The sequence below is a fragment of the Bos javanicus genome, chromosome 6 (assembly GCF_032452875.1).
Source record: "Bos javanicus breed banteng chromosome 6, ARS-OSU_banteng_1.0, whole genome shotgun sequence".
NCBI lineage: Eukaryota > Metazoa > Chordata > Mammalia > Artiodactyla > Bovidae > Bos > Bos javanicus.
The window spans coordinates 104,814,424-105,100,073 of record NC_083873.1 but is presented as its reverse complement, the minus strand read 5'-3'; the positions used below and the strand labels follow the sequence as shown (position 1 = coordinate 105,100,073).

The following is a 285,650-nucleotide window of genomic DNA, read 5'->3' as shown; positions in this document are numbered from 1 at the left end:
AATGGGGGTGTGGAAAGGACCTGTGAGTCGTACCCGAGTTGCCTGGGACGATGGCAGGCGCTTTGCAGTGAGCTGCTTCTGCAGAACACAAAAGAGGGAAAGTTTCTGGGTGTTCTCTGTTTTCTGGGAGCAGGTACAATTCAACATCAATTTGCATGGGATGGAACTGGTCAGCGCTGGGTAGGACCTGCTTTTCTGGCATAGAGCAAACCCTCAGTAGACACTAAAGTGAACGAATGAGTGAGTGAGTGAATGAATGAGTTGGTAGAAGGGAGCAAGTACCGTGGGCTGCTGGGGTCTGAGGAGGCTCCCCAGAGAAGGGGAGATCTGAAGCGAGTGTGATAGATGCACAGGGAATTGGTCACCTTGAAAGTGCTAGTTGCTCAGGCATGTCTGACTCTTTGTGACCCCGTGGACTATAGCCCACCAGGCTCCTCTGTCCATGGGATTCTCCAGGCAAGGATACTGGAGTGGGTTGCCATGCCCTCCTCCAGCAGATCTGCCCAACTCACGGATCGAACCCGGGTCCCCTGCACTGCAGGCGGATTCTTTACCCTCTGAGCCACAAGGGCAGCCCTGGTCACCTTGAGAGTCACAGCAACAAAGCAGTTTCAAGGGACAGGAAGGCAAGACCATGGTTCATTATATATTATACGTGAGGCCCTAGGCAGTTCGGTCAGGAAAACAGAAACCTCCCTGGTTATTTCAAGCAGAACAGACAAGGAATTGACCGCTTACAGAGCCAGAGGACCAAGCTTCTAGGTCAGAAACCAAGAGCCCTTCCAGAAACAGACACATTTGCCCGAGGTCCAGCTGTCTGCCCAGCGCGTTTATTGCCATTGGTACAGGTAGACCCTCCTTGAGTACAAGACTCATATGATACAGATTAAGAGGACCAGTCCCCTCGCTGCTGTTGTTCACTAGACCGGATTTCCTGGGCTCAGCTTGCTTATAATAGAAGCCCAGGCCGGAAAGGAAGATTCCTCTGGATTCCTCATTCTGGTAAGGGGGTGCTGACCTACAGAGCCCTTCCAGGAGAGAGGAAGACAGTGAAACCAGTTTATTGAACAAGAGGCCCCATGAAGGGCAACGGAAGTGAGAATTTGCTTTCTCGTGTCTGCCTCTTTCAGCCTGGTCCCCGGAAGTGATCCAGGCAGATCCCACGCTCCCCCCTCCCCCACCCCATCACTCTCTGAGGATGCTCTGTGTACCATTACCCGGCTGTTAAAGAGCCAGTCCCACCGGCTCTCAAGGCTACAATCTGACATCTAATTTATAAATTCCATTGCCCCAGTTCTCAGGTGTGGAGCCGTGCCCCCAACTTGCCCACTGTTCCTCTCCCCTGTTGCAGGTCTCTGCACCCCAGAAGGTATGTGTGGCTCCCCCAGAACGTGTGTTGGGCGTGCTGGAGAGAAGACAGGACAGTGTCCCTTAGCTGGTGGAGCTGGAGTTCACTCTCAGCTGTGAAAAGCCCTGGGCTGTGGCAGATACCAGGCCTGCAGTGGTTCTGTGCCCACGTGTGCGGCTTCTTAAAAACATGCCTATTCCCGCTGCCTGTAACTGGAACCCATAGCTGCTGGCAACACCTGATGCCTTCTGTGTGCGAGGCCCGGGGGTCAGCTCAGCCATGCCCTGGAGGCCTCCAGGTTCTCACCCCTGGACCCTGGAAATGCCACCTTACACAGCAGAAGGGACTTTGCAGGTGTGATTAAGGAACTTGAGATGGGAGCTTAGCCTAGATTTTCTGGATGGGCCCTAAATGTCATCAGGAGGGTCTTTATAAGAAGGAGACAGGGAGGTTTGACACAAAAGAAGGAGGCGATGTGATGACAGAAACAGAGATTTGAAGCTGCCAGACACCCCAGACCCAGCGTGGTGACCGGGACTCAGGTCTCCGGGAGATTACCTTTTAGTGGGAGGAGACAAGCAGGCAAACAATTGTCGAGATATTTTTCAGAGAAGGGTCAGTGCTTCGAGGGTCATAGACCAGGGTGACACGTTACCCACGCTGGAGGGGCCGATGTGGGGAGGCAGCCACTTGAATGAGATGTCAACGTTCCCAGGTCCTGAGCCCCTGCAGGTGGTAGGTCCTCAAGTTCACCTTAGCTACATTCAAATGTGAAACTCAGGCAGGGGACAAAGTGCAGGCTCGCCCCAGGGGCCTGGAGCACTCGTGCAAGGATCCTGAGTGGCTTCCCGCCTTTCCCAATGTGCTGCCGTTCCCTGTCCATCCATTCTTCACTCAGTCACTCAGTAAACAATGTGCTTCCCTTGTGGCTCAGCTGGGAAAGAATCTGCCTGCAGTGCGGGAGACTTGGGTTCGATCCCTGGGTTGGTAAGATCCCCTGGGGAAGGGAAAGGCTACCCACTCCAGTATTCTGGCCTGGAGAATTCCATGGACTGTATAGTCCATGGGGTCCCAAAGAGTCAGACATGACTGAGCAACTTTCACTCACTAAACAGTTATCTCTTGAACACTCCTCACCCGCTCTGACTGTATCCTAGGCATTTGGTCCTCTGTCCCCTCATTCCAGCTCTGTAGCCTCACCCTAGGCCACCTCTCCCACCAGCCACGGGACTGACAGTGTCAGCAAAATGCCCAGCTGTACACCTCCCCCCCCACACACACCCACCCCCCACAGGAGAGCCCCACACTCTCAGGGAAGCTTAGTCCCCAGGTGCTTTCCAGGTCCCGCCCCCCGGCCTGTCTCCCCAGGTCCCGCCCCCGGCCTCTGTCTCTCCAGGTCCAGGTTGAGAATCTAGGAACCTGCAGTCATAACCCACTGCACGCGCGTGTACTCAGTCGCTTCAGTCACGTCCAACTCTCTGTGACCCTATGGACTGTAGCCCGCCAGGCTCCTCTGTCCATGGGATCCTCCAGGCAAGAATACTAGAGTGGGTTGCCATGCTCTCCTCCAGGGGATCAAACCCCAAACCTGCATCTATTACATCTGCCTTGGCAGGTGGTTCTTTACCACCAGCGCCACCTGGGAAGCCTGTTGCCAGAGTGCAAATAGGGGAAACGCCGTGTTTCAATCGAGCCTCTCACAATTTGCCTTGCAGCGGGGCTGGGAGGTGGTGGTTAAATGAGATTCTGGTTCAGCAGCAGCTGGGGGAGGGTGGGAGCCTGCCTTTCTAACTGGCCCCCCGCTGATGCCCACATGGCTGGATCTCAGACCAGTGTTGAGGAGCTAAGGGTTACCAGACTATAACACTTCACCCTAGAGCCCTTCCAACGTGTGAATAACAGCTGCTTTTCTATAGACCCTTCCTGGGAATCTGGGAATGTGCAAAGGGCTTTGCATCAACCCTTCCTTTGATCTAGTAAAAGCCCCCTTTTACAAACATAGGAAACAGGCATAGGAGGTTAGAGACTTGCCAAGTCATGAAGCTGAGTAACGCAAAGCTGGAGCCTGAACCCAGGAGATCTGATGCCAATACTGAGGTGGCCAAGGAGAGATAACATTTCTGGGCAACTGTGTGCATCAGGCCTATGCTGTTTGCTTTATCCCCACCTCTAATCCTTACAGAGTCATGTGTAGTAGACTTGCGAATGTCTTCAACTTACCAAAGAGGAAACCGAGGCCCGGGGCAGCTCGTAACCAGCCCAGCGTCAGTCAGTGCCAAGTGGCAGGGCTGGGACTGAGCCCAGCCCCTGATGTCCATGCTGGGACCACTCAGGCCACCCACCCCGGGTAACCTCTGAGCCGAGCACAGAGCTGGTGCTGCTCAGTGACCTGGCCCACGGCCTGCCTGTCACCCCGCCAGCTGTCCCTGCCCAGCCATAAACCCTTTGCTCCTTTCCTGTGGCTGCTGGGACAAATTCCCACCACTGGCTGGCTTGAAACAACAGCGCTGTATTCTCTTACGGTCCTGGAGGCCAGAAGTCTGAGGTCAAGGTGTCCCAGGGGCCCTTCCAGCCTCTGGTGGCTCCTTGGCTGAGGTGCCATCACTCTAGTCCCTGCCTCTATCGTCACATGACTTCTGTGCCCGAGTCTACGTCCCTTCTCCTCTTAGAAGGGATTGGGTCAGGGCCCACCCCACTCAGCATCATCTCCTCCTAACTAATGACGTTGTGCAGATCCTATTACCAAATAATAGGTTCTGAGGATCCGGGTGACACCGACCAGGGTTCCTGGCCTTCCCCAATCAATAAAAATTGACTAGAGGTCAGACAAGAAGTTCAGGCAAGGCTTTCCTGGGGCCCCTGCTGCCGTAGAGAGCAGCGAGCACAAGTAACACATTCCCTGGCTTGCTGGTTCCAACGCGCGGTGGGTGGAGCTGGTTCCTTATTTGGCGTGAAGGTAGGGGTGGGTCCAGGGGTTGGGCCGAAGGGGTGGCTTAGGTGGTTTGCCTTTGTGGTGCTGTGTGCAGAGAAGGGGATGCACAATACTGTAACCCTGAGTTGGGGGTGGGGGGAGCCTAATCCAATACCTTGCTCACTACTTAGCTTTTTCTCCTGACCCCTTGCTTTTGCTCCTGGCTCTTCAGAAGTGACAGTGGGGTTTTTTTGGCTTTTTGGTATCTTTCGTCCAGAATCTGCCCAACTTCTCACGCACACAGATATTTTTAGTCCCATACAGTTTCTTTGTATTTTGTTGCTCGAGGAGAGGTGTGGCCAGGTGCAGCATTGCAGCGCTGCGGCAAAGGTCCCCACCTGTCTCACGGGTAGATGGGAATCCAGGGGAATGTTACTCAACCCAGCACAAGCCCACCATCTGCCCTCAGCCCCAGGCTGCAGCACAGAACACGGAGACCAGAGAGGCTGGGGGAGCCACTGGCGGTCCCTGCAGCGCCCAGAGCGCCGTCACGTGCGGGGCCAGCTGTGCCTTTCCCATCCTGACAAAACAGGGGCTTTTGCTCTGGTTTGGTTTGTTGTCCTTTCTAGAATGTTGCCTCCAGGTCTTTTTCCCCTGCCTGTGGTTGGGAGCTGCCAGGCTGTTGCTGTGTAAGAGGTCAGAAGCAAAGGATGTGGACAAGCGACTCGGGGCGGGGGTTGGTGGGGGGCATGGGAGGTGGGGGCAGGGCAGGAATGTCACCCACAGGAGGAAGTGTCACTAGTTAACAAGCCTGGAAACGCATTCGTCCCCTCTGGTGGTCAAACAAATGCAAACAGACACGGGATACCATTTCTTGTCCTTGAAGTTGGGGAAAGTTTCTTGGGTTTGTTTTTCAATGATAATTGTCAGTGCTGGCAATGATGTGTTCGAAGCGGTCACTTTCAAGCAAGGCTTTTAGCCCCTTTTGGAAAGTCACGTGATCATGCTCCCCAAGAACTGCCAAAAGAGTCATGCCATTCTGTGCAGTGATTCCACCTCTAATCATCTCTCCTAAGGAAATAATCAGAGATGTGGTCAAGTTTTTTGTACCAAGATGTTATTACACTGTTTTTAAAAAATCATGGTTGAAAAAAATAAATTGGAAATAGCTTAAATGTCTAACCGTAGGGGACTGGCTGAGTAAACAACAGCGTATCAGCTTGATAGAACAGTGTTTACAGAGTTTGTACTAACTTGGAAGAATGAGATGCTAAGTGAAACAGGATACACAATTGTATATCCACAGGACCACAAATGTGTACAAAATTGTGCAGAAAGAAAGGGTTTGATGTGCTTATGATAATGAACGTCTTCAGGGAGTATACGAAGAGTGGGGGAAGAAAAGCGAGTTGGCAAGGGGACTGTCTCTGGTACAGAGATGGGCCCTGGGGGAGGGGAGGGAGGTCACAGCCCAGAAATTATCCCCCACGACAAGCAGCATATGAATGGACATGAGATTTTGAAGCATTCTGGGCAGGTGCCAGCCTACCCCGGCCCCACCTCCCCACTAGTCTCCTGCTCGCCCCACATCCCTCCATCCTGCACCCCAAAGGCAGAGTGAGTTTCCAAAACACAAATCCAGTCAGCTCATTCCCATGCCATAAACCCTTCAACAGCTCCCCACTGACCAAAGAATAAATCCAGGCCCAAGTTGGAAGGCCAGGTGCTTACCAGTCAGCTCACCTGTCTTCCCAGCCTCACCTTTCTCCCCACCAGCCATAAGCCATGCTCTTTCATCCCTCTGTGAGTTTGCTCATAGTCTTCCCTCTGCTCCCAATCCACTTTTCTTTCATTTCCTCCTAGTAAACTCCTACACATCCTTCAAAACCCTAATCAGTTGCCACCTCCTCTCTGACCCTTTCTCTGGCTGTCCCCAAGTGAGCTGGAATTTCCCTCCTCTGCTCCCACAATCTCTGAAGCTCCCACCCCCATCCCAGTTCTCACTTGCTTTTACACTCTAAAGATTCATTTGGCATCCAGTCTCCTCCTCCAGGCTGTGAATTCCTTAAGGGAAAGGGCGACACTTCTTCATCTAGAATCTCCAGAGCCCAACCATGGAGCCAGACCACAATAAAGACCCATTGATCGTTTGTTGAGAAGTGATTACATGTCATGGCTGACCAAGAAAAAAAAGTTCCAGATGAATTTACTCACTGGAACGACTGTCAGAAATAGGAATTAGGATCCTCATTTAATACCCAGGGAAACTAAGACTTACAGTGCTTAGGGAATTTAGCCAAGACAGCAAGAGGCAGAGCTATCTGAATCCAAGTATCTTGTGTTCTTTCTACGACACCTGTATCAGTTTTCCTGAGGCTGCTGTAACAAAGTACCACAAACCAGCTGACTGAAAACAATGGAAATTTGTTCTCCCATAGTTTCAGAGATCGGAGGTCCAAAGTCAAAGTGTCAGCACGGCCAGGCTCCCTCTGAAGGCTTGGCTGTTCCTGGGTTTGTGGCTACATCACTCTAGTCTCTGCCTCCATCAGCATGGCCTTGTCTCTGTCTCTCCTCTGGGTGTCTCTTAAAATGACACCATCATTGGATTTAGGGCCAACCCAGGTAATTCCATCTGCAAAGGCCCTTTTCCCAAAGAAGGCCACATTCCCAGGTTCTAAGGATTAGTGGGGACATGGAAATCTTGGGGAAGAGTCAGCTTTCACTAATTCAATTCAGTCCAATTCAGTTGCTCAGTCGTGTCCGACTCTTTGCGACCCCATGAACTGCAGTGCGCCAGGCCTCCCTGTCCATTACCAACTCCCGGAGTCCACCCAAACCCATGTCTATTGAGTTGGTGATGCCATCCAGCCATCTCATCCTCTGTCGTCCCCTTCTCCTCCGGCCCTCAATCTTTCCCAGCATCAGGGTCTTTTCCAATGAGTCAGCTTTTCGTATCAGGTGGCCAAAGTATTGGAGTTTCAGCTTCAACGTCAGTCTTTCCAATAAACACCCAAGACTGATATCCTTTAGGATGGACTGGTTGGATTTCCTTTCAGTCCAAGGGACTCTCGAGAATCATCTGCAACTCCACAGTACAAAAGCATCCATTCTTCGACGTTCAGCTTTCTTCACAGTCCAACTTCCACATCCATACGTGACCACTGGAAAAACCATAGCCTTGACTAGACGGACCTTTGTTGACAAAGTGATATCTCTGCTTTTTAATGTGCTGTTTAGGTTGATCATAACTTTCCTTCCAAGGAGTAAGTGTCTTTTAATTTCATTGCTGTGATCACCATCTGTAGTGATTTTGGAGCCTAGAAAAATAAAGTCAGCCACTGTTTCCACTGTTTCCCCATCTATTTCCCATGAAGTGATGGGACCAGATGTCATGATATTAGTTTTCTGAATGTTGAACTTTAAGCCACTTTTTCACTCTCCTCTTTCACTTTCATCAAGAGGCTCTTTAGTTCTTGTTCACTTTCTGCCATAAGGGTGGTGTCATCTGCATACCTGAGGTTATTGATATTTCTCCCGGCAATCTTGATTCCAGCTTGTGCTACCCCCAGCGTTTCTCATGATGTATTCTGCATATAAGTTAAATAAGCAGGGTGACAATATACAGCCTTGACGTACTCCTTTTCCTGTTTGGAACCAGTCTGTTGTTCCATGTCCAGTTCTAACCGTTACTTCCTGACCTGCATACAGGTTTCTCAAGAGGCAGGTCAGGTGGTCTGGTATTCCCATCTCTTTCAGAATTTTCCACAGTTTATTGTGATTACATACACCTATAATGAGTATATTTATGACTGGTTTTAATTAGTTTCATTTCTACACAGAGGGTTTCATCGTAATCCAGTCGGTGCTGGCTGGCAGCTACCATGGACCAGGGTTGGTGAAATTCCACAGATGAAGGATGTGGCCCTCATAAAGGGTCCCCACTTAACAAGGGAGCTGTAATGGGGGAGGGTACAGCTAACTCTCTCTGTAGGCCTGGGGTTGGAGTGGGGGTGCCAGAAAAAGAAACTCTTAGGCCCAGTTGAGTGATTATTTAGAAACAGCCAAGGGACCAGCTTGTCAAGAGCAAAGCATCGTAAGGGACCTGGGATGATCAGCCACGGGGTGGGAGTTGGGGTTGGGGTGTCCGGTGAGCCTGCAGTGGAGGAGGCTGGGAGAGGTGCCAAGCAACCCGGCTGGAGATCTGGGCCAGCCTTGGTCATGGAGGGCCCCGGGGGCTGGAGGAGCTGGACTCTGTGAACTGGATGCAGCCTCCCCAAGGCCTCAGAGGTCGTGGTCAGCTCCTTCCATCCCTGCCCTCCAAGGGCTGCCTGGGCCCGGTTCTCTGTGGGGCTCAGCTTTTTCTCTTGACCTAACTGATGCCCTCAGCTGTGCTGTCTGGTGATATCCTTGGGGCCTCCCCAGAAAAATGACACTGAGTGCCCCGGGCTCACTCTTTACAATGAAGAGAAATGAGTGCTCAGCCCTCAGCATCTTATTACCAGGATTAAAGGAGGGGATGTCGCTAAAGCCTGCCCTCAGTGGCCTTGGTTCACACTTGAGCTATTGTGAAGGTCTTCTCTGTTCTTCCCCCTCCAGCCCTCCCTCCCCAGCTTTGTGAATCAGAAAAAACAGTCTGTAGAGACCAAGGGCAAACACATAAATATCCCTCCTTCCCTGCCTTTGGGCGAATCCCAAAATGTTCCCTGCGTCTAAATTGAGTCCTTTCCACAAGAGCCACGTTTGGTCAGGGTCTCCCTCCCACCCCACCCCCCCAGAACTCCTGGGGTCTGTTTGTTGCTGGAAGCCCAGCTCCCACACTCTATACCTTTGGACCTTGTCCCTCCCCCCATCCCCTCCCATCCCAGACCTGCAGGGATCTTTCTAACCTGGACAGGTGTGCTCTGCAGGGCCTCGAGCTCTGACCCTGCCCCTTCCCTTCTGTGGGGCCCCTTGCTCATCTGTGAAATAGGGATAAGAGTCACTTTTACTCCACTGTTTTTTTTTTCATTGAGGTAGGGCTTCCCAGGTGGCTCAGTGATAAAGAACCTTCCGGCCAATGCAGGAGATGGGAGTTCGATCCCTGGATGGGGAAGATCCCTTTACTTCACTGTTTTTTTTTAAACTAAGGTGGGGCTTCCCTGGTGGCTCAGTGGTAAAGAACCTGCCTGCCAATGTGGGTTCGCTCCCTGAAGAGGGAAGATCCCCTGGAGAAGGAAATGGTCAACCCACTCCAGTATTCTTGCCAGGAAAATCCTACGGACAGAGGAGCCTGGCAGACTACAGTCCATGGGATCACAAAAGAGTTGGACATGACTCAGCACCTGAGCAGTAACAACAACAAAGTATATTTAATGTGGAATTGACCATTTTAACCACTTTAAAGGTGTGAGGGACATTCACACTGTTGTATAACCATCACCACCATCCATCCCTAGAACTTTGTCATCTTCCTAAACTGAAAGTCCCCATTAAACACTTAATCCTCCCGCCCCTCCCCGAGCCTCTGGGCCGACCTCTCTGCTTTTTGTCCCTATGAACCTGTCTCTGCTGGATGCCTCATATAAGTGGAATCAGGCAGGATTTGTCCCTTGTGATGGGCTTGTTTTATTTCACATACATCTTTGAGGGTCATCCGTGTTGTAGCCTGTGTCCAATTTTCTTTTTTAAGGCTGAACACCAATCCATTGGTTTGTTTGTCCATTCATTTGTCAATGTGAGCACGAATGTTTGAGTCAGTATCTGTTGAGACTCATATCTGTTTGAGTCTTCACTTTCAATTCTTTGGAATGTACATTGAGAAGTAGAGTTGAAAATATATCCAGAGGTGGGATCGCTGGGTTATGTGCTGACTCCACGTAAATTGTCGCGGGACCACCAGAGTCTGTTCCCAGCCATTTTTATCTTCACTGCACAGGGCTTTGTGTGCAAATTGAAAGGGAGAGCAACCCTTAGCAAGAACCAGAGGTTGAGAAACATTGACTGTGATCCCTACAACCTGCCCTGCCTGTTACCTTCCAGATGGTAACAGACAGGGTGGAGCCTTTGGCTCAGGGTGGAGCTGAACTCCTTTACCTGCATCTAAGACCCCCCATGGACTGGCCTTCAGCTTCCCCAGCACCACTTTCTCTCAGTTCAGTTCAGTTCAGTCGCTCAGTCGTGTACGACTCTTTGCGACCCCATGAATCGCAGCACGCCAGGCCTCCTGTCCATCACCAACTCCCGGAGTTCACTCAGACTCACGTCCATCGAGTCACTGATGCCATCCAGCCATCTCATCCTCTGTCATCCCCTTCTCCTCCTGCCCCCAATCCCTCCCAGCGTCAGAGTCTTTTCCAATGAGTCAACTCTTCGCATGAGGTGGCCAAAGTACTGGAGTTTCAGCTTTAGCATCAATCCTTCCAAAGAACACCCAAGACTGATCTCACCACTTTCTCTGGCCCTTCCCAAAGCCTGGCTCTAGCAAGTGGGACTGGCTGACCAGTTGGGGTGACCCTGACTGGGGCTCCTTCAAGGAGCCCTGGGTCTTAGTTTGTATCAGTTCCTCTGCTTGACCCTCCTGCTTTGCCAGTAGCCAATATTCAATTTGTCAATATTCAAGTATGAATGTTCATGTTCAATATGAATTTGAATGAAATTCATTTGAAATTGAAAATGAATTTGAAATTCATTGAAAATGATTTTGAAATGGCATATTCAAGTCAATTCATAATCAATATTCAACTATGGATATTCAATAATATATCAATTATTCAATTGAAATATTCAATTTGATTTGTCAATACTCGATTATGTGCCACTTCCTACAGGGAGACTTCCTGGTTGTTCAGACACTGTTATGTTCTCCCTGTGGTCTTCTGGTGAATTCCTGAAGGTCCAAGAGAGGCAGGAAGGATGAAGAAGGTCTCAGCCCCTGGCACTGGAGACCCTGGGTATCGTGCTCATCTCTTGACGCTGCCAAAAGCTGTGTGGGCACAGGGCTGCATCTGGTCCTTCTGTCTTGAAGCCCTTGGTGGGGCTGATTCATGGTGAGTCCAGTGAATGAATGAACGGATGAATGACTGAATGAACATGTGCAGCCGGGCACTCGCTCCAGGCAGAGGTCCCATTCCCATGTATGGAAGTTGGTCAGGAAGGCAGCCTGTTGGGGAGGCTTGGCGTGAGGAGTCAGCATTCTGACCTCAGGAAGGTGACCCACCCTCTCTGAAGCACACACACCTACCGAGATCTTGTGGGTATCAGAGGTCATGCATGTGATCTCCTGCCCGGGTGGTGCCCTGAGGATAGGCCTGGGATCTTGTGCCCTGGAGATCTCATAGGGGCAGCCCATCCTAGGGGCCACTGCCGGTCTCCTTCCAGCACAGACACCTCCACACAGAGCATGCCTCCCTTACCTAGAGAACATCACCCACAGGGGACAAACTACAAACCCAGAGATCACAAAAAAAGGAATAAAAAATGATGTGGATCTGAGCCCCCAAACGAATGCCACAGTCTGTGGGCACTGCTGGGGGAATACAGCTCCCTAGTTCCTCATAAGAACCTTTATTCTGTAGGCCCGGGTATCATGATCTGGTCCAGCCTTCAACAGATGGGGAGTAGTGAGAGCTACCATTTTCTGGAATTTTCATTTTCCCCAAAGCAGGATTCCAAGTTCTTTCACATTCATTGCCCATTTAAGCCTTCTCACAACCTCAGGAAGTACACAATTTTATTAGCATCTCTATTTGACACACAGAGAGGTCGATGAACTTGCTCAAGGTCACAGAGCTGAGAAGAGCAGAGCTAGGATTTGAACCCAGGCAGGCTGGCTCTAGAACTTACACTTTGACAACCGTGTTCTGGTGAAATAGATGCTAAGGAAGCAGATTTGAGAGCAGCAGGATGTGACAGCTGCGGCTGGGGGACAGAAAAGGTATAAAAAGAAAATGCAAGAACTCAGAAGGTTGGCAGTATGGGGGTCTTTGGTGGAAGAGCCTAGAAACATGAAATCAGGCAGGGCTACAGCTTCTTCCTCCCCCATCCCCACCCCCGTCCCCCTCTCCTTGCTGCTCAGAAGGCTCCCCTCGCGCTGACAAGGTGGCCTCCAGTCCTGCTCCCCCAGGCCCTTTCCAGCAGCCCCAGACACTGTCTCTTGCTGTCCCCGAAGCCTGAGATGGATGCTGCCCAGGGAGCCAGGCTCCCTGCAGCTGTAGGTCAAGGGGTGGGTGCGAGTGGGAGGCAGCTACTGGCATCTTGGTATCATCATCAAGCGGGGCTCAGTGGGCCTCAGTGACCTGTGTTAGAGAGGCCAGGGGAGCTGCAGCTAGTAAGACGGTGGGTCTGGGTGCTTGTTTCTGGGTCCATTCCGGCTACCTGGACTCCTCGGCATGAATATCTCAATAAGGAAGATTGCCACCTGCCCCAGGGATGCAGCCTGGAGGCTTTGCCAAGCAGAGTCCGTCCTGCTGGGATGCTCTGACACGGACCAAGGGTTCTTCGGCCACATTGGGTCACTGTGAAATCTGTCTTCTAAGCACGTGCCAAGAGACTTACCAGCCTTACCAGGGCAACAAGGGTAGTAAACCAGGTTCTTCCTGTGTGTCCCGCAGCCGCCCTGAAGTAGACACATGCAGGGAAACTGGGGTTCAGTCTGTGTGTGCCTGTGGGGTTTGGTCGCTCCCTGGGCATTGGGCCCAGAGATTCTATGGGACACCCTGTTCCCCTGTACTCCTCGGGGTCTGGCAGAAGCCTCCCCATCCCACAGGGGGGTTCCCAGCTCCAGACCGTAGATGTGGAAGCTCCCTGGGACCTGCCCTGTGCCCCTTCTGGTCTCAGTGCCCCCAAGACCCTAAGGTGCTGGGGTCAGCACCACCCCACTGGGAGGGGGCACCAGGAAAGGCCGTCATTCCACCTCCCTTGGCTCCTGCCATGCTGTGCCCCGCCCCAGAAGCCCTCCGGCCCCCCACTCAGGGGCCTGGTTAACCCGTGCATCTGCAGGACCCACAGTGCACATCCTCCTCTCTGAAGCATCCCCTGACTCAGCAGTTCACGTGCCCTCAGATAACACACCAGTGAAACAGACACTTGGGTCCTAGAACACAGGGGGCATCTCTGCACCCCACCAGCCAGAAACACTGCCTGGAATACACAGGCACTCAGTGAGTGCCAGACGAGTGGGGGGTGAAGACACGGGGTGGGCAAATAGTGGGCTTAGGATCCCCCCTTATCTAGAGTTTGAACCCCAGCTCCGCCACTTGCCAGCCAAGTGGATGTAGATTCGTGGCTTTACCTCTGTGAGCCTCTGTTTTCCCATCTGGAAAATGGGTGCAGTGACCCTTCCTTTAGGGTTGGTGGAAGAGGGAATAGAGTAACAGGCATAAAGCGTGCAGCACAGAGCAGAGCTGAGTAAGCGCTGGCCCCCGTTCCGTGCAAAGAATTGGGGCATTTTGTAATGTCACCTTTCTATACCTCTAAGAAAAAAAGTGTCACAAAATGAGGAGGCTGCTTAGCGAAAGTTCAGAGCAGGGACTCTGACGCCAGGCTGCCTGGGTCCCTGGGTGGCCACTTATAATCTTAGGCAGATAACTTCCGTGTGCCTACCTCAGTTTGTTTGCAGTAAAAATGGGTGGATAATGGTCCCTCCTCACAGGAGGGTCAGAGGGTCAAATGAACTCATCTTAAATTAGGGGTGGCATGAGCTAAGTTTTGTAGAGCACACGGGACAGCAGATGGTTGAAGGAAGTGCCTCGGAGTGTCAGAGAACCAAGCTTCCTTCCTGGGCATTTGTTGTCTGGGGTTTGGACCTCACTCTGTGTTTCCCTCTGCAAAGGGAGAAAGACCTCAGTTACTCCTAACGGAGGACCTTTGTTTCACAGATAAGAGTTTGGACGCTGATTTTCCGTGAAGGCGTCCTTTATGGTCTGTGAGGCCGTCACACCACGGGTACCACACAACGGGGAAGACGGATCTGCAGCACTTGAAGCTAGGTCAGCCAGGCCTGCCCATCACGCAGGATTCATGCGATCCTTCTCCAGGAGTGTGGATGTTGAGCAGCTTCGACATAAACTCCTAAACACGGGCTGTAGCCCAGCCCACATGCCCTGAGCAATCTGAATCTTCTAGCTCTGTAGAGCTCTCACCTTCTCCATGACTGTTTTCTCAGACTTCTGTCCACTTACCTTCCATCCCCCCAACAGAGAAAAGAATCCAAAAGATATGGGTTCGAAAACCACTTTCCCTGCTCACTGCTGTGTGACCTTGACCAAGTTACTTACCCTCTCTGAGCAACTCTCATCTTCCTTAAAGTGGGGATAATGCATCATGCTTTCCATGGAGGAGAACCGAGGGGATTCAGTGAGGTCAGGAAGGAAATGGAACTCAGGTCCTTTCTCTGCTTCATCACCAGGAACCGCTGTTTTCTGAGCTGGCCGCCTCTGCCTCAGATTGTGGTTAATTTCATGGGAGCTGAGCACCTCCACTCACAAGTGAGGTCCCCGAGCCAGGATTCAGTGGCCTCCTCCTTGCATCCCCCACACCCAGCCATGCCCAGGAAATACTTGCCTTAAGGATGTGCCACCAAGTGACCCATAAACACCTATCAACATGGATCCTCCCACGAGTGGTTTTTAGACATCTTTGTTAAGAAGCAGTGACTGTTTCTCTCTCAGCTTGTTTTATACTGAAAATATGAGAGGAGTCAGAAAACCCTCCTGGGACCCCGTGGCGGAGCTGGGGGAGAAACACGGAGAAGAGCAGGGCCAAGCTAACGGTGATGTGGCTCTGGGTCTAGGACCACAGCTGTGCAGTATGTGGGGCTGGATGGGTGTTCCATGAGCACAGTTGGAGCCCGGCAGGGAGGTGGTGACAAAGCGGGTTCTAAGCCAGCACCAGTGCGATGGCTGGGAGCATGGACACGGCATTCCACACCCGAGGACACTGCTTGTGAGCAGGTTGTGGGCTGAATGTTGCTGCTGCTGCTACTGCTGCTGCTAAGTCGCTTCAGTCGTGTCGAACTCTGTGCGACCCCATAGACGGCAGCCCACCAGGCTCCCCGGTCCCTGGGATTCTCCAGGCAAGAACACTGGAGTGGGTTGCCATTTCCTTCTCCAATGCATGAAAATGAAAAGTGAAAGTGAAGTCGCTCAGTCGTATCCGACCCTCAGCGACCCCATGGACTGCAGCCTACCAGGCTCCTCCGTCCATGGGATTTTCCAAGCAAGAGTACTGGAGTGGGGTGCCATTGGGCTGAATGTTAGTCTCCATCAAATGTGTCCACATCCAAGTCCCTGGACCCTCTGTTGTTGTTGCTGTTTATTTGCTCAGTCGTGTCTGACTCTTTGCAGCCCCATAGACTGTAGCCTACCAGGCTCTTCTGTCCCTGGGGTTTTCCTGGCCAGAATACTGGAGTAGGTTGCCATGCCCTCCTCCAGGGGATCTTCCCGACCCAGGGATCGAACCCCTGTCTCCTGCACTGGCAGGTGGATTCTGTACCTCTGAGCCACCTGGGAAGCCCTCCAAATGCTCCCTTATCTGGCAAAGGTCTTTACAGATGTGATTAATCAAGGACCTCCAGAGGGGATAATCCCATATTAATGAGGTGGGCCCTGAATCTGACAAGTGTCCTTATAGGAGGGAGATTTGAGACAGGAGAAAAAGCGGTGTGAAGGTGAGCCAGAGACTGGAGCAATGGGGCCACGAGCCAAAGAAGCAAGGGCTGCCTTTGCCCCCAGAAACTGGGAGAGAGAGAACATGCCACACCCCCTACCCTGAATTCAGACTTCTGGCCTCTGGAACTGTGAAAGAATAATAAATTCTGCTGAGTACAACTGCTGTATGTGTTCCCGCAGCTTCCAGAAACTAACACGTGAGCTTTGTGACTTTGCGGGAATTCCTTAATCTTTTAAATTTCAGCATCTTCGCTTGTAGATAGCACCTAAGTTATACAATTTGTAAAGGATGAACTGAAGTATTGGGCTTCCCTGGTGGCTCAGATGATAAAGAATCTGCTTGCCCTGTGGGAAACCCAGGTTCCATCTCTGGGTTGGGAGGATCCCCTGGAGAAGGAAATTGCAACCCATTCCAGTATTCGTGCCTAGAGAATTCCATGGACAGAGGAGCCTAGTGGGTTAGGGGGCTACAGTCCATGGGGTCGCAAAGAGTTAGACATGACATTCGGTCCCATCACTTCATGGGAAATAGATAGGGAAACAGTAGAAACAGTGTCAGACTTTATTTTTTTGGGCTCCAAAATCACTGCAGATGGTGACTGCAGCCATGAAATTAAAAGACGCTTACTTCTTGGAAGGAAAGTTATGCCCAACCTAGGTAGCATATTGAAAAGCAGAGACATTACTTTGCCAACAAAGGTCCATCTAGTCGAGGCTATGGTTTTTCCTGTGGTCATGTATGGATGTGAGAGTTGGACTGTGAAGAAGGCTGAGTGCTGAAGAATTGATGCTTTTGAACTGTGGTGTTGGAGAAGACTCTTGAGAGTCCCTTGGACTGCAAGGAGATCCAACTAGTCCATTCTGAAGGAGATCAGCCCTGGGATTTCTTTGGAGGGAATGATGCTAAAGCTGAAACTCCAGTACTTTGGCCACCTCATGTGAAGAGTTGACTCATTGGAAAAGACTATGATGCTGGGAGGGACTGGGGGCAGGAGGAGAAGGGGACGACAGAGGATGAGATGGCTGGATGGCATCACTGACTTGATGGACGTGAGTCTGAGTGAACTCCTGGAGTTGGTGATGGACAGGGAGGCCTGGCGTGCTGCGATTCATGGGATTGCAAAGAGTCAGACACGACTGAGCGACTGAACTGAACTGAACTGAGCCACTAACAGTGATACTGACTGAACTGAAGTATTCAGGTTGAACCACGTTAAATTGCCATTTTTGCAAGTCAGAAATAATTGGATGTTGGCAGTTTTATTTGAGTCAACCCAGTAATCTATGCAAAGCACTTAGAATAGCATGTGGCCCACAGAGAGTGTGCACAACTACGGAAACACACTCCCAGGGCCAGGAGAGATGACTCCTCAACTGGGGCTGATAGCTTTCGGTGAAGGGGCATTCACACTGGGCTCTGAGGGATGCATAGGAGCTCATGTGGCAGAAAATGGGGATGCTGAGGGTGGGGGAACACTTCAAAAGGTGGCCCAAGAGGGAAAGGGGGCTTTGGTAGGTACTGGTAGGAGACAGAGGAGCTCCCCTAGGGGGAGGGGTACAGGGATGATGTAAGCACCTACTGAATACAGAACCCTCTGTGCCTGCCCAGCCACCAAAGTGGACTCTCCTCCATCCTATCACAGCATAACTTTCTTAAAATACCTGAGTGAGCCACACCCCTGCTCACAGTCTTCACTGAGGTATGTGATCCTGGGGAAGAAAACTTAAATCTCTTTGGCCTGCATAGGAGTTTCCTGTGGTTGCTGTAATAGATAACCCCAGACTGGGAGGCTTAAAATAACAGATATTAATTTTCCTACAGTTCTGGCGCTCAGAAGTCCAAAATCACTTTCATCAGGCCGAAATCAAGGTCAATAGGGCCATATCCCATCTAGAAGTTTCCTCGTCTTTTCCAGCTTCCGTGGCTGGTTTTCATCGAATGTCTTGGCTGGCAGCCCCTTCCTCCATCTTCAAGGCCAGCAGCTTAACATCTTACTTCTTTGTCACATGGCCTTCTTTCATGTCAAACCTCCTTCAGTGGCTCAGTCAGTAAAGAATCTGCCTGCAACGCGGAAGACCTGGATTTGATCCCTGGGTGTGGAAGATCCCCTGGAGAAGGGAATGGCAACCCACTCCAGTATTCCATGGACAGAGGAGCCTGGTGAGCTATACAGTCCTTGGGGTCCCGAAGAGTCCGATATTAGAGTTGTTCGGTTAGTCTGAACTCCGAACGCTAACATTCCCTCTTCAAGGACACTTGTGATTCCATGTAGAGTCTGCCTGTATAACTGAGGATAATCTCCCCATCCCAAGATCGTTGATGTGATCAAATTTGCAAAGTTCCTTTGCCACACAAAGTTACAAGCAGAGGTTCTTGGAACTAAGACCCACATGCCCATGGGGACTGTTATTCAGCCAGCCTGACTGGCATTAAAAGTCCCTCCTTTTGTTTGGTCTCTGCTCCTCGTCTTATCGCCTGCTCCACCAAGCCCTGCTCAGACACACCAGGACCTGCTTCCGCTGGAGCACTCTGCCTGCCCCTCCACAGGGTTCCTCCATCTGGAGTTCTCCATAGTAACACCCTGTGGTGCTTCCCTCACTGCCCACCTCCTGGTGCCCCCGGAGGAGTGCCTCTGCATCCCTCTCTGGCAGCATCTGTATCCCAGGCCAGTTCTGGACCAACTCAATGGACATGAGTTGGAACAAACTCTGGGGGATAGTGAAGGATGGGGAAGCCATCACTTCACAGACCTGGCGTGCGGCAGTTCATGGGGCTGCAAAGAGTCAGACCTGACTGAGCAACAGCATGCGAGGGAACAGCAAAACAAGCACATGTCCTGGGAGGACCTGCATGTGATCTCACAGAAAGGAAGGGACAGGTCAGGTGAGAACAGTTGAGGGGGCTGAGAATGCCCGGAACACAGACACGTCAGGGGTTCTTTGCGAGCCTGTGAACTGTAGCCTCGAGGCTCCTCTGTCCTTGGAATTCTCCAGGCGAGGATACTGGAGTGGGTTGCCATTTCCTTCTCCAGGGGACCTTCCCTACCCAGGGAATCGAACCCAGGTCTCCTACATTGTGGGCAGATTCTTTACTGTCTGAGCCACAAGGGAAGCCCTGATTGGGCTTTTACTATTAATACAGCTCAGCCATGCAACAGCCCTCACAGCGTCTCCACGAAGGAGAAACTCTCATCAGATCTATTCCGTAGATGAGGAAGGTGAGGCACAGAGAGCTTCAGTAACTTCCACAAGGTCACACAGCTGGATCCTTGATCTTGGACTCCAGCTCCCAGAACTGTGAGAAAACACATTTCTGTTGTTTCAGCCTCCCAGTCTGCAGTGTTCTGGCTATGGCAGCCCAAGCTGACAAAGACGCTCTGTGATTCCATTCATATGACCTTCTGGAAAAAGCAAAGCTGTAAGGACAGAGAACAAACTGGAAGTCACCAGGGGCAGAGGTGGGAGGATTTCACTACAAAGGGATCAACACAGGGAATTTTGGGGGGTGGGGATGATGGAACTATTCTCTGTGCTGTGAGAGTGATGATGATCACATAGCTCTTAGAACTCTACTCCCTTATGAAACAAACTTTTCTGTGTATAAATTTTAATTTTTAAAAAATTTATGGCATGCTGGATCTTAATTCCCTGACCAGGGGTTGAACCCGTGCTCCCTGCAGCAGATACATGGAGTCTTAACCAACGGACCACAAGTGAAATTCTTGTGTATAAGTTTTAAAAGAAACAAAAGGTTTGCTTTGCTTCACAGACAGAAGGCTGAGCACCGAAGAACTGATGCTTTTGAACTGTGGTGCTGGAGAAGACTCTTGAGAGTCCCTTGGACTGCAAGGAGACCAAACCAGTCAATCTGAACGGAAATCAACCCTGGATATTCACTGGAAGGACTGATGCTGAAGCTGAAGCTCTAATACTTTGTCTACCTGATTCGAAGAGCTGACTCATTGGAAAAGACCCTGATGCTGGGAAAGATTGAGGGCATGGAGGAGAAGGGAGTGACAGAGGATGAGACAGTTGGATGGCATCATCGACTCAACAGACATGAATTTGAGCAAACTCCAGGACATAGTGAAGGACAGGGAAGCCTGGTGTGCTGTAGACCTTGGGGTCTCGAAGAGTCGGACATGGCTACTGAACAACAACAACAATACCACAGAAAAAAAGAACCCTTTGGCTGCTGTTTGGAGAATGGACTAGAGGGGCACGAATTGGAGGAGGTTGGACATCAGACAGAAGTAGTGATGGTGAGGCTGGGGGGTAGCCAGGGAGGAGGGGAGATGCGGTCAGACTGGGGCTGTGTTTGGAGGTAGAAGTGACAAGAACTGCTGATGGACTGGATGGGGACTGGTCAGGAATGGAGCAGAATCAGTGATGATTTCTAGGTATTGGCTGTGAGTCTGCCTTGGTGGAGAAGATTGGGGATCGGGCTCCAATGGCAGCCCCAGGGTCATTAGATTGGGTTGGTTCTGGTAGACGCTTCTTTAGTAGCAAACTCTGGATTCCAGCTGGAAGCTATGGCCTATGGCTCAGAGTTAGCCATGAGTGAAATGATGCTTCATAAGCAATAAATATCCCTGAGCATGTTAAGCATTTCCAAGAGGCTGGCAGGTGTCTCCCTCTGAATCGATCTGGATAGGCCTCATGGCATCCCTTGCTTTCCCTACCTCCCAATGAGTTATTGTGCCTGTCTTCTTGATCATTTGGAAACACACAGATTGGTCGTTCATGCTTCCCCACTGACTCAGGGTGCATCTGGGTAAGTCCTCTTTTTTAAACCTCATAGCTTGAAAGGAGACTAGACTCCAAACCCTCCTTCCCAGCCCCAAAGTTGTGGTTGAAGTTCAGGGTTTGTCCCCTCACTGGTCCGGCCGGCCCCCCAACCCTGGATCCAGCCATCATCAACCAGGAACCCCTTGGTTTGAAAAAATTGTTCCTACAGTCACTGGGGGCTGGCAGAGGCCTGCAGAGCACCCCTGAGGGCCTCGGTATCCTCTTCTGCAAAGTGGAGACACTCACAGTCATCCCCACATGTGTGTGTTAGTTGCTCAGTCGTGTCCAACTCTTGCGGCCCCATGGACTATAGCCTGCCAGGCTCCTCTGTCCATGAGATTCTCCAGGCAAGAACACGGGTGTGGGTTGCTAGTCCCTTCTCCAGAGGATCTTCCTGATCCAGGGATCGAACCTGGGTCTCCTGCACTGCAGGCAGATTCTTTACTGTCTGAGCCACCAGGGAAGCCCTTCATCACCTCATGGGAGGTAGTAAAAATCAGGAGAATCCAAATGAGACACCAAGGACAGGGCCTGACCCATGATCTGGGTTCAAAATAGGCTAAGACATTCTACTGCTGTGCTCAGACGCTCAGTTGTGTCCGATTCTTTGCGACCCCGTGGACTGTAGCCCACCAGGCTCCTCTGTCCCTGGGATTTCCCAGGCAAGAATACAGGAGTGGGTTGCCATTTTCTCCTCCAGGGGATCTTCCCAACCTAGGGGATTGAAGCCGCATCATTTGCATTCGCAGGTGGATTGGAGAATCCCGTGGACAGAGGAGCCTGGTGGGCTATGGTCCATAGGGTCGCAAAGGGTCAGACACAACTGAAGCGACTTAGCACGCATGAACAAGCACCACCTGGGAAGCCCAAGACATGCAATTACCGTCCAGAAAAAATCATGCTCCTTCCAGTGGACACTGCTTTTGAGTTTGCAAAGAGCTGAGTAGATAGCATTTCATTCCCTCTGGGTGGTAAGCCTGTGAAGGCAGATCAGATTGCAGTGAGGCCTCTGATTCGGGGAGCAGGGAGTAGAGCTCTCAGCCCCATGGTGGGGTGCAGGCGGATGACCAGGGCTCCCACTTGAAGGCCTGAGATCTTTCCACACTTCTCTGTGGGAGAGACTGGCCAGCCCCTTGGAGACGGAAAACGGGTCTCTGTGACAGCACTCGGAAAGCAGCGCCTGCACGGACTCACCTCTTTGTTCTGTTTTTTTTTTTTTTCATTTTATTTGTATTATTTATTTATCTTTGGCTGCGCTGGGTCTTCTTGGCTGCTTGAACTTTTCTCTAGTTGCAGCGAGCGGGGGCTGCTCTCTAGCTGTGGTGTGCGGGCTTCTCATTGCGGTCACTTCTCCTGTTGTGGAGTGCAGGCTCTAGGGCGTGTGGGCTTCAGTAGCTGTGCACATGGGCTCAGCACTTGTGGTTTCTGGGCTCCAAAGCACAAGCGCAGTCACTGTGGCGCATGGGCTCAGTTGCTCCGTGGCATGTGGAAGCTTCCCAGATCAGGGATTGAACCTGTGTCCTGCATTGGCAGATGGAGTCTTTACTACTGAGCCATGCGGGAAGCGCTCATCTCTGTGTTCTGATACCACGTGCTGCGCCGGGCTCCTAAGCGGTGAGGTTGTTGTTGTTCTTAATTTTTTTTTATTCTTTTAAAAAAATTAATTTATTTTAATTGGAGGCTAATTACAATATTGTAGTTGTTTTTGCCATACATTGACATGAATCCGCCACGGGTGTACATGTGTTCCCCATCCTGAACCCCCTTCCCGTCTCCCTCCCCATCCCATCCCTCAGGGTCATCCCAATGCACCAGCCCTGAGCACCCTGTCTCATGCATCGAACCTGGACTGGCGATCTATTTCACGTATGATAATATGCATGATTCAATGTTAGTATCTGTTCTTAATTTTTATTGAAATAAAGTTGATTTACCATGTTGTGTTAGTTTCAGGGCACAACAAAGTGATTCACTTACACACACACACACACGTATATTCTTTTCCATTATAGGTTATTACAAGATACTGAGTATATTGCTCCCTGTGCTCTACAGTAGATTCTTGTCATCTATTTTATATATAGTATTTGTCTATGTTAATCCCAAACTCTTCATTTACCTCTTCCTGCCTCTTTCCCTTTTGGTAACCATAAGTTTGTTTTCAATGTCTGTGAGTCTGTTCTGGTTTAGAAATAATGTCATTTATATCTTTTTTTTACATTCCACATATAAGTAATATCATATGATATTTGCCTTTGTCTGACTTAACTTATTATGATAATCTCTAGGTTCACCCATGCTGCTGCCAATGGCATTATTTCATTCTTTATATGGCTGAGTAATATTCCATTGTGTGTATACACACACACACACACACACCCATGTGTGTATGTATATATATGGGCTTTCCTGGTAGCTCAAACAGTAAAGAATCCACCTGTAATGCAGGAGACCTGGGTTTGATCCCTGGGTTGGGAAGATCCCCTGGAGAAGGGCATGGCAACCCACTCCAGTATTCTTGCCTGGAGAATCTCATGGACAGAGGAGCCTGGCGGGCTACAGTCCATGGGGTCACAAAGAGTCAGACACGGCTGAGTGACTAAGCACACACATGTATATACACACCACATCTCTTTCTCCCTTCATCTGTCAATGGAGATTTAAATTGCTTCCATGTCTTGGCTACTATAAATACTGCTGCTACGAACACTGGGGTGCAGGTATCTTTTTGAATTAGAGTTTTCTCTGGATATATGCCCAGGAGTGGAATCACCATGGCGGATTTGTTAAGTGAATGAACAAATGAACGAGGGCTCTGTATGGCGATTGAGGCAGGGGTGTGGACCATGAATACTGAGGGGCCAGCTTCATAACACTTGCTCTAAGCCTGGTGAATGCTGAGCCAGCCTTCACAGCAATTCATCACCATTAGTCTCATCTTACAGATGAGAAAGCTAACACTCAGAGACCTTAAGCAACCTGCCAACCATCACTAGGCCAGTGAGTGGTCCAGCCAGAATTGAATTTAGGCCTGACCGATGCCTGTTACCCTTCCCAAACACCTTCACCCAGGAGTAGGTGATGGGAGAGCATAGACTTTCAAATCAAGGTCCTATTTTTTATGTGAATGCAGTTATCCAACTCTTAGAAACTAAAAGCTTATACTATTTCTACCAAAATTGCAACCACCTCTACTTTTGCAAAGCCTAGGATACTGGTTTCCCAGGGCTGCCCTCAGGAAGGACCATGGACAGAAGAGTGTCTTCTCGTGGACTAGAGGGGCTCCAGGTCTGCATTATAGGACTGGCTTTGCCGATGAAATGTGACTAGAGTGATGTGTGTCCCTCCCAAGGAGGCACTTTAAGGGTCGCCATGTGGTCTGGGCAGCTCTCTTTTCCCTCTGCTCCAAGATCAGCAAGTCCCTGAGAGGGGTTGCTGCTGTTTTGTGGTCTGGGATAAAGAAGATGAAGGACAGGACCACAGAGGCCCACAGTGGACATGGACAGGAGCGTCCCTGCTGATGCTGCTGGGATCTCAGGGTCCCTTGTTACAGCAGCATGACTTGACCTCAGCTGACTCCATACACTACAGACATCATTTTATGAATTTTAGGGTGTTCAGTGTAGTTCTTCACAGAGATGGAGGGAACCCCTTGGTCCTCAGATCCCTGAGATTAAATTCTACTCACTGCAGTGTCCGGGTTTCCCTGGTGGCTCTACCTGTCAATGCAGGAGACCCAGCTTCGATCCCTGGGTAGGGAAGATCCCCTGGAGAAGGGCATGGCAACCCACTCCAGTATTCTTTCCTGGAGAATCACTTGGACAGAGAACCCTGGTGGGGTATAGCTCGTAGGGTTGCAAACAATTGGACACGACTAAGCAACTAACACTTTCACTTTTCACTTCACTGCAGTGTTCATCTATTTGTCTTCGACAATATAGCATGGCAACTGAATCTCTGAAACACCAAGTGGTGCCCAGGCCTCAGCATTCATCAGGATGCCACTTGCCCCGTGGCCCGACGGCAATCAGAGGCTGGCCACTGCAGGCTGCGCTTTGGAAAGAGACCCAAATTCCCACCTTTGTCCTTCCTACCAACCTGATGACCATGAGGCAGTTGCCAAATGGATTGGTGGGTGAATGTGTTAGTTTGCTTGGGCTGCTATCATAAAATTTCATAAACTGGGTGGCTTAAATAATAAAAGTTTATTTCTCACAGTTCTGGAGGCCAGATGTTCCAGATCAAGGTCCAGCAAGATCAGTTTCTGGTGAGGGCTCTTGTCCTGCCTTGCAGGTGGCCACCTCCTCACTCTGTCCTCATGCGGTAGAGAGAAAGAGAGCTCTCTAGGGTCCTTTACTCTTCTGACAAGGTTACCAGCCCTATAGGATAAGCCCTACCCTTATGACCTCAGTTAAGATTTATCACCTCCTCAAAGGGTCACATTGGGGGTCAGAGCTTCAACATTTGGGAGAGAGAGACATAGCATTCAGTCCATAATAGTGTGGTAGGCTGAGTAAAATCCTCCCATGACCTAGTTTCTGGAATCTGTGAATGTCACCTTAAATGGAAAAAAAGATTTTGCAGGTGTGATAAAGTTAAGAGTCTTGAGGTGGGCAGTAGCCCTGAATTATCAAGACGGTCTCATGTAATCATGCTGGTCCAAGCTGGAGGAGATGGGAAGAAGAGAGGACAAAGTGATGATGGAAGCAGAAACTTCAAGAGATGCTCTGAAGGAGGAGGGAGGGGCCATGAACACAGGAGGCCATGAGAAGGTGAAAGAGGCAAGGAAACACATTCTCCTCCAGAGCCTCCCGAAAGAACCAACTCCGCCAACCCAGTGAGGCTGATTTCAGACTTCCGATTTCCAAAACCCCAAGAGAGGAAGTTTGTATTGTTTTAAGCCAATAAGTCCTTCATTGGAAGGACTGATGTTGAAGCTGAAACTCCAATACTTTGGCCACCTGATGCAAAGAGCTGACTCATTTGAAATGACCCTGATGCTGGGAAAGACTGAGGGCAGGAGGAGAAGGGGACAACAGAGGATGAGATGGCTGGATGGCATCACCGACTCAATGGACATGGGTTTGGGTGGACTCTGGGAGTTGGTGATGGACAGGGAGGCCTGGCATGTTGCAGTCCATGGAGTCGCAAAGAGTCGGATACAACTGAGCGACTGAACTGAACTGAAGCCAATGAGTGTATGATACCTTGTTACAGCAACCACAGAAAACGAATACAGCTGCTTTGGGTTTGACTGTGACAGAAAATGCCTCCTAAGAGTGGCTCAAAGAGGAGAGCTGGGTACAAAGCCTGGGGACAAGTAGGTCAGGGCTGGTGGCAGGGCTCCGCCGTGAGGCCCTTCGAGCCAGTCCCAGCTCCTTCTAGCTTCCTGCTACACCAACCTGGCCAGGGCCCTTATCTTCATGGTCCATGGCGACATCCACAAAGCAGGCAGCGGGAGGGAGGAAGGGGCAAAGGCGACAGAGGCAAGGAGTGCGCACCAGCTGCCCCGAGGGAAGGTTACTAGGAGCTTCCACACAGCGCTTCCTCCCGTTTTCCTTCCTGCCAGGACTTACCTACGGCCACACCTCACCACAAGGGAGGTGAGACAATTGTTTTTGCTCTGAGCAGGCACGTGCCTGGAGGGAACTTCCGTTGCAACAGAAGAAGGGGAGAATGGGTGTGGGAAAGGTCCGCATCTGGCACGCTGAACCTGCCTGTGAGTCAGGAAGGCGTTCACCTGAAGGAACAGAAGTCCTGCCCTAATAAGGCTTCAGCAAATTAAGCTTTCCCTTTCCTGAATAACAAGGAGCATTTGGTTGCTCATGCAGTGTAACCACTGCAAAGATGACCACGCTGTGAGGGTTGGTTTCCATCCTGAGACTTGGAGCCTCATGGACAGAAAATGGCTGCTGTGGCCCCAAACATCATTTTCATGTTTAAGGCAGGAAGAAGGATGAAGAGTACTGCAGTCTGTGTTCCTCTTCAGCAGGAAAACAAAAGCTTTCTTATAGACACTCCCAGAAGACTTTGTATAACAATCATTGGGCAGCACTGGGTTTCATGGCCTCTCTAGCTCCAAAGGGGTGTGGAAAACCAGGCAGTTAGCTTTCCAGCATATTAGACAATAGATCTGGCATGCTGAACTTGCATACCAGTTGTTATTCCATGCAATTGTTATACCAATTGTTATTATCATTATTGTGCACAGACCTGTATATGCCCAGAGATGTTCACTACAGTGTCACTTATCACTGAAAAATCGTAAACATCTCACATGCTCAACTGTATTGTTTGGGTCCCAATCGATGAGCTGATCATTCAGTGTCTGGCCCCAGCACCTGTGTTACTTCATCTGGAAAACAGAAGAAAATATAACTTACCTGTTAGGATTATGGAGAAGACCAAGGATAGGCACGGAGCTTGTCTGGCGCTTAGCTGGTGCTCTGTTGGTCAGTTGCTAAGTCACGTCCGACTCTTTCCTACCCCATGACCTGCTGTATGCTAGGCTTCCCTGTCCTCCACTATCTCCTTGAGTTTGCTCAAACTCATGTCCATTGACTCAGTGATGCTATCTAATCATCTCATCTTCTGCTACCTTCTTCTCCTCCTCCTCTCAATCTTTCCTAGCATCAGGGTCTTTTCCAAAGAGCTGTTGCTTAGTCAATGGTAGTGTATCCTAACCTCCAGCCCTTCCACCATCTGCCCCAATGGTGAGTGCAGCCATGAAATTAAAGATGCTTGCTCCTTGGAGGAAAAGCTATGACAAACCTAGACAGCTTATTAAAAACCAGAGATATCACTTTGCTGACAAAGGTCCATCTAGTCAAAGCTATAGTTTTTCCAGGAGTCATGTACGGATGTGAGAGTTGGACCATAAATAAGACTGAGCGCTGAAGAATTAATGCTTCTGAATTGTGCTGCTGGAGATGACTCTTAGGAGTCCTTTGGACCGCAAGGAGAACAAACCAGTCAATTCTAAAGGAAACTAACCCTGAGTATACATTAGACAGTCTGATGCTGAAGCTAAAGCCCAGTACTTTGGCCACCTGATGCAAAGAGCCGACTCATTGGAAAAGACCCTGATGCTGGGAAAGACTGAGGGCAGAAGGAGAAGGGGACGACAGAGGATGAGATGGGTTGGATGGCATCACTGACTCAATGGACATGAGTTTGAGCAAACTCCCGGAGGTAGTGAAGGACAGGAAAGCCTGGCATGCTGCAGTCCACGGGGTCACAAAGAATCGGACACGGCTGAGTGACTGAACAAAAACAACTCCCCAGATGGAGAAATAATCAGTTACAGTGTTTTAAGGCATCTTGTTAGAAACGTTTCTGGTGGGTTTAGCTTGTTGATCTCAGGAGAGTGAAACACCGCCCTCCGACTCTCTGAACTCGGGAGGGAGAGGTGCCTGTGTGGCATGGGGCTGCGGGGGTGGATGGCACCCGCTTGGGAGTAAGCTGTGCCTTCCTGTGAGGATGACTTTCACTCTCCTCTCTATCAAGAGGAATAGGGCTGACCTCCCAGGCTGTTGTGAGGTTTCACAGGACAAACTACCCCTGGCTTCAGTGTCTACAATCTAGCAAACCCCAAACAAGTGCTAGTCCCCTGCTCCTGACGTGAAGCATTGGAGGAAGCCTGTCATCCCCAGGCCCCGGGGCGTCCTGACATTAGCAGTGGGAATGCTGCACACGCTAGGGGCTTCTAATCAAGTTTAAGTCTCCCTGGCCTGGCCCATCCAGGGCTCCTGGCTAAAAGGCGACCTAATTATTAACGAAAGCCCCAGAGATGAAAGCTCAGACATAATCCACCCCTGAATGGATTCAGAAGGAGCAGATAATGTGACAATAAAATTAATCTAGTAGAAAAACACAATTAGCTGTATCGTTTATAAATCTCCTCTCCTTCCTCACGGGGTGAAGTGGGGAACAGCGTAGCCTGAGTGTCCCAGTGTCCCGTTTCACTTGGATGGAGGCATCTTTGGCTGGGAAAATATTTTCAATTCACATTCACAGCGCCTTGTTAGAGGTTTGAAAACAGTCTTCAGAAGCCAGGATGACCCAGAGGACAAAGTCAACATGATGGTCTGTCATCACCCGCATCCCTTCTCTTGCCTGTTTCAAGTCATTTCAACACAACTGAAGCTCCGTTTATGGAGAATATACCCACAAGGGGCCCATGCCAGGCATGAGGGTGTTAAATGGATGAGCCCCAGCTTCTGTCTCCTCAGGGTTCACGGGAGACACAGACCCACCCCCAGCTCCCCACCCCCACCACCCAGTGAGTGACCTTGGGCAGGTACTTCATGTTAGCAAGACTCCGTTTCCGTACAGGTAACATGCAGCAAATGAGGGTGCCTCCTTCCTCCCACGGCCTGCCGAGGATCAGGTGGACATCTGCAGAGCCCTTGCCCAGGACTGGCCCATGGCAGCCTCAGCGACCGGAAGCTGGGATGACTCCCACGGCGGGGAGTGTCATTTATTGAGCACGTGCTGTGTGCCAGGCACTGGTAGCTGCAGAGACCTAAGGACATGGTCCTGGACATTCACGAGGCCCCCTCATGGTTCAGAGGAGGGAACTGGGGCTCGGAAAGGGAAAATGACCTTAGATCTACAAAGTGAGCAAATCCAGGTTTGAGTCTGGCCCATCAGGCTTGGAAGCCTAAGCTATTTTCTGAAACATTGCTCTTTGTGGGGGCAGGTTGTGAGCTGAAGTCTGTCCCCCACATTTCATATGTTGGAGCCCAAACCCCCAGCGCCTCAAAATGTGGCTGGACTGGGAGACAATGCCTTGAAGGAGGTGATTAAGGTAGAATGAGGTCACTAAGGTGGGCCCTGATCCAATGTGACTGGTGTCCTTTTAAGAAGGGGAGATTTCTTTTTTTGTCTCCCCTCCTGATTTTTCCAGATCTGTGGGGTAGAGGTAGAGGTAATGAGGTAAGTTAATGTTGGTCCAGTTAAAGGCTTTAGGATGCTCAAGTGCTTATGTCATAGCCTTATGCGCTAACCCCTGCCGGCCTCCTTTTAATTAGTCACTAAGTTAGTCACCAGTGGGGCTTAATCAATGTCCTAAGTTTCTGAGATGGGAAACCAACAAGTGAAGGTCAAGTTCAAGGTAGTCCTCATTCATTAAATCAATGTTGAGTCACTGTTGACAGGACTTCACTTCAATAAGTAGTTTACTTTAATAAGATGTTTGTATTTATAGAAAATATCTGGGATGATAAAAAGCATATGACACAATACGCTTTTAAAAAGAAAGGTGGGGAGATTAGGACACAGACACACACAGAGGGAAGACCATGTGAGGACGGAGGGAGGACCACTGAGGGCGGAGGGAGGACTACTGAGGATGGAGGGAAGACCATGTGAGGACGGAGGGAGGACCACTGAGAGTGGAGGGAGGATCACTGAGGGCGGAGGGAGGACCACTGAGGGCGGAGGGAGGATCACTGAGGACGGAGGGAGAACCACTGAGGGCGGAGGGAGGATCACTGAGGGCGGAGGGAGAACTACTGAGGGCAGAGGGAGGACCACTGAGGGTGGAGGGAGGGTCACTGAGGGCGGAGGGAGGACCACTGAGGGCGGAGGGAGGACCACTGAGGATGGAGGGAAGACCATGTGAGGACGGAGGGAGGATCACTGAGGGCGGAGGGAGAATCACTGAGGATGGAGGGAAGACCATGTGAAGACAGAGGGAGGACCACTGAGAGTGGAGGGAGGATCACTGAGGGTGGAGGGAGGACCACTGAGGGTGGAGGGAGGATCACTGAGGACGGAGGGAGAACCACTGAGGGCGGAGGGAGGATCACTGAGGGCGGAGGGAGAACTACTGAGGGCAGAGGGAGGACCACTGAGGGTGGAGGGAGGGTCACTGAGGGCGGAGGGAGGACCACTGAGGGCGGAGGGAGGATCACTGAGGATGGAGGGAAGACCATGTAAGGACAGAGGGAAGACCACTGAGGACAGAGGGAGGATCGCGGAGGGAGGACTACTGAGGGTGGAGGATCACTGAGGATGGAGGGAGGATCATTGAGGGCGGAGGGAGGACCCTGTGAGGACACGGGGAGAAGGTGGGCACCCATAGCCAAGGAGAGTGGCCTCAGGAGAGACCATCCATGCCCACAACTCATCCCTGGCTGCAACCTCCAGGACCGAGAACACAGCGTCTGTAGTTTAAGCCCCAGGCTGTGGTGCGTTGTCAGGTGGCTGAGACGAAGGAGGGAGTGAGCTTCAACCTGGGGAGTGGGGTCAGGGGGTAGCGGAGCTGCCCTGGCTGGGCGGCCTCGGAGCTCACCAGGAGGAGCCGGCAAAGGCAGTGCTGCGTCTGGGCCCCAGGCCCAGCCTCTGGCAGTCCGTCTGTCTGGCCCTAGGCACAGGCTGACTTCCTCAGGAGATTTTCTTCTCTCAAACCAGTTCCATCTCGCCCTGGGAAAGGACCCAACCAGGAGACAGAAGGGCTCCCTCACAGGCCCTCAAGTTCCTTTCATGGGTGTGCGAGATACACAAAACACACTCACACACACACACAAGCATGCACGTGTGTGCATACCCAGGTATACGTACAAACACACATATGCATACGCACACATGAACACATGCACGCACATACATACGCATAGATGGACTCGTGCGCAAATAATACACACCTGCTCACACAGCCACAGTGTCACAAGCCAGCTGACAGCGTGGTAGAGTGGGTGACTCCTTGGGTTTGAGTCCTGGCCCTGCCTCAGTCTGACATCTGCAAAGGGGCTCTAACCACAGTAGCTGCAGTACTTCACTGCAAGTGCTGTACTTAACGAAGTCGGTGTACAGGTCAAGGTAATTAAGTCTTAATACAGTGCCTGTTGTGTAAAAGCTTTAAAAGTGTTAGCAATTAATAGCATTGTATTCGGAATCATTCTTTTCCCAACCCAACTGCTGATTCACCAACCATTTTGTGACCTGAGCATTCCCTCCGTATTTTGAAATGTAATTCACACACCATAAAGTTTGCCATTTTTCTCCTTTTCTTTTCTTCCTTTTTTTTTTTTTTTTTGCTGCATGTTATGCAGGATCCTAGTTCCGCAGCCAGGGATCAAACCTGCATCCCCTGCAGTAGAAGCATGGAATTCCAGCCACTGGACTGCCAGGGAAGTCCCAAGTTAGGCAGTTAAAGTGTACAAGTCACAGGTTTTCAGAATGTCCACAAAGTAGTGCAGCTACTCAGCTGGTAAAGAATCCGCCTGCAGTGAAGGAGACCCCGGTTCAATTCCTGGGTCAGGAAGATCCCCCAGAGAAGGGATAGGCTACTCACTCCAGTATTCTTGGGCTTCCCTGGTGGCTCAGTCTGTAAAGAATCCGCCCGCAGTGCGGGAGACCTGGGTTCGATCCCTGGGTTGGGAAGATCCCCTGGAGGAAGGCATGGCAACCCACTCCAGTATTCTTACCTGGAGAATCCCCAGGGACAGAGAGCCTGGTGGGCTGCATCCATGGGGTCACAAAGAGTTGGACATGGCTGAGCGACTAAGCACGGTACACAGCACAGAACAGTGCAGCTCTCACCACTGTCTAATTTCAGAATATTCTCATCACTGTAGAAAGAAATTCCATTCTGTTAATGGTCACCTTCTATGCTCTCTCCCCATTCCCCATCCCCAGGCAACCACTAAGCTTTCTATGTGAACACTGTCTACCAATGGGATGATACTAATGGGATGATACCAACTGGTAAGATACCAATGGGATCATACAATATGTGGGGTTTTGTGGCCAATTTCCTTCATTCCACATCATAAGATTTTCATCCATGCTGTAGCCTGCATCAGTACATCATTCCTTTTTGAGGTTGAGTAATATTCCAATCTATGCAGAGACTACATTTTGTTCGTCAGTTGATGGACGTCTGGGTGGCTTCCACTTTTGAGCTTTATGATTTGTGTTAGAATGAACTTGGGTGTACTCATTTTTGTGTGAGCATGTGTTGGGAGCATTCCTAGGCATGGAATTGCCGGACCGTCTGTTCATTCTACGTTTAAATTCTGTATCGTGCTGTTTCCATGGTGGCTGCACCATTCTACATTCCCATTGGCAGTGTAGGAGGGTTTCAATTTCTTCTCAACCTCGTCAACACTTGTTACTGTCTTTTGTAGTAGTAGTAGCTGTTATAGCCAGCCCCCCCACCATCTCTGCGTCTCTCTCCATGACCTCGCCCCTATCTCACCTTCACCTTCCCCGAGTGGCCCAATGTGCTACCGAGGGCTTCTAATAGTAGGGCTGACTGCCAGGACTGTAGTTTTTCGCAGGTGCCCCTGATGAACCTCTGTGTTTGCCTAAGTACCTGCAAAGTCTTCCAAGCTGCCCAGGTCACCTAGCAAATATGTTGGAAAGTGCTCTTTCCCTTGTCTGTTCTTCAGTGTCCCCACGTGTAAAATGAGGTCTTAGCATCTCAAACTCTAGCACCTCCAAGAGCCAAGTAGGCAATGTAGCAGAGGTGTAAGGAGGATGGGGGCATGGTATGGGGGATGGGCGTTATTCGTACCCAGCTGATTTCTGTCACGTAGGAATGCCTCTGTTCTTAGATCCCTCAATTTTCCAAAAGAAAGCAGGAAATCTGGATGTTTTGCAAAATTTCCTGGTTTTCCAATATTTCCAATGAAAGCATTTTTTAAAAGGGCACACAAGCAAAACACATCTGTGTATCTAGCCTAGCCCAGCCTGCAGAATTCCAGTTTACAAAGCTGGAAGCAATGATTCTGGAACCTGTGTGTACCTGGGAGTCACCTGGAGGGCTTGTTAAGCCAGAGTTTCTGAGCCAGCACGTCTGGGAGGTGGGGGAACCCGAATATTTGCATGTGTAACCAGTTCCCAGGTGAGACCCATGCTGTTGGGCCCAGGACCCCACCTTGAGAATCACAGCTCTGGACTAACGCTAAGTTCCATCCCAGGTCTGAAAGGCAGGTTCAGGATTCTACACCCCACAGTGCAGGGTCTCCCCTCGAGGGGAGGAAGTGCCACGTCGTGGATCGGACTATGGACAGGAGTTAGCAAGCTCCTGCGATGACCACCCAGCAAAGACAGCAGCACAGAGCAGGCACCTCCATTCTGTCAAGCTTTTGTTGTTCAGTCGATCAGTCGTGTCCGACTCTTTGTGACCCCGTGAACTGCAGCACGCCAGGCTTCCCTGTCCACCACCAACTCCCACTGTGGAAATTCGTCCCCATGAAATGCTTTCAAAACTCTAAATCAGGGGTCCCCAACTTCCAGGCCAAGGACCAGTACCTCCTGTCAGATCAGCAGTGGTGTTATATTAGAAATGAAATGTATAATAAATAGAAAACTCTTGAATCATCTCAAAACCATCCCCCTGCCCTGGTCCATGGAAAAAGTGTCTTCCACAAAACCAATTCCTGGTGCCAAAAAGGTCGGGGACTATTGTTCTAAAGGGCTTTTTAAAAAATGCATATGGTACTAGTGGTAAAGAAAGTGAAAAGTGAAAGTGAAGTTGCTCAGTCATGTCCAACTCTTTGCGACCCCACGGACTGTAGCCCTCCAGGCTCCTCCGTCTATGGGATTCTCCAGGCAAGAATACTGGAGTGGGTTGCCATTTCCTTCTCCGGGGGATTTTCCTGACCCAGGGATCGAACCCAGTCTCCTGCATTGCAGGCAGACGCTTTAACCTCTGAGCCACCAACCTGCTCGCAAATGCAGGAGATGTAAGAGACTAGGGTTCGATCCCTAGATCGGGAAGATTCCCTGGAGAAGGAAATGGCAACCCATTCTGGTATTCTTGCCTGGAGAATCCCATGAACAGAGGAGCCTGGCAAGATATAGTCTATAGAATCCACAGAGTCGGACACCACTGAGCACACACTCCCACAGTCCTGTTTCTCTCTTTTTAAAAATTTATTCTAATAAATTTGGCATTTTAGATATTTTGCTCACAGCAAGTTGGATAGAGGTAATGGGGTGAGTGGTAAGGAGGGTTACCAGCAGCCCTCCGACGGGACAGAGGCCACAGAGATGTCAATAATTAGCCCTACACAAGCCCAGGAACTTGGAGACACCCAGTGTGGGAAGGTTCCTGACTCTGTACTCCCGGTCCAGTTCGTGCAGAAAGCTGACCCCATTCTTCTAGAAGCAGTACGCTTCTTTTCAGCATCTCTGTTTTGGAAGACGGGGTAACATACTTTGCACATTAGAGTCACGGTGGTCCAAAACGAGCAAATTTTTAATCTTTGGGAAAACCCGCCCCCATTCCCCAGCTGGACCAGAGAAACAGGGGAGCCTGTCCGACATAGAAAGGGTTATAAATTATGGATGTAAAAAAATAAAATCATACCACAGCCAGAAGTCCTAGGTCAGCTCAGAGCCTGTGGATCGGCTCTGTGCTAATTTCACTGGGCTGCAACTACTCAAAGCACAGCCCAGCCTCAGGAAGGGACAGATTCTGGACAGAACAGCTCCGTCAGGTCATAGCTGAGCTGCCTGCAATGCAGCTGAGCCTGGCACTGCGTAATCTCCAGCACACTCCGAGGATGCTGTGAATTTTAGACACTCTCCCAGGGACCCTGGCTCCACGGAGCGTGGAATGTGTTGCACTCAGCCATCTGTGGGCTTTTTAAAAGTTCAATAATTAATTCCAGCATACGGTGGTCTTACTGCTATTAGGATTTGGTCTTTTTGTGGTTCTTTGGTAAAGGGCTTTTCTAATCATTTACCAGCTAAATAATTTAATATGAGTTATTGCTACAGGCTGCAAACCTGGCACTTAGCTAGTGCTGGGTGATATGAAAATGCCTCTGAACGGAGCAGGGGAAGAGCTGAATGGAATTACGTGGCCCTGGTAATTTATTCCCCAGGTCGAGTGCAGTACCTTGCTTGACCTCACCATGCCCTCAGTAATTTTGCTTCTGATTTATCCCCGGGGCATTCTTGTCATGGGGAGAGTGAACTCAGTTGGGGCAGCAGTGTCTCTGAAGCAGGAGGGGAATTACGTTCTAGTCCATTTTATGGAAGGGGAAACTGAGGCCCAGGCAGGTTGGTGGTTTGCCGAAGGCCATGTTGCTAGGATGACTGCTGGCCGATGAGGAAAGGGAGTGATGGCGCGTAACCTCTGGGCCACAGTTCAGGGTTTCAGATTTAGGGGATTTGTCCTCCCCCATTTCAGGTCCTAAGTGGAAACTGAAGGCAGTTAGGGGAGAGCAGAGACAAGAACATCTGGGCAGGGGCTGGGCTTGGAGCAGAGGGCGGGCTGCAGTTCTGTGGTGCTCGGTCGCTCCAGTCCTGTACCATTCTTTGTGACCCCAGGGACTGTAGCCCACCAGGCTCCTGTGTCCATGGGGTTCTCCAGGCAAGAATACTGGAGTGGGTTGCCATTTCCTTCCTCCTGGAGGAGGAAATGGTAGTTTTGGTGGAGAGTCTACATCTTCACTAGGTTCTTCTGAGCTTTGTCTTTTTTTTTTTTTTTTAAGCTTAGCTTTTCCTTATTTTATTATTATTATTTTTAAACATTTTACAGCTATACCGCCAGGTATGTGGGACTTTAGTTCCCAGACCAGGAGTGGAACCCACACCCCCTGCAGTGCAAGGGCAGAGCTTTAACCACTGGGCCACCAGGGAAGTTCCCTGAGCTTGTCTTAATGACCATATCTCGTCTCAGACCCAGTGGTTTTGTCTGAGAGGTGGAATAATAGAACTGCACACAGTGGTTTGCAGGGATTGATAGCATTCACTGCCCTGTTGGCTCTGGTTGATACAGTCTTTCTGCCTATTGTTACAGTTCCTTTATCTGTAAAACGGGTATACTTCGAGACTCAATAACAATGACTGCCCCCACCACTTTGGTATTGATGCTTTCAAATGGTAGTGCTGGAGAAGACTCTTGTGAGTCTCTTAGACAGCAAGGAGATCTAACCAGTCAATTCAAAAGGAAGTCAACCCTGAATACTCAATGGAAGGACTGATGCTAACGCTGAAGCTCCAATACTTTGGTCTCATGATGCAAAGAGCTGACTTATTGGAAAAGACCCTGATGACTGGGAAAGACTGAAGGCAGGAGGAGAAGGGCGACAGAGGATGAGATGGTTGGATGGCATCACTGACTCAATGGACATGAGTTTGAGCAAACTTCTGGAGATGGTGAAGGACAGGGGAGCTTGGAGTGCTGCAGTCCATGGGGTCGCAAAGAATCAGACATGATTGGGCGATTGAACACACAACAACTTTGGAATTTTTGAGTAGTGAGAAAGAAAAGGATAATGGCATACAGTTCTTCACCCAAGAGGAGGTCAGGGCAGGACATGGGGGTCTTTCTGGAGGCTCCAGGAAGGGTCTAGGCAGGAGCAAACACTTTCTCCATTGCCAATTATATCATGAGTCAAGACAACCAGAGGTAGCAGGTGGCCTGCTAAATGGGATTGTTTGAAGAGGGCTTGTCTGCAAAGGTGTGACCGAGGTCTGGGGCCCAGAAGGTGTGGTCCAGCAGCCTGACCCGAGGTTGGGGAGCAGGAAGGCAGGGCAGGGGGTGGGGCTCCTCCTGAGTGGCCTTCTTTTAGGGACAGGGACACAGGATCCCATTGGTCAGAGGGCATGAGGATGTCTGCAGGATTAGAGAGAGGATGGGACAGTGGGAACGGGTCTGGAGGAAAAAGGGCAGGGGGAGGGGTGCCCAGCACATCCCTGGGGGTGCCCCCCGCGCAGTGGGGGTGCCTGGAAGGTGAAGGAAAGGGATGGGGGAGGGAGTCCGCCTGGTCTGTGAGTTCACTGCCAGGGCTCCCAGGGAGGATGAGCTGCCGAAAGCCCCAGGGACAGGTTCTACTTCTCTGAGAGGCTGGTGACAGTGCATGCGACTCCCCCTGGGCCTCAGCTTCCCTGGATGAAAAATGTAAACCCAGGGTGTGGAGCTAGAGGACAATTCAACCTCTGAGAAGCCCTTGATCCTAAGTTACATCGTCACTTGATCTGCAGTTCCTCCCCAGTCAGGACTGTGTTCTGAACTTGCTCCCCTCAAAAAACCACATTGGATGTTCTTAGAATGCGCTGCTCCCCACCCCTAGCCCCTTATGTGTGGGGGGTAAGCATGGGTGGGGTGGTGGGGACGGGGGTTGCAGAGGGGGGAGGATGGAGCATAGGGTGATGTGGAGGTGCTGCTGCTCCTCCTTCCCCCTCCCTCCCTGCAAAAAAAGAAAACCTTGGGGTGGGGGATGGAGGGCTCAGTGCATATTGTTTTAAGTCCCCTCTGCTAGATAGTGACAGGCCTTGTCCTCAGTATCTTTCTACTCTACTGTCCTTGATTTCAGGGTTGGACAGGTTTGAACATTTGAAAGCAGCCTGGGTTGTGCAAACCATAGGAATTTGGAGCTACAAGCATTTCTTGGAGACAATTCAGTGAGTGAAAGTTGCTCAGTCGTGTATGACTCTTTGCGACCCCGTAGACTATACAGTCCATGGAATTGTCCAGGCCAGAATACTGGAGTGGGTAGCCTTTCCTGTCTCCAGGGGATCTTGATCTCAGGGATCAAACCCAGGTCTCCCACATTGCAGGTGGATTCTTTACCAGCCTAGCCACCAGGGAAGCTCAACTGGAGGCTCAACCAGGGAAGGCTACTGGAGTGGGTAGCCTATCCCTTCTCCAGAGGATTTTCCCAACCCAAGAATCAAACTGGGGTCTCCTGCATTGTAAGCGGATTCTTTACCAACTGAGCTATCAGGGAAGCCCCCCCCCCAAAAAAAAAATCAACTTCTGCTGACTTTATGCCCATCAGTCACCCAAAATTGCAATTCTCTGATGGAAAATGCAAACATTTGCAGGACTCAAGTAGGAAGCATTTTAAAAATCGTATTTTCGGGACTTCCTTGGTGGTCCAGTGGTTAACACTCCATGCTCCCACTGCAGGGGGCATGGGTTCCACCCTTGGTTGGGGAATTAAGTTCCCTCATGCCACAAGATGTGGCCAAAAAATTAAAAAAAAATTTTTAATTAAAAAAATGCAGAATTAAAACAAAAACCAGAAAACTTCTTTTCTTATATCCCAAATCAGGATGAAAAAAAGAAACCTCTGTGATCACTCCCATCTTGTTAGATGAGGACACTGAGGATGGAGAGAATCACTCCCCGGAGCGCTGTGTCTTTCTTGCTCACAGCCCCCCATCCCTGCAGCCCTGCCAAGGTCAAGGACCTCAGAGCCAAAGTGAAGTGGATCTAAGAAACATTTGGGGAAGATCAGGAATTGTTGAATGATTCACTAAGGCTATACAGGCAACAACAACCAAACAACCCCCCAACTTTCCCTGGAGACCTCTAAAACCCCAAATACCATCAGTTCAGTTCAGTTCAGTTGCTCAGTTGTGTCTGACTCTTTTCGACCCCATGAATCGCAGCACGCCAGACCTCCCTGTACCATCACCAACTCCCGGAGTTCATTCAAACTCATGTCCATCGAGTCGGTGATGCCATCCAGCCATCTCAACTTCTGTTGTCCCCTTCTCCTCCTGCCCCCAATCCCTGCCAGCATCAGAGTCTTTTCCAATGAGTCAACTCTTCGCATGAGGAATACCATAGTTCTGTTTAAAATGTAAAAGGTAACCTAATGACTTGGAGCCCCTTTAATCCTGTTTATTTAGTTCCTCCAAGTACAGAGAAAGGAACAAAAGTATCGCTCATTCATTTTTTAACCATTCATAGAGTCCCTAGTGTGTGCCAAGGGCTGGGGACTACAAAGGTGAGTGAAACAGTAAAATCATAAAAATGACCGTATTTATGATTTTGTCTATACGTCATATATTTTAAAACAAGGTCTGGCATTTTCCAGAAATGAGCATTGGCAGCAGGGTTAACCCTAGGAAGCGGAATGTCTCAGTGATGCTACAGGCCAGCTTGCTTTCAGCTTGAATTAGACCGTGAATTTTCTCAAGACACACTTGAGCTTGGCTTTACAAACCTGACATTAGGATGTCTGGATCTACTGTGAATGTAAGATGAGTGGGTGCCTATTTCATTTAACATCTGACTCCTGTGCAGTTGCTGTGCGCCAGGCCTTGTTCTAGGCACGGGGGATGGAGAAATGAGAAATTGAGTCCTTTTGCAGGATTTGCTCCTATGCTGGGGACCATGCTGGTATGGGAAGCCAGCCCAGTGAGCCCAGGGCTTGCCCCACATTTGCCCAGAGCTCTGTGGCCTGGGACTAGGCATTTATTTCCCTGAGCCGCAAAGAGGCTCATCAGGACCCTGAAAGAGTCTTCTTAGTTATTCTGAGCCCTCATCCTACACCCATGACAAGCCTCGACCACCTCTGCCTGGCTCCAGCACACGCTACCGACAACAGAGACCACCTAATGAGAGGTCAACGCTGTAATAAGAGTCGAAGCAGGCACTGTGGGCTTTACAAATAATGGCTCATTTGACCCTCACGAGACAGTGATGGAGGGACTATTATTATCCTCCCCATGTATACAGGGGAAACTGAAGCACAGAGAAGTTAAGCACCTTGTTCAAAGTCACACAGCTAGAAATGGAAGAGACAGGACTGGAAATCAGGTTGGGTCAGCCTGCCTCCTGCTGTGGCAGTCTGGGCTCCAACAAAGTGGGACAAAAGAAGTTGCTGAGAGGCTAGAACCTGGGAACAGGGTCTCGAGTGTTGGGGAGCAGCAGCTGGCTGCCCTGCCCCGTGGAAGGTGGGTGGGGTGGCAGTTACTTCAGCCACCTGCAGTGATGGGTCTGTCCCCAGAAGGGAACATAAACCTAGAAACGTCCCTGAAAGAGTCATCTGCAAAAACCAAATCTTTGTCAAATATCCTGTGAGGCACCAGGAATTACAGACTGCTGGTGTGAGGATGAAACTGGGGTCCCAGGGAAGAACACGGTGTATTCCACACAGATTTCATTCTGTGTGGACTGTAAAAATACCTTAAATCCGTTTGCCCTAAAACCACCAACACAGCGTCACTGATCCCCAGTTCTGTGACTGTGGCCTCTTCAACTGACTCTCTAGTCCAGACCCTGCCCCTCCCAGAAAGCATCTGCGACCCTGAGTTCCCCAGTTCCCTGCACCCCTAAAGGCTTGAAGCTTATGGTGGGCTCCAGGGTGCTCTCCCCAAACACGTTCAAATCTAACTCTCGGAACCTGTGGATGTTACCGTATAGGGCAAATGATGTGATTGAGGATTTTGCAAGAACATTAATCTGGATCATCCCAGTGGCCCCGAAATCCAATGACAAGTGCCCTAGCAGGAGACACACACAGGAGAGGAAGGGGCGCGGCGACCATGGAGGCAGAGACTGGAGGGATGTGGCCACAGATCAAGAAACGGGGCCACCAGGAGCTGGCAGGGGCAGAAGAGATTCCCCCCACAACTTCTGCAGGGAAAGTGGCTGGCTGACACCTTGATGTCCGACCCTGGCATCCAGAGCTGTGAGACCAAACATTTCTGCTGTTTTGAGCCCCCCAGTTTGGGGTAATTTGTTACAGCAGCCCTGGGAACGGATGCCTGCACCTCCACCCCTACTTGTGAGGCCTTCCGCCTGCTCTGCCTCCCCTCCCACCCCCCTCCAGGATTTCAAATGTTGCCCAGAGTCTCTTGCACCCTCCCCCTGGCATAGGACATGGTCGCTTACTCCCGTGGGCGCTCTGCTTTGTCCGAAGGCTGTTCATTTCACTTCCCTCAGCTGCTGATGGGCGGGCTTTGTCTTGTGTGCTACCCTGCCCATGTGTGTGCCCTGCAGGGGTCTGGTATGGCCTGCTAGTGCTAAGTCGCTTCAGTTGTGTCCGACTCTTTGCAACCCCATGGACTGTAGCCTGCCAGGTTTCTCCATCCATGGAATTTTTTCAGGCAAGCACACTGGAGTGGGTTGCCATGCCCTCCTCCAGGGGGTCCTCCTCACCCAGGGATGGAACCTGCGTCTATTACGTCTGCAGCGTTGGCAGGTTCTTTACGACTAGGACCACCTGGGAAGCCCTGGGCACCCAACAAAAAACCCACAGAACCAAACTGCAGAGACCCAATGACCCGCACGGGGCCAAAATCCTTGACAAAACGAGAAAGCAAGCAAACGCACGGCAACTGTTCCCTGCTGTCTCTGGGACAACCATGAGTTCTTGTCTCTGTCCTTCACAGGTGACAGAGCCTTGAAGGGGCTTTTGTCACACGGGGTGCAGGAGGCCCACCCTGAAGCTCCCTGTGTGGGATTCTGACTGGTGTGTGTGTGTGTATGTGTGTGTGTTGGGGTCTGTAAAATGCTGGTACCTAAGATGGGGCAAAGCTTCCCTTGCTTAAGCCCACAAAGTTTCTCATGATCTGTAAGCTTAATCTGCACCTACACCAGGACCTGAGCAGATTCTGGCCACTCTTGCTCACCTGTTGCAGGAGGTAACAAAGTGTCAGGAAGGAGGCTGCCCCGGTTCCATGGAAGAACCTGGACCACACACAGACGCCTTATCGAAGTACCAGGCCTGCGTTCAAAGGCTCTTTGCCCAAAGGATGCTAAGGTCAGGCCCCCAAGGCCAGTGGCAGGGGCCAGCACCTGGGACCTGCCCCCTCCCCCGCCCCGCCCCAGGGTCTGCCCAGGGGTAGTGTGCGCCAGGAGCCTGGACCCTTTCAGGCTACACTGTGGTCAAAGGCCCACTTGGACCCTGGTGACGACTTGGAGCCATGTAAGAGGTACCTCACCTGCTGGTACCCTCCTGGTGATTCTGGAACCAAGGTGCCCATGGCCAGGTTCCTAGATTGAGCCGGTGGCTCAAGGCTTGGCAGGCAGTGGCTGCTCCTATTCTAGAGGTAGACTGGGGGCCAGGAGGTCTTGCGGGGCTGGTTTGCAGGCAGCTGATGGAAAACGCTGGGCTTCAGGGCACCAGTCAAGCAAAGCAGAAGCAGGCAAAGTGTGTTAAAGTAAGACTTTAGGGAACACCTACTCTGGGTCCTAGCAGGGCCCCAGCAGGACACAGGGGCCTGGGAAGAGCCCTTTTTTCCTTGAGCCCCCTTCCTTGGCTCCGGGTCCTGCTCCCACACCCCGGCAATTTCTCTCTGGGGAAGTCCTAAAGCCAGAGTTGGTTGGACGTCTGTAAAATGGGGGCCCTAATCTGGGCAGCTGCGACAGTGGCCCGCTGCGGAGGGGGTGGGCCAACGGATCGTGTTAGAAACCCCCTCTTTCTTTCCAGGACGATCCCTTTCTGCGCCCTGGAGGCCTGAGGCTGAGCTGCCTGAAGCGTCCCGAGCTTTCTCTTCGGATCGGGACCAGAGAAACCCTCCGACGCGGCACGCAGCGCGCTCTCTTTGCCCTGAATTTCCTTTCCTCCAGCTAACCTGGGCGTCCCCCCAAATCCGGGCCCCCCTCCCCGGCTCTGGAGAACGCCCCCCAAGCCTGCACCCCAAAAAAACTGCCCCCGCCCCGCACTCCAGCCTCGATTCCCATCCGTGCCTCCTTCCACCAGGGACACGCCCTCTCCCGCACCCAGCCACGCACGCTAACTGGACGCTCCCGTCTCTGCCGCCCTCTACCGCCTCCTGGAACCCTCCCTGTCGGACCCTTCCCCATTCTTCAGGACTCCCAGATCGACTGCAAGGTGGGGGTGGTGGGGGGAGCACCTTTTCCCCTACTTTTGGGGACTGCTCCATCCTTAGCATCGCCCCCCGCCCCTCTCTGGCTTTCAATTGCCTCGAGCCCGGGCCGCCGCCCCGGGATTGCGCAACCCGCACCTCTCTTGGCCGCCCGCCCCGCTCCCCATTCCCTGCTTCAGCCCTGTGGGCGCCCTCCCGCCGCTCGGAGCCTCCCATCCGGGGCGCGATCCCACCCCTCCCCTGTTCCCCCGCCCCCAGGTCCTGGCGATCGCGGGGTCCCCCGGGGAGCGCTCCCCGCTGCGCCCGGCCCGCGCTCCTTTGTGCGGCCGGTGCGCGCGCTGCGTCAAGGCTGCCGCCGCCACACGCACGCACTCACCGCGCTCAATTAACCCCCGGGAGCGGCAGGAAGGGAGGCGGCGAGCGGGAGGAGGGAGCCCAATCGCGCGGTGCCCCCGCCCCGGCCCCGCGCGGCGCCGCCTCCGCCATTGCTGCGAGCAGGAGCGGGCGACGCGGAGGCTCGGAGCGCGGCCGGAGCCCAGACCTGCCGGAGCCGGGCGTGGGGTGAGTGCCGGCCGGAGGGACCGCGGGGCGCCCGGGCTGGACACTCCCGCCCGGGAGCCGGGTCCAGGGCCGCGCATCACCCCTCGGTGGGAGGGCCGGGACTGGGGGTCCCCGGGCAGGTCTCCGGCGCAGCCGCGCCAGGACCGGGGACGCGTCTAGACCTCACGGGCAGGGGCGGCGCCCCCTCTCCGGCGGCTGTGCGCCCCTGTACTCGGCGCTTTTGTCCAGCGGGTGGGAGTCCGTAAATACACCGCGCCCGCCCCTCAGCCCTAGAGCCGCGACCTCTGCATCCTCACGACCCCTCCCCGGAGACCAGGCGGGGGGCCGGAGAGCTCGCCGACGCCCGGGACAGCGGGTGGGTCCGGCTCGCGGTGACTCCCGCCCGGCCCTCGCTCCGCAGGCTGGCAGCCTCGGGTCTCCCGGAACCATGGTGAAGTTGGGGAACAATTTCGCGGAGAAGGGCACCAAGCAGCCGCTGCTGGAGGATGGCTTCGACACCATCCCCCTGATGACGCCCCTCGATGTCAATCAGCTGCAGTTCCCGCCCCCGGATAAGGTGAGAGGCCCCCCCCACCCCGGCACCCCGCACGGCCGGGTGCGCACCCCCAAATCTCGGGTGGCGGCCGAAACAAAAGGATCGCGCCGCGTGTGTGCTGGGGACGGGCTTGGGCGGGGTGGAGGACGCGCCTCGAGGGACCACGTACCCGCGAGGGATTCTGGAGCGGGCGGTCTGCGCCCCCCATCACCCCACCCTCCGCGCCCCGCCTTGGATGACAGCTTCGTGCTGACCCAGGAACTGCGCGGTCCGGGAAAGATCCTTTCTTAATTTTCGTGGGACTCTGATCCGAGAAAGGTCCCTGACCCCTCCTCCGCCAGCCCCGCTCTGCGCCTGCCTGCCACGGGGTACCCGGGGCTCTGCTTTGGGGGTGAGCCCAGGAGCGGCTCGGCTGCCCCTCGCGCCTTCCGGGGTGGTGCAGTTTCCGATTTGCCCCTTTGCGGTGGGGAGACCCCTCTCCCTGGCCAGATGGACCCTCCCTTGGGGGCCTCCTCCTCTCCCCCCGCACAAACACACCGGTGGTAGCTGCGGCAGAATGCGCGCTCCTTCGCCGCCACCTTCCTCTCTTTGTTCCTTTTGTGAAAATCTCCAAATAAGCTGAACACTCGCGCTCCTCAGTGTTCGTGTAACTGGGGAGAGCCGTTCACCATCCTCTCCTGGAAGTGGGATTTTTGCGTGTGTGCTGAATTTAAAGAATCCCCTCTTTTCTTAAATACAGCTTGCAATCGAGTGCTTTCTGTCCCTTAAGATTAGTCTTTTCAAGAGTTAACGCTTAGAAAACGTTTAAAAGCCTAGACAACTGTATCGTGAAACGGAGACCTAAAATTGGGCACTCGCATCCTTTCTGCCCGCCTTGCTGCTCTTTAGAAGTCACCCCAGCCACCAGGAAGCGCTCTCTCTTCCCCGAAGTGTGCAGGCACTTCTTGTTTCATTGAACGCCTGGCAGGGCGGTTCTGACTCAGGACTTGGCCTTTTTTCCAGCCTGTTGGCGATGACGGGTGACGGGGCAGGGGTGGGGATGCGGGGAATATCCCTGCCATGGATCCATCCTCTCTGGAGGATTCCTTTATTCACATGGTGGGCCCTTTGATAGGCTTACTCAGCTCCTCCAGGTGATTCTCATCCTCCCAACTCTGTGTTTGGGTAGGTAGGCAGGGGGGCAGAGGCTGGAGGGAGGCTGAAACAAGTGTTTCATTTCAAGGAAAAGGATCAGCTGATCTCGCCTGTGCGCCTAGGGCATGTGGGACCACTCTGGGGCATTGATGGTCCAAAAGAGGCTTTGAGGGAGGGGCAGGGCTGTCTGAGGCCTTGGCTCCCACCTCCCTTTTGCCGTGTATGTTTCAGGCTTGCCGGGTTAGCACAGCCTGGCACCACCATCCCCACCTTCCCCTCCTGCCTCAGCCCAGGAGCCATGGCAGCCTGTGCCAGGAACGCTGCATGCCCAGGCAGCACTGCTGTCAGGTCCTTCCCTCCACTCAGCCTCCTCTTGCGTCCTAAGTCTGTTCCATTTTGGAAACGTCTGGCACACGGTTGGCTTATAGCAGGGAGGAGGTTTCAGGGAGGTATGAAGTCTTGACCAACCAATTGGGCCGTCCAGGAGCAGCCTTGTTGTTGAGTCACTCAGTTGTGTCCGACTCTTTGTGACCCCTTGGACCGCAGCATGCCAGGCTTCCCTGTCCTTCACTATCTCCCGGAGTTTGCTCAAACTCATGTCCATCAAGTCAGGGATGGCATCCAACCATCTCATCCTCTGCCACCCCTTTCTCCTCGTGCCCTCAATCTTTCCTAACGTCAGGGTCTTTTCCAGTGAGTCGGCTCTTTGCATCAGGTGGCCAAAGTATTGGAGTAACCTAGGCTGCTCTGAAAGGTGATGAATCTCCCATCCCTGTGATGCTCCCAGCTGGGGATTCTAGCAGGAAGTGATGGTTGGGCCAGAAGATTTCTAAGGTCACAGATGAAGAAACCGAGTCTCCGGGAGTTTACAGGACATGCCCAAGGTCACTCAACTGATGGCCACCACCCTCCAGGATGTGAAGCTCCATCAAGACCTCTTGCTCTGCCCTCTTGGAGCCAGACTGTGCTCACATAGGATGTCTCTTAACCCAAGCAGTGGTACCGTGTTGCTCCCAGCCCAGGTTCAGGGAGGTGATGTCACCTGTCCCAGAGGACACGTGTCTGGGGGCAGATAGTGCAGATAGGGTTGTCAATGGGCTGTGTGCTGCGTTCCGAGGTTCTGGAGGTGCGACAGTGCGGGTAGTCACAGAGCTGGCAGCCGCTCTGTGACTACCCGCTACACAGTCTCCGCTGACGTGTGTTGAATGCTTATTACGCGCCAAGCCCTTGTCTGCGTGGTTTACAGCTTTCACTTCCTTTCGTGTTGCTGACGTTAGACAGTAACCACCACTGTTGCCCCATTTTACAGATGTGGAAATGGAGGCACAGAGAGTAAGGAACTTGCCTGAGGTCAGCCTTGTAGTGGCAGAGGCAGACTGAATCTGGGCTGATGGGCTACTGAGCGGGTTCCCACCGGGCTGAGGGTCCCAGGGATTCCCTGCTCCTCGCAGTAACCCAACCAGCTGGGCCTTGTTCCCATTTCACAGGCCAGGACACTGAGGTTCCAAGTGGCCAAGGGTGTGCTTAGAGTCACGCAGCTAGTCAGGTACAGTTGGGGTTCGAGGATGGCAGGGTTAAGCCCTAGTGCTGCCCTAGAGACGGTGCCCCTGGACTGGGCACACAGGCTGTCAGGCTGGGCAGAGGAGAGCTGCATGCAACCGGAGGGAGGGAGGAGGGGGCCAAGGGTGTGCTTACAAGTGATACGGCCCTTGGATCAGTTTTTCAGTGTCACGAGGTATGAGCCAATTTCTCCCTGAGGCTGGGTGCACTGTCACAGCTCAGTGTGGGATCCCTGCAATCTCCTGAGTCCTTGTTCTGCCCTGGGTCCCAGCATCATGCAAGGCGGTATGTCCCACCCAGTGAAGGGCGCTGCCACCTGGGTGAGGAAGCAGGTTGGCAGCGGGGGGCTGGTCCTCTCCAGTCCAACAGCCACTTCCTGGCTCCTGCTTTGGGGTGGGGGTGGGCGTTTGGGGATTAGAGACATGTAGCCCCTGGGTACCTCGCCGCCTCGTCAAGTCGGGACAGAGAAGGAAACAATCTCAGAAACAGGGTATGAGGAGGGCAGTAAATGATGCAGAGAGGTTGAGGGTGGAGGCTGCAAGATTGGGTTAGGGTTCATCTGAAGCTGGTGGTGATGATGGGAACAGATTTACCCTGGAACAAAGGCAGAATAGGTTTCCTGGTTGGAAAAACATCTCCTGCTTCACAGTAGAGAGTGGAAGGGTAACAAGCAAGGAGACCATTTAAGTGGTAAAGAACCTGCTGGCCAATACAGGAGGGGTAAGAGACATGGGTTCGATCCCTGGATTGGGAAGATCCCCTGGAGTAGGAAGTGGTCAACCCACTCCAGTATTCTTGCCTGGAGAATCCCATGGACAGAGGAGCCTGGCGGGCTACAGTCCATGGGGTCACAAAGAGTCAAACACAGCTGAAGCGACTGAGCACGCAGAGACAGGGAAGAGAGGAGGATGGTGGGGGTGAGACAGACTCCCCAAAAGTGATTTGCTTGAAGGCTGGTTTCCTGTTCCTTCCTAATCCTGGAGGGAAATAGTGCACTTGAATCTTCTTATTTTACCCCTGGCAGCATATAAAAAATAAATGTATCCTTCCTTCCCACTACCCAGACCATGAAGCTCTGGGCAGTGATCAATTCAGTCTCTCAGTCGTGTCTGACTCTGCGACCCCGTGGACTGCAGCACGCCAGGCTTCCCTGTCCATCACTAACTCCCGGAGCTTGCTCAACCCATGCCCATCGAGTCGGTGATACCATCCAACCATCTCATCTTCTGTCGTCCCCTTCCTCTCCTGCCTTCAGTTTTTCCCAGCACCAGGGTCTTTCTCAATGAGTCAGTTCTTCTCATCAGGTCGCCAAAGTATTGGAGTTTCAGCTTCAGCATCAGTCCTTCCAATGAATATTCAGGACTGATTTCCTTTAGGATGGACTGGTTGGATCTCCTTGCAGTCCAAGAGATTCTCAAGAGTCTTCTCCAACACCACAGTGAAGGGAGTTCACTGTGAAGGGAGCACCAGATAAGGCGGCGGGAGCCCCAGGTGCTGGGGGAGCACTGCATCAGGAGTCTGGGGCCCTGCTGACCCCTAATAGGCCTGCTGCCTATTAGCTTCGTGGCCTTGGCTTCGGAGCTTAACTTCTCTGCCTCTCTGTTGTCATACTTCCCTCCTGGTGCTGCTTTCAGGATTACCAATGGGTAATTTCTCTGCTAGTCTTGGCACAGAGGAGAGTTGTAATAAGTGGTGACTGTACTCATTCTTTTTGTGAAATACTTCCTGGCAAAATGGTGACTTTGAACACTAGAGTCCCCCCTACAACCTGTCCTCTTTGGACAGGTGTGTTGGAATGCATGTGGCCATACTCCTAACTGTTTTCTTCTGTTTCCTGAACAAGGTGGTTGTGAAAACTAAGACTGAATATGAACCTGACCGCAAGAAAGGCAAAGTGCGTCCTCCCAAGATAGCGGAGTTCACAGTCAGCATCACTGAGGGCGTCACCGAGAGGTTCAAGGTGAGTGGCCCTGGAGACAGGTGAGATGCTGCTTTTGCCCCAGGACAGGTCCACTGGGCTCCAGAGATGACCTGTGGAATGATGGGAACAGAATGAGACGCTAATATGGGCTGACCCCAGATATGCAAAATTGACCTTGTGGTTTTTAAAATTTCTTCTTTCTTTTTTTATTTTCAGAAAATGATCAGTATTACCAAGTTTTAATAATAGGGACAACCCACTCCTCTACTTTCTTTTAGACAGAGGTATATATGGCTTCCTGGGTAGCTCAAACAGTAAAGAATCTGCCTGCTATGCGAGAGGCCTGGTTTTGACCTGTGAGTCTGTAAGATCCCCTGGAGAAGGGAGTGGCAACCCACTCCAGTATTCTTGCCTGGAGAATTCCATGGAAAGAGAAGCCTGGCGGTCTACAGTCCATGGGGTCACAAAGAATTGGACATGACTGAGCAGCTAACACTTTATAAACAGTAAAATCTTTACCTTAAGTGCAGAAGAGGGGCAAACAATAACAAAAAGGCAACCATTGCCCTTAGTTGGTGCAAGACCCAGTCTGAGCCATATGAGCATCCCTCTCCAGGGGGTCAGTACTCTCCATGTAACCTGTTTTGCAGATGGGGAAGTTGAGGCACAGGGCGGTCACAGCTGTCCCTTGCAGGGCCAGGAGTCAGAGGTGGTCCACTCTGGAGCCCTTGTGTTCACACTTCACCTATCACCACCCTTGACGGGATGCGGAGGTGTGGGGCCTGGCCGGCTCTGTACACAGGTTGCCGGACGTGCTCACTTTGGGGAAAGAAGCTGCTCCAGACCATTCTTTAGGGAGAGACAGCTACTGAAAGGGTCAGGGTTCCAGCCAAGCCTGGGGACAAAGCCTTCTCCACTGAGTCTGTGTGGCCTCTGAGGGTGGAAGCAGCTGTGATAGTTGAGGAACAAGTTAGGATGTTGATACTCTGGAAACTTTGTTTCTTTGGCAAACATGAAAGATAGTAAAATGGAGGCCCTCACCTAGATTCAAAGGAATGATTTAGGAGACATAAGTCACCCAGGCCCTGAAGGGTGGCCTTGACTGGACACCCTGGTTGTCACCCACATGGATGCTGGGTGCATAGACACCTGCCCACCCCATGCGCTGCAGTTTCCAAAGCCCCTTTGCATATTGCATCCTGTTCTCTCTCTGTGTCCACCCTGCAAACTGGTTAAGAGATGAAAGTCAGCCCCAAAGGAGTGAGTGGCTTTGTGGGGTGATTGGGTATGCCAGGACATAATCTGGCTTTAAGTCCTTCTTCCCCTCCCTTGGTGCTGCCTTCCTGGGCTGGAGGAAGACCATCCAGGGGCTTGCCTGAAAACCAAACAGCAGGTGCCATCAGAGTCGCTGTGTCTTTTGTGTCTGTAGGGGTGTTTACTGGTGTCAGCTCATCTAATCCTCCTATCAACCTTCCTGGAGAAGCAAGTGCTATTGTGCAACTCATTTTACAGATGGAGAAGTTGAGGCACAGACAGGCCTGCATCTGTGGTTTCTGCTGGTGTCCAGGAGGGTGTACAGGTGGAGATGCTCTTCTGGCAGTTCCTGGCTTGGTGGCTCATCTGTGTTGCGAGGTTCATGGGGGACCAGGTCAGACTGACCTAAGGTCACCATCTGTCTCCTGCTCTGGCCAGCTGCTTGGCATGTGCCTCTTCTGGGCCCACTTGCTCATCCCGTCCTGTCCACACCTGGGGCTCAGCCCCTGGCTGAGGCAGAGGTGACCTCATTTTCAAGGTCATGATAACCATCACCATCTGGATCTCTGAGCATGGCTGGGTTTGTTATCCCTGCTTTGAACCCTGCCTCTCTGGCCCTGGCATTTTGTGTCCCTACAAGGCAGTACACTTTGTGGCCCTTGAATGGCTATCCCTTCATCTGTGAGTTGCCTGTAGGCTCTGACCCCACCTCTGGGGTCCTTTGCTTGTGCTTTTTGCTCACCTGATGCAGGTCCCCAGGTCCCTTATTTAAGACGTGGATGACGCACCAGAGCCTCCAGGGCTCTCAGCCACAGCTGGGCCTTTGTGTGGTTACCAGGCTCCGGTTGTCAAGAACCTGGGCCCAGAAGATCAGTGCTATCCCAGGGGGTGGGCTGTGGCGGCAGAGGTCCTGCCTTCTCTGCTCCCACCTCCCAGGGATGTCTAAGAGGTGTTGTCCACAGTTGGCACTCAGCGGATTTTTTTGCACTGCAGTGGCCTGTTTCCCAGGTCTATGTGTAAACCAGGCATGTCTGTACACTTTTTTTGTGTGGCCTCCCTGTGATTTGTGGCCTCCCTGTGATTCAGGGCCATCCTGAAGGGAGTATCATAGCCCCTTTTGCAGCTGAGGCCGTTGAGTCCCAGAAGGTCACCGGGGGGGCTGGGGTCCTCCCCACGACTCTCTGCCTCTGAGTCCAATGCCCTTCCATCACCCCTCCTGCCACGCGCAGCGCTCCGTGGGCCCTGCTTCCAATTTCTAGGCCCGGTTCCCCTTCTGTCACCTTCCAGTACTAGCTCAGATATCACCTCTGCCGAGAAGCCTCCCAGGATTAACCTTACCCTCCTGGTGGTTCCACTGCCCTTTTTAACAAGGCAATGACGGCCTCTCACAGTAATGGAGTGCTCCCAGGAGCCAGACTCTGGGTCAGGCTCGTTATGTTTATGATCTCATTTTATACTCAGAAACCTCAGGGGACAGGCACTGTTATTATCTGCGTTTTGCAGTTGAGGGGGAATTGAGGTGGAAATCTTGACCCTGAGCAGCCTGCCCTTGGCAATAACACCTGAGGTCCAGGCGGCTTCTCCTGCAGGACACATTGCACAGGATGCTCTGAGCCCAGGGGACCCATTGCTGCTGGACTGACTTGCTTCTAAGAAGCCTTTTCCTTTGTTGATTCAAAACCCTTCCCAGTGCCTGCCGCCCTGTGGCCTCTGTCTGAACACCAGTCACCCTCCTTTCCAGCAGCCTTCGGATATGGGGGTGCCCATGTACCTTGAGTCCTCCCCATGTGAGCCTCGAATTTCAGCTTTTTATGTTGCGGTGCCCTTCCCTGGCCCATGCTTCTCTTCGGGTGTGAGGCCTATGATCTCATGCCCCAGTGAGTGGGGTGAGTCTGTCTAGTGGGATGACCCTGCTAATAAGCAAAGGCCCCTTGACCTGAGTTGGTGACCTGGGGAAGGCAGCCGGAGTTTAGTGCCCCCGAGCCACCGTCAGGCAGAGTGAAGGTGCGGGGCTCTGGGTGCAGACAGAACTTCCCAGCCCCTCTGTGTCAGGCAGGAGAGGAGCTCCCCGATGCCTTCCGTCTGGTGCTGGACACACAGGGTGACAGCTCCGTAAGTTGGGGTGACAGACCAGGCTGCCAGCCCCGAGTGATGGAGACTTGGCGAAATTTCCAGGGACCCTGGCTTGTTGGGTACGTTTGATGGTAGCTCCCGAGGAAGCTCCTCTCTGGGCCAGGTGGGGGTGTGAGTCTTTATAGGTGGTCGGGTGGGGGTGTGAGTCCTTATAGGTGGTCATGCAGTCAGCAGGTGACACGCCCAGGGTCCCACAGTCAGTGTGAAGCCACCTGGCCAGCTTGACCCGGAGGCCTGTGGTCCCAACTCGCTCAGCTGAATGACCTGTATCCTGCACACTTCCTGCTTTTGTTCCCAAACAGGTTCCCTGCCTGCCTGCCCTGGGGCTCTGGGTGTGGAGTGTAGCCTCCAGGTGTGGCCTGGGGCCACCTCTGTTGGAATCACCTGAGGTTTGATTGTAGCAGTGGGACCTCGGACCCTAGGGTATTGTAACAACCTCTCCAGATGATTCTTTTGGGTTTGTGACCTTTTGTGGGTGGGGCTGCGTTCTAGCACGTGGGCAGGGCAGGCTCAGAAAAGCCTGTGCCTTTTGAAGACGCTGAGGGTTTTAGCCCTTCTAGAATGTTCTCTTGGCTTTTTCCTGCCCACTTATGTTTCTTGCATCTCTGAATGCACGCAGACAGTGAGGCGTGCTTCTCTGGTGGGTGGTGTCAGCTGGCTGAGGGCGGGGGGCTCTCTTTTGGAAAACTGGGGTGCATGTGGGCAGCAGAGAGGAGGACCTGCACGCACCCCCCCCAACCTTGAGGGTCAGTCACAGCTCTCCTGGGACAGAACATCTTCCTCATCCTGCCGGTGACCGGGCAGCTTCCATGTGGCTCCCCAGCCCAGCCGTCTCTTCATTCTTTCCGGCCCCGTGTGTGAAGGGCCAGAATGAAACCATGCCTTTCAGCTGTTGGAGCAACAAGTAAATAACATGGCCCCCTTTTGTCTGTAACTTGTGTAGTTCAGGAGCGGGAGGCCGCTGCTCTGAGCCTCATCTTTATATACCTTTGGATGGCATCCTCGAGACGAGATGTCTTTTTGGATGTTGCTTTATGATTATCACCCGGGGATTAATCTCTTGGCTACGAGGTTGCTAGGCTGGTTGCTAGGTAACCGCTGGCTGGGGAGAGGGTTTTCTGAGGCTCCTTCATATGGGATTGCTGGATGAGCCACCCAGCGGTGGCCCAAAGTCTAGGCTTCCAAAGAGGTTGGTGTCAACAAGGAAAGCGGTCGCTTAGTTAATTGGAGGTGTGTTTGTGCCGAGAATAAACATGGGCCTAAGATGTTTCTCAAATGAACTAAACCTAAACACTGTTTTAATTGCGTGGTCCTGCTCACCCATGCAGAGCAGCATGTCATGGTGTTGTGTGGGATTCTGGAGAGCGGAGGGGCCATAAGGAGGCAGATTAAAGGAAGATTTCTGCTTGCGACTGCTGTGATGGAGGGCTGTTGACACCTCTGACATCCACGCGTGTTCTCCTCGTGAGTTCAGGGTTCGGGTGAACAGGCTGCAGTCCCAGCCCCTGCTGCCACGTTGCCTTTGGGCCTTTAAGAGATTCCAAGGTCAGCCTCGCCCAGATGGCGCAGGGCTGGGAGAACGTCCTGGGAGGAGAGACTGGATTTGTTTGCATGGGCCCTGTGTGCTGCACTGGGGGGTCCCTTTGCCTTCTGTCCACAAATGAATCTGTTGGTAGGGACTTCCCTCGTGGTCCAGCAGTTAAGACTGTGCACTCCCAAATGCAGGGGGCAATGGGGGGGTGTTGTGTGTGAGCAGTTAGATCCCTGGTTTGGGAAATAAGATCCTGCATGCCACACAGTGTGGCCAAAACAAGAGAACCAACCAAATGAATCTGTAGGTGGTTTGTATCTTTTCTCACATCCTTAATGACCTTGAGCTTCCTGTGCCGTCAGTCAGTCTGTTTTTCCACCCTCTCCAATAATCCCCTGGTGTGTTTCAGGATGCATTTGTTAAATATTTATGAACGGTGACACCGTTTCCTTGGCACTCACCGGTGGGGGCGGTCTTCACGAGTTGGCACTAGGGATCCTAGAAATACTTGAACAGCTTCAGCGCCCTGTCACCTTCAGCAGAGCATCAGATGGGGTTCCCCTGCCCTGTTTTGCGGTTTCCTGGCCCAGCTGTACAGTGGGGGCTTCACCCAGAATCGAATAATTAAGTGGATTGAATCATCTGGGGGGGTGTGTCTGTGTGTTCACTTCATGTGGGTTACCTAAAATATTTAAGTGCTGTAAATGCTTGGAGATGTCAGGATTCATCTTATGTTTCCAAGATCTTTTTTTTTTTTTTTTTAAACTGCATTACTCAGCAGAAAAGCACATTTCTCTACCCCCTCTCCCAGCCCCAAGGGTGGGAGGGCAGAGACAGCAGAGCAAGAATGACCCAGCTACCATCGACCCAGTGCTGCCTGCCTGCACTCTTACTGTTTTGAAGGTTGGTCTTCTGTCCTGGTTTTAAAGGTGGGGAATTAAGGTCAGAGAGGAACCCAGTCCAAGGTCAGCCAGCTAACTGGGGGGTAGCAGTAGGATTCAGACCCACGTCCACCTGACACAGAGCCTGCCAAGCTCTGTTTTCCATACTGGCAGCTACGTGGGGTTCATGGGATGACTCTGCCTTGCTACAGGCGCCCTACTTCCCACCCCAGTTGAGCAGTGACCCCTGGGAGGGCCCCCAGCAAGAGAGGAGACCCCAACCAGAAAGAGCAGGTGGGAACACAGCATATTCAAATGCCCTTCAAGCCCCTCGTCTGTGAAATAGGGTGAACTGCCAGTTCCCAGCTCATGGTGAACATTTAGAGAACTGGTACAGCGGCCAGGGCCTTTTAAGTTGCATGGCTGTGTAATTAATGGCCCAGAGTGGGATACTTTTGGGAGTGGCAGTGGGCCCTGTGCATTTGGGATGCTGGGGCAGGAACCGTTGCCAGGACTGTCCCGAGCAGGTCTGGCATATGATCCTCTCCTTATAAATTCCTAATAAAGTTCACCCTGAGGCCCATAGCCTATTTGCTTCCATTCCTGGCTGTTCTTTCCAGAACACACCCCTGGGACCCCTCTGTTCTCTGGGGGTAAGGCTGCTCTGGCTTGGGGTTCCCATCTGTCTAAGACCCCTGCCATAGTCTGGCCTCCTATCTCTGCCTCACCCTCCTCCCCTTTTATTTGGAGCAAACTGTGTTGGTAGGACTGATGCTGAAGCTGAAACTCCAATACTTTGGCCACCTGATGCAAAGAACTGACTCATTGGAAAAGACCCTGATGCTGGGAAAGATGGAAGGCGGGAGGAGACGGGGACGACAGAGGATGAGATGGTTGGATGGCATCACTGACTTGATGGACATGAGTTTGAGCAAGCTCCAGGAGTTGGTGATGGACAGGGAAGCCTGGTGTGCTGCAGTCCTTGGGGTCGCAAAGGACAGAACTGAGCGACTGAACTGAACTGATACATAATATACAATTTACAGCTTTAAAGTGTTCAATTTAGTGATATTTATTACATTTACAGTGTTGTCCAACCATCACCACTATCTCCTTTCAGAACGTTTTCAGTCACCTCCAGAGGAGACCTCATACCCATTGGCAGTTACTCCCCGATTCCCTCTGCCCTTTGCTCTAAGCAATCACTCATCTCTTTTCTGTCTCTGTGGATTTTCCTATTCTGGACACTTCATAGAAATGGAATCATAGAATATGCGGTCCACATTGCATTTATCTCTTCACCTTATCAGTGGGCATTTGTGGTGCTCCCTCCTTTTGGTTAAGTGTGAATAGTGCTGGAATGAACATCCTGTACAAGTTTCTGTTTGAGCACCTGTTTTGCCTTCTCTTGGGTTTGTACCCAGGAGTGGAATTGCTGGTTCACGTGTTGACTTTTTGTTTAACATACTGAGGAACTGCTGGTTTCCACAGTAGCGGCATCATTTTACATTTCCACTCACGGTGCGCAAGGTTTTCGTTTTATATCCTCACCAACAATCATTATTTACTTTTATTGTAGCCATTCTCGTAGGTGTGAGGGGGCATCTCACTGTGGCTTTGGTTTACATTTCCTCATAATGGATAATGATGTTGAATATCTCCTCCTGTGCCTGTTCTCTATTTGCTTATCTTCTTCGGAGCGATGTCTGTTCAAGTCCTTTTCCATTTTTAATTGGGTTGTTTGTCTTTCTATTGTTGAGTTGTAGGAGTTTTTTATATATACTCTGGATACTAGGTCCTTACCAGGCGTATCAATTGCAGATATTTTCGACCATTTTGTGGGTCGTCTCATCGTTTTCTTGCTTGTGGTTCTTTAATGCACAAAATTTTAAAATTTCGGTCAAGTACGGATTATTTTTGTTGATTGTACTTTTGGCGTTCTATCTAAGACATCATTGCCAAATCCGGGGTCATAAGATTTGCCTCTTATGTTTTCTTTTAAGAATTTTAAGGCTTTAGCTTTTATATTTGGGTTTTTATTCCATTTTGAATTAGTTTTTGTAAATGGTGTGTGGTCAGGGTCCAACTTGATTCTTTCATGGGCAGATAGCTAGTTGTCCTGACGCCACTTATTGAAGAGACTCTTCTTGCCCCGTTAAATGGTCTTGGCACCCTGAGTGAAGAGGCAGTTGGCCATGAACACAAGCTTATAGTTCTGGACTCCTCCACTCTATATCATTGATCTATACAGCTCCTCTTACACCAGCCCCACACTGGTTTTGATTACTGCAGCTTTGTAGTACGTTTTGAAATTGGGAAGCCTGAGTCCTCCAACTTATTCTTCATTTTAAAGATTGTTTTGGCTATTCACAAACCCTTGCAATTTCCATTTCTGTGGAAAAACTCTGTTGGGATTTTGATAGGGATTGTATTGCGTGTAGATCAGTCTGGGAAGGATTCCCATCTTAGCACCGTTGTCTTCCCATCCGTGGTGTCATTCCATTTACTTGGGTCTTACTTTAATTTCTTTCAGCAGCGTGTTATATAGTCTGCAGTGGACACATTCTTTCACTTGGTACAATCAGCTGCAGAAGTAGAAGTCACACTTTTGACTCACCAACACGAATCACAGGTGTTCTATGGTTCACACTGCAAGTGACATTGAGATTTCGGCAAGTGTTTAGTCTCATCATTCCTTTGAAATCATAGTATTGTAAGAGCTTGTTGTTTGATGTATTAATAAGGAAGCATGTATATATTATATCACAAATCTACATTTTGGCAATATTTTCATATTAGTATTTCAGTATCCTTGGTTTTCTTTCCTGTGTATCATGTCTTACGCATTTTTAAGCGTGAGTCTGAGGATTGATAGGCTTCATGTGACTGCCAGGGGCACAAACGTGATGGAAACCCTGCACCAGGCTGTTCCCTGACCCTTGCTGTTCCCACGTGCTGTCCCTTAAAGCCACAGCCCACATCAGGGGGTGAGGGCCACCATGGGGGGCATCTGGCAGAGAACCGGGGCGATGAGTGCAACCACGTACAGTAGCTGTAATTTTATCCCATTATCTCCTGCTTTTGAGCTTTTACTGACAGCTGCACAAATGTGATGTCAATTTAGGGAACATGTAGAATCTGTTCTCACACACACACACACAACACGCACACGTGTAAACTGATGGCAAACATCTGTCCTTCAGGCAGCTGGTGACACCTCCCGGAGCTGTGAGAAATGCTAATTCAGGGTATAATAGAGGGGCAGCCACCTCCCGGAATCCTGCAGTACCCAGGATCCATCTGGGCTCCCTCCTCTTGGTATGACAGGCTGCCCAGGTGATAAGGAACCTACCTGCCAACGCAGGAGACGTAAGAGATGCGAGTTTCGATCCCTGGGTTGGGAAGATCCTCTGGAGGAGGGCACAGCCACCCACTCCAGTATTCTTGCCTGGAGAATCCCATGGACAGAGGAGCCTGGTGGGGCTCCAGTCCATAGGGTTGCACAGAGTCGGATGCAGCTGAGCGGCTTAGCATGCATGCACTCTTGGTATGATGCATGGGGTCCTTTATCACGCAGCCTGTGGCTCCTCTCCCGCAGGACACGTGATGCTGTAGCCACACCAGCTGAACTTGCTGTGTTTGGGGTCTCCAGGCTTTGGCACAGCCTCGCTTTCCCTATGACAATAACCCTCTTTGCTGAATTCTCCTTGGTCAGCTCCTTGTCCTTCAAGCCTAGACCCCTCTCCTGGACATCCCCCCCCAGGAGTGTGTCTGCTCCTACCTTTCCCCTCCTGGTTTTCACCCTGTGTTGTAACGAGTTAACACCACTCTGCAGAGACCAGGGCTGACCCTGCTGGCCAAGCTCACTCCAAGGTGGCCGCTGTCAGGTCTCCTGGGAACATCTGCCAGCCACTGGGGAAGCTGATGACCAAGGAAGGCAGGGTCATGGGGCACAAGGTGCTTTTCTACCTTAAAAAAAAAAAAAAAGTCTCATGATTGCCTTGGACCAAAGATGAATATAATCCAGGCTGGATTCATTATTGTTTATTCATTATTTTTTATTTTCTGTTTCTTTTAAAAAGCAAAAGTTAAAACCATTTTCTGGGGTCACTAAAAGCATTGTGGGCCCCAGCACTGTGCACCCAATAAAGTCATCGGCCCTGAAAGAAAGGCCCTGTCTCTGAGGAAACGCCCTTCCACGAGCCAAGGGACTCCCTGGCCTCCATCCCTGGCCTTCAGGCCTGCAGCCCACCCCAGAGAGGACACCGTGGGTGCTGCCCATCCTCCTGGGTCCCAGAACCACCTGGGACCTTCCCATGCACCATCATTTCTATAGTAAAACCCAGGCAGACAGTCCTCCACAGGCTGCATGTATGTTCTGTTTGAGGTATAGACATCTGGCTTGCTCTGGGTCCCCAAGGGTTGCCCTGTGACTCCTCACTGCGGGGACGGGCCACCTGCACCCACTCACTCATTGTTCACTGAGTTCGGGAGGCTCCTCTGTCTGCCTGGTGCTTAGGTTTCAGCCTTCCCTGCAGGGGCTTGGTCTTTGTAAGTGGATGGGCTTGAAGGGAGGTGAATTTGTTTCCTGGGGCGGCCATGACAAGGACCGGCAGCTGAGAGGCTGGTAGCCACGCATATCTGGAGGCCAGAAGTCCTGAGTCAGCCCTACTGGCTGCGCTTCCTCTGGGGCACAGTCTCCGTGCCTCTGCAGCCCCTGGAGCTGCACTGCTCATTTTCCTTGCCCTTCAGCCCCTTGTGCATCTCCATAGCCTGCAGCACAGCCTCTCCAGTGTCCCATTGCCTTCTCCTCTGTAGCCGAGTCTCTCTCAGTCTCCCTCTCAGAAGTTCACTTGCCCGTGACTCCACTCCTGGACGATCCAGGAGAATCTTCCATCTCGAGATCCTTGACTTGATGCCACCTTCAGAGTCCCTTTGTGCATGTAGAGTGGAAGTGTGAAAATGTTAGTCACCCCCTCGGATGTGCCCCCAGATGAGGGGCCTTCCTTGCCTCTTCTGGGCCTGGGGGGCGGGGACGGGGGGACCGGGGGGACCGGGGCTTGCCAGCAGTCCTTGGCTTGTGGCTGCACCACCTCCATCCTCCGTCTTCACGTGGCCTCCTCCCTGAGTGTGTGCCTCTGTGTCCCAACGGTCCCCTTTTCGTGACCCAGTCATCCTGGATTAGGGCTCGCTCAAATGACCTCAATTAATGTAATCACACCTGCAAGGACCCCTATTCTAAATAAGGTCATATTCACAAGTACCTGGCTTAGGGGGGCACCGTTCAGCCTTGACAGGGGCCCAGCACGAGGGGCTGGCAATGTGCTCTCAAGCCTGAGCACTTACCATCCTCTTGGTAAACCTGTCAAAGCGTGGGGCCTTGTTCCCTGCTTCAGAGGGGAGATGCACCGGGGACCTGCTCTCACGCAGGTGGTGGGTGGCAGAGCCGGGCCCAGTTCTGAGCCAGGTGGGGATCTTTATGGAGAGGCCCATGGTTCTCTTCTCGGTCAGTGGTGACCATGGGGTGGGCACCGTGCCCGAGTAGTGAAATGTGAACTCGAGTTGTGAAATGTGAATCGGAGTAGTGAAATGTGAACCTGTATTGCTGCCTCCACCCTCCCCATAGGGTGCTTCCCAGGTCTGAGCAGGTTCTGGGGCCCAGGAGAGGTTCAGGGTTCACAGAGGTGTTGAGGGGGGTGGAGCGAGATAGCCTATGGGTGTGGGAGGCTTTGCCATGCCCCACGCCTCCTGCTTCCCTTGTAGCTCAGTCAGTAAAGAATCTGCCTGCAATGCAGGAGACACAGGTTCAATCCCTGGGTCGGGAAGATCCCCTGGAGACAGGAATGGCAACCCACTCCAGTATTCTTGCCTGGAGAATCCCATGGACAGAGGAGCCTGGTGGGCTACAGTCCATGGGGTCACAAGAGTTGGACATGACTTAGCGACTGAACCACCACCACAGCTCCTGCTGATTCTCTGGGGATTTATTCCTTTGCCTTCTTCATTGGCTGCTCCGGGGACTGTTGTGTTCTCATTTCTCAGTGCTGTGAGCACCTTGGCCATCGAGCCCAGGTATCCTGGGTGAAAGGTCCAGGCATCCTCTTTCCTGGGAGGAGAGCCCTTAGGAGGTGCTTCCCCACCGCCCCTCGGAGAAGGGGTTATTTTTACACCTAAACAGATGGGGCGCTGTGAACCAGACTCCATGTGGCTTCCAATCCAAGGGAAAGATTCAGAATGTGTGTCTTTCCAGGACTTAGGATCATCTTATTTTTTTAAAAAAATTGAGATGTAATTGACATGGAGAGAGCATATTTGTTTCAAGTGTGCAACAGACTGATTCAATATTTGTGTGTATTGAGAAATGATCACACTCTAAGTCTAGTTAACATCTGCCACCACACATAGTGACACATTTTTTTCCCTTGTGATGAGAACTTTTAAGAACTCCTGTCTCAGCAACTTTCAGATATGCAACATAGTGTTTTTAACTACAGTCACTGTGCTGTATACCACATCCTCTTGACTTCATTTTGGTTCAGTTCAGTTGCTCAGTCGTGTCTGACTCTTTGTGACCCCATGGACTGCAGCACGCCAGGCTTCCCTGTCCATCACCAACTCCTGTAGCTTTCTCAAACTCATGTCCATCAAGTCGGTGATGCCATCCAACCATCTCATCCTCTGTCATCCCCTTCTCCTCCCATCTTCAATCTTTCCCAGCATCAGGGTCTTTTCCACTGAGTCAGTTCTTCACATCAGGTGGCCAAAGTATTGGAGTTTCAGTTTCAGCATCAGTCCTTCCAATGAACATACAGGACTGATTTCCTTTAGGATTGACTGGTTTAATCTCCTTGCTGTCCAGGGGACTCTCAAGAGTCTTCTCTAACACCAGGGTTCAAAAGCATCAATTCTTTGGTTCTCAGCTTTCTTTATGGTCCAACTCCCACGTTTATACATGACTATTGGAAAAACCATAGCTTTGATTAGACAGACCTTTGTCAGCAAAGTAATGTCTCTTCTTTTTAATATGCTGTCTAGGTTGACTTATTTATCTTTAATTGGCAGTTTGTATCTTTTGACCTCCTTCACCCAATTCTCCCACCCCAACCCCCTGCCTCTGGCACCACCAGTCTGTTCTCTGTTCTCTGTATCTTTGAGGTCAGTTTTTTTCCTGTTTGTTTTTTAAGATTCCGCACTTAAGTGAGTTCAAAGCACTGTTTGTCTTTCTTGGTTTGACTTATTTCACTTAGCGTAAGGCCCTCAAGGTTTACCCGTGTTGTTGCAGATGGCAAGATTTCCTTCTTTGCATGGCTGAATTATACTCCATTGAATATATACACCACATCTTTATCCATTCACCCATCAATGGACACTTCGGTTGCTTCTGTATCTTGGCCGCTATAAACAATGCAGTAAACGCAGAGGTGCAGATGTCTTTTCAAGCCAGTATCTCCATTTCCCTCAGATAAATACCCAGAAGCAGGATTGCTGGACCATATGGTAGTTCTATTTTTAATTTTTTTGAGGAACCTCCATACTTTTTCCATAATGGCTGCCCCAGTTGACATTCCCACTAATAGTGTAGGACAATTCCCTTTTTCCCATGTCCTTGCCAACCATTATTTCCTGTCTTTTTGAAAATTGCCATTTTAATTGGCATGCGGTGATATCTCATTGTGGTTTTGATTTGCATTTTCCTGACTAGTGATGTTGAGCACTTTCTCATTTACCTGTTGGCTATCTGTATGTCTTCCTTGGAAAAATGCCCATTCAGTTCCTCTACCCATTTTTTTTTTGGATTGTTTGGCTTTTTGCTCTAGACTCATATGAGTTTTTATATATTTTGTACATTAGCCCCTTATCAGATACATGATTTACAAATATTTTCTCCCTTTCAGTAGGTTGCTTTTGATTTTGTTGATGGTTTCCTTTGCTGCACAGAAGCTTTTTAGTTTGATGTTGTCCCACTTGTTTATTTTTGCCTTTGTTGCTTTTGCTTAGTTGCCAAGACCAATGTCAAGGGACTTATCACCTATGTTTTTTTCCTAAGAAAACTCATGTTCAAGTTTTTAATCCATCTTGGGTTAATGTTTGCATATGGTGTTAGGTAGTGGTTGAATTTTATTCTTTTGCTCAAGGCTCTCCAGTTTCCCAAGCACCATTTATTGAAGAGACTGTCCTTCCCCATTTTATATTCTTGGCTCCATTGTCATAAATTAATTGATCATATTTGTGTGGGTTTATTTCTGGGCTCTCTCTGCTGTTCCATTGGTCTGTTTCTGTGCCAATGCCATACTGTTTTGATTACCATAACTTTGTAATATTGTTTGAAACCAGGGAGCATGATACCTCCAGCTTTGTTGTTCTTTCTCAAGATTGCTTTATTTATTTGGAGGCTTTTGTGGTTCCATACAAATTTGAGGATTGTTTGTTCCATTTCTGTGAAAAATGGAATTAGAATTGTGATAGGGATTGTATTGAATCTGTAGATTTCTTTGGGTAGTTATAGTATGGACATATTAACAATATTAATTCTTCTAATGCATGAGAACAGAATCTTTCCATTTATTTGTATCTTCAGTTTCTTTTATCAATGTCATTTTTAGTGTATAGACCTTTCACCTCCTTTGTTAAATTTATTCTTGGATATTTTATTCTTGGGGATGCAATTATAAGTGGGATTGTTTTCCTAACTCTTCTGATAGTTCATTTACTAGTGTATAGAAATGCAAAAGATTTTTGTATGTTGATTTTTCATTCTGCAACTTTAATTTGTTGATAACTTCTAACAATTATTTGGTGGAGTCTTTAGGGTTTTCCATAGAAAATTTGTCATCTGCAAATAGCAACAGTTTTACTTCTTCCTTTTTTAATTTGATGCCTGTTTTTTTCTTGCCTAATTGCTCTGGCTAGGATTTGTAATACTGCGTTGAATAAAATTAGCAAGAGTGGGCATCCTTTTCTTGTTACTGATCTTGGAGTTTAAGTTATCAGTGTTTCACTATTTGAGTATACTATTAGCTTGGGCTTATCATATTTGGCCTTTATTATGTATGTTCCCTCTATACCCACTTTATTGAGAATTTTTATCATGAATACATGTTAAATTTTGTCAAATGCTTTTTATGCATCTATTGGGATGGTCATATAATTTTTATCCTTCACTTGGTTAATGTGATATATCACGTCTGCGGATGTTGAACCATCCTTGCAACCATGGGATGAATCCCACTTGATTGTGCTGTATGTAGTTAATATGTAGTTGAACTCAACGGGGGTGATATTTTATGGAGAACATAGTCTAACAACGCTTGTTAACCTGTTGTGTGACATAGACCTCCTTTCGGAATAATTTCAAGTGCCCCAAAAGAGAATATAAAGGGTCACGGAGGACAGTTACTTTAGATACAGCTCTCCCTACGGACAACCCTGCTGTTCTAGACTGTGGGAAGAGCTGCCCTCACTGCTCCCAGGGGCCGCCAGCAGGTAGCCGGGTCCCAGGCAGGGCAGATTTGGGCGAGCAGTAGCCAGGTGAATGTGAGGAGGGGGGCTCGGGGAAGATCAAGCATCGGGCCTGGGTAGGGGGACTGCGTGTCTGGACTGAGAGCCCAGCTCCGCATCTGCTGGCCGTGGTGACAGCTGCAGCAGCAGTAGCAAATGCCTCCTTCCAGAGCACCCACTGTGTCCGGTTCTGTCCTCTCATCACTGCATTGAGTCAGTCCTCCATGGTCCCACCAGCCCTGGGTGTGCGTCCTCTCGCTGCTATTGGCTGGCAGGAGCCTGGGTCCGGAGGAGCTGGGTGACTTACTCAGGGTCTGGCTGCCTCTCCTGGGCACGGTAGGCAGGCAGGGTTGCCGCTCCTGCTGGAAAGCCGTGCACGTGCTCCATTGCTGCCTCTGCTGACACATGTCCCAGGGCCACTGCGCTACCTCTTCCCACTTCCTTCATCACCCAGCTCCATGCTCGTCCGCCTTCGCTGTCCCGCTAGGCTGCCCTCCTGAGCCAGGTGGTCTTGTCCTTGCCTGTGTGTAGCCGCCACCGGGATCCCCGATGGCACCTTTCCTGTGGCTCTTTGGGTCCCGAGGCAGCCGTGGCTCCACCCTGTGTTGGAGATGGGGACTCGTGGCTGGGGCCCGCATGGCCAGTGGCCAGGGTGGCTGTGTGGGGTGAAGGGAGGGAGCAGTGGATCTGGGCCAGGGACCTGGGCACGGCTCCTGGTCACACCTCCTGACCTGACACACAGTGCCTTTGCACGCCGTTTCTGCCCAGGATGCACGCTCGCCCTGCCCAGCGGCTCCCAGGCCTCCAGGGCACGCCTTCGAGGCCCAGAGGCAGCATCATTTTGTCTCCCGATCCCTGGACCCTGCAGCAGGGGCCGTCTCATCACCCAGCCCAGTCTCCTCAGGGACTGTCATGTGTCCACCTGCAAGACGTTCCTGGGCCCATCCCGCAGTCCGGTGCTGGTTGCTTTGCAGATGGTGGGGCAAAAAGTCAAGTCCTGTGCTTATGGGGACCACCCTCTGGGGAGGGGCAGGCTCTCCCTGAACACTCTTGTCCAGGGTGGAGGTGATGGGGGCCCCGGAGGGTCTGCCGTGCTCAGCTGGTCTCAGCTCAGGGGTGGGGTTGGCGTCTGGGACTCAAGGGCATCTGTGAGACAGCTGATTAGCCAGTGACTGATGCGTCACCAGGGTGACTGGCAGTGTCAGAAGGGCAGCCGCATCCACAGCTCCATGGCGTGTCTGGTGTCCCTGAGGCCCAGTCATAGGTGTACCCCAGGCTGTCTACACTGGGCCCAGAATACAAGTGGCCAGTTTACAAAGAAGGTGATACGTGGATGTGATAAAAAATGAAGATGGTACAGAAATTGTCCAGTGTGGGGAGACTGTGCGACCTTCATCCCCAGAGGCCTCCTGGGTCTGTGTTCTGCGCCTCCTTCCAGACACAGTGCCTGTGTGCCCTGGCGTGGGCTCGTGTGTGTGCATCTGTGTGTACGTGTCTGTGTGTGTCTGTGTCTGTCCATGTCTGTGTGCATGTTACTGTGTGTGTGCTCATGTCTGTGTATATGTTACTCTGTGTGTATGTCCGTGTCTATGTGTATGTTACTGTGTATGTCCATGTCTGTGTGTATGTTGCTGTATGTGTACGTGTCTGTATGTTACTGTGTGTGTGTGTCTATGTGTATGTTACTGTGTATGTCCACGTCTGTGTGTATGTTGCTGTATGTGTACGTCTGTGTGTATGTTACTGTGTGTGTCTGTGTGTTACTGTGTGTGTTTATGTGTCTGTGTGTTTGTTACTGTGTGTATGTCTGTGTGTGTATGTTATGTGTATGTTATGTGTGTATGTCTATGTGTATGTTACTGTGTGTGTGTCTGTGTTACTGTGTGTGTGTATGTGTCTGTGTGTACGTGTCTATGTGTATGTTACTGTGTGTATGTCTGTGTGTTACTGTGTGTATGTGTGTGTGTTTGTTACTGTGTGTGTATGTGTTTGTGGGCTTCCCTAGTAAAGAGTCCACGTGCAACGCAGGAGATCCTGGTTTGATTCCTGGGTCAGGAAGATCCCCTGGAGAAGGGATGGGCTACCCACTCCAATTTTCTTGGGCTTCCCTGGTGGCTCAGACAGTAAAGAATCCACCTGCAATGCGGGAGACCCGGGTCTGATCCCTGGGTCAGGAAGATCCCCTGGAAGAGGGCATGGCAACCCACTCCAGTATTCTTGCCTGGAGGATCCCATGGACAGAGGAGCCTGGTGGGCTACAGTCATGGGGTCGCAAAGAGTTGGACACCACTGAGAGACTAAGCACAGCACATGTGTGTGTTTATTACTGTGTGTGTGTATATCTGTGTGTATGTGTCTGTATGTATGTTTCTGTGTGTTTGTATCTGTGTGCATCTGTTTGTATGTTTCTCTGTGTATCTGTGTATGTGTCTGTATGTATGTTTCTCTGTGTGTATGTATCTGTGTATGTGTCTGTATGTATGTTTCTCTGTGTGTATGTATCTGTGTATGTGTCTGTATGTTTCTCTATGTGTGTTACTGTGTATGTGTCTGTATGTTTGTGTGTATCTCTGTGTATGTGTATGCATGTGTCTGTGTGTGTTTGTATGTTTCTCTGTGTATCTCCGTGTGTCTGTATGTTTCTCTGTGTGTATGTATCTGTGTATGTGTCTGTATGTTTCTCTGTGTATGTATGTATGTTACTGTGTATGTGTCTGTATGTTTCTCTGTGTATCTCTGTGTACGTGTATGTATGTTTCTGTGTGTCTGTATGTTTCTATGTGTGTATCTATGTTTCTCTGTGTATCTGTGTGTATATGTATGTTTCTATGTGTGTCTCTGTGCATGCATGTTTCCACGTGCATCTGTGTGTGTGTTACGGTGTGCGCACACACTACCTCATCAGTTGTCCTAATCCCCCGCCCTCTGCCGCCCACAGGTGTCTGTGCTGGTCCTCTTTGCCCTGGCCTTCCTCACCTGTGTCGTCTTCCTGGTCGTCTACAAGGTGTACAAGTATGACCGCGCCTGCCCTGACGGCTTCGTCCTCAAGGTAAGCCCCCAGCCCCTGGGGCCCCCAGTGCTTTTGTACCTTACCCCCCTGCTTGACTCACGGCTCCCAAGGGATGGGCCTAGAGTGGTGGGAGCTCCCGGTGGGGGCCCTGCGGGCAGGGCAGGGGGTGCAGTGGGGATGTGGGGTGAGTCCCCTGCCTGGCAGGCCCAGTGCAGCCCCTGGGGGTGTGGTGAGGAAGTGGAGGTCCCGGGAGAGGGAGACCTGCACTGCCACGCGGGGGTCGGGAGCCCAGCCCCGAGAACGCGCGTCCCTGGTCTGCCCGCCGCAAAACACGGCTGGACTCTCTCTGGATGGATGATGCTCGCTTTGCTGAGCCGTGTGACGACTCTTTCCGCAGAGGCTGCACGGAGAAGCAAATGCGGGGGACTGCAGGACTAAAGGGAGAAGAACAAGGGCGGGGCTGGGGTGAGGGGACACGCAGGAGGTGGTGATGCGCACGGGCCAAGGGCTTGCTCCTGAGTCCCCCACAGTCAGATCTGGGCCCCGTTTGGTTCTGAACTTCCTGGAGCCAGTATGAGGAGGAAGACCCTGTGGGTTCCAGGACTTGGTGCTGCTGGAATGAGGCAGGACCTGGTACTGAGCAGGAGCCGACCCAGCCTGGTCGCCGCTGTCACTGGGCGCCCGCGCTTTGGCCGATGCTAATGTGAGGGCCGTGGGGCCCTCGTATGGGCTCCTCCTCTCGCAGCTCCAGAGCTCCTAACATTCTGTGCCCATCACGTGGGAGGTCTGTGAGGGCGCCTTGCAGGCCCCTGGGGAAGGACTCCGGGCTGGTGGAAGCCTGCCTGCCCCTTCCACCAGCCCCTGTGCGCACTCTGGTGGGGCCCAGGCTGGAGGAGTTGATGGTCTGTTTGGAGGCTCAGAAGATGCTGGGCTTTAAAGGAGGTGGATCCAGAGGGCTGGGAGCCAGCAGGGCAGAGCCAGGTGGGTCGGTGGGGTGGTAGGCAGCTCCCAGGTACCTGCTGGCTGGTCCATACATGGCCCACCTGGTGGGGGAGCCAGCCGTGGCTAGACTGGAGTGTCGGCCAGAGACCCCCGGGGGACGGGGGAAGTGATGGGACAGTCATTTGGGTGGCTGTGGAGGCTGTGGGTTGGAAGGGAGTGACGGGGGGCCAGTGAGATGACCCAGGAGGCTAGTAGAGGGGAGCAGGGGAGAGATGGGGGTCTGGACAGGTCGGGGTTCTGAGGATGGAGCAGGAGTGACTCTGGGAGGCAGGGGTGGCAGGGCAGGAGGGGAGGACCCAGGGGTCACGGAGGAGCCAGGGTGACACGGGAACTGTGCCCTGATGGAACCTGGTTGTGCGGAGCATGACTTCCTGGGGACCAGAGCCCTCATCCAGGTGGACTGCTCACGCATACCTGAGGCCACAGCCCGCCTCGGGGCTTCCTTCTGGCTCATTCTCTGTGACCCCGAGTGCAGAGGAGGGCGGGTCCGAGCTGTCTTCTCCATCTTGCATGGCCAGGTTCTGCTAGATTCGCTGGTCCAGGTGGGGTCAGGGAGATGAGGGCCAGTCCTTGGGCTCACCGCACCGCTGGATGGGGCAAGCGTGTGCCTGTTTAATAGACTCTGTAGGTTGATGCTGGGCTCAGCCAGCCTTGGGGATTTAGAGCCCCAGGGAGATTGTTCTGGATCTTCGTCTGCTGGGACTTGGCAGTCTCCCCTGGCATCTGAGGGGCGGTGTCTTTCCTGGATAAGGGGAGCCTGGAGGGCCGGGGAGCTGCTGCCCTCAGGCTACGGCCGGAGCAAGGAAGGTGTGAGTGTGTCTCCTTCCTCCCTTTCTGCGTGTTCGCGCATGTGATCAAATGCCGCCACCCGGCAGTTTACAGGGGCTTTTACCTCAGATCTTTGATGCTCCCAGAAACCCTGTGGGGTAGATGTCATTAGACCCCATGATACCAACAGGAAATTGAGCTCAGACACGTCCGTGGTGCCCAAGGTTAGGCCCTGCCCTTCATTCATTACTCAGTGCGTATGAAGGGCCCCCTCCTGTGTGCGTGGTGGGGTGCTGGGCGTGCTGCGGGGCGGACAGGCAGTGCTGGGTGCCTGCCCTTGAGCTCCCGTTATAGCAGCAAGCCAGCAGACAGATGCCCAGACGATGTGCGTGCTGCCAAGAGTTAGGAAACAAGGAATACAGGGTGACTGAGTGTCTGTGGCCACCTCTTCCAGGAAGACCACAGGGCTTGTCCGGCAGGGATCTAAATGAGAAGGGGGCATTGGTGTGGACCAGCTGTGGGCAGTGCTTGTGCTGGGGGGACAGAGTGGCCTGGGCCCCCCGCGGGAAGGGCTGATGGGCACAGGTGCCCAACTTCTGGGATGCGTGGAGGGGCGGGGACCAGCCCCTTGCTGAGGCTGGCCCCAAACTGAGGAGTGTCACAGGAGATCTCAAAGGGCAGACGTGCGCTGCAGAGGACACTAGGTCTCTAGCTTTTTTTTTAAATCATGAAGTCACTGTGCGAGCACTATAGAAAGGTCTTAAACATAATGGGAACCGCCCCAGACCCCCTTGAGGTCTTTACGCTTGGGTGTTCCTTGTACACTTCCTCTTGGGGAGCCTCCATGTGAGCTTTAATAGCTGACCAGGGCTGTTGGGACACTTTTCCTGGACTCCCTCACCCATCTGGTTGTCGTTTGATGTTTAGAGGCTCCGTGACCTCCCTGCGCTCACCCCTGACATGTGGCTCTGCTAGGGTCTTTCTGGCCCAAGAGGGCAAGGTCACAGCTTCCTGAGAGCCCTGGCCCCATCCCACTCCCACGTGGCTCCCACACGCCCCCTGGGGTCTTGCCCGCCACCGGCTCGCCCCTCCCGACCCCTGCAGTGCCTCCAGAGCATCCCTGTCTTGCCACCTTGCTGTGTCAGCAGCAGCAGGACCGTCTTGTTTTCTTTGGCCTGGGCACCTGGAGAAGCGGGAATACCCTGTCCTGTCTGGAGGCCCGTCTCAGCCTGGAACAAAGTCACTCGCTGCCCAGCAGGTGCTGGTGGCTTCAGAAGGTCATGCCAGACCCTGTGCTGGTGGCGTGGACAGAGTGGAGGTGAGGTGGCAGTGCAGAGGGGCGGAGGGTGGCTGCTGGCTCTCTGGATGGGGGCCAGTTCACCTGCAGGGCTGGCCTGGGAGTGAACAAAAGGTTCAACCCTGCAAAGCGTCCCTGCTCCCCTATGCCCAGGTGTAGCTAGAGGTCAGGACACTGGTGAGAGGTCAGGACATCAGAATCTGCCTGCAATGTAGGAGACCCAGGTTCGATCCTTGGGTTGGGAAGGTCCCCTGGAGGAGGGCATGGCAACCCACTCCAGTATGCTCATCTGGAGAACCCCATGGACAGAGGAGCATGTACAGTCCATGGAGTTGCAGAGAGTCAGACACGACTGAGCAACTAATACACACAGTGAGCACAGCTGTTCTGGTAAACTTTTGTGGCTTCCCTGAAATATCAATAACCTCAGATATGCAGATGACACCACCCTTATGGCAGAAAGTGAAGAGGAACTAAAAAGCCTCTTGATGAAAGTGAAAGAGGAGAGTGAAAAAGTTGGCTTAAAGCTCAACATTCAGAAAACGAAGATCATGGCATCTGGTCCCATCACTTCATGGGAAATAGATGGGGAAACAGTGGAAACAGTGTCAGACTTTATTTTTTTGGGCTCCAAAATCACTGCAGATGGTGACTGCAGCCATGAAATTAAAAGACATTTACTCCTTGGAAGGAAAGTTATGACCAACCTAGATAGCATATTGAAAAGCAGAGATATTACTTTGCCAACAAAGGTCCGTCTAGTCAAGGCTATGGTTTTTCCAGTGGTCATGTACGGATGTGAGAGTTGGACTGTGAAGAAAGCTGAGCACCGAAGAATTGATGCTTTTGAACTGTGGTGCTGGAGAAGACCCTTGAGAGTCCCTTGGACTGCAAGGAGATCCAACCAGTCCATCCTAAAGGAGATCAGTCCTGGGTGTTCATTGAAAGGACTGATGCTGAAATCGAAACTCCAGTACTTTGGCCACCTCATGCGAAGAGTTGACTCATTGGAAAAGATCCTGATGCTGGGAGGGATTGGGGGCAGGAGGAGAAGGGGATGACAGAGGATGAGATGGCTGGATGGCATCACCGACTCGATGAACATGAGTGAGTGAACTCCAGGAGTTGGTGATGGACAGGGAGGCCTGGTGTGCTGTGATTCATGGGGTCGCAAAGAGTCAGACACGACTGAGCAACTGAACTGAACTGATAACTCAGTTGGTCTAGAATCTGCCTGCAATGTAGGAGACCCCAGTTCGATCTCTGGGTTGGGAAGATCCCCTAGAGAAGAGATAGGCTACCCACTCCAGTATTCCTGGGCTTCCCTTGTGGCTCAGCTGGCAAAGAATCTGCCTGCAATGTGGGAGATTTGGGTTCAATCCCTGGGTTGGGAAGATCCCCTGGAGAAGGGAAAGGCTACCCACTCCACTATTCTGGCCTGGAGAATTCCATGGACCATATAGTCTGTGGGGTCGGAGTCAGACACGACTGAGCGATGTTCGTTTCACTTTACTCCATCTTCACTAAACCATCAACAGTGAGTCTCGCATCTCTGAGGCGAGGCAGTAGCTACGGCAGCCGCAGCAGGGAAAACACCCATGGAGCCTGCCTGGGCTTCAGAGGGGCCTGGTTGGGGAAAAGGTGGCTGGATCTGCTGTCAGAGTCAACTTACTTACACAGCTCCACCAGACCCCAGAGCTCTCTAGACCTCCTGCCCCCGACTATGTCCCATCCTTCACCCCCGGCCCTCTTCTCAGACCCGGAGTGATGAAGCCACAGCTTGGCGGTCCGGGCTGGACGAGGCGCAGTGCCTTCCCCCTGCCGATTGCCCATGTCCGCCCCTTCTTAGTGTGGGTGGCGGAGCGGAGGCTGTGTGGCAGGCGTGGGGCTGCAGGCCTGGGCTCGGCAGGTCTGTGGATCCCCAGTGCCTGGCCCTGAACTGGCGTGGTGGCTCTGAACCCCATGGGCAGCCCCCACCGTGGGAGAGCCCCCGACCCTCGGGCTGACAACGCCTCTTCACAGATGCAAGGCTGGTGTCCTCTGTAAGAACCGTTCAACGTGGAGAGGGAGCCCTGGGTCACGCTTGTTCAGGCTTCTAAATGGGCTCAAACAGGAGCCTTTGTAAGACCCCCGTGTGGTCCCTTTTCCCCCACAAATCACCTGTTGAGCCCTCTGTGACTGCTCCTGACACCGGGCAGTGGTCCTGAACAGTGGGAAGGCCTCTGGGTCCTGAGGGTGGCATGACCGCCTGGTGCCCAAAGAGGGCCTCGTGAAGGCTGTGGCATTCGCTGGGTTCCCGTGGTTCCGGCCGTAGGAGCAGCTCCTCCTGCCAAGCCTGCCCTTCCCACCAAGCCCTGCAGAGCACTGCCATCCCCACCTCTGAGGAAGCCGAGGGCCCAGCGGGGACCAGGCCAGTGGGCTGCAGGGCTTGATGAACGCTGGTGGAACTTGGGGCTGCTGGGGGTGCAGCCCTGCCCTGGTGCCCTGGGGAACTTGCTGCCTTGTTTCTCACTGTTCTGCCTTTGGGCAGAGTGTTGACCATCGGCAGCTTTGTGGGTGGAGTCCAGAGTTCCCTGAGCAGAGGCCCTGGGCTGGAGCTGGGTTCTCACCCAGGTGGGTCTCGCTGGCCACATCTATGAAATGGAACTAACGGATCCCAGCTCACAGGGAGATACTGTGCCCACAAGGCGCTCGGCTTACTCAGAAGGAACCAGTATGGTGGCTGGGCCGGGGTCTGGTGATGGGCCTTGGGTCTGCAGGATAGACCCCACAAGGAACAGCCCCTTAACAGGGAGGAGCTAACCTGCCTTTAGCTTCTGGAGGCTGAGGAAGCCTGCACTGGGCAGGGACGAGGCTCTCAGAGGAGGTTCCCCTTGTGTGTCCCAGGCTGGAGCTCACGTCCACTGGGCAGCAGCTGCCATCGGCCATGCAGGTGACCATCGGAGACCCGTTGTGGTCTCCATGCTGGGCCCACGCGGGGAGGCACAGGAGCGCTTTGAACAGCCGGGGTCTTGCTGGGCCCTAGGGGGTTGGCGGGATCCCGCCAGTGTGCTTGCCCGTGAGGTGGTTGAGGCTGAGACGCTGCTCCAGGGTTATCTGAGCGCTGGATCCTGCGGGCGGGGCTGGGAATCCGGTTTAAAACTCTCCCTGGTGACCGTGATGAGTCTGGAACCCCTGTCACTTCACGCTCCCTTCACCGTGTGACAAGGAGACGGTGGCGGTGCTGTGATGCTTCTGTCGTTTGGAGACACAGATGGTGTGTCCCGCCAGATGGAAGGCTCTTCTCTTGTTAAAGCCGCGGCTGGCAGGCAGTGGGGCTCCGGGAGGTCTTCCTGGAGCCCCTGTTCTGTCTTGGGCAGCGCTGCCAGCCCTTGGGGGTGTTGTCCCTTTCCTGGCAGGGACCAGTCTAGGAGGTCAAAGCCGCTGAGAAGGGGCCGCGGGAGCAGTGGAGGGCAGGCAGCTTCTCTGTGGGCTCCCCTTCCAACCTGCCTGTGCCACACCCCTCACATCCCACTGGCCAGAAGTTAGTCCCGCGGAGGGGCACACCTCTCGCATCCCATTGGCCAGAAAGTCCCGTGGAGGGACTCATCCCATTGTGGACGGACACACCCCTCACACCCCATTGGCCAGAAATTGGTGCTGGGAGGGCTTGGAAATGTCCTGAGCTGGGCGCTCTGTACCTGCTGAGGTCTGGGAGAGGGGGCTGGTGCCTTCCGTTGGCAGCCCGCCACCCTTCCTCGAGGGCGCGCGCGCGCGTGTGTGTGTGTGTGTGTGTGTGTGTTGGTGACAGTGGGTGGTGGCTTAGCCCGCCACCCTTCCTCGAGGGCGCGCGCGTGTGTGTGTGTGTGTGTGTGTGTGTGTATGTTGGTGACAGTGGGTGGTGGCTTAGCCCGGCTTCTGGATGGAAGAAAGGCAGCTTTTGGCGGTGGGGGTCGGGGGCGGGCTAGACTCTGGGTGAGCTGACGAGACAGGGATTCATGTCTCCACGCCCAGCCTGCCCCGGATTCTGTGGTCGGTAGGGAAGCGCCTCTTCCCTAGTGGACAGCTTCCTCGGGACAGCCTCCCTCTCAAGTGCCCTGGTGGGGTTCGCGTGTCTTCCTGCTGCTCTCTGGTTCTCAGGGTCACACCAGTCCCTCCCAACCCCCTGACCCTTGCCTTCTCCCGGTGTTTGTGTCCTGAGGCTCCTCGCCCTCTGCTGTGCCACGGGCCTCTCTCCAGCCTGTGTCCCGGGTTCTCCTGCCCCCAGGCCCAGCTCACGTGCCCTCAAGTGTGCCTCCCCTAACCCCCCTGCCCCCAACTGGCTCACAGAAGCCTTTCTTCACTGTTGCGTCTGGTGGACATGTCAGAAGTTCCACTGTATTCTAGTAGATTTAAAATGGTCTTCCCTGATAACTCAGGTGGTAAAGACTCCAGCGGCAATGCAGAAGACCCTGGTTCGATTTAAAATAAATCGCGAGTGTAAGGTCTTTAGAGCAACAGGAAGGACCGCTAAGTCCCTTCACTGTGGCCTTACAGACGCCCCTCCTGTTACGATGCCATCAACGCCAGGCGGTCAGCTCAGCATTGAGTCTCTCCCAAACCCAGGAGGTACTTGGTGACCACGGGTGTTACCTGGAGACTCACGGGCCCGCCTCCTGCGTCAGTGTGTGTGTCTCAGGGGCCGCTTGTCTTGCAGAACACCCAGTGCATCCCAGAAGGCTTGGAGAGCTACTATGCAGAGCAAGACTCCAATGCCCGGGAGAAATTTTACACCGTCATTAACCACTACAACCTGGCCAAGCAGAGCATCACCCGCTCCGTGTCGCCATGGATGTCCGTTCTGTCGGAAGAGAAGCTCTCGGAGCAGGAGACCGAGGCCGCAGAGAAATCCGCTTAGCGAGATGGGCAAGTTCCTTAATGGTGTCGCTTGAAGGTAACAAGGGGACTTTGAGGGACATTTCATCAAATATAATTACTGATAATTTATAGAGGTTACTCATGTATGGTGCAACCGCTTCTGTTTGCTAATTGCTGCTTTGCAAATACAACTTGCTGCGGACCATTCACGGGCGTAAAGTCAAGTGCGTATCAGCACTGCTTAGGGAGCTCTGCCACCACTTTCCATGTTAGGGAATCTTAATTTAGTGACTTTCCTGGGATTTATTGGATGCTGTCAAAAAAAAAAATTTACACTGGATATGCAAGGGGTTTGAACTTCAGATAAATAATAATGCATTTTGTGGAATTTTTTTTTTTTCCTTTTAAACCACCTTGCTGTTTTGCAAACCTTACTCCACAGCCACATCTAGAGTGATCCCTGCTGTGCTAAGGGCAAGCTGTACTTCACGTTTCTTCCCACCTCCCAGAAGGGTACTCCGATAGGCCAAGAAGCCCATGCCCCATAGTGAATGGTGGAGGACGGTGGGAAGGAAGCAGAGAGGCCGGGAGGCGGGGGCGGCCATGCCCTCCTCCCCCGCGCTCACTGCCGAGTGCGCAAGCGCTGCAGCGAGGACGTGGCGGCCTCTCTGTACAGAGGGCGCTGGCTGGGCAGAGGAGTCAGTGTGGCCCCTCAGTACCTGTGAACTGGGTCAGAGCACGTGAGGTGGGGACTCTGGGAGGAGGGGACCCTGGGCCACAGGCTACAGATCCCCGTCTCCCTGTAGGTAGTCTTGTCTGTTCTGTGATGGGCGGAGTAGGAATGAAATCCAACCAGCCCTTTTGTCCACGTCTATTACGAACAAGTTTGCACCGACATGCCCGTGTTAGCAGGTTAGTTTTGGAACACTTAGTTGGGTGGGAAAAGTGAACAGTGTAATTGCTGGTATAAGTCAAGACTATGTTGATTTTTATTTTGTGGGACAGATGTAACTCCTTTGATGTAAGAAACAGGCTGGAAAGGCTGGGAGGGGGGGCTGCAAGTCCAATTATGACATTTCCATTCACAATCTTTGTAAGACAATTACGTTTCAGCCTGAATCTTGACATTAAAAGTATGTTTACAGAATTACCAGTTAGATAAACCAAGTGTGTAAGAGGATTATATAGAAAAAAAGACATTCACAGACATTTTCTTCCGTGTTATTTGAATGTGTTGTTTCTGGTGGACATGTCAGAAGTTTCACTGTTTTTTTTTTTTTTAAATCAAAAATAAATGACACATAGTGCAAGCTGTGTTGTAAACAAGCATGGTGGTCATGGCCATCTCCATTACTGTTCCCTGAAATGTGCTTCCAAAACATAAACAGTGTATTTTATTATTAAGGGTGTCTGGAAACAATGACTGTGACCTTGGAGCAGTGGGTGGGCATGTGGAGTTGTGGACGTTGTGCGGCTGTGGGGACGCAAAAGAGCAATAACTGTGCCAGAAGTCCTCCTGTGTAGAGAGGATCCATCAGCCAATTCCAGCCCACGTCAACGCAGTGCCAAGGCAACCCTGTTTGTGTTTTCTAGTAGGCGTGTATTTTATAGACTGTAAACTCGTTCACGTGTAACTTTCGACATTCTCAGTCTGTGCAAATAAAGAACACAAGGATCCCTGTGGAGGCCCTGGCCTGTCTTGTGGAGAGCCCTTGACCATACCCTGGGGCCCACGAGTACCAGGGACTTTCTGCACAGATGTGGTTGCAGATGCTTCACGAATCTGTACCAGTGGGCGTTCCCAACTCCTGGGGCCTGGGTGGGAGGAGAGGCCTAGGCCCTTCTCTGGACGCAGCTTCTGGGGGGCCCCAGGGGTAGGAAGTCAGGCCTCCCCTGCCCGCCCCCCTCTGCCGCAGGAAAGTGCTGGGAGGAGCCAGGCCCCTGCCCACATTTCTTCCCCGACAGGAGGCAGGTGGCCCGCAGTGACATCCTAACCTTGGACCCACCAATAAGACAGTAAGTGGCCGCGGTTCTATACTAGTTTCACAGGGTGAATGAAGGCGAGCTGGCTTTTCCTCTGCTCAGGAGTCTGTGCATCAGTTGCTCAGGCACACAGGAAACCACAGGGAGCGCAGGTCATCTGCCCTGAGGAGCGACTGACCGCGTTCTTCCTGCTGGGGTGGGGAATGGCCGCTGCCTCCTCTGAATTGGAGACGTTCGTGGAGCAGGAAGCCCACCAGGCCCCCTCCCTGGGGCAGCCCCCGCCCCCCAGCAGCCCCATCAGGTGCAGGAATAACCATCCCCCCGCTCCTTCCCTCTGGCCTCAGGATTGCAGCGCAGACCAGTTTCAGTTGTGTGGTTTTCTTTTTCATTACTGAATGCTTAAGCCACAGGTCTGGTGTCCCTTCTGTGAGCACACGTCTCAGCCCCGCTCCCATCAGTGGCTCCGGTGCGGGGCGCTGTCCCCCGGGCCGCCTAGCTGTCGTACCAATCGAGGAAGAGCAGGGAGAAGGAGCACATCACCAGGAAGAAGAGCACCCACACCCGGAAGCCTGCGTTGTTCTTGATGGCCTGGGGGAAGAGGGTAGAGGGTTGGTCTGAAAGGCCCGCGCGTGTCCACCGGCGCTCCCCCTGCAGGGCTGGGACTGTGGGGGCAGCTCCAGCCTGTCCCTACCTTGCACGGATGGCTTAGTTTTTAAGCAAAACCGAAAGGTGGGTTTAAGATCTATTAGAAGACAGGGTGCCTTGCCCTCGCTGGCTAGCCACCATGTGGTGCCTCTGCACGAGTCCCCCAGGAGAAACGGCTCACGTCCGCCCAGGGTTAGACCCACACAGGCAGGCTCAGCATGCGTGTCTGCTACCCTGGCCTGTGTTTCCTGGCAGTGCGATGGAGGTGGTGGCCCAAGAGTGGTCCCACATCAACCCAAACCTGAGGACTGCACCCAGAAAATAAAGTCCACTCGACAGAGTCGACTCTGGTGGTCCCGTCGAAGACCAGGGCTCTGGTCCAACAAGCGTCTCCAGTGGCACCCAGCCTGGACTTAGGGAGTGGCCCCTGCACCCCAGAACGCTCCTCTGCAGGGCAATGAGTGGGCCCTGGGCTGGGCAGGATGGAACTGTGGAACCGGTCCATCCAGTGCATGGTCCTGCGACCTGCCGTGTGTGTGCGGCCTTGACGAGGCGACCACCACCCTGGACTCAGTGCCTCCAAGTCATTCTCGGGGCCTAGAGTACCCACCTCTCTGATGTCTTCATTGCCCTCCTTGATATTCTCAGTTGCTCCAACTACTAACTGGTGAATATTGTCAATCTCAGCTTCCTGTGGAGGACAACAGCAGATAAATATAACTGTCCTCCTTCCCCAAGTGTCTGTCACAGTAGAAACAGCAGCTGCTGCATGCAAAGGGCAGGGGCTTTACACACGTGAACCCACATGTTCTCACAGCACCCAGGAGGTAGGCAACACTCCCATTTTACCAAAGGGAAACTTCCGGCTCAGAGAAGCTTAGTAACTTTCCTGGAGAAACACAGCACCCAAGTGGCAGGACTGGGACTGGACGGGGGCCTTGTGCTCCCTCCACCCCAGCTTGCCACCTTCCCATCCACTCACCGGACAGGAAGGGACAAACGTACGAGCTTGATCACAGAGCAGCTGCCACACACCAGGGCTTTCAAGGTGCACGTGGCTTTAAAACACACACAGTAGCTTCAAAATGGTGCTTTGGTTGCAAAATTTTAGTCAGAATACTTGGAAACCTTACATGTGGGCTCCTGGGCTTACACAGAAGCGTCTGGCTAATAACCCATCCTGCACCCCAACACTGCCCTCTAAGGGGCAGGGCTGGCTGTTCTTCCCCCTTCCTCTAGGGGGTGGGTGGGAATGTAAACAAGCTCGGGTTTTAGGGAAACCAGACTGACATGGAACCGGTACCGCAGAGAGGAAAGCGACCTTCAGCCACCCGCTTCCCAGCAGTGAGAGCCACACAGTGGAAGACCCGAGGGCCAGGGACCGCCTTGTTCTCTAACTGCGTCCTGGAGACGCTCCCAGTGGGGGCAGGTGCTCCCATGAGTGTGTTGTGAGAGCCACCTTGCAACACAGATGAGAAATCCCAGACACACTCAGCTCTTTTCAGGTCTTAGAAATCCTGGGAAGCTAGGTGCGGCTCAGTCTGTGCTCTGCAAGCCCCTCCCAGGTCAAGCCCCGGAGCCCTGGGTGTGACGCAGGCTGGGCCTTGCTCCCACCCCGCGGGGTGCCTGTCCAGAACTCCAGGACAGCTGCTTCCTGTCTGAGAAGCAGCCCCCTAACCAGAAGCAACTGTGAATGGCAGTCAGTGCCCCTCGGTGGCTGGGCTGAGGAGCAGACACAATGGCTGTGGAAGTAAGTGCTGCTAGTGCACTCAGCCACTCAAAACCTGAGTGCTTCTCGCTGCACATAGGCTCTGCCCGCTGGTGAAGCTCTGGCTGTGCCACGAAACAGGGCATCACCCAGGTCGGCTGCAGCCACACCCACAAATAACAACGGTTCCTAGTTCAGTTCTGGATGGAGAGCCCAGGGCGGGCCGGGCACTTCCTATTCTCCACCCAAGAGGGACACGCGTGACCTGGGCCCCAGTCTGCAGAGGGGGAGGGGGCTGGGGAGTACCGCAGGTCATACAGCGAGCAATGGGGAACCAGGTTGGAGCTGGCTGTCTGGCTCTGCTGGGGCTCGGAGAGGGAGACATCTGATTGAGCTGTTTTCTGTGTTAGGTGGCTGAACTGATGCCCATTAGGCTTCTAAATGGAGGCTTAACATATATGGACTAGAATAGTTCCTGCAATGTGCTCATGAAAAGAGCAACTCTTGCAAACCTGAACAGCCTCGTGTGCCCAGTGTGCAATGATCTGACTCTGGCTGTGTGGTTTAGGGGACATTTTGTGAGTGGAGTCTCTTAAGTCAAGTGGCCCAGTTTAACACAGTGGAGAAAAATGATTTTGTCCTTCAAACCTTCCAGTCTGTGGATGCTGAATACAAAAGGGAAATTTTATCAGGTGTTTTCTAAAAATTTTGTCGGTTAGTGGCTAGAAGAACTTCCAACAGCAGGCAGGTAGAAATGAAATGAAAATCCACTTATGAGAACAGTCACACTTCCTGTGAGGACGGGACACCCGAGGTGGCAGGGACCTGGCATCTGGGAGGGCCGAGCCTGAACCTGCAGCACTGCTGATTGTAAAGCTACTACCCATCAGGCACTGTGCTGGGCACTTTCCGTGGGTTATGTCTGTGCCTTACGACAACCATACAAAGGCTGCTCCATTTTATAGATGGAAAAATACTGTGGCTCAAAGAGGCTCCCCAGCTTTCCCGAGGGCACCCAGAACCGCAACCTAGCTGTCTCCCTTGCCCAGGGGCTCTGCCGCATGGGGCTGGGGCACGTGGAAAGTTGTCCCACAGTCCATGGAATTCTCTAGGCCAGAATACTGGAGTGGTAGCTATTCCCTTCTCCAGGGGATCTTCCCAACCCAGGGATCCAACCCAGGTCTCCTGCATTGAAGGTTGATTCTTTGCCAGCTGAGCCATCAGAGAAGCCCAAGAATACTGGAGTGGGTAGCCTATCCCTTCTCCAGGGGATCTTCCTGACCCAGGAATCGAACCGTGGTCTCCTATTGCAGGTGGATTCTTTACCACCAGAGCCAGCAGGGAAGCCCAAGAATACCAGAGTGGGTAGCCTACCCCTTCTCCAGCAAATCTTCCCAAGCCAGGAATTGAACCCAGGTCTCCCGCACTGAAGGCCTATTCTTTACCAGCTGAGCCACAAGCAAACAGTTGCAGAGGCCTGATGACCTCAGAAGAAATGTCCCAAGTTCTGAGTAGATGCCCCTGTAAGATAAAACTGAAAACAATTATTTTTTCTTACCTGCTGTAAAACCTTCTCTGTGAAGATCTCTTGGAGTCTGGTGATTTCAACCACTTTCCCTTCTATTTGCCTTCATTAAAAAAAAAAAAAGAAAAACAGATACACATTAACTGTTAGTACCTGGTGATCTTAACAGCAATGTCACACATTTCTAAAGAAGTTGTCTCTTCTAAGTGAAGGCATGGGAGGGAGGGAACACCATGGTGACTCACAGTGGCCTGCTCAGGACACAGGCTCAGGAGGGCAGAGGCTCATGCTCCTCACTGGTTCCCCTTTAACGCCCTTCAGCTTTCTGGGTGTACTGGATGGTTTGGAAGCCCACCCCTACCACTTCATAAGCTGACCCCTGGGACCCCTGACTCCTGAGTCAGTGCGGGGCCAGGAGCACATGGCTGTACCCAGTAGTTACAAAAGGCAGAGTCTCCTTTAATGCTGAGCCCTGTCCTAGCAACACAGTCATATGTGGTGGGGATTCAGAAGAAAACGCCAGAATATGCTGTCACCCAAAACCCTGTTACCACTCAGCAGGTTAGAGGAAAGAGTACATTCGCCATTCAAACCAACTCTCTGTGGAAAGGAAACCTCCTTTGATTCCGGCTGAAAATATCCCATCTGGGTTCAGCACCAGAGCATGTGGGCCTCTCCTGGTTGCCTGGACAGCACAGGCGACCCTGGGGTGGTCTGGCGGGTGTGCGTCTAGAGGCTGAGCTCCCAGCCCAGGAGGAAGCAATGTTCGGTGGGGAGATGACTCCTCCAGACCAGGTGAGGGAAGCAGGAGAGAGGAGAGTGAGGAGGGGCCAGGGCAGGAAGAGCACCATCTTGAAGAAGGACTGGGAGGCCCGCCTGTGAGGGCAGAGGCTGCAGAAGAACCCAGGGCAGTGGTCAGGGGAAACCCTGCACTCAGCCTCCAGGGCTGCAAGGCTGACATGTCAGGACGAGTCTTCTTTTGGGAAGTGGCCACGATGCAACAAGAGTTTAAGCACGTCCTTTCAGAACACTCCCGGCATTCCCAGGGCAGCAGGCCCGAGCGCTTTCACTGGAGGGCTGGGCGGTGACTCTACTCACGTGGGCCACAGCCATGGGCCTTCTGTGTGGCTGATAGCCTGGTCAGGGAGCAGCCAGACCCCAGTGGAGCCCTCTGCAGGGCTTCCCTCTGCCAGCCGTCCCTGCTGCTGCTACTGCTGCCGCTAAGTCGCTTCAGTCGTGTCCGACTCTATGCGACCCCATAGATGGCAGCCCACCAGGCTCCCCCATCCCTGGGATTCTCCAGGCAAGAACACTGGAGTGGGTTGCCATTTCCTTCTCCAGTGCACAAAAGTGAAAAGTGAAAGTGAAGTCGCTCAGTTGTGTCTGACTCCTAGCGACCCCAAGGACTACAGCCTACCAGGCTCCTCCGTCCATGGGATTTTCCAGGCAAGAGTACTGGAATGGGGTGCCATTGCCTTCTCCGGCCAGCCGTCCCTATTTATACTTAATTAACCCCTTTCATCTTGGGGTAGCTAGGTACAGACAATCCCCTCCTGGCAGCTGTCATGACATGTGCCATCATGACCTTTCAGATGGGGCTGCAGCACCTGGGAGCCTGGGAGCGGCCCACAGAGGGTACCTCGCAGGCCCACAAGTTGAGGGGCAGTGAATTCGCGCAGCTTCCTTACGGGGGGCTGGAGGCAGGGGTAGCTACATTTGGCCCAAGGGCCACATGTGGATGCCTGAGCACCAAACTAAATGAGTAAAGTTTCTACTTTCTGGGAAAGTTGTAAACTAGGCCATTTGCTCACCCGGGAACCCCACAAACATACCTGACTTCGTCAAACAGGCTGTTCATTTCACCAATCAGGCGCTGATTTTCTTGTTCAAACTGTAAGGAAACACACACATTAACTAGAGTCTCAAAGCAACCCACCCAAAGGCAAGTGTCTAGCACAGTGAGTCTGTGCAGAACTCTTTGATCCACCCTCCGAGAATCACGCCGGAGCCCCTCTTTCCAGCATGGAGTGAGTCAGCGTTACTGGAAGACTTTGAGCATTCACGTGAGGATAGCCAGGCTGCAGGAAGAAAATGAAACCCCGCAATGCAGTGGGGCTGCCTGAGGCTAGACTTCTCAACTCGCTCGTTTGAACCGCAAGCGTACAAGCTGACTTTTATGACTGATGGCGAGCGTGGAGAAGTGTGGGTCATCCCCATGATGCGTGTACCACGTTGTGTGTATCTCCAACCTTCTGTGTGACTGTGAGCTGCCTGGACCCACACACCTGTTCCAGCTGCAGTCACACATGCAAATGTCCTGTGAGGCACCTCTGTGCCGGGCACCGCACAGGGAAGAGAAGGGAGCTCTTGGCCTGCAGAGGCTGGAAATCCAGCTGAGGACCAGGCCACCCTGCCTTAGTACAGCAGCAGGGATGAGGAAGATGAGGGGCAGGGGCTCGGCTCACCTGGGTGCGCTGTGCTCTGCCTCTGCCCCTGCAGGGGAGCAGCCTTGCTATCCTGGCTGGTGCCTTCCCGTGCTGCTCTGCCAGGTTTCCTCAGCACCCTTGCTGGCTTCATGCCTTCCCTGCTGTCTAAGGTCTGCCCTCCCTCCCTTTTGGTCTAGGTGATCTGGTCCATTCCATCCCTGCACCATGAGCATGGGGCCACTCCACACTGAGGCCTCCACTCCACCCCAGACCCACCGGGTCAGAAGACAGAGAGGGGGAGCGGCAGGGGGTTGGAGGAGTGCTGGGGAAGCCCCCCCGAAGGGCCACCCCAACCACAGCAGGCTGCCTTGCTGGCTGCTGAGACGGTACTGAGATGGCCCTCCTAACTGTGCATCAAAAAGGCGATTCAAGGGAATATAACTTCACTCCTGAGTTTGAAAGAATCAGCTCCGTTAATTGTCAGCAGTCCAGTATTTAAGAAAAAAATATTATTACTTCAGCATGTGGGTGCTAATTTGACTAATTCTCTCAGGTACTTTACTCAGGTTTTGGATTTTTCCTTTGGGCAAGGGGCATTTTCTTTGAATTCTTCTAATGACAAAATATGGCCCCAACCTTTTAAATCTACAGTCCTTTCATGCTTTTGAACTATTCCTAAACAAAATTAACTAGTGGTTTGAGGTGGTTTATTACTGGAATGTTCCTCGAGAACAAAGCTTGCTTTTTTCCCTCCCCAGCTGAAGGGCATGTGGCTTCCATTCAGGCCTTTGTGTTACTGTTCCTTCTGCAGGGCTCCCAGTTAGCTATGTCGGGAGTGGATCACATTCTGGCTCTGACTTCCTGCCAGATGGGTTCTTGGAGTTACCTGAGAAATTCCCCATCGCTGGAGGAAGTGAGAGAAACAAAGGCCTGAAGGGATCAAGCAGTAAGGTGGGATGAGGGGAGAGGTGTGTCTATGGCCAGCCTTAAGGAGTGCAGGCTCCATGCACGGGGCGGGAGTTACAACGAAACTGCATTAACAAAAAAACAACACAGCAGAACCTGTTTCCCACAGCCCAGTGCCCAGGAGCCTTCTATCTCGATGGCCGGTCGATGAGGCAGAGGCCAGGCTGCTGCCCGCAGTCCCCTGCACAGGCAGGGTGGTTTCCGAGGTTGTCTGGGCAGCAAACCCATACACCTCCTCTCTCATCTGCCGAGTGAGGCAGGGAGCCACCAACACCAGGGGAGGTGGGGGATACGGCAGGGGCTCCAATGACCCATGTCCTGTGTCCTCAGGGGGACTCCCTGGCTGACCCTGGGCCGGCCACTGGCCTTCTGTGTGGCTGTCAGTTTCTCTGTGTGAACAGACATGGTGGGTGATTCCTATCCTTTCCTGCCTGATCCTGAGGGTAAGGAGGGAAGCCTCCTCCATCTTCTAAGCTGTTTGCCCTTGGGCGGGTAACACCCTCTCAGTGCCTCTGTCTTCATCACTAAACTAGGGGAAACTAGAGTACTAATAGAGTTGGTAACAACTTTATCTCTATGAATGTTAATTCTTGTTATGTCATTCTCCAGGACTCAGATTCTGGATATGCAAAATGAGTCATTAAATGCTTTGGAGGCCCCTCCCTGGGATTCCCTGGTTGCTCAGTCAGTAAAGAATCTGCCTGCAATGTGGAAGACGTGGGTTCAATCCCTGGGTTGGGAAGATTCCTTGGAGGAGGGCATGGCAACCCAGTCCAGTCTTTTTCCCTGAAGAATCCCCATGGACAGAGGAGCCTGGCGGGCTACGATCTACAATCCATGGGGTTGCACAGAGTTGGATATGACTGAGTGACTAAGCACGCAGCACAGCACCCCGGTTTCAAGTTCAAGAGGACCACACGGCTCTGGGTCCCTTCAGTCTCTCGGGCGTGAGGAGTCCATGCACAGCACTCTCAGCGGGGCTCCCTGGCACTACACAGGCACCGTGCAGCTGCAGCCCCACAATCAGCACCAAGGACAGGGGGGCCTCCAGGCCCTGGAAAGACACACCTGCCGGCGTCTTCCTCCATCTCTGTCCCCCTGAAAAAGGGGCTGAGAGGCCTAGATGACGGGGAGGGTGGGCAGGCCCGTCCTGGGGAGAAATGACAGCAGCCAGCCGGCCTTTCTGGGCTGTTCCACGCTATACTGCTTAGGTCTCACCCCAGAATACGGTGCTTTCCCTCAGTGCAGATCCCCAGCAACTGCCAACAACAGTGGGAGGTGTCGCGGTTACAAGTCCTACCACATGGGGCGTCTAAACTAATAAAGCTCAAGTGCTCAGACGCCGCTGGACAGAGCAGGTGACATGATTTAACTGCTTTATTCCATTTAGAAGTCGGCCAGACTTTCGAACAGGACCTCCCAAAAGGGTTTATAATCTGGTTTAAAGGCTGCAGATCCACATTGTGCATACGCTGTTATAGAAATCCTTTTCTAATCCAGAAAAAGAAAATCACTCCTCCCAAGGCCTCTGAGTGTCAAATGAGGAGAAATATCTGCGCTGCAAAGACCTAAGAAGAGTTCACTAGAGCAACACAGTGGACCCACGGGGGGCTTGGCCCAGAGGGCAGCCTGCCTCTCAGCTTGGAGCCCACTCCCCAGACCTGCTCGGGGCTCTTCCAGTTATGTTTTATTTGTGCCAAACACCTTCACACCTGTGGCTCCATGCCCCTCACCCTGACCTCCACCTGTGCCCCAGTGAACCTTCCCAGGGTCTAGACCCCAGCTTTCACCCGTGTGGCGCTCAAATTCTATCAACAATGCTCATGTTCCCAATGTGTAAGCCAAGCGTGACCACAGGCCCTGCCAGCCACCCACCTGGTGCTTCCAGGGGCCTGCCTCATGGCACAGGGGCCATGGGACACTTTTCAGGCAAACTGAAGAACTGAAGAACAGGAGTCACTTTCATGTCTTTAAAACTTACCCCGAAGAAATAGATTACTAAGTGCAGTGGTTTCACTGGAGGCAAGTAAAGTGAAGGTGGGCTCAGAAAGGAGGTGTTTTTCTCTGTGTAACATCAGAAAACAATTTGGTTCCACTCAGCCTGACCACAAACATCTGCTTATATTAACCCAGGGGTATTAATATACCTGTATCACGAGTGATGAATGGAAATGTGCGAAGAATTACATAATGCTCCGCAGCCATTCTGGAACAAGTATCAACAGCTCATGTGGGTGAAATAATGGATTAAATTGCTATTATAGAGCTTAATTCATTATTTTACCCTGAGGAAAAATTCCAAAACAGTGACTATGAATTATGACCACAATTTGCTATTAACGCTTTCCAATTTAAAACCAATAGTGTGGCATTTCTTTTTCTTCATTTTCAGGGTTGAGCCTTTTAAATAAGATTCGGGTCAGTCGGACTGTAAGGTATGGTACTTGGCTATGAGCCCCCATTAAGAAAGGAGTGAAGTGAACATCAAACAGCCTGTCATAACGGTGCTGAATGGAACAGCCTCCTGCCCCATCCTCTTGCAATAACGCAATAAAAATTAGGGAGGGATGCCCTGCTGGCTCTGATCACTAGGGTCACCAGTCTCGTGACACCGAGGTAGCTAGCATTATTGGGACTGGTCACTGGCACGTTTTTGGACGATGCTTCCGTCAAGACAGCACAAGGAAAGGCACGCATGGTGCTCCAGCCATCATTATGGAAAGACAAACCTCACGATGTGAACGTGTGTTTCTCATACGCATCGATTACATCACCCTCTGAACATGCAGGGAACGTAGGACCCCATGGGCCCAGCAATAATCTCTCACTGTTGGCGAGGAAACAGCCGCTGAGCAGCTGCTATGTGCCCTGCACTCCGCTGGGCGCTCATATATACATGACCCCATTCCTGACAACCCTGTCAACCTCCCAAGCTCAGGTTCAGTGAGGCTCAGCTTCTTGCCCCCAAATTACAGAGGCAGTAAGTGACACAGAGGATTCAAAACTTGCTCTGTCTCACAGCTCACGTTGCTGCATCATCTCTCACTGGGGCCGAGCATCTGCTGATCACAGATATCCTTGCTGCCAGCCCTCCTCTGGTCCAGCCCCCGTGCAGCCGACAACTTCTGAGCCCACGTCTGTGGACGTTCACATGCTGCTGCTGCTCACCGCTGCCCGGTGGGGGGGAGAGGCAACAACTGGCAAACAACAGCCTGCCATTCCTCTACCTATTTCCTTTATGAAGTGGGGCAGCGTACTTTAAAAAAATCCTTAAATAGAAGCTACGTTCTGCCTAAACACAAATGTATTCTTTCTTAATGAAGGGACAGTGCTGTACATATTTTTATCTCTAGCAAAGATAGGGTGGTCACGTTACATGATCTGGGGGAACACATGACATCATTTACAGTTATAAACTTATTTTGTATAAACTGAAGAACTATGAGGTTTCAGGAAATTTGGCCATCATCTAGCTATAGGGGAGCATGATCAAACTGCCCTTCAGTCTGCTGGCTTCTCCGCCTTGACCTGCTCTGGCCCTGTGTCCCAGGTGGCGTGTGTCTCTCTCCACCCTGGATGTGCTTTCAAACACCTGCTGTCAGGGGTCTCCCACGGTCACATCTCCAGCTGGAGCCCCAGGCCCGGGATCCCAGCACCCACCAGACACCTCCCAGGACCCACACCTGCCCCTGATGGAGGGCATCACCCCGAATGCCGGCATCCTGTGTCCCCAGGTTAGAAAGCTCCCGGCTCTTTCTCCTCCCTCTCTCTCTCACGCCCAGCTGCCCTCCCCGATCACCAAGTCCTGCCCACTTCCCGTTTCTCATCTCTGCCCTCACTGCCCGCCCTGGCCATCACCCTCAACCTCTCCCAACTGGACTGGCTAGCAAGGACTGCTGCTTGGAGTCGTGTGCAGGCCTCTGGGTGGCATGCTTGCTGGACTGGGGAGCACTGAGCAAGTATCCCAAATTGGAGGTGTATCTGGACCATGACAGAAGCAGGGTATCCTATACCGCTTTAAGGTATCTGAGTTACTTCCTGGGCTCAGAATTATTTTTGTCTATCAAGGACACAGGGAGCTCTGCCTCTTGTTCCACAGCCTCCGAGGGAGTGCCCCAGAGCAAGTCCCAGGAAAATCGAGGCTAATGGTATCATCACTGGAATCAGTGTCACGCTTCTGAGATGATTTAAAGGGGAAACTGCTCATCCGAGAGAATGAATGTTTGTGAAACAGCCCCGAGTACAAAGCATGTATGAGGCTCCAGTGAGCAGCAGCTACCACCCAACGTGGCCCTCCAATCCTGCCGTGAGTGCAGCACACACATCACAGCCCTTCCTCTGCATTCATACGTGCACGCATGCACACACACACACACACACACACACGAGGGCATGCCCCGCTCCCCTCCCCTGCCCCGGGCCCTGCTAGAAACGGACCAGACTGGGGCTCGGACCAGGTCTATCGCTTTTCTTCTGAAATTCAACCGGAGATGATAAGCTGCAGCTGGCAACTAGGGCATGGGTGACTAAAAGGTGACACTGGCAGTTAAAGTGGCACTCGTCATTCGCAGTCATTACTTACGCTTTCTTCACAGTATCATGTACCAGCAATTCAAACAATTAAAAAGCACCATAGCAATGAGTATAAAAGAGTCATTTAGAAGACTGTTTTACTGCTGCCAAAAAGACATCTAATATTAGTAATGTTATTCTAAGGCAATTTCTTCCTTAATTATGCTATTGCAAATTAAAGCATATGAAAAGTATACTAAGAATTAGGAAATCAAGTGGAAAATTGTATCTAAACTATAATTTTTAAAGCTCAGCATAAAAATAAGGGTAACAGCATTTAGGATGACCTTCTATTCAATGAAATATTCTTACTAAAACTAGTTAAAAACACATGATTAGGAAGAGACTAGCTTACCATTTGTATTTCTTCTGGGGATAATTCATCTTCACCTTTGCCATCTCCCCAGCTTCCCAATTCAGGTTGTGCTTCGACTGGAACCTTTTCTGTTTAAAAAATAAATAGAAAGCAAAATAGTCACTTTAGAACAGGTTGGTTTAGGAGGTAAGCATATTAAAAAAACCCGAGACGAAGCAAAATTGTAGGGCTTTGTCCATCCATATTTGATTATCTCTCGGTTAATATTCAAGTACTGTGGTGTGATCCTTTACAATGTTTGGACCTGTGCTGTGTGTGTGTGTGTGTGTGTATGTGTGTCAAAAGGGGACCCTCCATACAGTTTCGGTACTGCCGTGATCTCAGCAATGGTCACAAACCAACTGGATGTTTTTCAGGACCAGTTTTCAAGTGGACTTTACTTCAAAACACATACTCACACACTTACATCCTTCCCTCTGCTTTTTAAAGACTGTCAAATGTACGGGCAATTTCATTAAAATGTTTCCTGTATTTCATTACAATACAGGAAATGACACACCACCCCTCATGCCCTTCCCTCCCAGAAGTAGCCACTCATTGGTGCTGTGATGTGGCCTCGCAGGCTCTCTCTGGCATGTTCACATACAAACAGATAAGCAATTCCCTGCCTCCCCTGCCCCCACGCCAGCCCAGAAATAATTTATAGTTTTGCGAGTGTGGTATTAATTATTTGCTTTTCACAGGTATATCAACGGTAACATGTTGTTCTAAAACTTGCTTTTTATAACTTCACAGTGCATCCTGGTGATTTTCTTATGTCACTCCACATAGATCTCCCTTGTTCTTTACTTTTTAAGTATTTATTTATTTAGCTGCAGCCTGCGGGATCTTTAGTTGCAGCATGCAAAGTCTTGGTTCTGGCACTTGGGGGGTCCAGTTCCCTGACCAGGGATGGAACCTGAACGCCCTGCACCAGGAACATGGAGTCTTAGCCACTGAACCACCAGGGAAGTTCCTACTTCGTTCTGTTAAATTGCTGCATAATATCCCACTGTAAGGAATTCTCTGTGTAACTAACTCCACTGATAAACCTTGTACTTCTGCTAGTACGTGTGCCAGGACACACTTTGGTGCAGTCTGATGTATTCCAGGACAGCAACCTGGGAACAGACTGCTGACGGGTGGTGTAGGAACATTAACCTAGAGAATGTTTTCGTCATGATCATAAACATGGACCAGACCTCTGAGACAGCAGACCAACAGCACAGCTCCCAGAAGGGGCTGTGCCACCTGGGGCCCTGAGGGCGAGGCCTGTGTGGCTCCTCGGGGGTGGGTGGATGCTGGAGCTTCGAGCTTAGGTGGAGGCTGTAATGGGTCTTCTTCCTACAGGTGACTCTGTCTGCTGTCTCAGCAGTGCTTCTGGGCTTATCAGCGGGTTGCCAAGTACTTAAAAGGCAAATACCGCTTCTTTTCCTCCCCGATGTCAGTTAAATTCCCATGGCTGCTCTCAGTCCCATGAGGGAGGCAGAAGTCCAGAGTTTTTGTCTGGAGACTGATAAGGGAAAAGTACATAATGATGGTGTCAGTTTACAGACAGCAGATTAGGCAGACCTGTGTACCAAGTACAGTTATTATTCTGGACATGTCGTCACAAAAAAAGAAAATTAAATGTGCATTAATTTTTTTAAACACCATCCTTGTAGAGAAGGGGGACAAAAAGAAGCAAATGTAGAAAAATATGGGAAACCTATTGAAAATACGTCCATGACTTTGTGCAAGTTTTTAGAAAATGGCTGTTTTTTTTTTTTTTTTGCCAGAACCATCATTGTATTTATAAATGACACATGTACATCCCACCCCCGCCAGAGCCCAGGCTTCTCTGTCCATGGACTTCTCCAGGCAAGAACACTGGAGCGGACTGCCATTCCCTTCTCCAGCCTCTACCTTGTACTTGACCTCATTATGGTATCCATCTTGAGCTTTCACTTCTATGTGTTTAAGGATAAGAACACCAAAATTAGAAACAGAAACATCACTCACATCAGAATCAAGTATAAACCCCTCTGAGCTAGAATGGGAAGTCTGTTAACAGAACTCACGCTCTCCTTTGCAGCCACCTGGAGCCATCCTGACCTGCAGCAGTTAAGAATCAACTTGAAGCATGGTGCCCCGAACACCGGTGCTTTGCCCAGACCTCCCGCCTGCCCCGATGCCGAGAGATTCAAGTCCCAATTCCGTGGTCCAGCACTCAAGGGCCTCTGCATTCCGGCCCCCCTGACCTCAAGACCCACTCCTCCTCCCCTTTCTGTGAGTTTTACTGACCCAGAAGTGCTTTCCTCCACTGACTGCATTCCACATCTCCCCTGTGCTCTGTGGCCTCTGAGTGTTTACTCATGCTATTCCCTCTGCCTGGAACATTCTAAGCTTCCCCCCTTTTCAGGTCCAGACTCATTTCTCAGGACCACCACCACCTCCTGAAGTCCACTTTGCCCATTTAAAAATTGGGTTATCGTTTTCTTACTGACTTGTAAAAGTCCTTTCCACGTTCTAGATACAGATCTCTTATTAGGTGTGTGATTTTCAAATATTTTCTCCCATTCCATGGGCTTTTTTCACTTTCCTTCCTTGTTAATTCTTTGCCAAATCTGAGATCAGGAAGATTTAGCCCTGGTTTTTGTTGTTGTTGTTGTTTTTTAAACAAGTTTTAGGGTTTTAGCTCTGTAAAGGCCTTTGGTCTTATTCTGAGTTAGCGTTAATAAATGGTGTGACTCAAGTGTCAATCTTTGTTCTTCTGCATGTAGATATACAATTTTCCCAGCACCAATTGTTAAAGAGACTGTTCTTGTCCACTTGAAGGAAATCAACTGGCCAGAGCCACATGCTGTTATTTCTGGATTCTCAGTTCTGTTCCATTCATCCATGCCCATCCCTGTGCAGGCATCCCTGTCCTGATTACTGCTGCCCTGCTGTCTGTTTTGAAATTGGGAAGTGTGAGTCCTCCTACTTTGTTCCTTTTCATGACAGTTTGGTTTTCTTGAGTTCCTTGCTTTTCCTCATGATTTTAGAATCAACTTGTCAATTTTCACAACGAAATCAGCTGGGATTCTGATAAGGAATGCACTGAAATTGTGGATCATTTTGGGGTGTACTACCATCTTAACAACATTAATTCTTCTGATTAACTTGAGATGCTTTTCTATTTGCGTGTGAGTCGCTCAGTCATCTTCGACTCTTTGCGACCCCATGGACTGCAATCCTCCAGGCTTCTCTGTCCATGGGACATTCCAAGCAAGAACACTGGAGTAGGTTGCCATTTCCTTCTCCAGGGGATCTTCCCAACCCAGGGATTGAACCCATGTCTCCTGCGTTGAAGGCAGATTTGTTACCGTCTGAGCCACCAGGGAAGCCCCCTTCTATTTTTTGGTTTAGTTCAGTCGCTCATTCTTGTCTGGACTCTTGGCGACCCCATGGACACCAGATTTCCCTGTCTATCACCCACTCTCAGAGTTTACTCAAACTCATTTCCACTGAGTCGGTGATGCTATCTAACCATCTGATCCTCTGTCGTCCCCTTCTCCTCCCACCTTCAATCTTTCCCAGCATCAGGGTCTTTTCAAATGAGTCAGTTCTTCGCATCAGGTGGCCAAAGTATTGGAGTTTCAGCTTCAGCACCAGTCCCTTCCAATGAACACTCAGCACTGATTTCCTTTAGGGTTGATTGGTTGGATCTCCTTGCAGTCCAAGGGACTCTCAAGAGTCTTTTTGAACACCACACATTTCAAAAGCATCAATTCTTTAGCACTCAGCTTTCTTATAGTCCAACTCTCACATCCATACATGATTACTGGAAAACCCATAGCTTTGACTAGACAGACCTTTGTTAGCAAAATAATGTCTCTGCTTTTTAATATGCTCTCTAGGTTGGTCGTAGCTTTTCTTCCAAGGAGCAAAAGTCTTTTAATTTTTATGGCTGCAGTCACCATCTGCAGTGATTTTGGAGCCCAAGAAAATAAAGTCTCTCACTGTTTCCACTGTTTCCCCATCTATTTCCCATGAAGTGATGGGATTCAATGCTGCGATCTTAGTTTTCTGAATGTTGAGTTTTAAGCCAACTTTTTCACTCTCTTTCACTTTCATCAAGAGGCTCTTTAGTTCTTCTTCGCTTTCTACTATAAAGGTGGTGTCATCTGCATATCTGAAGTTATTGATATTTCTTCCGGCAATCTTGATTTCAGCTTGTGCTTCACCCAGTCCAGCATTTCACATGATGTACTCTGCATATAAGTTAAATAAGCAGGGTGACAATATACAGCCTTGATGTACTCCTTTTCCTATTTGGAACCAGTCTGTTGTTCCATGTCCAGTTCTAACTGTTGCTTCTTGACCTGCATACAGATTTCTCAGGAGGCAGGTCAGGTGGTCTGGTATGTCCATCTCTTGAAGAATTTTCCACAGTTTGTTGTGATCCACACAGTCAAAGGATTTGGCATAGTCAATAAAGCTGAAGTAGATGTTTTGCTGGAACTCTCTTGCTTTTCTTGATGATCCAATGGATACTGGCCATTTGATCTCTGGTTCCTCTGCCTTTTCTAAATCCAGCTTGAACATCTGGAAGTTCACAGTTCATGTACTGATGAAGCCTGGCTTGGAGAATTTTGAGCATTACTTTGCTAGCGTGTGAGATGACTGCAATTGTGTGGCAGTTTGAGCATTCTTTGGCATTGCCTTTCTTTGGGAAGTTATTTCTCCACTGATCTCCAGTAGCATATTGGGCACCTACTGACCTGGGGAGTTTCTCTTTCAGTATCCTATCATTTTGCCTTTTCATACTGTTCATGGGGTTCTCAAGGCAAGAATACTGAAGTGGTTTGCCATTCCCTTCTCCAGTGGACCACATTCTGTCAAATCTCTCCACCATGACCCACCCATCTTGGGTTGCCCCACGGGCATGGCTTAGTTTCATTGAGTTAGACAAGGCTGTGGTCCTAGTGTGATTAGATTGACTAGTTTTCTGTGAGTATGGTTTCAGTGTGTTTGCCCTCTGATGCCCTCTTGCAACACCTACCGTTTTACTTGGGTTTCCCTTACCTTGGGTGTGGGGCATCCAATCCCACCACTTCATGGGAAATAGACGGGGAAACAGTGGAAACAGTGTCAGACTTTATTTTTCTGGGCTCCAAAATCACTACAGATGGTGACTGCAGCCATGAAATTAAAAGATGCTTACTCCTTGGAAGGAAAGTTATGACCAACCTAGATAGCATATTCAAAAGCAGAGACATTACTTTGCCAACAAAGGTTCGTCTACTCAAGGCTATGGTTTTTCCAGTGGTCATGTATGGATGTGAGAGTTGAACTGTGAAGAAGGCTGAGCGCCGAAGAATTGATGCTTTTGAACTGTGGTGTTGGAGAAGACTCTTGAGAGAGTCCCTTGGACTGCAAGGAGATCCAACCAGTCCATTCTGAAGGAGATCAGCCCTGGGATTTCTTGGGAAGGAATGATGCTAAAGCTGAAACTCCAGTACTTTGGCCACCTCATGCGAAGAGTTGACTCATTGGAAAAGACTCTGATGCTGGGAGGGATTGGGGGCAGGAGGAGAAGGGGACGACAGAGGATGAGATGGCTGGATGGCATCACTGACTCGATGGATGTGAGTCTCAGTGAACTCCGGGTGTTGGTAATGGACAGGGAGGCCTGGCATGCTGTGATTTATGGGGTTGCAAAGAGTCAGACACGACTGAGCCACTGATCTTCTTTGGGAATGGAATGAAAACTGACCTTTTCCAGTCCTGTGGCCACTGCTGAGGTTTCCAAATTTGCTGGCATATTGAGTGCAGCACTTTCACAGCATCATCTTTTAGGATTTGAAATAGCTCAACTGGAATTTCATCACCTCCAATAGCTTTGTTTATAGTGATGCTTCCTAAGGCCCACTTGACTTTGCATTCCAGGATGTCTGGCTCTAGGCTGGTGATCACACCATCGTGGTTATCTGGGTCATGAAGATCTTTTTTGTACTGTTCTTCTGTGTATTCTTGCCACCTGTTCTTAATATCTTCTGCTTCTGTTAGATGCATTTGGATCATGTTAAATTTCTTTCAACAATGATTTGTAGCTTTCAAAGTATAAGCCTTACACTTCTGTTTAGTTTATCCTTTTTGATATTATCATACAGGAATTCCTGCTTTTTACATTTCATTTCTGGATTGTTCATTAAGTATACAGAAATGAAATTTTTGTTTAATGGTTTTGTATCCCAGAACCTTGCTGAAACTCATTTACTACTTGTCTTTATTGGTGGAGCTCTTAAAATTTTCTGTATACAATACCAGGCTGTTTATGAATAGAAAAAATTTCCTTCATAATTGCCTCTGCTATCTTGGCCAGTCTATTAATTGACTTCCAATGTTCAACTGATAAAGAATCCTGCCAAACCTCAGTGTCAAGCAATGGACTGCTTCATAGTTGGCTCCACAAACCAATGTGCCAGACACTGCTTACCCCTTTATCCTAGGCTCCTGAAGTGCTCACAACAAACCGCAGCTATGTGATACTGTAAAAAAGTGGTGGCTCAGAGTTCAAGTAACTTGTCCAAGTGGAGGACAGCGGCCAGACTGAAACCAAGGTTCACAGTCCTTCCATGACATCATGCTGCAACCAAATGCTTCCCCTTCCCTTACCTCAGAAGGAGGGATGGCACACCTCCACACACAGGAAATAGATAAAGGTGGGGTGCAGCAATGGTAAAGCTTTCTTTCAGGAAAAACAGACAAAATGAAGCAGAGAAAGCTTGTTATACATGCAGCAACTTGTACATAAAGTGTGCACATTTTTAATGAGCACCAACTCAGATTTTATGACCCTTTGGGACTCTATGTAACCAGGAAAGAGATGACTGTGAAATAAGCATCAGCTAACGACCATGGAGGAAAGGGTGGCTGGGTGGAGCTGTGGGGACAGTGAGGCCAGTGGCAGCAGGGGCCGGGATGCCTGGGGGAAGAGAGAGGCCTTACCCAGTGGTGGTGGGGGGTGGAGGGGGGAGAGTCCCGAGACGCAGGGGTCTGCATTTAGAAAATGGGGGAACTGGTGTTTGGCAGTGCCACTAACTGCTGCAGCTGGGATGCTGACGGCCTCCAGAGAGACACTCTTCACACCACTCGGCTCCTGTATGTGCTGGTGAGAAGCTAAATGGGAGCACGCTCTCTGAATATTTTGTGGGGATGGCTTAGTCAGGAGATAATGGCATGATTATAAAGTATCCAAATAGTGACTTTAAGATAAAAACATAAACTGTGAGGAATGACGCTCTTTCACTCTATTTGTTTTCTACCACCCAGAGACATTAAGTTCCTTTTGCTTCAAGCAATAGTTCCACAGCAACGAAAAGCATTCAGTGTTCCATATAGAGGCTTCATTCATTCTTTCATTTACTCATTCGTTCATTCATTCTTTTCAACAAAGATTTAATGAGCACCTCCTATGTGCCAGGTATTGTTCTGGGTACCAGTGTTACAGCAGTGAACAAAGCACATACAGAAATTTCTGTCCTCGTGGGACTTAGGTTTAGCTCGGAAGACAGAGCATAAAGAGTATAAATGAGAAAAACATATAGAAGGGTAGAGACCAGTGCCAGGGAGAAACAGCAGGGAGGACTGCAAGTGGCAGGAGGCACAGCCCTTCATTCTCCTTCTACCAACCCTCATTCCTTGGGGAATCCCAGCCTGTCTCAAGTGATCTACAGACCTGTCCCCTGGCCTCCAGATGCGCAGACCCAACTCCCTGTTCAACCTCTGTGCCGGGCAGCCCCTAGCCTGTCCCTCCTCAGCCTCCCGCATCTCAGTGAAGGGCAGCCACCTTCTTCCCGCTGCAACAACCACTGCAGCCTTCCCTGACCCATCTCCTCCTCATGCCCCACATCCAGGAAGCAGATTCTGTGCTCAACTTTCAAAATATATCCAGAACTCTCCGCATTCTCTCCCATGCCCTGGCTACCCATGCTTGGTATAATCTGCCATCATCTTGTTTCTGGGAGATTTTAGCAGCCTCTTAACTATCCCTATTTTGCTTCCTAAGCCCCCGAACAATCTGTTTCAACAGAGCACCCGGAGGGACCCTGCCCAAACGTAGTCCTCTGTGCAACGGTCTTCTCAGAGTCTTTCAGAAGGCTCATCTTAAGAAAAAACAAGTTCATGAAATCCATCTGAGAGGGCTGCTGTAACGATGGTGGTGACATCTATGAAGGTTCAGGACAGCACCTAGGTAGCACCCCAGAGGCATACAGTAACCGAGTGCCACTGTGAGAGTACAGGAGAGGAGGTGAGGAGGGGAGGCGGAGAGGGGAAGCGAGAGAGGACGTGAGGAGGGGAGGTGAGGAGGGGAGGCGAGAGAGGGGAGGCGAGGAGGGGAGGCAAGGAGGGGAGGTGAGAAGACGTGAGGAGGGGAGGCAGCGAGGAGGGGAGGCAGCGAGGAGGGGAGGCGAGGAGGGGAGGCGAGGAGGGGAGGCGAGGAGGGGAGGTGAGGCGAGGAGGGGAGGCAAGGAGGGGAGGCGAGAGAGGACGTGAGGAGGGGAGGCGGTGAGGGGAGGCGAGAGAGGACGTGAAGGGGGGAGGCGAGAGAGGACGTGAGGAGGGGAGGCGAGGAGTGGAGGCGGGGAGGGGAGGCGAGAGAGGACGTGAGGAGGGGAGGCGAGCAGGGGATGCTAGGAGGGGAGGCGAGGAGGGGAGGCGAGGAGGGGACGCTAGGAGGGGAGGCGAGGAGGGGACGTGAGGAGGGAAGACGAGGAGGGGACATGAGGAGGGGAGGCGAGGAGGCGAGGCGAGAAGGGGACGTGAGGAGGGGAGGCGAAGAGAGGACGTGAGGAGGGGAGGCGAGGAGGGGAGGCGAGGAGACTCGCGGGCCTCAGCATCCTGGGATCCACGCACAGCAAACGCTCACCCCATTGCCCAGCTCTGAGGTATGCGGCACACTAAGCATGCATCCCCTACACACGCAGCCGCCCCGGCCAGACACAGGGACTTAAGATGTCCCCAACGGCGCTCTGTACATTTGCCTGTGTTGCAGGCTGTACAGAGACACTGTGTTTATCCAGCATCCTCCGTGTGTCGGGAGGTGCTCTAAGTTACAGGCCGGCCAGCAAACATGAAGACAGGAAGCATATAAACCCAGACATGCATTACACTGGCTCAGTTGGCTGATGGAGCCTGCTGACATCACACACCCTACCCAAGGCAGGATGGTCAGGTCCACATAAGGTCAGCGCTGACACGGGCACAGGGTAGGCAGCACCCTACCGCTCCTGAGACTGACAAGCAGAGATCTCTGATGTTTCCTCCGGGTTCTAAGGCTCCAGTCCCCACCTCACTGGTGTGTGGAGACTCAGGCCCTTTCTTTAGACCCTGCCGGCCCCCAGGTGTCTGGAGGACCCTCCCGCCCCACCCTTGAAGTGGTCATTAAGATCCAGCTGTAACCAAAAAAAGGCTGCCGCTTCCATGTTTCCTTCCCTTCGTGCAAACGCAAGCACCACAGGTCATAAAGAAAAGACGCAAGGCACGATTTTGATTTTAATTCATACCTGGATATTCTTCAGGGACAGGTTTTTCTTCAGAGTCTTTTGATGGACTCTGTGAAACTTTCTCAGAAGACATGGATTCTCTTGTCTTTGTGTTTGGTTCTGGTTCCAGCTTAGACCTAAGGATGAAAAATTAGCAGTTACATCATTTACTTACACAGCAGGATTCTGCCTGAAAACAGAGGAGTAAAAGATGAGCCCTACACCCTTGCCTTGCGCCCTCAGCTGGAGAGCAGAACCACGGCCTTGGGCCCAGCAACCATCCTGACACAGTTCAAGGGGGTGGCGCTTATTACAGGGCAGTCGGCACACCCCCGCCAGAGCCCGCAGCTGAAAGAGTGCTGTCAGCAGGCGTCAAAGGAAAGGACGCAGGAACCCACCCTACCTCCTGACCCCACACTCGAGACGTGGCAGCAAGGGCCAGCCCACTGCTCCAAGTTCAACAAACCCAAGAGCTGGTCGTGCACCAATGCAGAAGTGGGGTTGAATAAATACACGCACATGTTACATAACACACGGTACACAAGTAACATCTTAAAACTGACCTGTAAAAGCACGAGTCTTCACACACCCACAGGGAGCAAGGCCTTGTCTCAGGTCTCTTAGCCTCATCACCCGCCCTGGCCCGGGGCTTGCTCCCACAGAGTATTCTCTTCCACCCCCAGGGCCAGGCGAGATCTCGCCCACCTCATCTCACTCTCCTGCTTGCAGAAGGCCTCCTCTTGCCACTCTGTGCCCCAGCGCCTGTCTTTTTCCCAGCAGTCACTGCGGGCTGAGGTGACCTTCCCCTCTCATTTGGTTACTGTCTGTCTTGTTCCACTGCAGTATGTGCTCTGGGAGCAGGGCCCCTGACTGCGTAAGTCATGGCTGCTGTGCAGCCCTGGGTTCGAGATGAGTGTGTGGCATTCAGGGTTTAATAAACATAGGGTGAATGAATGGATGCTTTATAATTCTCAGTGCATTGTTAATAAGAGGGAAAAAATTGGTTATGAGATAAGGGGCCTTGTATTGTAACTCACAGAGCACTATGAAAATTCTAGGCAGATTGCTAAAAAAGACCTATGATAACATTATGAGGCAGACTCAAAAAGAACAATGCAAATGCATATCAGGATGATATTATCAATGCCAGATAATATTTATTGAGGGCTTCTCAGGTACTGGGCACTCTTCTAAGCACCTTTATACACATAAGCTTAAGTTAATGCCATACATCCCTATAGCAGTTACTAGTATTAATGGCCTTTTCACAGAGGAGGAAAGTGAGGTGCGGGGAAGTCAGGAAACTTGCCCGGGCCAAACAGTGAGTACATGGTGGGGCTGGGATGTAGCCTCAGGGAACCCATCTTGGAGGCCACACTCTGAACAACTAACTGCCCCGTGAAGAGGAGGTTCTATCCACCAGGTTCTATGAGAAGGGACTGCAGTGACCCAGAGAGGCTGAGAGAGTGGAGTCAAAGCCAGATGGGTACTTGACTCTGAAACTTTCCAGAGCCGTATATACCAAAATACACACTGAATTTCCAAAAAAGATGTCTCTTCCAAATAACCTGACCACAGAGGCCATTTTCATGTTTTTTTTTTTCTTCCCCAAAAGATAGTGTTCTAAGAAAGGGTGTTTATAGGAACTGCTCCTCTACAACAGTAACAAAAGAATTGTCGAGTAATTATATGATCAATCACGCTAAGGGCTCCAGTTACTGAGGCTGAATAATAGCTACTTTAAAATGTATACACTTTGAAACAATAACAACCACTTAAGGTGGCTCAGTGGTAAAGAACCTGCCTGCAGTGCAGGAGACCTGGGTTCAATCCCTGGGTCAGGAAAACCCCCTGGAGAAGGAAACGGCCACACACTCCAGTATTCTTACCAGGATAATCCCATGGAGAGAGGAGCCTGGTGGGTTACAGTCCATGGGATTGCAAAGAGTCAGACATGACTGAGAGACTGACATTTTCAATTTCACCATCTATTGGTGTTTCTGGGGCCAGGAATTTGGGAGCAGCTTGGCTGGGCGGTTCTGACTCTCGAGGGCACTGCTATAGGGTAGAGGGCCCCACCACCTGAAGGCTCGCCTGGGGTTAGAGGAGTCCCTTCCAAGGAGTCTCATTCTCACGGCTGTGAGACAGTGCTGGCAAGAGCCTGGTCCCTTCCTCATGGGCATGTCAGTGTGTCCCTGGGCATGGTAGCTGGCTTCCCCCAGAGCAAGCAGCCTCAGAGACCACGGCAGAAGCTTCAGTGCCTTTTTATAACAGTCTCAGCCTCTGTTTACAACAAACTGTCATTTCTGCCATACCCCACTGTCCAGGCAGTTGCGACGGTCCACTCAGGTTCAAGGAGAGGGAACATAGACCACATATCTCCCTCTCAGTGAAGCAAGAACAAAACCACATTTTAAATAAGACCATGTGGGATGGGATGTTTGAGTTCAACCGTCTTAGAAAAATATATTTGACATTGTAAGTACCACACATATGCACAAAAATGAACAGAATTTCACAGAAGACATACAAATGGTCAATAAAGCAGAGGAAAAGTGTCCAATAACATGGAGTAAAAAAACCATAGTGAGATACTGTGACATTGCCACTAGAATGGCTTAAAAAAGTTACCATCTCCGAGCCCTGGTGAACACAGGGAGCAACACTGACTCTCACACATTGCTGGGAGGAGGGTAAAATAATAAGGCCACTTTGGAAAACCTAAGACAGTTCCTTAGCTTAAGAAACATCTCCACGTTGACAGAGCAGCTCCACTTTTAGGTATTTAAACAAGAAAAATTTCAGCTTCTTCAGCGTTACTGGTTGGGGCATAGACTTGGATTACTGTGATATTGAATGGTTTGCCTTGGAAACGAACAGAGATCATTCTGTCGTTTTTGAGATTGCATCCAAGTACTGCATTTTGGACTCTTTTGTTGACCATGATGGCTACTCCATTTCTTCTAAGGGATTCCTGCCCGCAGTAGTAGATAAAATGGTCATCTGAGTTAAATTCACCCATTCCAGTCCATTTTAGTTTGCTGATTCCTAGAATGTCGACATTCACTCTTGCCATCTCTCATTTGACCACTTCCAATTTGCCTTGATTCATGGACCTGACATTCCACGCTCCTATGCAATATTGCTCTTTACAGCATTGGACCTTGCTTCTATCACCAATCACATCCACAGCTGGGTATTGTTTTTGCTTTGGCTCCATCCCTTCATTCTTTGTGGAGTTATTTCTCCACTGATCTCCAGTAGCATATTGGGCACCTACTGACCCGGGGAGTTCCTCTTTCAGTATCCTATCATTTTGCCTTTTCATACTGTTCATGAGGTTCTCAAGGCAAGAACACAGAGTTCCAAAGAATAGCAAGAAGACATAAGAAAGCCTTCCTCAGTGATCAATGCAAAGAAATAGAGAAAAACAACAGAATGGGAAAGACTAGAGATCTCTTCAAGAAAATTAGAGATACCAAGGGAACATTTCATGCAAAGATGGGCTCGATAAAGGACAGAAATGGTAGGGACCTAACAGAAGCAGAAGATATTAAGAAGAGGTGGCAAGAATACACAGAAGAATTACACGAAAAGATCTTCATGACCCAGATAATCACGATGGTGTGATCACTGACCTAGAGCCAGATATCCTGGAATGTGAAGTCAAGTGGGCCTTAGAAAGCATCACTACGAACAAAGCTAGTGGAGGTGATGGAATTCCAGTTGAGGTATTTCAAATCCTGAAAGATGATGCTGTGAAAGTGCTGCACTCAATATGCCAGCAAATTTGGAAACCTCAGCAGTGGCCACAGGACTGGAAAAGGTCAGTTTTCATTCCAATCCCAAAGAAAGGCAATGCCAAAGAATGCTCAAACTACCGCACAATTGCACTCATCTCACATACTAGTAAAGTAATGCTCAAAATTCTCCAAGCCAGGCTTCAGCAATACATGAACTGCGAACTTCCTGATGTTCAAGCTGGTTTTAAAAAAGGCAGAGGAACCAGAGATCAAATTGCCAACATCCGGTGGATCATGGAAAAAGCAAAAGAGTTCCAGAAAAACATCTATTTCTGTTTTCTTGACTATGCCAAAGCCTCTGACTGTGTGGATCACAATAAACTGTGGAAAATTCTGAAAGAGATGGGAATACCAGACCACCTGACCTGCCTCTTGAGAAATGTGTATGCAGGTCAGGAAGCAACAGTTAGAACTGGACATGGAACAACAGACTGGTTCCAAATAGGAAAAGGAGTACGTCAAGGCTGTATATTGTCATCCTGCTTATTTAACTTATATGCAGAGAACATCATGAGAAACGCTGGACTGGAAGAAGCACAAGCTGGAATCAAGATTGCCGGGAGAAATAGCAATAACCTCAGATATGCAGATGACACCACCCTTATGGCAGAAAGTGAAGAGGAACTAAAAAGCTTCTTGATGAAAGTGAAAGTGGAGAGTGAAAAAGTTGGCTTAAAGCTCAACATTCAGAAAACGAAGATCATGGCATCTGGTCCCATCACTTCATGGGAAATAGATGGGGAAACAGTGGAAACAGTGTCAGACTTTATTTTCTTGGGCTCCAAAAATCAGTGCAGATGGTGACTGCAGCCATGAAATTAAAAGACGCTTACTCCTTGGAAGGAAAGTTATGACCAACCTAGATAGCATATTCAAAAGCAGAGACATTACTTTGCCAACAAAGGTCCGTCTAGTCAAGGCTATGGTTTTTCCTGTGGTCATGTATGGATGTGAGAGTTGGACTGTGAAGAAGGCTGAGCACCGAAGAATTGATGCTTTTGAACTGTGGTGTTGGAGAAGACTCTTGAGAGTCCCTTGGACTGCAAGGAGATCCAACCAGTCCATTCTGAAGGAGATCAGTCCTGGGATTTCTTTGGAGGGAATGATGCTGAAGCTGAAACTCCAGTACTTTGGCCACCTCATGCGAAGAGCTGACTCATTGGAAAAGACTCTGATGCTGGGAGGGACTGGGGGCAGGAGGAGAAGGGGACGACAGAGGATGAGATGGTTGGATGGCATCACTGACTCGATAGACATGAGTCTGAGTGAACTCCGGGTGTTGGTGATGGACAGGGAGGCCTGGCGTGCTGCAATTCATGGGGTTGCAAAGAGTCTGAGACAAGCGACTGAGCGACTGAACTGACTGACTGACAAGAAAAATGAAAAGATATATCCACACACAGATCTATCCAAGAATGTTCATGGCACCCGTATCCATAACAGCCAAAATAGTAGAAACAACTCAAATGTCCACCAATAGGAGGACAGATGGTCCAACTGTGTGGACAGAATGGATAGACCCACAATTCATGCAGTATAATGCCATTCATTAATAAAGAAGAAAAAACTGGATAAACACAACATGGATAAAAAATTGGTTAAGCAATAAAGCCAGTTGAAACCATAACTGAAAAGAAAAACACAAAACAAGGGTCTATCTTGTTTAACATTAAATGTATAAATATGATTATTTATTACTTACTTCCTAACATTTTACCTCAAAGATTAGTTTTGGGATTCAGTATGTGGCAACCTGACACCTTGGGCTGCCCAGGTGATGCGACTGGAAAAGAACATGCCTGCAAATGCAGGAGACATAAGAGATGTGGGTTCGATCCTTGGGTCAGGAAGATCTCCTGGAATAGGAAACAGCAACACTCTCCAGTATTCTTGCCTGGGAAGTTCCAAGGACAGAGGAGCCTGGCGGGCTAGAGTCCACGGGGTTGCAAAGAGTGGGACACGACTGAGCTACTGGGCATGCATGCACCCAACCTGACATCTTAGCCATGTTCAAACTAGTATAGCATGAATAAGACATCTATTTGCAGAATTTTCAGATTTTTTTTTCCAGTAACTAAATAACAAGTGACAGCATTTCTTAGCCTGTTTTCTCCTCTGTAAAATGGGACTGTAAAAGCATCTTTCTACTGGTTTATATGTAAATCTTGAGCACAGTCTGGGGCAAGGGATGAAAAAATTAGCTATTACTACCACTCTTGCATCACTGTGTAACAAGAAAAGGCAGAGGGGTTAGATAGTATTGAGAAACCCTAAAGAAATACACTTTTTTTTTTTTTTATTCTGTCAAGATAAAAATCAATGGAGGAAAAGATGGAAACAGCTGGCACAATCCATCAATAATTCAAAAAACTCAGAGACGGGAGAACACTGCTGCTCTCAGTGTAAGGGACTCAGTAGCGTCTTCAGTCATGGGCCAACTAGTGCTCATCTTCCAGGCTGGTGCTGTGGAGAGGGAAGGATCTGAGGAGTCTTGGTAGATCAGCAGAGGAGAGGTTTCGGGGTGGTGGCCATGCCTCGGTGGCAAGGCAGCCTTGTCCTCGGCCACATTCCTTGGTAGGACTGGCCTGATGTCCTCCTGGATGGTCTCGGGTGACAGGCTACTCCAGTAATTCCACAAATCTAAGGCAGATGGGGACACAATCCTTAAACTATTGGCTGACTGCCTGTCTGTCTGAGAAAGATATGCTCAGGAATCTGTTTGGAGACAAAAAGTGGGTTTGGAGTCTAGTCTGCCACTTGTCTGCAATGTGACAGTTTCCTGTTATGTTTTTTTCAATCCTCTGAATTTTCTTCATCTGCAAAGCACTTTTCTACAAAGAAGAATCTTGCAAACACTGCATGAGGTCGCCCGTGACAACGTACTTAGCACAGAGGTTGGCGTGAAGCACGTACTGCTCTGGCTCACCTTCTAAGTACTGGGCCTCAGCTTCCGCATCTGTAAAGTAGCTTCCGGTATCTTTTGTTCTGGCCAATAAAACAAGGTTCATTCTGCCTTTCTCCTTTCACTTCTTTGAGAATGAGAAACCCGGCTTTTGGTACCCTTCCAATATTAACACTCAAAATCATTGCAAAGACTAAATGACGCACTAGACCAAAAAAAAAAAAAAAAAGTATTATGTAAAAGGTAAGTACTTTAAAAATCTAACTGCTATTAATTCAAAGAGTAGAAATACCCAGGGGCTTCTCAGGGGAGGTATCACTTAGGCAAACTCTTAAAAGAGGAGTAAAGTTTTGCCAGGCACAGAAGAGCAGAAAAAATATTCTAGGCATAAAGAACAAAGGTGTGGAATTGCTGGGTCATCAGATGGTCATTTAACTTTGGAGAACTATTTGGCTGTTTCTAATACAAGGCTTTCCTGGTGGCTCAGATGGTCAAGGATCTGCTTTCAATGTAGGAGACCCAGGGTCGATCCCTGATCAGGAAGATACCTTGGAAAAGGGAATGACTATCCACTCCAGTATTCTTGCCTGGAGAATCCCATGAACAGAGCGGCTTGGCAGGCTACAGTCCATGGGGTTGCAAAGAGTCAGACAAGATTGAGTGACTAAGCATGCACACAATACAGAGTTACTTTATATTCCCACCAGTCATAAACGAGAGTTCCAGCTGCTGCACACCCTCCCTGAAGTGTCACTTTTATTTTAGCCTTTCTAACATGTGTGAGATGGGATCTTTTAGCGTTTTATTTCCTTGGGAAATAAATATAGTCACAGGCATAGTAATCTGAAAGATAGTATCAAGAATGCTTTTTACTGAACCACTGGAGAGTAATATGCCAACCTGATGCCCCTTCACCTCTGAATATTTTAATATTTCCTAAAGATGAAAGTTGAATATTCATTGGAAGGACTGATGCTGAAGCTCCAATACTTTGGCCACCTAATGCAAACAGTTGACTCACTGGAAAAGACCTGATGCTGGGAAAGACTGAAGGCAGGAGGAGAAGGGGTGGCGGAGGATGAGATGGTTGGATGGCATCACTAACTCAATGGACATGACTTTGAACAAACTCCAGGAGACGGTGAAGGACAGGGAAGCCTGGCCTTTAATTTGTCTTTAATTTGGTCACCGGCAGCTTTCAAACTGGTTTATGTCCTTTTTACAGGTCCCCATCACTCTCTGAGCCTTCCCTTGCTTTCTGGTACAACAATATGCTCCAAGTTCATTTTACACTTTCCCTGACCCAGCCCCATCAGGCATTTCTGCAAGGAGCCCGGTTCCTGGAAGCTGAAATTGCTATTTAGAAGCCAAGATCTGAGTGCTAAACATGCTTATTGCCTCTGGGATGTCAGTGTGTCCAGGCTCTCTTGGCAGACAGAGCCAGAAAAATCTGTCTGCTTTTGCAGACCTAGACACGCACACACGTTTATGACCACATTTCATTTCTATGTCCACCTATGTAAACTGAGAACCATGAGTTCACACCAGTCCTTTGCATTCTAATCCAATTTCCCTTTCACTCACCTGAGAGTCTGAACCTGGCTTCCATTATCCTTCTATGTTTACTACTTGATCAATCCCCCTGCATACAACCAATCTGCCTCTTCCACTGCTGCTCCTCCCCTGTCCTGGCTCAGGCTCTTACTGCCCACGCTGAGCCAGACCTCCTCAGCTCGCTCAGGCTCTGAGCTGCCCCGGGAAATGCCCCCATAGCTGTGGACATCCCCCCTTACTCTGACTCACTCCATGCCTGCAGGACTTAGTTGTTCAGGAAGGAGAGGGGCTTAACTGACTTTTAAATAAAGGGTTCCATTAATATCTGTCACCCTTTGTGTCCAGAGTATGCTAATATGCCAGTTTTTAATTTAAAATGAACAAAGGACTGCAATGCAGCAGACTTAGATGAAGTTGAATGCTTTTTTTTTTTTTTTAAGTGATAAAAACAGATCTAATTATACACAGAATGTCTATTGAAATCCTCAGGGAAATTACAAATTAACTAGTTGAAGGCAATTTGAAAAAAGCAATTTTTCAAAAGTCATCAGAAAGATCAGTTTATGCTCGATAATTTACTTTAATTGATTTCTCTAACTGAAAGCTGAGTATTTCATAACTGCAATCAAAAGTTTCCACCTGGCCAACATCTGTTTCCAGGTCCCTTATTTGAAAAACTCTGGGATTTTATATAAAATTTGAGAAGAACAGAAGGATAGAGAGGAGAGGGAGAGAAACAGTTTTTCCAGGTCTGAAACAAGAAATTACATGGAAGAAATTCTTTGAAAACCTTAGATAAAGCCCTATACAAATATGAGAGAAAAGTGATAACTATTTCAGAGTGCAAGGAGATCAAAAGAGTCAATCCTAAAGGAAATCAGTCCTAAATATTCATTGGAAGGACTGATGCTGAAGCTGAAGCTCCAATACTTTGGCCACCAGATGCAAAGAACTGACTCATTGGAAAGGACCCTGATGCTGGGAAAGATTGAAGGCAGGAGGAGAAGGGGATGACAGAGGATGAGATGGTTGGATGGCATCACCGATTCAATGGACATGAATTTGAGCAAGCTCCGGGAGTTGGTGATGGACAGGGAAGCCTGGCGTGCTGCAGTCCATGGGGTCGCAAAGAGCTGGCCATGACTGAGTGTTGTGGATAACAACAATCTCTCAACAAAGGCTCTAGGTAGAAAGGACACAACCCACACTGATCCCTAGTACTGTAGTACTCTCATTTCAAGGACGGCTGTCGGACTAAGGTGTCCACCAGGGCACAGGTCTCCTGGATTCCCCCAGAGCAGGAAATTCATGACATCATCTAAGCCATCTTCACACTTACAGATATTTACTGGGCATGTACTTCATACTGAGTGATTTTCAGGCCAGTGTTAATCAAGTGTGATCCACAGACCAGTATGAGACTATGAACTGTTTGTTACTGGTCTGCTATGAGTAAGAACAAAAATGAAGAATAATCATTTAGAAACATTTATGGCAATTTGATAATGCTGTTTGATCAGGGGACTCCTGTCTCCAAACAGGGTCTAGACCACTTCAGGTGTTATCAAACTACAGTGGTGGGTCACCTGAGTGGGGGAAGAGGGACAGAGAATATAAGTGTGTACGTATGAAGGGCATTCTAGGCAAAGAAATCAGAAAGGATGAAGGCACAAGAATGTCAAAGGATACAAGCAGTCAGCTTTGGTCAGAGCATAAATCCATGGGGACCAACTGAAAAAACAAAGTATTATGGGCCTGGAATGTCACGCTGCAAAGGTTAGCTTTGTAAGACACTGGAGAAAGGGAGGGCTACAAGTATACATGTGTTTTAGGCAGGTGCCTTCTGGGGTAAGGAGAGGAAAGAACCAGAAGGGAGGGCTGGACTACACGAGGTGGCTCACACAGTTATTTTCCTCAAGGTCCTCTGCTCAAAGTAATTGGCACAGGGCAGCTATCTGACAGGAGATGAGGCTGAACTTCACAGCCTAAATGAGAACAATTCCCATCTGACTGATCTTAATTTGTCCAAACCTCTGCTGAGAACCAGGAGCTGAGGAGGCAGCAGCAAGAGCCCCCTTCTTACCTTACTCAAGGGACCAGCTAGGTCTCAAGGGTCAGGGACGGCCTGGGATCAGGAAGCAGAAGTTATTAGCATCTCTTTCTGGCAGGTGTGAGACCCAGTGACCACACCCCATCTTGACAGCACATGGAACACCGTCAGAGCCTTGTTTCTTCTCCCAGGACCTGCTTTGGGCAAACACTCTGCCTGCCCTCCTGCCTGAACCATTCTTCCTTTCTGATCCTTTACCCAGATTATTTTCATTCAACCTCCAACACAAAGTCCATCGTTTGAGATAACCCTGGTTAATCTGACGTTCAAATCTGAGTTCAGCTGTATGACACTGGGCAAGTAACCCAAATTTCCCGAGTCTCGATTTCCTCTATAAAATGAGATACTAATTAGCAAGCGGGGGCTGGGCAGGGAGGTGCGGCGCGGGCTGCATCGCAAGAATCTGGCCTGAATACCCCGAGCACTATCTGAGCGAAATAATTTGGGCTAGCAAAAATGAGATACTAGTAGTTACTAATAAAGTGGCTGTGAGGATTACATGAAATAAACATACTGCCTGACCCATGGCAAGTACTTAATAGCAGATAACAGTACAAGTTAACATGGGTTAACCACTCACTACTCCTTGGAAGAAAAGCCATGACAAACGTAGACAGCATCTTAAAAAAAGAGAGACATCACTTTGCTGACAAAGGTCCATATAGTCAAAGCAACTGTTTTTCTGGTAGTCGTGCACAGATTTGAGAGTTGGAGCATAAAGGCTGAGTGCCAAAGAACTGATGCTTTCCAATTGCAGTGTTGGAGAAGACTTTTGAGAGTCCCTTGGACTGCAAGAAGATCAAACTAGTCAATCCTAAAGGAAATCAACCCTGAATACACTGAAAGGACTGATGTTGAAGCTGAAGCTCCAATACTTTGGCCACATCAACTCATTGCAAAAAACCCTGACACTGGGCAAGATTGAGGGCAGGAGGACAAAGGGGTGACAGAGGATGAGATGGTTGGATGGCATTACTGACTCAGTGGACATGAGTTTGAGCAAATTCTGGGAGATGGTGAAGGACAGGGAAGCCTGGCGTGCTGCAGTCCACGGGGTCGCAGAGTCGGACATGACTTAGGGACTGAACAACAACACAGGATATCCAGTGGTTCTAGCACTCACGTTAAAAAAGACCATCCTTGTTCCACTGAAATCGCTTTGTACCTTTGTGGAAAATCAACTGACCAATATATGTCTCTCTATATGGACTCAAATTCCAGTTCTGCCACCTCCTGGCTAAGGGACATAGGTGAGTCACCCCACTTCCCAAGCCTCAGCCTCCCCATGTGTAAGATAAGGGTCATTGCAGTACCTGCCTCCTGGGGCTCCTGTGAGCTACAAAAGTGTCCAGCACGGAACATGCCCAGGGAATCCTGGTCACAGCAGTTCGTGAGGAAATTGAAGCTTCACAATCATCAAGCTCTACAAACTATGGGCTTCCCTTGTAGCTCAGTTGGTAAAGAATCTGCCTGCAGTACAGGAGACCCAGGTTCGATTCCTGGGTTGGGAAGATCCCCTCGAGAAGGAAATGGCAACCCACTCCAGTATTCTTGCCTGGAGAATTCCATGGACAGAGGAGCCTGGTGGGCTATAGTTCATGGAGTCACCAAGAGTCGGACACAACTTAGCAACTACATCATCATCATCATCATCATTTACAAACTTTAGCTGCTATTATTATGATTCAGTTCAGTTCAGTTCAGTCGCTCAATCATGTCCGACTCTTTGCAACCCCATGAATCGCAGCACGCCAGGCCTCCCTGTCCATCACCAACTCCCGGAGTTCACCCAGACTCAAGTCCATTGAGTCAGTGATGCCATCCAGCCATCTCATCCTCTGTTGTCCCCTTCTCCTCCTGCCCCCAATCCCTCCCAGAATCAGAGTCTTTTCCAATGAGTCAGCTCTTCGCATGAGGTGGCCAAAGTACTGGAGTTTCAGCTTTAGCATCATTCCTTCCAAAGAAATCCCAGGGCTGATCTCCTTCAGAATGGACTGGTTGGATCTCCTTGCAGTCCAAGGGACTCTCTCAAGAGTCTTCTCCAATACCACAGTTCAAAAGCATCAATTCTTCGGTGCTCAGCCTTCTTCACAGTCCAACTCTCACATCCATACATGACCACAGGAAAAACCACAGCCTTGAGTAGACGGAGCTTTGTTGGCAAAGTAATGTCTCTGTTTTTCAATATGCTATCTAGGTTGGTCATTAACTTTCCTTCCAGGGAGTAAGCGTCTTTTAATTTCATGGCTGCAGTCACCATCTGCAGTGATTTTGGAGCCCAAAAAAATAAAGTCTGACACTGTTTACACATCTATTTCCCATGAAGTGATGGGACCAGATGCCATGATCTTCGTTTTCTGAATGTTGAGCTTTAAGCCAACTTTTTCACTCTCCACTTTCACTTTCATCAAGAGGCTTTTTAGTTGCTCTTCACTTTCTGTCATAAGGGTGGTGTCATCTGCATATCTGAGGTTATTGATATTTCTCCAGGCAATCTTATTATCATTACTATTGTTAACTAAAGAACACCAATGAAGACAATACTCACAATCTTTTCTTGTCCACCACTCGCTTGACTCGGATGGCTCTTTGTTCTGAGTAAAGTTTACACACTCCTGTCCAGGGGAAAATATCAGAGACCATTTAAAACTGCTTCTCAGGCAAAAGTATCATTATATACAGTGAGACATTACAGTCTTCAGCTAGCAAAGCTAAAGGTTGCATCCCACCTATTGTGAAATGCTACATGTGATCTTTAAGATAAAATGAAATACTTTTTAAGTAATCTTCAGTGAAATCCAAAACGGCAGTCCTGTGCTCCTTCACCTGCTGAGAGTGTATCCCCTTGTGGGCTGAAACAGAAAAGGACAATATTCAGGGCCCTGTATTCAATTACACTGAAGAACAATTCATCAGCTTCCTTACAACAGCTTCTTTATTAGATGTATTCTTAAAAACACAGCTATAAAACAAGTCCTGTGTCAAGTGACATTTCATTTTTAAAAGAGTGAGATTTATGAGGTTTTGCGAGAGTAAAAGATTAAACCTGCTGAAAACTACAGTCAAATAATTTATGGTTTATTACTAAGGGATCGTGTTTGACGTGGGCCATTTCTCGAGAGCTGACCCCATGCGTGTTAACAGGATCCAATGCTCAAGCTGACCTTCAAGGACCGTTTTAAATCAAAGTCAGAGCATACACTCCCCTCTGCCTGCCCGGCTGCCTGTCAGCTTGGGCTGCTCCGTCCTCTTCCCTCAGCCACTCACATTCACCTCCGACACTGAGTGAAACCTTCCTTCTCTGGGAAACCTTGACTCTCTGAGCCACAAGAACACCTTTCTCCTGTGAATCATCACTTCTTCTTAGAGTCTGTGCCAGTTGTATTTTGGTAGAGGCTGGGTACCTACAGTATGAGGCACCCTGCCAGTACTTTACACAAATTACTGCTAATGGCCCAAACAATGCAGAAGGCGATTATGATTATGCCTGTTTTACACATGAGGAATCCAGAAGGAGCCCAGGATCACATGGTTTGTACTTATTTATCATTGTATTAACGTGCATGTATTTTCAAGGTATCTCAATGAATGTCCTTAAGGGTAGGGGACATGATCTGTTTTCACTACAGGGCTGCTGCTGAACCTGAGGTTCACATGGGGAATTCAACGGATCCATAAAATTATACACAAAATCTGATGCATCTGCATATTTTTTTTGTGGCAGGAAAGTCTACAGTTTTCATCACTCTCCAGGTGGTCCATCAGGGTTCAAATGGAAGCTACCCAAACAAAAGTCTGGGTCGAGCACAGCAGCATCTGACCACTTGAATTCCATGCTATGTAACGTAATCTGCATCTGCTTAAGCAAATTAAAAGAGAATCAAGGTAGACACCTAACTTGGGAAGCCGTCTCAGTGCCCCAGTAAAAATTTAACATCAATGAAAGTGAGATGATGGTAACCCTAAGGCTAGCTATTGTCCTGAGGGTGCTAGGAGAATTTAATTCTCATGATGATCCCAAGAATGGGCTTCCCCGGTGGCTCAGATGGTAAAGAGTCTGCCTGAAATGCAGGAGGCTTGGGTTCAATCCCTGGGTTGACCCCAAGAAATATGCCATATAATTGTCTCCATTTTATAGATGAAGAAACTGAGACCCAGGGCGACTAAGTGACTTGCCCAAGGCCACATGGCCTGAACATGTGGAGCCGGTGTGCGTGCATACGCAGCCAAGGCTCCAGAGCCGTCCTCTTTACCAAGAGAGTCTGTCACTACAGTTTAATGCTCCAAGTAGAGAGCTCAAAGTACCTTCATGCGTCCTTGTTCACGTGCCATCAACCGCTGCCCTACTCAATGCCGCCCAGAACACAGGCACACCCGCACACACCTCCACACTCGAGTCACCTTCTCTGACCCTGGGCCCAAGGTAAACTCTTGGTTCTGTCTGGAGAGGTTCTTTCCACCTCCCTCTTCCCATCTGTTTAACTTGAATCATGGCCTTTGCATGATTTTTAACGGCTTAGGTTAAAACACTAATGAGGAAAAAGAAGACTTTGAAAGTTCTGAGACTGAAACCTAAATAAGAGCACAAGAGAGAGCTTTAACTGGCTGTGCCACACGCATCCTGTGAGTACTTAATCGTGAAAAGGCTGCCGGCTGCCCCTTTCAAGGCACACACCTTGTGTTCTCAGCTGCTGGATCGCTTCTGAGCAGGTCCTCATGAACGTCTGAGCATCCTGGTCTATCTGGTCTCGTTCTGTGTCCGTCATTCTCCCGTATTCAGACATGACGTGACTGACGGAGAAAGAGAGGACAGCATGAAGGGGCAGCAGCAAATGCCACACCTGGAGTCTGGATGGGGTGTGAAGGGGAGAGCAAAGCTCCCTGCTGAAATGACCACTAAGCTGAGACTCGAAGGATGAGGAGGAGCTGGCCAGGCTAAGAGGTGGGAGATTGCTCTAGACAGTGGAACCAATGCATATGAAGCTTACAGACCCGAACTCCATTTTCCTGACCATTCTCTCTAGACCCCAAACAGCCTTTTGCCCTCACCCCCCCACTGTAGTCTTCACTCTCCAAGGTCACCACTGGGGTCATCCTTCCCCTCAAGGTACTTTCCACCTTTGGACAGTGCTGATGGCCCCCCCTCCCTGATCTGCTTTCTCCTGTCTCCTGACTGCATTCTCTCCTGGTTCCCTCCCACCTCCCTGGCTGCTGGTTTTCAGGGTTTTTGTTGACACCTTTTACCCATGGGTTTCCCTGGTGGCTCCGACAGTAAAGAATCCACCTGCAATGCAGAAGACCTGGTTTCCATCCTTGGGTTGGGAAGATCCCCTGGAGGAGAGCATGGGAACCCATTAGAACCCCCATGGACAGAGGAGCCTGGTGGGCTACAATCCATGGGGTTGCAAAGAGTCGGACACGACTGAGTGGCTAAGCATAGCACACCCTTAGTCCCTGAATATTTCTGTTGTCCACACTGCTCCCTTGGTGAGTTCGGCTAGGCTAGTGGGTTTTTTTCTGTTGTTAGTTTTACACTGATAAGTCCCAAATTTATATCTTCAGCCCGAACCTCTCCTTGAACTTGAAATGCATATATCTAACTGCTGGCTCAGTATCTCTATTCAGATGTTTAATCTGTATTGCAAATATGCCCAACACTAAGCCTGCAGCCACTCCCAAGCCCGCTTCCCACTTGTGTTGCGGGCAATTCCATTCCTTCTAGCTGCTCAGGCCTCAAAAGGTCATCCTGGCACCTCTTTTTCTCTCTCAGTTCACAACTAATCCATTAACAAATCTCCTTGGCTCTACCTTCAAAACACTTCCAGAATCTGACCTCTTGTTATCCCACCCACTGCTAACCCCTCTGGGCCATGTCACTGGGATCCCAAGGCTGGACCGTTCACTGCAGCCGCCCAGCTGGCCTGTTGTGTCTGGCAAGCTCCTCCTTCGATGATTCAAATGCACCAGCCTTACCGTTCCTGTTATACAGTCAGTCAGATCCTATCAATCCTCCATACAGATGTCCAGTGCTTCCCACCTAAAAGCAGAAGCCAAGGCCCTTACAAGAGCTGCACGAGCCTTAAGGTGCCTCACAAGCTCGGACTCCTGCCCTCTCCGGGCTTATCCTCAGTTGCCCACGTCCCGCTGCTCCAGCCACTTGGCCTCTGCACACTTCCTGGAACGCTACAGCCGTACCCCTGCACCAGGACGCACACTAGCTGGCTGCCTTCTCCTTCGGAGACCTCCTTTCCCTGGATGAGATCTCCATGAACTGACTGCTTACTTCTTGTATCTGTTTATTCAAAGTCCCTGCATCTTAATAAGTACTTCCCTAAGCTACCTTTACACACTTGTATCCACCCTGACAGTTTCTATTTTCCCTTCTCCACTCCCCCTAAAAACATTTACTAAGCTCCAACATTCTATGTTTTACTCATTTTGTTTCTTTTCTATCTTCCCCTCCAAAATACACATTCCATAAAGGTGGGGGCATTTGTCTGCCTGTTCACTGCTGTATCCCCGTCATCACCAGCAATCCTAGGATTTAGTAGGCTGATAAATCAATGGATCAATAACCAACTACTTTCAGAATGACCTCACTTAGTGTGTGAGGCCGATGTGAGAAGCCTGACACACAGCTACAGCTGTGCTCCTTAACAGGCCCCTCCTGGTCTGATTGCACCCCTTGCCCTGAGACCTGCAGACATCCCACTTCCAGAGCCTCCCCTGGAAATACGGAGGTACAGAGGCCCCGGGAATGTGTCCCTCCTAGAACAGGCCCCCAAGAGAAGAGGGAGGAGTAAGCCTGGGGCTCTCCTTAGGGTCAAGCAGGAGGCCAGTCTCCTCTCCTCTCCCACCTCGGCACGGCACCCCCTCAACCCCCCCAAGCCCAGCGTCCACACTTTCTGGGCGAGCGCTGGAAGGAGAGAAGGCAACCCGTAGATTTCAGGGGAAGGGATGGCCTCGCCTTGGTGAGTGAGAGACGGGTATTTCCCTAACCCCCAGCCCTCCGCAGGGTCTTGTTTCCTTAACTAATTTGGCTTAACACGGTAATCCTGACAGAAATGTTCTCTGAGGAGAAAGAGCCCAGGGAGGGGAAGTGGGGCAGGGGCTGAGCAAGCAGGCTCATCAACCCTCTCCGCAACTCCCCAGTCCGGCGCAAGAGGATGGAGAGAGGGGAGGATGAAGAGCTGTGAGCACATGGGCGCAATCTGTACCGCCCCTCAAGAAACGGGCTCACCAGAAACCGGAAACGGAAATGGAGGCTAACGGGGTCAGGGGCAGACAAATGAGACCGGCGCTCACTTCCGAGTGACGAGGCACCCCATGGACAGAGTCGATCTATAAAAGGACCAATTTCAGGAACGTGATATTAACGTCCTCCTTCTCTATTTTGACTTAATGGAAACTCAGCTCAGTGAAACTGAAAAGGTCTAAAGGTTAATTTGATAAAACTGATTATACTCAATTAAAAGGTGGTGTTCCTTTAGGATACATTATATATTAACCTTTTAAATTGGAAATTGCCAGTATGGTCATTCTAGTAGTAACAACGACAGAAACCAAGAAAGTTTCTCCCCCAGGTGGTACTGTTTTGTCGCCAGGATATTGAGGAAAAGGTCTATCTACCAGAAGTGGAGAAATTATTTTTAATTAAAATCATTCAAGAGATCTAGCCAGAGGCTACTTAGGTTTCTTGCTGTTCTGCTTTAGTAAAATGTCATTATTATTATTTTTTTAATTAAATGGGTCAATAAAGTCTGAGTTCTACATTATGGGAAAAATTATAGCTTCCTAATTATGTCAAACTAACATAGCCTTGTGGGTCTGAAGGCAGTATTTCTCTCAATTCCACGATCGCACTCTATCCACAATGTTCCCAGTGAGGCAGGAGATAGATGGGCCCACCAGGGTGAATAGCTGGAGTCCTTTCCTGACACTTCAAGATGAAAATAGCAGGAAAATAGGGAGAGGAGGCTGGGCCCTGCCCAGATGACCACAGATTTCTCATTCTCAAAGTCAAGGAGACCTTCCCAACTATAAAGTTCCTTGGCGGTCAAAAGGGGAGGCCTATGGGTCAAGGTTAACCACAGGCTTCTTCGCTAGAATCCATCTTGGCTGTGAGATGCACGTGCATACATGGGAGGATGTGGAGATGCACCAAAGGTAGACTCAGAACCAAAGGAAATCTGGAAGAAATGTCCCATATAAGTGATTTAAACCACCACGAGGGTGGGACATTCTCTGAGTCCACCCATGTGTCTATCCACAGGTACTGTATTCTTCTCCCTCCTGATAAACACTTTCCTTGTTTCTACTTCCACCTTTGTGGGAATTCTTTCCTGCAAAGCAAAAGGGCCAGGGCTTTGTCATTGGCCACTGGTCTAGTGGCTAGGATTTGGCATTCTCAATGCTTCGGCCTGACCTCAGTCTCTGGCTATAAACCCAAACTTTGCTTCACGCCACTGAAGAGCAGGAGGAGAAGGGGATGACAGAGGATGAGATGGTTGGATGGCATCACCGACTCAATGGACATGGGTTTGAGTAAACTCCGGGAGTTGGTGATGGACAGGGAGGCCTGGTGTGCTGTAGTTCATGGGGTCGCAAAAGTTGGACATGACTGAGCGACTGGACGGAACTGAACTGAAGAGCAAGGCCGCCAGAGATCACTAGGAACAGGCCACAGCCAGCACCCTGCACTGGGAGGCACAGCAGTAAAACAAAGAAAAGACTTTAAATAGTCTACCACCTTTGGGAGGGAGAACGTGATGGGAGAAGATAAGGGTGGCCCTTCTCCCTCTGGAGAGAATGTAGGGTATGTGTGTGTGGGAAATGTTTATTCCCTGGTCCTCCTGTTTCTACCAGAGAATCCACACCTCTCATGACACCCTCCCTCCCTCCTCAGTCTCCACCCTCCTGCCCTTCCCTTGGAGCAGGGACTTCTCTGACTGGCAGCCTGGCAGAAGGACCTGAGCAGGGAGTGAACAGGCCTCCAGCCACAGCTCTGCTCTCTCCTCTCCTCTGGGATCTCCCTGTTTAGTGGCAGCGGAGGTTCTGCTCTGCTTCTTCTCTCATACGCTCTCAAGGGCCTCTGTGCTCTGTGCTCCCGGGCTGTGACCGTTGCATGGCACTAACGGCTGAGTGCACCCGTCTAATTCAGGAGCCTTCAGCAAGGCCACCCGCCCGCAGATCTCACCTGTGCTGCTACGCCAGATTTCACGGGTGAGCGAGCTTTGACCATGTCCATCTGTGTCACGTTGACTTGACTCCGGCATCCTCTCTCTTTCCCTCCCTCCTCTCTGGCAGGGAACAGAGGTGCTTTCTTTCTTTTTTTAAAAATTATTTTACTTCTTTTAGGCTATGCTGGGTTCACTGTTGCTCAAGCTTTTCTCCAGGTAAGGTGCTCAGGCCTCTCATCGTAGTGGCTTCAGTTGTTGCAGAGCACAGGCTGCAGGGTTTGCGGGCTTCAGTAGCTGCAGCACATGGGCTCAGTAGTTATGGCTCCCAGGCGCTACAGCACAGGCTTAGTAGTTGTGGCACATGGGCTTAGTTGCTCCGCATAACGTGGAATCTTTTCAGATCAGGGATCAAATCCGTGTCTCCTGCATTGGCAGGCGGATTCCTTACCACTGAGCCACCAGGGAAGCCCTTGAGAGGTGCTTTCTTTATCAAATGGCCACTGCACCACAGGTTAAATGGGGTTCCAATTCAATAACCATTCACCAAGGGACTTCCATGTGACAGGAACTCTCACACACATCTCATTCAGTCCTCATAAGAACACTGCGTGTGAGTGTGCTCAGTCATGTCCGACTCTTTTCGATCTATTGACTGTAGCCCGCCAGGCTCCTCTGTCCATGGGATTCTCCAGGCAAGAATACTGGACTGGGTTGCCATTTCCTCCTCCAGGAGATCTTCCCGACCCAAGGATCAAACCTGCGTCTCCTGTGCCTCCTGCATTGGCAGGAGGATTCTTTACCCACTGAGCCACCTGGGAAGCCCCTTATCCACATTATCCATACTTTATTTAAAAACAAATGAAAACTAAAGCACAAATATCTGAAGTGAGTTGTGTTTACTTACATGACTAATACTTGGTGGAGCTGGGACTAGAACTCAGGTGTGACTGACCCCCAAAGCCCTGCTCTTTCAGAGGAGCTAAAACAGGGGCAGGAGGGAAACTCAGAGTCCTCCGGCTACTGATGAAGTACAACTGGGAGGAGGACTCAGTGGGGTAATGACCTGTCAAGACTCAGGAAGCCTCAGGAGCACTAGTTGTGCTGATGCTGTAGTCACACAACCACTGCGTAGACAAGAGTGGAATGGGCCCTGGGGACCCCGGGCTTCCTCCCAGCGTGTGCTGCCACAGTAGCTGAGAAACGGGGAAGCCGAGGCCAGCTACCCGCTGTCTTGAGAAACATGAGGACTTGGAGTAAGTCCACGCCATGCTGCTCTGGGAACACTGACAGGCAGTGTTGTGGAGCTGATCTGTGCTGTTCGAGGAGAAATGTCTTAATCCCACCCCTATAGTCAAAAGTTTAAAACTACTGCAAAGTTACAGAATAACTGCCTTATACAATAATCTTTTTATAAATCCACTGCTTTTTTTCTTTTCTGCACAGCATTTCAGCTGTACCGTCTTGTCTGAATCTAACTAACAGGCAAGTGAGCATCACTCTCAATATTTAGAGCAGGACTCCTCAAAGGTTTTCTGAAAAGGGCCAGAATATAAATATTAGACTCTGAGGGCCATACAGCCTGGGCACAGCCACTCAGCTCTGCTGCTGAGGTGTAAAAGCAGCCATCCATACATAACATGTGAATGAATGGGCATGCTGCTGTTCCAATAAACTTTATTTATGACACCAAATATTTAACTTCATTTAATTTTCTTATGAGGTAAAATATTATGATTATTGGCTCAGATGGTAAAGCGTCTGCCTGCAATACGGGAGACCTGGGTTCGATTCCTGGGTCAGGAAGATCCCCTGGAGAAGGAAATGGCAATCCACTCCAGCACTCTTGTCTGGAAAATCCCATGGATGGAGGAGCCTGATAGGCTACAGTCCATGAGGACGCAAAGAGTCGGACACCATTGAGCGACTTCACTTCATTATGATTATTATTACTCTTCCCATAGCCATTAAAAAATGTAAGAACTATTCTCAGCTCACAGGCTGTACAAAAATAGGCAGTGAGCTGGACTTGGCTTATAGGCTATGGTTTGCTGACCCCTGGTTTAGAGGAAGACATTGCCTTCTGCAAGTTAAGTGAATTTCTCAGGTTCGCATGGCTAATAAGGAGGCAGAGTAGCTTGAACTAAACCAACATTTAAAGCATTCACTTTAGCGGATGCCTTTTGAAGGCAGAGGGAAGTTAATAATGGATTCCATGAGAGATCTCCACAACCACTTACGTAACCTAAGATGGCAAGTACTAAACAAAGGAGCTGGAAAATGGTAGGCTTACACCAGTTTTGTTAAGCTTTCCAAAACAACCGTCACTTCCATCTGTACAGACTATAGTATTAGCATCTGATGTACATACAGACCTTTAGAAAGAAAATTCATACTGCCATCTAGTGTTGACCAACTATTCCAACTGAGAACTTTTTTTTTTTTTTTTTAACTAAGAACTTTAAAATAAGGCTTACTTGGTATGAAGCACTAGAATAATAATTTTACTATATTCCAAAATTATGTAAATGAAATACACTTAAAAGCATAAAGTAGACAAAGTGGTATAGATTATTTAAAACTCACCTGGGGCATAATTATTTTCTCTGGTAAAAAACAGATATGAAATATTTCCATTTTTGCATATATATTGATTAAAGTCCTCTTATAAATTCAGAAGATTTATTCCATATTTTCTAACTGTGTGATAGGAAGGCTTCCAAAGGGCAAAACCCCTTATTCTATAATGATGAAATCCTAAACAGATGCTTCTAATGATGTCATTTCCTATGTCTAGTCCAACTTTTCCACTGCTTAGGCACTACAGTTGAAGCTGAATCCTATGGGAGCTATGCCACACTAAAGCCGGGTGCGAACAGAGGTCAAGGAAGAGCAGGAGGCACTGCAGTATAGTCCTGAGTCTACTGAGAGCTGGAGTCCATTCTAGAAGTCCTTTTGGAGGTCGCAATCAAAATGCTTTTTCTTTTTAAAAATCAACCTAACAAAAACCCTCAGGGAGGCAAGAGTTCTCATCTCTCCAAATGGCATTTTTGTGTGACTGGCGTGATCTCTTCATTTGCTCGGTAGTATGCATTCAGTGAGACACTGTCCCATCCTCTCTGCATGCTTCACGCCATGTTTGGCACATACAGAGCTGCAAACACGTGTGCACCTCAGGGAACACTGCTGCGGGGCTGTGGTGACTTTAAGGACATGGGATATGGCTGCACTTACCCTGGCTGGGAGCCCCTTTCTGCTCTGCAGATTTTCTTTCACTGTCAAACTGATCTTCCCCATTAACCCAGAGTTAGTATACAGTGAGGACGAAAACCTCACAAGGAATATAGGTATGGTAAATAACAGTCACCAAAATCATGATTAAAAAAAAAAAAAAAGACACTTACCTATAAGCATTAATATAATTTTTTCTGTGTTCTAGAAGAAAATCTCTTAGCTTGCCAATGTGCGAAATCTGTCATGAAAAGAAAGCAAATGGTTTATATGGATAAACATGTTACACCCATATGCAACAAATTTTAAATTAGTAGAGAGAGAGTGGAATGCTCTCTCTCCAAATCTTCAAAAGATTCTGAAGCTACAAACTGGACACTTCTGATTTTAGACTCTTGTAAAATCACTAACTTGTCAAAGTCACCCACATTCCTAGGCCTTGGTCTCCTGCTTAAGTCACAGATCACAACAATTACAGGAAGAAAGAAAGAACCAACAGCAATGAAGAGGTGACTTGAAGGAACTTCGAGATTCTATGAGATAATGCATGTCTAGTAACTGCACAGCATATGCTTAATAAAAGCCAATTTCCTTCCTTAAGCATTTTCTACCTAAAATTTTATAGACAAACATTCCTTCTTCCAAGTGTTCTAGGGGATGGATTCTAAGGCTGGAGCTATTAAGTTTATAAACAGGGTCCATGCAGAGCAGCAGAATTAAACAGATTCGGGAGCAGTGATAAATTCCTACACAGCACATCTCCATCTTCTCCACTTCTGAGGATGAACAAGAGAGGACACAAAAGTACAGGGGACTGAACTCCTGGTGGCTCATTTTTCGGGCGAAAGCCCCTACCATGTGTCAGGTGCTGTGTGTGGAAGGAGGGATTAAGAAACAAAACAACAAGAGGTAGGAAGAAGCCTGGGAACATGGTCGACACGGACAACAGTGCTTCCAGAAGGAGAGAACGATTAGCTAAGCCGGGGGCCCACGCGGTCCTTTGACCACGGCTCACGCTCGCTTCCTTCTAATGCCCTTTGTATTTATTTCAAACACACGCAGCCCCGGTCTCAAAGGATCTGCTGAACTTTCATCTTTTGCATGAAAGTTTTTCTGTCAAGGCCAACTCAGGCCAATTTTCACTCCGCTCTGAACTTAAAAGCATGTCTGCATCCCACCCACCGGGCACTCAGCTACACACGGCCACGTCCACTGGCTTCACTTTTGCGCACACGCCTCTCAGGGGTTAGGAACCATGTGAGAAGGAGGCTGCCCAGCTTCTCCCATGGCCCTACACACAACATGGAGCCCGGCGTGGGGTCAGTCAGTACTTGCAGACCGAGTAAACGTCTAAATACAAAAACAGTATTTACCACTGAAGAAATGTTCAGCAACTGTCTGGGGATAGGTTAGTCAGGGTTCAGTTACATTTCCCAGGGTCTAGACTAAGAACAAATACAGTTCAGAAAAGCACCCTCAGGCATCTTAAGAGCATGAATTAAAGAAAAAAATGAACTGTGACCACATATTCATTTATTTACCAGATTACAAAGATTACTGAGACTGTTCGGCAACCCTGGCTCCATAAGGAACCTCCACACACACACACGACCTCCTTCTTCCCCAGCGGCCCGTCGTGGGCACTGACGTCACTGTGCTCACAACCAGGCTGGGAATGTGAACCTCGCAGAGGCTACGTGACTTGCCCACAGTTACACGGTTAGTGTCTGGTGGGGGTTGGAGGCAAACTCAGGACTCTCTTGAGTTCATTTGGCCTGTCTTCCACTAAACCACAGCTGCCTGCTTCATCCTCTTATTCCAATTTTCCACTTACGCTGCATTTTAAAATCTGACTTTTAAGACTGTTGGGAAAAAAAAAATTTAGATCTGCAAACTAGGTGCTTATTATATCACATATGAGATATAATCAAATTAACTCTCCTATTTAATATGCTTCAGTGGTTCCCAGTATCAGGGTCAGGGTCCTCGATGCTAGGAGAGATTTAAGGGCAGGAGGAGAAGGGGGCGACAGAGGATGAAATGATTGGATGGCATCACTGACTCAACGGACAGGAGTTTGAGCAAACTCCGGGAGATAGTGAAGGACAGGGAAGCCTGGCGTGCTGCAGTCCACGGGGTCACAAAGAATTGGACACGACTTAGCAACTGAACGACAGCAACGAACAGCAATGGTTCCCATTCCCTTCCCCAGCCCCTGCCTGCAAGGGGCCAGGTAGCAGTGAGTGAGTAAGGCAACGTGAGGGGAGGGGACAGGGCACTGCGGAGGCGTGAATTCAGTCAAAGGAAGCATCTCTCCCAGTCGACTTGCCAGAGGGCAGCTAACTGTCATCTCTGCACCTAATCAGTGGGGTCAAGTCCAAGCCCCAAATGCAGCACTTGCGGCCCTACACAGTGCAGCTCCAGAAGTCCCAAGGGGCCTCAGTCCTGCCACGCTCCCCACCGACCACAAAGACCACAATGACTCCTTTCCGACTAGCTTCCCTTCACCAGAGCGCCACAAGCTCCTAGAGGGTAAATGGTCCTCCCCTTTCCCCAGAGCCTGTCAGGCACAAAAACTTCCACTGCCTGTTGAATAGATAGTGGGCACTGAATAATGCGGGCTTCCCATGTGGCTCAGTGGTAAAGAACCCGCCTGCCAATGCAGGAGACGCAAGAGATGAAGACTGAATCCCTGGGTCTGGAAGATCCCCTGAAGGAAGAAATGGCAACCCACTGCAGTATTCTTGCCTGAAAAATCCTATGGACAGAGGACGGGCCACAGTCTCATGGGATCACAAAGAGTTGGGCACGGCTACCACTGGAAAAGACTCTGATGCTGGGAGGGATTGGGGGCAGGAGGAGAAGGGGACGACAGAGGATGAGATGGCTGGATGGCATCACCGACTCGATGGACGTGAGTCTGAGTGAACTCCGGGAGTTGGTGATGGACAGGGAGGCCTGGCGTGCTGCGATTCATGGGGTCGCAAAGAGTCGGACGCGACTGAGGGACTGAACTGAACTGAACTGAAGCACACATGCAATGAATAATACCCTAAGGATTATACCTACTGTGGTAGGCAAGGGAATGCTATATACCCTCCTTCCAAAGATGTCCAAGTCTTATCCCTGGAGCCTGTGAATTTATTATGTTACATGGCAAAGGGGAATCATTGTGGCAGAAAGTAATAAGATGCTCATCAGCTGAGCTTAAAATAGGGAGATTACTCTGGATTTATGTTGGAGTATCCGGGGAGGTAGGCCCTATATAACCACAGGGTCCTTAAAAGGAGGCAGAAGAGAGTCAGAACGATGCAACGGGAGGACTCGATCCAATATTGTTGGCTTTCAAGACAGAAGAAGGGAGCCAAGGGATGAACACCACGTCTGCATGCTGGAAAAGGCAACTTAGTGGATTCTCCCCTAGTGTCTCCACAAGAGAAAGCATCCTGCCCACACCCTGATCTCAACCTAGGGAGTCCCACTTTGGACTTCAGACTCACAGAACAAGAACACAATACATTTTTGTCATTTTAAGCCACTAAATTGATGGTAACTTGTTACAGCAGCAGTAAGAAACTAACATACTATGTCTCAATTTGGGCTGCTGTAACAAAAGACCACAGGTTGGGTAGCTTACATACCCAACGCTTGTTTCTCTCAGTTCTGGAGGCGGGGAAGTCCTGGCCAAGGTGGCAGTATATCTGGGGCCTGGGGAGGGCTCTCATCCTAAGTTGTAGACAGCTGCCTTCTTGATGAGTCCTCACGTGGTGGTCCTGCATCTCTTCCTCTAAGGACACCGATCCGAAGGCCTCACCTCCAAATACCATCCCATTGGCTATCAGGGCTTCAATTCTGTGCTGACACAAACATTCAGTCATAGTGTATCTGACATAGCATAAAGCCTTATCTGAAACAGCCTTTTTCTTTTTAAAGGAGTCATAATGTTTTCAATAAAGGTTTAAGTGTCCAAAGGAGTCTACTGCACAGTCTAGACACAGAAGCTCCCCTCTTTAAGTTCCCCTCCTGCATCGTTAGCTAGTTTTAGTCTATCAGGGTTGGAATCATGTGTGGGGGTGAGTGCCAGGAACAAGAAGCCCCTCAGAAAACATGATTACAAGAAGTTTCACTTAAAGTGTAACAAATGTGATCCCTATTTCTTATGCTGTGATACCTGGGCTTTGCTTCAATATAACATGGGATGGAGAGTAACACCTGAAAGAGGATCAGTCATGAGTTGACAGCTGAGTGTGGGACTCCTTATAAATACTGTCTACTTCAATACATACTTGATAGCTTTCTTAACAAAACATTATTTTTCAAAATCTCCCATTTTTCACTCTCTTTTAACATGTTTGGTGATTCTGAAGTACAGATTTTCTGCTGCCAAACTAGTAATAACCCATACTTGAACAAACAACTCAACCCCACCTCAAATCTCTAGCTACTTTATTTCTAAATAGACTTTAGCAAGTTTTTGCTTAAAATTCCACTTAAGATGATCAATACCACTTAAAAAAAAACAACCCTACCAACCCCAAAACCTTCACTGAGAGTTTACTATGTGCCAGGCTCTATTCCAAGATCTCTGCATGCGTTAGCTCATGGAACTCTCCTAGCAACCCCGAGATGAGTAGTATCATCATGCCTGTTTTAACAGATAAGGAAACTGAGTCAGAGAGCTGGTAAGTAATCTGCTCAGGGACACATGGGGTGAAGCCTGGATGGAACCCAGTATTCTAAGTTATCAGACTGTAGTTCTTAACCCCCAAATTTATGCACAGATTCTTGGCAGGTGGCAAGTTCAGTTTTTCAGTATAGTAGTCATGAAGAGGGATGCCTGGGAATTGAGAAAAACACCCAGTGAGCAACGTCAGGCTGTTTTCGTGCGTCTGTATTCAACAGTGTGCTACACATCTGACGTCACCCCACAGTGACGGGCACTTACAGAGCACCGCTGTGTGTGCCAGGCAGTGTGTGAAGTGCTTGCTTCGTGCTGGCGTCGGCTCCCTTATAACCAATCGGATGAATTAGACATCGCCCCCATTTCTATTTTATACACATGGAAACTGAGGCCCACGTGAGCTCACAGGCTAATAAGGGGCAGGACTGGCATGGATCACAAGTCTATATGACTCAAAGGCTAAGTTATTTATATCATCAAAAGGTCAATAAACCATTACTACTTAGCTTATTTAAGTTTGAGGCTTTTTTTTTTTTTTTTCACAGAAATATAAACTGGGTTTCATGTGAGAGTTATTTATAGACACTGATTTTTAAAATGTTTTCAACTACAGTGGATACAGAAAGCTCTACAAGAGAGATTTTTTTGAATGTTTCCACACAGAGCACTCATTTTAAAAGTCACTCAAAGTAGAAACACGCATATATCCAAAGCAACTGTTTTCCCCACTAAAGTCTCCTCCTCCAAGCCCGGCTGTTATTCCCAGTCTTGTCAACACAGGAGGCTTGGAATTGGTGAGTACTGTCAGGATGCTGCGAGGAAGGCCCACAGATGTGTGCCAGGAACCAGGACGGTCACAGAGACTGGTGGTGCCACGATGACTGTTCACCCTGAGTACCAACCATCAAACTGCCATCAAAACACGGTTTAAACAAGGAATGAAGGCAACTTCCAGGGCTGGGTCTCTTCCCTGTGTCTGAGTTCATCTACCTCCACCCACAGTGTGGGGCAGGGTATCAGCAGAGGAGCAGACTCCCGGCAAAAGACTGTGGAGTTTGGGTGGAGCAGGGAAGACAGGAGAGAAATGGGTAAGAAATCCAGGGACTTGGCTCAGCTTCTTGGTTCTCATCTCTGCTCAGTCTCTGCTACTTCCTCGGAAAGGGACAGTGATGCCCGCCTCGTTAGGCTTCGAGGGACCCCAGCTGGATGAATATCCTCTTCTGTCTCCCGACCCCTCCGTCACATGTCTGAGGGAAGAGGACTGGCTGGGGTAGGGTCTGCAGAGGGCAGGGAGCAGGCTCCGCTCGCTCGTAGCCAGGCAGCAGAGAGGGTCTGCTCCAGCTCCACCCGCATCTGGCCACAGAGCTACAGTCCGGTTCTCCGTTTGGCTTTTTCATGTTCTGACTGCTTATTTCTTTCAGGTAGCTCCAAAACTTGCTGGGGGAAAATGGGTGTTTTTAATAAACTCCCTAAACTCTTAACCTTTGCCAACTGAAATTTTGAGCAAGTTGCTTAATCTCCCTGAGCTTTACTACAAAGGGAGGGCAATAAACATGATTCTTTAAAAGCAGAGTAGCAGCACGAGTTAACAGCAAACTCTTATTACGCACATGCTGTGTGGCAGGCACCAGTCTAAACGCTGTCCGTCCACCAGCTCATTTGTTCGCTCCTCCTGATAACCTCGTGGGACAGGTTTCACTATAATCCCACTTAACAGATGAGAAGACACTGAAGTGACGCATTTCATATAAATGGTTCAAAATAAACGGGGGACTGTGACGCCCAACCCAAGGACCTGTGTGCTTTCAGCCTCTACAAGTCCACCTGTGAAGACAGCCCTACCGTCCCGTCCGAGCGCAGGGCGTCTCTGGGGGCCGCCTTCATCACAGGGCACACAGAATGTTTTGAGATCAAAAGTACTCAACGCTGAGATGCCCTGTTCAGGTCAAACGTGATGTCAACAGCTATGGGTCAGTGTGGAGCCAACTGCCACCCTCCAAGGCCTGCTGGGATCTGGCTTCTCCACAAAGCTGATACTCAACCAAGCAATTGTTTAAACTCCATTCTAAAACGACAGGCATTCATCTGGCCCATCCTTTTCTTTCTCTGAAGATAAACCAAGTTCATTTTTAAGTGACTGCATTTTAATAAGGCTCATTTCAAAAGTCATCAAGACACTGGACTTCCCCACACAGCACATCTACCAAATAGACAGACTGATTATAAAACAGTAGCAGTGGTCCCAATGCATCCGACAGGGAAAAACATTCTCACATTACCTGATGTCACACGTAAAGCTTTTACTAGGAGAGACCAAACAAAAACACCCCAATACGTGCAGCCGTGAGACCTGCTCCCGCGGGTAAATGCGTGCTGTTGACATGGACTCGGCCCCGGGGACTCAACCCCATGGATGGTTGCCCACAAGTATGCTGGTGAATGGGGTTGGAAAACCAAGGTTGCCCTTAGCATGTACTTATGTAAAATATGTAAAATGCAGACCTAAAGCTGTATGCATACAGAGAGGGGCATCTAAAAGACTGCTCATCAAAATAGTGATGGTTGGGTGGTAAGATTTAGAGACTGTGCTTTTTCCTATTTATAAGACCTTTTCATACCTTAACACTTTTGTACAATTTGTATGTATAATCCTTGTATCAGACAGAAAAGTATTTTTAAACAAAAATGTAAATCTTCCTACATCCTTCCCTAAGAGTGTATACGGACCCCTGAGACCCCCACAGGACCAAGGCCAATTCTGTGAGCCCAGGGTATCACCGACTCAACGGACATGAGTTTGAGCAAGCTCCGGGAGTTGGTGATGGACAGGGAAGCCTGGTGTGCTGCAGTCCATGGGGTTGCAAAGAGTCAGATACAACCGAGCAACTGAACTGAACTGAAGGAGGGCCCACCAGTGTCCCTGTCCCTCCTGACTTCTAGGGGCTCAGAGCCCTCTCCGATCTCCCAATCCCAGTTTCCTGACTCACTCCTACTCTGCTCATGGGGTACACCTCCCAAAAGTCTTCTCTGCCATTTCAGGCCAGGCTAACAACCCCTTGCAAGCACTCCTCTTTCAGTGATGTCAGCCTCTTGTTTTGAAATGTTTTCATGTCCATCTGACGCAAGCTGCTCAGGCATAAGCTTACCCAAAGCAGCTCTTCAAAAAACGATTTAGTGCTCCTAACACAAGTAAGCAGGCTACATATTTTGCATTATCCACTAGATGGCAACACAACTCTTGCAGGAATAGAAATACTAGGAACTCTCAAAAATATCAGTTTGGTCTTTTTTTCCCCAAGGGCTTTACAATTTTCTCTGGTTCTGTACTTCTGATCTGGAATTAAAGGATTATTAAAGGCTATAACTGTGTTGCTCAGGCCGAAGCTGAAATGACACTATTTTGAAATAGACATGTGCACTTGGACAAGACCAAGGTTTTAAAACACTGTGTTCCCGGCAGGTTGGACACAAAGGCAGCTCCCGGGCATGGCTGCCATCTGCCATCCCCAGTGGCGGGGGGCCCAGCTTTGTTCACCCACAGCACAGACCTGCTAGCTGCTCCTTCCTGGGTTCTTTGTGAATTACCCAGAGCAAAATAAGACTGTATAACAAAAAACTCTGGTATAAAATGGAGGACGACTACATTTTCACAGTAGGGGGAGTTTGGAGCAGTCACCAGTGTCTTTAGCAGATCACAGCAGCGGTTGGACTTGCACACCCCTCCCCGCCCGCCACAACCCCCATGATAGGAATTCTCTTCTGGCACTCACAACACTTCCAACAAAGACCTGATTGAGTATGAAACACCGAGTACCCATTTGCATAATGTGCCTCTGCAAGAAACAGCCATTGTTCAAGATTAAAGAGACTCCAGTACGGCCTCTGGCATATTGTAAAAAGGTCCCTGTAACACAAAATCATTATTTTTTTTAGTTCAATCAGTGGACACAGCTTACTGTTCAGTTTAAGTAGGCAGCCAAAGGCACAGTCAGAACAACCGCTGTTGTATAAATGTTTGCCAACCACTGATAAGCTGACATGACTTTTCACAGGGGTCATGTTCCCAAGTCTGATTTGGAGGCCCGCTAAACTAAATTCTGAATCCACTCCCTTCAGTCATGATTGCAAAGGGCCTCAATACCAATTACGGCCGAAGGTTCAGAACGGGCTGCAGCTCTGGAGCTCGATGACCCTGCTGAAGTCACAGTGGGGGCTGTCTGAGTCCTTGTGCTAGGGAAGCTCCCTGTGACCAGTCACCCACAAAAGAGCCTGGCACAGCCACAGGCATTCCTTTGGTTTTGGGGTCACAGCAGGGAGGGTGTTAAGGGATTACACGTATGAACTGTGCCTTCTCGCTTTGTCTCCTTTCAGCAATTGTTTAGTCGTAAGCTGAGCCTCCTCCCATCCCTCCCTCCCTAATTCCTACTGCTGGAGGCCACCCTTCCAGCAGGCACAGGGCCTGCCGTGGGCAGCCGCTCTCCAGTCCTCGCACAAGCCCCTCCTGAAAGCACAGTCCTGCCAGGATCTCTTCCTAAACTTCTGACAACTCTGCGTCACCTTCTTTCCTTGCCTCCTCCCACCTCTGCAAACCTCTGAAACTTCAGGAAGCTCAGCCCTGACGCACACTTGCTAAACCCACTCCTTCTACCCATAGCTTTAATGTACCATCTACAGAAAATTTGTCCACTGGCCCCCGCTTCACTCCTGTGTCCTGAGGGTGAATTCAACTGTCCACTGCGTGTCCCACAGGTGTCTCAAAACCCATGTGTCCCAAAGCCTGAGTCATCCAACCACACCTGCTCAACCCCTCTCTCCCTGCCATGCTGACTTACTGGGTGTGACTTACAGGGAGAACCATGGCCTCCCTGTCCCTGCAAAGAGAAAGAGCCTCTCTCTTCTGATTCCAAGTTAGAAAACCCCAGACCATTTTGACTCTCTTTTTCACTCCACAAATTAAACTGGTCAGCCAGGCCTGTCCACTCCACTGGTTGAACAGCTGCCAGAGGAATGGGCACCCATGGACCAGCTTCTCCTCCTGTTTACCCATGTCCACCTGGGAGTCCAGACCCTCGAAGCTTTTCCCAATCTGGCTTCCTCTTTCCACTTCTGCCTTGGGCACTACTATTCTCTCTGCTTGGAACATCTTTATCATCCACCAACCTTCCACTCAAATGTGCTGGGCCCAGTTCAGTTCAGTCGCTCAGTCATGTCCGACTCTTTGCGACCCCATGGACTGCAGGACACCAGGCCTCCCTGTCCATCATCAACTCCCAGAGTTTGCTCAAATTCATATCCATCGAGTCGGTGATGCCATCCAACCAACTCATCCTCTGTCATCCCCTTCTCCTCCCACCTTCAATCCTTCCCAGCATCAGGGTCTTTTCCAATGAGTCAGTTCTTTGCATCAGGTGGCCAAAGTATTGGGAGTTTCAGCTTTAGCTGAAGCCCAAGGAGGTTTTAAAATACAACATTCTGACTTCACTTTCCACTTTCTCTGTATGATGCCTTCTGGGAGGCTTGCTATAAGTGTCTGTTAGCTGAGTGTTATAAATGTTAGCTGCATGTATATATGTTATATACATTATACTCACACACACATATGTGTATATAGTATAAATGTTAGTTTGAATATATAAAGTACTCTACCCCATCAGTCTGGGAACTTAATTAGAAAAAAAAAAGGCAAAGCCGTTCTTGATCTAAGGAAACTGTCAAGTGTGGGTGTGTGCGCAGTTGCTCAGTCATGTTTACCTCTTTAGGACCCCACAGACGGCAGCCCACCAGGCTCCTCTGTCCATGGGACTGTATCGGCAAGAATACTGGAGTGGGTTGCCATTTCCTACTCCAGGGGATCTTCCCGACCCAGGGATCGAACCCGAGTATTTTGCATCGCCGGCAGATTCTTTACCGCTGAGCCACCCACTGGTTAAGCCCTAAGGAAACTCACTGGTAGTTAAATAACCCATTCTGGAATTTTTCTGAGAACCAGTACCAACCTTACTGGTTTGCAGTTTCCAGAATTCAGAGTATGTTTTTTAAGAGAGAAAGAGAAATCTTGTGTACGAAAGAGGAGAGAGGCCTGAGGAGCAGACGACAGGGATGGTCACACAGAGGGGCAGGGACAATTAACACTAGCTGAGGTGAATCCACTCCACTGTTCTTGCCTGGAGAATCCCAGGGACAGGAGAGCCTGGTGGGCTGCCGTCTACGGAGTCGGACACAACTGAAGCAACTTAGCAGCAGCAGCAGCAGAGGTGAATTCAGCGGTTTAATTTCTGATATTAGCAACTAATCTCCAAACAACCTGACGGGTATTGTTTTCTAATATTAAGCCCCTGTCTCCTTTTAGGAAATTCAGAAATTAAAAACCTAAAATCTTAATTCTTAGCGTTAATGACATAATGAAAGAACTTAAAACAATTTCAAAAGCGGAGCAGCACCATGGGGCTTAATAACCCATGAAGCTCACTCTATGCAATTCCATTTTAAAACAGGTCTAGGACCCTTAACCTCAAGAAAGAGCAAAAACCTATCCTGTTCTCAACCTTTTCCTCTTCAATCCCTCTGCCACAGCTTTCTCTTGCAATTCCATTTTAAAACAGGTCTAGGACCCTTAACCTCAAGAAACAGCAAAAACCTATCCTGTTCTCAACCTTTTCCTCTTCAATCCCTCTGCCACAGCTTTCTCTTTCCATCTCATGGTCTCCATGCTCACACTTTAACCTCAGGGCTTCCCTTGTAGCTCAGTTGGTAAAGAATCTGCCTACAATGCAGGAGACCTGGGTTCAATTCCTGGGTTGGGAAGATTTCCTTCCTGGGGAAGGAAATGGCAACTCACGCCAGTATTCTTGCCTGGAGAATCCCATGGACTGTAGCCTGCCAGGCTCCTCTGTCCATGGGATCACAAGAGTTGGACACGACTTAGTGACTAAACCACCAACCACCACCACCACCACCACCAAACACATTCTTCTGGCTCCCCCAAACTGCACTGAGGTAGCTTTGCTGGAGCACACCCTCCAATCCCAAAGCTCGGTCCACTCCCGGCCTATTTGACCCTCTTGTTTGCTCGCTGACACTCAGAGTATAACCCTGCTCCACGTGCATGGAGGGAGCCCCTGCGTCTTCCAGGCCCTGGACTCCACTTCATAGGACACAGTTCTTCTTCACTCTGCTCGAGTGCAGCTATTGTGTGGCCCTGTGAGGAGGGTCTTCTCACTTCTGTAAGCTACATGTCTTCAATCCCTTCCAGAATTCTTTACATGAAATGCACTTGGGGCTGCTGGTCATACTTATTACTTTCTGAATGCAGGAATTTATTGGCCTCAAAAATCAAATGTGGTTCCGAGAATGGACTCAACGCTCTGTGTCAACAGGAGGTGGAGAGCAGGCAGAACCTTCACCTACACTCTTTCAGCCTCTGGGCTTTTAGTAATGCCACCTAAGAGGGTGTTCGGGCTTCCCAGGGGGGCTCAGTGGTAAAGAACCCGCCTGCCAATGCAGGAGACATAAGAGACATGGGTTCGATCCCTGGATCGGGACGATCCCCTGGAGGAGGGTATGACAACCCACTCCAGTATTCTTGCCTAGAGAACCCCACGGACAGAGGAGCCTGGCAGGCTACAGTCCATGGCGTCACAAAGAGTCGGACATGACTGAGAGACTGAGCAAAGCACAGCAGCAAGAGGGTGTTCACTTTCAAGTCACCGAGTCAAACTGACTTACCATCAACTACAATTATTTTTTTCATGAAGACCTATGTCTTCACTATATTCATATTTCCCCCCTAGCCTCTTGCCATTTGCCATTCTGATCATTCTGCCACTAAAGACATCTGTTAACTAAAAATTATCAGTTTAAAAAATAGAATGAATATTGGGCTGAAAAAGAAGCACAGAGTTACAGACCCCTCCCAGTGGACAGCCAGCTCAATGAGCCACAGACATCCTTGCAATCCAAATATTCAGTCCATTTAAAAAAATGTTTCCTTCAGACTTCCCTGGTGGCCCAGAGGTTAAGACTCCGAGCTTCCATTGCAGGTGACACAGGTCTCATCCCTGCTCAGGGAACTAAGATCCCACATGCTGTGTGGCACAGCCAAAAATAAATAAATCAATAACAACACAACATTGTAAATCAACTATCCTCCAATAAAATTTTAAAAAATTAAAAAAACTGTTTCATCCACAAAAGCAACACAGTGAGATCTGCTAACTACCCTGTGAAATCAGATCTCCTCACCTGCAACTGATTCAAAAGTGCACAACAAGACCGGGGGGCTGGGTGGGGGTAGGGGTGGTGCTCCGGGAATGTACTGGTTCATTATCACTACTTTCTTTTCTGTGGGCTTGGAAACCTCCCTTTTATTTGTTTTCAGTGAACAGGTTAAGAGCAGGTACGGGGCAAGCACATCAAGGAGGGAGGTAATGAGGCAGAAGGGAGGAGGGGAGGTGGGCGGACAGAGGGGGAGTCCTGACGCGGGGCTGACGCGGCTTCGCACTGCTTTTCAGACCCCAACCCAAGCCCAGCTGGTCTGGAGGCTGCGTGCAGAGTGTGTGTGTGGAGATGGCACGTATCTTGCTCTCTCTCCATACTCTCTCCGCGGGGTAATGCAAAGCATGAACTCCAGAGTCACACAGACCTGTGTTCAGATCCCGGCGCCATCCCTGACGACCGGAACTCACTTAACTTCTCTGAGCTTTAACCTCTGATTTGTAAACTTGAGACAGTAACTCTGAAGGTGACACAAGCCTTCAATGAAACGTTGACAGTCTGACACTGTATCTGGCACAGAGCAGGTGCTCAGGTGTATTAGGTCCCGCACCTTCCCCCACCCCGACTCCCCTTCATCACTGTCTGGGTTCTTACCCATGAGGCCAGGTCTGCCTGGACGGGGGGCTGTGCTGGGTCAGCAGATGGAAAGGCAGACAGAGGAACCTGGGCCGTGCTAAAGGGCTGTGACCTTTAAGGTCATTCACAAGATTGTATTGCTGAGGAGAGCAGAGAGCTATGGAGTCAGACAAAGAAAAGAAACTGGATTTGGCACCAATCCAGCACACGTGGAGGACAGGTGGTGGCAACACCAGTAGCTAGTATTTATTGACTGCTTACTAAATGTCAGGCACTGTTCTAGGAGCTTTATGTATATCTAACAATGAAGGCGGGAGGAGAAGGGGACAACAGAGGATGAGGTGGTTGGATGGCATCACCGACTCAATGGACATGAGTCTGAGTGAACTCTGGGAGTTGGTGATGGACAGGGAAGCCTGGTGTGCTGCAGCCCACGGGGTCACAAAGAGTCAGACACGACTGAGCAACTGAACTGAACTGAAGTGAACTTATTTACGACTGAGCGACTGAACTGAACTGAAGTGAACTTATTTAACTCTGCTGATGACCACATGAGCTAGGTACTGTTACTACCCTCTACGAAAAGAAGCTGAGGCCCAGAGGGATTATTTCACTGCCAAAGGCCCCACAGTGAGTCTGTGACTTATCACGATTTGGACCCAGAGGGTCTGGCTGCAGAGCCCAACTTAAACTGCCACGGTGGCAACGGGAGGCCCCCATGGGTACTGAGGTTAGGAGCAGAGAGTGGAGAGAGGAGTGGCAAGGACCCCCTGACACAGATTCAACCCCAGGGTGGCGGGGCACCTGGAAGGCCTTCTCAAAAGCAGCTTGGAAACAAGTCCCGCCCTCCCTCAGGCACAACCAGCTCCTATAAAGGGCTGGCTGTGGACAAGCGCTCTGCTGCCCACTGTACTTGGGTGCCTCCAAAGTGGAGTGCACCTCGCAGCGGCCTAACTTCTGAGCAGGGAGTGAACCTCATACACACCCACCCACACCCACACCCACAATCTACATGGCATTTACAAAGCCCACCCTGGATCCCAACGTAGGCTCCTACACTAAGTTCAAGACTGTTCGTTCCACCAGAGCTGGAACGGGTGCTGTCTCTTCAGCTGTGCATCAGAGGATGTGGCTGGTTTGAGTTTTTAAGAGCCACAATGAGAGCAAAAATGCTTCTTAGATGCTAGACTCACAGTCAGTGAGGCAGAACTCTTCTTGTTGCAAGAGGCCCCAGGAAACCACCGAGGAGAGAGCGGCAATGCCCTCCCACCCTCACTGGGGCCTGCACGTGCAGACTGGACAACAGGCACTGATGAAATCAGCGTCTCTTCCCTGCCAAGCACCCGGAGCTAACTCCTGCCAGGTCGGTATCTATGAGATGCGCCTTGAGGTTGTAGGCAGCTCCGTCATCCCACCCACTCTCCTTTGCATCTTCTCTCCACTCTGTGGTCAAAGAAATTAACTGCGGCCCCAGTGCCCACCTCCATGGCTGATGAGGGGGCCTCCAACTGCACATCTCTGGACCAGGTCTTGACACACTGGCCTTGAGTGTGAGGGAGGGTCCCCCTCCTCCCTTCCATCCACCTATCAAACACTAACTGGGAAGTCATTCCTCTACTTAAAATTTACCTACAACCTCTCTGACCTTGACAAGTAATAAACAATGTGTGCGTGCTCAGTTGCTAAGTAGTCTCCAACTCTTTGCGACCCCATGGGCTGTAGCCCACCAGGGTCCTCTGTCCATGGGGTGGGTTGCCATGCCCTCCTCCAGGGGATCTTCCCAACCAAGGGATCGAACCCAGTCTCCCACATTGAAGGTGGATTCTTTACTGTCTGAGCTGCCAGGGAAGCCCAGGAATACTGGAGTGGGTTCAGTTCAGTTCAGTCACTCAGTCAAGTCCGACTCTTTGCGACCCCATGGACTGCAGCACGCCAGGTTTCCCTGTCCATCACCAACTCCCGGAGCTTGCTCAAACTCATGTCCATCGAGTCAGTGATGCCATTCAACCATCTCATCTTCTGTTATCACCTTCTCCTCCTCCCTTCAATGTTTCCCAGAATCAGGGTCTTTTCCAATGAGTTAGTTCTTTGCATCAGGTGGCCAAAGTATTGGAGCTTTAGCATCAGTCCTTCCAATGAGTATTCAGGGTTGATTTCCTTTAAGATTGGCTGGTTTGATCTCCTTGTTGTCCAAGGGACTCTCAAGAGTCTTCTCCAACACCACAGTTCAAAAGCATCAGTTCTTCGGCACTCAGCTTTCTTTATGGTCCAACTCTCACATCCATACAGGACTACTGGAAAAACCATAGCTTTGACCAGACAGACCTTTGTCGGCAAAGTAATGTCTCTGATTTTTAACATGCTGTGTAGGTTGGTCATAGCTTTTCTTCCAAGGAGCAAGCGTCTTTTAATTTCATGGCTGCAGTCACCACCTGCAGTGATTTTGGAGCCCAAGAAAATAAAGTCTGTCATTGTTTCCATAGTTTATCCATCTATTTGCCATGAAGTAATGAGACTGGATGCTATGATCTTAGTTTTCTGAATGTTGAGCTTCAAGCCAGCTTTTTCACTCTCCTCTTTCACTTTCATCAAGAGGCTCTTTAGTTCCTCTTTGTTTTTTTGCAATGTGGTGCAATCTCTGTTTCCAACTGGAGTGGGTAGCCTAATCCCTTCTCCAGGGGAATCTTCCCGACCCAGGAATCGAACTGGTGTCTCCTGCATTGCAGGTGGATTCTTTACCCGCTAAGCTACCAGGGAAGCCCGGGAAGCCCTTACATAGTACTTAGTCCATGCCAAGAAGAGTCCCAAGGGCTTTGTCCAGATGACTCCATTCGTCCCCGGTACAGCCCTCCAGGGGAGGCACCTTCATTAGCTCCCTTTATTGGTGGGGGGGGGGGGAGCTCACCGACTGGCTCAAGGTTTCGTTAGCAGATGACAGCGCAGGATCTGAAGCCAGGGCGTCTACTCCACAGCCTGAACTCCTAATGTTTCCTTGCTCGTATTGTTCTTCAGAACCTTGACAAGATGGGTGAAGGGGAAAATGGTCCATCTATATTTGAGTTCCTCAAAATAAAATCTCAGCTCTATCTTTAACATTCCAATTTGAGTTACGTTTTATAGGAGGGAGTATCTTTCATTTCATAAGTGGGCTTCCAGAAAGAATCGTGAATTTCAAAGGTACAGGTCTCGCTTTCAGGGGGCACGGATGCCTTTGAGACACTAACCAAAGCTACGTGTCTGATCTGTTCCCTTAAGAAAATGAATTTTCCCACAGACGCAAAAGAAAACTTCCTGCCCACCTTTCTGAGCTTTAGAGGCTCTTGGCTCACTGGAGCTCAGGTTAAAACGTAATTCAACAAACAAACAGACAAACACAGGAGGGCACAACTTTTCTGTAAACCTCCTGTGCGTAAGAAAGCACTTTCAGCTGGACACCTGGGGGCAGCTGCCGGCCGTCCATCAGCAGAGTCTGTCTGCATGGTGGTAACTGGAACCCGGGAGGGTGGGGGGCGGCAGGGGCATGAGGCCTCCAGGCATCAGGGAGAGACCGAGTGCACTGTCATAACCACTCACACGCTGTCTGCCTCACAGCATGGAGCAAAGGCCAGATGAAGAGAAGCACTGACTGAGCACGGCCACCGTCAGATGATCACTGTCATCATCAGTGCTTACCGTTGGCTACGCTGCTGCACAGATGATCTCATTTAATTCTCCTAACACATGAGAAAACGGAAACTGAAGCACAGAGCTGTTAAGTAACTTGCCCAAGGTCACACAGCAAGCACGCTGAAAAGCCAAGGTCCGTTACTTCAAAACAGGTTCCACGGCCTGTGATCTATGTCTCCAAGCTTAGGCTTTTCGAGCTAAAAAATGTGAGCTGAACATCCAAACCAAGGAAGAGTTACCAGCGTCTTTCGAAACCTCCCACACACCGAGCTCATTAAAAGAAAAGCCATCGGATTTATTTATCAGCTCCTCCAAAAGTCCTTTCTACATGTCTTTTAAATTCTTCCAGTCACAGCAGAAAATACCAAGCAAATAAACACATTTATACCCCATCGTAGTACATGCCACATCTCAGGAATATGTTCCCTCTCTTCTGTTGTAAAGAATTAAAAGAATTATGTCGTGTTTGTTTCAGATTCCCAAAGTCTGGCAAGGATCCTAACTCAACAAGTGTCTGTAGAACAAGTGAGGCATCTTATTAAGAATTTGTCCTTCTGAAATAAACATTAAGGAAGGAACAGCTGCATCTATAACAGGTGGTTATGATGCATTAAAAAGTGGGTTTTTTTTTTAACATAGATTTTTCTCACACTGATTTTGCAGATGTGTTAGTACACTCTGAAGGCACACACTCTCTGTAACAGACAGGCCATGATTTAGGAGCCAGTTGATAATCAGCAGCAACTCCTTTCCTCCTAAGGGGAACCAATTCTATCCAACCAGTTCCAGCCAAAGGGAGACTCCTATCACTAAGGTTAAACACGTACACTCCAAAATACAAACTCTCCAAAGACTGACTGTTGCCCTAGTGACATTTTTAAAAAATGATCTTTATTTCGTAAAAATATCAACTATGAGGAGAGACTATGTTTGTGAAGATGGCAAAGATTAGCACGTACACCTACACGTGTGGGGAAACCACAAATAAAACCGACATGTCACAGCTTCTCCCAATCTCATTCTCCTGGGATCCTTGCCCTGGGTAGAAATTATGAGCTGGGAACAGCATAAAACCTCACTTATTTGCAAACCAAGGTCAAGAGTCAACACAGACTCGCTCTCTAAACTCTGTACCCAGAGCAGCAAGCGCACGTCCCGTCCACTAGGTGGTGCTCTCTACCACACTGTGCCTCACGAACAGTACAGTATATCAAAATGACAACAGCCTGGTTTTAAGATGATTTGTCTCTTGAGGATATACATTTGGTTTAAGTTTCCACTGCAACGTTAAAGTTCTTAAGATAGGTCATGCAGATCAATTGCTCCTGTAATCTGAAACTCAAAAGAGCAAGTAATATCTAAACAAGGGGAGGGGGCGGCCCTGAGCTTATAAGGTTCTCTAAAAGCCAGGAGACAGTCAGCCTGGCTACCTCTAATCTCATCATCAAAACTGTTACCTTGTCCAGTTTCTGCTTCACATCAGCAGGGAGAACAGCGAAATCAACTGTGGGCGGTACAAAGGGAAAACATACATTCAACTTCCATACTGCTTGATAAATGCCAATAATTTACACTCAACAGAAAACACTGCTTGATGACATTTGAACCCGCAAAGTGTAAGTGCTTTGCTCTATTAAAACACATCCCTCCCCACCTTTATTAGTGAAAACAAAAGTAAAGGAATCAATGTGCGTTTTATCACGAAGCTCTGCGAAAGACGGCTTGGTAACAAGATACACAATGTCGCCTCCAATGTCATCTTTCAACTGAGCGAGTGGGAGTGAAATGCAGAGCATGCCGGCCTCGAGCAAGAACACAAATGTCCAAATTCCAAGCAAAACCCAGGGCCTGGTTTCATCACTCCCAATCCTCCTAAAAATACAGATTCTTTTCCCTCATCATGGTCTTCTTTGGAGTAAATAAGACATAAAACTTAAAGTGAAAAAAAGGCAAAAATATTTTTTCAAGGAATAAGATACAAAACATTCTAACAATCTCTTTGCTTGAAAAAAAAGAAAATAAAATTGAGTTATTTTCAGGATTTGAAAAAACTGTAGCAGATTAGCTAACTGTTAAGTTTTATAAAACGGGGACAAGCCTGATAAAAATTGATTATTAAACTTAAATGTTCAAAATAGCAGACAATATGTAAGTTTCTAACATTGGGCTGGCCAAAAAGTTCATTAAGGTTTTTCCATAACATGTTATGGAAAAATCTGAATGAATTTTTTGGCCAACTCAATACAACATTTGCTAGAGAAAAATCTGTGTGTAATAATAACTAGAAAAATAATGGTTAGATCCTGAGCTGTATATATAGATTTTGATTTTGAGAATCAAATTATACCTTTTCAGTCTACTTTTAAGATTTATTTACTGTTTTATACTCAGACACCTAAATATTTAAAAGCTATACTTGAGTTTTATATTGAGAACTCAGTTGAAAGTTTTAAAAGTAAAACAAGTATATATAATTTAAATTCCTTTTAAACAGTTTTTCAGATCATTAGGTAAAGCATTTGAAACACTATGCAGAAAGAATTTTCCATTCTTATCCTAGCAACAAGTTTCAGTTAAAATCACATATCAATTTGTAAGCAATAAAATTGTCATCAAAATGTAATACTAACCACTCCCCACCCAAACACATACACTTTTAAGGGATATATATAGTAGTGCATCAAAGAAAGGAAAGCAAAAATGTCTATATGTAATAGGTGCTAAAGTGATATCTTTTTACACTTATTGTACCATTACATTAAAAAATGGACAAATTTCCCCAAGAATTTGTATGAACAACTAAAAAATATTATAAAATGCCAATATGCAATTGTGAAGTTAATGTAATCAAATCTTAGACTAAGGTTTTTATATTTTATTTGTATTTATACTGCATATTGTGATATATCTCAATAATTAAAAGAACTAAAATATTTTCCCGCCTTTCAAAATTAGGAATCTCCATATACACTAAAATTTAATGCTTCTTTTGTAAAAATTAGTTTAAAGTTTCCTGGCAAGTATGTAGGCACTTTGTGTTTTAAACAAAAATACATATGTAGTGTTGGTGCCCATAATTGGAGGGGGACATTTTGGGGACTCCCAAACAATCAGTATGGTTCTTAAACAAGAAAAAAACCCAAAATTTCATACATATTGAAGAATTCATATTTAGGCCTTATTTTCAATTATAGCCAGTCTTTATTCTAGAGCCACGTAATAACCATTCTTCTCCCTGAAAATGAGTTTTCAGAGACAACATTATTAAATGTTACATCTGACTTTAATAGAGTTTCCCAATTTGCTTTTGCATGTTTATTATCAAACTCCAATCATGACTTTCCCAAACTTATTTATACTTTCACACAAGCTTCCAAAGTTTTCCCAACTTAAATAAAAGCCCACAAAAACTGTGGGAAATGTTTTGCTTGAAAGATAAAAGGCAATTGGTTCAAATGTACATTTGCAGTAATCAGTGTTTACTTTCATTGCTCAAACATTCAGCTTAGGGCACTTTCAATATCTTCATTCAACTTAACTTTTTTGTCTCGTAAAAAAAAGTGGGGGAGGGAAAGTAGTTTCCTTTCCTCTTATTTTGCTCTCAAAATATAAACTCATTTAATGCAAAGCATTCCTGAATCAGGCACGTTTTATACTAAAAGCATATCTAGTCCCAACAGCATTTATATTACATACGAAACACTATTTCTCTCAAAACTTGTCTGAATATTTTATAAGTCTAATTTCACCTTTCTTAATAAAGTGAAGACATTTTACTATGTAAGACCTTCTTAAAAATTTTTAGTAAATGAAAATACCAAAAGAATGGATACTACAATACTAAAGTCGAAGGAAGATAAGTATTAATTCATTTACTTGGAAAGGTGAAGGGTTTTTCTTTAAGTGTCCCTACTATAGATTTTGCACTATATTTATTAAAATATGACAAATCTTTAACCTGGGAACAATTTACCAGTTAACATTATCTATTGAAAGAGGAAGTCTACTTTGGATAAGTAAAACACTGGAAACTATTTGTGCTGCCCTTGTTTAAAGTTGCTTAGAAAACTGGGCTATGTACTTTAAAAAATAATCATTAAAAAGAGCCTAAAGAGTAACTGTGATACAGTTAATCCACAAGCCATTGAGGCCACTTAATTCTAGAGACAGAAGTCTGTCTCTCAAGGGGGGATCTAAGACATCCATACAGTAATACACATTAAAGGTAATGAAACTATAAAGACATACTTCCCAATAGAATGAACATATTTTAAAGTCTGTATGACCGGCAATAGAAAAGTTTTGATTTTTTTTTTTAACCGTTAAAAAAAAATATCCAGACAAGAGAATCTGGTTTTGAAGTATGTCACACCTCAGTTCCCCAACCACGAATCCCAGTTCATTTTTTAAAATGAGGTCTATTTCCTGTAATTTTAGATATTTTAGAGTACAATTATTTTACATTTTTATGATGCCTTTGGGGTATCATTACAAATATTTTTATATGTTTAAACTTAGGAAAGTAAAATTAAGTAATAGCTTCTCTTAAAGGGAGCTGTCAACTCTCTCCTGAACAAAAATCTTTGTTTTAAAGCAATCTAGAGATTTATATCCCCAGTAACCATAGAAATTAATCTTAAGCTTTAGGAAAAAAAAAACTGCATAAAATGCTCTTTAATTAAAATCAGAGCTCTGCTCTTAGAAATAAGGACCCTCTTTTAAAAGGAAAGAACTTTCCACAGAGTAGAATTGTTTTTACTCAAGGTGGCACTCTTTGTGATAAATTAATCAAACATGTTTAACTGACTCATGAATCTGTGTGCACAGAAAATTAAACACTTTGTTGGAAAGGAAAGGATTTGCCGAAAACTTTCAGCTAAGAAGAGAAAGTGAAACACATAGGATCCAAACAGTATTTGTAGATTATCTAAGTGTGAGCAGGAAAAGAGACAGCAGAGCAAAAGAATTTAACAATAACAATTAGGAGCATCACTCAGAGCGGAACTCAACTTTGTTTTCATAAGGAAACTGAAAGTATCATTTATGGTGCCTTAATATGAAGATCTGTCAACACGTCATAACTCAAATTTCACTCTTGTGAGCACGATCACTTTCTATTTCACACGTGCTAAAATAGAGACGCGTTCTGAATTCTGCTTATCACACACAACCAAGAAGTTTCTTTCAGTTTTAGAAACCAGTCAGGGGTGCCTCGGGGAGTCGGCAATGCTCTTCCAAGCACTTTCTTCCTGAGTGGTCTGAAAGAATGCGTGCGTTTGAGGATGGGAAAGGCAAACTCCTCAAACATTTTTAAAGCGTCAGAGTTTTCAAGGCTTATGAAATTCAGGTTTTGATGAAGGCTGTGCACAACCAAATCTGATTAACTTTCATGAGATTTACATTTTATAGTTTCGGGTTTTTCTCTGTATAATGAATCATTTTAAAAGCTAAGCCACATTGTTTCCATTACATTTTTAAAAATCCACCCATTTGGACTTTGCTAAAAAAGAAGACAAAGACAAAAAAGGATCAGAGCTTCATATAGAATCAGGAAACAAAGATACTGATTATCATGTCAAAAAATAAACATTAAATACTTGTAAAGTGCTCATACAGTATATTGTAAATCCTAAGTAAAGTCCAAACTACAAATGTTTCTGCTTTTAGACAACCGAAGTCTTTGAAGAGGCCTGAAATAGGTGTTTTTCTGCATGAGTTTCGGCACTGCTAAGAATGCTAAACATTTATCACCATCTTCTCTAAGCAAACCCACTTTTTGGAAAAGACACAGGCATTTCCTCTCTGCACTGTCCACGGCTAATTTCAGGGTCCTACAAAGAAAAACTTTCCCAAGCATTTAAGGGAATCAAGACCTCTTGGCGTATGTAGTAAGCTGCAAAACAGGACAGAAAAAGATGAGGAAATGTAAATGATTTGACACCACAGTGTGCTCACCTTGGTTGTTCCAAAAACTATCCCAACAACGACAACAACAACAAATGTGTTTTTGCAGGAGGTGGAGGGGGAGACGACAGGAGTCAAGAATTTGAGTTCAGATACTAGAAAATGACACATCTTATTATCTTCGTATCTTCACTACAGGCTGGATACTTCCCTAGCAATTACGCCCCAACTTAACAAGACATATTATATGTCAGTGAGCTGAAGCACTTTTACTTCAATCTGTAATAATCAACATTAATAGAAAGAGTCTGAGTGAACTCCGGGAGTTGGTGATGGACAGGGAGGCCTGGCATGCTGCGATTTATGGGGTCGCAAAGAGTCGGACACAACTGAGCGACTGAACTGAACTGAAAACATCTATTCTAAGGCATCAATAGGAGATGATATTTATAATGGTTTAAACATTATATCAAAGCATGATGCCGTTTTGAAGCTTTTACAACTTGATGTTGAGTAAAAACAAAATACCAACATTCTATTAGAAGCATACTTGGAATAACTTCATTCCCCTCCAATATCAACCTTATACCTGCAAGAACTGATGAAAGATAAAAGAGCCCCATTTTCCTGGAAAACAGAGGAACTGGAAAGAGGTTCATGGGCTTTCAGCCATTCGCTATTTGCATATTTTTAACTCTTCTCCTTCTTGTTCACAAACATCAAGGTAAATACATACTCTTTCCTTGTACCCCCTTAACCCCATAACCCATGGTGGCTTGTTTAGGACTTGATCCAACAGGCAAAGCCTTCCCCTGGGGTCAGGTGCTGGAGGCCAGGGAGTTGCTCTGAGAGCTCCGTGACATACACGAGAGTGCACTGAGGCGACAGTGCAAACACTAGGAAGCAGAGGTGATGCCAGTCACAGTGGTAAGACAGCGTTTGGACGGCATCTGGGCTCACAGTGTGCCCCTGGTCCAGTCCTTTCTTTACGCTTCCATTTCCTCACTTGTATTTCACATGAAGGGGCTGCATTCCCTGATCCCGAAGGTCTATTTGAGCTCCAAAAACTTCATGACTTCTTGCATTTGACTGAAAGCTGAACAGCACATTTTCAAGTGATTTTTCCTATTCAAACTGTGCTTACTTTACAAAGAAATAATTCAGCATTTATTTCTGATTTCCTACTACAGGGCTTCCCTAGTAGCTCAGATGATAAAGAATCTGCCCGCAATGCAGGAGACCTGGGTTCGATCCCTGGGTTGGGAAGATACCCTGGAGGAGGGAATGGCAACCCACTCCAGTCTTCTTGCCTGGAGAATCCCATGGACCCAGGAGTCTGGCGGGCTACAGTCCATGGGTTCGCCAAGAGTCAGACACAGCTGAGCGACTAAGCGCAGCACAGCACTACAGGACAGAGCATAGTCCATATTTTCACATATCTCATTTCATCTTTACAGAAGTCTTCTAATAGTACCACCTTTACAGTTTTAGAGGTAACAAAACTGAGGCTCTGATATACTAGAGCTGGCCAAATTAGATCCGCCCAGTTAACTATCCACACTCTTGCCATACATCCTGGGATCTCCCCCAATGTGGTAAAAGTGATAAATAAAGTGATGTGATGAAGTGGTAACAGTACGTGGAAGCATCCACTGAGGGTTAACACTCAAGTCCTGTGTATGTCTGTAACACTGTGCTGGGCACCAGACAAGATATACACAGGGAGAAAGGATGTCCCTGTCCCCGTGGGCCTTACCTTACAGAGTCAAACCATAGAGCTCTATGCCCATCATTGTAAAAGGCCATTAAAAACCCTACTAAGTGTTAGTCAGTCGTGTCCGACTCTTTCTGACCCCATTGATTGTGGCCCTGCCAGGCTCCTCCGTCCATGGGATTCTCCCGGCAAAAATACTGGAGTGGGTAGCCATTCTCTTCTCCAGGGGATCTTCCTGACCCAGGGATCGAACCCATGTCTCCCGCATTGCAGGCAGATTCTTCTATACGTCATGAAAAGGGGAAAAGGAAAGAGCCTAGTAGATTAGAAAAACAGGGAGAGTGATCTTTTTTTCTATAAAAGGGAGAAGATGGAAGATTTGATTGGGTCTCCAGAAGGGCCAGGTAAAATGTCTCTCTCTGCCCCCGGCCCTCTTGGCAAGCTCTGCAGATAAGTCTAACGGACAAGCAGGCTAAGAACCAGCAACGAAGAGGGGGCACTGGTGAGCAGAGTCTGCACGCAGACTGCCTGGATCCAATACTGGCTCTGACAGTCACCATGGGGAGGCTCTGCCCAGATTACTTAACCTATCTTTGCCTCAGTTTCTCCTTTTGTAAAAATGGGAAAAATAATAGTATTAGTACACACCACACATATATGAGAGTGAAATGCGTTATTTTTTGCTCAGAAAAGAACCTGGCATATGAGAAGGACTATGCAAAGACTTGGAGAAGGAAATGGCACCCTACTCCAGTGTTCTTGCCTGGAGAATCCCAGGGATGGGGGAGCCTGGTGGGCTGCCGTCTATGGGGTCGCAGAGAGTCGGACACGACTGAAGCAACTTAGTAGTAGTAATAGTATGCAAAAAAGGCCTTTAATGCCCAGTGAAGGAACTTCTGGAACCCAACAGGGTTAAGATTCTCTCATACTGCCAAGGCAAATTAGCTTGTATCTGAGAGGACCTAATAACGCCTGGAAGAACCAAGACACAGAAATGAATTCCATAAAACCAGCAATTGAGTCAGCACAGGGCTGTGGCGGTTTCTGAGGACTGAGGTAGGGTCTGCCATCCCAGATACAGGACCGAGAAGGCTGGCAAGGGGAGTGGATGATCACAGATGTGCAAGTGGACCACTCACTGCCCTGGCGCCCCCTCAGGCTCCCCAGAGCCAGGGAAGCCACAAGGTCGACAAGACCCCTCCAACCCCCGCCCCCAGTACCTGCCCCAGAAGGACAGCTCAGAGAGGCTTTCGGAGGGCGTGACCTCTGATTTAGCTCCCAGGGGCTCAGGCCGAATTCCCGGGATTACTGCACAATATGCCAATAAAGAGCACAGACTTCCAGTTTCTAAGATGTTTATAATGAACCATCAGTGCAGAAAAACTGGGGCACCGCAGGGGATGAGTAGGACTAAGGAAAACCAGAAAAAGCTACATCGCCGTTCAACTCACGCAGTGTTGGCCAACCAGCCCCCGGACCTATGAAGGGCATCTTATGATTCAGAAACATCAACCGGTGTCAAGACACCCATCACACACTCACTAGTGTCCATATAGCGCTCCACACCAGGCATGGTTTGATTCTACAGATGTTAGCTCACTTAACTCTCCTTCATCTATGAGGTGAAGAGTAGTATTATCCCTATTTTACACATGAGGAAAAGGAGGGGGGCAGCAAGGTTGAACACCGTGCCCATGGTCACTTGGCTAATAGCATAACAAGATTAAAACCTGGGTAATGTGGCTCCAGAACCTTTGCTCTTAACTAACATCTATACTCCCTATTTGTTAGAATTTGTAAGATCTGTCAATCAGAAATGAACACCAGCCCTCAGAATCACCCTGTCATAGATAGCTTCCTGAGATACATCTATTATACCTAGAACAAAATGTGTATTGTGCCTGCTGAGTTAAACGAAGACTAACTTTATCTTCTAAGACACAAGAGCATAAGGAGACAACATGGTGTGGTCTGAACTGAACTAATGCTATGGTCAGGAAAAACTACTCCTAGGTGTTCACATCTGAGGGTCTATGCTGCTGCCAAGTCACTTCAGTCGTGTCCGACTCTGTGCGACCCCATAGATGGCAGCCCACCAGGCTCCGCCGTCCCTGGGATTCTCCAGGCAAGAGTGCTAGAGTGGGGTGCCATTTCCTTCTCCAATGCATGAAAGTGAAAAGTGAAAGTGAAGTCGCTCAGTCATGTCCGACTCTGTGCGACCCCACAGATGGCAGCCCACCAGGCTCCTCCATCCATGGGATTCTCCAGGCAAGAGTACTGGAGTGGGGTGCCATCGCCTTCTCCCTGAGGGTCTATGGTATGTGTCAAAGAGAGGTGTGATCACTAGTTGCTGTAAATGAACAGATGTCTTCTACTAATTAAAATAAGTCACATAAAACTTCAGTAACCATATGAACTGGGAAAATCCAACTCAATCACTCTTTTCTATAAAAGGAAAAATCTTGTTCCATAGAACCTCATATTGTTTTCACCACATAAATTTACAACTCATTTATATATGTCTTCCCTAAATTTGCAAGCTTTTTTAGAATGATTTTTCTCTGGAGGGAAGCACTTCTGGGTTTGGGGGGTGGGGCAAAAAGCAAATAGATCTGAAGCCACTTTTCAACTTCTCTGCAAAATAATACTGGAAAATAAACCCATTAACAGCAATAAACCCCAAATAATGAATGATACTATTACTGCCAATGTATCGGAAAGGTCTCCCTACTAGACTTGCTCTATTCTGAAGCACTTAATCTCATCCTTTTTTTGGGGTGTGGGGGGTGGGGAGTGGGCAGTATCTTCAGTCCCCAGTACAGGGACTGACACAGTCCCGGTATCACACAGACATCTAGTAAATTGCTAAATAAATGTAAGCTTATGTGTCTGGACTATTTAAATCACTGGCCCAATCCATTATCAAAGACTTCCTAGCCTTTCCAAGAAAAATAGTTCTGTGATAGCAGCTCACTGGTACATGATGCTGTTGTTAGGACGAAACAATCAGGTAATACACAGTCAGTCAGAACATTTAGGAAGGATACTAAGAACAACTTGTTCATATCCATACAGGTATAGATTAGTACTCCAAAATATGCGGCAAATAGCAAAACAGCTTAAGTTTAAAGAAAAAGATCTATGTTTCACACCAGATGGAAAAAAAAGGAGAGAGAAAAAGATAATGGTCAATCAGAAACACAAAGCGCTGGAAAGACTGCGAGATGTCCTTCTCTGAAGGCCTTTAAGAAAAGACACTCATCAAAGGGCTTCAGATTATTTTTGCAAAGACAGAAAGCTCACCAAGGCACCTTATTCCAGCTCTAGAATTCCTTGGCTATTGCAAATGTGGCAAAGTAGACAACTAGGCCGAACAGGCAAATGAGGGGAACAAAAGGTGCCACTTCTTGGCAGGAGAATAACAATTTGAGGCTATCATGAACTTACATACAACAAACATCTAAAAAATTAATCCCAGAGCCTAACAAACTTTCCTTAAGAGATCTGTTCTTTTAAATTAAAAACAGTAGCTTTATTAATGCTCAACCCATTGCGAATTTGAAACACAACTCTAAGCCATACCTTGTGGACTGGAAAGCCATAATTGTAATGTGGAATGAGACCAACTGAAATCAGTATAAGAAATTTGAAGTAAGTAAATACTTTTCTTCCCCCCCTAGGGGGGTTAGTACGAAACGTATGAAATTACAGTAGTAAGAAATTATTAATTTTAAATTATAAAGTGGAATCGAAGACTTTAAAATATTCATAGATTTTTTTCAAAGAAGTTTGGAAGCAAAGAAAGCCATACCATGCCTTAGGAAAGCTCACCTTTCAGAAAAACAGCATTTAATTTGCCCTGCTGCTTGACTATGTTACACACAAAGCCACAGCAACATGGATCCCACCAAGACATGCACTGATTATAAAGTGGTGTTTTCAAGTTCTCAGGTATTAAACTGACTGGCTTCTCCACAAACATGCATTATTTAATAGCTAATCCCATTTAATTATTAAACCTGAACCAGGTAAGAACAGGAACTGTGTCAAGTTACCTGTATACCACAAGACTCTGGCAGAGAGAGTTAGGAACATTTCAACAATCACTGGGCAAAGAATCACTAGCAGTAGAATGTTACCTTCAAGTCAGAAGAACTAACTAGTGGGCACTCAAAAATGTTTGCTAATGAAAGAATAAAGGAATGTTCGTTCGATAGGGGAAATTGCTTTTCAAATTTTTTTCCAAATAAAATGACTGCTGATTAAAACAGCAGTTACTTGTGGATTCCACCCCATTGCCCACATTCCAGATGGGTCACTCCCCCCGCCATTAGGATTCCAGCCACGGGGATGAGGGTGGGGCAGCTGTATGTGACTTAACACAGCACAAGCCCCAGAGACTGTCAATGAGCCTGACCTTGGTGGGATTTTAAAGTGGGGTTTTCCAACCCTTGGCATTTGAAAAAAAAATTTGCCTCTTCAACTACATTTTAAACTCCTTTTTTTAATAATCTTATTCTCTGCTAATCATGGAGTGGGTGAAATAAGTAAAATAAAAAGAAAATAAAATCAACTCATCATCACCTAGAAATACAAACTCTTTTGCCACTTTGACATATGATCCATTTTATACACAAATTTCCTTTACGTAAGGAATCATATTATATATGCAATCTTATATTCTACTGATTTCCAATGACACTACAAATAAGCACTTTACCACATAGTTAAAAAATCTTCTAAAAATTACTTCGATGACTATATAACATTTCATTGTTTAAATTTACCATAATCTATTTCTCTACCACTGGATAACTGAACTGCTCCTTCTGATTTTCCACAGGATAAATTATGCTGTAAAGAACATCTTTCTGCTAAACCATACCAGGCTATTTTTGTACAGTGAATCTTTATCTGATTTTGTAATTCCTTAAGACAAAGTCTTAAAAGAGGAACCGTGAGCTTGACAGTTACAAAATCTTTTAAAATCTTGAGGGATCTTGCCAAATGGCTTCCCAGACAGGGAAAGGAGTTACTGGCCTCACGTGGCACCCCAGCCTAGGCTAGGCGCACAGCAGTCCTCCAGCAGGCCTGCCGGGACTCCCCTCCCTCGGTCCCCTTGTTCAGAACGACTGCCTTTAGAACACTAAACAACACGTTTATCTTAATATCATTAAACCCGATTTCTTCTGCCTCAAGTCAGTGATCATTTTCTATATACAGGGTAAAATAAGACCTTGGTTTCCTCATCTAGAAACTACAGAGTCAAGACTAACCCATCTGTAAGGTGCTTGCTGAGCACCAACAATTCTTATTTTGCAGTTCTTATCTGTCCCTAGGCAGACACCATGTGTGTAGGTTCACGGGACACGAGAGAAGAATAAAACGTAACCTACTCACTTAAAGCTGTTCAGCTGTTGTTCAACCTTGTTTCTCTTGGAGCAAATCATGAACAATAACGCTGCAAATTGGAAATACTTATATACAATTGCCATACTGTTTTAGAAAAAGAAAGATAACATTCACTTCTGTTATTTAAATACATAACCTAGTTTTTGATTTTCAATTCAGGCTCCATAAAACAAGATGCCAACAGCTGGAAATTCTGATTCAAAATTATGACTTCACAGAAAACCAGATGCTATAGCAAAGATAAGGTTTCCTGGAGAAGTGTAGCATTTTAAGAGGCAATCGAAAATCTGTATTAGATTTTCTGCAGAAAAGCAGAAACCTCCAGGATACTAAGCATTAAGAATCTGCACATTAACAGAAAGGTGAAGCTGCCAATCTGCGGTTCTTATTTCTCAGCAGCAATATAGCCTATTTGCATGATGCAGGCACACAGACCTCTATTGCCCTATAGGTGTAATATGCCTAAAAGCATCTCCCAGATACCTCAAAACCACTGCAGGTAAAAAGAAAACAAATGACAATTACTTTTTTTCTAAGCTTTGAAAATTACATTAGGATAAAAAGTACCCAAAAAAATTATTTCCATGGAGAATTCAAGCAGAACCTTATTACTTGAAGAACAGTAAAAGTTTCTTTTAACAACAGTGTAATTGGGAAAACGGAAAAAAAGGATTTAAGGTAAGTGGTATAATCATTGTTAGCAAGACAGCTACTGAGTCAAAAACTTTACTTGTAAAAGAACATTTTATTCTTGAAAATTAATAATGAGTTCCAAAGCATACAATACTATTCAGGAATAAAAACATTTTCCCTTTGTGTCTTTTCAAAGAAAATATAAAAGATGAGCAAGTTCAGATTTTACACAAAAATTTTACATGAAAAAAAATTTTTTTTTTTCTGGATCAGTGAGAAAATATATATTAAGTTCTTCTTGATAGGAGTTCTGAGTTGAGAAGATGGGGGCTGGTTCTTTGCCTCACGAATCCTGAAGCAATAGTCCACGTGGCAGACGGATGGATACTAGGAAACACAGGATGGACTTCTAAGGGGTATCAGGCACACATAATTTTAAGGAAGTCAATTTCTAGAGTTCGACATCTATGTATACTCTTTTCTGAAGCGACTCTTCCTGCGAACCTGTTGCTGATCCACATCCTGCTGGTCTACTTTCCCACAAGCCCTTCACAGGGACCTTTTCCGCTTCTTAAAGTCAGAGCTCCACCACACCTGAAGCTTATTATGGTGCATAGGCCTAGACATAAAAACTTCTAACAAAGGGACACTTAGAAATCCTGGGAATGACGTTTATGACTGAACAACAAACCCTTCCACAAGCTTGGGGGTTGGCGGGAGGGGACGGTTTCCAACATTCCCCACTCAACAAAATTAACAGAGGATCTAACTCAGTTTTCATCTGGCAGATCATATTTAAAAGTTTTGATGACAGTTTGGGCTTGTAACGCAGAGGAAGTTCAAACAACAGAGAGGAGTGGCAGTGCGAACACAAAACTCCTTCCATTTGTGTCTGTTATGTGTGCAAACAAGGTTTCCAAGGTTTCTCAGCTCTTATGTCATAAGAAATGAAAACTAAGAATGCAGTTGATATAGAATACTGTTATGATCTAGAAAAAAGTAACATTCATCTACTTGCACATAATCCAGTTTTAAAAAAAATCTGTTTCCTTAAGAGTCTTTTCATGTCAAATAACATATTTTTTTGTTTTAATATATGCACATTGATAATAACTGCCAAAGTAACTAAACACAGAATAATTCAATACAATAATTCAACAGAGAACAATTACAGCCTTTTGGTTATCACTGGAAATACTTTAAAAATTAAATTTCTACTTGCATACCTATTTCTGTTGCAAAGAAGTAGAAGAGAATGAACAATAAAAGATTTCAGCAATAACCAAGGATAGGATATTATGTGGGGGAAATGAAATGGAGTTTATGAAGAAAAAGAAAGATTGTAAAATTTATGACTATAAAAAGGAATTTTTAGGGATTTCTTTTTCCAACAAATGATGGTGAGCATCATATACAGTATTTAGATTTCATGGGATACATTTAAAAGAGTGACCAAAAGTTTAACTTTAAAATGTCAAGTTTTATAGCATGCTGGAAATTATATCCTTTGCAACTATTTAAAGTTATAAAGAAAAAAAGTGTAGATGTCAGCTTGAAATATATATACAAGGTTGCTTGGCTTTGTCCAAAATTCTTTTAAGGGACAAATAAACAAAAATATTTAAAGGTCATTGGTTTACGGTCGGTATGGTGAACATACTTAATTATAAATAATTAAAGTTTTGTTAAGTAAAAACAGGGACACTATGAGACAGAGACGCCCAGCCTAGACTGGGGCAAGGGGGAGAGGGTTTCTGCCATGAAAGGTAAGCCTCAAGAGGATAAGGGACTGTGTTTGTCTTATTTATTCTTATATTCCCAGAGTCTAGATTGAATGAGCAAAGGCGATGCTTGAACTAGGAAATAAATAAATTAGCCTGGCAAAGAGAGTGGGAGGAAAAGTGCTCGAGACAGAAGGAACAACACCTGTAAAGGTTATAAGGCCGAGGAGAACAGGAAATGTTCACGGAATCAAGCTGTATCATGACAGGCTTTACAATCTATATTAGAGATTTTTTTTTTTTAAAGAGTATGTATAGAAAGGAAATATTTTAATCAGGTTTACTTTTAATATATTATTATCTCTCCAAAAAAAAAAACCTGTTGCTAATCAGTAAGAAGGGGGAACTCATTCATTCATCCATCAAATATTAACTGCATATCTGTTTTATGCCAGATATTTCATGCCAGATATTAAGCACTGAGGGTACAGGAGTAATCAGACAATGAAACCCTGAGAACTTGGAATTCATCAAGAAGTACTGAAGAGAGAAAAAAGACGAGCTAATCAGGAGAGGAAGAGAAAATACTTGCAAACCACATATCTGACAAAGGACTTGCATTCAGAACATATCAAGACCTCTCAATCTTCACACTAAGAAAACAAACAACTCAGTCATAAAATGAGCTCAAGACATGCACAGATTCCTCACTAAAGAAAGCAGATAGGCATATGAAAACTATTCCATATCATTAACTAGGGAAATGCAAATGAGTAGTGAAATATCACTACACACCTATTAAAAGTAGCTAAAATAAAAAATACTGACAATACTAAGTGCTGGTGAGGTTTACATGAACACCTAGACCTCCCACGCTTTGCCGGTGAGAATACAAAAATGTACAGCCACTGTGGGAAAGAAGTTAGCAGTTTATTATTTTTTTAAACAGCTTGTGTGCTCAGTTGCTAAGTCATGTCTGATTCTTTGCGACCCCACAGACTACAGCCCACCAGGCTCAGACTCTGTCCATGAGATTTCCTACACAAGAATACTGGAGTGGGTTGCCATTAAACAGCCTTACCAAGATATAATTCATATAGTATACAATTCACTCATTTAAACTGTGCTATTCAATGGTTTCTAGTATATCCACAAGTTGTGCAGCCATCACTTCAATCAATTTTAGAATGTTTTCATCACTCCAAAGATGCGATATCCATCAGCAGTCACTTCCCATATCTACCCAACCTCCCAGCCCCAGACAACCATACTACCTCCTGTCTCTACAGATACCTCTCTTCTGGACATTTCACAGAAATGGAATCATACAACAAGTGGTCCTTTGTGACTGGTTTCTTCCATTAAGCATATTCTCAAGGTTTATCCCTGTTGCAGTAAGTATCAGTACATTTCTTTTTACTGCCAAATAATACTGACTGTATAGATATATCAGATTTTATTTACCCATTCCTCAAGTTGATGGACATTTGGGCTATTTTCACTTTTTCCTCATTATGAATAACACTGCTAAGAACATTTGTACACAGGCAGTTTTTTATAACATATAGTTATCATATGACCTAGCAGTCCCACTTCTGGCCATCTGCCCTAGAGAAACAAAAATTTATTCTCACACAAAAACCTATACACAAATATGCAGCAGCTCTATCATAATTGCCAAAAACAGGAAACAACCTCAATGTCCTCAAGAAGTGATGATCATGGTGCCTCCAGATACTGCTGCGCAGCAGTAAAGAAGGAGCTCTGAATAAACACACAGCTTAAAGGAATCTCAAAGGCTTTATATTAAGATTGAAGGCTTTATACTTGAGAAAAGAAGTCAGTATCAAAGGATTACATACTACATGATTCCATTTACATAAAATTCTCAAAAAACCAAAACTACAGCAAGAAAGGACCGGTTATGGCTGGACGGGGTTGGCTACAAAGGGATAACATGAGGGAGATTTTAGAGGTAATTGTTCTGTATTCTGACTAAAATGGTTATACCAAAAGAGAATACATATATATGTATATATACATTTATGTTGGTAAAACATATATGCATATGTGTATTAAAATTCACAGAGCTGAACAGTTTAAAAGTCAAATTTATTGTATGTTAATATTAAACTAAAATTAAAAAAAGAAGCCAACTAGAAAGATACACAGACTCTCCTAGCACGTTATGCTCCAGTCCCCAAGGTAAGCACTGGTGGCTCAGACGCTAAAGCATCTGCCTGTAGTGCGGGAGACCCGGGTTCCATCCCTGGGTTGGGAAGATCCCCTGGAGAAGGAAAAGGCAGCCCACTCCAGTACTCTTGCCTGGAAAATTCCGTGGACTGAGGAGCCTGGTAGGCTACAGTCCACGGGGTTGCAAAGAGTCAGACACGACTGAGCGACTTCACTTCACTTCACTTCCTGTCTATCAGCCACCATGCCAGAGAGCCGACCACAGAACAAACAACTTTGGCCATCCAAACACAGATATAGAAGTCCAAATGGGGGGTGTTTTTAATTTAAATACTAGCTGGCCTCCCATGACTGCTTGGGAGAATTATGAGTTATCATCAAGTAAATGTGTCACAGCTGCCACGCCTTCTAGACTATAACATGTAGAAATGCTCAAGTGAAAAGCACCTGCTTCTAGGACTTTCAACTTGGGGGTCAAATCCCAAACCACTGTTGTCTTTGTTTTTGTTTTCTGTATGTTCATGGTGTCTTAAGAGTCTGTCATTTGGGTCTCTCCATTCCCCACTGATGCGACTCTGGAAGAAAACTGCCTCTTCTGACTACACGTTCTCATCTCTTTTATGCTACGTAGCCTGTATTTCCCTTTAGATCATCCCAAACATAGCCTCCAAATTCGGTAAAAATCCTAGAGGTTTTGGTGTTGCAGTCAGAAACAAACGTCACTTTAATTATGTAGGTTATATAGGCTTCTCTGGTGGCTCAAATGGTAAAGAATCTGCCAGCAATGCGGGAGACCTGGGTTTGATCCCTGGGTTGGGAAGATTCCCTGGAGGAGGGCATGGTCACCCACTCCATTATTCTTGTCTGGAGAATCTCCATGAACAGAGGAGCCTGGTGGGCTACAGTCTGTGGAGTCACAAAGAGTCAGACACAACTGAGCGACTAAGTACAGCACAGCACATAAAGAAAATTAATTATTTTGAAACAAAGACTAAGCCCAACACTTCAGGAGACCAGAAATATCAGGCCATTCTGAAGTCAAAACAAAGAAGCTGGTTTGTAACAAAAACTGAATTAAATTTGGGAGTCAAAAGATCCCAGTTTGAACGATCTTGGCTCTGCTTACAATTGCTGCTGCTGCTGCTAAGTCGCTTCAGTCGTGTCCGACTCTGTGCGACCCCACAGACAGCAGCCCACCAGGCTTCGCCGTCCCTGGGATTCTCCAGGCAAGAACACTGGAGTGGGTTGCCATTTCCTTCTCCAATGCATGAAAGTCAAAAGTGAAAGTAAAGTCGTTCAGTCATATCCGACTCTTAGCGATCCCATGGACTGCAAGCCTACCAGGCTCAGAGTCTAAACAGATAATAAACAATAAATATAATAAATATATTAAAAATAACATATAAAAATAAGTTTGTCAATAAAGTATATTACTTGTTCAGTCACTGAGTAGTGCCCAACTCATTTGCGACCCCATGGACTGCAGCATGCCAGGCTCCTCTGTCCATGGGATTTTCCAGGCAAGAATACTGGAGTGGGTTGCCATTTCCTTCTCCAGGGGATCTTCCCGATCCAGGGATCAAACCCTTGTCTCCTGCACTGGCAGGCAAATTCTTTACCCCTGAGCCACCTGGGAAGCCCCAGTATAGTATATCAGATGGTAATGAGTGTTATGGGGAAAAACAAGAAAAAGTAGAGTAAAGGAAGGGAAATCTAGGTAGAGTGTGAGGGAATAGGTGAATTATAATTTTTAAATAGAGGGGTTAAGATGGCCTCACTGACAAGATGACATATAGGACATGCTTAAGGGAGGGGAGCTAAGAGTTCTCCTGACAGATACTCTGGGGGAAAGCATTACAAGTAGAGCAAACAAGTACAAAGCCCCTAAGACAGGAGTAGGACAGGAGCAGACCTAGCATTTGCCATGAAAAGCAAGGACACCGAGGGTCTACCGGACCTCTGAGCAAGCACGTCAAGTAGGCAGTAGAATGTAGTGTTTGAGGAGAAGTTTGAGCTGGAAATCAAAATTTAGAAGTGAGTAGAATTCAAAAACAGATATGCATTGTTCTTCGAGCAAACATTTAATGAGTCAACTATGTGCCAGGAGGAGTGGGAGAGGGAGAGAGGCAGAGAAACTCACCTCACAAAATGCTCTGCAATTCAACCCCGGCTTAACCAGAGCAATGAGGGAGGCCAAGGAGAAAGAAACTTAGGGCGAATTCCCAGTCACGGTTTTTAGAAGACATTAGTCAAAGAAAGATTTAGTGAAAAATGTAAGAAATATTAAATCTGATTCCTAATCTACAAGATGAACTGGAGGGCTGTGCTTAACACCTCAAATTCTCGCTGTGAAGTCATTACTAACATTCTTTTCATTGAGTTGTCATTGAGAAACTCCTGTATATGAGTCTGAAAATGAATCAGAGGTACCTTACTTTGCAATAGTTTCAAAGAGGGAACTTCATTTGCCCAGCCCATGTTAATACAGATGCTGTAGCTCCCTGTACTTACCAAGCATGATCAAGGCCCTTATAAGACAGTGTTTTGTTCCACACAGTTACTCCTAAAAATGGATATTTCATCCCTAACATGGGCTGAATATAAATCTCAAAAGAAATCTTAGGGAGGACAGCATAATTTTGATGCAATCCTAGCAGCAATTTATATGAATAGGTTATGCATCAAAAGTTTGCAAGTTTAGATACGCCGCTTGGGTACACAAGACAGGCTATAAGTGTCCATCTGAACCCCTGTGGTAGGTGAATCAACAGTCCCCCTAAATCTGAGTGATGGGGTTCATCGGGTCACTTGTGTACTGAAATATCTTAAATATGGGACTAAAATGTGTACCAATAACAAACAACATTCACAATTAGTTCATATATACCCCTAAATTAGCTAAGGGTCTCTTGAATAGAAACTAGTTCTAGCTAGCATTCCAAAAATGGGGAGTGGGGACTGAATGGATGCCAATGTTATCCAACATGTTTAAAAGAAGGATTAAACCTCAGGGTTTATCACCCTAAGCTCTACTGACATTTTGAGCCAGATAACTCTTTGTTGTAGGGAAATTATGTGGGGAGTAGGAGCTGTCCTGTACATTGTAGGGTAGTTTAGCAGCATCCCCCAAGCAATGTCTCTAGACATTGCCAAATATACCTAGGAGGCTGAACTGCCACCAGTTAAGGACAACCGTTTAATGTTAAGACATGGGAAGGGCAAAGACACAGCTGGCCCTCTGAGACAACTGGAAGTAGGTATTTAAAAACTTCTCTGTGAGTCTGCCTGAAGGTTTATCGATTCTGCTTATCTTTAAAAAAAAAAAAAAAAAGACCACCACCAAAACAAAAGAAAAAAAACCAGCTCATAGTTTAACCAATCTTTTCTATTGTTTGTTTTGGTGTCTATTTCATTTATTTCTGCTCTGATCTTTATTATTTCTTTCCTTCTACTGACTCGGGGTTTACTTTGTTCTTTTTCTAGTCCTTCTAGGTGTAAAGTTAGGTTGTTCATTTGAGACTCTTCTTGTTTCTTAAAATAAGGCCTGTATTGCTATAAACTTCCCTCTTAGAACGGCTTTTGCTGCATCCCACAGATTCTGGAAAGCTGTGTTTCTACTTTCATTTGCCTCAAGCTACTCTTTGACCTCCTCTCTGATTTCTTTGTTGACTCACTGGTGCTTTTGGTAGCACGCTGTTTAGTCTCCATGGATTTGTGTTTATTCCAATTGTCTTCCTATAACTGATTTCTAGTCTCATGCCGTTGTGGTCAGAAAAATGCTTGAAACGGATTCTTTCTTCTTAAATGTATTGAGACTTCTGTGGCCTAACGTGATCTATCCTGGGGAAGGTTCTGTGTGCACTTGAAAGGAATGTGCATTCTTCTGTTTGGGGATGGAATGATGCTCATTATCAGGGAAATGACAAGCAAACCCCAGTAAGATGTCACCTCACACCAGGCAAAATGACTGTCATCAAAAAGACAAGAAATAACAAGTGTCCATAAGGATGTGGAGAAAAGGGAACCCTCAGGCACTTCTGATGGGGATGTAAATTGGTTGCAGTCACTGTGAAAAATAGTATGGAGGTTCCTCAAAAAATTAAAAACAAAACTACCATACACTCCAGCAATTCACTTCTGGGTATTTATCCAAAGAAAACAAAAACAATAATTCAAAAAGATATATGCGCCCCGATGTTCGCTGTAGCATTAATAGCCAAGTCATGGAAGCAACCTAAGTGTACCCATCAACAGATGAATAAATAGAGATGTGATACATACGTACACACAATGGAATAATACTCAGTTACAAAAAAGAATGAAATCTTGCCATCTGTGACAACACAGATGGACCTAAAGGGTATCTCACGCTAAGTGAAGTAAGTCTGACAGAGAAAAACAAATACTATATGTTTCACTTATAGGTGGAATCTAAAAAACAAAACAAACAAACATAATAAAAAAGAAACAGACTCACAGGTACAGAGAACAAGCTAGTGGCGGCCAGAGGGAAGGAGGCGGGTAGGGATGAAATAGGTGAGGGAGACGGAGGGGTGCAAACTACCCACCAATTGTAAAATAAAGGAGTCGGGGATGCAATGTACAGGACAGGGAATACAGGCAATAATACCATAAGAACTTTGTACGATGTGAAGTCTATAAAGATATCAAATCACTATGTTGTATATCTGAAATTAATATTATGAGTAAACTATACTTCAATTAAAAATAAATTAGTTTTTTAATTAAAAAAAATCCCTCGAGAGCTCCCTTGATTTCTAACCCGGTTTTCCTTCTGTATTTCAGCTTTAATTCTCTTACTGCAATTCAGCAATGGGAACATTGTCAACAGCTCCTTTTATTTGTTAAATCAGGCCTCTGGACAAAGAATGACTCTTTTCTCAAAACCCAATTTTTAAAAAATGTTTGTTGTTATTTTAATCGCTCAGTCATCTCTGAGTCTTTGGGACCCCAGGGACTATAGCTCGCCAGACTCCTCTGTCCGTGGGATTTCCCAGCCAAGAATACTGGAGTGGGTTGCCATTTCCTTCTCCAGGGGATCTTTCCGACCCAAGGACTCAACCTGCATCTCCTGCACTGTAGGTGGATTCTTTACCACTGAGCCACCAGGGAAGCCCAGGAAATCTTAGGGAATGAGTCTTACTGTCCTGACTGGAGCCTGATCCCTGCCTATGGTGTGTGACCTGAAGGGCGGAGGATGTTACATGGAAGAACAGCAGCTTCTGCTGAAACTACGTTCCAAGTCAGAGGCAGTATCAGCTTCCAAAAGGAGGAAGGTGCTATTGTTGATAGAAGAGTGGTTTGGGAACAAAAAAACAAACCAGGCATCCACCACAACCATTTAATAATGAATAATAAACGTATCACAGGGCAAACAGTCAGCAAATTAATATTTCCTCATCATATTGGACTGGGTTTCCTTTACTACATTTGAGGCACGTTTGTGAGCTGAGTATTCTGGGAAGCATCTGAATCCACCGGGAGATGAGTAGAATTTTTAGGTAGGTGGGCAGGCATAACATCTATGCCTGGCTATTTTGTCACTAATGTATTTTACAGTGAGTTTCTAGATGACACATTTAAGTAATCCACAGATGAAATCCTGGAATAGTACTACTACTGTGAGATTACTGCCCACAGGCAGACATGACAAAGGACTGACAGTTGGTATGCTTTGTGGGTTACTAGCAAAATATACTTCTAACATGTGACTCTGCCTAAGTCAACGGCAGACCATAATTGAACAACCATTGCCCAATTTGTGGGCTAACAGAAAACCAAATGTTTGCCTTGAAACTTTCCAACTCGGTTCAAGAATAAAATCCAGGAATATGATAATATACACATCAAATGGACATGAATGCATTCAACTCAAAAATTTAAGGAAGGACGCAGTGTAAGTTTAAAATTTTTAGAAGTTTCCCAAAGACTAAGAGGAGATAGGAGACAGGAAACCTTTCCTTAGTTCTCCCATTAGCAAATCCCAGAAATTACATTCCATGTTAGTTCAGAAGCACTTGCACCTTGAGAGTAAGATCAGGAAGAACCTAGACGCCAAATCCCAGCTGTAGGCATGCCAGACCTCTCAGGGCCTCCCATTCAGCTATGATCTCACAGAAAGTAGGCTCAAAGACCTGACCGCAACATTACCCTAGAAAAAGCAACCCTGCATAGAGCCACAGGCCAATCCTAATCAAAGGAAGGACAGAGAAAAAGGTTGAAGTGATGGAGGAGTGTGGGGGACTTCAACCTGCAGAGTCATCTCAGTCAGCTTTCTCTCCTCAGTTCCTGAATCTTACTGTGTTAGAGCTGACTTTAGGGGCTACATTTGCCAGCAGAACATGGGAATGCTGATATTAATATTTTCAAAGTCCATCAGTAGATTACTTAAACATGGCACCTTGAATATCTCTAAATATTCCAAGGTCAATAAAAAATCACATTTCTACGTTTTATAACAGGCACCCAACAGAAAGGAATAACTTATGAGATTCTTAATCCTCTGATGAGTAAAAAGTACCCCAGCACTCACGACAAAGCCAGAGGTCTGCAGTGTCTCCTTGCTAGCACAGTAATAACATGCTGGTTGGCTACGATGAAGACAACCATAAACTTCTAACTTTTCTTAGAAAAGACGGATGTTCAATCATTGCTTCTATAAATGACATAAATTTTTTTCTTTTTAATGTCAATCTGAGGGCAGGGCTATGATGAAAACATGGAGGACCTGGAAGAAAACCATCCAAATACGTAAGAGTTGACTACTGGAGGGAGAACTCTGAGATTCCAGCTTCCACTGAGGGAGAGAAGGGGCCCGAAGGAGACATGATGATCAAAGGAGCCATGATTATCAGCCCTCAGCCTTCACGATCCATGAGGCCAGGAGTTGTCCATTATGACGTCTCTGCTTCGAGCAGCACCTTGAAAGTGCTCAGGAACTCTTTACTGAGTGGTCAAGTAAAGGCTTCAAGGCTTCTCTACAAATCAGGAGGACTCGTAGATACACAAATCAAAGAAATGTTTCTCAGTCTTTTCACTGCAGATGAGGAAAGCAGTTGCATAAACATTATCATAAATTAAGCAATCAATTTGTCGAACACAGCAACAGACAGTGCAGTTGGAATGGAAAGCAAACTCTGTGAATGAAATTCATCCTATCATTGTTCTCATTTTAAAAAAACTAGAGTAAAAACAAAGTTCTTTCAGCTATTTGGTTATGGCAGAAAGAGAATTTCAGAGTTAGATATGATTTCTACCTTTTAAAGCTCTTTCACTCCTGTCTTTCAATGCTAAGAACCCTGAATGGATGGTTCACTTTGCCCTGATTTTTCAAGACACTGATTTATCTGTTCTTAAGCTCTCTGACCTGGCTTCTCTCAACTAAGTCTTCAACGAAACTACTCTCTACATGATAACCAATTAATACAGACAACCCTCCTGGTCTTCCCTCTGTTGCATGATACTTAACCGATTATTTAATCAAAATTCTCTCCTCCTCACGAACCAGGATATTCTGATCCATATCCTTTACTCTCTGAGGGCATGGCCCAGGCATTGTCCTTAGCTCCCGTCTAAAGGAGCACCTCATAGCACCCTTCTCCTCTGAACTTGACATGCGGAATATGCAGACATCATACACATCCACGTGGCAGAGTGCACAGACAACGCTGGGCATGTTTTGCTGCGTGAACGTTCTCCTGCATACCAATGCTCGGCTCCTCCACTCAGCGTTCTTAAGCTGCCTTCATGCAATGTGAGCTGCTCAAATTACGCAGCAACTCCTTAAGAGTTTTCCACTATTTTTACTGATATGAGAAGGAAATGGCAACCCACTCCAATATTCTTGCCTGGAGAATCCCATAGACAGAGGAGCCTAGTTGGGGGGACTACAGTCCATGGGGTCGCAAACAGTCAGACAGGACTGAGTGACTAACACACACACAACAATCTCAATTATATTTATATTCATTTTTGAATGCCTATCGTCATGGCCCAGTGGTCCTACGTGGTCTGTTTAAACTAAAGCTAATATATATTGAGCATTACTATGAGTCTGATACTATTCTGAATGTGTGTGTGTGTGTATAAACATCCCTACAAGGCAGGTAGGATTATAATCCCCACTTCAGATGAGAAAATTGATGCGCACAGAGGCAAAGTAATTTGCCTGGGTCACATAGCAAGAAAGTGCCACAGCCAGGGCTTGAAATCTGGGCAGACTGGATTCTACCTCTCTGGTGCTCACCACCACGCCATACTGCCTTTGTAGCAGAATGTTTTAGATATTATCTATGTCAGTTAAGGATTTATTTTTTACTGCATTTCTCTCACTTGATACACTATGCATGCTGCATCACTTCAGTCGTGTCCAACTCTTTGCAACCCTATGGACTGCAGCCCGCCAGGCTCCTCTGTCCATGGGATTCTCTAGGCAAGAATACTGGAGTGGGTTGCCATGCCCTCCTCCAGGGGATCTTCCTGACCCAGGGATCCAACCTGCATTTCCTGCAACTCCTGCACTGCACGTGGATCCTTTACCTCTGAGCTACCAGGGAAGCCCTGATACTGTATATTCACTCAACAAATGTTCTTTGCATTTCTATTATGACTACACATTGTGGACTGAAAATAGAATAAGATGTGGCCAGTGCCCTTAAAAAGCAAAAGTCAGGGAGACAAACAGTCACCCAGCTGCAGTGAGCTCAGTAAGTGATACAACAGCCATAACTACGGGCTGCATCAATTCAGTCAGTGAACAAACCAACAGTTTCCTATGTGTAAAGAATGTCTGTAAAGACAGAACATATTTTCAAATAATCTTGATGTTCCACATAGAGTTTATAGAGTGACAAAACCCTGATCTGAATCTTTGTCCTGCAGCTTTGGGGTTTATGAGTCAACCTGGGTTCTCTGAAGTGTATGTCTCTGACTCGTATCTCTGAAACAGGAAGGACTTCGTAAAAGGATTGTGAGAATTGAGTGAAAACAACCAGTAAACTGGAACGCTGTAAAGAAATACTAGGTATTATTCACACTTAGACCTCATGTGGGCCCCCTAACAACACAGCCCAACACAGACTAACTGCTCTGTATCAACAGATCATAAAGAAATGTCCTCAACCATAAAAATAACTTTTCCAAGGCTATGTTCAATCAAGTGTAAATACCGGACAAGTACAAGTATATAAGAGGAGGTATAACTCGGAGCAATAGTGTTTCTGAGGAATGGATCACCTTGTAAAAAGAAGAGTAATTGGTTGGCTGAAAGGGAAATGGTGAGAAGTTTTTCAGGGCAGGGCACCAGCGTGGCCAGAGTTATTTGGTAAGAGAAATAAGATCTATAGGAGGAAATGACACAAAAAGAAAAGGAGAGAAGACTAACGCTGGGTTGAGAGAGGCTTGGGTGATCTGAGAAAGAGTGTGGATATGGTGACTAAGTCAGGGAGAATGGGATGGAAGTCGGCAGCCGGTGCATTCACCCATCATTCAGCCAACAAGAAGCAAACGTCTGCCACAAGCAGCACTGTGCTTGGTGCTGGGAGAAGACAGAACATAGCACACCTCCAGCCTGTGATCTGAAAGAGCTTACAGTCCAGTGGGAGTGCCATTAAACAGGTTAGTAAACAAACACAAAAATCCAAGTCAGGCTAAATGCCATGAAGGAGGGCACCTCAGTGGCCCAAACATCACATAATGAAGCAGGAACTAGGAGGGAGTGCTGGTCTAGGAAAATCTGGGTGGAGACAGGAACATTTTAAGTAGGATCAGATCAGGGAAGGAATGAGACAGGATCTAAACAGTGTCTCTGTTAAGCTCCTACTTAGAAAGACTAATCTTTAACCTTCTCTGTGAGGACCCTAAGAAGTATGGGGACCAGAAGAAGGTAAAGATATCACACTGTTCTAGAGTAACTGAGCAAATGTCTTACGGAATTATTAAGCATACGGTATTTGTAATTCTCTTCAAGTTTCATTTTCCCATATAATTCTCAGAAAGTTCATTCACGCAACCAAATAAAACTACTTCCCTCCCCTACGACAGAATCTTTAAAAACATCCCAAGAATGGTAAGACCTAAATGAACTTTTAAAAAAAAACAAAACCCACACTAAGAATGGTCATAAAGTTTCTAGAAAAATTCACGATACAATATGCAATGATGACTCCAATAAATACCTCAGAACATTGGTTTCCAATGCTAACTGGAATGTGAATGACTGGAATACTAAATAATGGTGGGGGGTAGGCGGGGGGCGGGGAAGAGCTTTGACTATTGCATAAGCATTCTAAAACCTGTGGTGATCTTTCGTCTTGTGTTTTATGAAAAACTTTAAGTGCCAAGATTCCTGGATAATATTTGAATATTTTGAACTAGCTGTGGCTGCTCATGGTTAATTCTCACACAAAGATTCATCAAATCATAAACTGACTTGAAATGGTCTGAAGTGGATTTTGAAATCTATACAATGTCTTAATAACAGATACCTGCCTGATGGGCAAATGCAATAAAAATGTATAAAGAGAAAAACAACTGTAAAATACCTTTGATAAAGGAAAGACAGATTTTAGCAGTTTACATGTATTTTTCAAAACATCTTACTAACTGTATAAAGCAATTTAAAATTATCTCAACTATAGTTTTCTAAGTTTAAGAGGAAAATAAATTATCTTTTCCTAGCACATAAAAAAAGTTAGAGTCAGCAGCAACATTTTAACAGCTACTTTTAAAAAATACTACTCACGAGTATAACTCTCTCCCCCCAGCCCATGCAGTCTTTTCTCCAGTGCAAATTATTGATTTCCAGACAAAAGTATTCCGAAAACACACATCTGACTATAGCATAAGCTATCTATGATACACAAGCTTTTGTGATGAGAAAAGGCAGTACCTCAAATCTAAGAAGGTAGAACACAAGTAGCAAAAATGAATCCTTTAAGAACCATCAAACCAAACAAAAAATAAAATTAGATATAAATTCAAGTTTTAGACTGTGGTCAATTGAGGTCTAGACAAACCCCTATGTTTGTTCACTGCCTAGTCTCCAGTCTGCTCCAAGTTTGAAAAGGTAATTGAACACAGTCTATAATTACTGGATTAGACACAGATGGGCTCTGTACATTTCAGGGGGAAAAAGCACTGTTTTGATTCATTTTATGATTGCCTGTAAGGTCAGACTTTTCAAAATGTACTTTCATCTGTTAAATGGTTTCTCAAATTCCCTAGGGTAGATCTTCAATAACTGTGATGTTTTAAGCAATTTGGGCCTATCAGATCCTGTCTTTGAATGTAACTAGCTGCCCATTTTCTAGTATTATAAATGTGCATGTAGGTTAATTGCTACATCTCTTACATATTTTCTGAAGTTGCAGTTTGGGGGAAAAAAATGAAAAAATTGTGCCCCTTCTCTGACAGGAATTGGTCATATTGATGAGGATTTTCACGTAAGAAAGAAGAAAAATTAGCTATTTAATTAAGAAAGAGTTTATTGTCATCTAAAGTCCATGAAAAATATTTTTCTGACTCACGTGAAAAACAGAAACAAGGACTTCTACATTTTGGACAAAAGTTGTAAGCAAAGTAAATTTAGATTCCTTCCAACTGAGTAATTTGTAAAACAAGATAACACACACTTGACTCTTCTTAAGCATTTTTATTTTAATAACTGCAAATGACTAGGAAGTATGTTGTCTGTGCAAACACACACACAAGGAAAAATGATTTCCTAATCTAAAAAAAGAAAACCCTTAAAGATAGCAAATCTATATCACTTACGATAATAATGATGCCATGATACAGCAACGTATCATCAATTCTCAGAGGAAAATAATATCTAACTTTGAGAAGCTGGTATTCGGTCCTTTCAGCGTCCTGCCTATCCTGTTCCCAACCATCTCATGTTAGAACAATTTAGTCAGTAGAGCTAGACACAAAGTTTTCAATTATAAAATTTGTGGCATAACCAATAGCTTCAGTTAAAATGCCACAAAAAGTCCTCCTTGCTTAGTGCACTGAACCACAGAAGATAGATTCTCAGGCTAAAGACTTGGTCACAGGGGCTCCCCAGTCCCCCACAGGAGCCGCAGTCCCGACAAGAGCTGGAAGGCCGAGGGCAGTCCTGTGGCAGCGGCAGCGAGGCTCCAGGCCTGTCAGGGCAGCCTTCACCTAGTTCCCACCTTGCACGGCATCACATTAGACTCTCCTGTTTCTTATTAAAATCTCCTTCATCTTCTATTTCCCAAACTCATTTAGTTGGCTACTCTGCAGCCTAGATAGTATAGAAACACCTCAATAATAGAAAAATTAAAAAAAAAAAAAAGAGGGTACAGTAAGAAATAATTCCAAATAGTTTTGACATGTTTTAGGAAGTTGGTTTTGTGTATGTTTTAACACACATGGACAAGAAGAATTTACAATCACCTAATAAAACCTAAGTTGATATTCTTCATGAAATTATACATGCAAATAGGAAGTATTTATACTTACAGAAAGATAAACAGCCATGTTCAAGAGAATTTAGCAATTTTCTGATGCTCTCTTCAAGATGCATAAATATAATCCACTTATAACCTCCTCTTGTCACAAAACCAAGGAGTTGCTAAACCACCCAGATAATCTTAGGCTTTTAAAACACACTAATATAAACAGAAAATTTTGCAGAAGCAAATGTTTATGTGACTATCTACATGAACACGGTAATCATCATTTCATTTATAAGTGTTCCCATAAATGCTGTTGCAACTGTAACAACCTCACATGTACTGAGGAAGTGGTTTTTTAAATTAAATCTATTCTATATTTGTTCTATCTTCATGCAAAATGAACAGCTGCCTCTATTTTATATTTCACATATGTATGGATTTTCTTACCAAAATTTCCTAAACATAAGATATATCTGTATTAAGTGACTAGAAGCTCAGAGTACCATGTAAATGCTGTAGAAAATTATTAACAATTTCCGTCCTTGCTCTCCATCGAGCTCGTACACAAAATCAAGATAATATCGGCATAAGGCATTTGTACAGAAAACCATGACAGAACTCTGGCCCTGTTACTGTGCTGCTCTATGCTTCCTTCGTAAGGGCGTATATAAACTGAGTGCAACAAGCCAACCGAAATGGTGAAGCTGCCAAGGAGGGAAGTTTCTCTAGGTAAATCTGTTTGTGAAATTAAATATGCGTTTCACGAGGCTGGTTACCAAAAACTGTGCCTTAATGTCGACCACAGACACACAGCTACTTAAGAGAACACAAGGGTTTTTTAAAACAAGATGTACATGCGGTGAGTTAATTCCCTCCTTCCTTCCCTTCCTCCTTCCTTCCTCCCTCTCTCTTTTCCTTTCTTCCTTAATTTCATTTCCAAAGTCACATGAAACACATTTTAAAATATTACAATGTATTTGGTACATATTATTCTGCATCAACACCCAGTTTTAGCCCAGCCCTAGCTCACAACCATCTTTACTCACATACTTGTGCATTTTATTTTTTAACATTAATGCTTTAAATAAACTGAGCTTAAAATCATGAAGCTAACTGTAAGAAACAAAGCCTGGAAAGACTTCTTCTTAGCCTTTCTCAAAAAAGGCCTTTCCCTTTTTAAACAATTTACATGATGTTTTATGGTCCTTTTAGAAGAGATTATAGTGAATGGCACTCCAAGTGGGTTGTGTGAACCCACAAACCACTCCTCATAAAAACTGCTATAATTTTCCAGGACAGGGACAATAAAATATCATACATAAGCCAAAGCTACATCACGGTGTGACCACAGTAACAAACACATTATTTTCATGAAAATTAAGCATGATAAAGCTAACAAAGAAATGACAAAGAGAAAGTTTCTGACAGATTCTTCTCAATCTGCACTTACACAAGCGTTTACAGATTTTTCCCCCATTTCCTAAGTGGCTTGAAATGCAGGTGCTAATTCAGTTCCCAAGTTATTGTATGTAGTTCATCTATTTTCAAAGAGATTAAGAAAATAAGTAACTACAACCATAGCTCAAAGAACACTATAAATAAGCCAATCAACCTACCTAAAATTATTAACGTTTTTGTTTCTGATGAAATGTTAAGCTTTGCAGAAAGTTCAAATTAAATTTTCCAGAGATGCATTTCTCATTTCAGACCACTAGGGACCAATGAGGGTCTTCCATTTCCCAATCAGTAACTTCACAGTTAAGAGAATGAAGGCTGCAAACACTAGCAATGTACTCTGTCTCCCGAACAGAACCAAATTCATTATCTGTGAAACGGCTGAGAAGATCCAATCACTATACAGAGAAAAAGGGGTGATCGAATGAAATGTTTAAAAGATGGAAGGATTCATACGGTATAATTCTTTCATCATCACCTATCTTGAAAAGCTTCCCACTTTCCTTTTCCCTAAGACAATTATTAAACATTAAAACTGAAAAACAATATGAAGACCATGCTATTCTACCTCAGAGGTGAGAGAAACTGCAATACCACACTGCCACAGAAAATAAAGCCTGCCTAATACAATTCACTGTAGCTGATCATAGCAGCTTATTGCTAAGTCAGGCATAATACTGAAATTAGGATCGGTGAGCCAGGCCAAAATATCTATAAAAGAATATCATTTACAGAGAGTTAGCTTATGATGCAGTAAGAATGGTAAAATGAAACAGCATTTTCTACTTACATCTGGTGGTATTAATTCTGGTTAGACAGAACTATTTAAAATATTTACAACTCTCTTTCACAAAAAATATTGGAAGAGAATTGGAATGAAATAATACAAAGCTCTGAAACAAGCTAATTGACAGAAACCTTAACAGATACGTTTTACTGCTTTTCAGAGTCTTACGATAAAAAGGATGGCTGTAGAATAACAAATTATGCTAAATTTATATAGTACTTGTGCACATAGCTTAAAGTTCCCAACTCTTTCTAAAAGGGTACTGTTAATTAGCATCACAAATTTCTAGGAGAATATGGCAATGATTCAATTAAATCTGCTAAGACATCAAACACAGAAATTTGCTCTTTCTCCCACACACAAAATAGAAAATAATACTTCCAAAACAGCGATCCAAAAAACAAAAGGCGAACACCTGAAACACATACTTGTCAAATCCTTTCATATAAAAATGCACTTTTTATAAGAAGAAAATTATTGCTATTAAATCCAACTTTAACAAACAGAACATTTAAAAATGATTTACACTGTTAGATATTGAGAACAACAGTCATGTTTAGATAGTTTGCTATTAAAGCTAAATTCATTATTTTTGAGCTTAAAGTTTTGTATGCTAAAATATGTCATTATATTTGTTCAGACAGTCTAGTGAGCCTTTGTGTTTATTGGAAATGCCTTCCAAATACTAGGCCCCAAAGCAGAGCTTCCCAAATGGAATCTGCAAAAAAAAAAACACTGATTCCAAAAAGAAGACTGTGCAAACAATACATAGTTCCAAGATAAATAATTCTACCCAAACCAACTAGACTGTTCTCCAGGTTAATCAGAGACTCGTGCCCTGCGACATGTATCTTTCAGAAAACTTAAGCTGTCCACATGTCAGACTTAACAATTAAAATGATCTTCAGAACTAAAAAATTTCATCGGCCCAAACAAAATGAACAATTTATCTAGTCTTGCAAATAGATATGAAGAAGCTTTGAAGATACAAAACATCTTCACCTCATTCTGCAAAATCTGACCTGACTCCTCCTCCATTTACCGAAGTCCACCCACCTGCCCAATCCACCCTTTCACCTCACCCCACCCCGCCCACTGCCCCTACTACATTCTAGGTCATATGGCGAAATTCTTGTAAGCAAAAAGAGGAGTGTACTGAATCTCATTTCGCTCCATGGCCTTGTTTCCTTTAGGTCCCCTCACTGACATTTCTTTGGCCCCACAGCACGGGGGTACGGCCGGATCTGCACGGCTGGCTCTACAGACGTATCATGCGTGAAGCCTTCACGACTGACCACACAAACACAATACCACAAGGTAGGTCGCACGCAAATGCCAACGTGAAACTTATACAGGAGTAAACTGCAGACATAAATCTAAAAGGGTAGAATTCCACTCAGTGATCCTAAAATTATTTCAAGGAATCAATCTACAAGAATGCATGATCAAATCAGAAGAGCCCAGTTAAGCTTTAAGACGAGGAGCTGGGGATGATGAAGAAAGAAAGAAAAGGAAAGACTTCAGAAGAGGCAGCAAAGGTTTCACCAATCATTATATCACTGAGAGGGCTCAAACTACAGATGAAGTTAGAATACAGAAGATTGTAGAAAGGGCATTTAAAATTATTAACTGATCAAAAATTTGTAGTTGTCATTTTAAAAAAATACAACTTAGCAATTCAGTTCAGAAAGAATATCCCCAGAAACATACACATCTGTTTAATATTACAAGCCAACTGTCAACATCCTAAGTGAAGTTTTAATTTAATATTTTTTCTTTCTTGATGTTTTACCTTTAATCAATGCCTCATGAGAGTATCAGTTTTCTATAAGAAACTGTTAAATATAAAGAAATGTTATTGTAGCATGTTTATAAAATCATAGTTCGAGAACTTTTTATTTTTCCAAAGCCTGACCACAACTTAATTATCTGCAGGACATTCCAGGCTCACAATTGCAAGCTCCAGTTCCCAAGCAATTTTAAACAATATCTACTGTACAGGACAGAGGGTACACAACAGACCACAACATGGTTATATTTCCAAAAGTCAGCATTAGGCCCTTTAGACATGGTTTTTATTTTCATTAAACAATATTTGTTTCCTCACTAATCATTAAATGGTTTTCATCACTATCGCCTGTTTTCCTTTCACATGTCAGCTGTTAGCATCAGTGTTTGTGTTCATAATAAATAAAAAAGTGATCCACCCAGTTATTTAAAAATGAACACACAAGATGTCTGGTTCAACAAGTGTTAGAGATTGCATGACAAACTCACGCTCTTCATACTGTTCTATTTTAATCTAGACTCTGAAGGACTTTAATGGAGTAACAGTCTGTACAATACTGCTTTAAATCAGATTTAAGCTTCATGCCTGCTTATGTTATTGTGGGCACATAGATCTAATCAGTGGTTCAAGACATTTACTTGGGAAAATGCAAAAGGAAGAAGAAAAAGACAGCGAGGTCGTATTCCTGACCATAATGGAGAGGATTTGAAATTATTGCCAATTTCTACAGATGGATGAAAAAAGTAGCCTGATTAAAAGTAACATGCCAGAAACTGACCAAAATGCGGGGGTGCAACTAAAAGAGCATTCCAGAACTTTATAAGAATGATTCTGGGGAAGAAAATCTGAAGAAAACAAGAGAGAGAGAAAGAAGAGAAAGTTATATGCAGTGAGGTTATTAGGAACAATTTTAAAACACATCAAGTGTGGAAGAAACAAAGTACATCAAAGTTAGAGGTACATCAAATTAATAGCCAGTATTATAATAAAAATAATAATCCAATAAATAATCTGGAAAAACTTCAAGAAGTCAGATATTTGCACTGTTTACATTGGAACCACCAGAGTTTTCAGAAGAATAAATTATTTAGGTCCAAAACAAAGTTTGGATTTCAGATTAACTGGCCGGTAGGTAAGTAAATTTAGAGGCAGACAGATCACAAATGCAGGGCACATGCACTGATAGATTTCTATGTTTATTTATCAAACACTTATTAACATTTTCTATGTGCCAAGCACTTTCAAAGTGATTAAGTGATTTACTCATTTAATCCTCTAAAATTTTTTCTTCAGGGGCTTCCTTGGTGAATCAGATGGTAACAAACGTGCCTGCACTTCAGGAGACCCGGGTTCGATCCCTGGGTCGGTAAGATCCCACGGAGAAGGGAATGGCAACCAACTCCAGTATTCTTGCCTGGAGAACTCCATGGACAGAGGATACAGTCCAAGGGGTTCTCAAAGAGTCGGACACGACTGAGCGACCAACACTTTCACTTTCACTTATTCCCACCTTCAGGAAACGAACTAATCTGCCCACAAGTCACACACCAGTAGGTGGTAGAGCCCAGGGTCCATGTGCCTAACCAACCACCTTGGCATCAATCTCCCAGGAGACACTGCCTTTATCAAGGCAAGAGGAAGTCTATTATTTGGAGAGACCCAGATGCCTAACTTCTCCACGGCCTCCTTCTCTGATCCCTTATCCTCTCCTAGACTCTCAAATGTTGCTCTTCCCCATTCCACAGCCCTCTTTTCTTCTCATTTGAAATTCCCCTTGGGTAACCTCACTCCTTCTTCAAGGAAGAAGTGATATCTATACTCCACCTGTACTCGGATATCTCCCATCTATGTCTCTGGCTCAGAGACTTTTCCCTGAGGTCCCCTTCTGTATTTACCATTGCCCGATAGACATGCGCCCCTTGGGTGGGTTTTCAGCAGGCACCTCAAAGAACCACAAAGCTGAACTCATGTTGAACTGAACTAAACTCATCTAGCAGTCACCCACAGCTGAAACCTTGAATTCATCTAGACCGACTGGTTTTCATCTCCTACACTTAACAAGTCCCAAACCCTGTCAATATATCTTAAACCTGTCCTCTGTCCCTATAGTCCCTGACTCAGTTCAGGCCTCCACTGGGTCGGGCTCAGACTTGATTATTCCAACAGTCAATGGATCTTTCTCCTCCCTGCCAGTACTTCTCGCCTCCACTGAATCGACCAACGGCCAGCAGAACCATCTTTCTAAAATCCATACCTGATCCTGCCAGTTCCCTGCTGGAAACTTTTTAATAAGGTTCACCATGGCCTTGAGGATAATGCCCTTCTTTCTCCATTCTAGGGAAGTCCTTTCTACCCTTCAAGGCTTAGCTCAAAACTGACCTCTCCTGTGAAGCTCTCTCCCCCTTCAAGCCCCTCCCACTGAGTCCCTCATTTCTATTAACACCCCTGTATCCACATACATTCTGATAACAACACTTATTATAACAGGTTTTAACTATTTGCCTATTCATTTGTCTTTTCCATAGACTAAAAGTTTCTCCTGGTCAGGGATTGCCTCACTCGTGGTTATACACACAATACCTAGTTGCACGCCTGGCATACTCTATCCAGAGTGTTCAATAAAGACTGAGTGAAGAGTTCATGCCAGAAACATTTCCAGTTCAAAGCAGTATTAATAATCTGTCTAAGGCAGAGTGAAGAAGCACAATTTCAGAGCGATACACATCGATGGTTGGTCACTCACACCCACTGCCCTCCTCCTGGGAACAGCTCCCCACATTTCCTTGGAACATTCTTCCCCTGTTCACAGCCGTATGTGACACTGCTCTGGCTGCAGAGCTGGGTCCTAAGCAGGCTTCTGGGGATGGGTTTAAGGAGCAGCATCTGCCTCAGCCCTAGGATTCCAGCCGGTCTCCCAGGAAAAGTGTTTCTCTCTTCCTCTGGGTGGGGTAGTCTGGCAAGTAAGCTCTGCATGTGCAGCAGATCCACAGCTACCACGGAGCTGGAGCCTGGAGGGGCCTGAAGGGAGGTGCTAATACCACTAACAGAGAGAGTGAGAAAACAGTGCTCCTGGTGACACTTGTTTTGTCCCCGGGGCACAGCCACGCTGGAGGTTAAGTCATATTACCAGACTTTTCAGTGATATAACCCAATAAATTCCCTTCCATCATTTAAGCTAATTTGTACTGGGTTCTCTGTAACTGGTAAGACTACTGATACAGCAAGTTAGCGTTCTGGGGAAGAAAATCAAGCTACACATTTGAAGAAATGCACTGAAAAAGGAAACAAAACAAGGAGAGGCTGAGAGTAGACACCAAGTTAAATCTCACAGGCAATGGGGAGAAAGGTTAACAGGATATTCCAAAGCGCAAATGAGAGGAGATCCAAGATGGCTTCCTTTCCAGACAGCATTAATCAGTTACTTGCAGGGGTATTCGATATGGTATATTTATGAAAAGAATAAAGTTTTATAAAGAGTTAGAAAAAGAAATAAAAAATAACAAATGCTTCTTTCTGAAAATGCCTTTATGAGAAAAAGAAAAGGCTTTGGGATAATTTAATCTAGAGAAAGCAAGTCCTAGAGGCAATTTAACTTGTTGAAGGGTTATTTATAAAGAGGTGACTAAACAGCTGTTCTCCAATTTCACAGGGGAAAGAATGAGAGGAAATTGATTTGCATTTCAGTATGAAGCAAAAGGCAGGCAAAAGGAAGAAGTGCTGGAGGGAGAACTGTTAATGGTGAAAAAAGCTAAATGAGAAACTGGATTTTTATGGCTTTTCGAAGATGGAAAATCACCCATGTTGATTCATTTAGCTCTGGGTCAAACTAGTAAACAAATATTTGAGAATGTTTTCGATTCATTTAGTCACATACCATGGACTGACTCCCCACCATGGGCCAGGCGCTGGGCTGGGCGCTGGGAAGGCAAGCATGAGTAAGTTGGGTGACTATCCTGCCTGATAGCTGCAGCCCTAGCTACATCAAAGCCACTGAAGGAAATATTTAAAAGACATCCAGTCACTCGTACCCTTTCCTTTTCCATCTCCCGTGCTCTAAAGTAAATAACGTAGTTTGGAAGACAATACAACGGCACTTGGAAGGCTAAGCATCGATGCAATTGTTAAATAACAATATGTGAGTGCCTGTCTCTCAGCTGGACAGGATACTGCCCGATTCATCTTCAAAAAGTAATGACAACAACAAACAATAATGCAAAGGCTGTCACAAGCCTCCCAGACTTGCTGGGTTAACAAGTAATACAAGCAGCAAATGCTCTGAATTCAGAAGAGATTCCTCTTCTACCCTTTTAAGATGGGTAGCATATGAGTTAAGTGAAGAGGAGTGAGCCGTCGAGGCAAAAGAAAGAGCAGGAGTTTCAGACAAGGAGACAAGAGAGCAGAACAGCGTGTTAAGAGAGCCCCTTGATTAAAGCTGGTGGACGGTACAGGGAGGTATGGGATGTTAAACTGGAGAAGTGGGTGGGGCTAGCTTTATGAAGCCCTTTGAACACCAGCCAAATAACAGGATCCACCTTGTGAAGAAGGAGCAGTGCTGAACACTTCCGAGCGCGGGAACATAATGAGCGTGGCACTTTCTGCACAGTGGCATGGCTCTGAGAGAGGGTGGAGGTGCGGGAGCTCTCAGACCTGCTGTTGCCTCAGCTCAGGCTCAAGAAGGTGAGGGTGGGAGCCCACGTGGTGCTAGTGGGATAGATGAGAAAGAGAGGAAAGGCAAGGCGCTAGTTAACGTCACAAACAGTGCTGACCTCCGCACCGTGTTTGCAGGGGCGGGGAGCAGGACCCAATCTGTCCTCTTGGGCCTGAGATTTCACCAGGCAGGGGAGGCCAGCAAAAGAGAAACTGAGATGACTGCAGAAATGGCAGTCAGCGTGGCTGAGAGCCCGGGAGGCTCTGATTCCTACAATTTTAGTCACATGAGCCGAATAATAACACAAAGTCAAAATATAAACAGAAAAACCAATCCTCCCAAAATATCACCTCCTCTGTGTATCTGGGAGATGCTGATTTTTTTTTTACTGCCAGTTGAGTCATGGAAAAGTATAGAAGCAATGTGCGTGTACTGACTGAACTATACCAAGTAATGAATACCAAAAAGACTTCAGAAAAGAGAGAGAGTTCTTTTTTAGGACTGAAATGTTTCCAGATTTCATCCTTTGACACAACTGAGATACAGTCACAGATCTCCTACTTACCCACAGATAAGTATTTAGAAGCCTTCAGAAAATTCACCACCTCTCCTGATATCTCTTTTTTTTTTTCTTCCTTCCCTTAATTTAATTTTGATTTAACTTCCTCTTGTCACTGCTTGCTTACAAATCACGGCCTCTATGTCTGGAGTCAATTAGGGCTATAAAGGACCCCACCACGCCTTCATCTGGGGACCCATTTATATATATTTTCTTATTTCAAGAGGTAGAGCTAAAAGCCTGTAACTCCCAAAGTTTCCAATCGACCATCACATTCTATTCTTGGGAAAAGTATGTTTCTCTCCACAGTTAAGAAGACGACTATCAAACTATACTTTGTAAGAATATTTCCTTTCCACCTGTATAAAGATGAATTGTGCTTTGGGAATTCATTTGCAAAAAATGGGTTGAGTGTGTATACTACATGCTTAATAGCAATAACATTAAAAAATCTATCATTTAAAATTAAATGTAATTTCCTTATTACTTTAATGGAATCCTTTGGAGTTGAAGTATTTAACTAGTCCCTCTCACATCAAGTATTCATTATATAATTCCCTCTTAATATTAGGTATATTAGGTATGTAAACTGTCCACTGACAGAGTAAAAACACACATTTCACTGAAACAAAAACAGGAGAAAGACAAGGCAGATTGATTCAGAATCTGATAATGGGTTACAGATTCCATTCCAGTTCAGATTTATAGTCAAATTGCCATGAGAGCCATTTACCACCTCTAGCCTTTCAGGTCATTTCTGGAAGAAAAGTATGAACAGCCACATCACTAAGAGAAAATCTGTTTGAGCCTAAGGTTTGTGACATTTCCCTATTGTAATGCTGAGCGAGAGAGAGAAAGAGAAATATATCACCTTTAAAAGCTACCTTAAATAAAAAGGCGAAGATGAACCGTCCAACATTCTATACAAGGGGATGAATTCCCTTTGTCACAATCATTCAGGGTCACCCCTCAGTGGAGCTGCAGTGCAATCCTGTCTGTTGCTGGCTGGTACCAGACTATTTGCTAAACCCATTCTAACCCATGGGATGCTTGGCATACATGGGTAAAAAGTGCTGGGGCTGGTGGCAGACACCTATGAGTAGACACCTGGCCCTTGTGGACACAAAGCCCCGCTACCCAGTTCCCCAACCAACTCCTGCCACTTCCAGCCCTCCAGCCTCCTGCTGGAGCCTCGCACCGACTGCACCCAGTCAGAAGCCAGAGAACAAGGACACCGGCCACGCACTCCATACAGATGGGCCTCCTGAAGCACGCCGAGAGGAAAGGACAGACAGGGGCCGATGGGGTAATATAGGGCACACCCCACTGCCTACTTCTCACACTCTTTCCAGAGAAATGAGCTCCTCAGACTTTACCAGTCTAGTGCTTCCCCCCTCCTGGAGCTTTCATCACGCGTTCCATTCTGCATCTCCTCTCTGTTTCTACATGTGGAAAATCTGGGAGGCCCACCTGAATGTCATCTCTTCCATGACACCTTCCCTCCAACCTTACCCAAAAGTAACCTCTCTGCTCTCTGAATTATCAAAGTTTTTCTTCTGAAGATTTCTATAATTACCTATGAGCATGTCTGATGAGTTTCTTTATCACTACCTGACATCAGTATTTTTTTCATGTTTACTTGTTTACTCTAAGTTTTCCATTAGAATATAAGCTCCACAAAAGTAGGGATTTTTGTCTGTCTTATCTTTGCTCGGGTGGCTCAGTGGTAAAGAATCCACCTGCAGTGCAGGAGATGCAAGAGACACAGGTTCGATCCCTGGGTCGGGAAGATCCCCTGGAGTAGGAAATGGCAACCCAGTCCAGTATTCTTGCCTGGAGTATCCCATGGACAGAGGAGCCTGGCAGGCTACAATCCATGGGGTTGCAGAGAGTCAGACATGACTAAGCACACACACATCCCCAGGATCAAAGACAGTGCACAGCCTTACACCAGATGCTCGATAAATATTTGTTGATTGAATGAATGCCTTCTTCTAGATTGTTAGCTTGTTAATGAGCAAAACAAAAGTCTCATTCATCTTCAGAGTCCAAAGAGCAATCTAAGCACCTTCCTTGTTTATGGGCAGGTACTCAATAGATACAAGCTGATAATAAAGCAGTTGCCATTTAATGAGTATCTCTAATGTATCACATACAATGATGGCAGTTTTACATGAAATATCTCATTCAGTCCTCAAAACAACTCTAAAATAGGTAGTGTGGCAGAGCTGTGCCTTCAGGATGAAGGCCCTCATTGCCCCAGCCTCCAGAAAAACTGCTTGTCGATGCCTCACAGCTGAGTCTCTCTCAAGGCACTGTTCTCAGCAGAATGAAGCTGTCCCATCCAATTGGAAGGCCTCTCCCTGGGGAAGCCCTCTCCCTGGGGGAAGCCTTCATCCAATGACTGACCAGTGGTTCCAAAGGCCCGGGCCCTTGCCTCACCTCAACATTTCTGGAAAGTCATCTCAGCTTGAGTCCTCCATGGGACTCACTGTTGAATAAACAAATAAATAACAAAAGACTGTCCCAACAACAGAAAGGGGAATTATACTTTCTCAGATGTATATAATGTATAAATTGGGTCTCCTTCCTTCTCAACGATTTCACTAAAACCACAACACTTTTCCCCTTTGCCCCAAAACAGACCTCAACACTGGCTCTAAGAAATACACAGTTACTAGCAACTGTTGACTAAAAAGAGAGTTTGCTTTGGAGGCAGCTGTATTCCCCAAAAGCTAGTCAGGCACTTTCAAATACCTGAGATTTATACAGCAAAACATGCTCCCAAAGACAGCAGATGATATGACAAAATGCTAGGAGAAAACCACCAGAGATCCGGCCTGTGCAATGCCAAGTGGAGCCCAGCTCCAAAGCCCCGGGACAGCACTCACATGCACACACAATCCTGTACTGAGAGGTGTGTGCATGGAGAGGTGGCAGGAGATGCCAGGAACGGGGCGCAAGCCCATCAAGGTGACACCACCCTGGGCAGGGACTTATGCTCCTGAACCTTGGTTTCTTTATGAGTAAAGGAACCTAACTTGCAAGGATAGCCAACCAAATGATAACGCTCTTAGCAGAGTGCCAGCTAGAATAGGTGCTCAACAAGTGGTAGCTATTATTATAGGTTTATTATTTTTTAGAATGACAACCAGAAAGCTAAAACATCAATGAAACATTTGTGGATGATTTTCTTGTACAGGTTAAGAAAGTCTCAACTGAAAATCCAGCTGAGTTACAGGAAAATTACTCCCTTTACAAAAGATTTACCACAGACTTCCTTTAAACAGGGGCCCTCTCCATTGTGCATTTAATATATAATTAGATACTGCTTATTCATGACATTTTTCCGATCAAAAGATATTAATTCTTTTCCATTTCCTTTCACAGCAAATAAAAACTCATCGGCCTGGAGGTTTACTTGTTCTGTTTTGTTTCTCATTTCAGGAGTAATATGTGCTCATTAAAGAAATTCAGGAAGATAGAAACAGAAAAATAAACCACTCATCATCTCATTAGCCAGAAACAGCCATTGTTAACATTTTAGTGTATTCTCGTCTAATCAATATTTCCATGCCTGGAGTTTTTTGATTTGGTATATAAAGTTTTAATTGTATGTGGTTTTGGTAGTAACTTTTTAATATGAGCATTTCTTCTCATGCCATGACAAACTCTTCAGTATGCCATATTTACCTAATAATTTCTTATACTTGGGAATAATGCTATGGTGTCTCAGTGTAAAGGTCTTGTGAGAGCTGCCATCATCAAAATCAATGCCATTATCAAGTCCAGTGCTATGAATTTTTAAACTCAGAAAGACCTCCCGCTTTTAGAAGATAGGTTAATTTTTGTTTTCTTCAGTTTGGCTTTTACAAGTAAATCTTTAGTCCATCTATAAATTTAATGTGTCCACAGTAAAAGATAAGGACCTAAAAAAACAAAAAGCCTTTTTTTTGCAAAGTGCTAACCAATTATCCCCAAATCACTGAATGAATCTTTTTATCGTAAATCTTACTGATTTACAATACAAGATAAAAGTTACACACACACACACAAATAAATCATACATGATCCATACATGTATACACTCGGTTTTGGCTTTAAAATGTTTTAATATTTGGTAAGGCTAGTACACCCACCCCAACATGTATGCTGCTGCTGCTGCTGCGTCACTTCAGTATACTCTTCGTCAAAAATTAATTAGCTATTTACACACATCTTCTTTTCTAGATGAATTTCAAAACAACTTTCTAGACAAATTTCAGAACGACTTTCTGTTGGAATTGAGGTTAAAGCCGCACTAAACCTGCAAATTAATTTAGGAATAACTGCTATCTTTACAGCACTTCCTCCCTTCCACATATACAATATGTGTTTCTATTTATTCAAGTTTTCTCTCTCTACAAAACTATGAAGTTTTCTTCAAATGGGGCATTTACATTGCTTATTAAGGTTATTTCTAGACGTGCTTTTTGTTACTACCATAAGTGATTTCACTAGATTTTAAGTGGTCATTAGATTTGGATGGCCACTGATTCTTGTACATTTATTCTGTATAAAAAGCTCAGGGGGCCTTCTATAGTCTGTAGGCCATAAAGCACCTCCCCAAGTTTGTTTCACACCACCGACCAAGAAGAAGCTACCTGGCCCCGTTATCCGTGTCCTTACTGTCGTTGAAACGCACCACACTCATGCTCACCACCTACCAGTTTTACTTGCCCTTCAAGGCTCTGGTCCCATGTCAAAGTTTTCCTGATTAGCCTGCTCCTCATTATCACCTACCTACCTCTACCCCTTTTCTATTCCCCCCACGCCCAGCACCGAAATAAGTTCTAATACATTTAGCATTTCTCCCCAAATTAGGGATACTTTTCTTTTTATCATATTGGGGCATCCAAATCTTTATATCTGAGAAAAGATTAAACAGAAAACAAGTGAAATGATATACATTTTGCCTTTCATCTTGAGAGTTTATAAATTCAAAACAAATTTGGTAAAAATGTACTGTTTAAAATAGTGATAAACTAAAAGCAGCCTAAATATCAAATAAATTATGGAATAGAATTATTTTTTTAGGTAAGATATTTTTATTCTGTAGTGTTATTTTTAATGGTTATGCAGCCAAATAAATTGGCAGCAAGAACAATATGTATTGACATAGAAAAAATTTCACAGTATGTTATTAGGTAAAGGTGGCAAAAAAGTACAAAAAAGATCTTCACGACCCAGATAATCACGATGGTGTGATCACTGACCTAGAGCCAGACATCCTGGAATGTGAAGTCAAGTGGGCCTTAGAAAGCATCACTACGAACAAAGCTAGTGGAGGTGATGGAATTCCAGTTGAGCTATTTCAAATCCTGAAAGATGATGCTGTGAAAGTGCTACACTCAATATGCCAGCACATTTGGAAAACTCAGCAGTGGCCACAGGACTGGAAAAGGTCAGTTTTCATTCCAATCCCAAAGAAAGGCAATGCCAAAGAATGCTCAAACTACCGTACAATTGCACTCATCTCACACGCTGGTAAAGTAATGCTCAAAATTCTCCAAGCCAGGCTTCAGCAATATGTGAACCGTGAAACTTCAGATGTTCAAGCTGGTTTTGGAAAAGGCAGAGGAACCAGAGATCAAATTGCTGACATCCACTGGATCATCGAAAAAGCAAGAGAGTTCCAGAAAAACATCTATTTCTGCTTTATTGACTATGCCAAACCCTTTGACTGTGTGGATCACAATCAACTGTGGAAAATTCTGAAAGAGATGGGAATACCAGACCACCTGACCTGCCTCTTGAGAAACCTGTATGCAGGTCAGGAAGCAACAGTTAGAACTGGACATGGAACAACAGACTGGTTCCAAATAGGAAAAGGAGTTCACCAAGGCTGTATATTGTCACCCTGTTTATTTAACTTCTATGCAGAGTACACCATGAGAAATGCTGGGCTGGAAGAAGCACAAGCTGGAATCAAGATTGCCGGGAGAAATATCAATAACCTCAGATATGCAGATGATACCACCCTTATGGCAGAAAGTGAAGAGGAACTAAAAAGCCTCTTGATGAAAGTGAAAGAGGAGAGTGGAAAAGTTGGCTTAAAGCTCAACATTCAGAAAACGAAGATCATGGCATCTGGTCCCATCACTTCATGGGAAATAGATGGGGAAACAGTGGAAACCATGTCAGACTTTTGTTTTGAGGGGCTCCAAATCACTGCAGATGGTGATTGCAGCCATGAAATTAAAAGACACTTACTCCTTGGAAGGAAAGTTATGACCAACCCAGATAGCATATTCAAAAGCAGAGACATTACTTTGCCAACAAAGGTCCGTCTAGTCAAGGTTATGGTTTTTCCATATGTCATGTATGGATGTGAGAGTTGGACTGTGAAGAAAGCTGAGCGCTGAAGAATTGATGCTTTTGAACTGTGGTGTTGGAGAAGACTCTTGAGAGTCCCTTGGACTGCAAGGAGATCCAAGCAGTCCATCCTAAAGGAAATCAGTCCTGGGTGTTCACTGGAAGGACTGATGCTAAAGCTGAAACTCGCCACCTCATGCAAAGAGTTAACTCATTGGAAAAGACTCTGATCTGGGAGGGATTGGGGGCAGGAGGAGAAGGGGACGACAGAGGATGAGATGGCTGGATGGCATCACCGACTCAATCAGTTTGAGTGAACTCCCGGAGTTGGTGATGGACCGGGAGGCCTGGCGCACTGCGATTCATGGGGTCACCAAGAGTCGGACACGACTCAGCGACTGAACTGAACTGAACTGAAAGAAGGCAAGATAAGACCAAAAAAAAAAAAAGAGGAGGGGGGGGGCTAGAAAACAGTATTGTAGAAAAATTGTTTTGTTTTTTTTTAATAAGAAAAATGTCTGAAAAAAAATATACTAAAATTAAAACAGTGGTTATTTCTGGCCATAAGTAGTATATGTGAACTTCACTTTCTTTTCTATCCTGTTCAATGAGCATTTACTATTTTTATAGTCAGATTTCAAAATCAGTCAACTTGAAAAACATACCCCACTGATAAAACCCATTACAAGAGTACATAATCACTACTAAATCAAATACGTTTGTGGAAACATACCAAACGAGAACTCTGAAAAACAAATTTTTTTTCTTTTAATCTAGGTGAAAAATTCTAAGTACACAGAAAGTCAGGGAGGAATATCACCAGGTGCTATAAAAAGCATTTAAAAATATATTCTGGGACTTTCAGAAAGAAGAGTACTGATCATGGAAAGATTCTTAACGATAATCTAGTGAAAGTTCCTCATTAAATAAACAAGTAAAGTGGGGGGAAAAAAAAAAAAGCAAACAAAAAACCAGAAATAGAGTTTAGGTGAGTTCTCCAAGATCAGATAATTAATTATTGGCAAAGTCCCAAAGTATTTATAACTCAAAACTTATGCTTTTTAATTCCTTTCTCAATTTCTCCCAGCCAAGATATGCAGCAACCTGTCATTTCTACTTAGGCTATAAAAAACAAACGTTGATTTTAACCAGGATTTTCTTATCATGTGTCCAAAAAAGTGAACAGGAATGTGTACAATATTATGAAATGAAAAGACTCACTTCTCTTGGTTAAACATAGCTTACGAGCTCCGTAAGAAAGTTCTGACAAATAGGCGTATGTTAGACTGTGGCAAGTAGAGGGCAGATTCTAGTATTTATAGACTCTGAGAACCTGAAAGTCAGGAAGAAAAAAGTACTGCTGAGTTTAAAATTACAAGTGTGCGGCAAGCTTTTCATAGCCGAGTTATATGAGTTCATTCAACACATTATACTTTCACTTCTCTGGTTTATTCACTTTCTTTTAGAGGGTTCAGACGGGGCCTCTTCTTACATCAACTTTAAAGTTAATATGTTTAAAACACAGTAAGTTTTTCATAACACAAGCCATAATTAACCACTGTAAACGTCACTGATACTTTGCCACCAGAGGGAGCCCATAAAGATTTCCATGTAACAAGAAACCTCAAACATCAAGTTCGTATGAATTCTAGAATTATATTATTCATGATACAATCAACATTATAAAATCACTTAATAATATTATACTTCTGTCCCTCTAAACAGAGAAAAATTAATTGAGATCAGGTATGTAAAGCCCTCAACAGAGTTCCGGACCTATAGAAGTTCAAAAATAATTGACTTTCCAAAATTTGGATCCTTCTGAGTATTAGTTATAGCACTCAAAGTAAATGAACAATCTAGTATTCTGCTTGTACACAAGCTGGTGTGAGCTCCGTTGATACCTGCCCTGAAAATGGTTCTTTCCTTGGTATGTGGACAAATCTCTTTCTCAAGTCTGCAAGACAGAATCAGACCCTGGACAGAAGAACTCATTCCAAAGGTCACCCTGAGAGGACCTGTTTGGGCAGCCCTATCCTAGTAGGTCATACACTGAACTGTTTACCTGCCAACCACAAACTGAGAAGAGAGGGAACTCTTTGACCCTTTCCAGATTTTTCTTGGAATAAAGAAGAAAGTTAACTGACGACTATCCCTGAGAATCAAACTTCTACAATATGTATGTAGAATACATAAGATACAAGAGATAAGATAAGATAAGATACATAAGATACATAGATACAATCATTACCACAAAGATGAATTTCTTTCAAGAAGAAAGAGCGCACTATTGAAAACAAGTCTGTATAAGATTCTGGAGTCTAAATGTGAAAGTCGCTCAGTCGTGTCCGACTCTTTGCGACCCCATGGACTATACAGTTCATGGAATTCTCCAGGCCAGAATACTGGAGTGGGTAGCCTTTCCCTTCTCCAGGGGATCTTCCCAACCCAGGGATGGAACCCAGGTCTCCCACATTGCAGGCGGATTCTTTACCAGCTGAGCCACCAGGGAAGCCCCTACTGGGCCCTGCTGAATAGCCCCATCTGCAGTCTGGTGCCGTGGACTCGCCTTGTGTCTGCCGCCATAATGAGGCACAGCCCAGTGTTTGCTGGATTTGTGAGGTAATGGCTGGGCACACGTACTAGGTGTCTATTTTAAAGATTCAACCATCTCCACGTTCTAAGTATGACAAAACTAGAGGACCCCACTTGGTTCCAGCTATGCTCTCCAATCCAGCTTTTCCAAGAAGCAATGCCACTGGGGAGTCACCCACCACCTGTTGTCTCAATGGGCTTCCCTGGTGGCTCAGCAGTAAAGAATCCACCTGTAATGCGGGGGACCTGGGTCCCTAGGTCAGGAAGATCCCCTGGAGAAGGGAACAGCAGCCCACTCCAGTATTCTTGCCTGGAGAATTCCATGGACAGAGAAGCCTGGTGGGCTACAGTCCATGGGGTCACAAAGAGTCGGACATGAGTGAGCGACTAACGCTTTCACTGCTGTCTCAATAAAACTTCTGTCCTCTGGGCTCGGTGGATCTATTCTCCACTGTTTAGAACTGAGAAAGCAAAGCCACGAGTAACTGGCATCCGACTCTAACCTTGAAGAAAACGTTGTGGTATCTATCACCATGAAACTTTCCAACTAGAAAGCTGGGAATTGTTCTACCTCTTCTTTCTAACCCCACCAACGGCTACATTTTTAAAAGAGCCACTTTCTAGATATCTCCTTCATCCAGTCATTACTCCATCCACTAGCTCATCAGCTCTCACCCGAATCACGGCAACAGCCTCCTAATGAGTTTTTCACTCCAAACCCATCTGCAATATTGCTGATCATCTTAAAATACAAATATGAACTCTCCTGCCTCTGCTCACACCGCTTAGAGCATAAAGTCCAAATTCCTCAGCATTGCTGACGGTGCTGTTGCCCAAGGTCTAGCCAACGTTCTATCTGTCACTATAGCACAAAAGCATCCATAGCCTAAAATGAATATGATTGCATTCCACTGAAACCTCAGTTATAAAAACTGGCTGCGGCTGGATGTGGCCTGTGGCCCAAAGCTGGTCGACCTCTGCTCTAACCTCGTCCAGCACAGCCTCTTCTCCTGCCTCCCCGCCCCTCTCCCAGGCCCCCCAGGAACGGGCTCCAGCCGCACCAGCATTGCCCTTGCTCCCCCTAGTCACCCTGCTCTTGAACACCAGCGCCCTCACTCACAGCCCCTCCTCTGCCAGGAAGGTGATTTAATCCCCTTCCTTTGTCTGGTAGAATGGTTCTTGTCCTTCAAAGTCTGGTTTGTTTTTCCATTGATTCTCCCTCAAGGAGCTTTAGTTACCCTTCATCTGTATTTCCTCAGAGAAGACAATGGCACCCCACTCCAGTACTCTTGCCTGGAAAATCCCATGGATGGAGGAACCTGGTAGGCTGCAGTCCATGAGGTCACTAAGAGTAGGACATGACTGAGCAACTTCACTTTCCCTTTTCACTTTCATGCATTGGAGAAGGAAATGGCAACCTACTCCAGTGTTCTTGCCTGGAGAATCCCAGGGACAGGGGAGCCTAGTGGGCTGCCGTCTATGGGGTCGCACAGAGTCAGACGTGACTGAAGTGACTTAGCAGCAGCAGCAGCATCTGTATTTCCTAAAAGCCAGGACATAGATGTCATAACTTTTTAATGTCCTCACAATGACTGACACGTATCAGGAGTCCAATGATTACAGGAGATGGACTAAACCAATTAGTATTGAATAAATGTAATTTCAAAAGCTACAGTCTTCTTAAGTGCTGGAAAAATTCATAAGTGCAGTCCCCACAAAGGATTCACTATTTATATCATAGAAAGTCTCTGGCACTGAGTCCCGCTTACAGTTTACACTTGGTTATTAAGATCCATAAAAACACCGCATCATGAAGTTAAAAGAGGCCCTGAAGAACACTAACACAGTGAGACTGTGTCTCTCTGAGCCCTACAGGTGATTCCAAAGAGGATCCTCAAGGAGAAGGGGGGGACGGTGGAGAGGCAGCTGACTAATTAACTTCTCTTTTCCCAGCCCTCTCATCCCAGCCTTAGACAAAACAGCTCTTTATATCAGTTGCAAAAGGAATTCTGCATTAATTTTTAAAAAGTCTATATGATTTAACAGACTACATTGTGTTTGGAGCCTGCCTCCTAAATCTACAGTTTCCTGATCTTTTCCTGTCCTGTGAGGCTCTCTCTCAAGCTTCTCACTGACTGTAGCACCTGTTGCCTGATACTGCTTCTTTGAACCATGCTCTCCTCAACTGACACTCTATTTACGTAGAACTACATTCAATCCTTGAATAAAGTCTATTTCCAGCTACTCTGGATAATAATAATAATACTCTGGATAATAATCCTATTCCCAGATTCACTTATGGCTCCAAAGACTGGCACACAAGGTCAACACTACATCTCAGAAGAAAACTGAGAAGGCCCTGGGGTATCAATGTTTGGTGTTACAGTTCCACTTCCACTTGAGTTGTTGTGGTATTTATGTGTCCGCTTCTCCATTTGACTATAAACTCCCTGAGGTAGGAACTAAATCTTAATAATAAAAGCCACTATTTATTCAATGTTTACTCCAGACACTGGATTAAGTATATGTGTGTGCACGTCAGTCACTCAGTAATATCCGACTCTTTGAAACCCCATGGACTGTGGCCCACCAGGCTTCTCTGTCCACAGTATTTCCCAGGTAAGAATATTGAAGTGGGTTGCCGTTTCCTCCTTCAGGGGATCTTCCCAACCCAGAGAGGGAACCGGAGTCTCCTGCATTGCAGGCAGATTCTTTACCATCTGAGCCACAAGGGAAGCCCTAAGTGTGTGTATACATGCTATATAATATTAAGGAATCATGTTAGGCTCACACATTTTCTGGAATTGGAAGGAGCCTTAGACAGAGATCAACCAGCTCCAAAATTCAAAGCAAAGTGACACAGTAAATAACATTCATTCATTAATTCAAGAAACATTTACTGAGAATCTATCTTGCACTGCTCTAAAACTTAAGGAGTCTTTGTTTTCATGAAGTATATGTTCCAGTGGATAAACAGGTCGATGGATACACGGTATGTTAAATAATAGGAATAAAGCAGAGTAAAGGAGAGAAAAAGGATGCTATTTCACACAGGGCAGTGGAGGGAGGGATCACTGAGGCAACACATGAGCAGAGGCATAACAACCAATCACGTGGCATCTGGGAGAGAAGCGCTCCAGGTCCAGGGCACGCACAAAGGTCCTGAGGTGGGGATGTGCCTGGAGGCTGTGAGGAAAGCAAGGTGGTCAGGGCAGCTGGTGCAGGGTAAAAGGAGAGGCGCTCGGGACGGTAGCGGGGAGCAGACCATTTGCCTTTGGGCTGCTGTAAGAAGTCTGATTTGAAGTCAGGAACTCAAGATAATGCACTCCCACAAAAATAAAAAATAAGTGACACTTGGCTTTCACAAAAGCAATGTATAATGAACAAAGAAAAACTCACGGGCATGCTTAATCTGAAAACAGAATTCCCAAAAAATACTCAGAGCCGATGTTTATCTTAGGTTATCTCTGCTTTATAAGAAATTGCTACAATCATGGGCTAAGCTGTCAGTTTTACCAAGGTGAACATTGAGGCGCAGAAAGACTAGGCTGTCTGCCCCTTGTGGCTGAATGTGGGCCAGGACACAGGTCTCCTGACGTCCTGTAGGTTGGCTCCTTCTGTTCATGCACACTCGGTTTGGCTGCTTAGAGGTGTCTTGTTTTACTGCATGTTGCTTCCCCTGGCCTCTGTAATTTTTATAAATTAATAAGAGAATTAAAGAGCTGCCCCCTAGGAGGCACCTCAGGACACATTCCCGCATGAAGCCTGTCATTACAAACTCCTACAATTCTAGTGTTTTTCTTCCCCATGGAGCTGAAGACCAGACACGTAACGTGAAAGCAGGTCAGGCACTGTGCTAGGGACCAGAAAGAACATCTGCGTTGGTTTTGCCTGCCCAGTATCCCTTATTCCCTGATTTTTAGACACAGTACTCCCTTTTCCAAGGTTCTGGTGGGGCAGCCATCACAGCATTCAACCCATCTATTGGCCAAGCCACAAGGAGGGCTTCCCTGATGGCTCGGACGCTAAAGAATCTGCCTTCAATGCAGGAGACCTGGGTTCATTCCCTGGGTCGGCAAGATCCCCTGGAGAAGGGAATGGCAACTCATTCCAGTATTCTTGCTTGAAGAATCCCATGGACAGAGGAGCCTGGTGGCCTACAGTCCATAGGGGTCACAAAGAGTCAGACACAACTGAATGACTTCCTAACGAGGGCTCAGAACCCATGCAGAACCAACTAGAGCCCTTTTCTGGAGTTTTATGGATAAGAGCTAAAGAAAGAAGCTCCTTCCTATGTTTCCCAGGTAGATAAGCCAAAACTTTTCTATTTTCCTCGGGTTGGTTTACACAGTGCTGGGTGCTCAGTTGCTCAGTCATGTCTGACTCTTAGTGCAATCCCATGGACTGTAGCCCACCAGGCTCCTCTGTCCCTGGGATTTTCCAGGCAAGAATGCTGGAGTGGGTTGCCATTTCCTCCTCCAGGTAGTTTACACAAGGTCACCCTTACGTGCAACCAGAACAAGTCACACTCATGCAAGCACTTGCACACCTTTTCTCATTTCATCTGCATAACCACCTTATCAAGTTGCTATGATTCGCTCTATTTTAGAAGTGAGGAAATTGAGATCAAATAACTTTCCCAAGGCCTTGAGGTAAATAAGAGGCATTCAAATTCAGGACTTTCTGCTCCAAATCTTATTCAGTATCCAGTTATGAATTCTGTATTAATTCAGGAAGAAGAAACTCAGCTAAGGAATTTTTGGTTTAAAATTAGAGTGGAAATGCATGTATGGGATGGGAAATAAACAACATTCAACTGGGGTTAAAGGACCTGGCTTCTTCCTCTGGCCCTGCCCTTTGACCTCATTAATTATTACTCTGGGCAAGGCATTTTACTTACCTGAGTATTAGTTTGCCCATCTACAAAATGAGAAGCCTGAACAACACAAACTTCAGGTCCTTTTAAGTACTAAAGAGAAAAAAAGCCCACGGTTCTGCTTTAGGCATACAGATTCTATTTTTACTATTAATATATATTAGATAGGATGTCAGTAAATTTCAACTTGAATGTCAGATCCAACAACTGGTAACAGCTGCCTGGGGCAGTGTTGCACGGGATTCTGAGCAAAAGGGATCTGCTGGGAAATTAACACCAGCTTCCACGGTCCCAGGGATGGGGAGAGAGAGGAAGAGCTGTCCACTTGCCACACATTTGCTATGGTGGAGAGACAGGAAAGCTGCTGTCTCCTCTAGTGATGCTATCAGCACCTGCACAGGATTTTCAGACTCCTTTATGAACTGACTTGGTTTCCCTTTACAAGAAAGAATGAAAGTACATGACAGGTAAGTGGTGTAAGGAATAAAGTTTCACAACACTGATGAAAATACGTCTAAACAGCCTACCTGGCAACAGGGTAGGGGGTGAAGAGGAACAATAATAATCATTATAGCTCTTTACAATATGTACAAGGTCTCATAAGATCCTAATAATTAGCTTACCGGTTAAGTAAGGTATTATCATGCCCACTTTATACAAAGGGGATGTGAGACACAGATAACAGGACTTGCCCGGGTCACCCACTTCTAAGTAGCAGACTGGAATCCAGTTCTTCTAAATTCAAGACCCAGTTTCTACTCCCAATATCCCCATTAATCCCACAGTCCAAATGAGTCAAGCTCCCGTTGCCAAGAGCCATAATTATCACTGTTTGGAGTTGTTCAGCTATGAAAAATTCCTCCTCCGAGAATCTGAAATGCCATTACTAATCTGTCATTCAACCAGTAGACACACACTGAGTATAAACAAGTTGAGCATAACGTTATCTAGCTTCACACCTTTGTGCACACGCTTCTCTTAGCCTCAGAGGCCCTTCTCCACCCTGTCTGCACTGGAACCAACTACTCGTCCTACAAGATTTTTTCAGGCATCATCTCCTCTGTAAAGCCTCTCTTGGCCCTGAGGTTTAACTGAACACACTCTGCTTTGTGTCCCACATGACATCTACAAGGCTTTGTGGCATTTCTTTTGGTAATATGTCTGCCCACCATTCCTTTTAAATCACATTATTCTAACACAATGGTGGTCAGAAAGTAGGCACTTAATAGATGCTTTCTGATGGACTGAATATATACATCTGGACCAACTTTCCTTCCAAGGCTTGAATATCCTTTGCCAACTGCCACTCCCTAATTCATGCATACATATATTCATTGAAAACTGTGTCTACAAAGTACCAGACACTGCATGCACTGTGTAGCAAACAGAAGTGGATTTACCAAGAAGTTTAAGCCTCAGGGCCCCTCCCTTGCACCTCCTAAAGTTCTGAACCTTTTATTGTAATTTTGGATTTTTATTTCTTAAAGAGGACAGACAGAACTGTATAAGCTTCAAGCTCCACAAAAACGAGATCCATCCTTGGTGGCATGGATACAAAAGTGAACCTGGCAAACTTTCTCTCTCCCCTTACAGAGTTTCCAGTGTAGCGGGGAAGACAGACAACCATTTGTTCATTCATTCCTTCAACAAACACTTACTAAGCAATGTTACGAGTCAGGCTTTGGGGATTCTGCGGTGAAGTCAACACTGTTCCTGCCCTTAAGGAGCAGGTCACGGCTCTCCTGAACCTAAGTCGGCTGTGTTCAGGAAACAGAAAGGAGTTTAGATGACTGGAATAGAGCATGCTTGTGAAAGAACACCCTAAACTAACCCGTTCCTAGCCTGAGTCCTGAGTCCATGAGAAGCAAGGAGAAGTGAGAGATCAATTGAAAGCCACCTGCGATCTCAAGGCGGGGCAGGGAAGGGGAAGGCGATGAGACGGGTAAACCAAAGAAGTAATACACCGCGGTCAGTGCTGCGACAGGAAAAGCAGAAAACTATGGGGGAAGCCTCGCCGGCGTTCAGGTCTGCAGAGTGACAGCTAAATCACTACCTCAGGAAGCAACCCATGAACTTGACAGAATTCCGAGTTCCCAACATGCGTCCCCATTCTTCGACCCAAAATGAAGTGAAGTTCACTCTGCGAGCCCATGGACTGTAGCCTACCAGGCTCGCTCCTCCGTCCGTGGAATTTTCCAGGCAACAGTACTGGAGTGGGTTGCCATTTTCCTTTCTCCAGGGGATCTTCCCAACTCTGGGATCGAACCTGGGTCCTCCCGCATTGCGGGCAGACGCTTTACCGTCTGAGCACCAGGTAAAATCCAAGACTGTTCGTTTCCCGACAGCCGTCAGCTCTCCGGAACCAACTCTCCCGCCCCCTTCTTCATACCACCTTCCCCAGGCTCTTTGACACACTGCTCTACCAGACACAGACAGTCGGGTTTGGGATCCGCGCCCTCAACTCTCCAGCCCGCCGTTTCCATAGCAACCAGCTCACCACTTCGCGCGCTCGGCTGGAGAAGTCGTCTTTGGGCCTGGGGCTCCGGCGAAACAGCTCGTCGCGGCTGCCCTCCACCCCGCCGCCCACTGCCACTCCCAGTGCTTTGTTGCGCGTCTTCACGGTCTTGACGCTGGCCCTGAACAGCAGTGTGATGTCCACCGCCATGGCGACCCGCGCCCACCGTTGCCCCACCAAGCCGGCCCACGTCAGCAGCCGGCGACCGCGGCGCGACGACCCGGCGGCTGGAGGACCGTTCCGTTGTCCGCACCCTTCCGCCCGACAACAGCGACGCGAGAAAAACAGTTCCGAGCAGAGCGGGGCTGCCGCGGAGAGAGGAGAAAGGTTCCGGCCTTCGGCCGCGGGCGTGGACCGGTTTCCTCACCGACGCTCACACCAGCGCCAGTTTCCCCTCCCGGCAAACCTCGGCGGGCTTGGCTGCGCGAGGAAAGGTCCCGGAGTCCCGAGCTCCCCGAGCCCGCTTGCGGCGTTCAGGCCCCGGGAGCTAGGGGATCGAGAAGCTGGATCCCTTCTCGTGGCTCCGGGCATTGCCTGAGCCCGGCCGCGCGGGTTGCCGGGGTAGGAGGCGACTCAGCCTGACCCAGACCTCATCGACCCACCTTGTGCGGGACCGAAGCACATGGATGGTGACCACCTGGGTGCAGTAAGTGGTAGGGCAGATCAGGTGTGCAGGGCACAGAGCTAGAGGCCTTTCTTTTCCAGTCTTCACCCACCTGATCTGTAAAGAGAAGCCAGCACCTTCCTCAGTGTTAGTGTGAAAGTTAAGCGAGATAACACGTGCACTGTTTTGACATTGCTTGAAATAAAAAGGCGGTTACTCCTTGGAAGAAAAGTTATGATCAACCTAGACAGCATATTAAAAAGCAGAGACATTACTTTGCCAACAAATGTCCGTCCAGTCAAGGCTATGGTTTTTCCAGTAGTCATGTATGGCTGTGAGAGCTGGACAATAAAGAAAGCTGAGCGCTGATGAATTGATGCTTTTGAACTGTGGTGTTGGAGAGGATTCTTGAGAGTCCCTTGGACAGCAAGGAGATCCAACCAGTCCATCCTAAAGGAAATCAGTCCTGAATGTTCATTGGAAGGACCGATGCTGAAGCTGAAACTCCAATACTTTGGCCACCTGATGCGAAGAGTTGACTCATTTGAAAAGACCCTGATGCTTGGAAGGATTGAAGGCGAGAGGAGAAGGGGAGGACAGAGGATGAGACGGTTGGATGGCATCACCAACTCAATGGACATGAGTTTGAGTAAACTCCGGGAGTTGGTGATAGACAGGGAGGCCTGGCGTACTGCAGTCCATGGGATCGCAAACAGTCGGACACGACTGAGCGACTGAACTGAACTGAACTGACTCCTCAAGACCAATGACAGCTAGTTACCTTTATTAATAATAACATTATTTCTATCATTCTTGTTATTAATTACAGTGGGGAAAGCTCTATAGAGAAGCCATCACTCTATAGAGAAGGCATCACTCCATAGAGAAAGCAGATTTGAAGAATGAGTAGGAATTTATGAGTTGGAGACAAAGATGGAAGAGTTTGGCTGGTTTCTGTTCATCCTCATGTATGCTTTTTAAATATACCATCTTAAGTCTTAGTTAATTAAGTTGACTGCACGTTAGCCAATGAGTTCTTTCTACAGTTTGGTTCAAGGTTCAGATTTAATTCAAGGACTCTTTGGTTTCATCGTTTGTTTTCTTTTTGAGAGGATGCGCAACTAGAATATGTATTAAAATGTGGTTGCCATAGTGGTAGGCAAAATAAAAATTATTTTCATCAGTTCAGTTCAGTCGCTCAGTCGTGTCCGACTCTTCGCGACCCCATGAATAGCAGCACGCCAGGCCTCCCTGTCCATCACCAGCTCCCAGAGTTCACTCACACTCACGTCCATCGAGTCAGTGATGCCATCCAGCCATCTCATCCTCTGTCGTCCCCTTCTCCTCCTGCCCCCAATCCCTCCCAGCATCAGAGCCTTTTCCAATGAGTCAACTCTTTGCATGATGTGGCCAAAGTATTAGAGTTTCAGTTTTAGCATCAGTCCTTCCAAAGAACACCCAGAACTGATCTCCTTTAGAATGGACTGGTTGGATCTCCTTGCAGTCCAAGGGACTCTCAAGAGTCTTCTCCAACACACAGTTCAAAAACATCAATTCTTCGGTGCTCAGCTTTCTTCACAGTCCAACTCTCACATCCATACATTTGTCTTTTAGTTCTTTGTCTTGCATGAACTGTGCACAATTGGGTTTCCTGGAGGCTGGGTGGCTTGTGATGTTGCAAAACACTGTGCAAAACAGCTGTCTTCTATTAAGCCAAACTTTAAAAGAGATTTGCAAAAATATAAAACAATTCTCACTAAGTTGTTTTGGTAATATATTTGTTTCACCAAAAAAAAAAAAAAAAACCAAATGCCACTTGTATTAAGATGTATGCATCCTTTGTTTTTAACTGAATGAATATTTGAAAGTTTTGTTTTCATTTCTAATATGGTAGGTATCTATAGCTAAAACCCACATTGACACAAATAGTTTTAGAGCCCTTAGGAATTTTTTAAGAGTGTGAAACATTGCTGAGACCAAAAATTTAAGGCCCTCTGTATTAAATAAGTTTATCGCAAATAGATGTCAAGAAAGTACATAAGTACCTAAAATGAAGAGGGAAAATAGTATTTGAAACCCAAACTGTAGCCACTTCAGCCCTCCTGTATGATGAAAATAAATTTTCATATGGCTTTCTTCTACCAACAGAGTAAGGGAGAGAAATTGAGAAAGAAATTACAAAATCTCTACCAATGATTCCGTCTCACAGAAATCGCCCCTTGTTGTATTAAGACACTGAGTCTCTGGCTTCTGTGAAGGTAAGCCTGGGGCAGAGTAGAAGGAAAGAAGAGTTAAAGCACGCTGCGTAATAAAATGAACAGGATTGAATTAAGAGTGGGAGGGAGGAACCAGAACCCAGGGAAGGGGCCAGGAGAGGGGAGAGTAGCCCATTGTGTAGGGTTTTCGAGTGGGAGGGGCCAAACTACAGCAAACCTTCAGTGAGTAGTGTGTTGGGGTTGGGTTTTTTGGTTAAAAGTTCTGGAGAAAAGTCTAAGTTTTTTTGTCTGCATTGCAAAGAGCAAAGGGGATTATGGAGATGAGACCCAAATGAGCTCAAGACATCAGGCTCTAAAGCCACAAGTGACCACAAGCACATCAAATTCCTAGAAAAGTTACAAAGATCTTTTGTATCCCACAGACCATAGGATGAAAGATGTTGCATTTTTATTATTTTACTCCTCTAACCTCAAAGAGCATGGTCACTTCAGTTGACCACGGACTTAATAACTATTCGAAACCTCGTAAAGCCGAGAGATGTGAATAAAAAGGAAGAACAGAAGCATAGTGGAAGTGTATTACAAACTGCTGAGTGTGAAATGGTACCTAAATTATGTTTCATTTGTAACAATGCTTCATTCATTAGACTAGGCTCTCTTCTCTTGAAAAACAGTGAGGCATATTGAAATTCTTGAAGATAATCAATAGTTCCCTGTAACAGCACCCTCCATACAATTAGGATAGATGAAGGCAACTTAGAGTCATTTGGGGACTCTCATAAAAGTCATCAAATTCAGCCTCTGCCAAAAGGAGGATAATCTGGCCCATCCACATACCCAAGTCATGACAGAACTGTGCTTTGAGTGAGAAATAGACTTGCTGTCAGCCACTGAGGCTTTGTCATTCTTGCATCCTTTATAGAGATGTTGGTTTTATTGCCCTACCACCCTAGTAAGCAGGCATTACTGCTGTATGGAGGGTGCTCAATGCTTGGAAGTATAAATCCCTACAAGGCAGTACAGAGAGACCAGTTTTATGTGTATATGAAATCATAGACTTGCCACAGTTGCTATTAATATATAAACAGTAACTGGAAACTGTCTGTTTTATTGTTCAGTCATATTCTTGGTCCCTCTAAGGGGAGGATTATAGCTCCTTGGCCTATTGATGACTACCATGATCAGGTAATTCCTTTTAGCTTTGAAAAGTGACATGTGTTGGTTCTGGGCAGCAAATTTAAGAGTTAATGTGTGATACACTGTGCTCTCTTCTCCCTCTGCCATGGCAATCTGTGACTTACCGCTGGGTCATGAGCCTGGGTCCGTGAGTATAGAGGATGCAGAGCACAGCCAACCGAGGACGTGTGCTGGCAGTGAGAAGTAAACCTTTGCTCTTGTTGTCCACGGAGATGTGTGATTGTTTGTTACTGTAGCATAATTATCTTATGCTAACTAATACAGCCTATATCAAGATATCTTGTAAAAGAGTCTATAGGGTGCATTCGTCACTTACCATCATTACAGTGTTATCTTTCAGTAGGTAAAGGACAGAGAGGAAGGACCTGTTAGGTTATCAGATCAGATCAGATCAGATTAGTCACTCAGTCGTGTCCAACTCTTTGCGACCCCATGAATCACAGCACGCCAGGCCTCCCTGTCCATCACCAACTCCCGGAGTTCACTCACACTCATGTCCATCGAGTCAGTGATGCCATCCAGCTATCTCATCCTCTGTCGTCCCCTTCTCCTCTTGCCCCCAATCCCTCCCAGCATCAGAGTCTTTTCCAATGAGTCAACTCTCCGCATGAGGTGGCCAAAGTACTGGAGTTTCAGCTTTAGCATCATTCCTTCCCAAGAAATCCCAGGGCTGATCTCCTTCAGAATGGACTGGTTGAATCTCCTTGCAGTCCAAGGGACTCTCAAGAGTCTTCTCCAACACCATAGTTCAAAAGCATCAATTCTTCAGCGCTCAGCCTTCTTCACAGTCCAACTCTCACATCCATACATGACCACAGGAAAAACCATAGCCTTGACTAGACAAACTTTTGTTGGCAAAGTAATGTCTCTGCTTTTGAATATGCTATCTAGGTTGGTCATAACTTTCCTTCCAAGGAGTAAGTGTCTTTTAATTTCATGGCTGCAGTCACCATCTGCAGTGATTTTGGAGCCCAGAAAAATAAAGTCTGACACTGTTTCCACTGTTTCCCCATCTATTTCCCATGAAGTGATGGGACCAGATGCCATGATCTTCGTTTTCTGAATGTTGAGCTTTAAGCCAACTTTTTCACTTTCCACTTTCACTTTCATCAAGAGGCTTTTTAGTTCCTCTTCACTTTCTGCCATAAGGGTGGTGTCATCTGCATGTCTGAGGTTATTGATATTTCTCCCAGCAATCTTGATTCCAGCTTGTGCTTCTTCCAGTCCAGCGTTTCTCATGATGTACTCTGCATATAAGTTAAATAAGCAGGGTGACAATATACAGCCTTGATGAACTCCTTTTCCTATTTGGAACTAGTCTGTTGTTCCATGTCCCGTTCTAACTGTTGCTTCCTGACCTGCATACAAATTTCTCAAGAGGCAGATTAGGTGGTATGGTATTCCCATCTCTTTCAGAATTTTCCACAGTTGATTGTGATCCACACAGTCAAAGGGTTTGGCATAGTCAATAAAGCAGAAATAGATGTTTTTCTGGAACTCTCTTGCTTTTTCCATGATCCAGCGGATGTTGGCAATTTGATCTCTGGTTCCTATGCCTTTTCTAAAACCAGCTTGAACATCAGGAAGTTCACGGTTCACATATTGCTGAAGCCTGGCTTGGAGAATTTTGAGCATTACTTTACTAGCATGTGAGATAAGTGCAATTGTGCGGTAGTTTGAGCATTCTTTGGCATTGCCTTTCTTTGGGATTGGAATGAAAACTGACCTTTTCCAGTCCTGTGGCCACTGCTGAGTTTTCCAAATGTGCTGGCATATTGAGTGCAGCACTTTCACAGCATCGTCTTTCAGGATTTGAAGTAGCTCAACTGGAATTCCATCACCTCCACTAGCTTTGTTCGTAGTGATGCTTTCTAAGGCCCACTTGACTTCACATTCCAGGATGTCTGGCTCTAGGTCAGTGATCACACCATCGTGATTATCTGGGTCATGAAGATCTTTTTTGTACAGTTAGGTTATACCTAGGTCTAACCAATAGGACATGAGTTTGAGTAGGCTTCTGGAGTTGGCCATGGACAGGGAAGCCTGGCGTACTGTAGTCCACGGGGTCGCAAAGTGTCGGACACGACTGAGCACTGAACTGAACCAATAGGAAAGACCTGATTAGGAGGATTGGAGTGACAGACCCTGGAAGGCTGGCCATGCCGAGGTGGAACTCACTATGCTGAGAGCAGAGAACTTGGAGTGTGTGTTTTCACTTTAGGATGTGGACCTAAAGAAATTCATCAAAACATATTTTTTCTCAGGGGCTCTAAAAAGGACCATGACTCTAGGTATGGGAAACTCAAAGAATAAACTTTTGTTCCTAAGAAGGAACCTAGCTAAAGAAGTCAGGATGATGGAGAAATTGGAACCCTTGTACACTGTTGGTTGGTGTGCAGAATGGTGTAGTCACTATGGAAAACAATACGGAGTTTCCTCACAACATTAGAAACAGAACTACCATATAATCCAACAATTCTAATTTTGGATATTTAGCTAAAAGAATTGAAATTGGGATATCAAAGAGATAGTCATACTTCCATGTTCATAGCACTATTTGCAAGCACTCAGACATGGAAGCTATCTAAATATCCATTAATAGATGAGTGGGTTCAAAAAAGGAGTATGATATATACATACAGTGGAATATTATTCAGTCTTAAAAAAGAAGGAAATCCTGCAATACACAACAACACAGATTAAACTTGAAGACATTATGCGAAGTGAAAGAGGCCATTCACAGAAGAATAAATAGTTCATGATTGCACTTATATGAAGTATCTAAAATAATCATGGGCTTCCCTGGTGGCTCAGATGGTAAAGAATCTGCCTGCCAATTCAGGGGATGTGGGCTCAATCTCTTGGTCATAAAGATCCCCTGGAAGATGAAACGGCTACCCACTCCACTATTCTTGCCTGGAAAATCCCATGGACAGAGGGGCCTGGTGTGCTTGCAGTCAATGGGGTCACAAAGAGCGGGACATGACTTAGTGACTAAGCAAGAATAACAACAACATGGTCAAACCCATAGAAGGAAGAAAAGAATAGTGGTTGCCAGGAGCCGGGGGAGGGGGTTTGCTAATTAACAGGTATAAAATTTTAGTTACACAAGATAAATAGGTTTCTGACAACTGCATCACTTTTCTTACAAGCTATCATGTGACACCAGCTCTGCTCCTCTCTCTTCTATGTTTAAGAACACGTGTAATTATATTGGGCTCACCTGGTAGTCTGAGATAATCTCTGTATCTGGAGGCCAGGTGATTAACAACCTCAATTCCATCTGCAATCTCGGTTCCCCCTTGCCAAGTACTCTCACATTCTAGGGATTGAGACTTGGATATCCTTGGCGGGCTATAATTCTGCCTACCACGGGGCTTCCTGGTAGCTCAGTTGGTAAAGAATCTGCCTGCAATGCAAGAGACCTGGCTTCAATCCCTGGGTAGGAAAGATACCCTGGAGAAGGAAATGGCAGCCCACTTCAGTATTCTTGCCATGGGAAATCCCATGAACAGGGGAGCCTCACGGGCTACAGTCCATGGGGTCACAAAGAGTCAGACACGACTGAGTGACTAAGCCCAACACAGAGCAGGGGGTTCACTCCAACAGAAAAGAGAGCTGATTATGAGCTGAGTAGACACCTCTTTCTGTCTTCCTGGATGAACACAGAGATCCACCTCTTCTTTTTCCATTTCTGGAGCAATGTTTCTAGCCCTGTTCCTAACACTCCAAGGGACTACAGAAATAAGGAAAACAGAATCTCTACCCTTAAAAGCTCTAATCTAACAGGAGGCTTTCAGGTATCTCAAGTACCAAGATTTCCTCTGAAATCTTCTAGCCTCTTTTACCTCTTTTAAGGAGTGTCCCACTTTGCTTAACCCATTTCAGAGGATGCAGCTTGCAGCAATGTAATGAACAGCTACCAAAGTTCAAGCCCTCTCTCTCCCCTCTCCCCCACAGGGTTGTATGGTGGTGCCACTGCCTCCCAGTTCTCCCTCCCTCCACCCCAGGAGTTTCATAAATCACTTCATAAAAACTCATTTACTGGTTTTCCCCACGTAATGGCAGAAATAAACTGCTCAATACACACTTGGAAGCTCCTTCCAGAAAACTCGCGCATCGTGTTGCTGGCGTGGTATCTTGGTTTCCAACCTGAATTTCCACTGCCTTTGCTTTTCTGACAGTATCTTCTGTAATTAACATGGCTGAATCCTCCCCTTTTTATTGAGTTGGACGGCAAATCACAGAGTAAATGCTTTCCCTTGCACTTTAAAAGGATTTAATAGGAAAATATTTTTCTTACATCCTGTTTCAAGGGGAAAATGTGATTTTAGGGGACATTTTATAGTTCACAACAGGATATTGAAGGGCATTTGGTTTTGCTTAGTCTATTATGACTGTGTTTCTTCAGCATGAAGTGGTGTTTTTTGTGATTATTTAGATAAGTCTGATTAAGGTAGGTAGATAGCCATAGAATTATGGGAATTTAGGACAGAAAAGGGGCTCAAATACCATCCAGGCCATTCCCCTCATAATTCAGATGAGAAAATAAGTGACTTGTGCAAGGTCACACATTGAGTTACAGGGGGAAATGAGATTCAGTTCTTTATCTCTCAACTGTTCGATGCTCCCAAACCAGCTTTGTGGAGAGGTTGGAAGTGGAGGTAGAAATAGAAGAGAGGCATTTATACAAAGGGGCCCATGTGTTTCTAGACTTATATGTATCATATAAGTACTTTTGAGAATTGGGGTGATTAGTAAGTATGGATTTGTGTGTGTTATATCCACCCATCCATCCATTCAGGCAGATTCTGAACACATTTTTAGTGTCTACTCAATAAATGGCACCATGCTAGATACTGAAAAGATAAAAGCAAAGCTGAAGTCTCCACCTTCTGTTGTTGTTTAGTCACTAAGTCGTGTCCGACTCTTTGCAACCCCATGGATTGCAGCACGCCAGGCTTCCCTGTCCTTCACCATCTCTCAGAGTTTGTCCAAACTCATGTCTATTGAGTTGGTGATGCCATCCAACCATCTCACCCTTTGTTGCCCTGTCTCCTCCTGCCCTCAATCTTTCCCAGCATTAGGGTCTTTTCCAAAGAATTGACTCAGCATCAGGTGGCCAAAGTATTGGAGCTTCAGCATCAGTCCTTCCAATGAATATTCAGGGTTAATTTCATTTAGGATCAATCAGTTGGATTTCCTTGCCATTCAAGGGACTCTCAAGAGTCTTCTCCAGCACCACAATTCAAAAGCATCAATTCTTTGGCGCTCAGCCAAAGTCCAAGCCTCCCATATGTATATGACTACTGGAAAAACTGTGGCTTTGACTATACAGATCTTTATAATTAAATGTAGCAAGTGCAATAACAGAGTTCATTGTTTTAAACGAGATGTCTGAAGAATGAAATTCTCCAGGGCTAGGAGAAGATCAGCATGAGTGAGAAAGGGGACTCAGTTCCAGGAATAGGGCAGTAGAGAAGATATTCTTATGGTCCTCCTTTCTGGCCATTTCAGTCATCCCAGTCTTGATGAGACTCTTTGGAGCAGAAAACAGATCTTAGCCTGGCACTGTGGCAAGAGTCCAGGCTCTGAGTCTTACACTCTCATGTTCAAATCCCAGCCACTTATTAGTAGTGAGATCTTTACAAGTTATTTCTTCATCTGGGAAATAAAGATAAAAATATCCAACAGAATTGTTGCATGAGAGTCATGTCCAACTCTTTGTGACCCCAGGGACTATAGCCTGCTAAGCTCCTCTGTCCGTGGGATTCTTCAGGCAGGAATACTGGAGTGGGTTGCCATGCCCTTCTCCAGGGGATCTTCCTGATCCAGGGATCAAACCCAGGTCTCCTGCATTGCAGGCAGATTCTTTACCATCTGAGCCACCAGAGAAGCCCAACTGATCTATATGAAATGTATAAGGCAACATCTGGCACAAAGCTGGAATAAAAGTACAGCCATTATGGCAATAAGATTGTTGAGGATTAGATTTCATGGCTCATGGGGTTGGGGCAACTGGAAGTCGTGGCGAGTCTTCTTCTAGAATTGGAAGGAGCCTTGGTTTACTTTCCAGTCTCTGCATCACCCAGCTAATGGGCACTATTCAAGGTTGAATAAAGGCCGAGACGGTACCTTGGATCAGTGTTGGAATTAAAGGAAGCACTCAGAAAGTAATTGGACACTGTGGTTTGGGTCAGTCTCAGAGAATGTTTCTGGGAGTTCGACTATTTATTCTGGAGAAGAGAAGACTTAGGGAATGGATGAAGTAAAGGTCCTCAGGAGCATGAACCAATGGATGGAGAGCAGCTGTTCCCTATTTCTGTTTTGGACAGAGTGAGAGGAAATGAGCTTACACTGAAGCATGAGGGACTTAGGCTAAACATCAAGAAGTATTTCCTGGCTGTGGGTGTTGTTGGACTTGGGAACGAGTTACCAAGGTGTTTAATATCAGGACAGTGTCTCTTCCGGCCACAGATTTTTACATGTGGGAAGATCAGCTCCATGTAGGAATGGCTATACTCTCAAGCTCTTTCCAAACTGAGGAGTCCATGTCCCTCACAGAATCCTTTAAGACAAGAACAGGAGTCTCAGCCAACCTGAAACCACTGTCCTCGACCTCAGCCTATCCTAAGAAACAGTTGTGATACAGGCTGAGTGATCACCTCCAGCAATCTGCCGTTTTGACATTCCAGAAATACCACAATTGCTTATGTAGGCTACTCCAGCGAACAAACACCTCCCCTCTCTGAAATTTATTAAGAAATTCTCTGTAGGGCTTCTTTTACCAAAAGTGCATTTAATAAAGCTTGGAATTTCCTCACAACACATTTATTCCTGATGATGTATTTTAGGTCTCCATTATTACTTGTCTTCACCTTTCCTTGCTTTGTAGGCGTGAGGCAGGCCAACCCAGCAGGATTCCAAAAGTTATCAATAACCAGGAGTGGGCCACACTGCTGGAACTCTCCCCAAACCCAACTAGGAAAGCCAAGTTTCTCAGTGTTAATTTAGGAAGCCTTTAAGTCAGCCACTGGTTTTAATAATAGCTCATTAAAAGGGCAGGCAAATTACAATTCCAAGTTAAAATTTGAACATGAAAGTCTCACTGTGAGCATCAATGTTGAAGTAGTTTTGAGTTATTTCCCAAAAAAACCTGTGATGGGTTAAGTTTGTGTTTTAAGGGATTTAAAGTCAAGTGGCTATAATCAGGAAGAGGTTTTTAAGAAAGAACCTGTATCAGTCAATTACTGAACAGTTATCACATACATCCCTATACACTCCAGAGTGTTATGTCAGAAATGTCAAATTCATTATAATAATCCACTAATTCAACTTATGAAGTCCTTAATTACAACCAAAGGACTTTCACATGTTAGATGCGTCCTGACAGACCCCCAGGACTCAGCAGTTTATGAAGAAGCCAGGCTGGCCTTCCATCCCCCCACTGTAGAAAGAAGAGTCATGGTTTCCATCACTGAACAGATGATGCTCACATCATCTTCCACACCAGGTTCTCACCCCTACGGGCTGGCTGAAGGAGGAGAGGCAGTGGCAGCTGTTTTTCCCAGTGTGAATCCAGCCCACCATAGCCAGCAGGACCTCCGCTTTGATGGCTGCCCTCTCAGGTCTGCAGAGAGACCTCCTCCCCTCAGAACTTTCTGTTCTTCCCTCTCTGACTCCTTGGTCTATTGAGGCCCTGGAGGTCCCCCGGGGTCCTTCCTCTTCTAAGGCTGTCATTCATCTTTGCTTCTGGGGCCCATGCAAGGACTTAAGGGATGTCTCCTCTGCCCCACTGGGGGCGGGGAACCGTGTAAATGACAGGCAAACGTTTCATTTGCGCCTCTGGCATGAGCTCTGCCACTTCCTTCTCTACCTCAGGTCTCCCTCCTCTTCCACCTTGAGTGGTAGTGCCTTCATTTGTCTTGGCCTTGGAGAGTGTAGGTTCCAGGAAATTCGGGATGAGAGTGGAATGGGACATCTATTCCCCACAAGTAGATAAACTGACCTTCCTCATTGCCATGAACAGAGATTTGTTGTTCTTTCACTTGCTAAGTTATGCCTGACTCTTTTGTGACCCCTTGGACTATAGCCCACCAGGCTCCTCTGTCCATGGATTTCCCAGGCAGGAATATTGGAATAGGTTTCCTTCTTCAGAGGATCTTCCAGATCCAGGGAATTAACAGAGACAGAGGATGATCACGATGCCGGTGATGAGAGCAAATCCTTAATGTACCACTTACTAGCTTACTTATTCTTATCATTCCCATTTTATAGATAGGAAAAATCAAGGTACAGAATGGTTAAGACACTTGCTAAAAGTCACACAGCCTGTAAGTAAAGAGCAGAAGTGAAACCCAAAGAGCCCAGATCCACAGTCTGAAATGCCACCCATGGAGAGAGCAGTTATGCCGGAAATGCCTGCAGGGGCCAGACAGGCGGAAGTACAGAGCAGCTGCAGGAACTCTGGCTTTGAGACCAGAAGTGGATTCAAAACAGTTTAGGAGCTATCTCTCCCCCTGGGCCCCTGGCGTGGCCAGACTTGCCCACGAGGCCACCCTTCTAACTCTGCCTTGTTGGCTGGACCAACATCCTCTCTTTTCTCCCCTTCACTCACTCTCACCCACGCATCCTCCTTAAGTCACTCAATCTCATCCCAGGCATCTCCAGGCTTACTTTATACAATACTTTCTGTCCTTGGAGTTATTCCAGGTGCCTCACCACCATTCTGTTGCCTGCCCATCAAATTTCTGGCTCCCCCTTCACATGGGCATCCCCAAAGTTCACCTTTACATACAGCTTCCCTAAGAGGAATTTGATTTAGAGTTGAAAAGCAGATGCAGTGACAATAACCATCTCCTTGGGCAGCAGTATTTTTCCCAGGCAGTTGTTTTCCTCCATCCAGCTCTGCCCCATCTCTGCTCTAGCTCGTGGAGCTGGAAAATGTGAGGGCTCCACTCAAAGAATATAATTTCCATAAAATACTTTCCAAATTTATTAAGGGAGCAGACAGCAAAAGGAAACCCACAATTAAGGAGTTTTTGCATGCACTCAGTATCTTTCCACTGGCTGGAGTATCATCTTCCTGAAATAATGAGGTCTGGCAAAAACTGTAGTGAAGTGTGCTCCACTTTCAAGACTTCAGGGGGTTTGCAACCCTGGGTGGGGCATAGAACTGGCAGGGAAGAGTTAGAGGCCAATCTATTTGGTTAGGATGTGTTGCCAGACTAAAATTGCCAGGCTGATACTATAGGTACAGACAGAGAAGGAGCCTTTGTGTGCAGTTGACTATTCACCCATCAATTTCACTGTCCATCTTCCATCTGTCATTTAGCTCACTCTTTATCCACCCACCCACTTAATACTTATATCCTACCTTGTCTTCAAAAGCATTGAAAAAGGTAGCCAGAGATCTGGATCCAAGAATAACTAGGGGAAGATCGGATTGGGCAGGTGGCAGGTAACACCCATGCATGGCTTGTTCTGAATCCAATATTCAGTTACCACCACTGACTAGTTCCTTCATCTTATTTCTCTGTGTTTAACATCAGAATCACACTTAACCATTCTGGTGTTGGTGTATGAACTAGTACTATTAATAATGTGCTCCTTGTGTGATATTTATCACTGAAGCAGACAGTAACGATTCTATCCATTCTCTATTTACTGAGCCTTTACTGTGGGTCAGGCACTGCTTTAGCGGCAGGAACTGTGATAGGGAATAGAGAGCTCCCCGCCCTCCACCACCACTGAAATTTCTTCAAGCACTTTTCCCCCTCTTGCTCATTAAAAACTCTTACACAAGGACTTCCCTGGTGGTTCAGTGGTTAAGACTTCACCTTCCAATGCAGGGGGTGTGGGCTCCATCCCTGGTCAGGGAGCTAAGATTCCACATGCTTCAAGGATGAAAAACCAAATCATAAACTAGAAGCAATATTGTAACAAGTTCAATAAAGACTTAAAAAACAAAACAAAAACCCTTACACAGGGAATTCCAGTGGTTAGTGAGCGAAAGTGAAGTTGTTTAGTCATGTCTGACTCTTTGTGACTCCATGGACTGTAGCCTACCATGCTCCTCCATCTGTGGGATTTTCCAGGCAAGAATACTGAAGTGGGTTGCCATTTCCTTCTCCAGAGAATCTTCCCCACCCAGGGATCGAACCCAGTCTCCCGCATTGTAGGCAGACACTTTACCGTCTGAGCCACCAGGGAAGACACCAGTAGTTAGGACTCTGCCCTTTTCTTTTTCAAGGGTTCAATCCCTGATGGGGGAACTAGGATCTTGCAGGCTGCAGGGTGGGACCACCACCACAACAACAGCAACAACAATGAAAGCCCTTATACACAGCACAAGATCAATATACAAGTTTTCTAAACCCTGGAGACCAAAGCAAGTAAAATAAAGGCTATCAAGACCCAGAATCTCAGAGGTACGTGCTCACATGATTTCTTTACAAAGAAGTAACAAGAGGTTTTGCTGTTTGTTTTTTGTTTTTTAGGAAATGTATAGTTGTTTACAGAACAGCCAGAGTAAATGCAACCTGATGTTTCAGCTTCAGGCATCATATCCCAGACATTTCTGAAACCCACAGAGGGTCGTTTTTACTTCTTCAGAATGTCTCCCCACCTTCCACCCCATCTGCCTTCCTTTTCCTCCAGTGGAAGAGTATACACAAACTCTACCTAAGAATATTGTATAAATGATATGCCAGTGTAGAAAACACATTCCTAACACAGTCTAAAGAGTGCAGGATTCATACATCCATTCATTCAATGAATGTTTACTAACAGGTACTGTTCAAGCAGCACTGTGTGAGTGTTGATGGCAAAATGGTACAAAGCAAATGCAGCCAGACCTCCGGGAAGAGAGGCTGTTACACGTGAACCAGGCAGAGGCAGGAAAAATGCAGCACAATGAACGCTCTTAGTGAAGGGGTGCACTGGGGGTGGGGCCAGGGAGGGGTGCCTTCCTCTTGAGAGTGGGGAGAGAGGGGAGTAGTTTCAGGGAGCTGACAGCCCTCACACTGGCCACTCCTCTGTTCTTCATCCCTTCCTTCTCTTTGGGAATCACTGATGAAAGAGAAATACAGCCTGAGAGGCAGACCTGGTGAGGACTTTAATATCTTTGTTGTTGTTTAGTCACTCAGTTGCATCTGACTCTTTGTGATGCTGTGGACTATAGCCCTCCAGGCTCCTCCATCCATGGGATCTCCCAGGCAAGAATACTGGAGTTGGTTGCCATTTCCTTCTCCAGGGGATCTTCCCAACCCAAGGATTGAACCCAGGTCTCCTGCATTGGCAGGTGGGTTCTTTATCACCGAGCCACCTGGGAAGCTCTTTAATATCTAGACTTATGGAGTAAGATGCTCAGGACATAGATCTTTAGCATCTATTCCAAGCCCTTATTGGATGCTTGGATCTCTCCTAGGAAAACTCCAGCAAGGGACCATCTATTTCGTACAGATAAACCCTCACGGATGGGGAACTCTCCTTCATGGGAAGGCTCTTTCGTTTTGGGATGCTCCAGTTTGTTCATTCAGGAACTGTTAACAGAGCCATGAACGTATCTCTGGCTCTGCATCAGGCACTGGCAATACCGAGCTGAATCAGACATAGTCCTTGCTCTCCAGCTGCCCCCCGCAGCCTTCCTGCTTCTCTGAGGCCACATCTTCTGCCCTGCTTGCCACCCCAGTTCCCTTTCCTGTCACGTGGCTTTTCCTTTGGTCACCTTTTGCCTGTGTTTTTTCCCAGAACTGAGCCCTAGACTTCAGGTGTGGTCTGACTCTCATGCCTCTGGGGTCTCCCGTTCTGAAAACTGTGCTTGTGTTACAGCGGCTCAGAAACTCATTAATATTTTGGCAGCCAGGCCCTACTCTGGATTCACAGGAGCTGGAGACCACCAGCCTCCCCTCTCCCTTTCCTTCCCCCACGCCACCCTCATCCCCATCTTTGTCATCCTTGCTGCTATTAAGCCTTGCCTTTCCCATCCCCCCCGTGTGAGGCAATTGTGGACAAATGTTTAGCATCCGACATCTGCCTTTGGTAAACTTAGTCTTATTACATTAGCACCCTTGTTTTCACCTCTCGAACTTTTGAAGTTTGTTTCTGCTACCTAAGACCTCAAAAGCTTCGCATCTCATGTTAGAGAGTTTGTGTGTGTGTATGTGTGTGTGTGTATGTGTGTGTACACACCTGGGTTAAGCTCCTCAGCCCACCAGTAAGTTTCTGAGCACTGCTTTATGAATGCAGCTCATTCATACACAAGCATATTCGTGCTACAACATTTATTCAACATCCCCTAATAAAACTTCTTTTCTTTGAGAACTTTTTGCCTACATCTTACAAAATGGAAGCAAATAATCCATACTGAGGAGTGCAGCGTTGATAGTATTCACCTTCTTCTTCACCTCCCAGGATGTTTGCTTGTTAACCCAAATGACAACCTTAATGGTGAACTAGCAGACCATAATATCAGAAGCAAGTGGAGGTTTGTATCATTTGACTGACTCTAATGGGGAGCTTTGAAAGCACCACCCACCCTGTCTTCCATTGGAGCTTCTAGAGAAGGAGACTGGCTCCCCCGGGGTCCCAGAAATGTTCAGAGAATCCTCAGCATGCCTTCTGCTTATCCCCAGTATCCACCAGTAAACTGCATCAAGTTCAGAATGGCTGTGGCAACCCCAGAACCCTAAGATCCCCAGATCTTTTTCCAGCTCAGCTCACCAATTCCTCCCTTGTTATTGGATGGAGGTGGTGGATTCTGGCTCACATCTGTTTCTCAAAGCAATTTCTTGCTTAGACCACATCTGGGTAGACTAAAACTCCAACTTACTGTGTTGGAGTGAGTGCAAATGGACTACGGTCTGCTTTTCAAGAGTCTGGGTAGAACTGCAAAAGCAGAGCCTTAGCAGATCGAGCTTGTGAAAAAATTCTTACATGGCAATAAAACCACTTTCTCATAGGATTAATACAAAGATTAGATGGCATGATGGTTATAAAAGGCTTGGCCAACACAAAACCCTCCTAATAGTGGCTTAAACAGTGAGTGAAGTCGTTCAGTCGTGTCGGACTCTTTGCGACCCCATGGACTGTAGCCTACAAAACTCCTCTGTCCATGAAATTTTCCAAGCAAGAGTACTGGAGTGGGTTGCCATTTCCTTCTCCAGGGGATCTTCCCGACCCAGGGATCAAACCTAGGTCTCCCGCATTGCAGGCAGACGCTTTAACCTCTGAGCCACCAGGGAAGCTTAAACAGAGAGCAGGGGTATTTTCCTCAGGTAGTAAAATGTCTAGAGATAGGTCATAACAGGCATTGGTTCAGCAGCTCATGATGATGGGGTCACTGTCTGTGAAATTTGGGGCTATTCCCTCATAAATGCAAGGGAGCTGCCGTAACTCCAGCAGTCACATCCTTGCTCAAGCCAGGAGAAACAGGAAAGACTGGATTAACCACATCTGATCTCTGTTTTCAGCAAAGGAAAAGCTTTCTCAGACATTCGTGAGAAGATTTCCGTTTAGAGTCTGAAATGGACAAGAAGCGTTCCATTATTGGCCGGCTTGAGGGGAAGGCGTCCCCCCACCTCTCACCAAAGGAGCTGACGTTCACCCGAGCCCCGACTCCCGCGCCCCCTCGGTGTCCCAGGCGCGGCAGGGCAGGAACGGCCTCCGCGCCCTCTGGGACCGCGGGGCTCGCCTTCGGAGCTGGACGGTCGCGCACACTTTGAAGTGCGGCCAGGCCTAATGAAGGGCTTGCTGGGCGGCTGGATCAAGTGTCAGGGCCGCCCCCAGACTCCGCTGGGCGGACAAAGGGCTCTCGGCCGCCTCGGGGCGCTGGGAGGAGCGCGCGGCCGGCCGCGCGGAGCGGGACAAAGGCGGAGACGCGAGCGCGGCGAGGACCAGCGGGTGGCCGCGCCGGCCCCGCGCGCCCCCGCCCGGCTCCCCGGCGCCTGGTCCGGTAACCCCGAGCCCCTCAAGTGCCTCCTGGGGCCGGGAGTTGCGGCGCGGGCCGCTGTCAACTGCAGCAAGGTCGAGCCTCTGCCCAGCCCTGGCGCAAACCAAATTTTGGGGACAGTATGACCTTGGCTTTCTCCTACGACGTGTGAAGTTCCCACCGAACTCAACGCTTTCTTTTCACCGTAACAGTGAAGACTTAAAGCGCCTACCTGCCACGCACTGTTCTAAGTCCTTTAGTAGGAATATTAGTCGCTCAGTCGTACCCGACTCTTTGAAACCCCATGGACTGTAGCTAGCCAGGCTCCCCTGCCCATGGGATTCTCCAGGCAAGAAAAACTGGACTGGGTTGCCATGCTCTCCTCCAGGGATCTTCCCCGACCCAGGAATGGAACCGAGGTCTACCGCATTGTGGGGAGATTCTTTAGCATCTGAGCCACCCAGATTCTTTAGCATCTGCTCCTCCAAAATTCCTCCAGTTGGGAAGATGATTAGCCTTGTCCCTCAGATAAAGAAACCGAAGCACGGAGGAACTGTGCCACCAGTTAGCAAAACTAAAATGGTCCCTCAAGAATGGCCAGCCCTAGTATCCCCGAAAGATCGTACTTTCATATTTAGTATTTTGCTTATCTGCCTTCTTTGGTGTGTGCATTAATTTTGCTTTGAAAAAGTCAGTTCAGTTCAGTCGCTCAGTCGTGTCTGACTCTGTGACCCCATGGGCTGCAGCACGCCAGACCTCCTTGTCCATCACCAACTCCCAAAGTTTACTCAAACTCATGTCCATTGAATCGGTGATGCCATCCAACCATTTCATCCTCTGTCGTCCCCTTCTCCTGCTTTCAATCTTTCCCAGCATCAGGGTCTTTTCCAATGAGTCAGTTCTTCACATCAGGTGGCCAAAGTTTCAGCTTAGAGTTTCAGCTTCAGCATCAGTCCTTCTAGTGAATATTCAGGACTGATTTCCTTTAGAATGGACTGATTGGACCTCCTTGCTGTCCAAGGGACTCTCAAGAGTCTTCTCCAACACCACAGTTAAAAAGTATATTGCACTAAAATATTATCTTGGATACTAAGCTATTTTGCCACCCGTTTAAATTTTGCTTCCCAGCTAGTATCCATATCTCTCTATTGCCTGACATGAATTCTCACAACAGGCTCCCAATGTTGGGGTTTCTGACTCCCCTGAATGTTTCAGAAGCTCAGAGTTGCCAAGTGACTTGCCCAGGGATTTGTGGCAGCCTAGTCTGCCACCAGCCCTGAGCCGGTTAACATTCCAAAGTACGCAGGCCCTTAAATACCCCTGTTTTGGATGTCTCAACCCTCATCATAGCAAACTCTTAAAAAAAGCAACATCCCACACATTATGCAGAGCTTTATTGTGATAAAAACTTTGAAAGAATTTTTTAATAATTTTAATTTTGCTTTACTTGGTTACAAGGCCCTAATTTATAATGGCTGCCACTTCTTAGGACTGATTGGGTGAACTGGGACATTCTTGCAAAGTGAGAAAATTGAAATCGTTTTCACATGTAGTGAAATTTTTAGGGATAATTAATTTAGCAACTTAATGATGTTGACACCGCGCTACCTTCTACAGACCTTTAATTAAATATTTATTAGTTTTGACTTTGCTTTTCTCAAGGTGGAGCCAAAAATTACTTTTCCAGGTCTCCAACATTTTTGTTGGAAAGTTGTCCTCCAACCTTGAGAGCTGACTGCTCTTCCCTAGGGTACCCACCCCCTAGAAAGGTCCCACCCGCTGGACGCCCTGCTCATTCCAGTCCCACCCCACACGTTGCAGGGGGTGGGGGTGGGGGGAACCGCCTCCCATCCTTGCACTGTTGCAACTTTTTTTTCTTTTTAATTTACTTTTTAATTGAAAGATAATTGCTTTACAGAATTTTGTTGTTTTCTGCCAAACATCAACATGAATCAGCCATAGGTAGACATAAGTCCCCTCCCCCCGAACCTCCCTCCCATCTTCTGCCCCATCCCACCCCTCTAGGTTGATGCAGAGCCCCTGTTTGAGTTTCCTGAGCCATACAGCAAATTCCCATTGACTATCTATTTTACATATGGTAAGTTTCCATGTTACTCTTTGCATACATCTCACACTCTCCCCTCTCCCCATGTCCATAAATCTGTTCTCTATGTCTGTTTCTCTACTGCTGCCCTGTAAATAAATTCTTCAGTGCCATTTTTCTAGACTCCATATATATGTGTTAGAATACAATATTTATCTTTCTCTTTTCTACTCACTTCACTCTGTATAATAGGTTCTAGGTTCATCCACCTCATCAGAACTGACTCAAAAGTGTTCCTTTTTATGGCAGAGTAATGTTCCATTGTGTATAGGTACCACGACTTCTTTATCCATTCAACTGTTGATGGGCCTCTAGGTTGCTTCCATGTTTTAGCTATTGTAAATAGTGCTGCAATGAACAATGGGATAATGTGTCTTTCTCAACTTTGGTTTCTTCAGGGTATATGCCTAAGAGTGGGATTGCTGGATCATATGGTGGTTTTGTTCCTAGTTTTTTAAGGAATCTCCATACCGTCTTCCATAGTGGTTGTATCAATTTACATTCCCACCAACAGTGCAAGAGCATTCCCTTCTCTCCACACCCTCTCCAGCATTTATTGTTTGTAGACTTTTTGATGATGGCCATTCTGACTGGTGTGAGGTGATATTTCATTGTAATTTTGCTTTATATTTCTCTAATAATGAGCGATGTTGAGCATCTTTTCATGTGTTTGTCAGCCATCTGTATGTCTTCTTTGGAGAAACGTCTGTTTAGGTCTTTTTTCCACCTTTGATTGGGTTGTTTGTTTTTCTGGCATTGAGTTGTATGAGTTGCTTGTATATTTTGGAAATTAATCCTTTGTCAGTTGTTTCATTTGCTATTCTTTCCTCCCATTCTGAGGGTTGTCTTTTCACCTTCCTTATAGTTTCCTTTGCTGTGCAAAAGCTTTTAAGCTTAATCAGGTCCCACTTGTTTACTTTTGTTTTTATTTCCGTTACTCTAGGGGGTGGATCTAGAGGATCTTGCTTTGATTTATGTCACTGAGTGTTCTGCCTATGTTTTCCTGTAAGAGTTTTATAGTTTCTGGTCTTACATTTAGGTCTTTAACCCATTGTATCTTTATGTATGGTGTTAGGAAGTGTTCTAATTTCATTCTTTTACATTTAACTGGCCAGTTTTCCCAGCACCATTTATTGAAGAGGCTGTCTTTGCCCCATTATATATATTCTTGCCTCCTTTGTCAAAAATAAGGTACCCATAGATGCATGGGTTTATTTCTGGGCTTTCTATCTTATTCCATTGGTCTATATTTCTGCTTTTTGTGCCAGTACCATACTTTCTTGATGACTGTAGCTTAGTAGTATAATCTGAAGTCAGGAAGGTTGATTCCTCCAGCTCCATTCTTCTTTATCAAGAATACTTTGGCTATTTGGGGTCTTTTGTGCTTCCGTATGAATTGTGAAATTTTTTGTTCTAGTTCTGTGAAAAATTCCATTGGTAATTTGATAGGGATTGCATTGAATCTATAGACTGCATTTGGTAGTATAGTCATTTTTCACAATATCGATTCTTCCTACACAGGAACATGGAGTATCTCTCCATCTGTTTATGTCATCTTTGATTTCTTTCATTAGTTTCTTATAATTTTCTGTGTATGGTTCTTTTGTCTCCTTAGGTAAGTTTATTCCTAGATATTTAATTCTTTCTGTTGCAATGGTGAATGGGATTGAGTCCTTAATTTCTCTTTCTGATTTTTCATTGTTAGTATATAGAAATGCAAGTGATTTCTGTGTATTGATTTTGTATCCTGAAACTTTGCTAAATCCTCCAACATCTTTGTTGGAAAGCTGTCCTTCAACCCTGAGAGCTGACTGCTCTTCCCTAGGGTACCCACCCCCTAGAATGGTCCCACCCGCTTCATACCCTGCCCACTCCAGTCCCACCCCACACATCACGGGGATGGGGGTGGGGGGAACCACCTCCCATCCTTCCACTGTTGTGACTTTTAAAAAAAATATATTTCTTTCTTTAATTTTGCCTGTGTTGGCTCATGATCGCTGTGCAGGTTTTTCTCTAGTTGTGGCAAGCAGGGGCTACTTTGGTTGGGGTGCTCGGTGTTCTCATTCTTGTGGCTTCTCTTGTTGTGGAACCCGGGATCTAGAGGACCCAGGCTTTAGCAGTTGTAGCACGTGGGCTCAGCAGTGGCCTCTCTGGGCTCTAGAGTGCAGCTCAATAGTTGTGGTGGCAGAGACTTGGTTGCTTTGGGGCATGTGAGATCTTCCTGAATCAGGGATGGAATCCATATCTCCTGCATCGGCAGGTGGATGCTTTACCATTGAGCCACCAGGAAAGTCCATGATTGTGACGTTGAAGTAAGCAGTCTCCTCTGACTAAGCCCCTGCTACGCAGTGAGCTTCCGCACATCAAGAACTAACCATAATCAAGTCTCAACCACCTTCCTACCTCCGATAGAGGGAGGACACGTTGTCAGTCAATATTGAATTGTGACTTTAGTCTTAGAAGAGGAGTGGGGAGGATATGAGATAGGAAGGGTTGCAGACAAAGGGGCGGAGAGTCGGGATGTTACTGCTAATGCTGTGTGTCCCCTGGGAGGCCTCTGCCCCTCTCTGGGTCTCAGGTTCCTCTTCTGGGAAGTGAAGATGGAATGGTAGGTTTCTAAATTGATGCCTTTTTCAGTGTTGTCATTCTTCAACTGATACGGTTCATGGGAGAAGCAGTTGGTGTCACCCAAATGAACACCAGGGGAAGGGAAATCTCCAAAGGTTGGCTTTGGCAAGTGGGGCCCAAGAAATGTTTCCAACAGTGGCGGCTTGTGATTCTCTGTGTTTTTTCTGGGTGCAGCCTTCCCACTGCCTCCCACTTTTCCTTGTATCCTTAGCAGACACGGAATGACCTTCCTGTGTCTCGTGAGCCCCAGGCTTGGAGGCACGTGTGACTCTTTACAGAGGACCCAGTACCAGGCCGTTCAGGCGCATCATCACTGTTGTCAGAGGACAGCTCTGATTCCAAATGGGGAGACCGAGGCCCAAAGAGAGGAAGTGGGCCATCCCGGGAACAGCCCAGCTCCTGTGATGTTTCTGTACCAGCTTCTTGGGAAGAGGAGGATTTTTTTTATGTCTGCAAGCTGGGTAGACTTTGCAATCTGTACCCAAGGCCCAAGCTCAGTGAGGTCACCGAGGGGCCTTGTTTTCCTACCAGGACAGCTTTCAGGAGAGAAGACAGAGAACTTTTCTCTACTTGGGAGGCTCAGCCCCATTCCACTTCCATCCATCTTAACCAGAGGCTTCTAGCTAAAAGCAGTTGTCTGGGAGCCCTCAAACCTGGGTTCTGGCGCTGACTCTGGTGCAAACATGTTGGGATTTGGGGCAGTCCCTCACCCTCTCTGTGCCTTTGTTTCCGGCAATAAATTAGCAGTCTGGAGTAGAGAAGTGGTGCTCAGGCACGTCATCTGAGGTTGCTGTTAAAACCCAGGCTGCTGCTGTTCAAAGCAATCTCGGGCGGGTGTTTCTAACAAACTCCCAGGTGATGCCATTGCTTCTGCCAATCTTTGGATCAACTTTGAGTGGCAAGGACCTAGAGGGCTTTGGTGATCACTTCTGGTTTTGAAAGACCAGACCTTGAGCCCCGCCAGCATTAGGCACCTGGAGACTGACAACAAGTTTGCCTAGATTTGGGCCAGCGAGGGCAGTGAAAAATGCAAAATGATGCCAAGAGTTCTTTCAATCAACAGTTACAAAAATCGTCATGTCATCATTATCATCATCAACAGCAACAAGAACAAATATTTGTGCAGTGCGTTTCATGTCCAGAGCAGCTGTCACATCCTTGAACCCAGTTGACCTCTGCTTGCACCCTGATGGGAGAGGAGGACACGGCTGGGGAACTCCATTCAGACCTAGCCAGAGGATCTGGGCCAGAACACAATAGCCCCCAAACTATTGTTGCCCAGCGGCCCTTTGATTTTCTCAGCATTTTTTTTTTTTTGGTGTCTGCTCTCTGACCCCTTCCTCTTTTGTCTCCAAATGCACCTCTTCAAGGTTCCTAATTCTTCCCTCTCCCAACACACTCAAGCACAATGTCAGGCGGAGAAAACCAGTGCGTCCACCCCCAAATTTCCCACTTTTGATCCTCTCTCCCCTCTGACCGGACAGAACCCAGCTTCAGGGACTGGAATCTTGGCCCCTTTCAGGCCAACCTAGGACAAATCAGTTTATCTCCTTAACATCCCCTCTTCTTATTTGTAACAACTGTAACTTTCCATAAAGTGACATTTGTTGAAAATTTATGTATCTGGAGACACTAGGCTCAGTGACTCCATCCTTACTATAACCCTAGGAACTATCTCCACTTGGTGTATGGGGAAGCTGAGGATTGAGGGAGTTTACCAGCTGGCTTAAAGCTCAACATTCAAAGAACTAAGATTATCCAGTCTCATCACTTCATGGCAAAAAAAGGGGAAAAAGTGGAAACAGTGACAGAATTTCTTTTCTTGGTCTCCAAAATCACTGTGGACAGTGACTGCAGCCATGAAATTAACAGACATTTGTTCTTTGGAAAGAAAGCTGTGAGAAACCTAGACAGCATATTAAAAACCAGAAACACCACTTGGCTGACAAAGGTCCATATAGCCAAAGCTATGGTTTTTCCAGTAGTCGTGTATGGATGTGAGAGTTGGACCATAAAGAAGGTTGAGCCTTGAAGAACTGATGCTTCTGAATTGTGGTGCTGGAGAAAACTCTTGAGAATCCCTTGGACAGCAAGGAGATCAAACTAGTCAATTCTAAATGAAATCAATTCTGATTATTCATTGGAAGAATTGATGCTGAAGCTGAAGCTCCAATACTTTGGCCATCTGATGTGAAGAACTGACTCATTAGAAATGACCCTGATGCTGGGATTGAAGGCAAAAGGAGAAAGAGGTGGCAGAAGATGAGATGGTTAGATAGCATCACTGACTCAGTGGACATGAATTTGAGCAAACTCTGGGAGATAGTGAAGGACAGGGAAGCTTGGTGTCCTATAGTCCATGGGGTTGCAAAGAGTCAGATACAACTTAGCGACTGAACAACAACAATCTGCCAAAATTTACCAGAGCATCAAACCTTGGCTGATTAACATCAAAGATCTTTGTAGATTCACGTGCAGTTCCAAGAAATCCTACTGAGAGAGCTAGTGCAACCTCTTTCCAGTCTTCCCCAGTGATTTTGTTGTTAGGTTGCTTAATCATGTCAGCTCTCTGCAACCCTGTGGACTGCAGCATGCTAGGTTTTCCTGTCCTTCAAACTCATGTCCATTGGGTCAGTGATGCCATCCAACTATCTCATCCTCTGTCATCAGCTTCTCTTCCTGCCTTCAGTCTTTCCCAGCATCAGGGTCTTTTCCAATGAGTTGGCTCTTCACATCATGTGGCCAAAGTATTGGAGCATCAGCTTCAGCATCAGTCCTTCCAATGAATATTCAGGACTGATTTCCTTCAGGATGGACTGGTTGGATCTCCTTGCAGTCCAAGGGACTCTCAAGAGTCTTCTCCAACACCACAGTTCAAAAGTATCATTCTTCAGCACTTAGCCTTCTTTGTGGTTCAACTCTTATATCCATACATGATTACTGGGAACTATGACTATCATTTGGAGATAATGTCTTGCACAACTATCCTACAATATCAATAAAAATACTGACATTGATGCAATCTACCAAGCTTATTTAGATTTCACCTCAGTTTTACATGTACTCAAGTGTGTATACAGATACACACACACATATATATTTAATTCTGTGCAATTTTAGTGTATTTGTAGGTTCATGCATTTAGCATTGCAGTCAAGATACACAACAGCTCCATCATCACAAGACCCCTTCACCATATACAGCCATACTTACTTCTCTTCCCTTACCCCGAATACCCCACCCCTCCAACCACAAATTTGTTCTTCAGCTCTGTAATTTTGTGATTTCAAGAATGTTTTATAAATGGAAGCATACATTTGTATGATTTTAGGATTGGCTTTTTTCACCCAGCATTACTCCCTTGAGACTCACCCAAGCTGTTTCATGGAGCAATGGTTCGTTCCTTGTCCTTGCTGAGTGGTGTTCCAAGGTGTGGAAACATTCACCTGCTGAAGGATGTTTGTGTACAGATGTTGGTGTGAACACAAGTTTTCATTTTCCCAGGACAAATGCCTGAGGGTGTAAGGTCTTTGCTTTTTGGCCCCAGCTTTGTGTGGCCCTCAGATTGGATGGAAAGATAGTAACACCAATGGAAAAAAAAAAGCAGTAAAATCTTATTAAGATTTTACTATATATTTGGCTGCTGCTGCTGCTGCTAAGTCGCTTAAGTCGTGTCCGACTCTGTGCGACCCCAGAGACGGCAGCCCACCAGGCTCCCCGTCCCTGGGATTCTCCAGGCAAGAACACTGGAGTGGGTTGCCATTTCCTTCTCCAATGCATGAAAGTGGAAAGTGAAAGTGAAGTCGCTCAGTTGTGTCTGACTCTTAGCGACCCCATGGACTGCAGCCCACCAGGCTCCTCCATCCATGGGATTTTCCAGGCAAGAGTACTGGAGTGGGGTGCCATTGTTGTAAAAACTTTGCCTGGATCAACTCACGAGTCTTCAAAACAACCTTAAACTTGGGTACTGTTAATAGTATTATCCCTTTTGGGGGGCTTCCCAGGTGGTGCAGCGGTAAAGAATCTGTCTGCCAATGCAGGGGATGCAAGAGACGTGGGGTCAATCCCTGGGTTGGGAAGATCCCCTGGAGAAGGAAAGGGCAACCCTCTCCAGTATTCTTGCCTGGGAAATACCATGGACAGAGGAGCCTGACAGGCTGCAGTCCATGGGGTGGCAAAGAGTCAAATGCGACTGAGCGTGCACACACACACACACACACACACACACACACACACACACACATTATCCCTATTTTACAGGTGAGGAAATTGAGGTACAGAGAGGCTAGTCTCAGAAAACACAGGTTATAAGTGGTTGAGCCAAGATATGGACTTGGGGCTGTCAGACTCCACATCTGTCTCTTTAACCTCTACCCTGTGCTGTGCTGTGCTTAGTCACTCAGTCGTGTCCGACTCTTCGTGACCTCATGGGTTGTAGCCTGCCAAGCTACTCTGTCCATGGGGATTCTCCAGGCAAGAGTACTGGCATGGGATGCCATGCCCTCCTCCAATTAACCACTATCCTACCGGCCCAGAAATTAAAGTTTCTACTTTTTGGGAGTGGGGGGCAAACTTTTTATAGGGTTAAAACATATATCCAGCCAGTTTTGCAAACCTTAAGTGTGAACTTTAAGCTCTAAAGTTTTTTACAAAATGTTGGATGCTCCCTGAAAACCACCACTCAGATCAAGATACAGAGCACAACTGATTCCTGGAAGTGTCCCTCATGCCTGCTTCCAGTCTTTATCCCCCACTAAGTGGAGCTGCTGTTTAGACAGCTGCTTCTGTCACCATAGATTATTTTTACTCGCTTTGGCATTTTACGAAAATGAAAACACAAGTGTGTTGTCTATGGTATCTGGCTTCCTTCACTCATCCTTGTGTCTGTGAGACATCCATGTATAGCTTTGTTCTTTTTTTCTTGCTGTGTTGAATTCTATCGAACAGATATAATGCAGTTGGCCACCTGATGTGAAGAGCCGACTCGTTGGAAAAGACCCTGATGCTGGGAAAGATTGAAAGCAAGAGAAGGGGGCAACAGAGGATGAGATGGTTGGATGGCATCACAGACTCAATGGAAATGAGTCGGAGCCAGCTCCGGGAGATAGTGAAGGACAGGGAAGCCTTGTGTGCTGCAGTTCATGGGGATGCAAAGTCAGACATGACTTAGCGACTGAACAACAACAACACAGTTGGTGTCTTTTCCATTTGAAGGCTGTGTGGTTTGTTTCCAGTCTTTGGCTTATTGTGATTAATGTTGCTAGAAGTATTCCTGGCAGTCTCTATTGGTGTGCTTATGTAACACATTCTTGTTGGATTGATACCTGGGGGTGGGGTTGCTGCATCTTAGGGTACGGTTTTGTAGATTCTGCCAGTTTCGCAAAGTTTTGGTACCACTTTATACCGTCACTGGCTGTATGAGAGAATTTCAGTTGTTTCACTTTCTCATCAACACTTGTATTACCACTTTTTACATTTTAGCGAATCTGGTGGATGTAATTGTGGTAACTCATGGTTTTAATTGCATTTCTTGGTGGTTTATAATATTTAGTAGGTATTCATACATACACTAGCCATTTGAGTTTTTTTATTATATGCATGATTTTTATTTCCGGTTTTAAAATAGTTTTCTGTAGGTTTTAAATATTTTCACTAAATATGTACAGCCATTTTAAGCAGAAAACCAAAGTAAAATGATTTTCTATTTACTTCTTTGAGAATTTTTATTTTAATTTTCAGCTCTGTGTATGATTTAAATTTTTTTAAATTTTACATTGGAGTTTCTTTAAACTGTGTATTCTATCCTCACAATGTATCTCATATCTTAAAAAATTTTTTATGAAGTATAGTTAATTTACAGTGTGCTGATCTTCTGGCAATAAGCTTTCTAAATTTTTATTTGTATAAGTGAAAGTCACTCAGTTGTGTCCAACCCTTTGTGACCCCAAGGACTGTAGCCCACCAGGCTCCTCTGTCCGTGGGATTCTCCAGGCAAGAATACTGGAGTGGGTTGCCATTTCCTTCTCCGTATTTGTATAAATGTCTTTATTTTCCCTTTCTTTAAAAAGTGATATTTTCCCTGGATATGGAATTCTAGTTAGGTGCCCAAAAGATGCCATGATATTGTCTGTCTTCCATCATTTCTATTGAGAAGTCTTATCATTGCTCTTTGAAGATAAAGCATCTTTTAAAGGTTATACTCTTTGCTGTTACTTTTCAGTAGTTTGACCACAATTTGCTGTCATAGAGTCTCTTTATTTTGATGTTTGATGGGCCTCCAAGCCACCTCTCCCTCTTCTTACTTTGCCTCACATCTGGGCAAGCTCAGAAAACCTGGGTGCATCTTCCGTCTGTGCCAGTGGGGAATCTGAACCACACAAATCTGAACCTGCATGGGAAGCCTCATCCCAGCTCCATCCTCTTATAACCATAACAACTGGAGCCAGTGTTTCCCCCCACCCCCCCTGACTTTCTTGGTCTTTTTTCTTTGTATTTATCCTGCTTGGCATTTGTAAAGTTTTTTGAATCTGTGTGTTGATATCCCTGTAAAACTTAGGAAAATGCTGAGTCATTTTCTCTTCAATGATTGATCTTGTCTGTATTAGAGTTCTGCAGAGAACTCTAATATATATACATAACATATATATTCCCTATCTATATATCTATATATATTTATAGATACAGATTTATTGAGAGGGATTTTTTAAGGAATTAAATCACATGATTGTCAGCACCTGTAGTCTATTGAGGGAAAACTGGCAGGCTTTGACTCTTTTTAATAGGTGCCAGTTTCTGGTGATTTTCTCCATCATTTCTTCTATTTTCTTGGGCATATTAATCGTACCTCTTTTAAAGTTTATGTCTGCAAACTCCAACATCTGGTTCCTCTGTAATCTGTTTTCACTCTTTGTTTTTCTATTTTTGGCATTCAATGCTGTTTCTATCCTGCCTGGTAATTTTTTATTGCATGCTGAAAATTGTGTGTGAAAAATTGTAGAGCTTCTGGATGAAGTCTTATTCTTCCAGAAAGGGTTTAATTTTCTCCTTATTGATGGATAAAGTATGGGTACATCATCTTCATTGAGTCATGTCTTGCCTTACCATATTCTTGGAGGGTAGCCCTTTAGGATTTCAACTAAAGGCTGAGGTGTTTATTAGGAATCTTTCTTTTCATTTACCGTGAATTCCAAATTTTGTTTCCCCAAACCCATGAGAGTGCCAGAGTCTGTGTTCAGCCTCTGAGCAGGTGCTTTCCAGTTGGGTTCTCTGTCTCTCTCCCTGTGATCTCATAGTTTTAAAATTTGGTACATTTCTTGCAGAGAAATTCAGTGTGGACTACAGCACTCACTTCCTTGCGGTTCTCCGTTCTCCGGTACCTTGTCTCTCCATCATAGGTGCTTGTTACTCAGATCTCTGTTTCTTTTTCCTTATCCTTCTGATCTAAGTAAGTAGCTGCCTGATGTTCTAGACCCCTGCTTTTGATTCGGCTTCTATGACTCACATTGTGAAAAATACCCCAGGAGTTAAAATCAGCAGAGGAGATAACACTTACTTCAGTGTGTTCCTCTGGGGTTTGGACTGACTGGGATATTTTTGAAGGCCTTTCAAACAGCTCTTTTTTAAAAAGAGATTCAGCCTTCATAGTTGTTCTCAGTGAGTTTAGTCTGAATACTTTCGTATAGCTACTTGCTTATAGCCAGGAGCAGAGGAAGTCTGAGTTAAGTTTTGGATAGGATTTGCATAAGAAAGATTCTAACTCCGTGTGGGTCCTCTTCTCTAGTGAAAAACGGTTAATGGTTTGTCTGACGGTGACTGAGAGACCCCAGTGTTCTTTGCTTGCTCGAGATAGCAGTTAATTGTTGAGAGGGAAGAGGGGAGAGTTTCTATGTTAGTGCGTAAGACCAGGTGGGGAGACTTGAGGCTGGCAGGCACTACTGAGACCAGCTGGGCTTCAAGGGCCTCTCATGACTGTTTCTTAGTGGGCAGGAGAGGCCTCTGACATGGTGTTTTCCACCATCTGTGGTTTTATCAGATTTCTAAAGGGGTTAGGGATAAAAAAGGCAAAGATTCAGTGACCTAGTTGGAGGACTGAAGCAGCCCGAGAAGAGGTGTATTAGTTCACCCAAGTCACCACAACAAAGTATCATGGACTGACTTAAAGGACAGTTATTTTCTCATGGTTCTGGAGGCTGGAAACCCAAGATCAAGGTTGCCATTAATGTTGGTTGCTGGTGAGGCCTCTCTTCCTGGCTTGTAGACGGCCCCCTTCTCACTGTGTCCTCACACGGCGTCTCTGGGCTTGGAGACAGACAGCCAACTGTTTGGTATCACTTCTTCCCAGATGGTGCTGGTGGTAAAGAACCCGCCTGGCAATGCAGGAGACATGAGACATGGGTTCAATCCCTGGGTCGGGAAGATTCCCTGGAGGAGGACATGGCAACCCACTCCAGTATTCTTGCATGAAGTATCCTGGTGGCCTAGAGAGCCTGGCGGTCTATAGTCCATGGGGTCGCAAATGGTCAGACATTCTTAGGGGATGCATACTAATGGAAACCGCCCACCCTGGCCAGGCACCATAGTAACCATTTGCATAAGTTGTTTTACGACAGGAGGTCCTGGTAAGGAACACAGAACTAATAAGCCACCACCAACCAGAAGAATTCGGGAAAGGTCTAAAGGAGTCACCACGTGTCCGACCACCTCCCTGAATCTTTCTCTCCGGCATCCATGTTGGCCGAACAAAGCGTGCACCACCAGGAGGGACTCTGAGTCAGAATGATTGGCTAAAGACAACCCAGAAACTAATCCCATCACCGTAAACCCCAAGACTGTGAGCCATGTGGCAGAGCTGTTCTTCTGGGTTCCCTTGCCCTACTGCTCTCCACTCGGGTGCCCTTTCCCAATAAAATCTCTTGCTTTGTCAGCACATATGTCTCCTCAGACAATTCATTTCTGAGTGTTAGACAAGAGCCCAGTTTCAGGCTCTGGAAGGGGCCCCTCTTCCTGCAACAACATGACTGAAGTGACTTAGCACACATGCACGCTTCTTCTGATAAGGACACCAGAACTACCAGATTAGGGCCTCAGCCTTATAACTTGGGGCTTCCTAGTGGTGCTAATGGTGTAGAACCTGCCTGCCAATGCAGAGATGCAAGAGATGCAGGTTTGATCCCTAGGTCAGGAAGATCCCCTGGAGAAGGAAATGGCAACCTGCTCCAATACTCTTGTCTGGAAAATTCCATGGACAGAGAAGCCTGGCAGGTTACAGTCCATGGGGTTACAAAAGAGTTGGACATGACTGAGCATTCACACTTATAAATTCGTGCGTGCACGCTAAGTCACTTTCAGTCGTGTCCGACTCTTCTCGACCCCATTAACTGTAAGTGGCCAGGTTCCTCTGTTCATGGAATTCTCCAGGTAAGAATACTGGAGTGGGTTGCCAGGCCTTACCTCCAAGGGATCTTCCCAACCCAGGGATCGAACCCATGTCTCTTACATCTCCTGCATTTGCAGGTGGGTTTTTTACCACTCACACCACATTTAACCTTAAGTATCCTCTTAAAGACCCTATCTCCAAACACATTTACATCCTGAAGTTCTGGGTGTTAGGACTTCAATATATGAACTTGGGAGGGATACTTCAGGCTGTAATATCAAGGCTATCCAAATCATGGCTCATGATAGACCTGAGGATAAAGATGGAGCATACTCTGGTACCTCCCTGATGCCCAGTGATGAACTTCTCATCCCAAGACTGCGTCTGCTCATATCCATGGCTTCTGTGCATCTCAGAGCAGTTGCTCAACAAATATCTTATAGAACTGAGTGAACCCTAGGGGTTCTAGCTGGGATCTCTTCTCAGTACAAGATGTCACTCTTCCCTTCCTTAGTGTAAAAACTAGCCCAGTGAGGGTGGAGGGTTCACCTGTGATCACAGAGTGAGTGAGCAGCAGAGAATGGCCTGGTGCCCAGGTGCCCTGCCTCCAGACTCATGTCTACCCCAGGTGGGCCTCTTCCACTCCTGGAGTCCTTGTTAAAGTCAGAGAAAGTGGAGCGAATCTGCGAGTCGAGGAGTCGACACCAACTCATTTCCTCTCACAGGATATTTGTGTTTAAATCTCCATGCCAGGCCGAGGAAGAGAAATCTAAGCCACGTGTGTGTGCGTGCATGGGCTCCAAAGGGCTGGGTAGGTGGCATGCTGAGGTCTGCAGACAGGTCACCCAGGGGAGACCTGATTTGCTTGGCCTCTCAATTTTCCTGCCTCCAACCTCGACTTTGTTTTGCGATACTGGTGAGTATATCCATGTGCATGCAGAAATCTTGAAATAACTGGACTGAATCTGTCTCTCTAACCCTATAGTGTTCCAGACCCAAATCCCAATTGAAAAGCAGGCCAAATTAGCTCATGTCTTCATATCCAAGTTATAATTTGCAATAATAAATGAAAGTGAAATGTTCCTTAAAATGTTAAGAAAAAAAAAAAAAAACAACTATCTTAGTTTCCAGGAGAGAGTTTAAAACAAAACAGCCACAGAGAGCACAACTTTCCGTGAAAAGGAATAGATTTTTTACTGATGGCTAAAGTTGCTGAGAAAGCTTCTGGAAACTTCCGGGTCTGGCTCAGAATGCTATTTCTGACCTTGGCAGCCACTGGCTGTCTGGTATTTGGCATATCCCTTGTCCTCTCTGGGCTGTAGTTTTCTCATCTGCACAAGTTTATTGAGAGGTCTCTCTTTGCATTGCGGCACTTTATCTATGCCCACCTGTCACATGTGTATCATGACCTCCCTTTAATAGGAGAGGGAGGACGTACAGAAAGGTGCTGAGCTATGAGCGACATAGCTGAAAAACAACACCAGAGCGACATAGCTGAAAAACAACACCAGAGCTTCAGATTGCATGGTGGTCTTTGCACCCTTTGAGTAAGGAGGGCTGTGTGGCCTTGGACAGGCCTACCAACCTCTCTGTTCTTCTGTTTCCTGCCTGTAAAGGGAAACACAGTAGTGTCCACTCTAGACGATTGTCATGAGAATCAAATAAATAAGGCTCTGATGGTGCTTGCTGTGTTCTCAGCCCGGCCGAGAAGTCTCAAGAAACTTTCTTGGCAACTAGAACCACCAGATCTGCTCCCTTCCATGGAAAGTTCTTAGCTTTGTGGCAGTATTGTTTTAAAATGTATCCTACAAATGGAAATAAGTTTCTCTTACCATCCAACAGATTTTCTCTGCTTGGGCTCCAAAATCACTGCAGATGGTAACAGCAGCCATGAAATTAGAGGACGCTTGCTTCTTGGAAGGAAACCTAAACACCGTATTAAAAAGCAAAGACATCACTTTGCCAACAAATGTCCATATAGCCTCTTCCAACAACACAAGAGAAAATTCTACACATGGACATCACCAGATGGTCAACACCGAAATCAGATTGATTATATTCTTTGCAGCCAAAGATGGAGAAGCTCTGTACAGTCAGCAAAAACAAGACCAGGAACTGACTGTGGCTCAGATCATGAACTCCTTATTGCCAAATTCAGACTGAAATTGAAGAAAGTAGGGAAAACCACTAGACCATTCAGGTATGACCTAAATCAAATCCCTTATGATTATACAGTGGAAGTGAGAAGTAGATTTAAGGGCCTAGATCTGATAGATAGAGTGCCTGATGAACTTGGACTGAGGTTTGTGACATTGTACAGGAGACAGGGATCAAGACCATCCTCATGGAAAAGAAATGCAAAAAAGCAAAATGTCTGTCTGGGGATGCCTTACAAATAGCTGTGAAAAGAAGAGAAACGAAAAGCAAAGAAAAGGAAAGATATAAACATCTGAATGCAGAGTTCCAAAGAATAGCAAGGAGAGATAAGAAAGACTTCCTCAGAGATCAATGCAAAGAAATAGAGGAAAACAACAGAATGGGGAAGACTAGCGATCTCTTCAAGAAAATTAGAGATACCAAGGGAACATTTCATGCAAAGATGGGCTCGATAAAGGACAGAAATGGTATGGACCTAACAGAAGCAGAAGATATTAAGAAGAGGTGGCAAGAATACACAGAAGAACTGTACAAAAAAGATCTTCATGACCCAGATAATCACGATGGTGTGATCACTGACCTAGAGCCAGATATCCTGGAATGTGAAGTCAAGTGGGCCTTAGAAAGCATCACTACGAACAAAGCTAGTGGAGGTGATGGAATTCCAGATGAGCTACTTCAAATCCTGAAAGACGATGCTGTGAAAGTGCTGCACTCAATATGCCAGCACATTTGGAAAACTCAGCAGTGGCCACAGGACTGGAAAAGGTCAGTTTTCATTCCAATCCCAAAGAAAGGCAATGCCAAAGAATGCTCAAACTACCGCACAATTGCACTCATCTCACACACTAGTAAAGCAATGCTCAAAATTCTCCAAGCCAGGCTTCAGCAATATGTGAACTGTGAACTTCCAGATGTTCAAGCTGGTTTTAGAAAAGGCAGAGGAACCAGAGATGAAATTGCCAACATCCGCTGGGTCATCGAAAAAGCAAGGGAGTTCCAAAAAAACATCTATTTCTGCTTTATTGACTATGCCAAAGTCTCTGACTGTGTGGATCACAATAAACTGTGGAAAATTCTGAAAGAGATGGGAATACCAGACCACCTGACCTGCCTCTTGAGAAAACTGTATGCAGGTCAGGAAGCAACAGTTAGAACGGGACATGGAACAACAGACTGGTTCCAAATAGGAAAAAGAGTTCATCAAGGCTGTATATTGTCACCCTGCTTATTTAACTTATATGCAGAGTACACCATGAGAAACGCTGGGCTGGAAGAAGCACAAGCTGGAATCAAGATTGCCGGGAGAAATATCAATCACCTCAGATATGCAGATGACACCACCCTTATGGCAGAAAGTGAAGAAGAACTAAAAAGCCTCTTGATGAAAGTGAAAGAGGAGAGTGGAAAAGTTGGCTTAAAGCTCAACATTCAGAAAACGAAGATCATGGCATCTGGTCCCATCACTTCATGGGAAATAGATGGGGAAACAGTGGAAACAGTGTCAGACTTTATTTTTCGGGGCTCCAAAATCACTGCAGATGGTGACTGCAGCCATGAAATTAAAAGACGGTTACTCCTTGGAAGAAAAGTTATGACCAATCTAGATAGCATATTCAAAAGCAGAGACATTACTTTGCCAACAAAGGTCCATCTAGTCAAAGCTATGGTTTTTCCAGTGATTATGTATGGATGTGAGAGTTGGACTGTGAAGAAAGCTGAGCACTGGAGAATGGATGCTTTTGAGCTGTGGTGTTGGAGAAGACTCTTGAGAGTCCCTTGGACTGCAAGGAGATTCAACCAGTCCATTCTGAAGGAGATCAGCCCTGGGATTTCTTGGGAAGGAATGATGCTAAAGCTGAAACTCCAGTACTTTGGCCACCTCATGTGAAGAGTTGACTCATTGGAAAAGACTCTGATGCTGGGAGGGATTGGGGGCAGGAGGAGAAGGGGATGACAGAGGATGAGATGGCTGGATGGCATCACTGACTCGATGGACATGAGTCTGAGTGAACTCCAGGAGTTGGTGATGGACAGGGAGGCCTGGCGTGCTGCGATTCATGGGGTCGCAAAGAGTCAGACACGACTGAGCGACTAAACTGAATGATGGTCTTTCCAGTAATCATATATGAATGTGAGATTTGGACCATAAAGAAAGCTGAGCACTGAAGAACTGATGCTTTTGAACTGTGATTCTGGAGAAGACTCTTGAGAGTCCCTTGGATTGCAAGGAGATCCAACCAATTAATCCTAAAGGAAAAGAAACCTGAATATTCATTGGAAGGACTGATGCTAAAGCTGAAGCTCCATTATTTTGGCCACCTGATGTAAAGAACTGACTCATTTGAAAAGACCCTGATGCTGGGAAAGATTGAAGGCAAAAGGAGAAGAGGACAGCAGAGGATGAGATGATTGGGTAGCATCACTGACTCAATGGGCATGAATTTGGGCAAATGTAGGAGACAGTGAGGGACAGGGAGGCCTGACATGCTGCAGTCTGTGTGGTTGCAAAGAGTTGGACATGACTTAACAGCTGAACAACAACAACAACATCCTAAGCACTGAATTCAGTGTAAGCTATGGGCACCACTTCTAACTGTTGTTCAAATCAGCACTTTGGAGACAAGGCCCTTGGGTTGCAAGCAACAAGCACCAACTCTGGCCAACTGAAGCAGAAAGGCCACTTCTATGATGATGACAATCGATCATGGCTGAGGCAGGCTCTGGATGGACAAAAATCAGGGCACCTGTGGGGAGGCAGGGCATGTGAGTCACGGGAAGCAAGTAGCCAAGCTGATGCTGGGGAACTGGCCGTAGCCCCCCTCTGTGTTACCTTACTCTCTTCCAGATCGAAGTTTGGGGGAGGGAAAAAGTGTCTATGGTAACAAACTACCACAGACGAGGGGCTTATGTGTGTGTGTATGCTGAGTCACTAAGTCGTGTCCAATTCTGTGTGACCCCATGGACTATAGCCCACCAGGCTCCTCTGACCATGGAACTTTCCAGGCAAGAATACTGGCGTGGGTTGCCATTTCCTTCTCCAGGGGATCTTCCTAACCCAGGGATTGAACCCACATCTCTTGCATGTTTTGCATTGGCAGGTGGGTGTTTACCAGCTGTACCACCTGGGAAGGCCTAACTAGTGGCTTAAGTCAACACAAATGGAGGGATGAATAGATGGGGCGCAGAGGATTTGAGGGCAGAGACTCTTCTTGTATGATACTGTCATGGTGGATACATGTCACCATCCACCTGTCAAACCCATAGAATGTACAACTCCAAGAGGGACCCAAGTGTAGACTGTGGACTCGTGGCCACAGTGGAGTAATTTGGTCCACCTGCCTACCTCTAGTATTGGCATATGATGGAGCCACTGCGAGGGCTTACCGAAACGCAGCTCGTGGGCCCCAGTCCCAGGCTTTCTGATGCAGCAGGTTTGGAAGGGCCCTGAGAATGTGCATTTCTTACAGATTCCCAGGTGATGCTGATGCTTGCTGCTGGTCCCAGAATCCCTCTTCGGGGTCAGAGGAGGCAGAATCCTGTGACTGACTTTGTCACACAGTGGGAAGAGAAACTTCCTGAACGATCATGGATGCAGATGCTGGGCGTGATGACTGCCAGGTGGCAGGGAACACAAATGTCCGGGTAGTTAGGGGCTCCTGCTCTGAATAAAGTATGTGATGCAGTCACAAGGAAGGTGTGCTCAGAACTGACGGAGGAATCAGTGTTCATTGCAGCACTGTTTGCAATAGCCGAGACACCGAAGCAACCTAAAAGCCTGTCAACAGAAGAATGGAGACAGATGTGGGACATATATACCATGAAATATTCTTCAGCCATTAAAAGGAAGGAAATAACGCCATTTGCAGCAACATGAATGGACCTAGAGATTGTCATAGTGAGGGAAGTCAGTCGGACAGAGAAGGAGAAATACTGTATGACATCCCTTTTACGTGGAATCTAAAAAGAAGTGATACAAATGAACTTACTTACAAGACAGAAAGAGACTCACAGGACTTAGAAAATGAATTTTTGGTTGCTGTGGGGATGAGGGGGAGAGTTAGAGAGTTTAGGATGGACATGTACACACTGCTTGCTGTATTTAAAATGGATAACCAACAAGGTTCTACTGTACAGCACATGGAACTCTGCTCGAGGTTATGTGGCAGCCTGGATGGGAGGAGAGTTGGGGGGAGAATGGATACATGTATATGTATGGCTGAGTCCCTTGGCTGTTCACCTGAAACCATCATAACATTTTTAACTGGCTATACCCCAATACAAAATAAAAAGTATTTTAAAAGGAAATGGTGGAGGAGAGTAAAGAGAGGCTGGCAGAGGTCATACTGGCCGTTGAGACCCACAGGCTGGTGGGTCCGCACTCCTGCCTGAGTGTCTAGTGGCCTGGCCACAAACAGTTCCATGGCGGGGACAAAGACTCAGTGGGCCTACATAACACGTGCTCCCAGTAGGGGTGCCCGGGTAGGGACAGTTTTACCTGGATCTTGGAGCCAGAGAGCAAGCTGCAGGGAGAATCTGCTTTTCATTCTCAGAAACAAGGAGCCTGGATCAAATGACCTGTGGGACCAGCTGACTGGCCCCGTCTGCCATCCTCTGCAATCTTGTCCCGAAGCTAATGATGTCATAGCCCTGGGCTGCGTCCGATCTGTGTAGTTAGGTTGATGGGATTAATCAGCTCATGTTAACATGCTGATGATCATGAAATAAAGACGACCATTTCAATAGGATACTCGGGGCTGGCGGGGACCAAAGTGAAATCATTTGGACGTTCACAGAGGTCACGGTTGAATTATCACAAAACTTCCTTTACTCAAAGCAGATGCTTATTAAGATTAATTTAGTGTGAAAAGTGAACCAGACTGAGTCTCAAAGACATTGTCTCCTCAATTATGTAACAGGACCCCTCCTCATTGTCCTCTGCTCATTGAAGATGATTGTGTGTTTCCTCCGGGGACGGTTCAGCACGCCGATTGCAGTCCCTCTTTGGGGGATGCTCAGTGAGATCTCAGCATTCACACAGAGACAGAGCACATAGAAACAAAAGGGAGCAGTGACTGCAGACAGAACCCATCTTTCTGCTAAAACCATGTATTCAGCAATTTCTAGAGATGTGCCTTGTCTGAAGACGAGAAGCAGACATGGGGAAATGACTTCACCTTCTTGAATGGTAGTAGATGCTTGTGCGAGGATGGGTCCTCCTGGTGACCATCCAGGTTGTTTGGGTCCAGAGGAGGAGCTCTGAGAAGTATAACTGGTGAGGATCACATTTATTGGATCTGTGAAGGGTTTAACCTTCCTCCCAGATGCCTGCAGAGCTGTCATCATGTCCAGCCTTCTTTCTCATTTAAGCAAATGAGATCCAGTTCTCTAGTTTGTCTGTCAGTGGTAAAGAATCCACCTGCCAGTGTGGGAGACGCAGGAGACTCAGGTTCGATCCTTGGGTCAGGAAGATCCCCTGGAGAAAGGAATGGCAACTCATTCCAGTATTCTTGCCTGGAGAATTCCATGGACAGAGGAGCCTGGCAGGCTTCAGTCCATGGGGTTGCAAAGAGCTGTACACAACTGAGCACGCATACACCTTGTTACAAAAATATTTTGAAGATTTTACATTCAAAATTTTGCATTGTAAATTTACATTTTTTTATGAATTTATTTTTTATTGAAGGATAATGCTTTACAGAATTTTGCTGTTTTCTATCAAACCTCAACATGAATCAGCCATTACACTTACATTTTAAAATCTCCCAATTTAAGATCTTTTCCTTTGGTTTCCAAGACCCTCTGGAGCCCTGATCTGACCCTATGTCTGATCCTTTCCTATTGTCCTTTCTGCCTCCTCTTCCAAAGGTAATTTCTTGACTGTTGCTCCTCCCCAGGGCTCAGCTCTCTGGAAACTCATTGGAAACCCTCTCTTTCCAGAGTTAGTTCATCCAGTCCCATATTTAAATGATCACTTAAAGCCTAGAGATACCAGGAAAGCAAGGCTATCTGCCTTAATCAAATCAAATCCAGAGTCTCCCAGATTAGCCCAGAGAGGAGAATTTTCTGATAGGAGGGGGCAACTGGCCACACAGCCCTGTCTGAGTTTTCTTTTCTTTGGAATTCTTGCTTTCTCCTCCTCTGGGGAATGTCAGGAAGGGCCTGCTTTCCTGCAAATCTCTGACCTAAGAGCGAACAAATCCCATCCTCTTGGTTTTCCTAAAGCACAGCTGACACAAGAAACTTTCTTAATATTGCTATGGCTCCATCCAAGGACTTCTTTAGTGGCTTAATGGTAAAGAATCTGCCTGCAATGAAGGAGATGCAGGAGATGTGAATTTGATCCCTGGGTGAATTTGATCTTCCTCCAGGAAGATCCCCTGGAGAAGTAAATGGCAACCCCCTCCAGTGTTCTTGCCTGGAGAATCCCATGGACAGAGGAGCCTGGTGGTCTACAATCCATGGGGTCGTAAAGAGCTGGACTTAGCTAAACAACTAAACACCAACAATGAATGAAGGAAAAACTCAAGGGGAATAAGGGTAACAAGACCAAAGAAGGTAAACAGCTTGGCTTACAAGGTCTGAACCAACAGAGCTGTGTAATTTTACTGCAGATGGTGACTACAGCCATGAAATTAAAAGACGCTTACTCCTTGGAAGGAAAGTTATGACCAACCTAGATAGCATATTCAAAAGCAGAGACATTACTTTGCCAACAAAGGTCCGTCTAGTCAAGACTATGGTTTCTTCTGTGGTCATGTATGGGTGTGAGAGTTGGACTGTGAAGAATGCTGAGCACCGAAGAATTGATGCTTTTGAACTGTGGTGTTGGAGAAGACTCTTGAGAGTCCCTTGGACTGCAAGGAGATCCAACCAGTCCATTCTAAAGGAGATCAGCCCTGGGATTTCTTTGGAAGGAACGATGCTAAAGCTGAAACTCCAGTACTTTGGCCACCTCATGCGAAGAGTTGACTCATTGGAAAAGACTCTGATGCTGGGAGGGATTGGGGGCAGGAGGAGAAGGGGACGACGGAGGATGAGATGGCTGGATGGCATCACTGACTCGATGGACGTGAGTCTGAGTGAACTCCGGGAGCTGGTGATGGACAGGGAGGCCTGGCGTGCTGCGATTCATGGGGTCTCAAAGGGTCGGACACGACTGAGTGACTGAACTAAACTGAACTGAAGTTATCTCACGCTAGGTAACAAATCAACTCAAGCTGTAGTGGCGTGACAGTATCATTTATTACAGTCATAGTTTCCATGGGGCAGGAATAGAGGAAGGCATCTCATGGACAGCCACTTGTGAGCTCTCTTGTGGTTGCACTCATGTATCAGCTGGGGCTGCATCATCTGAAGGCTTGGCTGGGGCTGAAGAATCCACTTCCAAAGTGGATCATTCAGATGGCCGGCAAGTTCTTTCTGGCTATTGGTTGGGGTTGGAGGGGAGCTCTCAGTTCCTCTGCCAATGTGCTTGCCACAGGACTGCTTGAGTATCCTCCTGGCATGGTGGCTGGTCTTCCCTCAAGCAAGTGGTCATTGTAATGCTTTCTATCTAACCTCAGAAGTCACACATTTTCAATTCCTTAACATTCTACTGGTCACCAAGAGGCAGCCCTGGTTCAATAAAGGGGTTGACTACATAGGGACTTGAGTGCTGGGAGACATGGATCCCAGGGGACTGTCTTGGAAGCTGGCTACCGCAAGGGCCAATCTGTTCTCCAGGATTTGTGGGACTGTGTCATGCCATGAGGATCCATATAAAGAGGGTTTTAGGGACCTTCACTTTTTGGCTTCACCCACTGCCTTAGATGAAGCACTGACTTGGCAAGAGCATACAGGGCCACCCCTCTTCCAGTTTTATCTTAAGAAGTCAGAAGTGGAGAATTTAATCCTACTCCTTAGTTCATGGTATACATTCATCATTGCCCTATGGGAGGCTTCTTTTTTGCTTTATTGATTTATTCTCTTTTTATCTCCATTGCACATCTTCACTCTCTCCTCTACACCCCTTCCCCATGACCACCACAGGCAAGCACTTTAAAATGTTTGTTGAGTGTCTTAGCCTACTTGGGCTGGTATCACAAAATGCCATAGACTGGTGGTTTAAACAATAGACATTTCTTTCTCATGGTTCTGGAGGTTGGGAAGTCCAAGACTAAGTTTTGCTTCTTGGTGGGGTCCTTGCTTGAAGACGGCTGCCATCTCGTCGTGCCCACACATGTCTCACTGTGTCTCCTCTTCTTGCAGGGTCACTAATCTCATCCTGGGGCCCCAGCCTCATGACCTCATTACCTCTTGAAGCTCCCATCTCCAAATACCATTACATCAGAAGTAGGCTTTCAACATGTGAATTTGAGGGGCACAAAAACATTAGGCTATAACAATGGGTATCCTTATATTATTATGTATACTTGGAAAATATATACTCGGAGAAGGCAATGGCACCCCACTCCAGTACTCTTGCCTGGAAAGTCCCATGGATGGAGGAGCCTGGTAGGCTTCAGTCCATGGGGTTGCTTAGAGTTGGACATGACTGAGCAACTTCACTTTCACATATTGGAGAAGGAAATGGCAACCCACTCCAGTGTTCTTGCCTGGAGAATCCCAGGGATGGGGAGCCTGGTGGGCTGCTGTCTATGGGCTCACACAGAGTCAGACACAAAGTGACTTAGCAGCTTAGGATACTTGAAAAATAGGTAGTGTTATTTTGTCTGTTCATGGATTTTTAATCTCCATAGAGGTTATCAGACCAAAGAATTTGCTCTGTAAATCACTTGACTCATGTAGCATATACCTCCTCTGAGGTGGATTTCTGCCCCCTTTTAGTCATCCATCCTCCTGGTGATGAATAGACACCCAGATCACCTCCAATCCCTCCACCACAAATAATGTTTCAAAGAAACCCTTTTCCCTTTAGTTCTGAATGAGAATTTCCATGGAGTCTCCATGTAGGTAAAGGTCCCTGGGTCATGCTGCTGCTAAGTCACTTCAGTCGTGTCTGACTCTGTGCGACCCCATAGACGGCAGCCCACCAGGCCCTGCCGTCCCTGGGATTCTCCAGGCAAGAACACTGGAGTGGGTTGCCATTTCCTTCTCCAATGCATGAAAGTGAAAAGTGAAAGTGAAGTTGCTCAGTCGTGTCTGACTCTTCACGACCCCATGGACTGCAGCCTACCAGGCTCCTCCATCCATGGGATCTTCCAGGCAAGAGTACTGGAGTGGGGTGCCATTGCCTTCTCCCCCTGGGTCATAGACATACATAAATGTACTTAATGTGACTACATGGGAGCAGGTAACTCTCCAGGGCACGTTTTAGTCTCCTAGACTCCAGGCCAGAGAGAAAGTGTGTCTTCTTATCTCCCTTCTTCAGGAATTCCTGCCCAGGTCCAAGGTTTTGATTGATAAACCTACTGCTTTCCAGGAAGCCAGATGAGTTGTAGCCCACACTTACAGGTCCATCTGCATAACATAGCCTAAAGGTCCATTTAGTCAAGGCTCTGGTTTTTCCAGTGGTCGTGTATGGACCCAAGAGTTGGACTATGAAGAAAGCTGAGGGCCAAAGAATTGATGCTTTTGAACTGTGGTGTTGTAGAAGGCTCTTGAGAGTCCCTTGGACTGCAAGGAGATCCAACCAGTCCATTCTAAAGGAGAACAGCCCTGGGTGTTCTTTGGTAGGACTGATGCTAATGCTGAAACTCCAGTACTTTGGCTACCTCATGCGAAGTGTTGATTCTTTGGAAAAGACTCTGATGCTGGGAGGGATTGGGGGCAGGAGGAGAAGGGGACGACAGAGGATGAGATGGCTGGATGGCATCACCGACTCAATGGACATCAGTTTGAGTGAACTCCCGGAGTTGGTGATGGACAGGGAGGCCTGGCGTGCTGCGATTCATGGGGTCACAAAGAGTCGGACATGACTGAGCAACTGAACTGAACTGAATGTTCCAAAATAAAAAAAGGTTGTGATCGCATGGTCTGAAAGGTCATGTCATTGCACAGCCCAGTTCATGTCTCTATCCTTCACCTTCTTTCGGAGCATCAGATCTACTTACTCTGTTACCTGCAACACACCCCTCCTTGGCTGTTCCAAAGGCCCCCTCCAACTCAGCTTGTCTGTACGCTCTTTACTTTCATGACCACTGCCTCCTTACCAGAATGGTACCACCAGCTCCTGCTCAGTCACGTGGTCACCACGGATGTCACCACTGCGTTCTTTCTCTGCTTCCCTTGGTGAGGTTCTGCTGGGATCATCCCCTAGACACTTTTGGGGTCTGCTATTCCTTTTCCATCCAGACACCATTATTCTTGGCTTAGATTATTTCACCAGTCTCCTGGTTCAAAGCCACATCACTCATTCTGGGAGCGGGAGCTATGTACCACGTGGTCGCCAGTGTAGGTTCCTGACCTTGACACACAATTGGATCCCTGCACCAGGAGAGGAAAGTTGAATCAGTTGAATCAGAACCTGAAAGCAGAGTGGGAGGAGAAGAGAGGCTGGCATTTCTAGCTTTAAAAGTTGCACAAGCTTATGGTCACCAAAGGGGAAAGGTGAGGGGCGGGGGATAAATTACAAGGTTAGGATTAACAGGTACACACTACTATATTTGGGCTTCCCTGGTGGCTCAGCCAGTAAAGAATGCACCTTCAGTGAAGAAGACTCCAGTTTGACCCCTGGATCAGGAAGATCCTCTGGAGAAGGGCATGGTTACCCACTCTAGTATTCTTGCCTGGAGAGTCCCACGGATAGCGGAGCCTGGCGGGCGACAAAGGGGAAGCAAAGAGTTGGACACGACTTCGCATCGAATACACACACTATTATATTTAAAATAGATAATCAGCAAGGAAAGAACTCTAGCACAGGGAACTCTACTCAATACTCTGTTATAACCTATATGGGAAGAGAATCTGAAATACACATACATACATACACATATGTATGTGTGTAACTGTATTACTTGGTGGTACACCCGAGACTAACATAACACTGTAAGTCCACTGTACTTTAATGTAAACTAAAAATTAAATTAAAAAATAAGAAGCTGTACCCTGATGCTGGGAAAGATTGAAGATGGGAGGAGAAGGGGATGACAGAGGATGAGATGGTTGGATGGCATCACTGACTCAATGGACATGAGTTTGAGTAAGCTCCGGGAGTTGGTGATGGACAGAGAGGCCTGGCGTGCTGCAGTCCATGGGGTCACAAAGAGTCAGACTTGACTGAGCAACTGACCTGAACTGAACTGAACAAGTGATTTGAATGAACAGTCTCGGTTGTACTCACTGCTCTCATGAAGTGCTTCTCAAACCTTACTGAGTAGATGAATTACTTGGGGATCTTGGCAAAATGCAGCTTCTGATTCAGGATGTGTGTGGGTGCTGTGTTTCTAACGAGCACCCAGAGGCTGCTGATTCTGCTGGTCGGCCGACCACACTTTGCGGAATACATTTTAGCTCACACAGGGCCTAGCACACTGCCTCCATCATACCAGTGCTTGAGAAGTGCCTGTTGGATGCTAATGCATGAGTGAATGAGGGAACACCAGGCACTTAGGCGTATTATTTCATGCCATTTTCACATCACACTGAGTGGCTATATTCTTTATTACTCCCGTCTTACAGCTGGTACGTGAGAGGCAAACGGCTGTAGCAATTGGCCTGTGTGCTTAAGCTGAATGATCATGGGCACACCTGTTCACTCTCTCAGTATTTGTTATAAAAGAGGGAGAATAAAAGTAATTGCTTCATGGCATTATTGAAAGGGACAAATGACATAGTGAGTGGAAAATTCCTGGCAGAGTTGCTGATGCTTTCTAAGAGACCAGTAAAGGGTAGTTTAAAAAATGGTGCACAATTTCCCACCTATTGGGATGAGTAGAGTCAAAAAGACAGATAATGACAAGGCTTGGTGAAGATGTGGAGAAGTTGGAACCCTCATACACAGCTGCTGGGACAGCAAATGGTGTGGCCACTGTGGAAAGCAATCCAGAAACTCCTCAAAAGTAAAACAGAATTATCATAGGACCCAACAATCTAACTCCAGTCTACCCAAAGGGTGGAAAAAAAGATGCCTACTCCAAAACAGGTATGCATATGCTCATAGCAGCATTGCTCATAATAACAAAAAAGTGGAAATAGGCCAAACATATATGGCTGGTGAATAGATAAACAAAATGTGGTCCATCCGTACTATGGAATATTATTCAGCTATAAAAAGGACAAAGGTGTTGATTTATGCTACAACATGGATGCACAGTGAAAACATGTTAAGTGAAAGAAATCACCCATTGTATGATTCTGTCTATGGAACATCTGTAAATGGTCATTGCCTTTGGTTGGGAAAGATGGGGGACTAGGGCTAATAGGCAAAATATGTTGGGTTTCTTCGTAGTGATGATAAAAATGTTCTAAAGTTGATTGTGGTGAAAATACTAAAAACCATTGAATTATACACTTTATTTTTTAATTTATTTTTTGAAGTATAGTTGATTTACAAAGCTGTATTAATTTCTCGTGTACAACAAAGTGGTTCAGTTTTATATATGTATACATTCTTCTTCATATTCTTTCCTATTGTGATTTATCAAAGGACATTGAATATAATTTCCTGCTCTGCACAGTAGGACCTTCTTGTTCATCCATCCTGTATATACTAGTCTGCATCTGCTAATCTCAAACTCCCACCCATCTCTCCCCACCCTGGATTATACACTGTAAATAGTTAAATTGTATGGTGTGTGTAGGATGTCTTAATACAGGTGTTACCCCAAAAGTGGTATGGTTAGGATTCAAGCACTGGTTTGGGACTTAAACCTATGGCACCTGATGGAGCTATTTATTTAATGAATCAAGACTTGGATGGACCTAGAGACCATCATACAGGGTGAAGTAGGTCAAAAAGGGAAAAACAAATATTGTATATTAACGCATATATGTGGAATCCAGAAAAATGGTACAGATGAACCTATTTGCAAAGCAGAAATAGAGATACAGATGTAGAGAACAAATGTATGGATACCAAAGGGGAAAGGGAGGGTGGGAGGAACTGGGAGATTGGGGTTGGCATATACACACTATGGATACTGTGTACAAAATAGATAACTAGTGAGAATATACTGCATAGCACAGGGAACTTACGTGATGCATTGTGGTGATCTAACTGGGAAAGAAGTCCAAAAGGAGGGGATATATGTGTATGTATGGCTGATCCGTTTTGCCGTACAGCAAAACTGACGCAACATGGGAAAGCAGCTGCACTGCAATAGAAACTAAATTCAAAAAAAGACCTCTTTGAGGGTCTATGATGCTGACTTCCAAATCTTGTGACTCTGTGCCCTCCCCTCTACCCAGAGAATTAGACATCCTGAAGGATTCTTTACCCTTCCTGCTGCCCGAGTAGCAAGCGTTGGCTCTCCATGTAATAGTTGCTCAGTAACTGCCTAGTGAATGGCATGGAATAGGTGTTTAAGAAATGTCAACATATTAAGATGACTCCCCTAATATTAAGCATTCAGAAGTGGAAGGTGCCTCGTGAAGAAGGTATATGTACAGGCCCACAGACAGCATAGTGAGAACTGCCTTGCAGTCATGGAGGCCTGGGAGGAAGGAGGCTGTGGTGAAGTCACACTCTGGGCTGGGAACGCCATAAATTGAATGGAAAAGCGACCAAAGAGCTGATGGTGTCGTTCCAGTCCAAATCTGAAGGTCTGAGAAGCCGGAGAGCCAATGGTTCCAGTCCAAGTTCAAGTTCAAAGGTGGGAGAAGATGGATGTCTCAGCCTGAAGAGGGGCAGAGAGAATGAATTTTTTGTTAGTGAGCCTTTCAGGCTAGTTAGGCCTTCAACTGATTGGAGAAGGCCCATCCACACTGTGGAGGGACTCTGGTGGTAAAGAACCCGCCTGCCAATGCAGGAGACTTAAGAGACATGGGTTCAATCCCTAGGTTGGGAAGATCCCCTGGAGAAGGGCATGGCGACCCACTCCAGTATTCTTGCCTGGAGAAACCCATGGACAGAGGAGCCTGGTGGGCTACAGTTCGTGGGGTCACAAAGAGTCAGACACGACTGAAGCAACTTAGCCCACACTGCTTTACTCAGTCTACATTTGAGTTTAAGCTCATCAAGAAACACTCACCCCACCCCCCACCCTGATATACCCAGAAATAATGTTTAACGGGGCACCTGTGATCCAATTAACTTGACACATAAAATCAGCCATCACAGTGAGCAAATGTGCACGCTGATGTCTAACCCTAATGTGTCTGGGTCCTTCTTTATTTACTGAGTTAATAGTTCTTGACTGTTTGATGAATGACCAGATGCTCCAAGGGGTAGGTGTAGCAGTCACCAGATGCTTTTAGGATGTGGGATTTGAGACAGACAACCTCAGGGTAGACTGGGAGTAGGCCTAGTCCTAGGAACCAGTATGTCTCTGTACTGATTTGAATAGTGTACCCTAAAAGTTCATGTCACCTCAGAACCTAAGAACGTGGCCTTATTTGAAAATAGGATCTTGGCAGAGGTAATTACGATTCTCTGGACGCTCAGTGGTAAAGAATCTGCCTGCAATGCAGGCAATGCGGGTTCGGTCTGTGGTCTGAAAAGATCCCCTGGAGAAGGAAATGGCAAAAGACTCCAGTATTCTTCCATGGAAATCCTATGGACAAAAGAGACTGGACGCTTGCAGTCCATAGGGCAGCAAAGAGTCAAACAGACACAACTTAGTGACTAAACAGAAAGATCATACTGGGTTAGGGTGGGCCTAAATCCAGTCCTTGTAAGAAGAAGTCGCACAGATATTCAGGAAGAAGAGGGCTGTGTGAATCCGGAGGCAGAGGCCGGAGTGATGTAACCACAAGCCAAGAACACCAGGAGCCACAGAAGCTGGAAGAGGTGGGAAGGAATCTCCTCAAGAGCCTTAGGAGGGAGCGTACAAAATCCGAGACACCTTGATTTGGTACTTCTGTCCTTCTGAACTGTGAGAAAATAAGTCTGTTGTTTTAATTATCTGGATTATGGTAATTTGTTTGGGAGCCATAGGAAACTTGTATTAGCCTCCCAGGTAACACTAGTGGGAAAGAATCCACCTGCCAATGCAGGAAACCCATGAGATTTGAGTTCAATCCTTGGGTCAGGAAGATCCCCTGGAGGAGGGCATGGCAACCCACTCCAGTATTCTTGCCTTGAGAATCCCATGGACAGAGGAGCCTGGTGGGCTATAGTCCATATCGTCACAAAGAGTCAAACATGACTCAGGCAACTTAGCACACACTGTCTTGAACAAGAACCTCCCGGGCCTTTCTGCCACTCAAGGGTGATTGCCGGTCTCTGCTTCTCTTTCTAGAACACTCAAGTCCCCTCTGGTGACACTGTTCTGCTAACTATAAATGATCAGGTCCTCATGGGCTTTGGTAGGCCCTCTTATTTTTTTCGCTTAACTATTACTTACTGAGCCAGGAGGTTCAGATTAACTTTAAAGAACTCATTTGCATTTCAGATAAGAAAGGCCTGCTTACTGGGATGGCTGCAGGGGGAGCTGAGAGGAGAGCTGAAACTCAGTTCATCTGGGCCACTGACTCAGAAGTCTTTCTTCCACTGGGCCTCTGCTGGGTGAGACCCTGTGACCTGGGGGGTTTATGGTGCCCGCTCTGCAGGAAATGTCCTGCACAATTCCCTGGAGTTTGCAGGTTTCCTGGCCTTCCCTGAGTGTAGAAAGTTCGGTTATTTTTTTCTAATTACAAAATTTATATGCATTCACTGAAAACAATTCAGACAATAAGTAAAGCACAATATGGCAAAAGTGACCCTTACTATCTTCCTGTGTGTGTTCGTGTGTATTAAGTCACTTCAGTCGTATCCGACTCTTTGCGACCCCATGGGCTGTAGCCTGCCAGGCTCCTCTGTCCACGGAATTCTCCAGGGAGGAATACTGGAGTGGGTTACCATTCCTTCCTCCAGGGGATCTTCCTGACCCAGGGATGGAACCCACACCTCTTATGTCTCCAGCATTGGCAGGTGGGTTCTTTACCACTAGCACCACCTGGGAAGCCCTACTATCTTCCTGCTGCTGCTGCTGCTAAGTCACTTCAGTCGTGTCTGACTCTGTGTGACCCCAGAGATGGCAGCCCACCAGGCTCCCCCGTCCATGGGATTCTCCAGGCAAGAACACTGGAGTGGGTTGCCATTTCCTTCTCCAATGCATGAAAGTGAAAAGTGAAAGTGAAGCCGCTCAGGCGTGTCTGACTCTTAGCGACCCCATGGACTGCAGTCCACCAGGCTCCTCCGTCCACGGGATTTTCCAGGCAAGAGTACTGGAGTGGGGTGCCATTGAATTGTTATTAGTGAAAGTCACTTAGTTCTGTCTGACTCTTTGCGACCCCATGAACTGTACAGTCCATGGAATTCTCCAGGCCAGAATACCGGAGTGGGTAGTCTTTTCCTTCTCCAGGGGATCAAACTCAGGTCTCCCACATTGCAGGTAGATTCTTTACCAGCTGAGCCACCAGGGAAGCCCCTGTCAACTCTTCTTCATTCTTTCTTAGGTGTTTTTGGACATACACACACACACACACACACACACACACACATACACACATACACACACACACACACTGTTTTCTTTGTTTATGTTTACATTTTATTTTTTATTAAAAATTTTTTTTTTTTTGGTTTGGCTGTGTGACTTGTAGGATCTCAGTTCCCTGACCAGGAATTGAACCAGAGTCATGGCAGAGAAAGCCCAGAATCCTAACCACTAGGCCACCAGGGAGCTCCCTCAGCTGCACTTTATGAGAATTCTATGCACTAGACATACCATTCTGTAAGCTGTTTCTTCACTTCACAGCACTGTGCACATTCTCCACATGTATCATGCTGAACTGATATGGACATTTTATTATCTTTTTCACTGAGGTATAGTCAATTCAAGTGTTGCTTTAGTTTCCGGTGTGCAGCAAAATGACTCGGTTATGCTGTGGACCTTGCTTTTTGGCTGCCTTGAATCTTAGCCGCATCATGGGGTTTCTTTCGTTGCAGCACATGGACTCTCTAGTTGTGATCCATGGGCTTAGTTTCTTCGAGGCCTATGGGATCTTAGTTTCCTGACCAGGGACTGAACCCATGTTCCCTGCACCACAAGGCAGATTCTTAACCACTAGACCACGAGGGAAGTCCCTGTGCATTTTAAATGACTGTGTCATTGCTGGCATCCCCTCCCCTGGACATGCCCCTGCTGTGCAGCATGTGGGTTAGAGTGGCCAGGTGCGAAGGACAGAGGACCTGTCTGAGGATGAGGGTGGGGTTCCCACCCTGACCCAGACACTATCAAGTTGCTTTTCCTTGTGACTTTGTTCTCCTAGACACTGAATGTGTGTAAAGATCTATGTTGTTGCCCTAATCAGATCTTACCGCAGTGTAGAAATGAATGAGAGGTAGCTTATGAATTAAAGTCCTTGGAGGTGGGACTTCCCTTGTGGTCAAGTGGTGAAGAATCTGCCTTCCATTGCAGAGGACATGGGTTCGATCCCTGGTTGGGGAACTAAGACCCCCACATACCGAGAGGCAATTAAGCCTGCACGCCGCAACCAAGACTTGATGCAGAGAAATAAATAAATATTAATTCCTTAAATGAAAACAAAATGTTGGAGGCGCTCGTTCCTCCTATTCTTTCTGTGGGGACTTGGGAAAGGATTAGGAGATGCAGTCATCTTCAGGCATATTGTTTATTGTTGAGCTCAAAGTTTATGTGATATCTGCTGATGGCCAGGTAGGGACTGAGGATGCCTCTGAACCCTGAAGCCCACCAGGGTCTCCATCTCAGCTCTGCCTACCTGCTGTGCAAACAGGTAACTTACCCAAGGCTGGCTTTGCTTTAGTTTCCCGGGATTGCTATAACAGATGACCACGAACCGGGTGGCTTAAGACAACAGAAATGTAATCTCTCATAATCCTGAAGGATAGAAGCCCAAATCAAGGTGTCAGTGGGGCTGGGATCCCTTTGAAGGCTCCAGAGAAGAAGAATCCTCTGGCCTTTACCAGCTTCCGGAGGCTCCAGGCAGTCCTTGGCTTTCCTTGGCTCCCGCTGTGTCATTCCAAGTTCTGCCTCTGTCATCCCAGCGCCTTCTCACCTCTGTGTGCCTGGGTCTCAATATCCCTCTTTTTTTTTTTTTTTCTTTTATGAGACACGAGGCAGGGGCTTCCCTGGTGGTCCAGTGGTGAAGAATCTGCCTGCCAGTGCAGGGGACATGGATTAAATCCCTGGATTAGGAAGCTCCCACACGCCTTGGGGCAACTAAGCCCGCAAGCCACAAACTACTGAGCCTATAGTCTAGAACCTGTGCTCCACAACAAGAGAGACCACCGCGATGAGAAGGCCGCCCATCACAACTAGCAAAAGCGCTCACCCAGCAATGAAGACTTAATCAGTCAAAAATAAATAAGTAAATGAAATGTTAAAAAGACACCAGTCTCGGGGTTGAGGGTGCACCTTTATCTCGTATAGCCTTATCTTACCTTGATTGCATCTACCAAGACCTATTTCCAACTAAAGTCTCATTTAGCAGTTCTGGGTGGACACAAATTTTGGGGGGACATGATTGGTGGCACTAGTGGTAAAGAACACATTTGCCAATGCAGGAGACATAAGAGATGTGGGTTTGATCCCTGGGTCAGGAAGATCCCCTGGAGAAGAGCATGGCAACCCACTCCAGTATTCTTGCCTGGAGAATCCCATGAACAGAGGAGCCTGGCAGGCTATGGTCCACAGGGTCACAAAGAGACACCTGAAGCGACTTAACACACACAAACCCATCCTTTAGGAGGACATGCAATTTGTGTTTGGAGGAATTTGTTAACACATATGTATCACTTAGAACAGCAGCTGGCCTGGTGAAGCCCTCACAATGACAGTCATTATGAAGCAAGCATGCTATATGCTAAGTTGCTTCAGTCATGTCCAACTCCTTGTGATCCCATGGACTGGCAGGCTCCTCTGTTCATGATGCAAGGGACCTTTGAAAAAGCTCTGAGAAGAGATTATGTATAAATGCGAAGTGAAGCCCACATCCCACCCAAGCAAGCCCCCGGCCCTGCCCCAACCCTCTTTTTTAGTTTTGCTGTCTCCTATGCCAAAATATCAAGTTTTCCTCTTGCAATCCTTCCATTAAAGAATGGTTTATCTAGCCATTTGTTTATGTGTGGAAAATGCATAAAAATTTATAAAATAAACCCATTTACTTCCAGACGAAAGTTAGCGTTTTTGCCTGGAGTAAATTTTTGTGGCCGAGTTATAAAATTCTGAAAATAAGGGTTTCTAATGAAACGGCACTACCCTTTAATGAATCTCGCTGCCCTTGCTATAATAAAGAATGTACAACATTTGGCATGATGAACTCTGGAAAAATCGCCTAATGTGTAATATGAGTGATCGCCCTCTTTGTGAGCCAAGTTCTGTTTCCATTTTGTGAGGGTAATTCAGCTCAACAAATATTTATGGAGCAACTACTGAGTCTCCAGTGCTGGGCCGGGTCGGGGGGATGTACAGATGGCATGAGTGTGAGTAAGAATGACCTCCTGACTGGAAATGTGTTGAGCACTGTTGTAAGAGCCTTGCATACACATGCTCAGTTGCTCAGTCGTGTCCAGCTCTTTGCGACCCCATGGACTGTAGCCCTCCAGGACCCTCTGTCCATGGCATTTTCTAGGCAAGGATGCTGGAGTGGGTTGCCATTTCCTACTCTAGGCAACCTTTCCAACCCAGGGACTGAACCCACATCTTCTGCATTGGCAGGCAGATTCTTTACCGCTGAGCCACTGGGGAAGCCCTTCTGAGAGCCTTCAGTTTAGTTCAGTTCAGTTGTTTAGTCGTGTCCGACTCTTTGCGACCCCATGGACTGCAGCACTCCAGGCCTCCCTGTCCATCACCAACTCCCAGAGTTTACCCAAACTCAGGTCCATTGAATCGGTGATGCCATCCAACCATCTCATCCTCTGTTGTCCCCTTCTCCTCCCACCTTCAATCTTTCCGAGCGTCAGGTTCTCTTCTGATGAGTCAGTTATTTGCATCAGGTGGCCAAAGTATTGGAGTTTCAGCTTCAACAACAGTCCTTCCAATGAACATTCAGGACTGATTTCCTTTAGGATGGACTGGTTGGATCTCCTTGCAGCCCAAGAGACTCTTAAAAATCTTCTCCATCACCACAGTTCAAAAGCATCAATTCTTCTGCACTCAGGTTTCTTTATAGTCCAACTCTCACATCCATACATGACTACTGGAAAAACCATAGCCTTGACTAGATGGACCTTTGTTGGCAAAGTAATGTCTCTGCTTTTTAATATGCTGTTTAGGTTGGTCATAACTTTCCTTCCAAGAAGTGAGCGTCTTTTAGTTTCATGGCTGCAGTCACCATCTGCAGTGATTCTGGAGCCCCCCAAAATAAAGTCTGCCACTGTTTCCACTGTTTCCCCATCTATTTGCCATGAAGTGATGGGACCAGATGCCGTGATCTTAGTTTTCTGAATGTTGAGCTTTAAGCCTTATCTACCCTTATATCCTAACAGGGCCCCATGAGGGAGGCACAGGTCTGTACCTCATTGACAGAGGGCACACAGGAGGCCCAAGTGATTCGCCCATCATCATGCAGATGGCAAGTTGGAAGTCAAGGTTCACACCCAGGCAGCTGGGGTCCAGAGTTCACCCTCTTAATCACTGTCGTGGGAAACCTCCTCCAAGAGCTGCCTTGCAGTGGGTAAGTTCAATGCTATGGGGTCAGCCCAGGTGCTATGGAAGCCCATGATTGGGGGGCACAGTCTGGGAGGGCCAGAGAAGGCTTCTTGTGGGGGGTGTCCTTGGGAAGACTTGGAGCTAGAGCTGACGAAGGAGAGAGAGGATGAGCAGGTGCAGTCCTCGAGCTTGGAGACAGCCCGGTGTGCTCACACCTGTGTCAGGTGTGGCTGGAGCCACATCACAGGAGACAGAGCACCAGGAGATGAACCCAGAGACTTGGACAGGGATCAGTGGTTGGGGAACTAAGGTCCCACATGCTGCTGCTGCTGCTAAGTCGCTTCATTCGTGTCTGACTCTGTTCGACCCCATAGACGGCAGCCCACCAGGCTCCGCTGTCCCTGGGATTCTCCAGGCAAGAACACTGGAGTGGGTTGCCATTTCCTTCTCCAATGCATGAAAGTCAAAAGTGAAAGTGAAGTCACTCAATCGTGTACTACTCTTTGCAACCCCATGGACTGCAGCCTACCAGGCTCCTCCGCCCATGGGATTTTCCAGGCAAGAGTACTGGAGTGGGTTGCCATTGCCTTCTCGAAGAGCCCACATTTGGCTTTTTGGCCACAAGATCCCACATGCCTTGTGGCCAGAAAACCGAAACGTAAGACAGAAGTAATATCGTAACAAATTCAATAAAGACCTTAAAAAAAAACAACTGTGAAAAACCAATACCCTTGGAAGTGTGCACCTCAGGACAGACACTCAGGGCCTGGGATCCAGCTCTGCCACTCATGGGCTCTGCATAACCCCAGGCATATTCGATGCCTCTGGACCTTGGTCTTCTCATCCATAAAATGGGGTCATAATACCTACCTCTCAGCACTGATGTGACATTTATGGGACATACCACAGTAAAGTCCCTGCTGAGTGGTTAGTAATAGTAGATGGAACATTAATACAGAATTGGCTCTCAAGCATCTACTCCACTCATCTCCAAAATTCTCCCTGGCTGTCCCCATCCATTCCCACTCTGCCTCGCATGTGCTAATGGTGGCTCCTGATTTGCATTACTTGCTGACTTGCCCACCTGCCTCCCAGATATGCAGACAGATCATTTTCATACAAAGGGCTTAGGGGAGAAGTAGAGGGATGGGAGAAGGCTGTGTACGTGGCAATGAAAAGAAGGAAGCTCATGTCAGAAAGATGCATAAGGTCAAGCAAGGATGCTTGTGGGGTCAGGAAAAGAACGGGCAGGGATGCTGGGTATATAAGAGGAAAGTTCAGGCAGAAGATTTTGGGGTGCAGAGCACTGGGACACAAGGGTGGTCCTGAAGGGTTTTAAGCAGGAAGAGGCTTGTTCAGATTTGTTGAAGTCTAGACGGGACCCTGTTGGTGGCATGGAGATGCCCCAGCATGGGTGAGCCTGCAGAGAACCAGGGAGCCTGGCACGGCAGAGGCTGACTGTGACCTGTGGACCATGAGGTCTGAGCCCCTGCCCTTTGGCTGGCTCAGAGTCTCAGCTGCAGGATCGGGGTTGTTAACACCCTCACAGGCAGATGGGCTTTCCAGAGAGCTGACCCTTCTCCCCCATCCGCAAAGGTGAGATGGGGAAGCTGGCGCTGGAGTCGGGAGGCTTACTTCCATTTTTTTGTCCCATGATCATTAGGTTTGCTGATAAGCAGGGATTATTAATTAAAGGGATAAAGCATGTGCTTCCAAGGGTGATTACCCATACTGTAAATCAGACTTAATGGTGGCAGAAATTCATTAGGGATTCATTTCCTAATGATAACGAATTGGTTTGAGTAGATGTCAGATGCAGCCGTGACAGTAATTCTAATTCTGGTCTCCGAGAATGGAAGGTGTCCAGAATCAAGGAATCCAGGCACTTTTCAGAACTTAGCAGTGCATCCAGTGCTGGGTGGCCACTCCAAGTGGCCTTCTCTTGACGACCTCTGAATCCGTGCCCTTGCTGTGTCTTCTTCCAGGAACAATAAGGTCCTCCTATCTCTTTTCTGGAAGATCACCTCCCTCAGAAGTCTTCCCTGACTGTGCCTGGGCAGGGTGGGGACCCCTCTGGGTATGAAGCTCTGACCACGTTGTAGTCCCCCAGGGGGAGGAGGGCATTGGCCTAATTCCAGCTCTGCTTCCGCAGCATCTGGCACATAGTTGGTGCTCCAGGTGAGAGCAGAATTAATGATAAGTGAGGGTAGGGGAGGCGGGAGATTGATGGAGGCATCCAACGTGGCTTAACCTGCCGCAGACCTATGGGGCTGGCCAAAAGGTCTGTTCGAGTTTTCCGTAACATCTTATGAAAAACTTGAATGAACATTTTGGCCAACTCAATATTTGGAACTTGGGGGCCAGAGAGGAACCCCTGGGACAGACAGGGTGGGGCCCCTGCTTGCCTAGAGCACTGAGTCTCCCCATGAGGACCAATGCAGGAGATGTAAGAGATGCAGGCTCAATCCCTGGGTTGGGAAGATCCCCTGGAGGAGGAGGAAATGGCAACCCACTCCAGTATTCTTGCCTGGAGAATCCCATGGACAGAGGAGACTGGTGGGCTATGGTCCTTGGGGTCGCAAAGAATTGGACACGACTGAAGCGACTTAGCACACACGGACGCGTGAGGATGAAAGTGAATTGAGGCTCTTCCCCAAGGCACAAGGATGCCTGGCCTAGAAGGGTCCTGGGTCCTGTGAAATTTACAGGGGATTACAAGGCAGCAGGAGGTCAAGGTCCATGCCCATTTCTTCACCTGTAACAGTGGTTGCTGTGAAGAGTAAATGAACTAATGCACATCAGGTTCAAGCCCTTAGAGAAGTGCTTGGCTCCTGGTAACCATTCAGCAAATATATATCAGTATTGTTATTATTTTGGTGAATTGATGAGGTTGACTTGCCAAACTTGTGACAAGGAAGAGAGCAGTGTCACTTGTCAATGAAGACTGACCTCCAGTGTGGCAGACCAGGCCTTGGAAGGATGCAGCGGGGTACAGATGGGGAGGCAAAGGACGGGCAGACAGTGGTGCTCAAGAAGGGCCCATCCTAGGGAAGGACCAGGCATGCCGAGCAGGCTGGGAGGAAGGATAAATGGGGCTCGGGGACACCACCCTCCAGAGCAGTGTGGTCAGGAAGGTCAGCTCAGGGGATGGGAGAATCATCCCTGACATGTCACGTGACCCTCTGTGTCTGGTCTCTCCCACCAAGTGCTTGGAAGGTGAGTTGGACCAGGTCTGGGTCCTCTTCAGATGACGATCCAGACTCAGCGAGGTTGAGCAACCTGCCCACGGACACTCAGCCAAGACCCAGGCCATCTGTTAGCTTATTTCCCTGCCACCTAGAAACCACCTGGCTAGCTGGTCTCAAAGGAACTGGGGCTTTCTGCAGACACGGAGCTAGCTGTGAACTCTGAGGGCAAGTTTCTGATACTGTATTTTGCTGGTGGGACCAGGGGTTATTGTTTGGGTCCTTGGGAACTAGCAAGGCCTCTTGGGAATGTCATCTGTAAGAATCTGTTAACATTTAGAAACACACATTTCCTTTGGTCCTGCCATCCCACACTGGGAATCTCCTCTGCAGAAATGAAAAGCCTATATGTCAGGCCACAGAAACGGCTTCCCAGGTGGCACTAGTGGTAAAGAACCCGCCTGTCAATGCCGGAGACTCAAGAGACACAGGTTCGATCCCTGGGTCCCCTGGAGGAGGAAATAGCAAGCCATTCCAGTATTCTGGCCTGGAAAATTCCATGGGCAGACAGCCTGGCGGACTACAGCCCATGGGGTTGCGAAGAGTCAGATACAACTGAGCACACAGACACGAGGCTGTAGGAACGGGGCTTGACTGTCCTGCGTTTGTGGTGGCAAAAGTCTAGAAGCAACTGGAAAGTCTATCAGGACTGGAAAGGTTGCGTAAGTTATGATTACTCATCTTTTAAAAATTAGATTTTTTTTTTGAGAATTTATTTTTTCTGAGCCGCATGGCAAATGGAATCTTAGTTCTCCAAGCTGAGATTGAACCCATGCTCCCTGCTTTGCAAGTTCAGTTCAGTTCAGTCGCTCAGTCGTGTCTGACTCTTTGTGACCCCAGGGACTGAAGCACTAGGCTAGCAGAGTCCTAATCACTGGACCAATAGGGAAGTCCCTAAAAATTGGATTTCTATGTAGAGAGAAGATGAGGTGGTTGGATGGCATCACTGACTCAATGAACATGAGTTTGAGCAGGCTCCGGGAGTTGGTGATGGACAGGAAGGCCTGGCGTGCTGCAGTCCATGGGGTCGCAAAGAGTCAGACACGACTGAGTGACTGAACTGAGCTGATATAGTGGTCTGGGGTGCTGTCCTTGATATGAAAGCGATAGTTGGTTAGTTGCGTCCGATTCTTCATAGATATTGCTAACTAAAAAACAAAAACTCCAATTTGACCAGTAATGTGAGTTGTTGTTGTTTAGTTGCTAAGTTGTGTCCGACTCTTTTGTGACCCCATGGCTGCCCATGGAGGGTTTTTTTTTTTTTTTTGTCCATGGAGTTTTTCCAGGCAAGAATACTGGAGAGGTTGCCATTTCCTTCTCCAGGGGATCTTCAAGACTCAGGATTTGAACCCAGGTCTCCTGCATTGGCAGGTGGGAGGGTTCTTTACCACTAAGTCACTAAGAAAGCCCAATGTGACTTAGGCAATGGCTTAAAAATTAATTTAAAAGCACTGGGTTTGAGCTCCCTGCATCATACAGCAAATTCCGCCTGGCTATTTTAAATATGGTAATGTATATGTTTCAATGTTACTCTCTCAATTTGTCCCTCCCTCTCCTTCCCCTACTCTTCCACAAGTCTGTTCCTGTCTGCGTCTCCATTGCTGCTCTGCAAACAGGTTCATCAGGACCATCTTTCTAGCTTCCGTAACAGCAAGAGGGGTGCGATAGGGTGGGAGGTGGGGGACATACGTATACCTATGGCTGATTCATACTGACGTATGGCAGAAACCATTACAATATTGTAAAGCCATTACCCTCCAATTAAATATTTTAAAAAATTGTTTTGAAGGGGAGAGGATGTGAAAAAAATAATAAAAATGTCCTACACGTGTATCTGTATGAGTCTACTTGAGCTGCCTTAACAAAGCACCGCAGACTGGAGGCCTTAAACAAGAGACATTAATTTTCTCAGTTCTCGACATCCAAGATCAAAGTGTTTGCTAGATTGGAGGCTAGGAGTGGCTTGGTGTTCCTAGATTTTGGGTGACTGTACATGGCAGGAAAATACTAGGGAATGAGACTGGAAGGGAACAGGGGCCTGGTAGTGTAGAGCCTTTTGTTATGAAATAAGACTTGGATGGGTACTTCCCTTGTGGTCCAGTGGCTAAGACTCCATGCTTCAAATGCCTAGGGACCAGGTTTGATCCCTTGTCAGGGAACTAGATCCCACATGCCACAAATAAAGATCCCTCATGCTGCAACTAAGACCTGGCACAGCCAAATAAATAAACAAATAAATATTGAAAAAAAAAAAGACTCGAAGAGAGGACATGCAGATAACCCTTCTAAGAGCCTTCCCCATTTTACTTCAATGAGCTCTTACAATTGAGTGGACTAGTATTATTTCCATCCTACAGATGGGGAAACTGAGGTATGCAAAGGGGAAGTGACTTCCGAAAAGTGGCTCAGGTAGTCAGCTGTAGAATTAGAATTCCAACCCAGGCAGCCCTGTTCCAGAGGTTCTTTGCCCTGACTGCCTCAGTATAGAGGAGTCTGTTCTGTTCTTAGGGGCAACCTTGACCAACATTTTTAAGCCCCAAGACAGCAACTGCTGCATCTGCTGTGTTTTGGTGACCCTTCTGGTACCTAGTCTTAGCCCGATACCTGGCAGACACTCTCCATTCTTCAGACTTGGAAGAATGACCGAACTCTGGGAGACAGACAGGGAGTGCTGTGCCCATTTAACAGATGAGGAAGCTGAGGTTTGGGATGATTCTCCCCAAGGGTCGTCCAGGTGACTCCACACCGGGATTTCTCCCCTTCACCTATGCTTCCTCAGAAGCCTCATAGGACCCTTGTAACTGCAGAGGTGTTTATTCCCCTCCCAGGTAGGGGAGACTGAGGGCCTGAGAAGAGAAGAGCCTGCCAGATCTCTCACGGTAAGCAGAAGCAGAGAATGCTCTGGTTCAAGATCCTGGGTCTCACCTAATTCCTAAGAGGCACATTGTTCTCATGACACATCTGGATGTGGTTGGCAGAGGCCCCTCGTGCCGAGGGTTTTCTTTCCGAGTGCCTTTTTATAGACTTGTAATGAAATTCTCTTGTGCTTTGCAGATCCCAGCTTGCCGCTGTAAAGATAATTCCTGCTCCAAGCGGAAGACAGAGGCTTCTTGTTTGTTTTCCTAACAGTAGTAGAGGCAGGTGTACCTCTCTTAGACCTCTTTGTTGCTATTTGAATTTGTTGCTATTTGAAAACGTATCCTTCCATAGTGGGGGGCAGGGGTGGGGAGAGAAATTGTAGCAGAAGAAGTATTGTGCTGTGTGTTTTCCCTTGATCTCGCTGAACACTCCTGACATCTCTGCTGGATCAGTGTTATCCTCTCCTTTTGGGCTCTTCTCTTATGGCTCAGCTGGTAAAGAATTTGCCTGCAATGTGGGAGACCTGGGTTTGATCCCTGGGTTGGGAAGATCCTCTGGAGAAGGGAAAGGCTACCCACACTAGAATTCCATGGACTATATAGTCCATGGGGTTGCAAAGAGTAGGACACAACTGAGCGACTTTCACTTTCACTTTGACTGAAGGGACTGAGGTTCAGAAAGGAGCTGGTTTGTGCCCAGGGGGAGGTGCTAAGTGACGGCGACAAGACTTACTGTTGGACTGTGTCTTGAGTCTTGCCTTCCTTAGTTGTTTCCTGTGTGGGCCCTGCTTAAGTCTAGGATCCTCACCATCTTCTTTCTTCTGGACCATTTCACATCCTAGGCTCTGGGCCTCAAATCCTGCCGCTTCTCCCTGCTGCCTCTAGCTTTTCCTAAACCACAAACCTCTTCAGACTTTTCCCTGCTTAAAACACCAATGGGTCCCAGTTGGCCTTGGGAAGAAATCCAGGTCACCTGGATTCACTTCTCTCCTCCAGTTGGAATATTTTTTACAATGAGTTTTCACAGGAGTCTTCTTTTGAGACGATATTGTTGTTGTTGTTCAGTTGCTGAGTAGAGTCTGACTCTTTGTAACCCTACAGACTACAGTATGCTAGGCTTCCCTGTCCTTGATTATCTCCCAGAGTTTGCTCAAACTCATGCCCATTGAGTCGGTGATGCCATCCAACCATCTCATCCTCTATTGCTCCCTTATCCTCCTGCCCTCAATCTTTCCCAGACTCAGGGTATGGTGGACCAATAATCATACCGGGTAGAGTGGGATTGCAGCCTTACACACCACCTCGCACACAGGAAAAGGAAATGCAACTTCCATAGTTTCTGAAAATGACCTTACCTGTGGTTTTGAGTAGCAGCAGAAAGTGGAGAGGTACCCACAACTTGTTAGTCTTGGAATCTCAGTCTCGTCCACAATTGCATGTCTCAGTAGCAGAGTCCCTTTCAAGTACCTGCTCAGACTATAAGGGTCTCCTCCTTTCTTGGCATCTGCAAGAGGTGGGGATGATGCTTCCATGACCCTATGGAGGCGGGGGGTTGTGGTGTCCTTGGGTCTGTTTGATTTTGTGGTGACAGGTCCCATTTGGGCTGATCTGGTCCCTGGACCCCCGTGTCAGATTTAATGAGGGTCAGCTGGGCACAGCTAGCCTCCAGGGCATCGTCTGGGCACACATTGCAAATGGTGTTGGCACTGTACTTCTGGTCTCAAATCCCTGCATTCTGTGGCTCCTTCCTTCTGACTTGAGCCTTGACAGGTCCCCTTGTGCTTTTTGCCTCTCACCAAAGCATTTGGGAAAAGACTCTTGAGAGTCCCTTGGACTGCAAGGAGATCAAACCAGTCAATCCTAAAGGAAATCAGCCCTGAATATTCATTGGAAGGTCTGATGCTGAAGCTGAAGCTCTAATACTTTGGCCACCCGATGTGAAGAGCTGATTCTTTGGAAAAGACCTTGATGTTGGGAAAGACAGAGGGCAAGAGAAGAAGGGGTTGACAGAGGATGAGATGGTTGGATGGCATCACTGACTAGATGGACATGAGTTTGAGTAAGCTCCAGGGGTTGGTGATGGCCAGGAAAGCCTGGCGTGCTGCGGTCAATGGGGTTGCAAAGAGTTGGCTATGACTGAATGACTGAACTGAAGGCATTTGGGAAATTTTGGATGCTCTGTTGATCATGGGGAATGAGCCGTGCCTCCTTTGGGTCATGTATCCAGACATGCCCTCTGTTGATGCTTCCTATTGCCCTTGACTGCCACGGTGGTGGTTGGATCACATGCTAGGCACAGCTTCTCCTAGCAGGTTGCAGCCTCCTCTGGTGCTGCCTCGGCTGGTGGGTTATGCACCTGCTATCCTCCAGTTTCTCCAAATTATGTGGATATTTCTACTTCAAGGTCACAGGCAGGTCACTTCTCCATTCTATCTCCTTCTCTCTTCTCTTCAAGAGCCCTCTTTTCTTCTGCCACTCTCCTTCTTGTCTACTAGGGCTTCCCTCTGTCAATCACTCTTCACTCCAAGGTGGCATTCTTGTTCTTCTCTTTCCTGGGACCCTAAAGCAGAATGGCTAACAGAGAATGAGATTTATAATAAGGAAGAGGAGATAGAAATATTTATCTGTATAATGTGTCCAAACATTATTCATGTTACAGTAAATGAAATGAACCCTTGGGCTTCTCAGTAACCCTGCAAGGCTTAAGACAAAAGAACAGGCTCAGAGATGAGGTGATTTCTCAAAGTCAGAAAATTAGCAAAGAGTCTGAAATTGACCGTAGGATCTTGACTCCCAGGTCAATGCTTGTCTCAATAGGCAGAGACAAAGACATATGGGATGTCATGGAGGGCACAGACTTTGGAGTCAGACAGACCTAGGCATGAATTTTGTTCCCCCAATTCTGGTAAATGATATTGGGGAAGTTACTTAACTAAGCCTGTTTCATCAGCCCATAACTGATGGAATTAATACTTATCTTTCAGTCTTATTGTTGCAATTAAATAGAATGATGCAAAGTACAGACTACATGATAAGTTAGGATGCATTTGGCTACACATAAGAGAACACCTCTTGAGAAACCTATATGCAGGTTAGGAAGCAACAGTTAGAACTGGACATGGAACAACAGACTGGTTCCAAATAGGAAAAGGAGTTCGTCAAGGCTGTATATTGTCACTCTGCTTATTTAACTTCTATGCAGAGTACATCATGAGAAACGCTGGGCTGGAAGAAGCACAAGCTGGAATCAAGATTGCCAGGAGAAATATCAATCACCTCAGATATGCAGATGACACCACCCTTATGGCAGAAAGTGAAGAAGAACTAAAAAGCCTCTTGATGAAAGTGAAAGAGGAGAGTGGAAAAGTTGGCTTAAAGCTCAACATTCAGAAAATGAAGATCATGGCATCTGGTCCTATCACTTCATGGGAAATAGATGGGGAAACAGTGGAAACAGTGTCAGACTTTATTTTTTGGGGCTCCAAAATCACTGAAGATGGTGGTTGCAGCTATGAAATTAAAAGATGCTTACTCCTTGGAAGGAAAGTTATGACCAACCTAGATAGCATATTCAAAAGCAGAGACATTACTTTGCCAACAAAGGTCCGTCTAGTCAAGGCTATGGTTTTTCCAGTAGCCATGTATGGATGTGAGAGTTGGACTGTGAAGAAAGCTGAGTGCCAAAGAATTGATGCTTTTGAACTGTGGTGTTGGAGAAGACTCTTGAGAGTCCCTTGGACTGCAAGGAGATCCAACCAGTCCATTCTGAAGGAGATCAGCCCTGGGATTTCTTTGGAAGGAATGATGCTAAAGCTGAAACTCCAGTACTTTGGCCACCTCATGCGAAGAGTTGACTTATTGGAAAAGACTCTGATGCTGGGAGGGATTGGGGGCAGGAGGAGAAGGGGACGACAGAGGATGAGATGGCTGGATGGCATCACTGACTCGATGGATGTGAGTCTGAGTGAACTCCAGGAGTTGGTGATGGACAGGGAGGCCTGGCGTGCTGCAATTCATGGGGTCGCAAAGAGTCGGACACGACTGAGCAACTGAACTGAACTGAAGAGAACACTCGATGCGAAGAGCTGACTCATTGGAAAAGACCCTGATGCTGGGAAAGATTGAGGACAGGAGGAGAAGGGGACGACAGAGGAAGATGGTTGGATGGCATCACCGACTGAATGGACATGGGTTTGGGTAGACTCTGGGAGTTGGTGATGGACAGGGAGGCCTGGCGTGCTGTGGTTCATGGGGTGGCAAAGAGTTGGACAAGACTGAGCAACTGAATTGATTGATTGATTGATTGAAAAGAACACCCCTCCTCAACTGGCTTAATCAATAATTAACTTATTATGTCACATAAAAGGGAGTCCAGAGATAGGGCTGTTGCAGGAGATAAGGTTGTTGGCTAATTCAGCAGCTTAACGATGCTCTTTATCCTCAGCATTTTCACTAGCACCTCTCATAATTGCAATATGGCTGCCACAGCTCCATACATCAGATTCTCCCATACCCATGTCCAGAGGGAGAAGTAGGACATTTTTCTTCCCTGTGCATGTCTTTTGAAGAGTAAAGAAATCTTTCTCAGATGATCTCTATCCATCTTCCACTTATGTTTTATTTGTCAGAACAGATCACATGTTATTCTGGGTACCTACAGCTACATAAGAAATCATCCCCAAATTCAGTGACATAACCACAACAATCATTTATTTGACTTTCAAATCTGCATTTTGGGAAAGGCAACTCATCTTTGCTCCATGCCTAAGCTGGGGTGGCTCCATTGGAAGCTACAGAATCCAGGTTCAAGATGGCACCTTCACACCACTGACAAGTTAGTGATAGCTTTTGACTGCGAGCTCAGTTGGGACTGTGGGCTAGAAACCTTGATCCTCTTCATGTGGACCTCTCCTTGGGCTGCTCAGGTGTCCTCAAAGTATGCTGGCTGTGTTCCAAGAACAAGCCTCCCCAGAGAACCAGGTGTAATACTACCCATGCCTTCGCCTTAGGGCTTCACCAGTATCTCAACTGGTAAAGAATCCGCCTGCAAAGCAGGAGACCTCAGTTTGATCTCTAGGTTGGGAAGATACCCTGGAAAAAAGAATGGCTACCCACTCCAGTATTCTGGCCTGGGGAATTCCATGAACTGTATCTCTTGGGGTCACAAAGAGTCAGACATAGCTGAATAAATTTCACTTTCACCTTAGAAGTCATGTGGCATTTTTCTGCCACAGACACAATCCCACCCAAATTCAGAGGGAGGGTATACCAAGACCCCTGCCTGTCAATGGGAGGAGTGTCAAAGATATATTCAGAACAGCACATGGGATGGGATTTATATGGGTGAAGCCATTTTCAGAAAATATAATTTGCCTCACATGCTAACCTATTAACTAAACAACAAGGAGGATGAGACCACCACATTTGGCTCAGACCTACCTGGATTTAGGGGAGTGGTAAAGGTCTGAGCGACTTCACTTTCACTTTTCACTTTCATGCTTTGGAGAAGGAAATGGCAACCCACTCCAGTGTTCTTGCCTGGAGAATCTCAGAGACGGGGGAGCCTGGTGGGCTGCCGTCTATGGGGTCGCACAAAGTCAGACACGACTGAAGCGACTTAGCAGCAGCAGCAGCAGCAAAGGTCTGTCTAGTCAAGGCTATGGTTTTTCCAATGGTCATGTATGGATGTGAGAGTTGGACTATAAAGAAAGCTGAGTGCAGAAGAATTGATGCTTTTGAACTGTGGTGTTGGAGAAGACTCTTAAGAGTCCCTTGGACTGCAAGGAGATCCAACCAGTTCATCCTAAAGGAGATCAGTCACAGGTGTTCATTGGAAGGACTGATGCTGAAGCTGAAACTCCAATACTTTGGCCACCTCATACAAAGAGCTGACTCATTTGAAAAGACCCTGATGCTGGGAAAGGTTGAGGGCTGGAGAAGGGGACGACAGAGGATGAGATGGTTGGATGGCATCACCAACTTGATGGACATGGGTTTGGGTGGACTCTGGGAGTTGGTGGCAGATAGGGAGGCCTGGCGTGCTGCAGTTCATGGGGTCGCAAAGAGTCGGACATGACTGAGCAACTGAACTGAACTGAACTGATGGGATAAGGTCGATATAGAAGAAGGAAGAGACTACAATTAGCTAGGCAACCAAAGTATTGAACTGGGGGCAGGTCAACACATGATAGGGCTTCCCAGGTGGCACTAGTGGTAAAGAACCCAGCTGCCAAAGCAGGAGATATAAGAGATGTGGGTTCAATCCCTGGGTTGGGAAGATCCCCGGGAGGAGGGCATGTCAACCCACTCCAATGTTCTTGCCTGGAGAATCGCATGGACAGAGGAGCCTGGTGGGCTAGAGCCCATATGGTCACAAAGAATAGGACATGACTGAAGCAACTTAGCATGCAAGCACACAAATGATAAATTTTACTATCATCAGTCATCTAGTTCTAAGATCAGGTGGATATATAGAGAAAGTCCTCTGTGCAGCTAGTCAGAGCAGATATGTCCCCCAGAAATAGTTTTTCAAGGGCAGCAGTACCAGCTAAGTTGACTTTTCTCACTAAGCTCCTTGCGCCATTATGAGCTACCTTCATGTCTTGACTTTCCCTCATGCCTGAAGGGCTAACATTTTATTGGTATGGAACATTCCAGCAGGGCAAGTTAGTGGTGAGTTGAGCCTTTTCTGGGGCCAACTCTGCCATTGTTCCTTCATGCCTGTCTATTTCCTTGTAGCTGTTTTCGGGTGTTAGAAAATTGGATTAAGCTTCAATCGCATTTTCCCCTAAACACAAAAGTCCAAAATTAGTAGCACATTTCTAACAGACCTCACTTCAAGCCACATCAAATTAACTGGAGTCATTTTAAAATGGTCCTGTATATATTGTGCAGCGTGGATTGGAAAGGTTTATGAAGTGAGGTATGTTTGTAAATACTGGAAAGCTCAAAATTGTTTTGACCTTGTGATATTTGAACCATATTCTTGTAAACTGTATTCAACTTGGAATTGACATCCTGTGGATTTACAGCCATTTTCCCCGCTACATATTGCTTTGGAATTTTATTACAAGCTCGTTTGATGATACTTTGTTTTTATAAACCTTGATGTTATCCGAAGTTGCATAAGATCAAAGGATATTGAAGCGACAAACCTCCTCTGAGAGCTCCTATTCAGCCCTCAGAGCTCACTCATCTTAGAAATGAGGAAATTGAGGCTCAAGGAGGTGAAATAAGTGGTTTAAGCCACATAGAGCATGGGTGTCTGGGGTAAGAGTTGAATTCAAGGCTCCTAAATGCAGATTGGGTGCATTCTCGGCTGGAATGAAAGCATACATTGAAGGGACATAGGTAGCTTGAACTCTGCACTGAGCTTCCTCCCTTAGTAGCTATGTGACTTTGTTGTCTGGTCGCTAGGTTGTGTCTGACTTTTTGCAATACAGTGGACTGCAGGGTCACAGTCCTGCAGGATTGCAGGCTTCCCTCTCCTCCACTATCTCTGAGAGTTTGCTCAAACACATGTCCCTTGAGTCAGTGATGCTATCCAACCATCTCATCCTCTGTTGCCCCCTTCTCCTTTTGTCCTCAGTCTTTCCCAGCATCAGGGTCTTTACTGAATTGGTTCTTCACATCAGGCAGCCAAAGTATTGGAGCTTTAACATCAGCATCAGTCCTTCCAGTGAATATTCAGGCAAGATTTCCTTTAGGATTGACTGGTTTGATCTTGCTGTCCAAGGGACTCTCAAGAGTCTTCTCCAGCACCACAGTTCGAAAGCATCAATTCTTCAGTGCTCAGCCTTCTTTATAGTCCAACTCTCACAACCATACATGACCACTTGAAAAACCATAACTACCTCAACTACCTTGGTTATGTCTTTAACCTCTCTGAGCCTTGGTTCCCCCTGCCCCTGTGAAGTGGGATATGTGTCCTATTCTCAGGGTGGTTGCAAGAGTTAAAAGAGATGATAGCAAGCAGGAAACAGAGCCCAGGACCTGGTTCCTAGAAGGTGCCTGGTTCCCATTTTGTTCTCTTTTCTAAATGACTCCTTGCCTAGTGCTTATGCTGTTGAAACAGTCTTGAGGGGGAGGGGGGTAGGCATGAGAAGATGCCACGGGTGGGCTTGGGGACACTGGGGGAGAAGGAGGTCTCAGGGGGCTGAGAAGAAGTGAGGGATCCTGGAAGATGGTGTTCCCCAGGGGCCACAACTCAGGCAGCAGAGCTTTGGCTGGCAGCCATAGTGAAGAGTGTCCCTCTGTATCTCTGATACAGGAAATCTTCTGCCATCTACTCACCTCTCAAGTCTTGACTCCAACGTAAGTTCAGTTCAGTTCAGTCACTCAGTCGTGTCCAGCTCTTTGTGACCCCATGGACTGCAGCATGCCAGGCCTCCCTGTCCATCACCAACTCCTGGAGTCTACTCAAACTTGTGTCCATTGAGTCGGTGATGCCATCTCATCCTCTGTCATCTCCTTCTCCTCCTGCCTTAAATCTTTCCCAGCATCAGGGTCTTTTCCAATGAGTCAGTTCTTCTCATCAGGTAGCCAAAATATTAGAGTTTTAGCTTCAGCATCAGTCCTTCCAATGAATGTTCAGGACTGATTTCCTTTAGGATGGACTGGTTGGATCTCCAACATCACTTCCCTATAAAGTTGTCTCATCCTTCTGTCCTCTGTGCTCCTCGAGATTTGAGCTCTGGCTTAGGGACTTTTTGTTTAGCTGCCTGTCCCTGAGATGTCACTGGAGGAGCTGAACCAAGGAGCAGAGCATGTCCTTTCATTTCACAAAGAGCCTCCACATGGACTGTCCTCCGGGCGGGGGCAGCAGCTTCGTGATGTTCCCAGGGTTCCCGGCTCCTCCCGCCGCACCCCTCCAGTGCATGGCAATCATCAGTGTGGTACTTCCTGGTTACAGGAGGGGCATTCCACACCAACCTGAGTTCCAAGAAAAGGAAGAAGGAAGTAATGGTAGAGAAGGATGTACAAGCTTTCCTAGTAACCCTTAGCAACCCCTGCTTCCAGGTACCGGCAGATTAAAGATGGTTATAAATTCTTTACCACTTCCCTCTGTAAGGGGCAGGGTCTCTGTGTTCTTGCCTTGAATATGAAACGGTGTGAGGGCTGCTTGACCAACAGAATGTAGCAGCAGAGGTGCCAAGCTGGTTTCCAGGTCCAAGTTTTAAGGAAGTGTCAGTTTCCATTTCCTATGTCTTAGAATCCCCTCTCTCTCTCTGAACCAGGCTGCTATGCTGTGAGGAAGCCCAAGTCACCCCCCAGAGAAGCCCACATGGAGAGGAACCGAGGCCCCCAGCCTACAGTTTTCAGACCATAGCCAGCACTAGCTTGCCAGTTGGATAGGTGAGCCATCTTGGAGATGGCTCCTCGCGCCCCCGGAGCAAAGATGAGCCCCGCCTACCTTCAGATCATAAAGGAAATAGATCACGATTGCTATTAGCTGATTTTCCTGCACTGCAATTGATAATCAGGACACTTGCCATTGGCCGGAAGACTATCACACGGGGACCTCTGACTGCAAAAGAGACTGAGAAATGAGCGGGCACATTGACACCTAGAGAGAACACGCAGGGTTTTCTTGGCATAGAAGGGAACGGAGTGTAGGCAGCTGACTTTGCTAAACAGGCATCAGTAACATTTTATCAAAATCATGGTTGACATGCCCGTCACCTCTATCACTTGTCTTCACTTAAAAAATGTGTTTACCCCAGAAAGCATGCTTTCCACATGCAAAGAGCAGGCACTCCATCTGTGTTTATAAATTATGCATGTATAATAACTAAATATGTAATTAATGTTAAAATCTTACAGAAAAGACAAATTTTGAAATGGATTTTTAAAGTGATTAAACAACATTTCTTAAAAGTATATTTTTATTCTCTTCATTCTCAGTGCTAAAACAAATATTATTCATAATCTTTTGGGTGCTTTTTTAAAAAAACATATCTTACTGTATAAAACCTGTAGTTAATATCTCCAGGCACAGTATATAATCATTCAGAGAAATGTGTTGTTAATAGCGGGCAGGGGTCCATATTTAGCTTGTTTTCCTGATGAATTTCTCTAACTCTCTCAGTCTCTTTCTCTCTCTCCCTTTTCCGTTGCCTCTGATTAGCTGTCAGGGTTTTTAACCTGAGAGGAGAGAGTTCGTACTTGGAGGAGAAGCGGCATCAAATCTGTTGTTTTCTGGCCTGCTCAGGCTTACATGTCACACTGTCTTTCTCTGCAGGAATTGTTCAGCTGTGTGTCCTTGTTAAAGTTCGTGTAATTAGCAGGATAATATAAAGTTGCAAACCCACCGTACCCGCTGCAGATAACCACACTGCGCTGTGCTGGACAAACTGAGGAGGAACCAGCACCATTACAAATCCCCTCCCCATCCTCAGCACATTCCACCAGGTGACAAGCCCTCATTTCTGTGGGTTGCTCATGCGAACCCACCGGAGCCAGGTGGGATTCTGGGCACCAATGCTGACCCACCTATTAAATGCAGTGGAGCTTAATTTCCTAAGTCCTGGTAACTACTAGGTAAGAATCAACAGAAGTAGCAATTCGGACCCATTTTCTTACACTCCAGCGTCACTGTGCAAGGCTGTGCATTTTCCCACTTTGGAGACCATTGGCCTCTTAGACTTTGAGGTTCTTGTGGACAAAGTCTATGTGGTGCTTGTCTCTGAATTCCCAGTGGCTGGGGCTGTTCTGGCATCAAGTTGCCAGCTCAGTGTTTGCAGAATGAATGAATGAACAGGAGCAGCCCAGGAGTTGAGGGCCCCAAGCTCTAGGATGGGGCTCAGGGGTGAAATTCAGAGCCTGGGCAGACCGTCAGATTCAGGAATGTGCTTCTCCCAAACCCACTTCGTTGGTTCCTGCCTAGTCTTTTCATCTGTAAGCAGAGAATCATAATAATAACATGTTCACACTCGTTGTCCACAGGTGTTCATGAGACGATGCAAGAAAGAATGAGTGAGGGACTTCCCTGGTGACCCAGTGGTTAAAACTTTGCAGGGGGTGAGGGTTTGATCCCTGGTCAGGGAGGTAAGATCCCATATGCCTCTCCACCGAAAAATCGAACGTGAAACAGAAGCAATATTGTAACAAATTCAATAAAGTCTTTTAAAATGTGTGTGTGTGTGTGTTAGTCACTCAGTTGTGTCTGACTCTTTGAAAGTCCATGGATTGTAGTCCATCAGGCTCCTCTGTCCCTGGAATTCTCCAGGCAAGAATACTAGAGTAGGTTGCTATGCCCTTCTCCAGGGGCTCTTCCTATCCCAGGGCTTGAACCCAGGTCTCCTGCATTGCAGGCAGATTCTTTGAGCTATCTGGGTAGACTGTTTTAGCTACGGGGGTCATTTTTAATGGTCCACATCAAAATAAGTAAATAAAATCTTTAAAAAATAAAAAAGAAAGAAAGAATGAGCGAGACCCTTTCAGGGCCTGACACCATAGCTGGTCAGCCAGTGTTTGCTCCTTCTTCTGGAAGAAGAAGATAAGACAGAGTGGCAAGGCCAGTGCCTGGAGGCCACTGGGGTGTCTGTGTCGGTTTTCCTATTGCTGCTATAGCAACATACATTTACTATTTCACTGTTCTGGAAGTCGGAAGTCCCCTGTGGATCTCACTGGGCTAAAGTGAAGGTTTTGGCAGAACTGGCTCCCGGAGGATCCCAGGGAGACTCAGTCCTTTGGCTTTTCCAGCTTCTAGAGACCACCTGAGTACCTTGCCTTATAGCCCTCTCCTCACCTTCAAAGTGAGCATTGCATCACTCCAACCTCTACTTCTGTTGTGACATTGTCTTTTTCCTGATGAATGCTCTTGCTTCCCACTTAAAAGAACTCTTGTGATGATACTGGGCCCACCCTGATAATCCAGGATAACTCCTGGAGTTATCCTATGCACTTACTAGTGTAGTACCTTGTGCAAGTCGCCTCAGTTTCTTCATCTGTAAAGTGGGAATAGTAACAATACCTAACTTTAAGGGTTATCCTGGAGTTATCCGGAGGATCTCAAGATCCTCAGTTTAATCATGTCTGCATAGTCCCCTTTGCCATTCATAGTTCTCAGGGATTAGAATGTGAACATCTTTGGATGGGAGGTGCTATAAATACTATTCAGCCCATCACAATAAACCACCATCCCAGTTTGCCTGGGACAACCAGTTTTAGCCCTGAAAGTCTGGTGCCCTAGAATCTCCCTAGGCCCATGCAAACTGGGACTGCTGGCCTGCTATCAGGAAGCAGCGCTTTAATGGTTAATACCTGGGCTATGGGCTTCCCAGGTGGCTCAGTGGTAAAGAAACCACCAATCAATGCAGGAGACACAGGTTCAATCTCTGGGTCAGGAGGATGCCCTGGAGAAGGAAATGGCAACCCACTCCAGTGTTCTTGCCTGGGAAATCCTGTGGATAGAGGAGGTTGGCAGGCTACAGTCCACAGGGTCACAAAAGAGTTGGACATGACTTAGCGACTAAACAACCCATGTTATAGAGTTAGACTGACCCAGATTAGAATCTCCTTTTAGTCACTTGCTAGGTGTAGTACCTTGTGCAAGTTGCCTCAGTTTCTTCATCTGTAAAGTGGGAATAATAACAATACCTAACTTTAAAGGCAGAAAGCAAAGAAGAACTAAAGAGCCTCTTGATGAAAGTGAAAGAGGAGAGTGAAAAAGTTGGCTTAAAGCTCAATATTCAGAAAACGAAGATCATGGCATCTGGTCCTATCACTTCATGGGAAATAGATGGGGAAACAGTGGAAACAGTGTCAGACTTTATTTTGGGCTCCAAAATCACTGCAGGTGGTGATTGAAGCCATAAAATTAAAAGATGCTTACTCCTTGGAAGGAAAGTTACGACCAACATAGATAGCATATTGAAAAGCAGAGACTTACTTTGCCAACAAAGGTCCGTCTAATCAAGGCTATGGTTTTTCCACTAGTCATGTATGGATGTGAGAGTTGGACTGTGAAGAAAGCTGAGCGCCAAGGAATTGATGCTTTTGAACTGTGGTGTTGCAGAAGACTCTTGAGAGTCCCTTGGACTGCAGGGAGATCCAACCAGTCCATTCTGAAGGAGATCAGTCCTGGGTGTTCTTTGGAAGGAATGATGCTAAAGCTGAAACTCCAGTACTTTGGCCACCTCATGCGAAGAGTTGACTCATTGGAAAAAACTCTGATGCTTCGAGGGATTGGGGACAGGAGGAGAAGGGGACGACAGAGGATGAGATGGCTGGATGGCATCATCGAGTTGATGGATGTGAGTTTGGGTGAACTCCGAGAGTTGGTGATGGACAAGGAGACATGGCATGCTGCAATTCATGGCGTTGCAAAGAGTCAGACACAACTGAACAACTGAACTGAACTGAACTGAACTGAAAATCACTGCAGATGGTGACGACAGCCATGAAATTAAAAGACACTTACTCCTTGGAAGGAAAGTTATGACCAACCTAGACAGCATATTAAAAAGCAGAGACATTACTTTGCCAACAAAGGTCCGTCTAGTCAAGGCTATGGTTTTTTCAGTGGTCATGTATGGATGTGAGAGTTGGACTGTGAAGAAAGCTGAGTGCCGAAGAATTGATGCTTTTGAACTGTGGTGTTGGAAAAGACTCTTGAGAGTCCCTTGGACTGCAAGGAGATCCAACCAGTCCATCCTAAAAGAAAACAGTCCTGGGTGTTCATTGGAAGGGCTGATGCTAAAGCTGAAACTCCAATATTTTGGCCACCTGATGTGAAGAGCTGACTCATTTGAAAAGACCTTGATGCTGGGAAAGATCGAAGGCAGGCGGAGAAGGGGATGACAGAGGATGAGATGGTTGGATGGCATCACCGACTCAATGGGCAAGAGTTTGAGTAAACTCTGGGAGTTGATGATGGACAGGGAGGCCTGGCATGGTGCAGTCCATGGGGTCGCAAAGAGTCGAATACGACTGAGTGACTGAACTGAACTTAACTTTAAGGGTTGATGTGTGTATTGGTGACATATACAAAATTAGTCTATGTCTCCGCTATTCTTATTCTATGGAGAGGTCTGCATGGGATGCAATGGGGCCTGAGACACTGTCCCTAGTCTCTAACCCCTCAGGCCTGAGCCTGCCCCACCCCCGCCCAGAGTGGCTCTGGCTTTCCCAGAAAACAGGAGGGCTGGAGCTGTTGAGTGGGCTCCCATCTGCTGAGCTCCACACTTGGGCTGCTCTCCTAGTTGGGGTGGGGGCTTCCTGAGTTTGGAGCTCACCACATCCCTCAATCAGAAATTCAGGGCATAGACAGCGACCCTGGTAAAGCATCGGATCTTCCCGGACTTCTCTCTTCCTCTCTCTGGAAAGAACTCCGGGAGAGCCCCCCACCCACGAGTCCAAACCCAACGGCTTATTTAAGTTTATCGCGAGGTCAGTGTATTTAACTCTGGGCTGTTTGGCTGATTGGTATTTGTTTAGGAGACAAATTTGTTCTGCATGAACAAGTCAGGGTTATTTCGCCCACTGATTGGTTCAGCTGGAGATGGCTGCAGAGTCTGGGTACAGTGGGATTTTGACCTTGGAGGAGCGGTTGGCTTGAATTAGAGAATTCTGCATCTGCCTTGTGATTGCATCTCATGTGAATTTCACTTCCTGCCTTGGCATATGAGAGTGCTGGGCATCTGAGACTGGGTTCCTGCATTAGAGTACCCATGCTGTGAGGCCTTAGGAGCGAGCATCTGCCTTGATGCAATGGCTTCAGTGATGCATGGTCTGATGTATTGGGACAGCAGGTTCCCAGGGCAGCAGGGCAGCTGGCAGAGCCCATGAAAGGCTACTGAGGTGGACAATGAGAGTAAGTTCCAGAAGCTTCCTCCTGGGGTGCACTGGGCTGGCTGCTGGGCCGACAGTTGAAAACAAGTCATACCCTTATGCTGTTCTCCTGGAGCCAGCAGTCAAGCATGGAAACCCCCTGATTGCAGTTATAGGAATGACTAAATTAAAATATTGGCCTGGGGCTGCGTGATCCGTCTCTGGTCTCAGCAACCTGACATTTCCCTCTCCAGCCCCACTCCAGGGTCTCCCAATGCCCCGCCCCACTCCGGCCACACTGAGCAGCTGGCCAAGTCTTTGCTTGGGCTGTTCTCACAGTGTGATAAACTCATACTCATCTTTCAGCGTTCAGTCCCAGCAGCCCCAATCAGGGGATGTCCCTGCCCTCTTGCTCAGTTCAGTTCAGTTCTTTCGCTCAGTCGTGTCTGATTTTTTTGCTACCCCATGAACTGCAGCATGCCAGGCTTCCCTGTCCATCACTAACTCCCAGAGTTTACTCAAACTCATTTCCATTGAGTTGGCGATGCCACCCAACCATCTCATCCTCTGTCATCCCCTTCTCCTCCTGCCGTCAATCTTTCCCAGCATCAGGGTCTTTTCCAGTGAGTCAGCCCTCCTGCTACCCCTATACTTTATTATCCCTTCCCCTGTATGATACGCCATGCTCCTGTTACGCTACTTCAATTTATTTGTTTACTCAATATCTCTCATAATAGTTTCTTTTTTAGAGTTTTATTGAGATACAATTCAAGTAACATAGACTTTGCTATTTGAAAGTGTACAATCAGTAGTTTTTAGTAGATTCACCCTTGTATAACCATCACCACTGTCTAATTCAGAACCTTTCTGTTACCCTCCCTGCAAAGAACCCCCATATCCATTAGCAAACCCTCCTGATGCTATGCTCCCCCAGCCTCTAGTGACCACTAACCTGCCTTCTATCTCTGTTTGTTTTTGTTCAGTCACTAAGTCATGTCCAACTCTTTGTGACCCCATGGACTGCTGCACGCCAGGCTTCCCTGTCCTTCATTATCTCCCAGAGCTTGCTCAAACTCATGTCCACTGAGTCCGTGATGCCATCCCACCATCTCATCCTCTGTCGTCCCCTTCTCTTCTTGCCCTCAATCTCCCCCAGCATCAGGGTCTTTTCCAATGAGTCGGCTCTTCCCATCAGGTGGCCAAAGTATTGGAGCTTCAGTGTCAGCCTCAGTCCTTCCAATGAATATTTAGGGATGATTTCCTCTAGGATTGGCTGGCTTGATTTTCCTTGTTTGGACATTCCATAGAAATGGAATCACATGATATGTGACCTTTTGTGACTGGTTTCTTTCACTCAGCATGTATTTCCAAGGTCCACCAGACTGTAGAAGCAGAAACGTATCCATTTTAGGGCTGAAAAATATTCCACTGTATGGATATATCATATTCTGATATTCTACCACCTTCCCTTCCACCACTAGAAGGGATGATGATGCTGGGGTGGTTAATATCATGTGTTAACTTGAGGGGGCCACCTGGTGTCCAGATTAAACATTGTTTCTGAGGACTTCCCTGATGGTCCCGGCACTTCTATCTAGACTTCTAGTCCAGGGGTGTGAAGGTTTGATCCCTAGTTGGGAAACTAGGGTCCCACAAGTGCACAGCTCGGTCAGTAAAACTCCCCACAACCCCTTGTTTCTGGATGTGAATGTGAGGGTGTTTCCAGGTGAGCTTAGCATTTGAATGGGTGGGTTCAGGAAAGCAGACCTCTCAACCAGTGCGGGGTTGCGGGGAGATAAGGTGGGGTGAGTGGGGAGCATCATCCAATCCACTGAGGGTCTGAACAGAACAAAAGGTGGAAGAAGGAGGAATTTGTCCCTTCTTTTCCTGTCTCACTGAGCTGGGACATCTCACGTCAACTTCTGCCCTTAGACTGGGATTTACATCATCAGATCCCATGTTCTCAAGCCTTCAGATTCAGACTGGATTATACTGCTGCCTTTCCGGTGGGACTTCTCAGCCCTAAAGCCAATTTCTCATTCCCTCTCCCTCTCTCCTATAAATCAATAAATAATAAAAAGAAAGAATCAGTAAATAGAAACATTCATATTTGTTCTATTTCTCTGAAGAGCCCTAATACAGATACTGATCTCTCTCAGCCTAGAACATCTTTTCACCCTTGGTTAATTTCTATTCTGTCCATACTACTCTGTACAGGCCTCTCACCTCCAGGAAGCCTCCTACCTGGTTTACCTCTCAGCATATGGGGATAAAATTTAGCTCTGCAGCAGAAAGCTCTGTGTCATTGGTCAAGTCCCTTAAAAATGGAGGTGATTTTATTAACACAAGAGATCATTAGAAAAGGTCTGTATCCATATGCCGTTGCTAACAGAGTTTGCAACTTTGCTAACAGAGTTTGTCCCTTTCGTTTGTTTAGGCACTGACATTTGTACTCTCTAGCACTCATGAAAATGATATTCTCAAAGTCAGAAGTTGAAATTAAGAATTAACACTTTGATTCAGCTTTGGTTAAAATGAAAAAACAAACAAACAGAAAGGATGTCACCACTTAATTGGGCAAACCTAGGACAGAAGAATTTGATGTTTAAAAAAATTTTTTTTTTGGCGCATAGTTGATTTACAATGGTGTGTTAGTTTCAGGTATGCAGTAAAGAACCAGTTATAGATATATACATATATCCACTCTTCTTTACATTGTTTTCTCATACCGGTCATTACAGAGTGCTGATAAAGTCCCCTGTGCTGCACAGCAAGTCCTTATTCGTCTTCCGCTTTACGTATAGACGTGTGTATATGTCAGTCCCAGTCTCCCAGCTTACCCCTCCCCCTTTTCCCCTTGGAAACCATACGTTTGTTTTCTACCCCTGTGACTCTATTTCTGTCTTGTAAATAAGTTCACTTGTACCATTTTTTTAGATTTCACATGTAAGGGATATCGTATGACGTTTTCCTTTGTCTGACTTACTTCACTCAGAATCATAGTTTCTAGATCCATCCATGTTGCTACAAAGAAGAATTTGATTTTGATGAACACTTTGTCATTTCAAAATGTCTTGTTGGTAAGGTGAGGCTGTGACATTTCATGGGCAAGGGAACCCTGAAAATAGAGGAAGTTTCCCCAGACAGGAAGGGAAAAGGTCAGTTTAAATTTACTTTTATAGAAGCCCTTTTGTCCATGTTTTTTGAGATGAAATGAAGGGTTCCTGGAAAAAACAATAACTACCAGTCCACTCTAGATTTTCATCACTGCTACATACAGAGCTCCTGCTAAACAGCTTCAGAATGTGTTACCATCTTGCCTCAAAGCATATACATCATTGCATATTAAGTTATTAAATATTTTATTTGCACATAAAATACTACTTTATGGTAGGATATGGAGCTTATTCACTTAAATTATAAGTAGACTCACCAGCCTCCAATCACTTTGTATGATTTCTTCTCTGAAAATATGGGATCCCTGAATCTTTTTTCTCCTTCTGGGCTGAAGATAATGTAACACCGCCTCTGGTCTATAAAGAAGGCTGAATGTGAAGATGCTTTTGAACTGTGCTGTTGGAGAAGACTCTTGAGTCCCTTGGACTGCAAGGAGATCAAACTCTTCAATCCTAAAGGAAATCAACTTTGAATATACATTGGAAGGGCTGATGCTAAAGCTGAAGCTCCAAAACTTTGGCCACCTGATGTGAAGAGCCGACTCATTAGAAAAGACCCTGATGCTGAGAAAGATTGAAGGCAGAAGGAGACGGGGACAACAGAGAATGAGAGGGTTGGATGGCATCACTGACTCAGTGCACGTGAGTTTGAGCAAGCTCCAGGAGATAGTGAAGGGCAGGGGAGCCTGATGTGCTGCAGTCCTTGGGGCCATAAAGGGTCGGACACGACTTCTCGATTGAACAACAAGCCTATTCAAGTCCAAACACAATGGCCATCAAGGTTCTTGGACAAGGGACTTCAGAGCACTTTGAAGGAATTATTTTCATGCTGTGAGGTTTCTTCCATCTTGGGACATTATTATCTTAAACATGTGGCTGCCAAGACACCTGGAAAGGTGAAGGGAAAGGATGATTTTAAGGACTACAGCAACTTCCATTCTCCCTGCCTATGTGCCACTGGCTATAATTGAGTCCTATGGTCTTCTGCTGAATTGCAAGGGGTACTGGGAAATATAGACCAGGATGTATTTGGGAAGAAGAAACAGGGTGATGGACACACAGCCTTGTCTATGCCACAGCCACTAGATTTTCCCAAATTCTGTATGAAGTACAACAAAAGTAGGCCATATTTCAGGGAGAACAGGGCAGGATTTTTGCAGTATTTTAGGACATATTATCATCACTGCTGGAATCAGGAGAAATTCCCTTTCCCCTTTTGAGACTTAATTTTCCCATCAATAAAATAGATGGTTGAGGGCATCAGGGGGCAGACAGACTGGAACCATAATCACAGACAACTAGCCAATCTGATGACACAGAACACAGCCTTGTCTAACTCAATGAAACTAAGCCATGTCTGTGGGGTCACCCAAGATGGACAAGTCATGGTGGAGAGGTCTAACAGAATGTGGTCCACTGGAGAAGGGAATGGAAAACTACTTCAGTATTCTTGCTTCGAGAAACCCATGAACAGTATGAAAAGGCCAAAAGATAGGACATTGAAAGATGAATTCTCCAGGTCAGTAGGTGACCAATATGCTACTGGAGATCGGTGGAGAAATAACTTCAGAAAGACTGAAGGGATGGAGCCAAAGCAAAGACAACACCCAGTTGTGGATGGGACTGGTGATAGAAGCAAGATTCGATGCTGTAAAGAGCAATATTGCATACGAACCTGGAACGTTAGGTCCATGAATCCAGGCAAATTGAAAGTGATCAAACAGGAGACAGCAAGAGTGAACGTCGACATTCTAGGAATCAGTGAACTAAGATGGACTGGAATGGGTGAATTTAACTCAGATGACCATTATATCTACTCCTGTGGGCAGGAATCCCTCAGAAGAAATGGAGTAGCCATCACAGTCAACAAAAGAGTTTGAAATGCAGTACTTGGATGCAATCTCAAAAACAACAGAATGATCTCTGTTCATTTCCAAGGCAAACCATTCAATATCACAGTAATCTAAGTCTATGCCCCAACCAGTAACACTGAAGAAGCTGAAGTTGAACGGTTCTATGAAGACCTACGTGACCTTTTAGAACTAACACCCAACAAAGATGTCCTTTTCATTATAGGGGACTGGAATGCAAAAGTAGGAAGTCAAGAAACACCTGGAGTAACAGGCAAATTTGGCCTTGGAGTACAGAATAAAGCAGGGCAAAGGCTAACAGAGTTCTTCCAAGAGAACACACTGGTCATAAAAAACACCCTCTTCCAATAACACAGGAGAAAACTACACATGAGCATCACCAGATGGTCAACACTGAAATCAGATTGATTATATCCTTTGCAGCCAAAGATGGAGAAGCTCCATACAGTCAGCAAAAACAAGACCAGGAGCAGACTGTGGCTCAGATCATGAACTCCTTATTACCAAATTCAAACTTAAATTGAAGAAAGTGGGGAAAACCACTAGACCATACAGGTATGACCTAAATCAAATCCCTTATGACTATACAGTGGAAGTGAAAAATAGATTTAAGGGACTAGATCTGATAGAGTGCCTGATGAACTATGGACGGAGGTTCATGACATTGTACAGGAGACAGGGATCAAGACCATCCCCAAGAAAAAGAAATGAAAAAAGCAAAATGGCTGTCCGAGGAGGCCTTACAAATAGCTGTGAAAAGAAGAGAAGTGAAAAGCAAAGGAGAAAAGGAAAGATATAAGCATCTGAATGCAGAGTTCCAAAGAATAGCAAGGAGAGATAAGAAAGCCTTCCTCAGTGATCAACGCAAAGAAATAGAGGAAAACAATAGAATGGGAAAGACTAGAGATCTCTTTAAGAAAATTAAAGATACCAAGGGAACATTTCATGTAAAGATGGGCTCAATAAAGGACAGAAATGGTATGGACCTAACAGAAGCAGAAGATATTAAGAAGAGGTGGAAAGAATACACAGAAGAACTGTACAAAAAAGATCTTCATAACCCAGATAATCATGAAGGTGTGATCACTCACCTAGAGCCAGACATCCTGGAATGTGAAGTCAAGTGGGCCTTAGGAAGCATTACTACGAACAAAGCTAGTGGAGGTGATGGAATTCCAGTTGAGCTATTTCAAATCCTAAAAGATGATGCTGTGAAAGTGCTGTACTCAATATGCCAGCACATTTGGAAACCTCAGCAGTGGCCACCGGACTGGAAAAGGTCAGTTTTCATTCCAATCCCAAAGAAAGGCAATGCTAAAGAATGCTCAAACTACCGCACAATTGCACTCATCTCACACACTAGTAAAGTAATGCTCAAAATTCTCCAAGCCAGGCTTCAGCAATATGTGAACCATGAACTTCCAGATGTTCAAGCTGGTTTTAGAAAAGGCAGAAGAACCAGAGATCAAATTGCTGACATCCGGTGGGTCATTTAAAAAGCAAGAGAGTTGCAGAAAAACATCTATTTCTGCTTTATTGACTATGCCAAACCCTTTGACTGTGTGGATCACAATAAACTGTGGACAATTCTGAAAGAGATGGGAATACTAGACCACCTGACCTGCCTCTTGAGAAACCTGTATACAGGTCAGGAAGCAACAGTTAGAACTGGACATGGAACAACAGACTGGTTCCAAATGGGAAAAGGAGTACATCAAGGCTGTATATTGTCACCCTGCTTATTTAACTTATATGCAGAGTACACCATGAGAAACGCTGGGCTGGAAGAAGCACAAGCTGCAATCAAGATTGCCGGGGGAATATCAATAACCTCAGATATGCAGATGACACCACCCTTATGGCAGAAAGTGAAGAGGAACTAAAAAGCCTCTTGATGAAAATGAAAGAGGAGAGTGAAAAAGTTGGCTTAAAGCTCAACATTCAGAAAACGAAGATCATGGCATCTGGTCCCATCACTTCATGGGAAATAGATGGGGAAACAGTGGAAACAGTGTCATACTTTATTTTGGGGGGCTCCAAAATCACTGCAGATGGTGATTGTAGCCATGAAATTAAAAGACGCTTGCTCCTTGGAAAGAAAGTTATGACCAACCTAGATAGCATATTCAAAGCAGAAACATTACTTTGCCAACAAAGGTCCACCTAGTCAAGGCTATGGTTTTTCCAGTAGTCGTGTATGGATGTGAGAGTTGGACTATAAAGAAAGCTGAGTGCTGAAGAATTGATGCTTTTGAACTGTGGTGTTGGAGAGGACTCTTGAGAGTCCCTTGGACAGCAAGGAGATCCAACCAGTCCATCCTAAAGGAGATCAGTCCTGGGTGTCCATTGGAGGGACTGATGTTGAAGCTGAAACTCCAATACTTTGGCCACCTGATGCAGAGAGCGGGCCCATTTGAAAAGACCCTGATGCTGGGAAAGATTGAGGGCCGGAGGAGAAGGGGACGACAGAGGATGAGGTGGTTGGATGGCATTACTGACACAATGGACACGGGTTTGGGTGGACTCCAGGAGTTGTTGACGGACAGGGAGGCCTGGCATGCTGCGGTTCATGTGGTTGCAAAGAGTTGAACATGAGTGAGCAACTGAACTGAACTGCATCTGTGGGCTCTGGATCCCAGGAAAGGGGACAGAAACTAATTATTCTGTCTTGGGATCTCCAAGCAAACCTAGCACGGTGATAGATGGAATGACCTTTGATGCTGTTGAGATTAGAGGAAGCATTTATTTGACAACCTCACTGTTTCCATCATGAATATTCTTCATTAATATAAACATGGAAATAGAATTTCTATCAGGGGAGGATTTACAAGATACTTTCTTATGTAAGAGGTCTTTATAAAGGAAAACATCTGGAGCCACAAAATTAGCTTATTTCTATCAACAAATATTGATTGAGAGCCTTTCCTATGCCAAACACTGCACCTGGCTAATGAATTAGAAAGTAAAATCCTGTCCTGATGGAACTCAAAGTCCAGGGGCATATGTATATATTCGTGGAAAGGTCAGTTATAATATAATTGAATAAATATTCCAGTTGAAGGAAGCCCTCCATCCCTGGGAACACGAGGAAGGGACCTATCCCAGGCTGGGGCTATCGGAGAAAACTCCCTGGAGGAGGCGGCATTTCAGTTAAGACTTGGCAGTTACTGGAAGTTAGCCCAGCTAAGAGGTGAAGGAAAAATACTCTAGGTGGAGGGAACCGGTAGACTTCAAGGCAAGAGTGATTAAGAAGCACAGCAACAAAGGGCAAAATCGATACATTGAACTACATAAAAATGAAAACATTTTGTATGTCAAAGGACACTATTACCAGAGTGAAAGGCAGTCTATGGAAGCAGGGAAAGTCTTCACAAGTCATGTATCTGATAATGGGTTAATAGCCAGAATATATAAAGAACTATGACTCAACAACAAAAAAACCAAACAACCCAATAAAAAATGGGCAGAGGACACGAGTAGACATTTTTCAAAAAAAAGACACAAATGATTAATAAGCAATGGAGAAAATGCTCAGTATCACTAACCATCAGGAAAATGCAAAGCAAAACCAAAATGAGATACCACCTCACATCCATTAGGATGATTACTATCAAACAAACTGGAAAAATCTAGTGGTGGGGACGATGTGGAGGACCTGGGACCCTCACGCACTGTTGGTGAGGATGTAAAATGGTTCAGCAGCTGTGGGAGATAGTCTGCTGCTGCTAAGTTGGTTCAGTCGTGTCTGACTCTGTGCGACCCCATAGACGGCAGCCCTCCAGGCTCCCCCTTCCCTGGGATTCTCCAGGCAAGAACACTGGAGTGGGTTGCCATTTCCTTCTCCAATGCATGAAGGTGAAAAGGGAAAGTGAAGTCACTCAGTCATGTCCGACTCTTAGCAACTCCATGGACTGCAGCCTACCAGGCTCCTCCGCCCATGGGATTTTCCAGGCAAGAGTACTGAAGCGGGGTGCCATTGCCTTCTCTGGGGAGATAGTCTAGCAGTTTCTAAAAATACTAAAAACAGAATTGCTATATGATTCACGTGTTCCTATGGCAGATTCATGTTGCTGTATGACAGAAATGAACACAATCTTATAAAGCAATTATCCTTCAATTAAAAATAAATAAATTAAAAACAGAATTACTTTATGATCCAATAATTCTACCTCTGGGTATACATCCCCAAACAATTGAAAGCAGGAACTCCAACACATATCTGCACACTCATACTCATAGCACCACTGTTCACCATTTAGCAAAAGGGGAAAGCAACACATATATCCAATGGTAGACGAACAGATAAACAAAATGTGGTGTATGCATAATGGAATATGATTCAGCCTTAAAAAGGAATGAACTCTGGCATATACTATAACACAGATGGACCTTGAAGACATTATGTTGTGTGAAATAAGCCAGTCCAAAAAAAGGCCAATAGTGTATGACTCCGCTCTTACATGAGGTACCTACAGTAGTCAGATTTATAGAGACAGAATGTAGAATGGTGAGTGCCAAGGGCTGGGGAAGGGGAAAATAGGGAGTTACATGTTTAATGGGGCTACCGGAGAAGTCTTCCTGGAGGAGGTGGCATTTCAGTTGAGACTTGACAGTTACTAGGAGTTAGCCCACTCCAGTACTCTTGCCTGGAAAATCCCATGGACGGAGGAGCCTGGTAGGCTGCAGTCCATGAGGTCACTAGGAGTCAGACACGACTGAATGACTTCACTTTCACTTTTCACTTTCATGCATTGGAGAAGGAAATGGCAACCCACTCCAGTGTTCTTGCCTGGAGAATCCCAGGGACGGGGGAGCCTGGTGGGCTGCCGTCTATGGGGTCTCACAGAGTTGGATACGACTAAAGTGACTTAGCAGCAGCAGCAGCCCAGCTAAGAGGCAAAAGAAAAGCTCTCTGGGCAGAGGCAACAGCTACAGACTTAGTTCTGGAGGAGGCTGGTGGTGACAGCTAACTGTACAACAGTGTGCACGTACTTCTGTCTTGTCGTTCAGTTGCTAAATCACGTCGGGCTCTTTGCCACCCCATGGACTGCAGCACCCCAGGCTTCCCTGTCCTTCACCATCTCCCGGAGTTTGCTCAAACTCGTATCCATCGAGTCAGTGATGCCATCCAACCATCTCATCTTCCTGCCTTCAATCTTTCCCAGCATCAGGGTCTTTCCCAATGGGTTGGCTCTTTGCATCAGGTGGCCAAAGTACTCAGTGCCACTTAATGAATGTACTTACTGTCACTTAATAATTGTTAAAATGATAATTTTTATGTTGTGTCTATTTTACCACAATAAAAAATAGTAGGAGGCAGGGGTGATTAAGGGCCTTCTGGGTGGGGGTCTGAGGAGCCTGGGGACTCCATCCCCCATTTTGTCCCTGCTAAGAGCTCACCAAGGCCTTGCTGGCCTGGCCGGTTGTCTCAAAGGCATTTCTGAAATGCCTGGCTGGGGGCACCGCTTCCTGCCCAGTGATGGCGGGGAGGGGGAGGGGCGGATGGGGAGGGGCAGTCGTCCCGGGAAGCTGGCCCAGAGCGGTGACCTCTCTGGCTGGCTTCCTTCTGTCCGGTGCCAGGCGTCATCTGGAACCTCTAAAGAGTTCATTTAGCACAAAGGCAGAGGCTGTGGCATTCAGGGTCTGCCCCTTATTGGGAGACCAAACTGCCCTTTAAAAGAGGAATTAATTCAAAATAAGTCCTTAGGATCACAAATCATTAACAGACATGTTCCAAAAATGTCCAAATAATTACAACTTCAGGGGGTTCTGCAACCCTCTGTAGCGTAAATGGGAGAATTGTTCCGGATGAAAAGAGGGGAAAAGCTCCGACGAAGATTCCAACTTCAAATGTGAACTGGCTCTTTTTTCTTTTACTTTTTTTTTAAGCTATAAGAGGTGTCTATTGAAGGAACTAATTCTTGTTTCATTTTTCTCTTTGGATCTTCTGGCTTCAGAGAGGGTGGCAAGAGGTTAAAACCCAGTGGGAGCTGCTGTCCTTGTGATGTTTCAGTTCCTGGAGACAGAAGGGGATCAGGAATCCACAGAGGTGGTGGAGGTAGTGAATCTTGATTGGGATTCAGACTCGGATCAGAGAATCAGGTCATGTCAGAGTGCCAGGGTCAGCATTTCACAGTTTAGGGACTGTGGTTGTGTGTATGTGTGTGTGTGTTAGTCACTCGGTCATGTCCGACTTTTTGCGACCTCATGGACTATAGCCCGTCAGGCTCCTCTGTCCATGGAATTCTCCGGGCAAGAATACTGGAGTGTGTTGCCATTTTCTTCTCCAGGGGATCTTCCCAACCCAGGGATTGAACGCGAGTCTTGCAAGCAGATTCTTTACCATCTGAGCCACCAGGGAAGCCTGGGATTGTGGTCATTTGCCTGCAGATGAACTGTCTTCAAATATCTGCATTTCCTGGCAGAAAAGAGGGGTGGTGACCAAAGGGACCAGGGTCCTGCTTGAGTTAGAATGGGCTGAATTGCAATCCTGGAGGCCCCCCAGGAGGAGGAGCTCACTTGATTCCCAAACTTGTACTTTGGCTGCAAGAGTCTTGGCCTCCCGTCTGCCTCAGATTAAGGATCCCAATTCTCTAGGAGGTTAGGTTATTCCCCCCACCCCCACCTGCCCCTTCCTCTTCAGACAGTCCATTCACCTTTGAAGTGAAGTGAAGTGAAAGTTGCTCAGTTGTGTCCGACTCTTTGCAACAGTCCATGGGATTCTCCAGGCCAGAATACTGGAGTGGGTAGCCTTTCCCTGCTCCAGGGGATCAGGGATTGAACCTAGGTCTCCCGCATTGCAGGAAGATTCTTTACCAGCTGAGCCACGAGGGAAGCCACATTCACCTTTAGCCAGTTTCTCTAAGATGCACAGATGATGTTTTAACTTTGAGGAGGGGTGGCGGGTAGCAGAGCAGGGGAGCCTTTATGGGAACTGCGCTAACTAGCACCCCTCCCTGCCCCACCCTCCTGAGGCCATGCAGCAGTTTCTGCCCCTGGTCTGACAGTGACTGTTCGGTGGCCTTTCTTCCTGTTCCCCTCGGTTCCGGGGGCCTCTCAACTTTAAGGTGGATAGGGTCTTGTTATAAAGTCTGGCTGGAATAGGCTGAAGGGAGACAGAAACTGATAAATTTCCTTTTGATCTCTGATCTGCAAAGCCACTCCGAGAAATCATTCACACCTGTGTGCCCACTGGGGTGGGTCAGAGCCGATGGGAGCCAGGAAATCTTCCTTCCCTCTGGGGCTCAGGCTCTGTGGATCCCCCTGGCATGTTTCATTTCCGAAGAGGGGGGAGACACACGGAGGGATCCCCCAGGCTCAGAACAAGGCAGGGAACCTAATTAGGTGAAAATCATTTAAATGGTTTTCAAGGCATTGCTTGATTTAAAGCATTTATCACCACCTAACGCATAATTAACAGCAGGACAAACGATTGAACAAAAGCTCTCGTCTATTCAGAGGGATTGTGCTGATTTTCATTAATCTTGTATATTACCATCTCTCTCCAAATGAATGCTATCTTAAAGGCCCAAATGCCTCCTGTGATCTCAGGGAAAGAGAGAGAGAGAGAGAGGACTGTAACCTGTGTTTTTGGGAAATGACATTTTAACAGCAGGCTCCAAGTACAGGATCAGAAGTTTTCTGTATTCAGGAGTTAATCCAGCTGCAAAAAGAAGGACATTCTGTTGGGAGCAATGAGAAACTGTGCTTTCCCTGTACACTGGAGAGGATCAGCCTGGCTTAGTTACTTAAAGCCTTTAGTTCTGTCATGTTTATTTCAATTCTAACGGAATATACGTGGATTCTGTGATAATGTTCCATGATTCCCTTACTCAGTCTTCTCTCAGTATCTCTGGGGCAGTGGTTACAGGACCTCCAGGGATAGCAAAATCTTCAGATGCTTAAGTCCCTTGGATAAAGTGGTATAGCAGAGTAGACCTGGGATTTCCCAGATGGCCCTAGTGGTAAAGAACCCGGTTGCCAATGCAGGAGACATAAGAGCCATGGGTTCCATCCCTGGGTCAGGAAGATCCCCTGGAGGAGGGCATGGCACCCCACTCCAGTATTCTTGCCTGGAGAATCTCATGGACAGAGGAACCCGGTGGGCTGCAGTCCATAGGGTGGCACAGAGTCAGACACGACTGAAGTGACCTAGCACAGAGTAGGCCCTCGATATCTGCTAGTTCTGAATTCATAGGTATGCAGTGCCACCTGTACAATTTTGTGATTTGATATGTTTGCTCACTTTAACTTCCAAACCCACAGGGTCCTCACAATAATTTAAATTTAAAAAAAATCAGTTAAGACCATGCCACTAAATAGTAATATCAACTGACTTAACATTAATAATAGCTATGCATATACTGGCTCTTAATTTGTTAATTGCTTCATGTGGATGACGTCATCAAATTCTGACTGCAGCCCCACTGCCATTCCCATTTTGCAGATGTGGCAGTTGAGGTGGGGTCAGGGGTGGGGGTGGTGGTGGAATGTAGGCCACTTGTCTCAGTCAGGCGTCAATGGTGGGGATACTTGCCCAGCCAGGCAGCATCCGGAACCTGGTCAAGTAGCAGAATATTAGTGCAGTCATCAGCCTGGGGTCCCACATGAGCTTTGCTTCCAGCTTGCTGTGTGATTTGATCAAGTATCTTTTCTTCCTGGGCCTGGGTTTCTTCATCATTAACTTCTGGAAACTATAACAATAGCTTGTGTTTATGAGATGCTTTGTTGTGTGCTGGGAGCTGTTATTTTCCCATTTTACAAATGGGAACTCTGTTCCCAGAGACTACAGAGGCACTGCCAGGGTCACACAGGGGTAATTGTACAGCCAGGATCTGAACCCAGGTGGGCAGATCACTGAGCCCCTCTTAATCTATATGCTATGTTGACTTGTAAAGTCAAACTAGGGGTCCTTTCTAGTTTCAAGACAATAGGATCGTGACACAAAGGGGTTTTATGGTGGTGTCTTGACTGTAGGGATACGCAAATCTGCACAGGTGATAAAATTGTACAGAACTTCACACAAACACACATACAAATGAAAACAAATAAAACTGGAAAATCTGATTAAAATTGGTGGATTTTATCAATCAACATGCTGGTTGGGAAATAAAAAATATTTTGTAAATGTTATACAGTATTATTTTGTACAATGTTACTGTGGGGAAGTGTACTTTCTTCCAACTGCATATGAATTAGGGATTCCCTGGCGATCCAGTGGTTAAGACTCTGTGCTTTCATTGCTGAGGGCCCCAGTTCAATGCTTTGTTGGGGAACTAAGACCCCACATGCTGTGGGAAAAAAAAAGAAAATGAAAAAACTGGAGGTGATTCTACAGTGATCTCAATAAAAGTTTCTATTAAAAAATAGAAATGAACTAAAATTATAGGAGTCTGTCCATAACCATGTTAAGGAGCTCCATTTTGTGTCCGCAAAGTCTTGGGATTAAATAAATTATAAGTCCTTGCCTAAAGAACTGTAATGAATTAATGATAATGACAATTCTAATAAATCAGGATCATTCATGAAGCATCTGGGCATTAGGTACAGTGTTCAAGCACTGTATTAATCTCTGCAGCAATCTAATGATCACAAGACTATTTACAAGCTGAAGAAGCTGAGCCTCAGAGAGGTTAATGAATTTGCCCAAGGTCACCCAGCACACAAGGAGTATGTTTGGAACCCAGCCGGAGCCTGGATCCCACCCTGGCCACATTCTCTGCATATCAAGCTAGGGTTCCCTGAGCCCCTACCACCAGTGCTTCCTGTTAAAATAATCTCATGCACCCCTGGCCCAGTCGGGTGAGGCAACATTATGCCCACTTGGCAGATGTGGTCACTGAGGCTCAGAGTAGGAAGAGGCTCAAATCCAGCTGCCTCTTCCTCCCGCCAGGAGGAGATGGAGCAGCATGCAGGTCTCCAGCCTGTGGGGTGTTCTGGGGTTCAAGGGCACACCTCCAAGAAGAGGGCATCTGAGCAACCCCGGGGTGAAAGGCAAGGGCCTAGATAAGCCCAAATGGGTCCCAAGAGCTAAGAGCTGGGTGTGAGTGGAGCCCAGGCTGTTTATTCAGCTTTAGGGGGAGAGATTTCATCCAGGGCTCTGGTTGGTGATAAAGCCATTCTGTTTTCAAACCAAACACGGCCTTTCCTTGGAGGACTGGGGAGTTTGGGAAGAAAGATACAGCGTGTCTCTCCTGTGGATCTTTCCAGCCATATCACCAACCAAATATCCCACTGGGGGCAAGTCAAGGGGGTTTGCAAAGAGTCTCCAACCACCTCGGGGAACTTCAAAGGATAGTCATCCAGGAAGTTAAAGTTTAAAAGACCCATGATGACTCCATTAGAACATTCGGCCTGGATATATCGCTGGCCGGGCCCCCATGGTCCATGA

At 46.9% G+C, this 285,650-nt stretch overlaps 2 protein-coding genes across 5 annotated transcripts; one reads left to right on the top strand and one right to left on the bottom strand.

Moving 5' to 3' along the window:
* The first annotated feature begins 43,151 nt into the window (after positions 1 to 43,151).
* NSG1 (neuronal vesicle trafficking associated 1) lies at positions 43,152 to 95,656 on the top strand. 3 transcript variants are annotated; one of them, XM_061420800.1, is made up of 6 exons: positions 43,645 to 43,789; positions 44,190 to 44,345; positions 48,862 to 48,978; positions 67,175 to 67,285; positions 74,989 to 75,225; positions 91,404 to 95,656. In XM_061420800.1, the coding sequence occupies exons 2-5, from the start codon at positions 44,217 to 44,219 to the stop codon at positions 75,187 to 75,189; spliced, it is 558 nt and encodes a 185-aa protein (XP_061276784.1). In that variant the 5' UTR covers positions 43,645 to 43,789; positions 44,190 to 44,216; the 3' UTR covers positions 75,190 to 75,225; positions 91,404 to 95,656. The 3 variants fall into 3 exon arrangements, with proteins under 3 accessions (XP_061276783.1, XP_061276782.1, XP_061276784.1); XM_061420799.1 differs by lacking the exons at positions 43,645 to 43,789; positions 91,404 to 95,656 and adding an exon at positions 43,152 to 43,233 and having other exon boundaries at positions 74,989 to 76,832; XM_061420798.1 differs by lacking the exon at positions 91,404 to 95,656 and having other exon boundaries at positions 43,637 to 43,789; positions 74,989 to 76,832.
* On the bottom strand, positions 76,117 to 194,572 carry STX18 (syntaxin 18). Of its 2 annotated transcripts, none has more exons than XM_061420796.1 (11): positions 194,392 to 194,572; positions 121,791 to 121,858; positions 113,886 to 114,001; positions 111,985 to 112,062; positions 111,759 to 111,825; positions 98,863 to 98,978; positions 89,330 to 89,418; positions 82,843 to 82,901; positions 81,044 to 81,113; positions 78,388 to 78,468; positions 76,117 to 77,720 (listed from the first exon to the last, which is right to left on the bottom strand). In XM_061420796.1, exons 1-11 carry the CDS (start codon positions 194,557 to 194,559, stop codon positions 77,625 to 77,627), a joined length of 1,008 nt encoding a protein of 335 aa, XP_061276780.1. In that variant the 5' UTR covers positions 194,560 to 194,572; the 3' UTR covers positions 76,117 to 77,624. The 2 variants fall into 2 exon arrangements, with proteins under 2 accessions (XP_061276780.1, XP_061276781.1); XM_061420797.1 differs by lacking the exon at positions 194,392 to 194,572 and adding an exon at positions 150,264 to 150,359.
* Between the last annotated feature and the right edge of the window lie 91,078 nt (positions 194,573 to 285,650).

What these genes read in the sequence shown, in the direction of transcription:
- STX18 (XM_061420796.1), bottom strand. Translation starts at nt 194,559, where the DNA reads ATGGCGGTGGACATCACACTGCTGTTCAGGGCCAGCGTCAAGACCGTG. An exon ending in CCAGCCGAGCGCGCGAAGTG is followed by an intron (nt 121,859 to 194,391) that starts GTGAGCTGGTTG and finishes TTTTCATGACAG; the next exon opens with ATTTCGCACATTGGCAAGCT. An exon ending in CAGAGAAGGTTTTACAGCAG is followed by an intron (nt 78,469 to 81,043) that starts GTAAGAAAAAAT and finishes TGTCCTCCACAG; the next exon opens with GAAGCTGAGATTGACAATAT.
- NSG1 (XM_061420800.1), top strand. Translation starts at nt 44,217, where the DNA reads ATGGTGAAGTTGGGGAACAATTTCGCGGAGAAGGGCACCAAGCAGCCG. An exon ending in GCGTCACCGAGAGGTTCAAG is followed by an intron (nt 48,979 to 67,174) that starts GTGAGTGGCCCT and finishes TGCCGCCCACAG; the next exon opens with GTGTCTGTGCTGGTCCTCTT. An exon ending in CTGACGGCTTCGTCCTCAAG is followed by an intron (nt 67,286 to 74,988) that starts GTAAGCCCCCAG and finishes CTTGTCTTGCAG; the next exon opens with AACACCCAGTGCATCCCAGA.